This window comes from Cygnus atratus, chromosome 3 (genome assembly GCF_013377495.2).
Source record: "Cygnus atratus isolate AKBS03 ecotype Queensland, Australia chromosome 3, CAtr_DNAZoo_HiC_assembly, whole genome shotgun sequence".
Classification (NCBI taxonomy): Eukaryota; Metazoa; Chordata; class Aves; order Anseriformes; family Anatidae; genus Cygnus; species Cygnus atratus.
Window position 1 is genome coordinate 74,139,283 of NC_066364.1, and position 288,358 is coordinate 74,427,640.

At 38.4% G+C, this 288,358-nt stretch overlaps 2 protein-coding genes across 6 annotated transcripts; both read right to left on the bottom strand.

Moving 5' to 3' along the window:
* Positions 1-6,649: 6,649 nt before the first annotated feature.
* Positions 6,650-18,354, bottom strand: C3H6orf118 (chromosome 3 C6orf118 homolog). Its single transcript, XM_050709822.1, has 8 exons — positions 18,236-18,354; positions 17,668-18,097; positions 15,811-15,933; positions 14,822-14,881; positions 13,015-13,139; positions 10,064-10,122; positions 7,189-7,241; positions 6,650-6,841 (listed from the first exon to the last, which is right to left on the bottom strand). Exons 1-8 carry the CDS (start codon positions 18,352-18,354, stop codon positions 6,650-6,652), a joined length of 1,161 nt encoding a protein of 386 aa, XP_050565779.1.
* Positions 18,355-32,646: 14,292 nt separating this feature from the next.
* On the bottom strand, positions 32,647-219,749 carry PDE10A (phosphodiesterase 10A). 5 transcript variants are annotated; one of them, XM_035538403.2, is made up of 22 exons: positions 218,680-219,748; positions 143,769-143,897; positions 112,509-112,537; positions 101,232-101,352; positions 98,876-98,925; positions 85,485-85,625; positions 82,675-82,830; positions 79,948-79,998; positions 78,591-78,649; positions 75,967-76,018; positions 72,748-72,890; positions 70,571-70,663; positions 69,716-69,902; positions 68,149-68,291; positions 66,141-66,224; positions 62,751-62,901; positions 60,365-60,520; positions 56,876-57,048; positions 54,198-54,309; positions 49,796-49,876; positions 43,507-43,595; positions 32,648-37,237 (listed from the first exon to the last, which is right to left on the bottom strand). In XM_035538403.2, the coding sequence occupies exons 1-22, from the start codon at positions 219,509-219,511 to the stop codon at positions 37,120-37,122; spliced, it is 3,150 nt and encodes a 1,049-aa protein (XP_035394296.1). In that variant the 5' UTR covers positions 219,512-219,748; the 3' UTR covers positions 32,648-37,119. The 5 variants fall into 5 exon arrangements, with proteins under 5 accessions (XP_035394298.1, XP_035394299.1, XP_035394296.1 ...); XM_035538405.2 differs by lacking the exon at positions 66,141-66,224 and having other exon boundaries at positions 32,647-37,237; positions 218,680-219,749; XM_035538406.2 differs by lacking the exon at positions 60,365-60,520 and having other exon boundaries at positions 32,647-37,237; positions 56,876-57,041; positions 62,747-62,901; positions 218,680-219,749.
* Positions 219,750-288,358: the final 68,609 nt, after the last annotated feature.

Below are 288,358 nucleotides of genomic sequence, written 5' to 3' on the forward strand. Positions count from 1 at the left end.
TGTTTTTAATTGGCTGCTAAGCCTGAACAAATCACATCCTTGATGCAGAAAGAGTAGAAACTAGCCTGAGTAAATTGTTTGCTGCAAATTATTTATTTAGCTGCAGACGCAGGCAAAATATTTGCCCCCAAATCACTGGACAATCTCTTCGCACCTAAGGGAAGCTTCTACTGTAGATATTAAATAAGTATTAATCCATGCTTTGCCTCTAATTAAATGTCATCTAAGTTATCTTATGTGCATTAAGGGCAAAGGATGATACAGTTTTGACTTCAGATAATTAGACTCCCTCCTTTAATTATGCCTCAAGATAGACTTGATTCAGGAATCACATGCTACTGTCAATGTTTTAGTTTCCCTGATCTGTCCTGGAGAAAGAGAATAATGTCAACTCTAGAAATATGATTCATAACATTAGAGGGGAAGAATTTTGGACATCCATTTTATAAAAATTTTATCTTATTATGCAATTGTCCCAAGACAGTGTACATCTTTGAAGTGTTTATACCTAAGATCTACTGGAAGCAAAATGTAAGTCTTTCTGTTAAATTTTTTCAACGTTTAGTGAGTGTGCTTCTTTAAGTATCCTAGGGCTGATTACTTTTAATAATTAATATCATACAAATGTGACTAATTAACTTTGTATTCAACTACATCTACTACTAATAACCTTGATTTTTGACTATCAGTAGCTAACAGACTTCCGTGTTATTTTGCATAAAAATTTGTAGCTGTCCATTAGCATCTAGATTCTCTAGTACTCTGCTCTGGCAAAGCAAGGCTTGCAGCTTAAAGTAGGAAACCAGAAATATGCCACTGTCTGGTAACTGCTCTCCATGCTCTTTGTGGGGACATGGTTTATTCAGATCACATGCATTGCTTTACTGTTCTTTTCCAATTCCTCCCCTTCCCCTCATTAAGCTAAATGAATGCATCCATCCAGGAAATTTCAACAACATAATATACAGTAACTTTATATCATAAAGCAGGTTACTTTCCATGTTTGTGAAATTATCATATATTAGTGGTCTTAGATCATTAGGTAGCAGCTCTTGAACTGAGAGCTATTTGCACTGCCATCCTCCAACAACAAAATCTACTGTGCCTGTTCATTACCACCTTGTGAAATCTGATGTTGGCATTTCTCATGTTAATTAGAGAGCCACAAATGTAAAATAATTGAAGCTTAACCTTAATTTGAGAAGTCCATAGACTTCTAGAATTCATTATTTTCTCTTTTAAGTTAAAACTTAATTGAAAATATTTATACATCGTAAGATCTGAGTTCAGGGTTCTATTTTGCTAAAGTCTTAAGAATTCTGTGGAACTTTTTTTTTTTTTTTTTTTTTTACTTTTCTAATACAATTTTAAAAGTAAAAAATAAATCTGCCTTTGTCAGCTAATAAAACATATTCCCTTTAGCACCAAATGTTGGCAGTAAGTTCAAAATAAAATCATTCTTTTCTGTATCAATGGATCATTTTCTTCGGCATATATTGGTACTAATTTGGATTTTATTTTTTTTTTTTTACCCACAGTCTCATATGTCTACATTAAAGCATACAGCTCACAGATTTGTTCTCACACACACAAGAATCTGCAGTGATTGTTCTGGGTTATATGGCACAAAATACCACCTGCCATCTAAATTTCAGAAACCACTCCCTTACATAGCATCATGTTGTAACAACAGGAAACAATTCTACAGTATCTGCCTGAAGTCTGAAAAACTAAAAGGCTAATCCAAAATGCAGTAAGGTCAGTGAGCCATTCCATGTGTTGCTCAGGCCTTTCACTAACCTGTGACATCTGCCTCCAACTGATAGATGAAAATATTTGCATTGCACATGCAAATATAACCTAACAAATTAGTCATGCATCAAACTAAGAATATGAATAGGTTACAGCCTGCCACTACCCGATTTGCTTGGATGCAGTGATTTCTTACATGGATAAATAGTGACTGCAAGAATCCCTATGGACATTGTCAGGACACAACTCTCAAAAACTACCTTAGGTTCTGACAATAAGCTAGAATTTTCAACTATTTTATGGATCTATTTTTTCAATTCATATTAAGCTTTATTTATGTCTGATATTTTCTTAGTTTTTGTAAAACTGTATTGCAGGTCTTAAAAGCAAACCTGTGAGCAACACTTCCAACTCAAAATCAATCCAATGCTATCCCACACATGTTAAAGCCTGTACTAATCTGTGTTTGTGCATTTCATAGCATTAACAGTAGAAGAATAAGTAGAGACAGCCTCTCTTCCATGCTGTTTCATCTTGAATGGCTCCTCATCCAAGCTTTGGAACATTAAAAACATAGCAAGAAAAAAACAGTCTTTGGCTAGACCTAAATACTGCAAGCACCACAGCAGAAAATGTATTTAGTATTTACTTTTAATAGGTGGCATCAATAGACAAGTCTGTATTCTTTAACTTCTTAAAGCATGCTAACTCTGTTGGCTTGAGACTGACCCATAATCCTTATAGCCAAAAAAAAAAAAAAAAAGGAGAGAGATGAAAGAGAGAGATGTGAAGCAAGTCTGGGAATCTCAAGCCAGTTCACAATATGAAAAATTCCACTTCAAAAAAATTATCTAAACTGACAGTAGTGAACAGTATCAGAAGAGACAAGAAATGGAATTTCTCCATGTCAGGTGCGGAAAAATATAGTCAGGGCACTGTCAGAAAACTTAAAAGGCTTTAACAAGTACCATAATGTGTCTGTTCTATATGTAAATAAACAGCTGAATCAATCAGGATGTTAATCAAAAACTATACATAATTCCCATTGATAATTTTTCTTAGCTTAATTCTCTGCGCCTTATCTAAGTCAAAACTATAATCTGTTTCTGTCTCCCTGCTGCTATTGTGTGTGCTATACAACTAACACCTGAATGCACCACAGCTGCTGTTAATAACTAATTTGTCTTATTTTAGTCTAACAAGTTGTTAGGACAGGCATTTCCATCACCCTAACACTTTTTGTATAACCACGCTGACATAAATATTTGAACATTTCAGACTTCACCTTTGATTTTCCTGAGTGATTCTCAGTTTATCTAATATTTCTGTGATATGTTCTTCAACTTCCTGTAAAAAATAGATTAATTTTTGAGAAATATCAAAATATCCTATTACATAAGAAAAAATCTGCAGTGATACTAATTGGCAACACATCTGATCAGCATTTAAAATACTCCAATACTTTTTACTCCATTAACTTTGACATAAATTATAGTAAGTGGTTCCTGTGTGACAGGAGTTTTAATTTAACACTACATCTCAAGTTACACACGTCTTTGAGACTGACATCAAGCCTCATTTCTTGCCAGTTCTTACACCCTGAGGGAAACCCAACAGACAGTAAAACCAGGTCCTACTGTGTAAACAAGGAAGGGTGTTTATAGCATTACTTTTGTTAAACCAATTACTTTTATATAAATGAGTGGATTTTTGTCTTTCAGCATACACGTCCTTTTCTGGCTCTTAGATTGAACTGGTAAAACAAACTCTGTTTGGGTGTAGTGAGTTTTGTATTTCACATTTCACTGACATCTGAAACAATGCCTGCTCTTTTGGCTACTAACACAGAGCTTCAGGCTTCAGTGTGCAGTGGAATATCAACTGAACCAAAGACTGTTTTATTCAAGCTATTACTCACTTTTCTTTTCTCAAGACATCTGTTAGTCCGTATATTTTACAGAAATCTTTCCAAGTTCTTCTTGCTGAGCTATTCCGTGGATTTCATATATTGGAGTTATCTACCACAGGCTCTTTTACCTCATTCCAGTGCCTTCAGTACAATTGGAAGCAGAGAGTTTTTGCAGCTTTGATTTAGATATTCAGATCAAAGTACCTTAATAGCTTGCCACAGTACTTAAAATGATAACAACAACAATAATTAAATAAAAAGAAAAAAAATGGAAATATATCCAGTACATTTCAACATTCTAGCTGGTAGCATATAGCAGGCCTAACTTGGAACCTGCTGAAGCCAAAGAGAATCTTTCCAATGATGTGTTATTAGAATTACTGAAGGTAACTCATGTACAAACTAATTTGCACTGTGCCTGAAGCACAATGGGTTCTAAGGAAATAACTTACTTCTATTTGGCCTTGGAGAAACATGTTTGATGCATTGATTTTCTTAGTTTCAGCCTGAAAAGGCAGTAAGAGATCAGTTAAATTATCACACAACATACCAGCAAAACCAAATGCATCAGATCCACTTATCTTTAAAAAGGAAAAATGCAATCTGTATGGGAACAAACACGTTGTACTTATGTAGCATTACAAAATCATGTTTTTTTAAAATAACATGGAAATGCACTAGTTTAATTAGATTGCTCTTCTTAAATGATAATGGTCTTGTCCTTCCAAATAAAAGATTTTAAATTTTGAATTGTTATTACAAATAACAATCAAAACTCAATAAGTCTCCACAAACATTCAGCCAAAGTATACTTGGAGGGCAAACTCTCCAGTGGCCTAGAGCGACCACTCCATTTTCTATATAGGCTACTTACGGTGTCTCAGAGGTTTCCCTGCCTTGCTGCTGCGACTACCTCCTGCTCTAAAAACTATACAATATTGCCACCTGCTGACTCTTCTTCTTCATTACAAGCACGACGAAAGCTCCCCAAGCCCCTCCAACACCCTGAAAAAACACTAGCCATTTATATTTAATACCTTTTGAATGTTCGTATTAGATAGATTAAAAAAATAAAATAAAAAAAAAAACACGAAAATGAACAAAAAACACCAAAGAGAGGAACTTCTCAGCTTGGCTACTTCTTTAGAGGACCAGATTTCATATACACATTTATTATTATGTTTTGGGAGCATATCTTACAGGGTATACAATCTTAAATTTCTGAAGGCACAGAGAGCATATGAGCTCTTGTTTTCCAGGAAAAAAAAAAAAAAAGTTGTGAAGACTAATTTCTTCTATTCATTGTTCTAATAGCTTGATACCAAGTAAAATTGTCTAAATTAATCAAGAGTTCACCTCTTCCCCCCAGGTTTTGGTGCTAGAGGCCTGATAAATATTTTCGAAACAAGTGACAGACTTCTGTCTTGTACTCAGGTAGTAGTGCAAAAGGCTATTTGAAAAATTTTACAGGAAAAACAATGAGTTTCAGTATATCAATTCAATTTAAGGGCAGTCAGGTATGGTACAAGAACGCAACAGCTGTATCTATACCTGAACTTGTAAAGACAGAAATACAGACTTGGGGCAATTTTGGTTATGTGTTTTTCTCAGCTTTCCTGTGATTTTCTGGCAGCTTGGCTCTACTCTCTATACAATTAATTAATCAATTTGATGTTCTATCAACAGGTAATAACTCTGCTTCAGGGGACAGAAATTTAGAAGAGATGTTTGACCTTTTAAATGCTTATCTAAACCTAAGATCTATGTAAACATTTTGCTGTTTGCCCACCATTAAAAGTGACACATTATTCCCTGCTCATGTGGACTGTACTTTTAGCATCTATTTAGCTGCATGAAATTACCTCCTTACTTCACACAGCTGGAACACTTATTAGCATAACCAGTGACAAGGACAGGTTAAAAGTGGTTTTAGTGAGATCACGTGCTATTTCTAACTACACAACTGCCATTACAAAAGATATACTGCTTTTAACACTGAATCTGTTAATCCTGCAGAAATTTGTAAGCATTTAACTTTTATAGTTTAAGTGGTCCTCACACAAGCCACTCTCGGTATGCAAATTTTAGCACATAAATAAATTACTGCAAATTCTGTACATTGGATTGGGTCGCACAGTTTTCAATACAAGCCTGTCTCCCACTGTTTGCTTTGTACAACACCAATCACAATGACAGCTCAAGAAGTAACAATAGAGCCTAGTGAATTCCCCCTCCCCCCCCAAAAAAAAAAAAGTAATAACACTATTCTGTAACAAATATTCACACTAGTATTTGTACTTTTATTAAAAATCAGTTATTTGATATCAATGATACATCATAAACCTCTTTTTCAGTCTAGAATTAAACCTGGCCTCCTGCCTGTGTTTGGGATGTGTTCACAGATATGGTCATTAATATACCCCTGTGAATAATTTGCAGTCACGTTCATTTATTTGAGCATCTAGAAATCAGATTTCAAAGATAATCAGAACTGCCCTATCTTTGCCCCGTTGAAGTTACCAGGTATTTCAGAATTTGGTTCAAGCATAGATGAGTTAGCCAGCTTGGGATTCCTAAAAGATCCCACCTGGAAGCATCCCATTGATAGACATAGTTAGACCTAGTTATTACCACTCTCCAGGCCAAGAAATACAAGAGGTAACAACTAACGATAATCTAGTTATTTAATGTATATTTAGTTACAAGTGCCCGAAGTTGCAATGTAAACGTAGGAACAACCTCTATGTCTGTAGACCATCATCTGCCACAGTTGGGATAAAATTACAAGCCTCCTATTTCAGGGGCAGAGTCTGGACACTGTGGTGATCACAGAGCACCTTATCCAGGTACTCCTATGCTCTAAGAACATACTACGTTCCTAGAAAAGAAAATGAAGAGTGCTGAGTGCCAATCTCAGTTCTAAAGGTTCCATTGTTGTAGTACAACAATGTATAACAGTATTTCTCAAGAAACAATGCTAGGAAAGGTTTAGAAGTAGTGATTTCTTGCCTCTATTTCTTTAAGGGTGTTTTCCGTAATATCTGTTATCCCAGCATAAACCATTGTTTCTTTCTTCTTGATCTCCAGTATTTTCATTTCCTCCCATTTACTGAGAATTTTACACCCCATAGATTCATGCTGTTCAGAAACAGAAAGAGGTTTTTGTGCTCCCTTTGTCTCCTGTCATCTGCAGGTTTCTGGAAGTATAAAAACATACACACACAAAGATGTAGTTAAAAGGACAGAGCTGGGAGTGGAAGTTACCTGACATCTAAGGCTGCATCCATAGCACTTTCAGCAAGCATACCCAAGAACAAGATGGAGTTAACCAAGCCAAACAGTACAGGACAGGAACACCCACGACATTGCCCTAGCTCAGCTGATACTCACACCCACTGTACCCGCACTTAATTTCCACCTGCAAATGTCTGAACACTGGCACATGAGCTAGGCCACTCACCTTTCATCGTCATCCCAACCAAGGCCCTTTAGCACTTCATGCAAAAATATGGTCAATCTCTGCATACAATGAGAACATAACCAAGGAGAAAATTCCTGCATCCCACACCAGCATGGCAAACTGATAACAGCATATAAGGAGCAGAATAAACATGCTGTACTCCCTTCGGAGTTCAGAAAACACACTTCAGCATTTTACAGGCCAACTTCACTGCCACCACATCCATTCACCTCACTAAAACAAGTAAATAATGTGATCCTACAAGATCCTACACAGCCAGCTCGTGGTCCTGCCTAGCCAGGGTCTCACTCAACTCAAAGCACTTTTCAGCTTTTCATAGCTTATCAGTGAGCTCATCTGCAGCCTTCCAGTGTCTGTTCTGCTGCGGTGGGAGCTGCATTACAGCTGCATTACCAGCCACCTAGCTCCTCGCTATACATCTAGGGAATGAGGGAGTCTGCAGGCACAAACTAATAGCTTCCTTCACTCCAAGGGTCTGGTCTAATACAAATAAATGGGGCAGCCAGGAAAGGTGTCAGGGTGTGTGGTTATACCTCCAAGGCTCTGCAGTTGCAGAGTAGGTGGAGAGAAGAACAAAGGAGGAAGGAAATGCACTGGCAAAGGGAACAGGAAGGGGAAGAAGAACAACTCATCTCTCCACTGTATGAGACTTCCTAATGGTGTGGCCTGGCTTGTCTGACTGGTGCAGTGAGCAGATCAAGAAAATCCTGGTGACTCAGGGGCTACCCTGAGACGGGCAGGGGCTTTTGAAGTCCACCATAGTTCACATTAGGCATGCTTGAAATCTAACAGTTTTGTGCCATGCTGTCTATCTACTTCAGGACTACGCCACTGTGTTGGGTAATGAGGATGTTTTAACGATTAAAAACTGCCTGTTTTGATCCCAGAACACCTACATTTCCTACTCTCTGAGCAGCCTGTCAATAGGCAGCCAGCTCCCCCTGCCTCCCTCTGGTCTGCGGCGCAGTATCTGTATGCAATCAATAGGTTCAGCAAGAGCTGACAGCTTTGATGGAAAGCGAGACAGGGTGGAGGAAGAGAGTGTGAGCCTGACTTAAGCCATGCACTGACTTGCGTGGGAAAAGTACCATACCCTGCTGTACTTCCTACCTCCCCCCATCCTGGAGGCTAACAGCTGCTAGCTTCTCAAAAAGTCCTTCCCTTTCATGTGAGCCAGTGAAAGTGAGAGACAGAATATCCTTCCGGTGGATCAAGATGGCTACTGGACCTGGAAAGACTTTACAGAAATGCTACCTTGAGAGAATCAAATAATGCCTTTTTATTTAGAAAAGTTTAGGAAAATGTTTTATTCAATTAAAAAAAATCCCCATTTTTTAGTCTGGAAAAATCATAAAATTCTCATTTCAAGTTAACTTTGAGTGAATACTTTTTTTGATTGCTTAGCATCCCACCTCCCAAACCAAAAAAAGAAAATAGTATTTTCAGAGCCTTGTTCCCTGAAGTGCCTGTGCTTGTTGACACATTCAGGCCCCAGTTTCATGGCTGGGGCTTCTAAATACAGCTGTAACTTAAAAAGAAGAACAGCTACATTTACATCGTTCTGACTTGGCTGGTTTTGATTCCTCAATGTGTAATTAAGGAAGGTGGGGAGGGGAAGTATGATGTTGACTGATTAAGTACTTTTGAAATTAGTACCTGGTAGGGAGGAGAAGGGGAGAAACCTTTACCCACTGTTTAAATGGCTTTATATCATTTTATGCAAAACTATTCCTCAGAAAAGCATTGGCCTAGAGAGTTCTGATTGTTTTATTTATTAGTCCTGCAGGAGATTTAGAGCCAATGACTGCTTTATTTATTTTATTTTATTTTTTTTAGTGGTTGTCTGCAAAGCTCTGAAATTCAAAACCTGTAGCATGCTGTAGAAACAAACATATTCGGGGAAGCTGCATCAAGAAATGCATTCACTGATGTGAAGACAGTTATACTAGGGAGGAATTTGGACCATTTAAATGCTGAGGGAACAAAAAACAAGAGCAAGCAAGCAAAGCAACCAGAAGCTGATTTGATTGTTCAATCATTGTTCCTACTTAGAGCGTGTTTGTAAAAGTGAGTTAGATGCCAGTGGTAGGAGCTGCACATGGTGAGGTGAACAACTGCCCACAGCCTGGAGTAAGACAGTGGCACACAGACATTGAGCATAAAGAGTATTTATATCTTTCTTTTCCCTCAAAAGGAAATGCAGAAGACATTTCATATCACTACTTTAACAGCTATTTCCTTTTTTGCCACCTTATAATTTGCAAACTGGCATGTTCTCATACTCTAGAACAAAACTATACTTTGAGTACTTTTTTCAATAAAGACATACAATAAAGGTACACTGTAGTCTGAGTAGTTATACTGTACTCTATCCTAATGGAATTTTGCAGGATTTCCCAGTTCATCATCCATTAGCTTTCTCTTCACCCTTCCACAACTGTCCAGATTTACGTATTTTATCTTACTATGGCTAATTCAAAGATCCTGATCCAGATTCCACTGATCAAAAGCCTTATCAAAAGACACTGCTTTCTCAGGCAGCACATAAACAGACTGTAAACTTCATTCCTGTTACTGAAACATAGTACTCTGCAAGTATCCAAAAGGGACTGGACAATGTTGTGACTAATAGCGACAGAATCAGTCACAGACTCAGAGATGATTTGGCAGTTCCCTAGGTTCCTTCAGTGCTAGAAAGTCTCCCATTGACATCTTCCAGTTATAAATAAGGCCAGGAGTGAAAGAAATGTAAGAAAGATGTCACATGACTAACTTCATTAGATGTCAGCACATTTTGATCATACTAACAGGAAAAATCTCAACAACTGAGGATATTTTTTTCCAGCCATTTAGAACACCTTAGAGCCACAATTTGCACCATATTTCATCTATACTTTACTCAGAACTGTCATATCCCTTACCTGTTTTATCCTCTGAAGTCTGGCTTATCCATAGCACCATCTCTAATTCATTCTTCAATCTAGAATAGAACAAAAGGGAACAAGAGATTCACAAATACATTTTCAAGATCCTTTACAAACTATGTGAGCACATAGTTCTTACATGTAAGGAACGTTATTATACCTATGGCTAGTGGAATTGCATGCCAAGCCACTTTCAATAATTTACCAGCAGTTCTGGCTAACTGTGGAGGCCCCAGTTGACTGGAGTTTGGCAAATATGAGGGCAGTAAGGATGATCCAGGAAATTACAGGTCTGTCAGTCTGTCTTCAGTGCCAGGGAAGGTCATGGAGCAGACCATCCCAAGTGCCATCACATGGCACGTACAGGACAACCAGCTGATCCAACCCATTCAGCATGGGTTTATGAAAGGCAGGTCCTTCCTGATAAACCTGATCTCCTTCTGTGACAAGATAACCCACTTAATGGGTGAGGGAAAGGCTGTGGATGCTGTTTACTTGGACTTTGCAAGGCATTTGATACTGTTTTCCAGTCTTCTCCAGGAGAATCTGGCTGCTCATGGCTTTGACAGATGTTCTGTTCACTGGGTTAAAACCTGTCTGGATGGTCAGGACCAAAGGGTCATTGTGAATGGAGTTAAATCTGGTTGGCCACCAGTCACATGGTGTTCCCCAGGCCTCCGTACTGGGCCAGTTTTGTTTAACATCTTTATTGAGTGCACCCTCAGTTAGATTGCAGACAACATCAAATTGAGTGAGAATTTTGATCTTCCTGAGGGTAGGAAGATGGAACTGGATAGGCTTGATTAATGGGCCACATCTAATTGCATGACCTTCAACAAGGCCAAAGGCTGGGTGCTGCACTTGGGTCCTAACATCCCCAAGCAGTGGTATAGACTTGGGGAAGAGTGCCTGGAAAGCTATCTGACAGAAAAGGACCTGGAGTTGCTGGTCAACAGCCAGCTGAACATGAGCCAGCAGTGTGCCAAGGTGACCAAGAAGGCCAACGGCATTCTGGCCCGAAGCAGAAATAGTGTGGTCGGCAGAACTAAGGAAGTGATTGTCCCTCTGTACTTGGCACTGGTGTGACCTCACATTGAGCACTATGTTCGCTTTTGGGCCCCTCAGGATTTAAGCAATCTCCCTCTGCTTCATTAAAACTGCAGCTTCTTTTCATAGGAGAGGAAACTTCTTGTTCACTGTATGAAAATACTGAAGCAATTACACATTACCTACACACATAGACAGGCAGCACAATAACATAAGTGGACAGTTTAGTTCTGTATATACTTTAATATTCTTACTTCCCCTCTCCTTATCAGATCTCCAAAATCCTATCAGATATTCTAATATCTACTAACCAATGCTATTTACAAAACAAAAGACATAAGTCTTGTATGAAAGTCTTTTCTTCTGCCCACCCTTCAAGTTTCCCTTCCCACACGGTCCATTGAAAGAAAAGGAAAAATTTGGTCTTAGGCTCCCAGTAGCAATTAATGCATGCAAATATTTCAGATTTTGATTGTTAAAATTCAAGCTTTGCAGGAAAATTATCATTACAATATAGCAAGATTCTAAATTTCTGTGGTAACAGATTACTATCCAGAACTGAAAGGTCTTCTAGAGTATTTATTTATTTATTTACCCAGAGCTGTCAAATCTCCCAAGAACTCCACTAGATCATTCTAGGATGTTTATCATTATTCTCTTTCAGCCCTTTGGCAGAAGACAAATGTTGGATTTTCCCCCTTACCTTTAAATACTTATAAGAGCTTGCACAAAAATCAATCTCTGTAGCCTAGACAAAATTTATATATGCATGATCTATAAATATTCCATACTATGCCCTGATCCATCTTAACTTCATGCCAGTTTGACTTTATCCCACAGTACTAGGTAATAATGCATTCTCTCTGTATAGAGAAGTGTACATGCGTAGAGTGCTGGACCACTATTATCCTCCTGTTTAGACTAGTAGAAACTAGGGAACATGAGCCTCTTTCACACTTTATCTCAAATGCAGAATCATCTAAACTACATTTTGAAAGCACAACGTAACACTAATGTGTACACACTAAATATTATGGAGACAACAACTGCAATGACTTAAAGACCTCTTAAGTCATCTAGTCTAGTTAGAAAAACGTTTACAAGAAAAAGGAATGGATAAGTCAGGCAACCACTAGTTTAGTGAAAGAGTGATTTCTGAATTCTTCAAGCTGTTGAAAGATAGTAAAGGGGGAAACAAGGGGAAAGCTGGTAGGCAAGATCTCCTGCAGGACAGTTTTCAAGCTTAAAGACTAGATCTCTGGGATTAACCAGCCATAAATTCCAACACTGAGGGCAGCAAGCTAGATCAGAGTTTGGAGCAGGAGAAAGGAGATTTAGAAGCTGTGATGTATAACATCAGCATCATGTAACAGAGTCATGGAAACACGGGGCCAGTCCAATGATGGCAGAGTGCCTGAGAAGGTCTGAGAATTAGCTAGTCAAACCAAGTCTTGTTTTAGAGGACAGGACACAAGCAATCAACAAAGCGCATGCTTTGTTGCTTCCATTATAAGGAACAAAGTCGGGTTCCAGCAGAAGTCACAAGTCTGAAATCTCATGATGCAGGCTGCTGCCCATGTGGTCAGGAGACTTCTCTGTGATGACATTAGCTCCTTGAATGGCATCAGTCAGGAATGGCAAAAAGGGAAACACTTTGGGCTTCAGAGCCTTAGCTTTGAGGCTAAACTATGTCCCCCCAGTGTGATTGGTACAAAAGAAAAAAAAATAAATATCGAAAATATATATTAAGAAAGCAGAAAGATATTTACCTAGAGTAAGCCATCCACAGGGTCTAATCTTTTGAAGTTTCTGTAAACTTCTAGAACTCTGTTTACTTGTTGCTGTTTTAGCTCATTTAGGTAGTTGCTACTAGAGGGGTAGAAAGCATTTGCAACACTTACTCTTTGCTTCTTTCCAGGGCAGTACTGACTTTTTTCATTAGAACCTGCAGGTATTTCCTGACAGACTGCATTTCTGAAGCCCTTGAGGACACTGTTTCCATCCCTTTGACCTGAGCCTTTAGAGCCTGTAAGAACGCATAAACAAGAGTAAAATGTCAAGTCATGTAGCAGCATTACTTCCATTGCAAAACACGCAGATTCTGGTACCATTTTTAAAATTACATTTTTAGTAAAAATAAATTCTGTTGAAAACTTCTGAATGAGATACTCATAGACTAACAGCTAACATGGCCAGGCATGAACGAAAAAAAGCTATGGCAGGTTTTAGAGTTGGCCAAAGAGTTTCTTTCCATTTGTAACTAGATTAAAGGCTTGTAACAGATTATTAAAAAGAAAAAAAAAAAAAGGAATATGGACAATTATACAGACAATTTCTTTTTCCTTTGCATGTCTCAACCAGCCAATATGAAGACTCAGACCCATGCAAACCCCTAATTTTCCAACAATCCTTTCAGGTGCTTTGCCATTGAGTGGCACGTTACTTATGCTAGATGAAATGTTTATGCTGTAAGCTGTGCTGCATTCATCATTAACTTTCATTTTCATTTCAACAGACTGACAATATCACAGAGAAGCTCCCAGGCTCAACACCAAAGAGAGTGGATAACTAAGGTGAAATCCTCAGAGCAAATCCAAACGGTCTGCTCAGGGTCAATGGAGTACACCAGCCTAAAAAGCTAGCAGGTCAGAAAGGGGCTAGTTTTAGAGTACGGAAAGTTAAAGAGGAAGAATGCAAGAGAAGGGAGCAGGGACTCACAGGTCCAAGCTAGGCTGAAATGGGGTCCTGGCCACAGGCAGGGTGGGAGGAGACCCTGGGAAGGCTTTGCAGGGACAGTCAGAGCTGGTAGCACCCATTGTCAGGGTCTGACACCTCCTCTGTGCTCTTCTTCTGTGGTGGAGCACACCTTTCCTGGTGCCTTTTCCTTTTTCCAGAGATGAGACGATACTGACAAGGGAGTTAGGAGGAAAGGGGGGGGTGCACAACCCTACTCCTGGCAGCCTGAAGCCAATGTCACCCCCTGTACAGCATCACTTCTACAGTAAGCCTGACATGGAGCCACTGAAGAGGACATTGGATTGTAATAACCACACATCCCTCTGCCACGTTCATCGCATGTCTCCCAGCAGAAATTCAAATTTGGCCACCTCTACAAAGAGCAGAGAAGACATTTACCTGAGGCCTCCTCACTCTATGTGCCTTCAACAGCTGTCTATATGTCTGTAACCTGCCTATGTACCATAGCCCTAAGGGTTTGGACACAGAGGAAAAGCAACTTTTCACAAGGTTGAATGTGCCTGTTCTAGGGTTGAGAGTGAAGCCACTTATTCTTTTCAGACACCACCAAAATAGTGCTCAGGCCAGCCTCTCTACCTATTATTAGCAGTGAGGGACACATGCAAATAAGTAATAAGTTTGATACAAGGACAATAGGTCTGATACTTCAGAAATCCAGCAAAGGCTATTCAGCCAATTCTCTGCTTATTCTGCAGCAGCTACTCTCTCAGTTATTATCCCTAAGGGTTGCTCCTACAGAAACTGTAAGCACTGAAGCAAAGGCACTAGATCTCCCATGTCAAAGGTAAGTCCAGAAAGTGCCCATGTCTGATTTCAAATACTTCCTTTCTCTGTAGCATACCCAAAGAAAAATTCACAACTGTATGTGGATCTGAAGACGCCTATTTTCAAAAACACAGTCCTTAGGCCTTATGGTGTAATTAGGAGCAAAGATTGACAACCAAATACTACCTTGTGTTGTGCTATAGGCAGAGAGTCCAGAACCATCATTATGTACAGCTCATACTCACTCTGAACAAATTGAGAGGAAAGAACATCAGAAAATGTTTAACACAGTCCAGAGATTATAGTCTTGTTTCACTTTGGTTCCAGAAAAATCATAACTTTTGTGCTGGCATGAGGAGATTACTTGTGCTGCCACATATGGTTTTATTTAAAACACAGAGTTGGTATTTGCCAGTGTTATTCCCAGTACAATTCAATTACCCAGCTAGCTCCTCTTCCTCAAGGATTTCTTGCTCGTAATACCTATCTTTCCCTCACCTACAACTGCTGGATTTCAGCGCGTAATTCTTTGTCAATAAATATAGACAAATTACATTTTTCTCCTCGGTTCTTACTGAGAAAGTTAATGTAGAATTTATTGTCATTAGCAACACATTACAGTGTGCAGAATCAGAGTGTAACTTCATTTTTATCCTAAATATTTTATTTCTGTTTCACATGCAAATTACTGTCTTGAGTGCCCAAAAAGAGAAACAGATCTGAATACCACATAAAAGGCTTCAAGCCTCATCCTTCAGCACAGTGAAAAATCAAAAAATAGGAAAAAATAGGAAAGTCATTAATATACGTCAGGTGAGAATTATCACTCCTCACATGTAACTGTCATGAGTGAGAGGTAGAAAGCTAATTCACCTGTAGGTTACAGCTAGAATTTTTTTTCCAAAATATTTTATGGACTTTAGAATTAGGGCTAGAGTTTCAGGAAAAAAAAAAAAGTTAGTGAATGTTGGGGCTTTGTTTGTTTTGTTTTTAATAATGTCTTTTTCAAACTGTTCAAGTTGTAGCCAAATGTTTTGTGTCTGTGCAACTCACGCAGTAAATTAGGGGAAAACCTAGAAAAGAACTTATAAATCTTTCCCAAAAGCTGACTGCTCTTCCCACCTGATCAGGTACATTCACCTTATGTTGTGCTAAATCTTTGGAATAATTCTTACCTTAATTTCCTTGAGAATATCACCAAGTATCAGAGAACTGTTGCATATATCTTCAAAAACCTCCTCAGCAGCCTGTAGTCGCTTGAAATTGAGGGGATCACAGCCACAGATGTTCTGAAGCTCCTGGTAAAAGCATCAAAATAAACAACTACATATCCACATGTGCAGAAGGTGCTCTACAGCAGTTACTGTCAGAATAAGTTATTCAAGTTTATGTCATTTCTCCTGATAGTATGCAGTAAGAAACCTTACGAGAATCCAGATCAAGTTCATAGTCATAGCATGAATACTGCATTTTGATCACAGTAAGAAGAAAGATCACATTCAAAAAGACTGGATGTACTGATTATCAAAAAAACTAGTAGAAAGCAAAGAAGTCACTGATTTATGTTCCAGAAGACAATTATGACATTATACCTCAACCTATTGTTGAATGTCTTGCTTACACATTTACAGCCAACCTTTACATAAGCATAAATTAGTCTCTCTACTGATTTCAACAGATCATCTCCAGTTTGGAAGAAGCAGACCTTGGAACATATTGCATCCCTTAAAGCAACTGTTGTTAGCTTAGAAAGACATAATTAATATATAAATAACCTGATAAACCCTATCTAAGGAATGCAACGCTTAAAATCATATGCTTATAATCTCACGGTTTTACATATCAGCTCTGAGTAATAAACCTGAGACAGCAAAAGAGTCTCTCAGGAAACCTCCTCTGTCATAAAAACTCTTTCTCCAGAGTGCTGATGGCCTCACTTCAAAGTGCTCTGTTCTTAAGATTAACTTTTTCACAACAAGCCTCCTAGGTAGATAATCAACTGTGGCAGTTTTTCACTTTGTGAATATCCTTATTTCAAACCAAGGCTGATAGAAATTTTGACCATTTAATCAAAGGCCAAAGATAGCCATCACTGCAAGGCTTACCCTACCTCACAAAAATTTACTGATTCAAAGTGTTTCTGGGAAAATGTTTTCTGGGAAAAACTGTTTTAAAAAATACAAGATCGAGCTATTACGCTGCTATAATACATCATTTTGCCTTAAATGTTTTTCCCCCATCCCTTCTTCCCTTTTCTCTGGCTTCTTAAACCAGAGGCATAAGAGAATGGTTGCTTGAGATTATTTATTGGGGTGGGAAGCGACCATTTTGGCCAGTTGCTTAACTGCATGACAGATGATACTTCATAGAATCCACCGGAGACTGGAGCTCTCACTCACACTACATGTTTTGTTAGTTTACCTACCCCAGGCTGCTTTCATTAAGTTCCGTCTCTAATTTCTATGACTCCAGTACCTTATTCTCACTCCCGCAGCTGTTTTTAAGAGATTGCTAATGGTTACCCCAGGGCAGTAACTCAAGTAACTTCTACAAGGTGTATTTGCTTTACTCACCAAATTCAATCCCCCATTCCACTCATCACAGGAGGCCACCCAGAATGCAGCAAATATCTGTGCATAAAGACAGTCTACAGCACGCACAGAGAAGGTAGCTTTTACAGTTTATCTTAAACATGCTCCTAGACAACAGGTAGAGCTGCTGGCCAAATGATTTTCCCATGCAGATCACTAGCTTGCAGCATCCTGCTTTACTGTATACTTAGCATTTCCACAAGACAAGGGGAGGAAGAGAAAACAGCGGAGTACAGCTTTGGTTCAAGGTTTTGGAACACAGAGTAGATGCACCTTACAAGAGGGCAACTAAGCAAATACATGTGATTAGCTCTCTGAAAAGAAGCTAGAGGGTGATTTTGTCTAGACGCATTCATTCAATTTTCCTGGAATACACATAACCAATCCACCTAGAAAGGTACCCCAAAATTTACTTTTCCATCAGTTTTGGAAGTCTCTTACCTTAGCCAGCTTCCTTTCATGCTGTTCTGATACTTTTTTTCCTGTGAAATCATTCTGTAACAATTCATGCTTTGCTATGAACTCCTTCTGGAAATGCAGGAACTTGTTAAACTGATCAGTTTTAGTTACACCAGCCAAATATAAAGGTATGAACTGGTATTCTTTGGCAAGCTCAGCAGCACACTGTCGGCTGTTCTTAACTGGTTTGTTTTTCAGCACCATAATCTCTGACACATCTAACTCCTTTCTTTTCAGACGCATATGGAATCTGTCAGTTCCCTCCTCCGCTTTCTTTTTCAGTGCTTTCAACTTTAATATTTCCGGTGCAGTAGAACTTGCATCTACTGAGGCACCAACACTGGTCACAGGTGACTGTGGATGTCTGTTGTTGGGGAAGGAAGATTCAGCCTGTGCTGGAAGCAGAGGAATGCTGGAAGAAAAGTTACCAGAACAATTTTTCATCTTCCTTGTTCTCTCATTTTCAGCTAGGAATTGATTTCTTTCTGTCATGAAACTAGTTTGCTTCCTGGCAGAGTACCATCATCCCTGTTTTATTTTCTCTGAAGGCTTATAAAGCTCGTTATGATTTAAGTGTCCTGAGGTGTACAGTTTAACATCTGTTCTGTAGGCCAGTTCCACGCTATTTAAGAGATGAGCCAGGCTCCTCACTTCATGGTTTCTCTCCATGATGAAATGGACTCTTGTACCACGCACTTAGAAGAAAGAGGAAAGACAAAATACACTTGAAAAAGGGAAAGCTTTACATGACCAAAAACTTTCACAGATCAAAACTCTCCTAGTTCTATAACAGAGCATTTTAAACAGACACAGCCTACAAAACTATGCTACCTTCCTTCTTATCCATAGCAGTATACAAATAACCAAACAGACCTGGACATACCGGTAGGCTCCTGCTAAGCTCAGACTCTGGTCACACTGCTTGGTAACTGTCTCTGATTTTTTTTTTTAATTTATTTTTATTTTATTTATTTTTTTTGCCAAGGGCTCTCCATGGTTTTGCTACTCAAGGAGCCTCTTCTGCCTATTCCCTAACATTAGACCCATGGTTGGTCAGATTCTACTGTATATCAAATAATCCCTTTCACAAACTTTTAACATTCTCATTAGCATGTTGCTTTAGAAATTCAGTCTTCTAATTTTAAAACTTTGTTGATCGTCAGATTATATTTTGTTACATGCTAATCTTGTCCCAGTTTCTTTACTTTTAATAGTTCTCCCTGTCATCTATTCCTTAATGCCTTCTACAGAGAGAAATATGGCTCCTCTCACCCTTCCTTTTAGCTAATGAAAGAAACCAATCTGGATGTATAGCTTTTTTTTTTTTTTAATCTATGAAGTCATTTTTGTGAGGTAGGCTCACAATTCTAGTTATCTCAATAATGATGGCATGTTCACATGAGATCACTGTTAAAAACTGCAAACTTTTTTGAAACTCAATATTATTGTACTCTGGCACAAAATGATCTAATAAATGAGTCACTGTTGTGCTCTGATGTATTTAGTAGTATTTAGCCTTATGTACACAGATACATAAGTATCTGTGCTGCTCCTGCAGGACCTTGTATCCCTAGGGGATGAGGCAGTGATGCCCACAGAAGCAGAGTTAGGAAGACAAGAAGTTTGTGAGCTATCTCAAAGGGGGAAGCAATTTGGAGGAAAACAGTGCAACTCCTTTCAATGCTGCATAGAGACTGAGTGTCAGGAGGCAACCAAGGGGCCTATGGGTCCTTAGGACAGCTCTCCATATCTGTACACAATCTTAAAATGGCCACACAGCCTGACAGATACCTGCACGATATATGAAAGCAACTGGTACCTGTAGAAGGCCATGCTAGAAGGGCAGGGGCATGGCCTGACCTCAACATCCTGCTCCCGAGATCCACTGGCCACCCATGAGAAAGCCAATGAGAAACAAAACAGTGCATTGTATTAACTGTCAGCATGTGCCAGGGTGACCAGACACTTGCTGTCAGTGCTAGCAACAGCAAGGCCAGTTACAATGGACTAATGTTTCCAAGTAGCTCTTCTTTTTGTCTCCCTAGTACAGCCTGCTTCACCTTCTCAAGATGGTGACAACCTAGTATGGCTAAAAGAGGTTCCTCTTAGCCCCTCCTGCCTCCCCAGCCAAGCCAGTCTGCCTATGGCTGCTGGATTGGTGGCACAACATGTTTTTTTTCCTGGCAAGCTGTCGCTGTCCAGTGGTGAACATGGAGGGCTTAGCATCAGTGCTTGTAGAAAAAGGGCCTTCAAGCTGGTGAGCGAACATTGCCAATACAGTGACACCTCCAGCCAGCCATCCTGAAATTGAAGGACACATCTCCTCATGGAGGGACACAGGCCCTGCAGAGAAACATACAGAAGCACCACCTTTGCATTTCTACCAGGACAAGACACCATGAGTAAAATGCATTAACATTAATGGGTAAAGCAAAGAAACATGGCCACTCTATGCAACAGGGAAGGGAAAGAGGGGGCCAAAAATGCCAAAGTAAACTTTTATCCTTCACTCATCACTGAAAAGGGGAGCAGGTAGCTAGTACAGGAAACATCAGTGAGAGAAGGGTAAATAAATGTTAAAAAAAAAAAAGTTATAGCCTGAATGAACAGATTAGGCAGTACTTAGAGTAACGTGTTGCTGATTTGGCTGAACCTGATGAACATCTGTCTAGAACATGAGAAAAACTGCCTGAAACTGTCTCAGATGCATTAGCAGATACTTTTGAGAAGACACTGGAGACAGATGACCCACCAATGACAGGAAAAGCTTCAGCACAGGGTCTATCTTTAAAAGAAATGGGGAAGAGATAGCAGAGAGGAGTTAAAGCTCAGCAACTTTACCTTCAACTTCCAAAAAGAAAAAGTATCCTAGAAAAATAAACTTGCTCTAAGAACCTGAACAATGAATGATGAGCTGAATAACAACAGCATGGTGGTTTAAGGGTGTTAGTGCAGGGGAGAAACAGTAGCAGCTGTGTATTTTGACTTTACTTAGGCTTTTAGTATTGCCTTGTGCAGCATTCTCCTAAGTGAGAAAAAAAATCATCTAGAAGTAGGTAGGCTAGCCAGGGTGTTATAAATAAATAAATATAATAAACTAGCAAAAACCACCATAACATGTAAAATTATATTCAAAGAGGAATTAAAAAGTTTCCTTATTCAAATGGAAGAGGTACCAAGCAGTATTCTGTGAAGATTCGCCCTGAATCTGGATCTAATTTTCCCAGCATTTTTATTTATACTGTGGATGATGGAATACACAATATGCTTGTTAAATTTACAGATGACATGAAATGGAGAGGGATGCAAATAGTCTTAGAGACAGGGTTGGAACTGAAAATGTTCTTGATAAATTAGAGTCATTCAGAGAACAGCTGCATGAACTTCAATATGTGCAAAAACAATCAGCTGCCCAGCAGCCAGCAACAGCTGGTTCAGTAGAAAATTATTTAGAAAATATCTTGGGAATATGGTGAATGATAAGGTCAACACCAGTCAACAGTGTCAGTGTGGTGAGCAAGACAAATGCCATTCTGGGATGTACAGACCACTATTGAAGGTGAAATACTCCTGTCAATGTGAGCAGCACAGAGGAGGCTTCAGCCAAATGTTGTGACCAGTTTCAGCCACTGCTCTTTGGGAAAGATTTAGAACAACTGGAGGACTCCAGACAAGAGTGAGTTGAAACCATGACTGAGAAGAAAAAGTATGTGGGTGGAGGAATTTAATTTAGCCTGAAGAAGAGACTGAATAAAGTCAGAAAGAGCAAAAACCATCCTTATAGCATGGCTGCTCTTGCTACCCAGGAAAACAGACCTAGGAACTCATACACCCAATCAGAAAGTCAAATCCTGACCCATCAGCTGAGGTAGCACATTAACCACCAGGATTCCCTCGCTGTTAAACAGTATTAGAAGCCCATATTTAAGAGTGATGCAGCCAGAGCCTTGACTTACATAACAAGGAGCAGTAAACTGATATGCGATAGGCTCACTGGAAGAGGGTACACTGGGGAGAAGTAGGAGAAAGAGTATAGATACGCATAGGTTTTCATAGGTTTTAAGTAGTACAGAATAAACGTTATAAACTGACATCTACTAAGGCAGACCATATCATTCCTTCAACAACAGGGATGCAGGGAGTGAGGAGTGGGGGAAATAAAGCGGTTAATTTTCCCTTCTTGCCACTCCAGTCATTTCTTAATTTCTTCCCTTTAAAAAAAAAATCTTACTTCTAATTCGAGAACCATTTAATTGTTACTGTGACTGATTTATGCTGGAGGGATGGAAATGAACATGATAATAAGGTCGTGATTTTTTCATAAAAACATGAGAGAAAAAAGAGCGTATTGCAGCATGCTGAGTGGAAGAGAGGCAGTGGCAGCTGCTACTGAGAAGGATCTGCCTAATTGATTATATTTGCTCCCCTTTTCTTTCTTTAAGCACACACAAACCTCTTGTGAAAGTTACCTTTATTTATTCTAGAAACATAACAGTATGCTGGCTAGGTGTAGAGCAGATAAGGAGACTTTTTTTTTTCCCCATTCAAAATAGAGCCTGTGATTGCCCTGAAGAGACATCTAGAGTTGGAGTGGGATAAGCTCTTACTCAGATGCTGTCCCTTAATTTCCTCTCTGAGTAGACCACAGTAGTCTCAAAACCTCAGTAGAGGAGCAGCCTTGAGTTCAGCCTTCTTATAAGCTGAGGCTTTAAGCTCTAAATGGATGGGAGATGAGGCAGAGTACAAGGTAAGGCATGAAGCAAAAAAAAAAAGCCAGATGTTTGTAATAAGAGGGTTTTCTCGACCTGTCCAGGAGCAGGAATTCTCAAATTTGTCTCCCTAGTGACTATATCAATGAGCAGATAGCAAAGATGAACACCTCAGGGCCTGTATTTCCTGCTAGGGTACAGGTCTGCATCCTATTACCATCATTTCTGGTGGTAAGTGGGAGGGTAGTATGACTAGTGTACAAGTGTCCAAAGGCACTGAGCAACAGGCTGGGCAGCACAGGACCTTCTCTATCCAAGAGTATCTCTACTGCAGGTAAGTGTAGGCTGCTTCTAAAAACCCATCCCACCACACCTATTCAGTTTATAGTAAAAGAAAACGCTGCCTTGTGGGGGAACAAGGTCTTTGAACACATTTATATTGCATAAAAACAAGCACAAGAGGCTGGGGAACCACATGCTTAACAAAAATTGGGGTTGAAAAAAAAAGTTAGAGACCTTGACAGGCTGGAGGAACAAGCCAACAGAAACCTCTTGAAAGTCAACCAATAAAAATGTAATGCCTATAGTCGAGGATGGCCTAACCTCACAGAGCAGTACAGGCTTGGGGTGAACTGGATAGATAGCAGCTTTGCAGAAGAGTACCTGGGGGTCAAGGTGCACGAGCCAGCAGTGTGCCTTGAAACAAAGAAAGCTAGCCACACACCATGTTGCCTAAGCAAATACATAGCCAGCAGACATACAAAAGTGCTTGCTCTCCTCTACTCCACACCGGCACACTGTGTCCAATCTTAGGTACTATAGTGCAAGAAAGACATTGATAAACTAGAGAGACTAACAGAGGAGCACTGAGATTGCCAAGAGATTGGAGCACCCCAGAATGATCTCATTTTGTATAGACCAGAGATCAGACTTCTAAGAGGAGGCAGGAAAAAAAAATAATAATGTAGCCTCCCGCTACCTCAAGTGGTAGAGAAGCAAGAACAACTTCTCAGAGGTGAACAGTGAAAGGTCAAGGGGCCGCAGCTACATGATACAGCAAGGGAGAAATAGGTTGGACATAAGAAAAAAAATCTTCACATCAAGAATAGTTTAGCACTGGAGCATGTGCTAAGAGAGACTGTGAAATCTCCATCCCTGGAAGTACTCACAGCTTTACAGGGTAAGATCCTGAGCATGTCATCAAAATTTGTTAGCCCAGTTTGGCAAAAGGATTGGACTGGGTGACTGCCAGAGATCCCTTCCAACCCAACTTCTTCTGTTTTCAGGAATATTTTCAAGCTTGCAAAATGAAACAATGGAAAAAAAAAAAAATCAGGAAATACCCCAATAAGCCTTCCCTCATCCTCTGCCTTGTGCATTCAAGTTGTGCACTGCAGGTGGCAGAGAAGCAATAGGAAAGAAGTGTTATTGTAGACACAGTGCCTGAAGGATGTAAGCAAGGCAAGACCTGTAGGACGAGGTAATCTCTTTTATTAGACCAACTGATAAAGTTAGAAAAAGTTGGAGATTTCAGGCACGCAAACACTTCTTCAGCCCTAAAATAGAACCAGTCCACTTCAGTGCTAAACACAGGTTGAAAACAGCCTGAATTTAGCTGGCTATATTTATAGCTATATATATATAGACCATCTGAGTGGGGAAAAGAAAGGTAATTGACACTTGCGGAGTGGAAGAGATGTTAACTACATTTTCAACTCTCCTCTCAATACCTCCTGAGGGAGGCAGAGGGATATTTTTTGCCTGCAGAACATGAGGGTGGAAAAGAGTTTTGAAGCACAGTAAAACACTTCAGTACAGTTGAGCATGGCTTCCCAGACTTGGGGAAATTCAGGCTGCCTGTAGTGAAATACATACATGCACTGGAGCCTGGTGTGATGTTTCTGACAAGGTCACTGAGGGCAGCAGCCCCATGGTGGCATGGACCACACCAGTGATGCTTGGCTTTTCCCACTGCATAGGAAGCCCCTGAGTTGGCCATCAGGCTGGGTGAAATGGCTTCCCCACCTTACACCAAGTGTCCCAGCTGGCACTTCAACAACCACCAGCTGCCTCCAGTCCACCAGGGCCCAGCCATCACCACAGACACCAGCCAGACACCCCGCTGACCCCAGGCCCCCACCCAGCAACACAGACCTGTGCCTCACCCTGCCTCAGTAGCATTTCAGTCCAGGCCATGAGGAGGGAGCTGGGATTGTTCAGCCTGGAAAAGAGAAGGCTCGGGGGCAACCTTATCGCACTCTACAGGTACCTTAAAGGAGGCTGTAGCGAGGTGGGGATTGGTCTATTCTCCCACACGCCTGGTGACAGGACGAGGGGGAATGGGCTTAAGCTAAGCCAGGGGAGGTTTAGGTTGGATATTAGGAAGAACTTCTTTACTGAAAGGGTTGTTAGACATTGGAATGGGCTGCCCAGGGAAGTGGTGGAGTCACCATCCCTGGAGGTCTTTAAGAGACGTTTAGATGTAGAGCTTAGGGATATGGTTTAGTGGAGGACTTGTTAGTGTTAGGACAGAGGTTGGACTGGGTGATCTTGGAGGTCTCTTCCAACCTAGATGATTCTTTGATTCTATGATTAATCTGGGACCAGCCCTGCATGAGGCTTCCCCACCATGGCCCCAGCAAAGTCCCCTCCTGAGGGCCCCCTATCCCCTCCCAGATCTACTGTGGGTGCCCTCTGTCCCCATGCATGCACTATCCTTCTGTTACACACTGTCCCCTCCCCTCCCCAGCAGGTCCTCCCATGCTGCGCAGATGCAGGCCCACTCTGGCCCCCCAGGCACTTCTCATACTAATTACCACTGCCTCATGTGCTAATTACTGCTTTCTTCAGTTTTGTCCAGGAGCAGCCCAGCTGACATTAGTTCAAACCCCTGCAGACAATCATGCTTCCGTGGTCTAAAAGAAGTTACCAAAGAAAAGAGAGGAACGAGAGAGGAACAAGTCTGCTGTCCTTAAATACAGGTAGTACATTTGCTATTTTCCAGTTGGGTGACAACATCCTTCGTGTGATACCCTTTTTTAAAAAAAAAAAAAGCTCCTGTAATTGTAACCCTGCACCCCTGCCCTCCCCACACTCTCACACCATGAAGTTTCAGCCTCTCCCTTGCACATGAACAAACAGCAGTGCTTTCCATTCAGACAGGCTGACTCCTTTCCTCTTCACTTGTGCTCTGCCCCTTCTCCTCCCCTTTCCCTCATTTGTCTCCATTCACTTCCTCATTTAAAGAAATCAAAAAGGCTGTGACAAAGTAGGCCTGACTCAATGCTGCTGAGCAATGGGGCTGCAGTAAGTCTGAGGCACCCAGCACCCACTCATGTCTCCTAGACACCCCCCCGCTGCTTGCTGGCACCAATTTCTAGCACAATGGTGAGACTGGAATCTAACAAGCAAAGGGAGCTGAAGAACCAAGACCTTACATCTAATCATATGGTAACTCTTTCTTCTTCCCCTGCCACACTGTCTGACCTCCAAAAAAAATATCTGTTGTCTGAGGGGGTGCCTTTAGTTCACTGAGCACCAAAACTTTTCATTATATATCAAAAGTATTTTAACTTTCAAGGAAAGAGGACTTCCTACTTTGCTTTGCTGACAGCATTCAGGGACTGAAGTCTTTTAGCCTTGGACTGAGCTGAGGTTTATAACCTGTTAATAGCTGCATTCCCATATCCTTCCACAGACAGGCCAGTATCTAGTGGGAGGCCTGGATGCAGGATGAAATCAAGTCACAGGCTTCTCCAGGAACTTGAAATGACATGAGGTAGATGGCGTACCAGAAGGACCCATCACATGGGATGTGGGCTGCACGTGAGTCTGTACACCAGGAAATGGCCTGTGGGAGAGGGTGAAAAAAAAAGTGGTAGTCTTAAACAGCATGATATCTAGCAAAACCACAGCCAAAGCGGAGCCTCCCTAAGTGTCAGACCTGAATCCGAACCCGCACCAAGTCATCAAATCAAAATGCAGGCAAGCTGATGTCAAGGGAAATAAGGGGGAAGCTAGCCTTTCCCTGACAGAAAACAGCAGGCATGTCTGATGGCCTTTAAGACCATATGCAATGCCTCATCATCTTATGATGGCCATTCAGTTACATATCCTTTAGCTTGAAAATAATATACTCTGTTCCCAGTGCAAGTAGAAAGGAAGAAAATAAATAAATACCACCAATGCCTGTACGTTAATCCCACAAGCATACTTAGTGAAATCCACTTCTCCAGAACCTCAGGCAATATCAGACTGTGTGTCCAATTCCTGGCAAACTAGGTGACAAGCACTTTGGTGATTATCAAGCACAGCACCAGTCATCACATCTGCCTGACTCAGAAAGCTGTTCTTCAGTTGGTAGCCATTCTGCAGGCCTGCACACAGAAGCCTGAGTTCCTCCTTCCAAAGGCTTTCTGGTTTATGCTCAGGAGACACAAATGAGTTGGATCCAGCTATAGTTTATAATAAAGGTAAAACCTCCCATCTGCACAAGGCAGTGATCACTCCCAGCCAGCATTCCTATGTATGGTGACCACAAATCTGACTAAGCCAATATTGCTTTGTTAGTAGTGAAACATGTAGGCGCCAAGCTGCAAAAATCTCTCTTACCCCTGAGCTATTGCTCCTGCTCCTCAAGCCATGTTTGCATAAATGGAAACGCTGCAGCATTCCTTCCATTACTGTTGGTACTACAGTGGGACTTCTGTTTGCAATGAACAACAGAAAAAGCAGCCAAGAAATCAGATCTATTGCTACAAGTTTTATGGCTATTATCTTTCCCCTCAAATGCCCTGAAATGCAAATATCTTACAGTTGTTGCATACTTTGTCACACTAATGAGTTCCATTTACTTTAATTTATATTGTTATTATATAAAAAGGCAGAATCAACCAGAGTGTAGGGGTCTGTGTGAGGAGCTGGGAGCATTTGTTCTGCAAGCTTTCACAGGGACCTGTGTAGCAGCCTACTGCAGCAGGAGTGACCCTGTACTCAGGTCCATGGGACCTGGACTGGGTAATTCAAACCTGTCTGCTGTGCAGGACAGGCTTTATACAAAAGGCAACAGAGCCCTTAAATCAGAAAGTGTTTACAGGATCTACGAACACCATCACATCAGTACCACCAGGAAGGCTGGTATCGACATCAGCAGGCTCCAGGATTAGATTTAAGACAGTTTATTAACCTAATTACTTTAAAAAAAAAAAAAGAAAAAAGCCCTTAAGTCAAAATTTAGTCATTTAAAAAAATGTGTTACTTAGATGTTTGTCTCCATCCCAGTTTCACGATCACACTTCACACACTTCTGTCTCAGAAATATAACCTATAGGTAATCCAAAGCACTGCTGCACTCAGTCTTGAAACCCAGTTTCATCCACTAGGAAGTATTTTTTCCTGCTGTAGACAGCAGGAAAGTGTCTATAAATAAAGCATCTTAAACAGAAAAAACAAGGTAAGCTCAGGCTTGTTCTGAGGTACTGCAGGCAAATTGCTTTGTTTAGATTGTGTGTTAGGAAAGCCAGAAATAAAAGCTTGCTGGTATTCATACAGCATGTAGGGTTTCAATATATCTTTTCCTTTTACCATAGCTCTAAATTCAAAGTATAGATTTAAAACAGTCTAACATCGTAGGTGATTTTCTAGTAATATCAGGCAAGACCTCGCTCTCTCCCTGGAACCTTCATTCTCCTCCCATAAGGCTGTTGAATTTATTGGCTGAATTCATCAAAACTTCATAGGGGAACAGTCTCAAATATAATGAAGTTCTATGTTTTATAAAACTGGTGCCTGTTTAGAGAGACTGTTGGGGGTCCATCCTGTAACTTTTTATTCTGTAGGTCAGCTTCTACAGAATATGGGAGTCTGCATATCACAGCCAAAGCCCTGATCTCATTACCCTCATGGCAAAGAGGAACACTGTCCAGGTTCAAGCCCTTTAGGTAAGCTTTCACATCATCTCTGGTCTTGTAAATTTCACCATCTCATGTTGCTGGGAGCAGAGGTAAGACCATGGACTCCTGTTCCAAACTCTTTTCTGCATAGGTGTATATTTGTTTGGGTGCCTACTGTTTATTTTGGTGACTGGCAGGGATTGCCTTAACAGCAGTACTTACCTCTTCCTTGACAAGCAGGGAGGACTCCATCCAGTCACACTGAACACCCTCTGATCCAATCAATGCAGTGAAAGGCATACAGAGCAACTTAATGGTTAGATCACTCTGAAAAGCCCATGCTAAGAAGTGAGGTGCAGTATCTCACAGCTGGATGCAACTACAAGAGAGAAAAGCAACTGCAGCTTCCTTAAAATTTTCCCTTCCCTGTCAACACCCCATTTCCAACAAGCTGGAGACATGCTACATGCTAAGGGTGGCAGAGAAAGTTACGTCTCAATATTTCAATATTTTAAAACACCAATGTTTTTCTTGGTGTAGCCCATTTTATTTTTCCTGGTTATGATGTTTGTTTCTGTGTGTTCCCAGTAAGTTACTACCATGTTGAGTTTACATTATTTCCAGTTATCATAATGGCTGTTCAGAGTCTATACAACCTTGAAAACCAACATCAGTGAAGTTTATTATCAAGTTAAATGCAACATTCCTCATTGTAAAAATGTCACTCTCTATTTAAGAGTTTTTCCACAAGAACCTCCCTCTTACCTTTTCTTGGCATGGAGAAATTATAGCATGTTACATTTTTCTGCTGGGCTACTTGTGTTTGAAACAGATACTGAATGCACCATAGACACAGTGCTGGAAAACCATAATGGCTGTGGGAGAAACATATATCTTAAAGATTAATAATTAAGCAGTTCATTGAGGATGGTCAAACACTGGAACAGGTTTCCTAGCAAGATGGCTGATGAACCATACCTGGCCGTCTACAGGAGGCATATATAAGTTTATATATTATGCCCTAATATACATTTATATTTATGCCCTTAATTAAATGCTTTAATTTTTGGTTAGCGCTGAAACGGTCAGGCAGTTGAACTATATGATCTTTGTAGGTCCCTTTACAACTGAACTATTCTACTCTACAGTTTCTAACCTTATTGCAGAATATGACACTATGCAATACTGTATACAAATTATTACTTTCAGGGCTAAAAGCAACTAGGGTTTAAGGTCTCCTTTCCACAATTCCAGCCCATTAACTCAGTGTTTTGTACACATTTTGCAGTTTATATAAACCTTGGAAACATAGCCCTGCAGAAGGGCTTTACACTTTTAATTCCTGATCATGGGGAATTAATAAAGACCAAGAAGTAGAGAGGGTAGAAGAAGCTGTAGAGACAGTGGTCTGATTTACTCATGGAGTCCTCAAAGGTAAAAGAAAAATAGAAATTACTCCACCAGGAGAGCAAAATTGTACAACAAAACAACAGAAAGGAAAAAGGCAACAAATGAAGAAACTACCTTATCAGCAAATTCTACATAATGATTTCAAGGAGTTGATTTAGAAACTTTCAGATAGCAAATAGGACATTAGTTTTCTGTGTGAAGCTTTCTGTGCAGTCTGCAATTCAACATAGCACTGAGATTGATGGTCATGGGACTTACATATCTTGTGGTGTAGAACAGAAAAAGGCTTCAACTGATGCACCACCAGCTACAATGGTGACTACCTCTGAACACTGGAATGGTTTGATCAAACTCTTATCTGTTTGCATTGATGGCTAACTCTGATGGCAATACAATATGCAGGAAGAAATCATGAAAGATAGCTTTCAAAAAGAATATATTCTGATTTTTTTTGTGCTATTTTACATACATTCCAACAACAACCAACAAGAAAAAGGGTATTTATTCCTTAGAAACTTTAGTTCTATCACAGGAATGATTCTAGATTACCTAGAAGATTTACTGGTAACAAGACCTTTTTTTTTTTTTTTTTTTTCTTTTCTCTCATTTCCACATTTTTAAATAGTATTTATTATGAATTTATGTTGCTTCTCTAACTAGCATAAAGACAGCTCTAGGAACATAAGTAGCTCTACATCTTATTCTTATCTGTATTCACAGGGTTTGCATTGCTGTGAAAAGTGATTAAGGCCAGCTGAACATTAACAGACCATGTGATGAAATTTGTTCAGCCCTTTTAGTAACATTATATAATAAATAAATATATAAATAAATAATCTTTACCTGGTATAACTCACTCTTTTCTCTTCAAATATATCATTTGATCTGATTCATATTCTTGACTCTCAGGCTCTTTCCTTTAGAAGACTTTTCTTTGGAACAACAGATCTTATGCACATGCCAACTAGCTTCTGACAATTTTCTCTGTAGCTCTTTCTTGACCTAGAGTCAAAGCTCTTCATCTTTGTAAGCAATACCTGTAACACAGGTAGCACCTCCTAGAGCACTATAAACAGAACCATTTTCAAAACAAACAAAAGTTCTCCCTAACCTGAGGAACTGCTTGCAGACTGAGGAAGAAGAAATCATTCTCAGTAATTGTCTTCAGCAAAATATGTACAATGAAGTAATCTGCAACACCTGTTGATCAGGTGAAACTCATTGAAGCCATCAGCCATTACAATTGACTCAAATAAGCACAGAACTTTACCGAGAGCACTTAGCTACTTACAGTAGAGCCTAATTCATCCTAGTTCATTGAAACTAGGATGTTCATTGATTCAGCCTAGTTCATTGAAACTAACAGTTCCTCCCCAGGTTTTAATAAGCTTCAGTGGAGGTCCTTTTACATTTACATTTTCCAATATCTACAAGGGGATATATTCAGGTATTGTTTTAATAATTTTCTGGTGATGTTTTTCAATAACAAATGACAAAAAATATTAGGAAAAGCATATAGACTGTGCAGTGACCGTCAATGGCAAAGCACCATGGTCTACTACAAGAGCTGACTGCATGACAAGCAGAAAAGTATGAAAAGGCATGAAATTGACTGCCATCAATTTGCCATCAAATTACTTAACCAGAAAGGGATTGACTTCACCCCACAGTTCCTGGCAAATACCACAGAAACAGGTAAAAAGGACCAAATTAATAGTATTCACAGTAACATTCCTCTTGTATTACCAGTCCCCCCAAAACATTTGGAAAATTTAACTTAAATGAATTATCCCTAACAAATGCATTAAATCTCACTGTACTTTGTTTCATCACAAGAGTTAGCCCTACCAGCAGTTTCCTTGCAGCAAAATTTTGTGGAAGTGTGGGCCATAATAGCACAAATCCAGGAATACTTTGTAAAACATGTTTTTGACAACCATAGGCAGTAGCTAAACAGTTGCTCTGGAAACCTCTTTCTGGCCAAGTCATGCTAGCAATGCTCCAGGTTCCTTCAATGGGGAGAAAGACCAGGAATATTTGGAGGCTGTGCTGAGAACAGGAGCACAAAGTCCATCTGGAGCCTCTTTCCCAAGCACAATGTCTGTCGCTGAGAATGGAAGGGTTGTGCAGACTCATGATGACATAAGACAGTTTTGAGGGCTATAAATGGTGAATATCCTGTTTACTGAGCATGAACAATACAAGGAATCTTTGAAGCAAATCAATACGCTAAGTAGATAAACACACAAGATTTTTTGTTTTGGTTTGCTTTTTATAAATATCTGCCAATGTACAATTCGGAACTTTATTTTACTGTTCCCTGAACCTAGCCTGTATTTTCAGGGTATTGACCATTGTCAAAGCCCTATATCCTTTTGGGGTAGCAAGCATTAAAATTTGGGTGCAGAATTATTTTTGTAAATTCAGCATCTGAGTATCTGCATAATTCCCAAAGGGTAATAAATTATTCTGCATTAGCTACATGCCCATCTGACAGTGCCAAAGCAAGGATCTATGTGAAATTACATCAACAGCAAGGTAAGCTCTCTGGCAGCTGGAGAGCAAATGGGAAAGTGGATCCCTTTGCAGTTTGTGACAATGTAAACTCACAACAGGTGATTACATTAAAAAAAAGAAAAAAAAAAGAATGTGTTTATATTGTCAAACATAAATTATGGGACTCCATTATGTTTTGATTCCATTTCTTCGGTGGTTTACTCATGGTATATGACCACATACACGTGCGCACATGCGGGTGCACACACACACACACACTTCACATCCCTCACTTCCACTCCCAATAATAGCAAAAATAAACATGAAAAATAATATTAAAAAACTCTGTATTCAGTAATATTCACACCAAAGAATATGTATAGATATATCCATTAAAATTATGAACATTTCTAAATATATTTTATGTATCATACATATATTTATATGTATAATTACATATCCACAGAAGTAGTCTTGCTGTGCTAAAGCCAGCAGTAAAAGCAAAAACAGGTTTCACAATAGGACACCCATATATGCATATGTACTGGCTGTTTGGTTTGTGAATTTATTTACAACTTAACTATATCATAATAAATGCTTACTGTTCTATTGTACAAACGTAATAGTAAAGGTTTAGGTTTGTTTTTAAATACAAAGACTGCAAATGAATACATGAAAAAAATTACACACCATGTACAGTATTTATAATTTATAAATGCAAAGTTAAGACCTCTTTAAATTATTGCACTTGCATATTTTTTGTTTTATTTTTACAAAGATAGTTTATATGTATCATATATATATATATGTATGTGTAAATATATATATATATAAAACAAATCTTTCAGCTCACTAAATGTAGTAAAGTTGAATGTTACCTTGAAGTTCGTTCTTATTCACATAACAGCCCAACCTGAATTTTGAATATATATGAATCTACTCTACAAATCAGTTTGACCTACCCTAGAAAGCAGTCCATAGTTTTAGGTTGTGTTTTTTGTTGTTGTTTTGTTTTGCCTTTTTTTTTTTGGTTTGTTTGTTTTTGTTTTTGTTTTGACAGAGTATACACCCGTATTACAATCGAGCACAGTTTTTGGTCAGAAAGGAAAATAAGTGTTGTAATGTGCCTTTGCTAGATTGGGATATATAACCTAAAGTTTGAACATGAACTTCCTTGTAGTAGTGTGCAGAAAGTCTCTTCTGTGTTTAGAATGAACAAATGAATTGTACCACTTCACAGAATTGTTCCTGTATCACAGTGTTAGAGGCAAATGCATTATTTCAAGAGGGTCATAATTGTTTTGAGCATCTAACAAACTCTGTTTTTAACATGAATAGTGCTATTTGCAATCCCTACGATTTTAACACTAAACAGTCTAAATGCAGTCACAGCAAACTGATCACACTGTTTGAAGTTTAAACACATGAAAGAAGTCTGTGCCAGACAAAAAGATGAATTCCACACTGCATGTCTCCTCCAATGTAAATATATTTTAGCATATACTCCTACTAAAAACACTATTGTGTTTCTCTAATGGAATAACTTACTAAAAATAGATCACTTATTAAAAAAAGTACTGCCATGAGTTGAACCATTACAGCAAGATGTTGTACTACATTACAAAATTCATAGATTAATTATAACAATGGAATTTCTGACATTGCTGTAATAAAATATGCAACATCTCAGATGAATATCATGCTATGTGAACTATTTTTCTCTCTTAGTGCATGTCTTTCAGGCATCATTTCACAATATATTAGAAATGCTCAGATATGGCTTCAGATAGTCCTTTTACTTCTCCTGGGCTTAGAAGCAAAAATCCATTGAAATCACTAACAAAACTAATGCTGTTCTGGGAATACAAAGTCTAACACTTATAGGAAAAAAAATCTATGTTTTTTGTTGTTGTTGTTTTATTATTTTTTTATATATGTTCTTATTGACCTTGTACAACATCAGGTTTTAGCAGGATAAAAATGGCTTTTGGCAGTTTAACTTAATGAGCAGATTTATGAGTTCAAGTTCACGCTTTTGAACCATTAAATCTCAACATGTACTTGAGCTGTGAAATTCAAATGCAACTTCAAAGTTTTAATTTTTGGTGGGTTTGACTTTGGGAGTACTGATTTTAGTGTTTTTTCTACAAAAAGTTACATCTGAATCTGTACTCTTTAAATGCTGAGACTAAATTTGCTTAGAAAATGTAGCCCACTATTGCTAATTTTGTTATTATAGCTACAGACAAAAAGTAACTTTTTGTCATGATTTTTTCCTCCTTTCATACACCAATCCACAACCACTGTAACTGAAGTTTTTAGTTCTAGTGGACATTATACTATAATAAACATATATTTTAAATGTTTCAGATAGTTCTGCATTAGAAAAAACAAACAAACAAAACCATCTGATTGACTTGGGACATTAATAGAACAACTTATGGCCAGTTCGATGAATTTGTTAGGGAACTATGTTCCATATCAGTACTTATAAACTTCAAAACATAACATACCATGTGATATGGCAAACATTCTGAATAGTAAGTAACAGAACTAGCCAAGTTGTCTTTACCAGCAATGACTAGAAGATGAATTAAAACTTTGCTTAACACAGACACAGTGTGATAAGGAATATTTTTGCAAAGCTTGTAAGATCATCATTCTAAGAAGAAGAACAGCAAATATACTTAACCCGTGAAGGAAAAATATTCAGTTCAGCTGGTAGCATATCTGAATTTCAGAGAGTATTTTTGTGGTCGCTGTAGATTTAGATAAATTTCCATGTGAATTAGGAATGATTGATTGTGTGTCAAGTACTCAGCAGATGAAAGTCTGCATCTGTATGATTTCATTAAAGCAGAACTACTAAGTAATAAAGCAGAAGACAGCATGAGATACTATTCATTCTACTTTGGTGTTTCCTTTTTTTTTTTTTTTTTTAAAAAAAATCCAAAATGATTAAATAATTTACTGTGGTTAGAAATGAATTTCTGCACTTAGAATTAGCAAAGCACCTGAAAAGAATTATGGGGCTGCTGCTAGGTAACCTGTATCATACAAATAAGATAATTTCATATTGAATTCTCAAACTCTGGGATATCTATGTACAGCAAAGGCTTAGGTGCATTTATACATTATGTGATTACGCATCACATACTGTACACATGTACACATACTGGTATGTGCTCGACCATAACAGAAGGCAAAACTCAAGAGTAATTTAAATGTCATTTAAATAAAACACAGAAGATGACATGCTTATTAGAGCAATACAGCTCAACAGGTGTGAGAAGGAAAAAGAGAACCTGCATCCTGTCTTTAAGTTGCTACTGTTATTAGTTGCAGTTACACAAATGGCCATGTTATCACAGAACCACTACAACAATGTATTATCTGTGAAAACGCATATATAATGCTGTATAGGCTGTATGTGAAAGGTATACAAAGACTGTGATAGGTATACAAAGACTGTGTTTTCATTTACTGTGTGGATCAATATGAAGAGTTTTTTCTCATTATTTTTAAGAGAAAGATGAAGGCAAATTAACAGTTTTTGAAAGATACTTTGTACAATTGCACTAAATTCAAAAGAGTGGCGTTAAATGTAAGGTCTTAGTCTGTGCATAAGTTTGTAAGGCTGAAGCCTAACTGAAGCACAGAACTGTAAACACAATATTTTAGAGTACTCTTCTTCTGTCAGCTGTTCTTTCTTTGAGAAAGGCAGTTCTAAGTCTGGAAATTTTGCTGAACTAAGGAAAAAAAAAAGCAAACAAAAAGGCAGAAGTTTCCTATTTTCACTTATCTTGGGATGGGGATAAAGAGTAGAAGATGACATGCAGTGTTACTGTGCAACACAAAAGCTAGTCTATACAAAAACATTTTTGATTTATTGTGACGGTACCACAATTTCTCTTATGAGACCTGACTTTTCTGACAGGGCTTTTGTTCCCAGCAGATAGCATACTTCAGGTATGTCTCTAATACCTTTTAGAATACAACTCAGCAGGTAGAAGTAAACATGATGACTTTAGTTATTTGTGAGCTAGGCAAGGAAATCTTTGCTGTCACATTTAAATTTTAATCTGATGCTTCTGTCACTATGGATACAAAAACTCCAACCTGAAACTATGCCTACATCTCTCCTTATTGGAGATAAACATCCAGCACTTCCAGTGTTTAAAGGGAGGAGTTATCTAGGTTGATAAATCATTCTGAAGAACAAAGCATCATCACTAGTTCTTTCAACATTTGCCTTGTGAGTGACAGACAGTTAGCATCATGATGCTTAATGAAGTACTGTAAACCTTTAACCTGAATGTTGGTTTTCTTTTGTTTGCAGCAAGAGAATTCACCGTAACCTAAGCATGAATTATAGTCTCCAAGGATTCTGCTGGAGTTCAAACTGATTACAAGTAGATCACACATAAACATTCACAATAGCAATGGATATATTGTTCTATTTATAGCCAAGAACTCCCAAGTGACACTGGTGTTAAAGCCAGGCACAGTACAGTGTAATAAAAGTACCATTGAAACCCTTACTAGAAAGATACAATTTAGAAGTACCCCCTAAGATTTTTTTCCCCCATCAGTTTTAAATTAAGGCCTCAGCAATGTAGCCCATGAGATAAGGCCAGTCTTTTATATTCACAAGTCGTAAGTTTTCTTTTGATAGCTGATTCCAAAAAATCTGGGTTGTCATTTTCCCTCTGTTCACATTGTGTCACTGGTGTAGGTCAGGAGATCGGCTGCCAGAGTTGTTTAGCTGAGTCAACTCCATGGGTGTTACCTTCATTGGCAGATCTGCTTCTTAGTTAGCATTTTGTAGCTTTTCTTTTTCCTTTGTCAAATAAAAACAAAACAAACAAAAAACAACCCCCAAAGCAAGAAGGGATGCTTTTAGGGTTAAAGCAATCTGTTGCTGCTGTTCAGTCATCAATCTTCACAGGAAGCGAATCTGAAGTCCCAGGAGTGATGGACTGGGAGGGAATCCATATAGAGGCTTCCTCACCTCTTGTTACTTTTTCCCATTGGTTGAGATTGTCCCTGGAGATGCAAAAGAGTCAAAGAGGTAAAGCACTGTTCATAAGCTTACCGGGATTTCTTCCTAATAATATTGTCTGCTGTATTATACCTCGAGGTGTGGCTTTATGCTGTATGTAAGTGCCAGTATGTCATCAAGCTTTTATCTTCATTATATTCTTTCACCCTTTGCTTTCAGTTATCCCATTTTATAATTCTGTGTGGCTAGCTGACTATGGATAAACCTATGGCACCCTTTCCTCAGAGTGAGCACTGGAGCTAGAGGCTAGCATGGGCTTCCATTACAGATTTGGAGCCCTCACAGATACAGAGAAAACCCAGCTGGAACCATGTCTGCAGAGGCTCTGAAACAGCAGTCTGCAGAAAAACAACCTTCCTTACTTCAGACTTCAGGGATTTTACAACAGCGTGCTCTGGCCCTTTTTAAAAGCATCACAGAGATTAGTACCCTTGCCAGGAAACTTCCCTCATCGGAAACCACAGAATCAAATTAGGTCTTCTGAAACTTCTTCACAAGGGCTGCCTGACAGTATATAATATGGTGCATGACAACATCATAGTGTCAACTTTCAATTACTAATGTGGTGATCATACTATCAATCTTCCATAACAAGAGTACCTGTTTCTTAAGACAGATTTTTTTATTTTTATTTTTTAGTGTCTCACAGCCTGGCCAACCCCCAAGACCAAATTTTAGTTTGTGAGCCATAAAATATTAAGAAATTAAGCTGGTAATGTTCTAATGATCCAAAGGGAGTATGGACCCATAATCTTACTTGGTGTACACTAATATCATTCCAGTGACTTATAAGTCAGTGTTGATGATATCCAATAGTGGACCATACTTTGCAACCTCTGGTCCAAATCTAACATTCAGTTTTCAAATGCAGAGACAAAGAGCAAGCTCAGATGGCCCTTAAACATCTTTAGTAAACAAACAGAATGGTAAACTTATGAAGGTCCTACATGTTGTGTATCATGTTATTATATTATGTCTGGTTATATGTGGCAGAACTCTTCTGCTTTTATGTCACAGTTTTGCTGAAACAGTTGATAAAACACAGCAAATAATGAGCTAGAATCACAGTGAACAGGTAATGTTGCACTGTCTGGGGTTGGGAAAGGAAGGATCTGATGAAGTCTACCAAAGAAAGCTGGTGCCCTCTAGGGGAACAGCTACACCATTTCTGCAGTGAGATGGAAACCTTGTCTTCTAGTGCTCCAGGCCAAGTAGAAGACAGGTAGCCAGCATTAAAAAGGCACTGAATGTCAGCTAATACAATCAAGTACCAAGGATTAGAAAAACTGAACCATCAGTATTCCTAGCTCCCTTTCCCAAAACTGGGAAAGTAATGAAGAGAATTGCAGCCAAAAAAAATTGTAAATTGTATGTACTTCAGCAACAATTCAGACACCTGAAGAAGGCACATGGAAAAATGTTTTAAAATATTTGGTCAGAATTAAAGGAAAAAAAAAATCACTTTGCCTCATCCTCAAAATAAATATACTGTTACAGATTTGTCACTTTGGTAGGCCTAGTGAGTACATAGGCTACAAAACACTTATATGAATTATTCTGGAAACTATAACACAGGTGGCTGGTAGTTTTGATCCACAAAGAATACACAATATACTAAGAAATATTTTCAATAAGAAAATAAATATATTATAGACAACAGAGTATTTAAAAATGTGAAATAAATTGTCAGACAAGATAACCTTCTAGATTCTTAGATACTACCTTACCTCTGGGAAATTGGTGACTTATTCTTTTTATTATTATTATTTACATTTATTTATTTACTTATTTAAAGGTGTGGATAATACGATTCATTTGCCTTTGTACTCCCATTGAAGCCCTGGCTCCTAAATGTCTGGAATAAATGCTAGGAGGCTCTCAAAATAAAAACCTTGATGGTGAAATGCTGCATTGGCTGCTTCTGTTACTATTATTTGCAGCTGGTGTCTGCATTCCAAATGACTCAAGGACACAGCAGTTTAAACACTGCGTTCCAAGAACGAGCACTGCTAGTGAAGGGGTGATATCAAAAGTGGTCCAGTCAGCAGCTGAGGCAATACCAAACAGGAATGAGGCTGTGTTAATCTCATGACACTGAATAACATTTGCTACTCAAAAAAACCTGTAGTGCAAAATCAGCTATTTGAAACACTCTGGAGTAATCTAAACCTGGCAGGAACACACATTTTAGTAATTAGGGAGTTGAAGTCAGATCTGTGTTCTTGAATTTCTAGTCTGCATCTCCAAATCTGAACTCTCAATGTTTTCTCCTCAATCCCCACAAAAAGATCACTTCAGGAGGGTCTGCAGAGGGTAATTTCAAGTCAGAGCAATTACGTTCTAAAGCTACCAAACTGTTAATCAGAAGACATTAAGCCAGGGTATAAATTTTCAGAAAGCTCTTTAGTCATATGGAAATCTTAAACTCCATCCATGCACCAGTTTTGCATCACTGCAATCTAAATTAAGGAATGCACAAGATCAGGGTGGAAAGCTGGGTCTGTACAGAGCTCTGCCCAGTCCACAGATGATGTCACTGTAGCTTTCAGAAATATCTGTATCATATATGAGTTCAAAGCAATAACTGCAATTTCTAGAGCAGAAAATATTCACATAATTTATACCAGGAGACTGGTTGATATTGCTACAGACATCATACCTTTTGCAGAGAAACTTACTATTGAAAACATGTTTGTGCTTAACTTTCAGAAGTATGATAGACTTTCCATCTAGAAAATAAGCATATGTGGATGCTTGATACACTAAAATTCAACTTCACATCCCTTCAGTTGAGTACTGAAAGACGGACCATCAAGTATTACAATCTACTTTTGAAACTAAGTCTATGTGGCTAGAAATCAAAAGATATGGGTCTTCCAAGAACCTTGATCCTTGAGGTGATGCTGTGCCATCCTAACCACTCAGCCTAGCTTCTCAGCCCCAGTTCTCATTAAGATGAATAGCAATGCTTACTACTTAGCAAAGATACTGGCAGGCTTACAGAAATGTTTCTACAGTAGCTACAAACCCATTTTTAAGACCTCTCATTTGACTGTGCTAGTAACAGAACTTTCTTTACATTCATCACTGGCTTTTCTTCATTAATAATAAAGGCTCTGCAAGACATTTTTGTATAATTGTATAATATTTTGAGTTGGGAGGGACCTTAAATATCATTTATTTCCAACCCCCACTGCCATGGGCAGGGGCACCTTCCAGTAGAAGGTGGAATGTTAGAAACATATAGATACAGGCTTTAGGAGTAAAATTATACCCAAATGTTGACAAGTATGTAATTAAAATAAATAAATAAATAAATAAAAATCACATACATGTTAAGCAGTTTGATAATATTCATTAGCCTGAGTAGAAACAAGCAAGTGAAAACACTCATGGTAAGCATCACTGCATTTCTAATGCTTTGCATTATACTTGATGCTGTTTAGTCCATGTAAACAGTATGAAACTGTTTCTGATTGAAAACATGGTTACGCAACACAGAATCTGTGTTCCAGTTACATGGACCAAATAAGCGACCATTTAGTTCTCAACTATCCATACAGCCGAAGCAACATGCCTTCAAACAAAGATTACAAATCCAGCAGTTAGAAAACTTCCAAGATCTGAGACTACCTCTCAGTTAAGTAGTTGGATGAGTCACGACCTTGTAAAGATTGAAAGGATTACAAGTAGTTCTATAGTTTACTTCATGTTCTCTGATTTCACACTGAAAGCAACTCTTCTTCATTTGTCAGCGTACACATGATTCAATTATCTATAATCAAACTATCAACAAGTATATATAAGGTCAACATGGCTCAGGGAGTACGCATTCCTACCCTGTATTGTAACTCTGAATTCCAAAACAAAATTTGGACTTTGACAGAAACACACTTTGCAGCATTTTGAAACTAAAGAGTTTAATGCTGTATTACAATTGATGGAACTACTAAAATATGCACTTATGAATACTTCCACAATACTCAGTTTAGGACAACAAATTACTGCCTATTATTTTCTGCACACTGTTACTTTCATAACTTTTAAGGACAAAAGACACTACTATAAGTATCGTCTACCCTGACTGGAAAAGACAGGCCTCAGCATTTTCATCATAGTAACTGTACATCACTCTTGTATCCTTCTTACCTAGCATATTTAAAAAGTATACCATAATTTAGTTTATGATCTTCAATTGATGTTATTCCAAATGTTTAAAAAAAAAAAGGCATTCACCATACTACCAGTTTGAACATTTGGGCTTCAGCTTCCAAACACATAGTCCAAACACATTATTTGCTAAATTAATAAGCTTTGTCTAATCAGAAAACTTCCCATGGAGACAGCCTTTGTCATTCTCTCGAATTTTTTAGTCTCTTGCTACCAAGACCTCATTCTTCGGGTTCTTTCTTAATCTTCTTTTATTTGCTTGTATCTTTATCTACTCTTCTAAAAGCACATACACTAAACAAAATTCCAGCTGTAGAGACACTAATGCAATAACTACAGAGGCGTAGTCTCTAATCCGATGTAGTATTTCCTCCCTATCCATCTAGGGGTTGCAAAGCCATGACCAGTAGGGGGAACTTAGAGACAACTGACAATTAACTACTCGTAGATACTCACTGGTTTTCATAACATAGTCATTTGTCCCTCTGTACAGAGCTACATAATCTTCTCATAGCTAAATGAAATAGTATCTGGCTGGAAATGAAATTATTTTGCTAACCACTATGTTAAATTTTGTGATGGTTGACTTTAATGAGGCCCACTCTAAAAGCCTCTTGTCTACTTGAAATCTTAGTGAAACACTAACTCTGCAAACACACGACATGGGTTGAATTTCAACTGACATCCAGAGGACCAAATGAACAAAAATGGTGAAAGCTGTTTAAAGTTTCCCAAATGTTTTAACTGTGACTTTAATATCTCACATCTGGAAACAAGACTGAAGGTCTCCAAATTTGAAGGAAATACAACAAAACTTCACTGAAAAACAAAAATCAGTGTAATAATAAAAACATGGTAGGCCATAAGACCACCTGGTGTAAACAGCAGTAGCCTGGGAAGACCAAAAAAGGTTACTGACAGCCACAACTTGATATGCAGAAGATGAGGACAGGTTGGATTTCTTAGGATTTGAAAAAGATTTTGAGAGGGATGGAAAGTTTTCTTTGTTTAGAAGCAGGCAGGAGGGAAATGAGAACAGATTAGGTTGGAGAGAAGACAAACTGCAAGTTCACGTGTGCATGAGGTAGTGGTTTGCATTCCAGTATTGTCCAGAAACTAATAAATCCAAAATTTCACCATGTTTTGTATACAGTGGGCATTCTTCTGTTACTTCACATAGCACACAAGGTCAGGAAAGTGACAAAGAAAAAGCTCAATGCAAGCTGGGACCACAACAGAAAAAAAAGTTTATGAGAGAGATGCTTTTAAGAACATTGAGAAACTTAACTTCTTCTTGGATGTGACTAAAGAATGCTGACAATTTACCAACCAACTGCTTTCCTTAGAGAATACTGATTAACCTGAAACTGGAACATTTCTGTGAAGCATATTGATTTCAACATATGTTTTGTCAGTGACGATTGCTGAAGTCCACGATATAATTATTGGACTGAACTACCTACAGAGAGATCCACCATCATTCCAGGATAGAAGCAGGCAATTGGTGAAGGACACTTTCCTCTCCTCCAGAAGATTCCAAGCTACATCCCTACTGCTTAGAAATAAAGTTGCGTTTGCCTTTCCCATATCCCAGTGGTATCCCCCTTATGCTCAAAATTACTGACCAGTCTAAGTTGGTGTGCTTTTTTTCTCTTCTTTTTTTCAGAAATGTTCTGACGTGAATAAAGCCACATGAAAAAAACTTTTTTTTTTTTAATGAAACAGAATTCTTGTTTTCTGCCAATCTTAGTTGTGAGAACTATGTTGAAATAAAAAGGACACAGTGAAATTGCACTGAAGCAACATAGATAGAGACACACAATCACTGAAACTGTTTCTCTCTGAGTACTTTTGGCATCAAACACATTTTAATCAACCGTGTCTGTAGATCTGCATTGGATAGTCCCAGCCAGTAGTTATTGCCTCTGGGTTTCTGCATGGATTAATATGAGATATATATCCCCCATTATCTGCATGCAAATCCTCAAATTAAAGGTTTGTTTTTCCAGACAAACTAGTCAAGCATGTTTGTTTTTTCTTTAACCAAGCTACCTGCTATGCAAAAACTTGCACGTTTACTCACCTGCATGCTCGGAGTAGTGGCCCAGTTGGAGGAAAGATTTGTGCAAGTGTCGTGTAACATGGGATGGCTACAGCATTGTAGAACCCAATCTATGAAAAACAGCAATGAAAAAAAGAATAGTTAATTGTTGCCAAATTAAAATACTGAAAATTAACAGCCAACTAGAGTAAAGCTGTTGACTACCTATTTAATTACTGCTTATTTTAGGACTTCATACTTCTGCATCTCATCTTAATAACTAAAGACTTAGAATGAACATTAACAGTGAAGTGCTTGACAGCTGCAAGTCGCTTGCTTGCCTCTCTCTAATAATTATGGTGGCTGCTTCAGATAGCAGACCTGCTATCTACAAGACCTTTTAATATTCTATTGATTTAATTGATTTGCTCAGTATCTCTCTGGATTTTTGGTAGCAGTAGTGCCAGAAAATAGGTGTAGATGGCAGAGTCATTTCTACAAACATTATTCTTGTGATGGAAAAAAATTTTTTTTTGAAAGCAGGAAATTTGTGCAGCATTTCCAAAATATGGTTGAGTTCTGGATTTTTCTGATGTATGTATTCCATAGCTCAATTTACTTGAAATGCTACAAGGCTTCAAACCTTCATAAAGTTTCTGTTTTCTTTTCATGTATGTAGTGGAGAAATATATTTTTACCATTATCATATAAATCTGTTCAGAGAACAAGCACATTTTCAATGATATCAGATTCACATAGGCTGAGAGCCTTATGACAGCTACCATGTTACAGGTGATTTACCATGACACATGGGAATTTTTAGAAAATGCTACTTATACATAACCAAGGATGGAAGTTTAAATTCAGATTCACTATAACATCATTCATTTACCCCAGACTCTCATGATAGTCACTGTAGTCCACTATGATCCCTTTGGGAGAGTTTTTAAATGTGTCTTAGTGAAATACCACATGTACTGAAACCAAAGCATTTGATAAAAAATCTCTTGTTAACAGTCTAAACATTGGCCCTTATTCAGAAATCAAAGAGCAACTCTTGTCCTCACTTCCACCAATAGAGATTCCTCCCATATTGCTATGTAAATAAGTCCATTTTGTACTTAAAAAAGAAAAAAAAGAAAAAAAAAGACATTTCTCTGACCTAAGAAGACCTAGAAAGAAGACCTAAGACCTAAGAAGACCTAAGAAGACCTAAGAACCCAGCAGTCTGTGTTACAGTAATTATGGTATAACCAATAGCAACAAAATGCAGAAGACCATAAGGCAAAGCACACAGCAGTCGTGTCTGTCCATCATTTAAAATAAATAAATAAATAATTTTCTATTTTGCATACTGCATTGTTTTCATGTTTTTATCCTATGTATTGAGTGTTCTTTTTTGTTTGTTTGTTTTTGTTAAGGGGGTATTTATTTTACTGGAAAATATCAGATTTGCTGCATATCTATCCAAAATTATAAATGGGACATTAGATACAGTCACACTGTAGACCTTCCTGCTCGATGAGAAGTGAGTTTGCATCACAAAATGGGAAAGATTTCAACCAAACTAAATCAATTTATAACATAATCCAACAAACCTTGTTTTTGGAACTCTGGTATTTAAAACAAAACATGTCCTTTAAGACACTGACAACTCTTAAGTTAAAATGTACATCAATCAAGGAGAAAAAAACCTAACAGACTGAATGGATTTAGTTTCTGAATAAAGACAAGCTAATTAAAAATGTCTCTTTGCAAGAGTTTAGATTTTTGACCAGAGCAAACTCACACAAATCCTCTGGTAAAAGGATTAGATTGCCTGAATACATAATTCTAGACTGAGTTTTATGTTGCTATGGCCAGAGAGAAAGCCTGACGTTCACTCAGGAATAAGTAATCCATTGAAGTCACTGCAGGAGAGGCAGCATATGTATATCCTAAGATGCATAAGAAGGAAGAACTAGAAAATATCTTTTGTTTCTGAAACAAACAGCTACTGTCTATTCCATTGTGCATATTAAACATATTTATAGCTTTGAAAGCTGGATCTTTACTGTTCAGACTGAAGCATTTCAAATAGGAAATCACTCCTAACATTTTATTTTTTTGCATAAAACTTCTCATTTTCAACCTGAAAACTATATTTCTGAGTTAAGTTGTGAATGGTTGGATCTTGTGAGCCATTTTTCATTCCTTCATTACTCAGGTTGCCTTGACTTGCTTATCTAAAGAGTTTTCAGGTCACTGCATTCTTTTGTCATTTCTATTTTCCTCACAGGTTCCAAAATTCTTAGGCTGTGAAGATGAGAGACATTTACAGGTCTAATGGAAGCCAAAGCAGAAAACACCCTTCAAGCGTGCAATCTTGGTGTAATCCAAAACACTGATTAAATTCTCAAGGAACGGGCAGAAAAGAGGGTGAGGGAATCCTTACTGAGTAAGGAACAAATCCTCAGTGCAGGCTCCACAGTAGGAAGACACCAAACTCAGGGACCCTTCATGAGTTGTACTGCAAAGGGCAACTGATCCAACCACCTAGATGAGTATCTTTCAACCAGTGAAAGAGCCAACCACAAAACTATTCTCATCAAATATGAGCATTTGAGGCATTATTATTTTTTCTGAGATTGCATGTTTATACAAATCCTCATTTCCTAAACATCATTGTCATTTAAATAAGGTGTTAATGCTTTAACTAAAATCCACATAAAAATATGGGATCCTAAACTCATTAATACTTTCTGTTAGAGCCCAAGGAAATGGATGATAATGCTCCATTAAATTTTTCTGTCTCTGCAGAAATATAAGAATGGTTACTTGCACAGAACTATGTATGTCCTAAATCTCATGTTTTGCTGTAGCGCTGTTGTGAGATATAGCAGCTGCAACCACACTCTGAAGTTGACTTTTAACCTCTTTATTTTGCTTAATATTTTACTGTTATACTATTAAGAAGCACAGAACAGAGCACAATGTAAAAGAACCTATGAAGATTGTACTTCTCTTTAAAAGAGAAAAAAAATAGCTTACTTCTTAGACCTGTACTTTCACCCCATTAACAATTCTTTCGTAAATACCCAGAAGAGTAAGTACTATATGTACTGTAATACCATGTACTTTTCAAGATGTTCAAAGATAACTAATACAGTGTGTGGAAGAATAAACCAAGTACAGAAAAATGTTTCTTCTCCTACTAGGCTTACACTTGACATATGAATTTAATAAATTAATGCCAATTCCTCACTATAATAAGAGTAATAGATTTTAATGCTAAAATATGAGATAACATACAGGGTTATTTTTCAGAATATAAAAATTTCCTTAGTCTTGCTTAACAAGTAATTAATCTACAGCATTTTTGATAGTTTGTTGTTTCTAGTTTATTTTAAAATTATCGTTCCCTTCACAGTTCATGAAATGCTTTGTAAGTGATAGCCATTGACAATTAAAGTCTCAGAGGCCACTAAAAGTAAATAAAATCCTATATGTATATGTATGTATATATGTATATAAATAGACAACAGACCATTTGCTTTTCTTTGTTCACACAAACAAAGAAGAGCTAGCTTTCTTGTTTGCCCAAAACAGCTGACTCAAAGACCTTTTTTCTTCTTGAATTTATGTTTACAAAATACCTATTCTCCCTAGGAAAAGCAGAAAAAAGCAATAAATGCTGCACATTTTGCTACGTATTTGTGCTCAGGAAAATCAATACACAAACACTTTGAGAAACAGACAATTGAGGCTCTTAAAATACACTACTTATTGCTTATCCTCAAGAAACTCCTCACATATTCCTTTTGTTTATTTTTAAAGGAATGTCAAAAAGCAATGTATGTAGTTATCCAAAAGAATAATGAAGAAGTATTGGCCTAAAATCACAAATATTTGAAAATCTGAACATGAGTATTTTAGCCAGGAACAAGTGAAAGCAATAGTCAAATTTGTAAAACAGCAAAAACTTTTAGCTAAGTTTAAACTTCTAGCAATCACTGAATTGAAAAGGTGTCATTGACTTCTCAGAATTTGATGTTACTGTAGCTTTAGCAAGAGTTACCAGTACCAAAAAAAAAAAAAAAAAAAAAAAAAAGAACAGTGATTCTCATGGTACTTCTATAGCTCACTGCAAATCATTCATGCCCAATCTCTCCTTTACGAAATCTCAAAGAAAAACAGTCTGTGAAGATCTCTATCCTGCTACAGGGACAAACTGCTTTTTCCTTGAGTTGTCCTACATGACTTTACTAACATCACTTTAAGTATTCCTTAAAATTTTCCTAAGACATATACGTTATATGATACTGATCCTTTACACTGTGTCTCAGGAAGGTCCCAGAACTTGCAAAGGGTAGCACAGGCAATTGCTGGTGATCACCAGTGTCTGAGTTTGGTCATTGGCAACTAATCTCCTGTGTTATCTTACCACATATCACCAAGTAATTGATGCCCTTGTAGATTTTTTCAACAACCACTTTGACAGATATTAAAAATACTTGAGAAAGAAACTTCACATCCTTTCCAGAAATCCCATTTAGTCTTTTGTGGGACTGATAGACAGTGGCATCAAGTGCACCCTCAGCAAGTTTGCAGGTGACACCAAGCTGAGTGGTGTAGTAGATATAATAGAAGGAAGGTATGCCATCCAAAGAGACCTGGACAAGCCAGAGAAGTGGGATTGCATTAACCTAGTGAGGTTCAACAAGTCAAAGTGCAAAGTGATGCACCTGGGCCAGGGAAATCCAAGAGAGAAGTTCAGACTGGGAGAAGAACTCACTGAGAACAGCCCTGCAGAGAAGGACATGGGTGTTCTGGTGGACGAAAAGCTCAACATGAGCCAACTGCCTCCTGGGCTGCATCAAAAGAAGTGTGGCCAGCAGGTCAAGGGAGGTGATTGTCCCCCTCGTCTCTGCCCTTGTGAGACTCCACTTGGAGTACTCCGTCCAGGTCTGGAGCCCCCACCACAAGGAGCTGTTACAGCAGGTCCACAGGAGGGCTACTACAAAGATGATTAAAGGGCTGGAGCACCTCTCCTACAAAGAAAGGCTGAGAGAGCTGGAGCTGTTCAGCCTACAGAAGAGAAGGCTCCAGGGTGACCTCATTGTGACCTTTCAGAACTTAAAGGGGACTTACAAAAAAGATGGAGAACGACTCTTTGCTCAATCAGATATTGACAGGACAAGGGGGAATGGTTTTAAACTAAAAGAAGGAAGATTTAGATTAGATGTTGTGAGAAAATTCTTCACTTAGAGGGAGGTAAGGCACTGGAGCAGGTTGCCCAGAGAGGTTGTGGATTGCCCAACCCTGGAGGTGTTCAAGGCCAGGTTAGATGAGGCCCTGAGCAACCTAATCTAGTGGGTGGCATCCCGGCCTATGGCAGGGGGTTGGAACTAGATGATCTTTTTATGTCCCTTCCAACTAAAACAATTCCAGGTAGGATTCTATGATTTGTTGCTCATTTATCTTGCAGATAGTCTTTAACACATGTGCTATTGGCCAATACCAACGCTCACCTGCCCCAAATTGCACATTAAAATGTCATGATGTGTTAAATACTTGACCATATGCCAGAAAAGAGACACCTGCCTTTTCAAATCTTTGGTCAATATTCATGACCCTCTGCGTTTTCAGAATTTTTTTTGTTTTTTTTTGTCTGTTTTTTGATTGTTTTTGTTTTTGTTTTTTTGATACTTCTTCAAAATTGTACTTGATGTAAGGATAAGACCACAATTCCTAAGTATTTGTTACCTCCTTTTACAAACACTTACCATACAAGAAAGAATATATTGTATCCAAAAGCTTTTCAAGCTAGTATTTTAACTATTTACAGTTCTGCTACCACTCCACAGAGTTTTTATTAAGGGGAAAGAAGTAAGAGTGATAACAAGCTGGAAATCACTGCATTGGGAATTACAAGAATAAAAAGAGTATTAAGATATAATCAGAAGACAGACTTCATTTTTCTCATTGAAATTTCATGGCGATTTTCATGGCAGAAATATTGTATCATATCTAAATCACTCCTGAAGCCTTATCATGTTATAGGAAGTGGAGCTATCTTATACAGTAACATGTATAACATGTATAGGTATGTAATTCAGGACAGCAGCAAAAAGTTTACTATCATTTCAGTAATGTCTTTGAAAATGAGTTTTCCACTGTTAAATAAAACAATAAAAAATAATAAAAAAACATTTTGCATACAAAGCATAGAATTCAGCAGCTCACATACCCTGACATCAAATGCAATATATGGTAATATATGAAATGTTTTTTTCATACATGTTTTATTAATGCTATAAAACATGTATGATTTTACAGAGAGAGTTCATACTTGACCCTGAGGGACTTCATCTTTCTTGTCTCTGTCCATCATAGGAATAGGCTGAATACCCGTTTTCTTCATTTCATCACCCTGGAGAAAAGCAAAGAGAGAGATTAGGATTATTCCATGTTCTAATGCATATGGATCTAAAACTCCAGAATTAAAAGTAATGCAACGTACCAGTCTAAGGCAATCTCAGAAAACTGCCTAAGGAGAGTCTCATTTTATATATTCGCCTAAGCAATAATATAAATAACAGATCCTGAAAATCAATTTTTTGAGTCAATGTACACATATTGTCCTTGTTTGCAAGGGCCTATCCATAATAAAAGGCAATTGGCAGAAAGAAAGAAACAAATAACAATAGAAATGGCATAAAATACATCAGATTGGCCAGTTCTATTCATAGTTAGTCTCACCTTTGAAAACGTTATCCATGTAAAGTGCTATAATACAATGAAGAACATAATTCACCCAACCAAGGCAAAGCTGAGTAAAGCAGATGAATTTATAATGCACCCTCTTTGTCAACAATCCAGTCTTTTTGACCAGAGATGAGGAGCATATTTTTACAAAGCTGCCTGTCAAACAGCCTTCTTAAGTACACTAATTATTCTACATGCATAAGAGGAATACTGGGAAAAAGCAGTATATCCAAAAACCAGATCGATGTAACGTGTAAGAGAAAACTGTCTCCTTCACAGAGCAGCCAATACACATTTCTGAACAGTATACTGGGCCTGAACATGTTTACTTCTTACAAATCCATAAGTAACTGGCTAACTTCTGTAAAAAGTTGAAATTTTCAAATAGACTTATGCTTCAGCTGCATTGTGGAAACATCATAGATGCTTAATCTTGAGGTTATAAAGGCAACAACAGCTGCAGCAATGGTTGCTTTTAGCTGCTGCTATTTTCTGGGCTTCCAGAGTCAATGCAAGGAGGCAATGTAATCTTCAAATCACTAACCTGAGTAAGGGAGAAAGTTTAGGCAGGATATCTGCTAATATCATATTTGTCTATTTGTATACTTTACTATGAGATTTAGCTTACAGATGTTTAGCTGAAAGCTTGGTACATTCCTTGAATAAATGGTCTGTTTCTGCCACAGTTAGTGAAGGCATGTCTAGAAGACAAGTTGTTACTCCTTTCTCATATGATTTTATCATGACAAATTCCAAGCACCAATGCCCAAGTCCCTTCCAAGGGAGGATTTTGGCACCTATACTCAAAGAGAAGTTTGCAATACAAAAAAATGATTCTGGTCTAAGTAGAGCCGTTAATGACCACCTTTCTATTTTACTGCCTTGCAACTACCTGGAGCGTAGAAAAGATGAGAGCTTGTGTGAGCTTATGGATTTTTTTTCCCCTTGCATATGTGGCCTGATATCAGGTATTGATTATGGTCCTGCTGCAGTCAACCAATGAGTGATGTAATCAGGAACCCACTTCTGAAGTACTGTCTGTCTGTACTATCCTCTTGTGAACAATATTTGTCTCATCAAGTAGTTAGATGATAGACTTATTAAATCTAGTCTCTGTTAGACATTCTACTGTCAAAACTTGCAAAGAAAGTCAGCGAATTGCTGTTTAGCAACTGTAAGCATATTTGTTTTTTGTGTGCTTCCAGTAAATAACATTTAATTTATTTATTTATATATATATTTTTAAGTACTGTTATTGATTATTCGGGACTGTCTGCAGCTACCATACTCTCAGTGCTAAGACCCTCAACACTAAACCATTTAGCATCATATGATATGGGCTTTGTTTAACATAATATCAACTGTCCGGAAAACTCTAAAAGTGAGCTTTGAGGAAACTATTCAGCCTCTGGCTGATTATGCCCAAACTGAAAAAAAAAATCTCAGAATTATGTTCATCATTCTACCTTGAAAGAAAAAGGTATCACAGAATCAAAGAGTTGTTTGGATTGGAAGGAAGCTCTTGGGATCACCCAATCCACCTCACTCACCCACCCCAGAAAGGTAAGCTACAGTGAGTTGTCCAGGACTGTCCATTCAGGTTTTGAATATGATGAGACACCACAACCACTCCAGGCCACCAATGCCAGCGGTTGACTACCCTTCACAGTAAAAAAGTATTTTCTTGTGTTTAGCTGGAAAACAAGTACTAGAAATACAAGTTTTTTTTTTGTTTTGTTTTTTTAATGTGTGTGTGTTCACTGTGTGCAAACATATATGTGATACACTGCTAGACAAAGCTTGCCATAAAAATTACTGCTTTTAAACTCATTGTTATGAGCATGATCAGAAAGTTAAAGAAATTCTTAACAAACATGTTCATATCATACTTGCAGGGCAGCTATAGAAATGGAGGGCTTATAGCAAGTCACTTCAGAAAACACAACAGGATGTTTAATAACTACCTAGTGTCTCATATCTCACAAAAAAATCGCAGAAGACACAAACTTATATGATCCTATACAATTGATCACCAAATGTATTACTTTGCTCAAGTTGTACGACTGTGCTAAAGATTCATACTGAAGTGATAGCAAGGTAAATCTTAGCTGAAAACACTAGCTATATACTTGGCTTCATTCAATGAAGAAAGATCAGAGTGACTTACAACAAAATTGCTGCAAACTCTTCTGCAGTTATTATTTAACAATTACATAAAGAAGAAACATTATAAAAAGACTCTGATTAATTCATTCCACATATTAAGATTATGAACTCAAGTAGTAATTAGGAACAACATTGTGTCCTGTGTATAGAATTTACCTCCCCCATCCCCCCCCATTATGTAACAATTTCTGGAGTGAAATTCAATCTAATCTTTATATTCATATAGCCTTCCTAGAATTTTCCCTATGTTTGACTTGGTTTCCTGGTTTACAGAAGCATTTAGACCTATGGTTGATTTGTCAGCTATCCTGAATGGATCACAACATATCCAACTTCTGTTATATATCACTTAATCTCTTAAAGCGGATGAAGCAAAATAGCAAATAAAGAATTCCATTTCTGTCAAAAACGTCTAATCTACATTTGTTCCATGAAGCAGCAATATAATATAAGATGCACCTTTATTAACTTGAATAACAAAACAACTTAAAGTCTGTGCAGGCTCAGTTATGTCCATAATTCCATCTCTAATATTGCTGAGTAAGAAAAGTCAACTTGATCCTTCACTTTCCACTCAGTTCACAAGACTTGAGAAAAATTATTTTATTTTTTTAATTATTTTAAAGTCTTGTAAGCAAAACAAGTTGAGCATGTAATTAGTGAAGTACATCAACGTTATGCCTCCGTTATATTGCTCATAAAAACACTCACTTTCCAGTGCTGACATTTTAGAAAGTGAATACTGAACTACATCTTTGAGCTCAAAAAGTTTGTTTTAAACATCTTATCGTAGACTGATGTGTTCATAACTAAAAGATCTAGAAAATTTAAATAATAATAATAATAAAGAAAACAAAGACATGCCATGCACATCTTGAATTTCTTAATAAACATGCAACATGCAAAACAGAAATCTCCACATTATATGCATGCTACATCAAATCTGTGGGCCTGATTTCCATTTTACACCTATATAAAACAGAAATAAGCCCACTGAATTCTTTAGTCTTCCACACGGCACATAAGAGAAAAGGACACTATGATACACACGTACAATAACAGTCTTGAAAATACAACATATCTTCTAAAACCACACAATTCAACTGTATGCAACATGCTCAGAACTTATTCCTTATACCCCTAGTCACTTTTTCACTTTAAGAATTAAATGATTAAATCATTTCATCCTGAGCATAAGAAATGTTAGAGATTGTATCTTTATTTCTGCATATGATTACAACTCAATGTCATGTGTCAATTCTCAGTACATCTTATCTGTGGAGTAACATTCACTATATTAAAAATCAGCTCTCTCTCTTTGAGACACAGTTGTTGAGCTGGGTCACAAAGATGCAAATGCTGGGATCAGAAAAATTGAAAGGACTGTCATATTTGCTTTAGCATTTCCTGGATTCATACTGCAGCTTTATAAGTGTGTTTTAAGGCAGCTGGCCCGGAAGCTGTTTTCATATTTTGGATTTCTAGAATACAAATAGATCCTTCACAACATTGCTCTTAGTGACTCTAAGAAGAAACAGATTTTCTTGTATGTTCTGTTAGGACATAATTTCTAAATTCATCTTTAACAGAGAGAAAAATTGATGCCTGAAACTTAGGAAGCTAACTTAGCTCTTTAAATAGTTTCCAAGTAAACAACAAAACACATGCCAGCTGCAAAGAACAATCTTTAAAACGAATATGTTATGAAAACATTTAGCTGTTGAATTTTTTTTTATTTTTCTATTTTTTAAATTATTATTATTTTCCTACCCAGATATTTTCTTTTATAAAATAAAGTGAGAAAACAAAAATGCACATACCTCAGCCCAGAACTCTGCATATATATCATTGGCTGTCAGTCTGGTAACTGGCCACAGCTTTGTTACAGAACACAAATCACAAGCAGTCATCATCAGACCAATCACTCTATCTCTAGAATAAAATAACATGAAATTGTAAGTTTGGTAAAGACTTAATTACCATATCCCAAGGTTTTTATTTGCCCTTGCTCAGTTCAATCAGCAATAAAGTATAAATACTACAAATTTTCTCCCACTTTGCTTGTTTCCTCCCCACTTGTTTATGATTTACAGGTAAGGCATCACACAAATTATTTTATATACCCTGTATTACTTCATTGTTTGCAACCAGAGTTCATCTGCAGAATTATAGGAATGTACACAAGAATGCCTCTCAAAACACTCCTGTACCTCTACTTCATTTTTTGAGAATACAGTACAAGTCTATAAATAGAAAGATGGCATATCCTGTTGCTGCATTTCTTTCCATTATTTAAAGAGAAATGAACACAGATTACAAAAAGAAGAAAAAGTGGTTTTATCTCAAAGATCTTCATTTACAAGTAAGCTCTTATTTCTTCCTTTACTTCTTCTCAAAAGTATTTTTTACTTTTTCCTACTTCTGGCAACAGCCAGTGACTGGATCTTCTGTCTCAGTTTCTGTCTGAGAAATTATTCAAGAACTGCCTTAGCAAACTGTGTTGTTGATCTAAATGTAAGGTCTGCTTTAAAGAGTGAGGTCTCCACAACAGCCCTAATACTGCAATAATCAGAGTACACCTATGGTATATTAAAAGAGAAGTCATTGCTTTTTTTGGAATGAATTCTCCTCCTAACAGGACAAGACTCCCACACACAATTCCATCCTGTACACTGACGAGCCTATTCACAGAATAATTGAAGAGGATTGGTAGGATTGTAACGGTCATTACTAAAAGTAAGAGTTTTTGTGTTTTGTTTTCTAGCACTTCTCTACTACTCCTTGAATCTATTGTTTGTGTCTTATAAAGAAAACTGTCAAATTAATGAATGAATTAATGTGATTTCCATCTGATAGACACCTGCATCTTTGTTAATACCTATCCCATGAAAAAAAGCACACAACTTGCTAACTTTCATGACAATGTGATGGCAGTCATAGAAGCTGTATCAATAGACAAATTACCATTGAAATACACAAATACACAATGTAAAGAATAGATAAAAGGCAAAGTACAAATTCTGTGAGTTATAAAAGAGGATTTATCAGCCACATAAGGGCCAAATTTAACATCCTATTACATTATTTTTATTGTACAATACCAAGTAGAAGCCTTGGATTCTTTAGCCACGTTACCAACGAATGCTGTATCACAGGGCATGTGGTTTTGCACTGAAAATGGTTAAAGGGGGCAGGCAGGGTAAAAATTTTAAACATGATAAAATATTCAATCATATACTAAATAGTTGTGCAATATTCAAAATTGATAACCGCTAAGTTCAAGATTCCTCATAAGTTTCATTTTGAGGTTATCAGGACCTAATATACCTTTAAGATTTTGAGGCTTACTCAAGCCTGTTAAACTTCAATTCCATACTGTGACTTAAGCTTTTAATAAAAGCTTAAGCTTTTATTTAAGCTTAAGTATTAAACTGTGTTGAGATAATGTATTCAGAACTACCAGCAAAACCTTTTAAATTCCTCAAACAGTTAAAGAAGATCCAAATTCCAAAGTTCTTTCTGAAAAGAATCAGAATGACTCAATATACTCCTATCTCACCTCTCCATTTTTTCTCTGCCTTAGATCAAAGCCATTTTCCAGTAAAGAAGCTATCAAGGGTGTATGGTACAGAATCATAGAATCATTAAGGTTGGAAGACACCTTCAAGATCATCTGGTCCAACCATCACCCTACTACAAATGACACCCACTAAACTGTAGTGCTGAGTGAGCACTTTAATCAACCCTGTTATGAGACATATCTGCCATCCAGGGTACATTATGTTTTGCTTATGTGGACAAAAAGATTCATGTCTATATGAATATGAATATTTGTCTATTTTGAATAGTTTTAAAACTTAGAACAATCATAATTCACAAAGGTTGAGAATTGACCAGAATTCTTTCCTGTTTCTCTGTTTGACTTAGGGATTTTTTCTGGAGACAAATGTTTCATCAAAACAGAAAGTTATGTGAAATCGGTAGCTGATTTGGCTATTAAATTATGTTCTGGTGTTGTTAGCTGCTTTATAGAGAGGCAAAATGATTACAAAGGACTTGATTTTTTCCCATCCAACAGTGAAGTGGAAGTGACTTTGCTTCTAGTCAGGACTAATCTTTCAGAAAGCATGCTTACAGAAAAATAAATGTATTGACATAAGAATGAAATGAAATGATTATTGCACTTTTTTCTTTTTTTTTCCCCACTACTTAACTGCCTATGCACTAACTTCCTGGTGCAGATAAGCTATCAGTGAACTGTGTAGATGAAATCCAAAGCTAGTGACATGCAAATATAAATATATATATACATATGATTACATATTTTACACAAAGTTGGTGTTTGAAATCTCATCTGTAAGATCTCTGCCTACAGAGAATAGTTTTTTTTTTTTTTTTTTTTTTTCCTCTTACAATTTCTGGTTGTGTTCTGTGAAAAGAAAGGTTTTTCTTTCTAAGACTAGTGCCCTAGTGAACTAAATCTGGTTTGCTGCTTTACCTGTGTGCTTGGTTCTTAAGGTTTAATGCTCCCGCTTGATGCAGCTCTTCAAGCTGTTTTCTATTTCCAAAATACAGGGCAAGGTCTGTAGCAATGATGGCTTTCCGGATGATCTCAAGGACTTGCTCATATTCACTGGAGCTCAGATTGGAGAAGACATTGTGCCCTTCCAGCTATGAAAAAGTAAAAAACCAATAAAAAGCACAAGCTCTAATTCTGAGATGATTTCAGTCATTACTTCACCAGACAGGTTACAACAGTTCTACAGCCCAATGACAATTTTTGCTGCAAATTCAGATGTTGACAGCCTGAAATTCCCATTTTTTATCTTTGGTTTTTAAATGCTGTCATGAAACCTATGACTAAACCACTGATTTGCTTTGGGGACTGCTCCTTCTGAAGCCTGAAGGTATTAACAGAGAGAAATGATAGCTTTTTCTGCTGTGATTTATAAGCACTACATGTACTGCACTTCCAGACACTATTAGCTTGGGAACTTGTGATTTAATCCTGATCCAGAGTATTGCACTGCCAAGCTGGTAAACTGAATGTCTGATTCACTCTAAAGAACAATTTTTGATATTGCATAATAAGTAATACAGAAGAAGAAATATCCAATTTAAAATTCTAAAAGATTTTAGTATGACGGTGTTGCCAATGACATGTGCCTGCAATTGCTTCATTTATTGATACAATTTTCTCTTTAGAAATAAAGTTAATTTCAGTATGTTAACGTATAAAATCATTTAGGGGAAAAAAAACCTGCTTTGTTCAACCATAAATTGACTGACCGATAAACTAAAGACAATGTCTTCCACTATGGAGGCTCTGGCAACATGTCACTTTCATCCCTTTTCAGTTTCCACTATGTATGACTGCACTTTTAACTGACAATATCCATGCAGTGTGATCACTCATAAAGCTGTAACACATTTCAAGTCAACACTGTTTGCTGTCTCTAAGCTTTTGAAAGCAACTTGTCAAAAGTCTTCCTACTGTTGAAAGGAAACAGAGAAAAATAAGAAAGAATGAACCAGCCATGTCAAGGTGTGGACATTCAAAAACAGAAAATATTATTAAAATATAACAAATTCAGATGTGTTTTGACATTTAATTGGCATTTGGGCTGAAGCTCATCAAAAGTTTCCCTGACTTTCGTCAAGCATTTACATAATTTTTTCAAAATAATTCCTCTATGGTACAAATAGGCTTGGTTTCTCTCACCATCCGGAACATAAATGTCATTTCCCAACACTTTTACTTGGAGAAGTAGATTTATTGTGAATAATGAATAGAAAATACAATCCGTCTGTCTCAATGCTCCTTTGACAGCCTCCTAAGCTGCAGTACATGATGTTAAAAAAGAAGCTCAGAACATTTTAACCCATCATCAACACTTTGGAACCAGGAAATTACTGTTATTTATTTCCATGATTTGGGGTTTTGGGAACTCTGTACTCCCCAACCTTGCTGCATAACATGCTATTCACCCTACTACTTAAATTATGCTAGACTGGGAGGTATCACTTCTAGGCTTTAGAAGCTGCAATAAGACAAAGACTGCTGTGACAAGTCCTGTTCATTCTACTAGGACAAAAAAAAAAAAAAAGAAAAGATTATATTAAGTACCAATAGAAGCTGCTGGCTCTGAGCATGCCACATAGACTTTTGAGAACTACGTACAAAGTACAGCTCCTAAGATTTTATTCTTTCTCCACTGAGCTAGAGCTAGTGAACAGAATCTTCTGTAAGTATGGTATACAACAGAATTACAAGTGGACAATCAAAGCACCTATAAAGTTTCAAACAGTGAAAAGTCCTACAGGTTATTAACAAAAAATTAAAACTCATTGAGATAAATCATAAAGGGTTGGATTGGTTTTTGTTTTTCTTTTTCTTTTTTCCTTAACAGTCCTGGAAGTATACAGAAAGACTTTTTGATTCAGTTGAAAAAACAGCAAGTCCAAAAGGCTGTTCTCATCTGCCTTTGCTGCTAAATATCACCTATTGGCACCTGGATAGTCAGTGTCTGAATCCACTCTGTAGCCCTGACCACTTATCCGCCTTTCCTCACATACACTTGGCTGTGACAGTCAAGGCTAACAGGTAGCAGGGAAGCAAAAGGGTTCCCCACCTTCTTAGCAAATGGAACTTTCATCAATTGCACCATTTCTGCAGGAAAAATGCATAATGGTTATTAAAGAATGACCAAAGTCTGCTTCACATAGCCACAGAGTGACAGAGAAGCGTTACTGACTGAGGAACTTGCTCACTGTGCACGAACTCACATGAAGAATGAATACTAAAAATCTAATGCCATACCGCCACTGAAGGATTCAATTACACCCTCCCACATGGAGGAATATTCAGAGATAAAGCTTCCATTCTCTGACGAAATGTGTATGATACCTAAAACCATAATATCACAAGGTGTGCTTCTGAATACAATACAGAATATGTATGTTTTCTAAAAGGTGATTAGGTATTTAAGAAAAGAAATATCTTCCCCCTGAAAGACCAGAAAGAAAGAAAAGTTAACAAGGAATTAGTGGCACAGTAGTATGGCAAGGCTATGCATCAGGTGTGTGCACAGTAAATTAAAAACAGCTAGCACAAGTATGTCATGAACTGGCAGCTGTTTCACTGGTGAGAGTTCTCAGTCTTCTAACTGACAATGAACAAATTTTTCACTGATGAGAAAATATCTGTGTGTCAGCAACACACTTTGATTTCCCAAAATGTATTTGCATGCTTTCCTCTACTTTTCTGGTAATTAAACATACAGACAATTTACCTTGTAGTAGGAACTATCACAGAATATTACCTTACTCATTTTATTCCAATTGCTGAAGAACAAAAAAACATGTGATAACATAATGAAACAAGCTGAAACTTTTCATGCGTGCAAAATTAACATTTGCTCCCATGTAAAGAATTTATGCATACTTCATGCCACATATTTAATGTTCATGGAATTTATTACAGCAGGTTTTCAAGCTTCTCATACAGACTTTTGACAGTTCTTTAGTTTTTGTTAAAAAATTCAGGACAGTTGAAGACTTTGTTGAAGCACATTTTACTGAAAATATGTAACTAAGAAACTGAGAAACTGATGAGAAACTGATTTTTCATTTTCAAAGTTCCTGTTCCATAGGGTTGTAGAAGAAATCCTTATTGATCCAGAAACTGACAACTCAAGGGAAGACCATAAGTATAGACCTTCAAATGCACTGTATTTCTATAACATCGAGATTTTGGGAAAGCTATGTTTTGTGCTATTATTGAATGCTTGGGTTGCTAATATTGAATGCCTGGGAGCTAGGTTTGCTGTAATAAATCAAGGCAAATACTTCTTACACACTTATAGATGAGCACTACAGTCCAGAAATAAAAATAGGCATGCTTCCGAAAATCTACTCGCTAATGATGTGACTCCTATTTCCAACACCAGACTCTAGTGCACAGAAGATACAATTACAACAATCCTACCTGCAGGATGGACACAGTCTGCGAGAAGTGGTGCTGTTCCATTGTTGATGTGGAATAGAGAGCAGCTAGAGGGTGATCAAATTTCTGAAGATAGCTGTTGCTGTAACCTCTGTGATCCAGGTCATGACATAGGCATGCAACTAAAAGACCTTTTCGCTATTAAAAAGTGAGTGTGTGTGAGAGAGAGAGAGAGAGAGAGAGAGAGAAACAAGAAAAGTAAGATGTATTTCCTGCCCCTAGATGTCACTCTCTTCCCAAAATACTGTAAGTGTTGCACTAGAATTACACTGTCTTCAAAAAGTACACAGAGTCCTTTGTGCTATATATCAGATCTAGCAGACATAAGCTTTTCTGTCTTGCCCCATAAGTTTAATTCTCCTGTTGCATCCTTTACAACCTGCATTTTTTCCAGTCTTACAGCCTTCATCAGTCTGTCTCCTTGTCCCAGATAGTTCTCTTTGTCTAGCTCATCCCAGTCCACACTTCTCGGGACGTCATTCTTATCTGTTGTTCTGAAATACAGTGCCTAATTCCAGTGCTTTTCACCATGAACCCATCTTCCCTGCTTGGATCCCAACTCTTTGACCACTCTTACCTGTTGGATCTGTTTGTCTCTAGATCACAGTCCCTTTTACAATGCTCTCCCCATCTCTAAGTATATCTAGATTCTGCTAGATAGATTCAATAGTGCTCTGCTAGATAGATTCAATACTGCTCTCCCCATCTCGAAGTCTATCTAGATTCACGGCACCATCCCTCACCTGAGACAAGCCCATCCTAGTTTCCCAAATTTTCCTTTAGTAGCTTCCTGTATTCTTGCTGTATATTTCTCCAGTCTCAAGAGAGGAGACTGCCAAAAGGAGCTGAAACATAGACAGGGGTAAGGCATTTGAATAGGTGGAGGCTGGCTGGAGCTTGGCAGTCTCTTGGCTAAGAGACTGTTTCCATGTCTCTTAACAGCTGCCTCTTTTTCTCTCCCAGTCCCTCTCACTCAATTCTCAAGAATCATAGAATCATTTAGACTGGAAATGACCCCTCAAGATCATCAAGTACAACCATCAACCTAACACTACCAAGTCCACCACTATTCTATGTCCCTAAGCGCCACATCCATATGGCTCTTCTGTACTTCCAAGAATGGGAACTCTACCCAGGGCAGCCTGTTCCAATGCCTAACCACCCTTTCTGCAAAAGATGGGGTTTGCTACTTGGTTAGCACTGAAAGTTATAAGACCTTTAAATATTCCCTGAGGGTGCAAATCCACAGGTTTTTTTTTTTGTTTGTTTTGTTTTGTTTTGTTAAAGAAACATTGATTTTTTCAAACTTGGACAACTTTGCCACTTGCATGGTAAATGCCACTTTCCTATTTCAGTGCCAATTTTCAAGTCGCTGCTTGAAAGCAGAATAAACTAGACATTTTCAAATGAAAGACCACCAAATCTTATTTTACTCTTATACACTGCATAAGAACCTGGTTTCTCTTAACATGCTTGTCAAAAAGAATCAAACAATTATGGCTGAAATTTCCCCAAATGAATCAGCCAGACGAAGCCAGGAAACTTGGAAAATTACAGCTCAAATGGCTAGTATTTGGCAACGTTATTAGCAACTGAAAACAGGTTCTCCTAGTTGGAAGTTTCAGGTAGCATTGATAAGATAGCACTCCCAGTGTACCTACAGTAATTCAGAAGAAAAACATGTGGCAGCTCTTCACAGTGTATGTTATATAGAATTTAACCATTCTAAGCATTCCATTTTATTACCAAAACTTTCACAGTGATCTACTGAAAGTATATTTTTTCTAATTTTTCTAAGTCCTTGCAGTTATCTTAGAAATAGATACACACATGCTAAGGAAAACTGTTGTATAATAAAAGTTGACCGGTCAATAAACATATTTGGACAACCATTTTCTTTCTGTCCTTTCTACTGCTCTGCTTTACTAACATATGTCAACCAGCTCTGCAACAACAAGCCTTTCTCCATTGTCCTCCTACTCAGGATCTCCCAGATCTTGCAGGGTCCGAGATTCAGGGTGTCTCCTTCACCTCAGCACAGATTTGACGTTTAATTGAGTAATTAAAATACAGATTGTGGTTGTGAATGGGCAGGAAGAACCTTAAAATGTGGACACAGACTTATAGGAAATCTGCTAACACTTCTTCAATGTTATGAAAAAATATGAAGGAAACAATGGAGTTAAGAGTCTGAAGAATTCTCCTTTCTCAAACTCCCTACTCATACCCATTCCAGTACAGGGACCATGAGATCCTTTATATACACTCTGCCCAAGCTGACAGGAAAACTCCAGAATAAAGAAAGTACTTATAAGATGGTTGGTACCTCTAATGAAGGCTAGTAACTGATACAAATCATCTCACCTACCTCCAGGTCAGTGAAAAGCCCCTGGTTGTTCTGAAGTATGGCATACATGCAATGCGCAACTGTAACTGCATGCTTCCAGTTGTGGTAGGGCACACGGCGATAGTTCTTCTTTACAGACATAGTAAATCGGCATAGCTTTTCAAGTTCAAAGCTAGAAAATAATGAGTTTGGTGAGAAATAAAAATGGAAAAAAATAACCAACAGAGGAGTGAGTATGACTCATTGCTTGAGTCATTCAAGTTTTGGCAAGGACAAAAGTGTGTGAATACTTGACAATATTCATAGTTTAATTTGTAAATTTCTGGAATGTAAACCAAACTACCCAGCTCACACAACACAATTACATAACCTTATCTGCTTCCAAAAGCTTAAAGTACTGTTTCTTTAAATTGTTATCTATTCAACCTGTAAAATAGTGAAAACCTGTATCTAATTGACAATTTGAAAACATAATTTTATCAAAACATAAAACTGAGGGGGGGGGGTATGCAAACAACATTGAAGAAATAATCCTGTTTAAACTGAAATCTCAGTTAAACACCAAATACAAAAATTGTTTTGATTCAAAAATATTGAGATGCTCCATAATGACATCGTGAAAAACATACCTATATATATATAAATATATATATAATATATATCACTTTTTCAAGATGTATAGAATTTTTTATTTTTATTTTTGATTTTGGCCAAATGACCAGATATTCACATTTCAGTGTTTCTGCATTTTTCATCAAAATAATTCATTGTTAAGTAATTGCTTTTACAGGATTTTTAAAATTTTTATTTTATTTTTTTTTAATCTTCTTGATATTATTATTATATGCAAGCAAAGTGAATCTATTTTCAAAAGTATTTTCACTAAGGTAATATTAAAAATTAGTTAGAAAGTAATTGTTATGTTTGGCTTATGTGCTCATTAAGAATACTTCTGAGACACTTTGTATCCTCCAGTATTAGAGCTCTGCACAACCTTTGAAATGAAAGAAATCTTTTTGTTTGCAGATGGGAAATTCAGGCATGGATTAGGCATCAGGTAAAATTTTTCTAAAGTAATTAGAAGGTTGCCAGGGTGAAAAAGGACTACTATGCCCAGAAGTGAACAGAAGCTACCAGAGTCCCAATTTACTAACTTTCTCCCTCATGAAAAGATCAGTTTCCTTTATTCTCTCTTTCCCCCCCACCCCGTTAACGTGGTTTGACTTTTTCCATGTCTTTATCATTTCTTGCATGGCTCATGGAAGCTTTAATGGAAGCAGGAATGTCCTAGCTGCAAGTACTTGTTTTGGAGGGTTGAGAAGATCTGTACTTTCAGAAATTAAATATAAGTCTGTCAGTCCTCCTTTTCAAATATTTTTCTCACTTTTATTTCTTTAACTTTGTATGTGAGACTTGAGACACTTGAAAAATGTAAAGTGGGTATCAATTCTTTCCCATTAATTCTTACACCTGGGCAGAGAGAATGAGGAAAAAAAAAAATAGTAGAAAATTTGAACCCAAATCCTGAAGCCGCAGCCATTCTTTCAGGAATGGAAACAACCTAATTACGCTCAGAAGTAGAGAACTGCATTTAAAACAATCATCCAATTCACAATATGGAAGAGGAGAAGAGAAAGACCCTCATATTTGACTATATTCAGGCTTTGAGGGCATGGAGATTCATCTAGTTATTAAGATGAAGCAGACACCAACAAACGTTTCCCAAATGTTTGTTCCTCCATTTTGCCAGGAGACACTTCCCCTTTCAATTACTCATCTGTGGATTTTTCCACAATTCAGAGCAGTTCCTTTCACCAACGGAAGGATACTTAGCCAAGACACTGCTGATCGTGGTAATGGATGCTGAGAGAAAGGACAATAAATGAAATGACATTTCATTCCCAAATCACTCATTTCCATACTTAATGCACAATGATTATAGAATCAAAGAATGGTGTGGGTTGGCAGCAACCTTAGAGATCACTTAATTTCAACTCGCCTGCCACAGGCAGGGACACCTCCCACCAGACCAGGTTGCTCAAAGCCCCATCCAACCTGACCTTGAACACTTCCAGTGACGGGACATCCACAGCTTCTCTAAGCAACCTGTTCCAGTGCCTCAGCACCCTCTGGTGAAGAGTTTCTTCCTAATATCCGATCTAAATCTTCCCCTCTTTTAGTTTAAAACCATTCCATCTTGTCCTATCACTACACTCCCTGACAAAGAGTCCATCCCCAGCTTTTCTGTAGCCCCCTTTAGGTACTGGCAGGCCACTATAAGGTCTCCCAGAGCCTTCTCTTCTCCAGGCTGAACAACCCCAACTCTCTCAGCCTGTCTTCAGAGGAAAAGTGCTCTAGCCTTTTAAGCATCCTCCTGGCTCTCCTCTGGACTTGTTCTAATACATCCATGCCCTTCCTCTGCTGGGGGCCCCAGAACTGAACATAGTGCTCTAGGTGGGGTCTCAGGAGAGCAGAATAGAGAGGGAGAATCCCATCCCTTGACCTGTTGTCCCGGCTTCTTTTGATGCTGATAACAAATTTATTTTGCAAAATAAGGTCCAACCTGGAATTATTTTAACTGTTTATTATATTAATTTCAACAGCTATATATTTGAAAAATAGTAGTTATGGACCATCTCTCTTTTTTGTGTGTAAAAAAGAAGAAAAAAAAATAATGCCTCCAATATCTTCACGACCTTCTGACTGAGAAGCAATTTCAACTCAGAACCAAACTATACTTCTATATATTGTATTGGAAGAACAACTTGAAGAACAACTTGTTTGGACAATATCATGAGTTCTTTCATATCCTATGAGGAGACACCTATGAGGCTGAGGGCACCTGGGTTGTCCAGTCTGGAGAAAAGGAGGCTGAAAGTCAAACTTGTTGCTCTATGCAGCTTCCTGAGGAGGTGAAGTGCAGAGAGGTGCCAGTCTCTGCTCCCTGGTCACTGGTCACAGGATGTGCAGGAACAGCACAAAGCTTCACCAGGAGAGGTTTAGACTGGACCTGTGGAAAAATTTCTACACTGGACAAACACTGGAAGAGGCTTCCTACTGAGGTAGTTGATGCCCCATTAGTGTTCAAGAGATGTTTGGACAATGCCTTAATCATACTTTAACTTTTGATTAGCCCTGAAGTGGTCAGGCAGTTGGACTTGATCATCTTTGTAGGCCCCTTCCAACCAAACTATTCTAATCTAATCTGTCTGTTCCTAAATTTTATGAATTGGAGACCAAGAAGCTAGGACAAGAAACTCAGCCTGCTTTTGACAGCCCTGTACAGACCAGGCATAGTAAAGAAACTCCAGAGAAAATATGACTGTGCATTAGGAAATAATGACCTTAATATTTCCTAATAAACAAATGCATAAACAATGGAATTAAACCAATAAATAATGTAGTTCATACCAGGCTGTCCCACAGGACTGGTGAACCATGTAGACAAAAATGGCAGGCCAGACATCCTCATAGGGGCTGATGTCAAAGTGGTATCTAAGAAGAGAGTTTCATCTTGGTAAGAAAAAACACCCTTTCTTACTTAAGAAAGTGAAAATGACTAGATAATGTATATCTGACAGCATGCACTTGTTTCTGAAAATACACAGAAAACTGACTTTACAGGGTATACCTTCCTCCAATGTAGATTAATATTTTTCTAGTAAGGTCAAGGGAACTATGCTGGTTAGCCTTTGTCTTTGTTTAATTAATAGAAACATAAACCTTTATTTAAGAATCCATTGTTTAATAATGTACAAAAATCTGTGTTCACTCCTAAAATTTAGTTTTCTCCCGAGAATTGTAAGGATAGTGTGTCTAATAATACCTTTACCATCTTTTTTCCCAAAAATTTCTGTCAAGAATTTGGTGAGACTTGCTTTAATTTTGATACAGCAAAAGTCACCTTTTAGTGGCTAATAGAAATTAAGCACAAACTTCAAAAATCAAACATTTTTTTACGACTGCATTTTTTATGTTTCATTAGCTAAGGACTTCCCCTCTCTCAGTATCAACACGTAAGCCTAATGCTAGGTACTTGCTCAGCAGAACTGTTTGTCCTTCGATTATTAATTAACCCCTTTCCCTGCACCTGTTGTGCTGTAAGTCTTCTATTTACTTTCCATTGAACCCAGCTAAACACTTGCTCGTGTATGTGACATGCTGAACAGCACAGCAGGTGCAAGAGAGCTGAAGGTAGCTGAATTGCTTGAAAAATGGTTAAATGTATTCAGAGTTCTCGAACTAAAGGATGTTAATATAATTTAGAATGAAACCTGTCATCTTTACAAGTAAAAGTCATTTTGGTGAGGAGGTGGGTTATATAATATCATCTAACAAAGCATAAGGAATTGTGTTGCAAAGAATAAGCTTCTGTTAGGGTGTAATCCTGCAAGCTGCTAATACTCTGGCTTTCAAGCAAATCACTTCAGCATGTAATGAACTTTAACCGAAAGAAGTCTCTGTTAAGCATATGCTTGTATGCTTTGCTCAGTCATGGCTGCAGTGCATAACACTTGACAGGAGCGAGCTCTAGAGATCAGGTTAATGAAAACAGTTTAGATTTTGTGACTCAAAACTGTGGAGTTTTGATGTTAGGCACCTGGTCACTACTGCAGAATTTATTGTCCTGGGCCAGAAACAGTGACTTAAAAACTGAGATGAGTCCCAGTGTCAGTACTGAGTGGGGAATACCAATCAAACAGATAAAGGCACATCTTCAGCGCATGGAAGACCCATGAGATCTGACAGCAACTGAATTATTTCAGAGAAAGTCTTAGACTATTCAGATATTGCAAACTAAGGAATGGAAAGTCCTCCAAATTTTGGGCTGTAACTTTAACCCCTAGCACATGGGACTCATAACGCTGAATTATCTTCAGAGGTTGAGTTTTGTATCCATTTTTCCCTCCTTTGATAAACACAGTCAGAGGCAAAAAACACAAAGGCAAAAAAAAAAAAAAAAAAAAAAAACGAAACACAGGGAGGAGCTGAATCTTTTATCTAAAACATAAAAATGGGGATGATGTCTTGCATTTGGTCTTAACTACTCATGTTACAACTCAGCCTCCTTTCTGGCTCTGAGCTGGTGGTGACTTAGGAGTACTGGAAAGTGAATTCAGCTCTACAGTCCTTAGATATAAATTAATGCTTACTGCAACTACTGTAGATATGCATGCCTGTGGAAAATGCTACCAATCTACGTAGGTATTATTTTACACCTTTGATATATACAGTTTGTTCATAGGTCATAAAGTTTAACTAGGTATAAGGTTGCCAGAGATAAATACCTATGACATTGGGATAGTTCTATAACGAAACTGCTTCCTACAAAACCGTCAGCTATACCGAGGGAAAAACAATAATATTTTTCACAAACAGATACCAGTTGCAACTGTTGCTATATTGAAAATACACTTACAGTTCAATTTCTTTATAAATATGTGGAGGCAGTGTACAGTGCATTAGGTTTTGCCACTCTTCTGCTGTACAAACACTGTGGTAGGATAGTTTCTCCATTGTTACACGGTAAATACACTCTGAATGGCGAATTCTGTGGTACATCTAAAAAAGGGAAGTCATTCATTAATGTGACATTTTAATCAAGGTAAAACACCATTTATTTCCTGTATCCAAGCACTTATTCTTAAACTACACATTTGCAAAAAAAAAATGTTAATGATTTTGGCTGCCCAACACATCAGAAAAGATAATAGAAAATTTGGAACTTCTGAAAAAAACGGGCCTTCAATCACATCATTCAGCACCTACTCTCCCCCAGGTACACATCTAAGGCTTGTCTGACTTTTCACTGTGTCTAAACTCTCCCAAGAAAAAGAATTAAAGTTCAGAAATTAAAAATAGATCTTACATTATGGTGACAGAAATAAAACTGATGGTGGGGCACAATTCATATTTTGTGTCACTACATAAATTCAACTATTAATTGGTACAAATAACTGCTACTTATGTACAGTAAAAAGTACAAGAGATGTTTTTCATACCTACATTACCATGCAGTAACAGTGAAATATTAATACAGTTAATTACTGAGAGGTTCAAACAGCTATTTTGGACATGGTATGTTTTGTAAACAAGTGAGGACAGAACAAAAGTAAAGATAATCCTTTGGAGCAGCGTGCCCTGAATAATAAGGTTCACCATTTAAAATGAGTAAATTCACACACAACAGACTGACTGTATAGTCCCAAGTTTCATTTATATGCAGGCCTCTTTACTTGTCTTGAATCGTGTGGAACAAGTTTAAATAAGTGCAGATAAAATTTACTGCTTCAGAATACTGACAGTATGATGTAAAACAGCTTAATGTAAATCACCAGGTTTAACTGACATGGTATCTTACCTCCCATGAATATGACACATTTCTTCTGCATTGCATTTTTATTGCATTTTTTGTACTTACATAGTAATTTTTGTACTTACATAGAGCATTAAATTGTTTGCATTTTCTACATGAATAGTAATTTTTGAGAAAATAAAGAGTTTATACACAAAAATAGTTATCCACCCTTGGAAGCATGGGTAATTATGACTATAGCACAGTATATAAATGTATAAATATTTTTAATATTAAGCATATGGAATGGAGAGAATACATATAATCTCCATCCCCCGATAAATTTGTAAAACGTGATCTGAATTTATAAAATTAAATAAGAATAATATTTTCTAATGGAAAAGACTAGACAGTTATCATTCACATTTCAGTTTGTTCTCTCAATTTAGCTACATGAAATGGATGCATCCAGAGCACAATTATTTCAGAAAGCATCAAACAAATCCCTACTGTTCTATTAAAACACAACTATTCAGTAAAGAATTCAGTGATTCTTCAATGATTCTGTTTCCTTATTAATTCAATGGAACAGATTTATAGATTTTAGTAATCTGGATAATCAAACAGTAGATTAAGTAAGATTCTAAATCTTCATATTATAACAGCTTACAAAACTGTAGATAAAACTTACATTAGCACAGTGTAAGGCTAAAGCACAAAAGACTGCAAACATTTTAAAGTTGTTCTCATCAGTTTTAGAGAAGGCACTTCCACTTATTTTGTTCACCATCTGCACAACGCCTATTACACTTCCTCGGCTCACAATAGGCATGCACAGGATATTTCTGGTTGTGTAGCCTGTATAGAGGTCTACTTCTCTGGAGAGCCAGACAAGAGAAAGAAAAAGAAAGCGAGAGAGAGAGAGAGAGATAATATCATTAATTAGTATCTATTCCTTGTTCCCTAGAAATGTTGGCGTACAATACAGCAAATAGTTTTAAGGTAGATGTAATTAGTACCTGCAAGAAGTTCACCTCTAAAGTTCTCACATAGTTTCATCTACAGTGTCAGATTTAGAAAGAACTTTTAAATTCTTTAATCTCCATTTGCAAGACAGAGAATAAGCGTTTCCTCAAATGTGTAGACAGAGCATTCAAAAAATCGAATATGTTTAAATACTTATCCATGACTTTGTTAGGAAAAATATATAAATATACTTATTTATTTTTTCTCCCCTCAAACCATTCAGATTCCAGGAAGACTAATAGAGAAAATCAGCAACGGTTTACCTAACTGGCAGAATTCCAAAACAGGAAATCAACAAAATTTTTCTCCTGATATTTATGTTAGATAAAACTAATACATTTTTATTTTAATATCTTCAAAATACCTCCAATGGCAAAAACATTTAAAGGGATATCCATAGGCTTACTTCTAATCAGAGTATCACAGCTCCATGAATGCATCCTAATATGAAACTTAAGTAGGAAATTTAAGTACAAAGTTTACTGAGCTATCTGTTTTACCCTTATGAATAACATGCTACCTGTTAAAGCGTGGATCTGCATAGGCATCAGGGATGTTAAGGACTTCCCCCGTTCTTGCCACTTGACCAGCTATTCCTTTTTCTATAGAAAATCTGCAGAAAATAAAAATATGTGTTAGCCACAATATGAACTATTTGGAAAAACATTTTCCACTGGAGTCTGTCTTGAGCACGGTAATGGATATTTGTTCCCAATCAGCGTCATTTTGATGCTTTTAGGAGAAAAATCTTACAAGACAACAACTAGGAGTAAATGATAAAATAAAAGGCACGTATTTAAACAGATACTTTCTAAAAACATTTTATATAACTATATAGTTGAAAACAAATGATGCCATAGTATGACATTTTAGTGACAAAAAATTCAATGTCTTCAATAATGCGGGAGGTTATATCTAAAAACATGACTTTTGTACAAAACCTTTGACTTGTGTTTACCTTTACAAGCTGTCAATTTTATCATTGCTTTTACATATTCATTGTTTCCTTGGACACATCATATGCAATAGGGAACTTGGTTATTTAAAGGGCAGGTGGATTTCATAAAAATAAAGTTTGGAAGAAGACCAGTGGAAATGTCAAAGCTAACCATCATATGCATTTGCTATGTACACTTCAGAATAACTATCATGTTTCATCTCATGACGTTCAAACAATACCATGATACTAACTGTACCACCTCCTAATTACCAACAGAAAATTAAACACAGCAAATATATTCCAGAGTTGAATCAGAAAATCTACAAGTCTGTATTGCTAAGAAATATTTTTCAGTTCCTCGACATAGAACAGTTATGATATACAAGCACAAAAGATTTTGTGGGGAAAAAAAAAAAAAGTCACATGGAACTCTTTCAAATCTAAGCATACCTCCTGCCCCTGCTGAAGTTGGTGACAAAGCTGACAGGATTTCACCCTGTACACCTGGATTAGTTTCTCCTGCTATTCCTTATGATATGAACATTACAGCAACTCAGACGCTTTCCTGATGAGTGACTCAATGTCACTTTCTTACAGATAATTAAGTTATACTTTTCTCTCAGTATACATCACCCTTGAAATGGCTCATACTCTTGTGCTCAGTCAACGTTTCAATAATTTTCATGCAGAAAAGACAAAGATATAAGCAAGAAAAGCAATTATCGAGAAGGAGTATGAAAGTGTATGTTAAAACAGGCCACCTTCCTACTGTACACTGCCTCATTGCTTGTCAGTATGCAAATTGCACTAATTTTTGACTCCTTCCATTTGCACTAATACAATGTAATAAGTGGGAGTAAGTTTGTCTAGAGGAGTCCAAGTGAAGACATGAATCACATCTCACTTTGGCCCAGAACTTCAAAAGTAAAAGGAGGAATTGAAAAGAATTCTGAGAAATTCACTGCTGCTTGAGTATTTTAATAAAATTTAAATGCAGTATATTGTCGTACATTTTTAAGAAGCTGCAGGTTTCAAACCTGTATATCTATTATTTGTCATTTTTGAAAAGCGAAAAATGTTTTAATTACTTTTGTATTTTCACCTCTTTCATTGAAAATGTTCATATGTGTACAAACTATACACTTGTGGCATGAACCAGAAATACACATCAATTTCACCATTCCGAGCACACTTCAGAATCACAGCTCTTTGAAAGTTTTAAAATACTCTAAATTCACATGGGAAAAATTTAAACTAAAGTACTGGACCTAAAATCTTCAAAACCAATTATCAGTTCATACTAGATTCTACATATGCCTAATCCATCTGTACGAAGTACAAATTGTGTTTCCTTGCTTTGGATGTGCTTGAATAGCACTAATTTCAATTCCTCTTGGGAACCCTCTTGGGAAAAAATTGTCCCACACTGGCAGAACTATGGATTAGGTGCACCTTTACCTGCACCTTTACCTACCTCAGAACACCTCTGTTTTTTTCCCAACATGATTTCCAAAAGGACCGCCTCCGGAAGACGGCATTTCCAGGAGTGACGTTATAGCTTCAGAGACGTTGTTTCGATGGCACTGCAATGTCATTCCCAGAAGTACTACCTTCTGGAGGCGGGTCCTGGTGGGAATGATATCACAGTATGACAAGTATTGTCAGGGTACCTGCAGATAGGCACAGAGACTGGGTAATAAAATGCCTGCACATCTGTAGTTATAATGAAACGGCATTCTTCTGCTAGCTACTCTTACCTTATTTCTTTGGTCTTCTTAAAAACTGGTTTCCCATCATTTTCTTCTCCAATATCAAAAAGGTCTGAATACAGTTCCTTGTTTTTGTGGTCAACCTGGAAGAGTGCACATCTATCTGCATTCACCAGGTTTTTTGCATATATCTACAGACAAAAACAAAACTAGAGTTAACGGTCATGGGTTAGATTATCTTCAGTCATTTATCTGATAAAAACATAAATCCTTAGAAGTTTGAAAAACTTATCCAATGTGAAAACCTGTTTGAAGCAGCATCCACCTTCACAGCAATATTTTAGGATACAATTCATAAGGAAAGTGTGATATGTTTTTTCAAAACTTTCTGTAAATTAATGTGATCTTTCTGAGAAATGCAGACCTATCTTTAGAGGCTTGAATGTTTGCTAAAAGAGAAAAGGCTTTCCTATTTAACTTTATTTCAAGTACAAGGAATGCTTTTCATAATGGTACCTTTCCCCCTATTTTTAGAAATTATTCATCTTCATGTGATTTTAAATAGACAGTATATAGCAAGACTTAAGAACATTTTTTTTGGCCTTTTTTCTGTGTCTTCAGTGCAAATACACTGGTATTGAACATCCAGTGAAGAAAGACATAACAGAGAGTTTAGTGTTTGTTTCTAAAAAACAAAACAAAACAAAAAACTAAATGTGCCTGTGACACTCAAAAATAAACAGAGGAAAATTAGAAGTGTCATGATGGATTGCCACATGCAATGTGGCAATAGGAAATAGCTGCAATCTCCTGATACTAGGGACAGTTCTTGGACAAAAATTCAAAAATTGAGAGCTAGTAAGTTCTTCATGAACTAAATAAAGGCCCCAAGATACCACCCATAGTAAAGTACCACAGCGTAATAAAATACCTTCATGGCCTTTATCATACTTTGAGCTAGCTACTTTCATCTCAGCAAAACTAATCGCCAGTCAGCACAGAACTTTGTCCCAGGAACACAGCAGAATTTCACTGAAAGGTTTCTCAGACTTAGGATGGACTTTCTGAGAACACTAGGAAAGACTGTTGATTATGTCACATGAGTATCACTGTGTTAAGATGCCATAGACTCAGGTTCAAGAATGTGCTCTATCCTATTCAGGTACAGCTCCTGCTTTTCTTACCTGCTCAGAAAGTATAGTAACTGCATAGTATAGAAAGGTCTAAGGAGGCACTCTCTCGCTCTCTCTTAATTGTATATATTCAGTCAAAGAAAGAGACTGATTATGATTACACCTTGGTGCGTAGGACATGCAGATAGGACAGCTGAGACTTCTCAGGCCTTTTGTATGAATGAATAAACTCACTTTTTTTCCCTCTCCCACTCTCATCTTTCAAACAACAACAACAACAAAAAAACCCACCCAACCTAAAACATTTCATTTCGTGTTAATGGAAGTAGACAAATGTTAGACCTTGTGAGATGATAAATCACTGGCAGTGAAGCTTTACTCCACTGTTGTATGAGCTATGTAACATGCAGTGCACAGAAACCATCTAGACCAACTTTACAAAAGCTGGAGAGCTCTCCAATATTGAAAGAATCTGTGGCTAGAAAGATCCTGCTGCTTTCTATCCCTTCTGGTCCATCAGAGCAGGGTAAAACAGGGAGAGTGCAAACTAAGATGTAACTTTTGTGAAATATCAAAGTAGTGAGGTGAAACTGACTGTCACTCTTCTCTCCCTCTGAGACACAGAATATGCCACATAATGATACAATCACACTCCCATAAAATGGCAATAAGTGTGCAAATGTAATTCAATTAATTGGCCCAAGAAACAGCTAACCACTACAGATTAAAAAGGAAGCTGAGTATGAAGCATCTAATGCAGGCTAAAATGCAGAACCAGGATACAGCCAAGTGTTTGAAAAGATGAGGAAAGAGTAAGCATATTTTACTGCCAATTGTGTTTTCCATCAGAACTCTCTTCATAGCGAAGAACAAGGAAGAATATGAATATTTGTCCTCAATGCTGTATGTTATATTACACCAGTTCTTAAATGTTAAGCAATTCTTAAGCAGTTCTAATTGTTAAAATATAAATAAAGTAAAATAAATATAAGTTAAGCATATATAAGCCTTATAACTAAATATAAGTTAAGCAGTTCTTAAATGTTAAGCAATTATTAAGCAGTTCATTTAAACTGGAAAGTCAGTGTTCAGAAATGTATCCTATGTGCAAAAGTCTTGACGATGCACTAACTAGAATAAGCCAAAAACTGCAAAATATTTTCTATAACTAATTCAAGTTTCTAAGTAAAACCACTTTTATATTGTTCGCATTCTTTGTTTCTTGTCTTTGAATATTGTAGCTAAGAATATCACTTTGAAGATTAGGGCATATGTTGGAATACTCTTGGAGAGTACATTTGAATATGCAGATTGAACTAATAGTATCAGAGATCTGATTAAGATTTACGTTTAGGGAAAAGAACTGAAGTATTAAATTAATGTGCCTAAAGCTAAAAAGTGTAATTCATTTCTTAAACATTGAAAATGTGCTACAATCAACCAGTCCACCAGATATTTGTAGACACTGTTCAGGAAATAATTCCAAATTTGAAAATGATTCAAAAAATTATAATCTGTTTCTAGACCGTACTTCATGAAATTCATTGATTAAACATACTCTGTTATCTATTTCATTGGATTTGGCTTTCGTTTTTTTTTTTTTTTTTTTTTTTTAAATATTGACAGACTCTTTTGTTATGGGTGTAAATACTTCTGCAAAGCAAAGGGGATGTAATGTCTTGCACATCTCATTCAGCGGCTGGAACAAATATGCTAGAAGTAACGATTGACCTCTAGTCCTTCCTACAGACAACAACTTCCTGAGGAATATTTTGCAGCACGTTGAAAATTTGAATTTAGGAAAAAGGAACAACAGGCTGAAATAAAAAGAAAAACAGAAACCTTTTTGTTACAATTTTCAAACCTTCAACACACAGTAGTAATGATACAGTTCAGGGACAGTATTGTGTCATTACTTAGGAAAGCTGTGAAATGAAGTTATTGCAACAATCAAAATCGAGCTGACACCTTACTTTCCTCTTCCATATAGAGATGTTAATTCTGTTTGTATTATGTGTCCATCACAAACAGCTCAGACATTTCGATGATGTGTAATGTCTTACTTTAAGGAAAGGAGAATGGAGGACTTTAATAACCAAGATTAAACAAATTAGAAGTGAAAAAAACAACTTACCATTATATGTTCAAGTAGAGAATCTATTGCAACTATATTATCAAAATATGTTCTGTAGAGAAAGAAGACTCAGTAAATATTTGCATTTAGTTAAACACTTCTCAAATGACTGTTGTGGGTTTTTGTGTCACAATAACTTAACAGTTAACTGAAATAGGTGAGAAAAAACTTTTGCACCTTGAAAACCATTTACTTGCTTTCTATTGCACAAGGGAATTCAGCAATGGTCCTACTAGATCTGTTCCTTTAAGCCATTATTCAATAATGACAGAACTCCTTAGAAAAAGAAAAAGACTACCAAACATTGCCTGCCTTGAACTGAACAGGCCCTGACTGGGCAACACCAAAAATTCAAAAATCAAAATGCTTTGCCACCTTTCACACACTTAATATTTTAAAAGGAGAAGCAAAAAGAGAAAACAATCCAGAAGATACACATTAAAACAAAAACAAAAACAAACACACAACCATTGTTCACTTCCGTTGTTCACTACAGGTATATAACATTATCTACATGTTTTCAAAATAGCTCATTAGGTTTATGCATAGAGGATTATGTACTGAGAACTAGTAAATACTATGTGTTGTAACTAAATTCATATCATATTATTCTACTTAAATACTATTTAATAGTATTTAAAAGCAACAATTTATGAAACTCTTAATGAGTATTCTTTATTAGCCCAGGTGTTAGCGTATTAGTGTTGCAGAAGACTAATCTTGTGACTTTAAAAAAAAAAAAAGTTATCTCAGTTTCACAGTGAAGTGGTAACTGTCCAAGGACAGTCAAGAACATTGAATGATAAAGGTCAAACTTATTAGTAAAAGAAGTCTAAATCTTCTACATGCCAAGTCTTAATAACCCTTGGATTACAATGTTCCCAAGAGACAGAAAGACATTGTCCCATGGCCTTGAACATATATACAGCTCACTTCTGTTTGGGTCTAGTGAAAAAGAAGGTATATAATACATGTAATACAGGTATATAATACAATGTCTTACAATTTCAGAGACATGAAGAGGTGGAGCACTGTATACCCTGCCCTTTCTAAAATGCTATAGAAGATGTCCCAGTGACACTGCATGGTAGCAATTTTCTCATTGAATAGGAAATCCTCTTTCCATGTAAGAACATGTACAGACCGTGTCTAAAAGCAAACTAGTATTTCCTTGCCAGTGCAATTCTTTACCTACATGAAGTTGATAAAGGTGTTATTAAATGATGCTCCTAATGTTTTTTGGCTCAAAGCATAGGCTTTCTTTTTTGTTAAAACTAAAATATTCTAACAGCTGATAATGCTAGGGTATTTGTTTACAGAAATACCTATTAAATATTTGCAGTATTTATTGTAAATTTATCTTAAAATTTTAAAATACAAAATTCTTTAAAACAAAGTCAGTATTATGCACCAAAAGTAAATTGACACCCACTAAATTTGGCTAGATTAATCCAGAGTTCACTGGTAAATTAGCTCAGTACAGATGCAACAGACAATGACTGTGCAAAGGAATGTAATGGTGCAAAACACCGCAGCAAGAGGATAGCTCTGGCAAGGGAATGATGACAGTGGTCTTTAGGAGATATGCTCTAAAACTAAGCTGAAATAATAATAATAATTAAAAAAATCATTTCTGGGACCAAAATGTAGGCAAAACATCTGGGTACAGCCTACTTGCCCTCCATGCAAGAGGCAGGCCCCTTCCTCCAATCTATCATCTCCCATTGCAGCAGAAGTGATTCAACTCCCTGCATTTGCATTTCTGAGTTATGGCAGAGGCTTGCTGGACACCCTTTAATCCTATCAGCTTGAGAACTATTCATCGAGACCCAAAGAACAATACCACCAACCCATTATTATTTTAATTTACTATCTCTATTGTTTAAAGATGCTTGTAACAGTAACAAAGGAAAAGGGATGAAGGACAAGAAGATTGCCTAGAACACAACATTGACTTCACCAGTCTAAGAACAAACTTTCATACTTTTACAGGGTTTTCAGCTTAATCTTTCATTTATCATGATGAGAAATTAAAATAATATATACCATACCCAGTTACAGTTCTTTGAAAATGAAAACAGAGTCTCCAGAAAACACAGAGGAAGAACAACTGTGTGGCAGTCCTGATTCTTCAAGGATATAGCTTTGAAGTGTGTATACTTATGCATGTGTATACTTATGCATATATACTTATACATGCATGTAGAGGTCAAAAAATGAGGAGAGAAGTGCTGAAGCAAAATTGACTAAGTTTTCAATTTTCAAAAAGTCCATTCAAACCTTCTAAAATTGACCCTGAAAAGAAACGACGCCTGGTTGTTACTTTGGCATGAAGGGCCATGTTTAAATCCAACGGTGGGGACACACACACACACACACACGACAAAAACAAACAAGCAAAAAAACATGCTAAAGACCACAAGAGTAAATAAATTCTGTACATTATAACTGGATTTTACATTTTCTTCTGCCATAGGAACAAAGCAGTTTAACAGCAATACACCACTGCCACCCACATCATTCATTCTTAGCCCTGTGCTGAAGTTTTCCTGCCCTCCGCACCTGTTCAGATTAGAAAGCTCATCAAAATAGACTGATGAGGTTATAGTGCAAATCATACTTACTTTGATACATCAAGCAAGAAGTCATTCAGTTCAGTCTGTTTGGCAAGGCCTCTGCACACCTGTGGAAGAACAGATCATGTTATCGTTTGTTCCAAGGGAACACTGAAGTCAGAGGGAACTTGAAGTCATGTGGTCTACCCATTTGATTTGTATTTAAAAAATACCACTCCTAGTGTATATATATGTATATATATATTACACCACTGTATAAAATTAATAGTATTAATTAATTAATTAATACATTAATTAATGTGTTTGTGTGCTGGGCTTCAATCTTAGCTATCTGTTTAGTAGCCTAGTAGGTAAGGCCTAACCCCAGATCAGAAATCCCACATTCTTCCCAGGCAAGAACCTGGGCATGGTGAGTCTTCTGCTTTGGCCTGCAAGAGCTGAAGGGAGAGGAATGAAAATGAACAACGAACAGGCTTAAAACTAAGTTTTCTAAGTTTTGTTTTCTTAGATGTGAAAGACTTTTCTGTTAAAGAGTGAGTCAGTATTATAAAGTGATGAGAAATTGCAACTGCATGCAATTGCAATTCTACTAGTGCACAATAACCAAGGCCAGCAAATTCTTTCTGAATATGCCAGGATGAATGATCACCCTAAATGAAGTCAATGATTTCCAGCAATGAGGTGGTAAATATTAGTCTTGAAAAGAAAAGCAGGAAATTTTGTGCGAGTCTTCTGTGAGGTGCATAAAAGATATCTTGAAAAAAATAATGTAATAATCTTCCTTCTGTGAGTTGACAGATGAACCTGTTTCAGCATCTTCTGTAAGCTGATGGAATATGTTTAGATTCAGTGTTACCATCTTCTATTAGCTGAAGGAACAAAACCTCTCAGTAAAGCTGTTGGGATTTGCTACAGGAGCTAGCAGTGTGTGGAGCTTCATTAGGCGCATCTTTAGTTAGAGTAGTTAGAGGACCATGAAGCAGCTAGCAAGGATAGCTTAAAGCAGGCTTAGCTAGCAATACCTAATAATTGCAAACTGATTACTATGGGAGGAACCAGGTGACCTAGCAGTTGCCTTCTTCCAAGAAAAAAAACACTGTAAAGTTGTTACAATACCACTTTAATAATTATCTATCTACTTCACTAAAATTTCTTTTTCATTTAAAATAAAAGGAATAATAAAAATGATATTTATTAAGTCATTTGTTCCATGGTTGCAAGTGGAGAGAACTAGGATCAATAAACACCAGAAACTTTAGCATACTTTTCCCAAGATCTGGGAAGGGCCTTAAATCGATGTTTTAGTAGTGACCCCATTTAAGTTTGAAAATAATCTATATTTCTACTAACCAAGTTCTGGCAGAAGGGCTACATAATGAAAAAATGAAAACCAACCCACACTTACTTGTACTTGATGTATTGCTACTGAAGCCCATGCAAGATTTGCTGTTGCAACCTGAAACAAAAGAGAAAACAAACAAATCTGAACAAACCTTGAAAATGTCACACAATTTACATGATAGTTTTCTCTATACAGCTGAGTGAATTAGACAAAGACAGGCAGCAACAATTTGTGAGGAGATAATTATTTTGTGAAAGTCTCTGTATACTTGCAAGAGCTTCAGTACCAGTAAGATGCATTCAGACACAGGAGAACATTCCTCCACTTCTATGTCATAAAGATGGTTATCAGTGCTCATAAGCAGTGTTATTGGCAACCCATCAGGTCAGAAACATAGCATCAAAACAAATGTCCCATGAGTCAAGGACATTAAAAATTATGTTATGTATATTTTTTTGAAAGACATCTGTTATAGAAATAAAATATAACATCTTTCTGAGGCTGCATCTCTTCAGCCACAACTATTTCCAGCTGTAAACAGGCACTGTCTCTTTCACCACCATTTTGGTGGCAGAAGAAACAGACCTGATCCCTCATCGCAAGACTAGTGTTTTAAAGTATGACAATCTCCAGGCAACATTTCAAGCAAATGTCGGGTAAACTGCAGTTAACTAAGATGTGCTACCATGCATAATCTCCTGTCCTTGAAACACATAAGCCTTTATAAGAACACAGAGGACACAAGTACTAAAAGTCTGCTGCTGCATTCCCTCCCTCCTCATGTCCCTTTTTTTTTTTTTTTTTAAGCAGAACACATTGTACAGATTTTATAAAAACTGCTAATGGTATTCAAAGGCTTTCTGAAACCTGAAAACAAAAAGAATGCTTTAGAACACTCAGTAAGTGACCTTTAAATATTTTTAATTTACTAATAAAATACTTTTATTTAGTAGTCTGTCTTTTCCAAGTAGAACATTCATGAAATTCAGTTAAAGAAGGTATTTAATATAACATAAAAGATTCATACTGCTTTGCACAGAACAACGCATGTTTGAGACTATCTGAATTGTAGATTGATTAATGTAATAGGATAAAATTTTAAAAAATAAATACTGTGTGTATTATTGAATTAATGAAGCATGGTATGTGTATGGTCCGTTCTTTGTTCTGTGAACAGGGACACTGGCACCACCATACTAATCCAGTCCCCTACCATGACCTCTGTGTACTGGAAAAAAGACACCAGCTGAGACACTGTGGCTGAAGCTACACATGTGCTGACTGCCTAGCTAACATACAAATATCTGCATCCCACTAAGCTACTTAGGTTACTGATAAACAGAATATATGATTGACAAATATTACTAGTTTTTTCCCTTCCTTGAGAGGACTAGTTTAATATCTCTCGTTGGCATGTTTTCTGCTTTTTGCATAAGAATAATTACTCTTCAGTACAGATAAACTGCAGAGCATTTGTGCTCCGTGGTACATCTCGTAACACTATCAAGACAACAGACCTTGCTAAAACTCACCCCATTTTGTCCTAATCTCTGAGTTTAGGTTCATTTCCCAGAGGAAGGGTACAGATAGAAATGAACAGCATAGTTCTGAGCCACCTTAGCATGTAGATGGGACATAACAAGGCAATAATCTCTGAGACATCTAATCCATTTTCAGATTCATTTGTCCCTGGCTAACAACTCAGTGTTGAATGACAAATGGGCATGTGTGGACAATTTAACTGCACAGGCCTTATATAAATACAGTACACCATATAGCATACAGAACTGTCATGGAAATGGGAAAATGGATATGGATGGGAGTATCTGTGTGAATAAACACCAGAATGAAAAAAATAGTAGAAGAGGCTTTTATGAATGGCATGTAGTGATGGCATCTAGATTAGCGGGTCATCCAGGTACCAGCATATGCACATACAGTTTCAAAGGACATCTAGGTCAGGAGAAAAAGGACAGTGATGACACATCAAAAAGGACATCTTGATGACTCACAGAGGTGGGACACACTGGAGAGACAAAAGATGTCAGCTCCTAAAAGCTAAAGAAAGGCAGACTCAAAACCACCACATGGCTGTCAACCTAGAAAGAAACCAGGAGACAAGAGGACTCAGCAGGTGGCATCCTTTGTTCTCCATGTCCCTGAGAGAAGTCCTGGAGAGACTATCTGGATACCCACATCTCTTGTGCCTGACTCTTGGAAAGGACCACTTAGACACACACATCTTGGTGCCTGCAAGTGTGTGGATATAAGAATATAAATGCAAATAAGTGAAATCTCTTTTGCTTCATTTATATTTTAAAGTAAAATCACTTTCTCCTGTGAGACCTTACACTGAGAGTTTCTACATGATTGCAACAACATAGCAAAATTATATCCCACAATAGGGCTCATCCCCTTGAGAAACAACATCAAAAACAAATCAACCAAAAATATTTTTTCCATCCTGTAAAATAAAGCTTTTTCTGGAAAGTTAAAATTGAGACCCAGTGTAACTTGACTGTATAAAGTAACTTCATTTTTCTGACATTTGATGTACACTTGCATAGATACGTTTTATTTGGCAGTTTTGCATTAACTTCTTTAATGACTTTGTATTGAGTTCATAATCAATAAAGACAAATATTTGATGATAAAATTCACATATGAAAAAAGTATAAAGCACAGAAGAGAAGAGTGAGAGAAGAAAGTTTGGAGGGTGGAGGGCTGGAGTGCTGGCCATTGCTGCAAAGTGGGGAATTGCAGAACAAATTCTGGAAAGTGGTGCCTCACCTCTTGGTGACTTAGATGGAAGGCTTCTTTGCCCCAGTGACGATAAAGCTCCAGGATACCAATCAGATCACCAATTGCAGTGACGATGGGTAAACAAAGAACAGATTGGATACGAGTCCCTGATTCCAGTCCAGTACCTTTGGGAAATCGTTCATCCTAGAAAATGTAAACATAATCTGATAAAACATAAATATCATAACATTAATATAAAAGATAAATTGGTGCTTTTCTCCCCCTCCTGACTGATCAAATCTGCAGGAAAATATATTTAATGATAAAATTCACTAAATATCATAACTCCCAGCATAATTTACATGTAGCATTAAGACATTTACTAGCAAAGTTCAATAAAAAAATCTTCTCAGCATCAATTTATATGTATAGATAACCTTAGTGATGCAAAGTTAGAATTAGTTGTGATATTAGCTTCAGGTTTGCTTTTATAATGCATTTTTTCTAATCTCACAGGCAGCAAACCAACACTTCATTGCTAATGCCATTCCAGATTAAGAGAGAAAGAAAGAAACATACAAATTGTAATTATGAAGCGGGCTGCTCAGATTTCAGTGTTACCAAGCAGCCAGCAGTGCTTGCAAGAGGATAAAAATCAAAAACTGAGGCTAAGGCTTTAGGTTATACAGAGTTATAATCCTCAGCTAACTCCTGAGGAGAAAAACATTTTCCAGAAAAAAATTACACGAGAGAAAGTATTTCTCCTTCCCTTGCTTATGCATCCTGAATAAGCCCATGCACAATTTATAGAATAAATGTTAAAAATAACCTACCAGCTGCTATAAAAAGCCCAAATGCATAACATTTGCTTTAAGTAGGGAATATGCAACACTTTATAACTTCAACTCCTCATGAATGAAAACTCACAAAGACCAGAGAAACTACCTGGATGTTATAGTCACTGAGGCAGTAACTAGCTGACCTGAAGCATGCCAGAAGCACTTGGTTATACACAGTCCTTCTGTATGTGATTCCTACTAGATGTTCCCTGCAGACTCTGCTTAAGAAAACTCTCTCTTCTTCATGGCTGATCCCACTTGCACTGGGGAAGGGGATCCTTTCCTTTCTCAAAGAAAACAGCAAGTAATCTCTACCTTAATTACTAAGATGACAATCACCCTGAAAGTCTAAGAACAAATGACAGCTTCACACAAACTGGAAGGCAATGGAGAGTGGGAAGCACTTTTCAACACAAGCCTCCTGCATTCACTTTTTAATTCTTTCTTCCACAGAAGAGGGTTGATGAGTCAGTTTGCATCCTAAAATCACAGGAAGGCAAACTATGTCATCAAAATTAATCTTCCTTTTCTGGAGGGGTTAACAGAATAAAGAAGGACCAAACTGAAAGGCCAGCGTGGGGAAATTAGACTGGGAATCAAAGCAGCCAGTCCCCTGCTGCAGTGAACTGCCATTCTGCATAGCCTTCACAGAGGTTCACAACTTGAATTTCACAGTGAAAGGAAGTTAACGTTTTCTTCTTAGTACAACCCATTGAGGTACATTAGATGTTCTCTACGTCCATCTGGTCACTTCAAAAGAGGAATTTGTCTGGAGGTCTGTCAATAATCTGCTTATACTGTAAAACAACAAAGAGCTCTAAACTCTTCCCCACTAGTATTAAGGATGTAAAATCAACGCATACCACCTTAATATACAAGCCTATGATGACATTAATTGGAAATTACCAGTGACAATTTAAGCCTGTCTATTGTCTGTCTATGTTATAGACAGAAAAACACTAACACCATAGAAACACTTTATAGTCCAGATAAGTACCAACTGCTACTACAGAGAAAGTGGTGTCTGCTTTTTTTTTTTCCCCCCTCCCCCCCCCCCCCCCAGACATGTAGAACAGCATCCCTTCATCAGTACGGGACAACTTCAGGGCCCTTTGGGCTACCTTCTTCAGCACCTGGCCACCTGAGAGGTCCACCATGTAGCGTGTGTATTTGGCATTTAAAATAATAACAATAATAATTAAAAAAAAAATACCTTTTAAAAACAGAGATAGAAATGCCCGGTTTTGACCATTTTGACCACTGTATAAGATTCTTATTCTAGATCAAAAGAGCTCAAAAGAGTACTGAAAACACTGAAGAGTAACCAATTTAAACAGTCTTGATTTTCTCACAACCAGCCAACCATAAAGCGTTCTCATAAAGTACAATTAACTACTCATTTGATGCAACTGCATAGACGTGACTAGAGAATGAAAGTTTTCAAAAAAATTAAAAAAGGACAGACATACAGAGTGCCAGGAGTTATCAGAATATTACATACAGATTTTCTGAATATTAAAAAACCAAACAAACAAAAAAACCTGAATTCCTGAATTTTGCTATCAGTTACATTTGTAAATCTTGTCTAATAATCAGAACAGTGATTGACATACTTTTAAGCATGAGACTTTAATTAACTATATGGAAGTCTTCTTGTTTGGGATTAGCAAACCAATTGAGTATTTCAAGACCAAGAGGACAGAAGTTTTGACTGGTAGTTTTTTTTGTTTGTTTTTTGTTTTTTTTTTCTTCCTTTCCAAGTAACTACAATACCCTTACTTCCATTATCTGACAACAAAAAGCTGTTAGAAAAAAAAAAAAAAAACTTTAAATTTAAAAATGAATGAGATCTTCTGACTTTATTCCATGAAGCTAATCCAAAATCAAACGTATTTCCTTGGTAGCAAGACAGATGTAAATTATATTGTTATACATTCTGCTCAATAAACATTTCAGCATCAAAATATTCATCCCATTAATATGTTGTATTCATCTCGTTAAAAACAGAAAGCTTTTTACCCCCAGAATATCTTCTACTAACAACGTTTTTCTGGATCTGGCTACATAAGCAGATACTGTAGTGCCATGTGCAATGGGCCCTGCTGGAATGAGCCGTGGTTGTCCTTCTTTAGCTCCTGGTGGTGTAAATACACACAGACTCTAGTTAGACGGAAAAAAAAAGGGGGGGGGAAAGAAAAAAAAAATGTAATTAGAGAGCATAGCTACATTTACAGAGTTACCGTGCTACATATGTGATGCAAAGGATTGAATAAAGTAGGTAACAGAGAAACAGTTTTTGTGCTTTTGAAAATGAAAATTAGTTGGTAAAACTCCATGTAACTCTTTCAAAATCATATAAAATCCCATTCTACATTCAATATTCAGATAGTGAATAACTCTTCTGCTAGTCAGTCACCACTTATATCAGATGGATTGTGTTTACCTTGAACATCATACATAGAGTCACAGAAAAATATTACCTCTTATAAGAAAGATTTTTTTCTAGAATGCAGTCACTTACTTCAATAGAGAATGCTCAGAAAGTACAGATAACCTTTAAATTTCTTGTTTATCTCACCCAAATGAAAGGTAATTTCAAAATGCTCTGGTAACTATACTTCCTGAAATCGAAGTGACTGTATTCATCCCCTGTACTAAAAGCGGACACAACACTATACAGCATATTACTAGAGCTCCTAGTAAGAACGGCCACTCCTTTGTACTGATTTGTTTTAATGCTAGACTTTGCTTTCATTACAGCTGTTATAGGGGTTCATCTCCCAAGATTCTATGGCATCAATGGTTATGATAATTAATAGTAATTACATCTAATCCTTCTGCTACATTTATCATTTCCAAAATTTTCTGTTACAATAAAGAAAAGCAGGTGCACATGTACTGTAGATACCAGTTGCTCTGGATGCAACGTTGCCTTGGAAGACTGAAAAAATAACTTTTTTTTTTTTTTTCTAATAAGATTTCAGCTTCGGCTTAGTAGGGAGGCAGGGAGCTTTGCTCTGGAATTGTCATTATATGTATAGCTAATTCTCTGTAGGAGAAACAACAACAACAACAAAAACCTATGGGCCTGGTTCCTTAAAGAAATTAAGTGAATTCTATGTACTATGAAATCAATAGCATTTCTGTTATTTCACTCTCCTCTACCTAACTTTAGAGACTTGTGAGGTCATTATTACTATGGTATTTGAATATCTCACAATCTCTAACTATGCCTGTAGTCTCTAACTCCCTTGTATTGTGGGCAGTGAACACTATCCTTGTTTCATAGCTAGGAACTAAGATTTAAAAAACAAACAACAAAAAAAAAACACCTTTTATTTATATGGTTATTTTAGGTGAGGCTCCAATTACCACTTGAATACAAATTTCACAGATCACTACTCAGAGTGCAGAATGCCTTGCGTTATGATTTAGAGTCAGAGCAAGCCAAATGGATCACAAGACAAAGAAAACTCAGGTATGAAGAAAAGGAGACAGACCTCAGAAGTCAATAGCCACCATCATGAGCCCTGTGAAACAGGGTAAATTATTAAACAGGGGCTGTTTGCATAGAATCATAGAATCATTCAGGTTGGAAAAGACCTCTAAGATCATGTAGTCCAACCTTTAACCTAGTACTAAAGTCCACCACTGAACTATCTACTAAGTTCCAAATCCACACATATCTTGAAAACCTCCAGGGACAGTAACTCAACCAGTTTCCTGGGCAGCCTATTCCAATGCTGCACAACTCTTTCAGTAAAGAAATTTCTCCTAATATCCAACCTAAACCTCCTATGGTGCAAATTGAGACTGTTTCCCCATGTCTTATCACTTGGTATAGAATCACAGAACATAAAATACATCATTTACATGTGAAAATTCTGCATCTACTCTCAGTTGTAGAAAATGAAGTGATGATATGAGATGTATCCTTTCATAATTATTATTTACTTATTCTACAAACATGTATGGTGCATCATAAAACATACTAAAGAAATCCAAAAAAGAACACACTGAGATGTTCAGAAACTAAGGAGATACAATGTAATGCACCATCTCTGAAGTGATTAAGGTACCTTAGCTGGAATAGACAGCATTTTGGAAGAAGAAAGTTGGACTTTAGGATGAGGTGAAAACAAATGGTCAAAGAAAAGTATGGAATTCATGGTCAAAGCAATAGTGAAATTTATCCAAGAAGATTTAGTAGTCTAATGGTTACGGTGATTAGTGAGTGTAAAAGAAAAACACTCAAGATTAAGATAAAACTAGAATCTATTTGTTTTGTTAAGGAGAATATCAGGAAGTCTTAAAAAGTTCCACAAGACAAGGCAAAGTGTTTTCCATCCAGTTCCTCACGTGCTACCAATGTGATACAGATGGCAATTAAACTACCTTAAGAAAAGAAAATAAAGCTGCCACAAAGTATTTTAGCTCTGACAAGACATTTTAGCATACTTTATTTCATACTTCTCATGCAGTTGAAAGGAAAGAGATTTTTTTCCATGGAGTAGCTCTACTGAACTTGTACTGTATACACCCCCTTTTAGCATCATAAAATCATAGAATGGTTTGGGTTGGAAAGGACCTTAAAGACCATCTAGTCCCAACACCCTGCCATAGGTATGGACACCTCCCACCAGATCAGGTTACCCAAAGCCCCATCCAACCTTGCCTAACAATTCCAGGGATGGGGCATCCAAAGCTTCTCTGGGCAACCTGTTCCAGTGCCTCACCACCCTCTGAGTAAAGAATTTCTTCCCAATATCTAATCTAAGTCTACCTTTTTTTTTTTTTTTTTAATCACTATACTCCCTGATAAAGAGACCCTCTTCAGCTTTCCTGTAGGCCCCCTTTAGGTACTAGAAGGCTGCTATAAGGTTTCTCCAGAGCCATCTTCAGGCTGAACGACCTCAACTCCCTCAGCCTGTCTTCATAGGAGGGGAGCCCCAGGCCTCTGGTCATCTTTGTGGCCCTTCTCTGGACTCATTCTAATAATTCTAATAATACTGGTTCTAATTTTGATGTTTTGCATTATGGTACAAGTGCAGAAAATATTGGATTTCTCTGTTTATTCTGATCCCAAACTTCAATCTTATTCTTCAAACCCTTTTACACTCACAGCTTCTTTAAAGAGTGGCCTTTAAGAGTCAAGGACGTGGGAAAAGCGAGAATGTTTATTTTATGTACCCTGTACAAGAATGTGCTACAAAAAAGAAAAAGAAAAAGAAAAAGAAAAAGAAAAAGAAAAAGAAAAAGAAAAAGAAAAAGAAAAAGAAAAAGAAAAAGAAAAAGAAAAAGAAAAAGAAAAAGAAAAAGAAAAAGAAAAAGAAAAAAGAAAAAAGAAAAAAGAAAAAAGAAGAAGAAAAAAGAAGAAGAAAAAAAGGCAACACAAACATACAAAAACAAACAACAACAAAAGCATTGCATTGGCACACTGAATCTGCCAGAATAAGCATGCTCAATTTACCAGAATAAAAAGCTCCATTTATTCTTACTTTCTTGTAATCTAGTAAAATACAGATACATATAATTCTTAACTGAAAACTTAGTTTTATTATTACTTGCCTCATAAACTTAAGTTTCGTGATTTTACATGTACTTAAATAGAATGAAAAAGAGCATTTCACAACAGATCCAAGAAAAGCACTTCAGTATCTGAAAAAAGTACATTATGGGAAGGGGAAGCTACTAAGGGGCTTAGGGCATTAAGGGCACAGAAATACTGAAATATATATTGTTGCAAATATTTGACCTGCTATGCTATATGCTTTGATTAAAACAAACAAACAAACAAACAACAAAAAAAAACTACTACTAAAATAGTACTTTCATAGTAGGAATAATAACACAATATGTTCGATACCAAAAAGTTGATTCATATTGCAGAGTATTGCAAAATGCAGGAGATAAAACACAAACTCTGAATTACATAGTCAAAGTAGTGGAACAAATGAAATTAAATTAACAGGACACCAGGGACCAAAGCTGATCTTTCTAAAGATTAACACTTTTATTCACACCATTCTTCTTACTTTTTCTCAAGACATATTTGGTTCTTTATGCCAACACAGCAATATGCGATGCTAAGCAGAGTAATTGTTTAATTTAAATTATGTATATAAAGAGTGCTTCTCCACACTGGTCTCCTGAGCCCTACCCACAATTAAATATAAAGCAACACACAAAACTTTCTCTTCTCGGAAACACCTCAGAACAAAACAAAGGAAGAAAACAGACACATATTCTTGTCCAAAAGTGGCCTTCACTGGATCTTCAATGGCTAATAAACTGTTTACACAATGAAGTTTTGCTAGCAAAAGTTGCTTTTGCCAGCATGGTCTTTTCTGGGCCCTTGTGTAAATAACAGTTTGGCTGGCAAACCCCTCTGTTGCTACTACAAAGAAGTACAGCTGTGAATATGCATTTTGCTATTGGAAAAAGCACATGGATACTATATTACTTCTACCAATGGAAAAGTTTCTTAGAAGTGATTCAAATTTTGTTTCTTTTAGAGGAAAAAAAAAACAAAACACACAACACATTGTTAAGAGGTCAGTGAAGAAAACCTCTTCCAAGTACCTAGCAGGTACTACATTTGAAACTATTCCTTCTTACTCTCTACAGGTAGAAAAGCATGACTCTGTTCAAGGACAAACCACCAACTAAACATTATCAAACAGTCCTTGATTTCCAAGGTCACTGAACAATCTAAGATCTCATTCCAACTGTGCAATACTATTCAAAAGACATGCACATTTTGTCATAACTATATATAAGCTGCAATTAGTCCATAAACTTGTACTAATCCACATTACTTCTTTCATGGAATCATAAAATGGTTTGGGTTGGAAGGGATCTTAAAGATCCTCCTGTTCCACCCGCCTGACATGGGCAGGGACACCTCCCACTACACTGGGTTGCTCAAAGCCCCATCCAACCTGGCCTTGAACACTTCCAGAGATGGGGCATCCAAAATTTCTCTAAGCAACTTTTTCCAGTGCCTCACCACTCTCAGAGTAAAGAATTTCTTCTTTATAGCTAATCTAAATCTCCCCTCTTTTAGTTTAAAGCCATTACTCCTTGTGTAATCACTATGCTTCCTGACAAAGAATCCCTCTCCAGCTTTCTTGTAGGCCCCCTTTAGGTACTGGAAGGATCAACGTGAAGCCTTCTCTTCTCCAGACTGAACAACCCGAACTCCCTCAGTGTGTCGTCATAGATGATTTGATCATCATTCATGGCCCTCCTCTGGACTTGTTCCAACACTTCCAAATCCTTCTCGTGCTGGGAGACCCAGAGCTGAACATAGTGCTCCAGGTGGGGTCTCGTGAGAGCAGAGTAGAGAGGGAGAATCACTCCCTGGACTTGCTGGTCATTTCTCTTTTGATACAGCCCAGGGTATGGTTGGCTTTCTGGGCTGCAAGTGCACATTACTGGCTCATGTTGAGCTTCTCATCAACCAGCGCCCCCAGGTCTGGCCACTGGTGAACACAGACAAATGTAACAAAACTCATCCTTTCATATTTCATAGGACTTTTAAGTGAATGAACATATTGTAATCTCTCATGTCTATTCTATAATATATTAATAATAACTAATTAACAACTAATATATTAACAAGTCTTTCAGTCTACAAGAATCCATAATGACGTGCACTGTAATCTGTTCATGAAAAATATAATCATGACAGCATTCTCAATTGCAAGTAAAACACAGCAAATTTGGCTTTCAGATGCATAACGAAACTAGTATGTACCCAAAAAGCCACAATAGCATGGCTCTTGATGCTCATGTCTTGGTGCCTTGCACTTAGTCTGTTGAATTTACAAAGCAATTTATCTTAAACCACTTTACTGTGGCTGAAACAGAGACCTCAGCACTCCTCACTTTCAACAGATAAGAGAATCCACAAGAAGCACAACTGTTGCTCATCTTGTCATGCTATCATACCTTGGCCCCACAATTATTTTTATTATTTTTAATTTTTTTTTCCTGGTGAAATGTAATGCTTGACAGAGACAGAAGATTAAAATCCCAATAAAAGAAAAGATGAGGAGGAACAGCCCAAGTCTCATAACACATACCATCAGCTTCTCCTGACAGATGTTCCTTCAGTGATAAGAAACTACCCACAGTTTTCAGGTGCTTTTAGCCTTAGTCTTTGGCTCCTCTGATGAGGAGGTCAACTATAAATGTAAGCAATGTTATTCTTCTAGTGGCTGTTGGGATGTAGCCCATGGGAATACATCAGAACAGCAAATCCCAATCCAAAGAAGTGAGGCACCATTGAACCAACTATATAAGGTTTGTTGGGATTTGAACTGCAGAACTGCAAACATGTATTGTTTGCATTTCCCAAACTGCTCAGTTGTTTCTTCTCTTTCAACAATATTTCTTATAACAAATACCAATCATATTTTTTTTTATTTTTTTTTTCCTAAGATATCTTTGCAGCAAAGAGGTCTGGATAAGAACCAGGTTTAATGATAAGAATGAGGGTTAAAGTACACACATCATAAGCATTCCATTAACTAGCTGTTTTGGAGCTACGGGTGACTCTCACAGTGAGTTTTGCAGATAAAACCAGCCCTGAAAATGCTTAATGGAAAATGATTTAATGTTCAATTGACATCAAATGAAAGCCTTAATACTCCAGCATTGCTATACAAATTGATGCTTGGGAAAAAAAATAAAAAATAAAGAGAAATGAAAATTCAGCAAGTTGACATTAAGTGAGCTTAATGGTATTTGCAGCTCACATCCCTTACTGTTCAGTGATAGTAACAATTTTTTCCTCTTAGTAAAAGGAAGCGACAGCCTGCAAACATAAAACCACACAGCTTAGTGATGATACAATTAATTGTAGATAGGTATTAAGGCTGCTCCTTAAGACCAGTTTTTGCAGGAACAAAGCTTACCACAGTAACCAGTTATGACCAAGAAAACCAACAAAACAAAACAAATTTGGGAAGCATCCACAGGAAAAAAAGCTTGGATTTGTAAGTTGGCTAAACTGACATAGTAGCCAATGTTACCATGCTAAAATCTTAAAGAGCTATAGGCAATTGTGTCCTGGGTTTAAGCACAAGTGCAGCAATTCTGCTGCAAGAAACGCACAAAGGATAAAAGGAAAAAAAAATGCGCCCATTTTAATCATTTTAATAACAATCTCTTCTTTCCTTCTTTAAAGCTAACCGAGTACTTGAGAGATTTGCATTTTTAAACTATATACTATGCAAGTATGTTGGGAAAAGATACAAATGTTACATATTTGTGAAATGAAAACAATGCATTTATGTGCTGTAAAACAACTAGTAATTGTTTTGTTTTTAATATTTGTATCCTTTTAAATGATGTTAATTTCTAACTTCATTTAATTCCTGAAAACTCTCCAGTTGATTCATAAAACTGAAAAACACCTCAAGATTTATGCTAGCTTATTGACAGAGAAAACTACAGTGACTCACCTCTCTTCCACCCCCATCTGTTTTAAGGCATGGTCAGCTAAGCATTTTTCTGAAAGATGTTTGTCCAAACAGCTCTCAAAAGACTTCCAAGGATGAAGGTGCCTGAGCTTTCACAAGCAACACACTGTAGTGTTTCATTACAGATGCAATTGAGGAAGCTTTCCTAATGTCAATCCAACCCCCCTACTTCTTGGCCTATATACCATAAATATAAAGAAAATTCTCTTCCTCTCTGCCTTACCCAGGCATATCTTCACCCCTCAACTTTCATTGTTGTTGTTGTTGAACTGCAATGACAGTTCTTCTGTTTCCTGACTATTCTCTCTGCGCTCTTTTGGGCTCTTTTCAGCCCTTCCACTTTTTAATTAAAGTGAAGTGCTTAAACCAGACATATTTTTCCACCTGAAACCACAACAAGCGTAGAGTAACAGGAAAATTACTTGTTGTGAAGACTAGACTTCTGCTACACAGCACAATGTCTCTTTTACAATGCCAATGATATTGTTGGCTCATGTTTACTTTCAGATTCACTTCAACTCTCAGAATCTTTCTCGAAGTCATCAACTACCCTACACAGAGATATACAATCTATGCAGAGTCTGGCATTTGTCCTCACCAAATTATTGTCTGGTTTCTTCAGACCATTTTCTCATGATCATTTTGAACTCTAATCTTTCTGTATAAGCACATCTGCAGTCCTTCCCCATTTCATGCCAGATGCAAGTTTAATAAGCCTATATTCTCCTTTCACCCATGCATTAATGAATACACTGAGCGAAACCAGATCCAGGATAAATGCTTGAGGATTTGTACAAAATAACCTGCCATTTAGATAGTGAACCACAAATTACCTAGTCTCCGTCTAGATCTGTGTTCTACATATGGTATTTTCACCATGACCATTTCACCAGTCTGCCTACCCTAATAGTAAATGAAACAGGACCAAAACTTCATTAAGACTTATCTTGACAGTTACCCATCTCATTTTCTTCCAGTTTGATAATTTATTAACCCAAAATTAAACTGTTAAACAGTAATTGATCAAGAGTCTTTCCCCACTGCTGAGCATCACTATTCTCTGGCAAGTAGGAAAGCAACAGATTTCTTTCACTATGTCTATACAAAGTTTACATAGTGGTAAAATTAACTCAAGGATAGAGATTAAAGTTTTCTGAATTGGCTTGCAAGTAAGAAGAGTTTCACCTACAAACATGTTTAAAAGACTCGTATCTCAGAGAAGATGTCTGCATACTCAAAATCATGTATGTCAGGTTGGCACAAAACTTGAGACAGTTAGCAACGAGTAGATTCTTTTTCATTCTCTTAATAATTCACATCACCCCATAAATTCACTAGGTGGCACTGTATGTCAAGCAGCAACAACATTCTGTATGACTAGAAATTCTACAGTGGTTTAATAACATACACTCTGAAGCACAGAGTTTGTGCATGGATTTGTGGCTGCACATAATTATTTCTTAAAACATAGGAAACTCCTGCCTGAAGCAATGATAGCCTGCTTGTCAACACAATTTGCAGTTTCAGAAGCTAAGTAACATGCACAAAAACTAGTAAAAGCTACTTTAAGCGTATGCCGATTAAATTCAAACTCACACCGCTTTACATAAGAATCAATGCGATCATGTGTTGAATTACACAAATAAGTACTATAAACAAGAAACATCTGAAGAATGAGATAATATAGTAATACATTAGAAACTCTGTGTAAAGTATTTTAGAAATATTGCCTGGTAAAGATATCAGTTTATGAGTTTAAATCCATGCTCAGCTAGCATGGCACTTGGGCACATTAATTTACATACACACCCTGTCAAATACTAAGATTTCAATAAATCCTTTAAGTCATGTTTAAAGATGATATTTAATTAAGGTAATAAAATGAGAACTATGAACTATATTTTCATCCCCATCAGTAATAAAACAGAAAACTGTAACAAAGTAATTGCCTTTCCTTAAGAACTGTGGAACATTTCTGTTTGATTTGGAAGTGTTTCCAGTCTACAAGTATATAGTATTTGCAAAATGAATGTTATCTAACTTAAGATCATTTTATTTGCATAAGTGCACTAAGCCATGGACAAAGATAATTCATAAGAGTACATCTACATGGCACAATGTAATAGAATTCAAGAACCAGAAGTAGTGAGCACAGTTCTGTTCAGATCCTTTTACCATGATGAGAAAGCTATGCTGTTTCCAGCACCTGCGTATTTTGCTCTCTATTTTACCAGATGCATAACATATGCAAAAACAGATTCTGAAACACAGAAAGACTTTATGGGGGGAGCAAGGAGTTGGACATGTGAGTGGTACTTACCTGCTTGGGGGCAATTATTTAAGAAGCCGAATCATACTATCATCAGAATCGAACTATCACTTAGCATGGAGCACACTGAGTGCCAGTACTCCCAAGCAATCTGAACAACCACAAAGTCACTAAAATTACTCAACTACCCACACACATTCTAGCACCAATTCTGAGTAACACTTGCATAAGTAAATGCCCTATAACATGTAATTGGTGCAGCACCTTCTATTTCAAGCAAATTCACTCAGCTAAAGATCCCAAAGGCATTCAGTCTGACACATCAGCTAGAAATTTCCTCATCCTGCTGTTATCTGACTCAAGGTATGTTTCTACCTTCAACAGAGAGAAAGAAAACAAGGCTATAAAGAAACCTAATATGTGATCAGGTATTTTAACAAATTCACAGAAGTCCAAAGTAACGACACTTTCCTGTTGAATTCTGCAGTGTCCTTAAAACACCTTCAGCAAGACACCCTGTCCTGTTAAATGGCAAAGGAACTCTCTATAAAGCAAGGTCCTCCTTTAACGGCAAATGTCTCACCTATGCTTTGTAAAAAGAAAAAGGCCAAGCTTATCTTTACATTAAATAAACATGCTTTCAGCTCTAATATAATAGGGAAGTGCTGTCTATATTAAAAATTTCACCAAATAAAGATTTACAAAGAATTCTTAGTAACCCATGAAAAAAGATTTGCAATGATAGGGCAATCTCTCAATATTAAGAAATAATAGCACACAGTATGCAGTAATCATTTGCTTGTTTTCATTCTGTAAATGCCTACAATTTCTGTGAAAGGAAGCTAACTTTTATCCTAATTAGAAACTCCTTATTTAATTTAGGCTAAAAGCAGTTACGGAAATCTTATATTACGAAAATGTTCCCCAGCTGAACAGATAAAGGAACACTAAGGTGTTCCTTAGATTAGCACCTCAAAATTCTCAAGTTTGGATTTCTTTAAACAGGCACAAGTGTACCTATACATACGGACAGTGAGAGCTGAAATGAAGCAGAGTTAATGCTTTAGCTCCAGTTTTGATCCTATGGTCCCTTACAGAATTCAGTCAGAACAAATATCACTAGAGAACTATTCATGAGAAAGTAGGTATCTAACTTATTATCAGGCTTCCTCCATTTTGAAACATCCCCTCTCAATACTTAATTCTCAAAAATAAATAAATAAATAAATAAATAAAATCTACACACGCTCCAGAAAAGCAGTATTCAGGCCCAAATTATTTGTTTGAAAGCATGGTGAAAATAACTGTCACATCAGGTGTACATAAGGTTGCTGACTGCGTAAATACAAGCAGATCTATGCATATTTTTTAATATAAAAAACAAAAAGTCAAATGCTAAAATGGAAACATTTAGATTTTTCTGGATTTGAGAAATTAAAATCTCAAACCAAGCATCAAAAAATTGACACAAAAAAAAAATAGAAGCTATTCTTTAATATGTGGCCATACGTGTTCAGCACTTGCTTTACTTTGTTTGCACTAACTACAGGGTTTTGTAATTTTTGAAACAAAATAGTTAACTTCAGCTTAAAGAATTAGCCCCTTTCTGCCTTTACACTATGCTGAATCTTTTTGTTCCCATTTAACGGAGGCTTATTTAATAGAAATACATTACCAGTACTTGCTGACCAATGGTTAATATCTTGGACACATCCTTTAGATTAAATATTCAAGAGACAAAGATAACCAAATTAATTTTCAATGGCAATTTCCTACAAAAAGTAGGCTAATGCGTTACCATTTAGTTACCAGACTACAAACATGGGTCTGGCACAAAGCCCATGAATGTGAATGGAAAATCTCACACTAACTTCAAAGAACTTGGGATCAGTCCCTATAAAAACTACATCAGGAACATTCCATTTTGGGAGATGCAGTTACGTAGCAGTGGTTAATAAAGTCAATGTGTGTTTTTAGTGGTTGGAACTTTATGCAGGAAAGTTATACTGGGAAGCAGATTCATTCAACTGCTTGATAGGCTATTAAAAACAAACAAACAAACAAACAAAACACACACAAACACAAAGCAGAAGATCAGAAATTGCCCATGGTAGGGAGACTGGGAAGAGTCCCTTTTGCCCCTTATGTGGGGCATAAAGCCACACAACTCTAACTTCAAAAACCTCACCATAGTAAGAATTGTCTAGGTCTTATTCTGTAAATTTAATTTTACTGTAATGTAAGCATTTATAAAAAGCATTATAGAGATGTACCTATTGCTTAGCTGGCATGCAATTACTGCCCCTGAAGCTGTTCAGTAATGTGCATTCAGAACTGATGGTTTCAGTTCCTATAAGTTCCTGTCTTAAGTGACTGCTTGCATTAAAGTGAACATTGTCATCTACTAACGAGATGATGTCATCTACTAACACAGAGGATGAATACATTACTTAAATTATCTCCCTTAGTAAAGCAGTCATTAAAATACACACTATCTTTGTATTTACAGAACTCAGATCAAAACTAATTTCTAAAGAATACAGCTGGTTATTGTCATCATATTAAATAATCTTGAAATGAAAAAATACACAGAACCCATTTCCACTTCTTACTTTGAAGAAGTTTCTATATGGGCCTTCTAATTAGATAGTCTATTTGAACAAGTTAAAAATATTCTCAGGCAGGGCTTAAGTCACCTACAGGTTTGTACCTCTTCAATTCATTTTTTATTATTTCAAAAATGGCATTCTTTCCCTTTTTCTGAAAGCAATCATTTCACAAAGAGCAAAGATTAATGGATTTTGCTCTTGAATTGATTAATGGGCTAAACAGGTAAATTGGCTATGTAAAGTAAGGAAACAAAATCAGTGAGGAAAAAAAATATTTCCCCTCTAGTCAGTTAGAAGAGTTTAATTTGTTTCTTGAACAAATGAAAGATACAAAATTTCTGCCAACTTGTGATTTTTAAGTTGATGGAACTTAGTGAAGTATAAACTGCATTTCCTTCTCTGTAGCCATTTAAAGTAACTACAAAATCTTGTATAATGGTAACTGTACAAATTGACTTGGATACAAAAATAAAAAAAGGAATTCTAAATGTTAAGTGTCATTGCAGTCATTGCTATTCAAATTATTAAACCAGAAACTAATCTCATTTGTGAATTTTAAAAGTATAATTTATCTCATGCTAACCAAAATCTATACCTGAACTTTACATTATCTTATGGTCAAGTTGCAGCTGACAGTTAACAGAAGACCTGATACTATTTTAAAATTCAGAAATATAACCAGATGAAAAGAACAGGTTATGCTGAGAGCAAATTCACATTACTTTGCATGTTTGCTAAAGATAATTTATAATGGAGCCAAATCACAACTTAAGTTGATACAGTCAAAGAAAGAACAGCTGTCTACTGTCAACTTAAAAAAAAAAAAAAAGGCCAAGACACAACATGCAGAAAATATATTTTTTAATTACCACTATGTTCAAGAAACTTCCAGTTTACAGAAATAAAACTAACAGACAGCTAGCATTTAGCACTTAGGTAATATTTCCTGCTAAATAAGGTGCAAAATAAATTCAAAATATTGTAAAATTGGAAAATGCACTTCTAACTGTATAGAAAAGCAGTATCTTAATCCAGAATACTTACATTATTGCATTCTCCCAGGAAATATAGTGCAAATCCATCAGCTTTTGTAGCTGCCAAAGCAATAATAAAAGAAATAATTGTACTCAGAAGGGGAATTGAACTTATATGAGTTCTCTGAAGTGAAACCACAAATTCAATTCTACTTAGGACAAATATCTACAATTCTAAAGGTGAAAGTCTATTACTGTGTCCTTTGAAACTTCCAAGACTCTACAAAATTAGAGGTACAGTACAATACTTGCTTACAGCACTGTCATTTGTTACAGTCTAAAAGATAATTAGAAACAACCTCTTTACACATCATGCTCCTATTCCAAGGCCTAATGTCTTTAAATTTAAATTGGTTCATATGAGAGTATAGAAGTAAAATAAGAACATGAATTTACAGTATGATCAGGCAGATAAGATTATAATTTCCATGAGTAAAATAAACACTGTTTGTAGATGGTAAGCTATATTTATCCTTGCCTTAAGACAGAAAAGTATGGGAAAATAAAATGTTGCAAATATTGCCATAAAAATGTGTTTCAAAACAAACAGTTTCTATTTTCTGCACCTGTCCAATTCCAAAAACAGTGACACACACCAGAAGTTTTGTACTTGCCCAATTTTTGCCAGATTTACATTGCTGTATGAAACCGGATAAAGTTGAATTCCTCAACCTTTCAAAAATTCAACCAACAAGCAGAACTTACAGCTGAAATGAAAGTCTCAGAATCAGAAAGGTATTCTCTCAGATACTCAGTATCAGAAGAGTCTCAGTTTCAGATGAGCAGGAGGTCCATTTTTTTTTCTCTGCTTTACACAGCAGACTTGATATTTAATCTAAGTAAATCTTTCTTTTCAACACTTAATAACCATTTTAACTAGTACATGTACTTATCTGATACACTATTTTTATGAATGAACACAGGAATCCACCTAGTATACTTCATGGGAGTAATTATACTTCTGTGTGATCAAATCAGTTGGCTTTCTGCATATCTTTGACAGAAGGAAAAAAAAAACCTACTCTGTTATTTGCTCATTGTCAACTTTGTAATATACTGAGAGTTTAGGACATGGTAATTTACATTCAAATTTTAAATCCTTCAATCGCAGCACATAAACACATTGAGCTCCGTGGTAAAAAAAAAAAAAAGCACAATAAAAGAAATATAAAAAATCTCAAGCACTTTAGGAAAGAAAGAAAAAAAAAAAGTAAAAGATAAGCAGACCCAGTCTCTTCCACTTGCTGTGTATAAACAAAACCCAGTTCTGATTTGCTGTGAGCTCAACATCAGTATCCAAATAACCACTTAAGCAAATACAGTAAACAGAAGTGATCCTTTAAAAGCATCAAGTATTTAAATCAGAACAATTATTCATTGTTACAAAACAATGATGTATCAGTAATGGGGAAACCTTTCTAAAGAGCTGCTTGAAAGCTATGTTGAGCATAGCTACCTATTCTTCCTATAGAAGTCTGAGTATATCAGCTATGGCTAAATAATTAAATAAAACATATAAATTACACTTATATTGTTATTGGGGATATTTTCTTTCTTTTCTTTTTTTTACTTTAAGTTTTGGTCACTTGTTTTTGTTGTTCTTTTTACTACGAATGTTACTTAAATCTGACAGAAAAAAATGCTTATACAACTGAATGCAATCTGAAATCATGCAGAAGACCTAGAACAGCAGAATAGGTTGGGTAGGAAGGGACCTTAAAGATCATCCAGTTCCAACCCCCCCGCCATGGACAGGGACACCTCCCACTAGACCAGGTTGCCCAAAGCCCCATCCAACCTGACCTTGAACACTTTCAGGGATGGGGCACCCACAGCTTCTCTGGGCAACCTGTTCCAGTGCCTCACCACCCTTTGAGTAAAGAATTTCTTCCTAATATCTATTTTAGATCTACTCTTTTTTAGCTTAAAACATGCTGTCAATAACATCTCAGTTTTGTTTGAAAAGGGGTGCAAGTATGCAGTGATATTACTGATAAATTTCTTTTTACTTTCAATATTGATGTTGCAAAACCATCATAACCAGAATAACCTATTATTCATTTAACAAAATCACAGAATTGGTTGGAAGGGACCTCTAGCGATCATCTAGTCCGATGTCCGGGCTCAGGCAGGGTCCCCTAACAGGGTGTTCTAATTTTGCAGTTGGATACAGAGCTTTCTCCAAAGATGAAACTCATTTAGGTACTGTCAGGTATTCACTGAGGTACTGAAGTTCATACTGACACAACATCTGAAGAATATACTGTTAGCCCTCAATACCTGTCTTTATAAATTAAACCACATAACAAATGTGCTGTGCAATGATGCTAAACAACAGCTCAGAGACATCTGAATCTGTTTCTTACCTATTTTAATGATGCTGCTCAGTTCATATAAAAGTAGTTGGTTATCTCCTCCTGTATCCAGGCGTTGTTCTATGTAGCTGTTCAATTCATACACTACACCTTGCATATTCGTATCCTGATACTAGTGAAGCAAAAAAATAAAAACATTTTAGAATAACTCAGAGGTATTTGGCAGTTTTCAACATACAAATTCATTAAAAATAATACATTGAGATTCAATACTAAGTCAATATCAATCATCCTATTGCAGCTACCTAAAGAACTGGGTCACTGCTGAGTAAGAAACATTTCACTCTGCTCCATTAGCCATTTGTTAGAAAATGTACTGAGTAAACCAGTGAGCAAAATAAACTTGTCCAAGGTCACATGACAATGTGTCAAGAAAAAACTCAGAGCTGTGACAATTCTCCAATAGGAAAGGAGGCAACTAGCTCCCTTTATCAGTATCTTCCACCTCAAACTCATGAAACAAATGTCAGAAATGTGCAAAGCACCTGAGATTTGGCCGGTAGCTTGAGTAGATCCATGTTTGGAATACAGAAGCAATTAACAGCACCAGAATGAAGGACAGATACTGTATGAGTCAAAACCATGCTAGCCATTGTGCTAACAGGCATTTGTCTCAATTGAAGGTGGTAGACAGAGCAAGAAAGAGATTACAAAACAATTAAGATATTTAGACAGGAGAAATGAAACAGCAGCACATGCTAGTATTTCATGGAAAAGGAGAAACAGCCTTCCTTCAGGGGCCCAGCTGTATTTGGTTATCCAGTTCCTCGGTCCTGAAGGGCTGATAAAACTGGCAGTAAATGTGCATATGTAGCGTGACAGCATCACAAACAATAATTTCACAGAAAGCAACGCTTAGCAGTAAGTACAGATTCATTACCCTGCCCAAAACTGGTAATGAAGTGACTGAAGAAAGTAATATGGTCAATGACTTGTTGAACTCAGTGATGCAGTAAATTTTGTCACTTAAACTAAAAATGAAGCTGGTGATATTTAGACAAATTAATCTTGCTTGAAAGACTAAGACTTATTCTCTTGCTCATTCATACGTTAGAGCCAAATGTATTATAGAGCAGACTAACGTAAGCAGTATTACAGAAAATGCCACAAAAGTTCAGAGTATCACAGTCTACCCACCTCTCCCACTTCCATGTGCACACATGTAAGTCTGCTTCATATTTCTGTAGATCTTCTCTGTCTGTATCTTTGTGTACACACATACATGTGACTCTTACTGACAGATTAGGCACATAACCTACACAGAGTATTCTATGACATAATTTTTGTTATTACTTTCATGCATTTCTACATACAGCACACTGTGTTGTGAATACAGAGCCCATGGCTGTATATTTAGGCTACACTTGGATTCTTCACTTCAAACCAAAATTTAAAAAAAAAATAAAAAATCAACAAAGTATTTGCTGGGTAATGCCAATTCATAATTCCTTTAAATTAAGCAGATCTTAATCTGGACCTAAAAATGGCTCCTGAGAACATACAACCTCTGCCATGACCCCTTCTTAACACATGGTGCTGTATTAATCTATTGTCCAGATGGACATATTGGAACATCTGAGATCTAGTGAGTCCAAAATGTTTTCACTGTATAACAATCCTAACACTTAATAATTCTTTCTACAAATTGATGTGATTATCATAAATTTTGACAGCGATATAAGGTCACACTGCATACATGTATTTACTGCTTGGGTAAGTCTTGAGTTTATAACACAGATTGCCATTATCATCATTAGCACAGTATGGGAGCTGGCAAGCCTCCATTTGCAACTGACTGTCCTCTGCTGTGTCCCACATTTAATAGTGTATACTTCTTCAGAGGGAGAAAACAATAGCATAGTTTCATCAAAGTGGAATTTTTATGAACAGCTTTATACTTACGGTACAGCTGTAAGAAGCAATGTAATAGGAAAATGTTGAATGAGAATCTCTTTTATTCCTATCTGTTAATCCACATCTGCAAAAGTATGTGCAGTATGTGTACCCTAAATCCAAGACAGGTAACCAAGAACAAGTGCACAAAACCTTTATTATATGGGAAAATGCCTTCTCATAACTTGGGAGTGAATACTTTTCACCTGTGATACACAGTCAGGATTTAAATCAACTCTTCAGAGGTTAAAGCTAATACAGTAACAGGAAGGATCAGCAAAATGAGTCCACTGGCATAAGAGCAGTGGCATAATAATAACTTTCACCATAATCAAGCAGCAGTTCTGTGTGCATAGTAATTACATAATAAGCTCTGTGCCCTTTATCCTCACCTCTACAACATATGCTTGCAAACATTTTGTAAGCAGGGAAAATCATTGCATACACTGATGTTACTAAAAGATAGTAGCCTCATAATACATACGGTTGTAATAAGGCAGATTTCTATTACTGACAATTTGTGAATCCACAACTGGCCAGATGGACAAATTCTGTCCAGTTTCACAATTAAGTAATTCTACAACTTAGATCAGTCACCAGCAAGGAATTACTCCGTCATGCTGTGAAATGTTTTTGATTTTTATAACAGTGGAGTGAAAGAGGTTTATTTATTTGGTTTTAGGTGGATAACCACAATATGTTTGGTTGAAAAGCCACAATACTCATTATGAAACCATATATTTAAACATTGAGTAAGTCATAAGCAAACCATGGTACAAGCACTATTCAGTGTAGTTACTAACACAGATCTGCATGTATTTGCTGTCACACTTACTTTAGGAAAGTAATTCCTTAAAGGAAAATTCAACCCACTCAGTGGAAAAAAAATATTTATTTGTCATCAGATTCTTTTTTTTTTTTTTTAATTTCTTATGGTAGTTTATTTTGCACTTTAAACACTCAACTCCCTTTAATTAATCCATTCTTCCCATTGCTGATTTCCTTCTAAAATTCAGTGTCTACATGTATTTTGGTATATTTAGTGTAAACTTCTGCATTTTGATGGCATTACATTAAAACAATTCAAGTGAATTAGAAAATGGTTTGACACTATCATACCACTACGTTACTGGCATCATCATGTTTCTAATAGTTGCATACATCACAATGCTATGAAAAAACTAATAATTTAATAATTAAGAGAGGAATCATGTTATAAGTATTCATATTTAAAAATAATAAATAGAAAAGAAGAAAGTTTTTAGAGGATTTGTATAAAAATATTTCTATGGTTATTTGTCTTTAGAAGGTTGTGGTGCAACAGAACACAGCATGCAATGATGGATGATCTAAGAATAATGCCATGTCTTGTGTCTAAACAAAAAGGCTGAGCATCACAAATATTTTATTGCATGAAAAGAGATACTGAAATATCATAGAGTGAGATGAATTTAATGCATTCACTCTGAATAATTAAGTCATAAAAAAGGCAAGCACACAATTTAATATATAAAGAAAATTTTATCTATGACAAACTGCAATGAAGATTAATGCACATGCTTTTACGCTTATAGCGAAGCTGTGCCAAAGGCACTTCATGATACTGCAGAAAAGAAAAAGCCCTTCTGCTGCAACAAGAAGGCTTCAGTAACAGAGCATGGGGTCAGTAAGTACAATTACAATCCATAAGTTTATCTGTTTCCTCTGTAACTTCCTAGACTGTTTTTTAAATAGCAATTAGAAGTTGCTTTATAATACTTATTCCTACTAGAGAACACTTTCTCTAAATCAACCACCACTAGTTGCCACAATACAAACATTTCCTTTTACAGACTTCATAGCGCATGACGTTATCACAAGCTAGGAGGAGTTAGAACAAAAGAACAGCTGGATTTCCATGTAACATGTAAAGGGATGGCCAAATGTACTTTGGGGATGCAAAATTGCACTGGATGTGGATGAGGAAAAACCCTGCAAAAGCCACAAAACATGGGGAAAAATTAGCCATAGACAGAGAGTTGATGTTGCTTATTTTTCATCTGCAGTTTGGGTATCTTGGGCTGGTTTCAGAGAGAATCACAAGACAGAGCTCTTTGTCAACTGATGCAGAAGGCCTCTAGCTGACCACAGGGCTATGAGAGCCAGAGGAGTACTTCTTTCTGGGAGTTGGCTGTAAGGTCCTGTTTTGCTACAGACTCAATAGGGCAGGAGAGCACAGTTGTTTTCCCCAGGAGAATGGAGAAGGTATTGACCTGTCATATCGGTATGCCTTGGAACCTGACTTCTGGGAAAGCAGGAACCAATCCTTGGTCACGCAAACATTTTCTTGAACATTTTTAAGGCTCCAGGCCCACCCTTATGAGTATTACCAGACTGAATTGCAGAGAGCAATGGGAAATCAATACAGCTCCTCATAATCAGTGCTTCTCGTCCAATCTCTGGTCCCAATCTGCATAAGAAGTAAAGAGATGAGGGACACGGCCTAACCCTCACCACTATGCAGGCCAGCTGGACACTGAGCATACAATGAGGACACAGCAGGTACTGAAAAAGCTCATGATATGCATGCTGCATCCACTGCCACCCTATCTGTTTGCAAGGCACTCTAGAGGTGCCAAAGGGCCTGCAGCATCGATGGGTGTAGGCTACTCTGTCCCAAGATACTTTGAAACTGAGGTCATAAATGTAATGAGATATCTAAACAAACTGTTCAGGTAAGAAGATCCTAATCCTCTTCCAGGAGTTGCTGTTGGGAAAAGCAGAGACTCGATAGCCATTGAAGGGTGCTAAATCACTAAGAACAAAAGAGGTACCTGGACCAGGGAGTTTGCATGTAGGCATGGGAATATAAAACGCCTATTCTCTCTTTGGTTACACAGGTAACACCTCAGATAACCAGCTAATATTTCATCAAACCACTTTAATTAATCTCTCAATTAACAGGTTAAAGACTTGAAGATTCTGCACAATGCTTCATACAAGACAATGTCCTTAGGCATGGACTGGATTTCATTACAAACATTTAAGTTGTGAGATCTGAAACGTGACTGGAATCTGTACCCAAACTTCTTCAGTCTTCTCTTTACACTGACAACTATCCCCTTTCTCTGTGAAGCTTGCTATAGGAACTAATCATCTGCTAAACCCCAAACAACAGCTCCTCAAAAATTTGTTCCAGGAGCAAGTTTTCATTCCTTTAATACTAAAGTCTCAGCAACAGAAGTGTCATCAGGGAACCGATCCACAATTCAAATCCACTCTTCAAATGAAAAAGTGCGTTCATTTGCAGTCTTAATGATCTAAACATTTCCTTGACATTTGACTGAGATGTCAGTCTGAACTATTTTATGCTAGATATGTTCATTCTGTGTCAGAGGCATAAAAAGACTGGTCTTACATGTGTAAGTTGTCAATGTCATTGCTACCTGCTTTATATTAAAAATAAATAAACAGATAGATAGATAAATCTAACAACAACACTTTTTTACTCTTTGAGAACAAGTACCGCAGTCACAAAAAACAAAATACATAAACTGTTTGATGTCTTCTGTGGAAATGCATCACCTTTCCCTTCCTTTCAGGTAGCATTATGGAAAAATAATAATAATAAAAACCCAAGAAAATAAAGACAAAAGCAGATGCACAGTTGGCACCCTGATTTATTAGCCTCACTCTATCTAATATTCCAGTTGCTTTCGTAACATAGATCCCTAGTCTTCTTCAGGGAAGATCATTAATGCTCAATTACTATAGATTTTTAAAAGCGCTACAGTATATCAGTTAAATAACTTTGGGACCATTAGTTTATTTGTCCACACAATAAACATACTTTTAATCTGAACTGTATTCTTGCCCCCTCCCCTTACCAGAAGGTAGGAGGGAAGGAGTGAATGAACAGAGAGGAACATAACGGTGACCAAATGCAGTCCCTTGCAGGCACTGGCAGTCTTGTAAGAGACGTCTTGTTTAAGAGTACTTAAAATATTCCACGTTACTGTACTTTACTATAATGATTAACAAGTATCAGACATCTAATTTACAAACAACAAAAAAAAAAGGCCAGTCATGTAAGTATCACAACAGTTATTTACTTTTTTAAGTGTGAGAAATGAAATACTGATTTCATTTTAGTTATAGTACTGTTACTGCATTTCTGATAACCAATGGGTATAATGAAAGAAATATTTGTAGAAAAAGACAAAATATTTAATTAAGCCAACTAATAAGGTTGGGAAAATGACATATACTTTTATTTAGGTCATTGCTGTGTGTATGCAAGTTATGTGGTGTACATCTTTCATGTGAATGTTTATGTGTACATCTACCTTCTGTAGGCCCGGCACTTTCACAAACTGCAAGATTTTGCATTGTTTAGGTGCACCGACAGCTAGTTCACATCTTGTGTAGAAACTGATATTTCTCCTTTGGGGCATGGTTAGCAGAGATAACTGCGGCCCAATAATGATGAAACATGTCTACACTGCACATGTGAAGAACTAAAATATGGGTCTGGACCTCACTCGAAAAAAGAAGAGGAAAACCACAGAAAGGGAATAAAATTGCTTGCTTTCTTCAAGGTAGAAATGCTGAGCCAAGGATGTCAAATCCTCAGACTGAAAAATAAAAGTAGAGAGAATGTGGTAAGGAAGCTTATGGTACAGAACTGGCTTTCAAAAGAGCAGTGCACTTGGAGAGGATGCTCAGAAAAACCTCTCAGCTCCAAAAAACCAAGAGAGGTAACTAGGACTGGCTCAAGTAACCAGTTTGGTTTAAACTTGGACATTGGAAAGCAAGAACTTACAAAGAGCAGAGTTAGCTGAAGTGATTAATTTTAATGCTTATACATAGCCTCAGAGAAAGCTGCTTCTACACGCATTTGTCTGACGTCTATTCTTCTTGTTTTGACTGGAGAGAACATGGGTTATAACTTGCTCAGTAAATAAAGTTCGCCATTTCAGTACCATACACAGGTATTTATGAATTGTTTATTCACACATCAAATGCCGTTCATGACAAAGCCAAAGAGGGGAAAATATGAAATGACAGTTGGCAGGAAGGCCCTGTTATTATGTCAAAAGATGCAAAAGAGCTCTCACTATGCACAGAAAGGGTTCACAGATATTGAAGGCACATATTTCCCAGCCTTTTTACGTAGCTGATTTTCAAGCCCTTGAGAGACAGTGAACATCTTACTAGCAGAAACTTCTTGTCAAATAGCCCCTATTTGCAGGCATCCCATTCAAATCTTTCCATCAACTCCTTCCCCATTATCAAATTGTAACACCAAAATATTGCTTCACTAGTAACAGGAAAAATACATAACAAAAAGCAAAGGCTTGGCTTAAAAGAACAGAACATTATGATTATATAGAAGTAACCATATAAGCTGTGATTAACTGTAAAGCTCATAAAACTGCATATCTTAATTATATCACCCCTCTAGATTATATAATGCAATAGCATAATGTCAATTAACAGCTTAATTTTAACTTGACAGGGCTGAATACAGCTCCTGTTCTTAAAAAGCTTTTTATAAAATCACGTTCTCTCCTAATAGTTGACTTGTGAACACTCTAGAAACATCATGTGCAAAATTAAAAATAAACTTGCTCATTTTCCTTCCACTGTTGCTCATCACTACCATAATATCCACAAGACTTTCCCTATTAAAAATAAAATATCAGCTTATACAAGCATCTTCTTCTCATTACAATGGGTGCAATGCCATTTGTATCTAAAGGCTGAGTATATGTTTGTTCTAGTTTTCCCAACTTTTTGATTAATTCATTGCAGTATTCAGTTCTGGGACAGTAAAAAAAGGCTTAAATATACAATCTTTAGTAAGGAAATCCTACAAAGAACAAGCTTGCTTTGCCAATGTATCATAAAAAGCCTAAACTTTTGTTATCAGTTGCACAGTGGAGATGCATGCAATTATTGCAACTGTTCACTGAAAACATACTCGCTAATTCTGTAACTGTCAGTGACACACTGTGCTGGGTGCTAGCTGTGCCAAGGCAGCTGTCAAAAGCTCCAAGTCCAAAAACGGGAAAGGAGAGGATTAAAGTATTATTCCTGTTTCCAAGAATAAAGTACTGTAAATGAGCTAGTCACTTGCTAGGTAATAATTTTCTGGTGTTTATATGGCAAACCTGCAAAGTGAATTGCTGTTGGCATCACCAGAGTTTACAAAGCATAGGTACTTGCCAAAATGCAGTTTCACTAGAAGTATTGTTCAAGTAAACATGGAATGGAAAGTCATTAAGCGAAATGAACAACAGCTAATTTCACTGTGATCGTATCAGGAACATGAAGTATTTTTCTTTAAACTTCAGAATCTGAGGTACAAAAGAGCACATAGTGATCATGGGAAACTTAACAGCACGTAGAACAAAATCCTGGCTATAGTTCATGGAGGAAAGGGGTTATTTTTGCCAACTCAAAAGAATAACATGTCTCCAGCATGCACTGTTTTCACTAATACCATCAAAGAAACACATCTTTGGTCTAGATATACATGAATAGATATGCACTTAGTGCCTAAACTCATATTCCTCTATTTTCTTTTCTTTAGCAGATAAAACAGGGAAAGCAGATTACAACATTCAGCTGGAGCTTCCTTGATTAAAATAGCTCAATAGTTGGTTTCCTTTCTGCCCAGAAAACCACTTCTGTAGCTAGGACAGGATCAGCCAGCACACATCTGCACAATAAGTAAGCAGAAAATGCTCAGCATTTCCAAGGAGGTTCCCAAATACTATATCACATGAAAAGGAGATTCTGTCCTTAGTTACACATATTTCATAAATACTGGAATCTAGAATAGAGAAAAAAGTTCACAGGTTCACTGTTTGGTCACAGATGCTCATGAGCTATTTTGTAACCAGAATATTTTTCATGCCAAACACAGCCTACAGGAATCAGGAAATCACTTTTTTTTCTCCTTCACCCCACTGGCCAGTAGTTATGTCAAGCCAATTTAAGTTATCTTTACATACAACTCCTGATCATCAAAATATTGATGACATTGCTATTATTGCTATTGGTAGACTAGTTTTAAAGATAATAAATCTATTTTGAAAAGCTTTTTTTTTCTTTTCTATTCTATAAATCTCAAAATGAATAATTACTGGAGGTTTTCTCCTATCTTCTTGTTTCAAAAAATGCAATGCAATAATGATATCTGAGACTGCTACTCTATTTTGACTCTGAGCTTCTAAAAATGGCAAAAGACTAAAAATGCAATTCCTACAACTACAAGATTTTTCAAAACTCACTCAAATTTACAAGTGTGAAACTACACTAAATACCCTTGAAAATACTGAAAATTCCTTTCAATAATTCAAGAAGTAAGTTTTTGTTTTGTTTTCTCAGAAGTGCTAGACACCATTCATCCTATTGTAGTTTGCTAGATAAAAGAAATAAAGGCAAATAAATGGCAAGTTCAGTATTTAGAGCCTCTAGAATAATCCTATAATCTTGTATGTTTGTAAATAAAAAAAGTGAGGCTTTTCTGGAAGAGTAAGGGGTTAGATAAATTTAATTAAAAATATCTTCCCTCCAATTTAATTCTATCATCCTGTGTAAGCACAACAATAAAAGCAACTGAAGAAACTGATGTCAGCATATGACTATGAACATTTTAATGTTTTTACTCTTGCCCAGTGTTGAACGATGGTGTGCAGAAAGATTCAGCTATGCAAAACACATGTTTTCAGCATATTTCTATCCTGGTTCTTTACTAATACAACAATTTTAAACTATTTGGTAATTTAATTCTGGAATAAAATTCTTTTCACTAGGCTTGACTTTTGCTTCCCTGTGATACAGATAAAATTTTCATCTTGACATTTTCAGGAATTAAAAATTAACAGTTAATGACTTTAAAACTCATTAATTCTTCAGTCAACATTAACATGTCTTTTTCTCTGAAAAAAATTACTCATGTACAGCACTTTCCTAATTTAAATTCTAATTTATGTTCAGATTTCAATTAAACTGGCATCTGTTTGAGCCACTGTTGAAAAAAAAAAAAAAAAAGAGAGAGAGGAAGTATTACAATGGTCTATATTGTATTATTCAAAAATGCTGTAAACTAAAAAATGTGTCCATATGAGGTATGGTGCATTACTAAGTGCCAATAGGCCTTCACTCAACTGCCATAACTGCTGAATACTAAGAAACTAGTAGGGGTTACCAAAATGTGTTATAAATTAATAAACAACTAAAGCATTCACTTTTGCCTACATTCTCTACACCATGGAGAATCCATATATCCATAGCATATCAAGTATATGGAAAACTTCTGCTTGCGTAAACTTATTCTAGGCATCATTCAACCTCTTTTTTTGCAGTCTGGTAAGCAGTGAACTTCAGTTCCCTCTTAGGCTAGCCTTCAGCACCCAAGGTTACCAAAGCGAAGTTCCCACTACCAGTCTGTTTCTATTTCTTCCATACCCCAGGGTTTTCTAAACAACTTTACTGAGAGCAGGACACCCAGCCTGCTTTTGCAGACATTCAACCAGCCTTATTTCTAATACTTCTCTGATAGTCTTGTATTTCTCCTGGGAACATGAGATAGTTTATGCAGGAAGTTCAAGAGGAAGAATAAAACAAGACTATGATTCCACATCACAATGCTGCAAGTGGCGCTCTACATGAAAAAATATCTGGACACTTCAGGCTGACTGGACACATCTGAGGGCAGCAGATTGTCCTGTACTGATCTTTTGTCATCCCCTAGCAAAAGCATTGGTTTCTAACAGGTTCCCCTAATTAGTTCTCATCCATGGACTGAGATTCTGCAGGACACTGTGTCAATCACATGTAAGACTAGAGTCAGGAATTCACTACTGAATATGCATTTTAAGATTTTACATTACTTTTCATATAGTACACTGCAAAATATTTCAAATTAAAGAATTGAGCTGATCTGTACCATAACACATCTCAAAGGGAATAATTAGATAGGACATACTCCTTCATTTGTTTCCTCTTTTTATGCATACCATCTCTTGAGGCAGTAACACTGATTAAATAGTCTGCAGTTATGCCTAAATTCAAAGTCCTGTAATTTTCCTGCTTTCTGTAAAGCACCTTTTTAAAACTGGATCACAAAAATAGCACTGAGAAATAGAAATTTGTTAATGCAAAATACCCTTTAATTTATTTGCAGGCAATCAAGTGTTCTTAATATTTATTTTCCTTCTTAACTGTTCTGTAGTCAGTCAGTACACCAACTTTTTCTCCAGAGATCCAGTTTGTACAGGAAATAGAGTAAAACCTTGATCAGAGACTGCATGAAAATCATCTCAAGTGAACAGTGGGCCTCAGAGATTACACTACTTTCTAGAGGGGATGGGGAGCAGCACTTACCCTGCTGACTTCTTTAGGAGTTGATTCATCTAAGAGGAAACAAAACAAACAATTAGGCACTCCTGGAAGTTTCTAGAGTGAATGAACAACAAGATACTCTGCTTCAAATAACTGGTACACTGCTGTACAATATTTTTCTTGCATAGTTCCATAAAGTAAGTGTAATCTAGACTGGTGTGTATTTACAATGCTAAACTCCAAGATCTAAAAATTAATTATAATTAGGTTAAAGTATTCAAGAATTCTGTGCTGTCTTAATACAAATACAAAGTTTACTATATTTCATAAGTCAGTTCACTGGCCCACTAAACAAGAAAGTACTGTATTATTCTCCTACTTTTATATTCCAACTCAGTAAGACAATTGCTAGCATTCCACAGTATGAGAAGTTAAGGCTCTCTGCTAACAGATATACCACCAATGTCCTACATATAAGAGCAAATTAGTGAGTAGACTGAGACTTTCTGTTCCCAAGACAAAAGATGCTATTCCTGTCAACTTCTTTAAATGTGGAAAAAAAATATCCTTGTGACCATAAGACTATAAGAATATAACCGACTTCAATACATTACAATACGTATAATACGTTAAAAACACACAGATTACAGGCATATATATGCTACTATGTTTTTTTCTTCAAATGCCAACCATCATGCATTTTTTTGTAATTTAAAAATGCACTGATCAACACAGGTACAATAACAGAGCATGAGCTAAAACATTGCACAGTATTTCTGAAAATAAAGGGAAAGCAGTTACACAACAAGAATACATCTACCACAGGAAAAGTTTCTAACTTCCAGTTCAACCACACCAAAAGTAGCTTAAACACACTCTTACCCTCCAGTTTTTTGTTTGTTTGTTTGTTGTTTTAAACTAGTGCCACAGTCCTCTGACATTTACAGTATTCTCTGAGTTCCACAGCTGAAATACAACTGATGAGAAAAAATCTCTATTTTATTTTGAATCTGCACATTTTGAATTTCATTTGATGCCTTCTATTCACCTTATCTTCAGAGCCTATGATTCTACAAATCTGTCCAACAAGTCCTTCTTTGCTTCACACCCTACCAAAACTTTTCCTGGCTTAAGAGTTCTGCCTTGCTTTGCTGCCACTCGTCACTGCTGCTCTCAATGCTCCTGCACCTCCTCCAGTACCACTACTTCCTTCCAGGACAGGAAATCCACAACTGCAGATGATACTGCAGCTGAGGAAAACACAACAGAGACAAATAGAATGGCACAGAGATGATTTAGGGGCCTGTTTTCTAGTTGAAAGAAATAATTCCAAACATTTTCAGATATTTATACTTTATAATACCAGTATCTCTCTCCAGAGTGCTAATAACTAAGAGCCCATTAATGTATATATAAAATTGCAAACATTTTCCCTCAAGTTCAGCAGTCAGCATTTGTCAACATTAACCCCATCAGTTGTGTTATCTCTCCGTTACTCCATGCTTTTACTATCATGAATAACTTCATACTAAAAAATATATAATTTTTCAAATTTCATTTAAACTTCCTTCCTTACCCAAATCATATATGTATATACTCAAAATCACAGGTACAGCATGCTGGTAATCCACTAGTGACCTCCCTCCGGTGGAAAAAAAATAATAATTTATTGCAATATATCTGCTAAAATAACTACCATCACAATCTCATGGCTTTCACATCATTTTGAGACCAAACTGCTACTGCAATTTCCAGTGATAGATAGAGGATAGATTAAATGCACTAAATCTAAAGCTAACTACACAGTATAAAAGTCTCATAATCTCCATTTGAGGCATGATAAACAAATTTCCAGTGCTCTAACATCAAAAAGCAACTAATAATTTCATATTTTTAGAAATCCTTGACAATGTAATTTCATAGGCTTAGAAAATTTTACAAATACCCAACACGATGACTCCCATACATACACAATATTGTGCTTTGATTTGTATAACATGAGACACCCAGGTGTGACTCCTGCCCTGCAATTCACAGTTAATTACTTTACTAGAAATAAAAGAATCATTATATTAAGAAGTTATATAAAGGTAACACACGAAGCAGCCATGTGGGTACCCATTTTGCAGGGTACAAAACATGAAAATGGACAGATGGTCATTATGTCAAAAAACTTTCAATTTCTTTCTGTGAGGAAATTAAAAGAACTACACTAACAGATCAGAAAGGAAAATATAATACCTAAAGGTACTCAATAAGGACAAACTTCATGGAAGGATTAGCAAAGACAATACCTTTTCAGAATCAAAAAGATAAAACCTATATGCCATTCTTTCTCTTTCAGAAGAAACATAAAAAGTGTTCGGAAGGTTTGGTATTAGATCTCCACAGGTGAAGTTTGCTATTCAGGGATTATTAATGGAGGGGAAAAAAAATGAAGACTTTCTTATGGGAAGGAGGAAAGTAAAAAATAGAGGGAGAAAAGGAGAAAAAAAAGGCATCAAATACTACATTAATACATCTAGATGCAAGTTAAACTTCTAACACGATAAACTAGAAAATCATCTAATACATTCAAAGAATCCAAAGGCCTAATTAAAGGCCAAAAGGCCTCCTTTTTTTTTCTTTTTTCTTCCCATAGTAAGGGAAGAAACGTGACCTCATGAATCTTAAGTGTACTGGATCATTTTTCTGGAGCAAAGGTGCACACAGAGTGACTGGATGCTCACACACCTCCATGCTGATACCCATATGCTGTATTTTTGTCTGTACAGGGACTCCACACTGTAGGCTGTGGCAAAGCCCTTATGGCTATTTTATACCAGCTAAATACAGGGAAACTCATTGAAACAGCAGATTTCCCACAAATTACTTTATTAGTGAGCTCCCCTAGCCAAAATATGGATTAGTTAACACATTTTATGTAGTCATATGTATATGTATGATATATAGTATATGTGTTATATGTAAGTATGTATGTACAGTTATTTTTTTTTTCAAGAGTTGATCACTTTGTATGTGAAACGATCAAGAACAATATTAGTGCATTCAGAATGCCAGAACAAAATCATACACATTTTTGGTACTCTGTGTTAATAATTTTTCAGGTATCAAAAAACATTAACATGACACTCTTAATTTCTACGAACTGCAATTTTGCTGTGGGGTGATGGGAGTAGCTGGGAAGAGCACACAACGCTAGCCAGAGGCAATTTTGTGATCCGGAAACACCAGGCACATGTCAGTAACTGAGCAGAAGACCATGGTTTAGCTGGCGTTAGAAACTGTTACATTCATGTCTTGCTAATTTGAGCATAAATGCTCACTAATACCATAACTGGAAAAACAGGAAACTGTAGGGAACAGAACTAAATGTCAAGGGTTTCCCACCAAGCACGCAGACCAAAACCCTTGTGCCAGCAATGATATCCATCTTGCCCCACAGTGAGCCGGTCCAGTCCACTAACACTACAGGAAATGGTTCACTTTCTAAACTTTCAAAACCAAATAACTGTCTTACACCATAAAAATAAAGTTATGCTCTGTTTTATCTTGACAATTTTGCAAATATGACTATCTTAAACGGCCTCTTCAGATACTAGTGACATCAGGACAAGTGTATGGAAGACTGAGAAGAGTTCCATGATAAGATTTGGGTTTTAAAAACAAGATTACAGAATCACAGAATCATCTAGGTTGGAAGAGACCTCCAAGATCACCTAGTCCAACCTCTGACCTAACACTAACAAGTCCTCCACTAAACCATATCACTAGGTTCAACATCTAAACGTCTCTTAAAGACCTCCAGGGATGGTGACTCAACCACTTCCCTGGGCAGCCCAAATTGCAATTTAACAGCCTTTAATACCTCAGCTTTGCTATCTATACAATTATAATCCACATCTGGACACCACGCTAAATATATGCGTGATAATTGGTATGGTAATTAAAGGCAGCATCCATCCAAGAAAGCTTCCATACTAAACCAAGAAAAGCAAAATCGTAATATGCAGAAAGCTTGGTATTTGGCACAATATACACAGTGAAGGTTTGGTGTGGGTTCTGATTATCTTTTCTATCATGGGGAAAAGGGAGAAAAGTTAAATTGTGTAGTATTTCATGCAAGGGAAAATCAAGTTAGATTTGGCACATACAAAATCTCATTTCATGTACGTATTTCTGTGCACATTTTTTACTTTTTAAACAAAGGTGAATGAATGTCCAAGAACTGTAAGATGCTAAGACAGAGTAGTCACAAAGTTGACTTAATTCAACATCTCAGATATGATATTCTCATGCATTTATCAAGAAAAAAATATATATTTCTAATGCCCAGGAACATCCAGTTAGATTTATCACAGGAATCTCTTTCAGAAAAACAATACTGTACTTTCTCTTTGGTCTTATGCAGCTCTTTGTTCTATGTAGTTAAATATTACTGCAGATACACCATCGTTGATGATTACAAACAACTTCTTAGGATTAATTCTGTTTATGAGATCCCAGATAGCTGTACAGTCACATTTTCCCAAGGAATGTTTTCCCACACAGCAGATGTCAGATTGACCTAATAATTTTTCTCTTAAAAAATTGCTTTAGGCTTCTTTTCCTTCAGCTAATAAGACACAAGTTGTTTTGAATGCAATTAGACCAGCGTAAATATCTTTGCTGCTTTTTTTCCATGAGAAGTGACATACACCCGTATGTCAATAAAAATTCCACATCAGTAAATGTAGACCAACTAAAGACTACTCTGAGAACCATGAAAAGCAGTTTACTAGGTTTAATTTAATTCTTTCTTTAGAAGAATAGCATCAGATTTTTTGGTCAGTCAATTTTAATTCCAATTTGCATTCTTATTTTAGATGCTTTGCATTTGGTATCTCATGCCTCCACTGGATTTGCAAGATCTTTTGAAGACACCTAAACTGAGGATGTTTCCTAAAGTGACAGCTATCATATGCCCATAATTGACATGTTAAAACCATCATTGAAAAATATTCTTGCTTCTTAATGCACAATCTCACCTACAGCATCTAAACAACTCTCCTGACATTCAGCTGTCTGGATTTATGTCACAATTCAGAAGCACTTGTGAATATTTAATAGACAAACTGAATTAGACAGTTTGTTTAGACATAGACTTAGACATTAAAAGGGAATAATCATTAATATTGATCTGTTGTGCCACACAAGGTTTCTTTCCTTGAAGCAGGACAAAACATGAATTCAAGCTTCTTGACATCAACAACAAGATCAACATAAGTTCCTGAAAAACAGGTCAAAGGGATGGGCAGTTCATCCTCTTTCTAAAAACAACAAGCTAACATGGATGAGAAAGTAAAAAATCCTGAACGAAGACTTCATTGCAGATGGTAGGGAGAGAAACATGTTTGTCAGGTGTCCTACACTCTTTTGCATATAAGCAAACAGGGCATTACACAAAGTAGGAGCTAGGAGACAGCACGTTTGACTTCATTAAAGACAAAAAAACGTTTGGAAGCTCAATGTTTTCTATGACCTTAGCCCTCATGGAACTGATGAAACATTTGGAACAATTTGGCTGGACAGCCTGATCTGGCCAGTACATTTCTAAAGGACTGTCTTCTGAAAGTATATGTTGCGAGAACAGAAAGATTCAAATTTTGTTCATTTCTGAAATTGCTTAGCCATGCAACGCATACTGATAGTAGCTCTGCACTTTCGATATCGACAGACAAGAAAATCTCCACTATATACTTGATGTGAGAATTTAAGCTAATCTAAGCAGTGTATTTCTGCAAAATGATGAGAAGAAAAATTGCTTTATTGTTAACATGCTTCCTTTCTCCCTTGCTTAAATGACTGGATGATGGATGTACTTCTGAACTTGTGGAATGATTTCTTTCCCACCTTAGCTGAAGTAGTTTTGTAAAATTCTGTAAAAGTTTCTCAGGTTGAATACACCTCAGCAAAAATCATGTTGGAACCTGGTCTCTGACCACTAGAAAGAAACTCAATAAGAAACTAGCAGTGAAGTTCTTCACCAAGAGAGTCCACAATTGTGTTTTAAGGTCATTAGCCTATGACTTCAGATCCTATTCAACATGACTGTTGAATGAAGACATTGTTAAATCATTTAGCTCATCTGTCTTATCAGTCAATGAGCTGCAATCATTGTTTATTACTGGAATTCAGCCACTAGACAATGGGCTGAAGAGCATGCATAGCAATTTAGAGTTTTTTTGTTTGTTTGTTTGTTTGTTTTTTCCCCATGCTTATCAGTTTACAAGTACATTTTCTTGGCTATATCTACCACTTTTCTTGCCTGATACTGCTTTGTATTTGCTACACTAGCTGTTGTAGGCAGCCTTCTTTAAAATTGATTGCAAGTCTTGCAAACATGTTGGGTATAGGAAGTCTCTCACCCAACAGTAATACAATTTCTGTATTACTCTTATTACATCAAACTTGAATTTCTCCTATTTTTTGGCCCCAGAGGATGCTGCTCATTTCTGAGTATCCTCGAAGTTTGCTGCTATTGCTGTATCTCAGGAACAGCATTAACACAACTAAGCTGTTCTCCCACTTCTGAGCAGAGCTGTTCCTTCACTTTTTACTGTTTCAAACATACTGCACAAAAGTTGAAGCTTTTTTTTTTTTTTCATTCAGCAGGTGTTTTCAATGAGATGGAAAAAATTACATTGCTGTTGGCTGTAATGCTACTCAGACATATACCTTAGGCAATTCCATTGAAATCAATAGAACTGCTACAGCATGCATTGCAAACCAGCAATGCTTTTATGTGTTAAATGTCTCAGCATTCCTGTTATGTATAGTAATCCAGGGCTGAAGGGGATCATTACAAGAGAACGTTATTTGAAGCACTTCCCGCACTTCCCACAAAGCTCCAACAACCTGAGAAAGCCACACTGCATCTTGCCCATTGCAAGACACTTGGAAATTCTAAAAACATGTACTATCATATATACACTTTGGAACCTCCTGCAATTCTCAGGTTTGGCTGGTTCACATGTAGGCACATAAATGCCTCCTCATGACTGATAAGCTGACTGCAGGATTTCAAAGAAAGGCATTTCCTCCTACTTCCCCAACACCTGAATACAGCGCATCCTCCTCCATTCACAGCTGCACGTGGCAGGGCGCACAGCTTACTGCCATGAAGTTCCCATCCCTGGCATGGAGTGATGCCTCAGTGTTTTAGAGCCCAAATGGGCCAGGAAATTTGAGCACGTTTGAAGTTTATAGAGCAGGAAATACAGCACAAGGTTCAGTGACAGCAAGAGAATGTAATAATATTATACTTGTTATCAGCAAGCACATGTAAGCCTTGGGGGGGGGGGGGGGGGGGGGGGGGGAGTTAGCCAGACCCCGATATTTTTTTACTGTGGCTATACATTTTTACCCTTAATTCTTTCTATTTTGTTCTAATCCCTTCCTTTTTGCTTTCCATGGTTTCACCTCTTTCTGTTTAGAAATGTAGAGGGATATTTTTGTTGATGTTGGGGTTTTTGTTTGTTTTAGGGAAAAATATGTCCAGGTAATAAATGTGTAAAACATCACTCTCATGAAATTGTTTCATATTTTCAGATTCCAGAGTTCTTCTATACAGAAACTGAAGTTAAAAAAGAAACTCCTGCCTGCCTCCTTTTCTTGTTTCTGTCTCTCTGAACACACTGAAAACAAACATAGTGTCACTGAACTTTGCAGTAAAATCCTCAACATCTGCAGAAAAATCAAGACCGAGCAGTCTTCCTCTCTTTCAAACAGCTGACAAAAGAAACAAAAGAAAATGCCCCAGAGGAAAAGTTTGCTAACGTCAACAAGGGTAAAAGGATCATTAGCGCTTGAGATGATAGGTTACCACATGGGAGGGTGTAGTGATCCGGTGTGAAACATATTTACGTCAGGGAATCATTTCAATCCCTCAGAAGACACCCGACTGTAACTACAACATACTTACATTTGTATTAGAGATGCATTTTATTTATTTTACCCTGGAGACTGAAAACTGAGAAACTGAGAAAATGTTCAAATTAATCTTGATAATACTAAAGAAGAAGAAGTGACAGCATAAAATTTACAAATTAAGCCTCATTGCTTTTAGGAATTTCAGCTGATTTATTTGTAATCATAATCAAGCTCTCAGTGACTGTGTGTTGAGTGTTACAGAATAATGATGTGCAGATAATTCAGGATTTTGTAGTCTTTGAAAAATGACATGTTAAACTAACACGATAAACAGATTGGAACTAAGAGAAGATTGAACTATTTACTACTTATCAGTACCACCACTATGAGTGAAACATTTTGCTTACAAGGAGGAGACTGTTAGAACAAAAAATAATTATAACTTCAGTGAGTGTAAAGGAACAGAATATGTAACTACAAAATTATACATAGTTCTCTGTGAAAGGTAATGACAGTAGCATCTGAATTTCTAAACTACATGGTTTTACTATGAAAAGATTTATAATGACAGATAATGATAAGGCACAGGAATTATGCAAGAAAAATCAAAAAAAAATGAAATTTATCTTCGTGGCTGCTGCATAAAAATAAATAAATAAATCCAAGATACTTGTTGTGTTCAGTATTCTTGTGCTGGCACTTAAACAAATGCAAAATTTTAGCTCTCTGTAGTAGTAGATACAGTATTAAATATATTAGACCAGATTTAGAAAAGTTTTCAGGCAGCAACACATGCACTAAGTTTTCCAAAAAAATCTCTAAACAAGCCAGGCACACAATTCCTTGAAATAAAAAGTTAAATATCGCAAGAGTAGACAATGATTTACCACAGCTCAAGTGACAATGACAACCCATTAAACTGTGGGGACTCAGCCACTTGTGACCCTATAGCATGATAATGTAAAGCCTTCAGATCATGCTGTATGTAATGAATCTCTGGCTTAATGCCTGAAATCACTGATGAAGATTATAATATTGGACAGTGAGATTACTAAAAAGTAACATAAAAAAGCAACACATACCACTTGTTTCTGGCTGAAAACAAGAACTTTACATGTAAAATGCTGCTTACACACTGCCATTCAGTCTTGAATACACTTCAAGGATACCCCATGACAGCCAACATCAGATACTTGAGCACCAGAACACATTGCAAAGCTGTGGCACCTAACCTAAGTCCACACTCACCAGGAGTTATGTTCATTAAATACCTTGGCACACCAGCACTCAAATTACTCAGTCCTTTTATCCACAGTGGTTCTGTAAGAGATTCTATAAAAACTGATGGTCAGAAACCAGTCCTGAGTGGGCTGATGATTTTCTCATTTCTGAATATACCAGCCAGCATGTCCTCGTGCTCTGTTAGGTCAGCAAAACTACTGCACACCAACTTTAAGCACAGAAACTTTGGCACAGGCTCCAAAGAGAGAAGTGGCTGCACTATCAGGAACCTGGTTGAATGGTCAGCTCGTTTGTAAGGAGCTGACCATTCAACCATAGGCAAAGGAGGTATCTCCACAGCTGGGAACATGAGAAAGACTTGGTGACAGAAACCTCCCAATTTGCAGAGGTTGCAAGGCAAACATACCTCAGATACACACCCTTACAGGGAACCAATCCAATGGCAGTTTTGGGAGGAATTCACTGCTTGCAACCCACCTGACAGACAGAAATCAAGGAAAAGGGGGAAAAAATGTAGAAACATTCAAAAGAAAACTGCAAATACAAATGCACAATATTAGCATGAATGAAGAATTGGGTGTGTTAATGCAACACAAAATTACTTTCATGTGCTCTTTTATTAAACTAACAAAATGCAATGCAGATGGTAAATTAATTGAAATACTAATAAGAAATCAGGAAATATATAAAGAAATCAGCTGGGAAGCTAATAAACTATATCTAACACAGCAGTAACAGAGAGTGGAAGTACCACTTCTGTCAGTGGAATAAAGGGAACCAGAGCCAACTGTACCTCTTCAGCATGGCTGAAGTTCCCACCTGCTGGGATAAGGAGCTGTATCTATCTCCCAAATTGTCAATCTAAGATAACTACTAATGATCACACACTGAGAGCAGGCAACCAAGTGAGAAATCTATTCCCGCATGTATGAAAAGGGTAATTCATAATCTAAGTCCCTTCTCCCCATGCATTCAAAATAGTTTTGAAACAGTCATGATTGAGGAATCTCATATTTTGTCACTTACAACATTATTTTTCCCAACCTCCTTCATCAGGCCTGCTGTATAGTTCTGTCAACATCAACATGAGATTCTTACGTAAGCAACTACTACACAACTACCTGAAATAGGAATTTGGAAAAACAACCCAGTGATGCAAGTGCTCCAAAGACACTTTCTTTATATTCTGCACCTGCCTAGTTAAGGAACACCAGAACTACGTCAGACAATCTGCTTGAGTCTCACACCCATTTAGGCTTACATACAGGCCGTCTGATTTCCACAGACAATAAATGGTCAGAAGCACTGCTTTATTCATGAACTACCAGGGACCTGACCATTGTTTTGGCACCTGATTATACAATAGAGATATCAGCTTACAAAACTACACCAAAGAGAACAGTCTAAGAACCACACAAGCTAGTGGTTCAAAAGACAAATGGTAAAATAAGTAAACAAAACAAGATTGAAATGAAAAGAAGAGCCAAAGGAGAGATCTTCAAGGCAGCGTTGTAAAAGGAGGAGAATATAGGAGAGAGGGAAAGAGATGCTGGGATGAGTAAGAAGCTTGGACAAAGATGTCAGACACTACTAGCTATAATCTACTTTACTGAGCTCTCTAGGATAAATTTACTCTCTGCTATAGTAGCAAAAAAAAAAATTGTTTTTAAAAAGTAATACTATATATCAAAAATTAATTGCATCAAAAGAAAATAGTACACATAATACAGAAAGCAAGACATATAAAACTTATCCTTTTGCTTGCAATATTGTTCACGGTCCCTGTTAAAGAAAAACTGTAAACTTACATCTTAAGCTTTAAAAATACAGCTGACAGGAAAAAAAAAAGTCAGTTACTTTAATGTTCTTTGCCACTTTTTATAAAGTGAACAGATGGCATTATTAAAATTCTAGTAGAACAAAGTATTTATAAGTTCATTTGACAACACCAACTATACTAAGAAGACAATAATATTGCAGATAAAGCTGCAGGATTCAAAATAGCATAAAAGTACAAATACCGGTTATAAACCCACATTCATGAGTTAGTATATATTAAAAAAATAATTAATGCCAAACAAAACAAAAGTGCACATGAAATATACGAAAAGGGATAAAAAACTGCAATTTATTTTCCAGGGTCACTTCCAAGTTACTCCATGCACTCTAAACCTGAATTCTATACAAAGAATTTCAATTTAGATAGCCTATAAGACAGCTGAGAGGCAAAAGCCTGTTGGTTTTGCTACATTTACTTTTCTTCAAATATGTATGGAAAATTAATAGTACGATATACAATAAGTAACAATGAAATTACACTACAAATAATCCCCACAGAAAACTCACGCTTATTCTCAGAGGCAGTGTTCTGAGAAAACAAACAAAAGGTCAGCCAAATGCGTCTAGCGTGCATGTGTCAATGGTTTTAAATGTTGTGCCAGACTGGCTTATTTGATACCTGAGAGATGTTTTATTTGCTGTTCTCTTCCTCATCTTGAATTATTAGCCTACAAAGGACTCGCTTCAGAATTGCATGATTTTTAATTGTTTGTCTTTCTTCCAGCCACAGCAATGTCTCAACTCAGTAAAGTGGTATTTTCTAGCATTCTAATTTACTTGAAAAGATGCAAATTCCTGTCACCTTCAAAATGTGACAAAATGGGCTCACTATAAAAAGAGATAACTAGCACACTGAAAATTTAGCTTTCACTCTAAACTATTATATGTCCTTTCCCATATGTGCTGATTTATTCAGATATGCACCATTTCTCTGTCCACAATTTTTATTAGTAAAATCTGTATTTTAGCAATATTTATCTCCTTTAAGCACACTGTCCACTCTGAGTGTATTTCATCCATTCAATGTAACACATCATTCTTGGAAAGTCCTTACTTTGATATCTACAAGGCAAATGATTTAAAGAGGTCTCTATATTCAAAATGTGTGTTTTTCCACATTTTAAAGAATTGCGTGGACTTTTTTTTTCTTTTCTTTTGATGGGTATGTTATCCAAACCTTACCCACTGTTTTACCACCATATGCCTATTATGGAATAACCTACAACTGATGCAATCTATCAGTGAGAGTATTTGAAACTATTTCTTCCTGAAAAGCCGAAATGATCTAGAGAACAATTCCAGTGTGCAGCTCCCTGCCACCAGGAACACATTTAAGCCTGAGCTGCCACTGCTGTGCTCTCCCCACTGCCTCCTGATGGCACATGTTCCAGCCTCCTGTCTTTGCCCAGCACCAGCACGGGGCTGACCACAGAGGGCAAGGAAATGGTTCAGGCCACACAGTCACAGCCTGAACACCTTTTATTTTATTTTATTTTGTTTTTTGTATGGACTATTTTCAGCTTTGGTAACTCAGCGAACTGTAGAAATAATCTACAATTACATAAGCATGACAACTAAGGCAAGGGAAAGGATGGATATACACACCCAGGGATGGAAGCTGAGGGCAAGCAGCGCAGGCTTAGATCACGGAACTGTGGAACTATTTAGGTTGGAAAAGACCTTCAAGATCAAGTACAAGCATGACATCATTTCCTGAGAACCAAGAGGTGGCTACAGATACTACTTGAACAGACAGGACTTACTGGCATTTCAGTTTCTTAATGTTTGGGTTACTCAAGATTAGCTGGTGCCTACTGAAGGTGCCTGAAGTTCTGAAAGCAGCTAAGAAGGCATTAGAAGCTATCTTTGTTAAGGTGATGATGATGATGATGATTATTATTGAGCTTATATCACCTTCATATACGATAGTTGCATATTTCATTAAAAAAAAAAAAGAAAGAAAAGGATGCAATTATGGCTACCTTTAGGCAGGAGAGACTGACAAATCTCTTTAGAGAATAGTAGTGGTTGGAGATACGTCTATATTCAATGGATTCTTCCATTTAGAGGGTATGATGATCTATATTCATTTCTATTAAAATAGCTTCCTTTAGCACATTACTGAAAAGAGTAAGAATTTTTAATATCTTGTAGATATAGGTACAGCATGTAGAGAAACGCTTATGTAAGAATAATCTTTGAATCGTAGAATGTTGCTTTAAGATTCAAGATGAACACAGCTAAGTCACACCACCAAGAAGCTTCTGTTGATCCATTCTACAATTTAATGGTTTAGGACTGACTCCTCTGCTGAGAAGATTTTAAGAACAGTCAAAGAAGGGAGGGAATTAAGATTTAGAATTATTGTTAGCTTCCTGGTTTAGATTTAGTCAAATCTCAAGAAGAAAACAAGCACAGAGAAGAACTTGCTTTGACAGCAAAATGATTCTACAATTCTAATTACTTATTTCCACTGTATTGTTTCCTTTACTGCTTTCTTTTTCCATAACAATTCCAGGTATAGTGGAAAAAATGCAAACCAACTCCCTAATTTACTTTTGTTTGCTTGCCAGTTGTATTATGGCAATGAAATTGGAGAAAGCATGCCTACCATAGCAATGACAGGGCAAAAATGTGTCCATTATAAGGAAAATCACAGCCAGAGACTACAGTTTTTATAAACACAGTTTAGAAATGAAATGAGTCTATTATATTTCAGTTTTGGCTTGGGAGAAATATGACCTATGTGACTAGAGGAAATGTATTCCTGTGAATATCTAATGCAAAAGATTACCATAAAATAAAAAGCTATGACTGAATGTTTGTAAAGAAGTGGATGCAACCTACTGTGCAGTAGAAAGCAGAAAATAATAGCTGGCTTTCCAGTGGAAGGACTTGGCAGTCAGCCATGTGGTACAGACTGGATTCTGTCCCCCAAAGACACATTCATGTTGGTAACATATTGAGAGGTTGTTTAGAGTCTAGAGATTAAGAAGAATAATCTTTCAATTTAATCTATCACCTAGTTAATGCTAGTCATAACCATATTGGACATAATTTGATCCAAAGAAAACACATCACAACAAATACTCAAGCAGAATCATTTTAATGACAGAATTCTGTGTTCTACTAAACATTATTTTGTAACTCTGAAAACAAGCAAAAAAAATTCTTATTAAATGCTTCAGTTTCATTTTAAATATTGACAGTCACTAGACTTATTTCTTGTTCCATGCATTGTTTAGTAATAGAGTATCCTTTAATTTGACACATGAAAGGATTTCCCATAATGTTGAAACAAGTGAAGTATCTAACTGCAGGCATTCTTTTACAAATTCTATGTTGTCTGTTTAAGTTAACAGCTGATATTAATATAAAAACCAAAACCTATTACTTGAATTGCATATAGAACTGCTTATATTCTGGAAATTACGTTGTTGTTAAACCCAAAGAAACCCGGCCTCTGTAGCACATGACCTGATCAATCTACCAAGAGTTGGAAATGAAAAACAGCAAGAAGATGAAAAACAACCATAAATATTCTGCATTCGTTGGAATGTGTGAGGCATTAATTGAAAGGGACGAGTCTCTCAGACAACAACCAGCAATATATTATACAAGCCGCCCACCCTTTTTCTAGCCTAAGTCTATCTACTCCCCAATTTTGTCCATTTCTACCTATCCTATTCTACCCCAAAAGACTCAAGTTTCAGTACCTCAAGAAATCCTTAAAGAAAACTTTTGATAAACCACTTAATACTCTCATCTTTACTGGGAATGTAGCCAAGAATGTTTACAAAAAGCCTAAGTGGCATAAGTAGGTAAGTTGTTTTTTAAGCTTCTCTACTGACAGAGTAGCTCAGTTTATACATTATGCCACAATGCCTTTGAAACTCTTATCTTCAGAGCAGTAATTTTTCTAGTAAATATTAAACTCAGTGGTGGAAAATTTAGAAGATACTGAACTTGTACAAGGATGCTACGAAGTGAGGATTTACAAACTAGCTAGGAGGGTTCTTCAGGTACAAGTTCAGTACAAAAGACAGGAGTAAACACTTAGGTACTGTCAATTTCTTGAACACAACTATTCTTTGGATACAGTATCTTTTTTGGCCAGAGTCACCGAGACTTCATCTTCAGAAGAGTTTTAGAACCAAAGAATAAGACCTCTGTACCATCAGCTTGAAGAAAAGCATCACTGATCAGCACGCATTCTCCTGTGGTACTTCAATTTACCAAAAAGAATTCCAGATATATTTTCTCTGGAAAAAAAACATTATGCTCTTGCATAGGCCTAGACTTTTCTAGTAGAATTTATGAAACAGACTGTAGCTATGTGATTTCTTTCAGACTATGTGGATGTCAGTACTTAGAACAGAACATATATTTTGTGCAACTACTAGAAGGAAAAACAGATTAAATATGTCAAATGAAAGAAAATAATTAAATATTATCTCTCTTGCAAGTAATCAGAGGTATTTTCAAAGCAGAGGTCAGGGTGAGATATGACAATACAATTACTGGAAGGTCAGAACTGAAATTCAATACTGTTCTCCAGATTCCACATCTGTTTCCTCAGCAGAATGAGAGAAATGCAAGAGTTACCAAGTCAGTTTTCACTGATTCCTCCTCCAGCTTTGGATCTTGGATATGATCTAAAAACATTTCCAAAAAAACAAGTGGTATCTGATGCAAAAATCCAAAAAGCAAAAGATGTAGTCCTGTAGGGCCCTGGTAAGAATGAAGAAACTTCTGCCCTCTTTTTCTGGATTCTCCTTATGGAAGTGTGTGTCCTTGTCACTTACCACAGCAGGGGTTTTTCTTAACCCTTTAAGAAGTACAGATGGATCTTTTAGGAAAACAGGAATAACAGAACTTTTTTTCCAAGAGGTAAAAGTAGAGTCAGAACTCATCAGAGTTTTGCTAAATAAAGCTTGCCATCAGTCAGAAAGCCCCTGATTGCCTGGCTCTGAGACACAACTCATCTAGATGCTGTACATAAAAAGGCTTGAGAGAATTATCTCTTAAAGAAAATCTAGCTCCAGATTGAGCACTGGTAATCATACAAACATGTCTAAAGGATTTGGACATATCAAGAGAGAAAACCTTGAAACTAAGGAAATTGTTCCATCGTTGTGATATATAAAGAGAAATGGAAGACCCTCAAATGAAAAACTACTGAACCTACTAAAAATTGCATATCACCCAATAATCCTAGAAATACATGGGCATATATATAATATTTGCCGAGTCTAGTGTGGTGAGATGAAATTAAGGAACATTGGGCTTTATTCTACCCATTATGTCAAAAACAAACAAGGTGATGCTGACATAAGCAGGTGTTCATTTGAATGCCTGAAGGGAAGGTGTATACACAGGCAAAAAAAAGTAAAAATAAAATAAAAAATCGTTCAATCATTTTTTGCCAATTCATAGAAAAGAGCTCTACAAAAACTGAACTAAAATTCTGGAGTTAAGAAAACTCCCAGAGGATGTGCTGTTTTATTTGAAATAAGCTGTTCCTTTATATTTTAAGATGGACTACAATATTACAGTAAAACAAGTGTAATAACAACTAAGACAGTTATATTTTCTGTCCCTTCAACTACAGATTTATAATGGGAAGAAAAAAAAATAAAAATTGTTGAATCTTTAACCTGAATTCCACTCCTGAGAATTCACTGTATATGGCTTTGTTTCCTTCATTGTTCCTAACCCCCCAAAAATTGCTCTGCTAAAATCAGAAACATTCCCAATGAATTTGTTTCAGCTGAGTCCAAAAACACTTCTAGATTCTCTCAGCATTTCTATAGTCCTAGAAGTGCACCAGAAGCACTTGCATGTGAGTAGCTTCCAGACAGCTATATAAACTAACAAATGACAAGTTTAGAATGGTGACAAATTGTCCACATCTGTGAGCAGAAAAGTCATCTCCACTGTCACATTGCAAAAAAAGAAGTTCAGATAATATACTCCATTCAGGAAATACATACATTTGTTGAATTTCTTTGAGGCACATTTAAAAGCATCTTATTTATATCCCTATATGAGAGGGTCAGTCTTGGCAACACTTGAATATTTGGGAGGGAAGTCGTAGTATGTATTCCATAATTCGAGTTCATCCATTCTCTAATCTTAATGACTTATTTGTGAAATACAAAACTGTTATTATAGGCCAGTAGTCACCACCTTTCAGCTCTGAAAGTGGTCAGTAAAAGACAGAGGACCATAACAAACAACAGTATTTCTGAGATATCCTATGTTTCCATGACTCTTCAATCCTGCTATATGCTACTTACCATGAATTGAATTAAATAAATGTTTCAAAGAGTCTAAATTGTTTTGCCAGACCTGAACAAACTGTGTTGGTTTTTAACTTGATAATTGCTATTAATTAGTGCAACCAAAATTTTTTGATGAAAAAAAAAAAAAAAAGGAAAGGCTTGTAATATCCTTTTCCTAGATTATATGCTGCCATTTTCATTATACTTGGTGTATACAGTTGGCTGCTATAGCGGGTACCACAAATATTCATATATATCAGACATTTACTGTCATTTCTGACTAGTCATAAGCAAAGCTTTTTGAGGAAAAAAAAATGTTGGCAGAGGGAAGGATAATTATTGTTCTATAAAAGTACATTTTTGGCCACAGCACATTTGGAAAAGCAATCTGGTAATAGTGCATTCCTGTAAAAATTTACTGGCATTTGTATAACTAATTTTTTTCCTAAGAAAAGTAACAGGCAATAGATAAAATGTAGATTATTATTAAGGCACCTTTTTATTCATATGATATATCACAAAACATATACATGATGATAAGTCATCAAGTGTCACGTTGACACAGTTTCCTAGGTTGTACGAGGCAAAAAGAGCACATTCCAGTAATTTAAGAACTTCAGATCAAGTAAAACTGCATATCTCCTGTCATTCTCTGTGCGGGTCATGACAGTTCTGATTCAAAAATATGGGTCACAGTGTAGTTACTAGCTTTAAAAGTTGTTTTGATAAATCTCCAAAATGTTCTACAGTAACACTAAAATCACAGCCCAGCAAGTCCCCATGAATAAATACCTCTATTACTTTATAAGTTCCTGGTGCACAGCATGAAGACACTTCTAGATGTTCACAATAAGCCACCTTGAACTGAATTTCTACAGTTGTCTTTGCCACATTCCCAACCCAATAAACAAAATCTAATGCCACTGTTACATCAATTACTATAAACACTTCAAGAACTCAACACATATTCACCCTCCCACAGCTATTACTGAATTGTGTTCTTAATTTCCTAACCCTTACTTCTCATCAGCAGAATCATCTCTTTCCCTTTTATTTGCCATACTTATTTAATGACAAATCAAATGAAACTGTAGCATTTCGGAGGGAGGACCAAACAACTAGTAAAGTAGCTTCCTTCTGTTAGCTGGACAATGAAATAAGCCCATAAAACATTCTATGGTTGCATTAAAAAAAATAAGAATGTAATTCTATTGCTCAGTGTTACTCAGTGATTTCAGTAGGATACAGATAAAATTGCTCTTTCCTTCTGCAAGACAGAACTTCACTTATGGGTAAATTTGTATAAAGCAGTTTGGAATAGAGCATAAAATAATTGTGCTCAATATTGCAGAAAGCAACGTGAGTCTGGGTAAGGTGCTTTCTCCAAAGGATTTGAAAGATGCCTTGGTATTACAATCGAAAAGTCCTTTTGCAGCCTATCTAAAATGATCCATAAGCAACGTGTCATAATATTAAACACAATTTCTTTTTCAGTATATTCCAATGTGTTAATAAGTCAACTTGACTCAGAATATTAACAATTGATAGCATATATATATATATATATATATATCTCCCGGAGAAGAAGCAGAAACAATGATAGAGAAGACTGGCCCTACTCTGTTGAACTAGAAGTCCTTCCATCCGTGTTTGCTGTCTTTGACAATGGCTACCAACAGCTCATTACAGAAAGAGTATGAAGAAATTATTCTACAAGAAAAGAGAGAGTACACAGACTAAAGACGCACAGAGTAAGCTTACTCTGGTATGTCCTCAGAGCAATCAGAGGCTTATGAATTTTCTCAGCTGGAGGCTGCATCAGGATCATAGTATGTAACAGCTCTTGATGAAATATTTCTTCCTTGGAATGTGTCTAATCACTTTTTGAACCCATTTACATTTTTAACATCTGCAATATCTTATGCTAATGAGTTCACAATTTAGGCATGTGTTGTGTGGAAATGGATGTCCTGTTGTTTCAAATCTGTGGCCAAATCATTTTGCTGGGTGCCCTTCAGTTCTTCTGTCATGAAGAAGGTAAATAGTCAATTCTTAATTGTCTTCTTTGTGACACCAATAATTGTAAAGCTTCTGCTACTGTTTAGGTCTTTTGTAGATTGAAAAATCTCCCTGTTTGGTAGCAGCATCATAAAAATCATGAGAGTATAAAGATAACAAGTAAGGCGGGCTCTACAAAGAGCTAATAGTGTTATCAGAAACAAGGGTGATTTTTTGTGGCTGAATTGACCTAGATGCACTAGCTATTGCAAAGAATTCAGACCTTGCTAACTTCCATACACCACAACAAAAAAGCCCTCTACAAGTGAGCATTAAAATCTTCAGGTATTAAATGTGCATCCTCAAATATCATATATTTAGCTCAACAGACCTAAATGTTGATAAAATGTTACTCTTAAAACACCTAATTCATTTTCAGCCGGATACCCAAAAGATAAGTCTTTCAAATAAAATTCATACCTGTTATCAAGTCAACACCAGTTGGCACCAGTTTCATAACCCATTATATGTTTCTCTAAAATGTGCTTTCTACTGAGTTTTAAATGTTCAACAGGAAAGAAAGATCTCTCTCTCGCACACACAGAGGAGATTACGATCTCTAGTCTCCTTCTGCTCCATAATCGATAATCACTTGCTTCACTCAAATTGTCTAACTGATTAAAATAATTAAACATAATTAAACTCAGTGTGCTGTTATCCAAGCACAATCTCCATTGGCAAATCAAGTTAAGTGGTTATTACCATCCTCACATGCTGTTAGTCAAACAGTTCATTGCCCCCCTTGAGTGCGATGATAGAACCATCAGCTCATTGCATATTAGATCAGTAAAAAGATGTAAATTAAAAGAATAATCCCTTTCTTGTTTGCTTTTCTGACTTTCAAGAATAAAGTTTGTAGAATTCTATCCATCTGGTCATCTTTGTCTTTCTGTATATGTTGAGACGGTGGCATTACCTGTACAGAGCATCTGAAATTCAAGCTAATCACAAATTTCCACAATGACTTAATGATGTTTCCTGTCTGGCTATATTTGGCTGAACTGTCTATCTGTTGCAAAAGCACTAATAGGGTTGATTTTTTCCAATATATTCCCAGCACCTCTTCTTGAGCTGCATTAGCTAGTTCAGGCTAGGCATAAGGTAACAGAGAAAATAAGGCTAGGTTAACTGTTTGCACCCTTGGCATGACTTGGACCATGTCAATTTGCCCTTTCCCACAACAACTTATGGGCTCAGTTCAGAGGACTAGTACATGCCCAGGACCATTCTAGAAGGTAGATGCAGCATCCTGTTTGGAAGAGAAAAGCAGTTTAGCCTTGTAGCTGTATCTTGTGTCATGCAACTTGGCCTCCAAGGCAAAGATCAGTCAAAACTGATATTTATCCACTACTTTGTTTTTCAGTTACTCAGCTTTATGAGATTCTTTTGAGACTCTATACATCTGGTTTTAATTTTCACTGTCTGAAACTTTACCATCCTAATATGCATCCCCCTTTTTTTTTTTCCTGAGGAGCTTAAGACAATGGAAATCCCTCTCAGATGACTGATTACTTCATGCACTATGAAAACTGTCTAGGCATTCATATATTTTATTCCCTAGTTTTTAGCAATTTAGTAATCCATAGGAGGACTTTTTCTCTAATACCTATATCTTTGACTGTCTTCAAGAAAAGTCATCTCAAAGCTTAGGTGTTTGTTGTTCGTTTTTTTTTTTCTAAAACATGAATACTCACTTTGAACCAAGCAATTTTCATCCATGTGCTTAGTAATATCTTCAAAGGATTTGACTAATATTTGTGACATAAGTTTTCCTTCAACAAAATCTTATGGCAGCTAAACAGAGGTAGCCACGTTCATTTATATGCAACATGTCTCCTCCCTGTAACATATATAACCAAGTATTGTCACCTGAAGAAACAAGTTAGGGAATGCATAGCAGTAAAACAATGGGAATGAAGTCATACTTCGGTCTTCCTCTTCCAGACTTAAGCAGGAATGCAATTCAACATTCATTCATAAAATATAAAGGAAATATTTGCAGGTGGTGGAATTAGGTGATCTTTAAGGTCCTTTTCAACCCAAGCCATTTTATGAAATAATAATTAAAAAAAAAACAGAACTATTTTATCATAGTCTAATTTAAAGTTAGTTACTGGGATTTATGAAGAAGTACTACTATGAAGAAGTTTGTTTTAGACAATGTTGGCTCTTGAAAGTACTTACCTGCCAATGATCACTTGGACAAATAAAGTGAATGTCTATAGCTCATCATGAAAAATAATCTCTTTGGAGCAACTGCACTAAACCACAACAAGATGACAAATGGAGATCCCATACTGGGGATATACTGATGTTTGTGCTTTACCCTTCTATCTTTGCAATGAGTCCAAAGTCTTAAGACTAGAGACCAGAAGCCTACTGCTAAAAATCTTCACTAACAGATAGTGTGCATTTAAGACAAATATCTTTATTCAATTCCACCCACGGAAATATAAAATCATCTATTCTCAGAGTACAGCATAACCATCTAAATCTGCTAGCCATATCCACAGAAAAAAAGATGAGTTTTCCTTCATCCTGTGGCCTATCTGTGCTTCCTGGAAGATTAAGGAGATAGCAGGTTTTTTTAGACATAAAATATAAATGGATGGGGTATCAAGAACTTTGCTGAAATGAATTTTCACTATTGGTATACAGAATATCCATGAAGAAATATGTTACTCATCCTTTCTTTGTGCACATGTAGCACAACAGACTATTAAACTGCATGATCACATGCTGTCTTTTCACCAGAGATGCAAATCTCATTTAATGGACAGAACAAGCAATGCTAACATATATAGCTATTTCACAGTTTGTTCTTTATATCCTCGTTGGTCAATGTGTGATTACAGGCCTTGTCTACCCAACATTTTCCAGGTTAATACTTGTGTACTTGGATTTAAAAGTTATGGTCCCATAAAGTTAATGACTATTCTTCTCTTGCTCTTATTGCTTTCTCAGCTTACAGACCATGGGAATGTTCCTACTCCTATTTAATGCAGGTAAAACAGGTTAGCTTACATCATCATAAATCACCATTATTAAAAAGTGTTGGCTATGTGTGTATACATTCTCCACCCATGTGATCAGAATGGAGCTTCTCCATTAAACAGTGAGAGACTGAATATTTTTGCTTGCTTGCTTTTTTTTTTTACTCTAAAACCAAAGATCCTGTGTAAAGGAGAGAAATGATCTGAAAATAAAGAGCAGCAAAGCCAGACAACAATAAGGAATACTGTCTTGAAAAGGAGGGACATGGTTTTATATTGCTAATGAATGCATTATTGCAACATTCTCTCTCTTACACTGTTCACACTTTAAAGAAGACGTTGATCACCTGGAAAGGTTCAAAAGGTGAACTGATGAGAAATGATAAGAAATCTGGGAAACTTCTTTCTCACTAAGATACTAAAAGAAGTTCCATGCCCTAATGTACCTAAAAGGTTGTGACATGTCAAAATCACAGACTTAGTTTCTATTATAGTTCATTCATATGGGCAAGAAAATGATTCAGTGATGCAAGGCTTATAAGGAGAAACACTAATTTTCAATAGACAAAAAAAAAAAAAGAAACATTATCAGCCATAAAACCTCTTAATTCAAGTCAAACATAGACACAACAAAAATCAGTGTAAGTACATGGTGAGAATAATTGGTCTAGATATAATGTGATTAGCATAATTAGCTCAAGAGAGGACTCAGACCAAACAGTGACGTCTGCTCCCTAAGGCCAAACATTTCATCATTAGAGGATTACCTTCTGCAAATCTCTGACCATCCAAACAATTCTACATATGCACAAGATTTCCAGAAAAAAATCACCTCCTTCACGTAACCCACTCATAAATGAAAACAAAACAAAGCAAAAATTTAAACAAGAATTGTTACAAATTATAAGAAAATAATCCAGAAACATATTCAACTAATGTGCCAGGTTTACTTCTGCATTTGTTTGGAATTTGTTAATGACAGCCATTCAGAAAAAAAAGAATGAAATCAGTAACTGCTTCAACGTCAAGATACATTCTGAACAAAAATGATCATCACTCAAGACCTCACACCATATTTTCTACCAAAAGGCCACTGTTCGGTATTCCTGTATTATAAGTATATACAAGCAATTCCTGACCTATATATCCTTTCCACTCATCTTTTCTCTGCCCAAAGGAACAACCTGGCAACATAAGCTTTTTCACAACTCCACCTCAACAATTTCACAGCTAAAATGAAGCAATTTCTAAGGTGGCTCTGTTTTGTTTAATTCAGGGAAAACAATAAAATATAAATAAATAATATGCTGAACTGTACGCATGGGAAAGAAGCAATTTCACCTCAGACAATTATACCGACTGGGGAACTGACTCTGATAAAATGATTTTTAAAAGCAGTGGCACAATACAACCATCTCCTCAAGAATCAGCTCCAAAATTATTCCTTATCTGTGACAAATGTATGTCACTTTCGTCATCTGAACTAAAATGACATTCCCATGTAGGTTTCTTCCACAACTCTAAGATATGCCATCACTTTGTCTGTCTACCTCTGAAGCACTAATATACTAACATAGACTTCCTAGGCACTATGACTGACATGAAAAATGGCAACCCGTAAACTACTTCATACAAAAATCTACAGATCAATTTTATCTCTACAGAAGTAAGAACAAAATACACAAACAAACAGGATCTACGCAGTCAAGTCTCCAGATATTATTGCAATTTTCCCAAGAAAAACATTCACAGTATCAATCTTGCAAAGCTCAAGACAACTGCTACGAGTCTGGTTATTCTCCCAGAAAAGTAGCACCCGTTAGCATAACAGTCATACTGGTTCAGACCACCAGGATCACCTAGCTCAATGCCTCCTCTCCAACCAGCCGTTAGCAGACTCTAACAGAAGAGTAAGAACAGGGAAAGCGATTATGCCGCTTGCATTGAAGGGGACTGGAGGATGGATCCTTTCCGTCTTCTACAGAAATGCTTCTAACAGATGCACCAAAATGTGTAAATAGTGGTGCTTGGTAATAAGAAGCACTAAGAGCTACTAGGTTTGTGTCCATGCTGCAAGTGACACACTACCCAAATCATTCCCACATTCACTTGTGCGTTTTGGCAAGTATTCATGTCTGCTTGGATATCACATAAACATAAACGCAGCAGGGCTGCATCAGAATGAAACAGCATGTTTGCAGCATCAATGAAATATTAAGACAGACTAATTATAAATCAAGGAGATCATTAAGATGCTGCCATGATATTTCCTTTTACCTAGGTTGGGAAGATGTCAGAATCACAGCAAGCTGTGGAGTATCACAACAGTGACACCCTCCAGCTTCCAAGTATCCTTCATTCAGTATGCTACAACTACTGTGTTATACTACAGAAAAGTTATTTCTGATTAGTTAGCATGGAACTGCAAAGTTGTAAAAAATTAGCAAATTCAGCACAGGCTCTTTTTTTAATGTAACAGAGAGATGACTGCCATAAAATTTAAAGCACATCATGCTGATACCTTAAAATCTGAAAGTGCATCATCAGAAAAGAAATTATTTTCTTTCTATTTCAGATGACAGTTTTGGGGGGATTTTGCTTTTAATGTTTTTATGTTGCAGCTTTCTCTTTTAGTATTAGTGTTAAAGACTAGTAAAGAAATTCTCTCTCTGCACATTGTCTCAAAGTCTGGGTATGATGAGGCCACAGATCCTACTCCTCCAAATCCTTCTCTAGTACAGAAAAAAAAAAAAAAAAAAAGACCTGAGGGCTTTAGACAAAGAGAAGGCATCAAGCTTAAACAAACTAGCTCAGGCACAGAATCATTTCAGTCCCTGAAACCTTCAGCTTAGCACAGACCATACAATAAGAAAAAGAAACAGGTTTACCTAACCTACGCTCTATTAGAATGGAGTACATAGAGAGCTCTATTCTCTCTATGCTCAGTTAGCTCATAGGCAATATCTTTGATAGCTTTCAAAGATCTCTGGGTCTCCTGGGAAGACCCAGAGGAACAACATTCAGGTGAGGGTTTTATGCAGACATCTTTCCTCTGGAAGCCTAGTCAATTTTCTACCAAAATGAGGCTACAGTGGTTTTCAAAATTATTAGGGTGAATGTACGCAGAGATAACTATTTCCAGTCTTTTACCAAACTAAAAGCTATACAGTGCACCAAATCTCACTGCAACCTTTGCGCACTTCTGGAACACATGGTAGATAGGAAGAGGAAAAGGGTGAAAATCAAAATGGCTGAGCTTAGGGAAGAATGGCATCAGGGCTTAATCTGCATTCTGTACCCACACATTTGTCATATTTGCTTCACAAGAACCCACACAGCAATAAGACTCCACCAAAAAATTATGCATTTAAATGACTAATGAAGAATTCTATTTATACTGCAGTCAGACAGTCTGCTTATAGTAATTACATAAAAGTAGCAATGAATACACTCTGATTTATTGTATAATGACAGATAGATAAATAATAAAAAAAGAAAACTTTGAATGTTGATAAATGCCTTTAACTGAAACAACCGATTACACTGATTTAATCGTTTGCATCATATTAGCAAAAGAATATCTGTTGAACAGCACATTTAACACTGACAGTAAATTAACAGATACAGGAAAGCATAAAAGTAAAAATCAAGAGTTTATAAAAAGAAAATATCTAAAATTACTTAAAAAGTCATTTAATGTTTCTGTTTATAAAACTTATGTAAGAAAATGCTAAAGCTAGGGTTTCTAAAGAAGCATTATTTTGGTCACATTACACAATATTCTCTATTATTGCTTGAACATACAGCAGGTTATGGCATAGTCACACATTACAAGGTCTGTAATTGGAAATACTAGTATTAGGATGTCAATACTTTAGACTTACTCTAAGACAATCAATCGTGTTTTTTTTTTCAAAGTCCAGGAAAAAATTATGTGATGTCTTCTTAAGGACTACACATCCTGAATGAGCATTACAATAACATCACAGTAACATCATATTAAGCAATGACTTTTCTAGTTTCTTTACATTTTTCCTTTTCTTTTTTAAACAAGTTAATTCTGAAACATTGTATTTCTTTAAATGCAGTAAGTCAACTGCACTTAATACACAGCAACTTATGACTGTGTATAATCAGTCACACAGTGTACTGAATGTACCATTTTGTATAAAATGTTTCCATTTAAAAAAATGTATTCAAGAATTACGTAAGAACAGCATTTGTATGGTATGAAAGCACCTTAAGTTCCCCTTATACATAGCTTTACATGTTTTTGGCAAGTGTTCTTGGATGAAAACAGTGTACAAAGTTGTTGACATGTCCAGATCCAGCAATAATTAAGCACACACCCATGTGCTTTGATGAACCAGTCCCTGGAGTAGGGAGAGGAAGAAGTGGCCAAGAAAACAAAAGTACAGACCAGAAAGAAAAGTCTAGAACTGGCAGGACAAAACTTTGTGGATGTTGCTGTATGGAAACATGGCGGAAAAGAAGATGAATAGCAGACATGAGTGTAAGAAAAGCAACAAAGCAAAGGATATTTCTAAATGACAGCTTCCCATAATCTTTATTTTTCTCTTCCACAAATGCACTCCTCCCAACAGATATCTGGACACTCAGGCAGAAGATACAGTGCCCCGGGATGTTTTCACTTAGCCTCATGGAGAAGCCCAGTGACACTTCAGGAGTGTCTGTGAATGAGACTAATCTGAAGCCACAGATTCCTATGCAATGCGGTAATTTTAGAAACCCAAATAAATTACTGTGGAAACTTCAGTCTGCATCAGAGTTTAATGTCCTACCAACAGAAACAATTGTGGAGTTCATTATGTTTTTTCTTAGAATACGCTCATCAAAAAGATTAGAAATGTAAAATTAAGTGACATAGCACAAAGACAAGCAAACAAATGCGATCCTTTCTCCTTCTATATTGGAAATACTTTACTATAGTCAAATTGCAGACATTACCAACCATTTCTGAAACTTAACTAATGAACATATTAATAAATAAGATCATTAATGAAATTCCAGGTTTTATATTCAACTGATATTTACAATGTCTTCCGCATAAAGTCTGTTGGCAACAATCCCTGATCAAGTTTGTCCAGAATAACACAGACTGGGCTAAGTCAAAAGGTTCCTAGGTTTATTATATTCTTCCACCACTGTGAGCAAGTATTTATAATTATCTTCATGCATGAGTTATAAAAATCCTTTGTTCACATTCTTTGACACATATTTGACAATGATAATGTTGATAGTCACTTTTGAACTAATTTGGAATCAGTACAATAATTTTCTTTTAAAATAGTTGTTTTGTTCTCTCTCTTCTCTACACTTGTAAGAATTACATAATTTTTCAGAACAGCTATACCTTTGGCTTAGACAAGAAGAACAAGAACATTCAAAAACAAAGATTATTTTTTTGATAAAATTAAGAACATCTGAATCCAAACTACTACTCACTGCAATTGTTTTGAAACCTTAACAAAAGCGTTATCTGACAAGGGAATACCAAATTTAATCACAAACCCAACATATCTGGAATATCTTCTCTATATAGATCAACATCCAAGGAAACCATTCTAAATATTGTGGTTTGTTCAGAGATGTTCAATACTCTTTTTATTTGCTGAGAAAAAGGAAAATGGGACAGAAGCGGTGTCCCTTCAGCTGCCAGTAACAGTATCATTCTTTTCTTCTGTGTCTGATACCCACCACCTTAAAAACATTAGGACCACCTGCTTAGAGAAGTGATACCTCGGCTCCCACAGAGCAAGATATGATATAGTTCTCCATGTAGAAATTATTTGTGTCAGTACAGTTTGCCCTTTTTTTCTATACAGAAAGGCCATTAACAGTATGAAAGACACCTGTTAAATTTACTATTATCATTGTAAAAGAAGCTCATCGGGATTACAATCAGTGTGTTTAGGATCTTTTTATTGTTGTTGCAGTGAAGCTTTGAATAATATATTTAAGGTTGGAGTCAGTAAATATTTTGTGAGAAATTTGTGGGAAACCTGTGGGCCTAAAACTTGCATAATCTTACAGCTCTTATTACAGTCACCTTGTTACTTGTGCTTGAATGACATGGAAGAGGACAAATGGAAGACATCTTGTGAGTTTTGCAAGTACTATATCTAAGCATCTGGAAAAGAAAGAAACTCCTTGCAGATACTCTTAAAGTCCATTGGGGAAAAAAAAAATCTCTTCTTACCCAAACATACCTTTAATCTTTAAATTAACGTCATGTAACTTAATGTTATAACTTATGCCAGCACACCAGGAAAGATGTATACATCTTGTATACAAGCCAAGGCACTTTCTACTGTTACTACTGTGTCTATATGAAAATGTTTTTTCTGATCTATAAACTTCATAAAATATCACCTGAGACTATAGTGCATGAAGCACAGACTACAAGTAGTGGGATTAATTTGTAAACAATCTTATTTCATAGCTAATATGTAAACTATATTGAAGCAGAATTAAAACAAAGTCCAAATCTGTTTCTTTAATCAAGACAACCTCTTACTTGTCTGTGTTGCTTTAAAATAAAATAAAAATAATATATATTTTGCATCAATCGCAGTCCACTTTGTGCTCCAATTTCAGCAAGTCTTCTGTGTAAGTCATGATCTGGACACACACAATTTAAAACTTGAGTGTTAGTTTATTACTAGTAGGATTGTTTGGAAATGCCGTATGCAACAATACAAGACCTGGATGTGTTTTAAGTATGCATTTCATTGGTAGAAAACAGACAGGGTCCAAAGATTTTCAGTGAATAGCCAAGCATTAGTATCAACAGTGTTCTGTCCCTGTGCTGTCTGTGCAGGTTTACTACAGTAAACTATAAATAAATAAATAAAATCCATAATCCCGGGTAGATCACTGTTGTCATGGGCCACTTTCAAGCTAGCATTTACTGTGATAGATGTAAGATTTACCTGGTGCACTGAGATGACACAATTTATGGTGTTTTGGAATGTAAATTTTTGTCATACATTAAGTATTGCAATATTCACTGATCTCATCCCTTTTCAGTACTTTGAGTTCAACAAAAAGGAAATACATCTGAAGTAACTAATTCAGTGAATTTCAGTCACAGAAAAATTTTAGTTCATTTAAGTCCAAATCAGACATTTCAGTTTACATTCACGCTAATGAAATTCAGATAAATTACCCTGACTGCAGGCCCACTGACTTCTGGCTGAGAAGCATACACAGCTGGTTGCCTGTAAAGCAGGCAGGACACAATTTCTGCATATAAGTTAACGACCGTTCTGTGTCACCAACATATAAGAGCACAGACACTATGCCAAAGATCTCAAAAGAGCATTTTGCCTGCCTGGCAACTTTTTTATAAAAACAGGGTTTATTTTTCTGTCTGTATCGGATTACCTGGTGTAAAAATCTGAAAGCATTCTGAAAAATCTCTAAAGCAAGAGGGATGGGGGAAAAATTATAACCCTATTGTAAAGTGACTTAAGGTACATATTCACTTGAATTCATCACAGATCTTTGCTGACACCAAAAGAATCAGTGCTCTTCTTATTTGTCACTGCCACCATTAGTCTGGTAGTAGAATTGGTACAGACATAATGCAAACTGGGTAAAAGATCCAGCAAGCTTTTTTTTTTTTTCTTTTTCTTTTTCTTTTTCTAGAAATGTTGCATTCTGACAAATTAAGATATTTTGCTATCAGTAACGTTTTATGTGGCTACAGACTATCTTCCTAAAAGAAATCCACAGATAAGACTAATCAGTATCTATTGCATTCTAAAAAGGAAATGCATTCAAATTATTCTTTTGACTTGGCAAGTGTAATTCTGCTTATTTTCATCTAAAATCCAACACTAAGAAAGCCACATCTGTACAACTGCCTTTACTGTAATAAATACAGACACCTTAATGATTACTGTCAGCACCAGGGAAGGTGCTTTCTATCAGGGAAGACAGAAAGACCCACCTGACACCAGATACCAAGTTGAATTTAGGTGACAGCATAACTATTTCTCAATGATTTTAAGTTAACAGTTTTTGGAGAATTAGTCACAAAGCAGTAGTTTCAAACTTTAAGAAAACAGTGGGCAAAATAACCGTTGCAGTTATTCATGTTCAAACTGTGCTAAATTAATGGTCAACGGTTACTTTGCTTTTGTAGTTGGCTCAAAAATTTTCATGAGCATGTTCACGAGCACTTTCACAGAAATGTATTTTCAGGTCATTTCCCTTCCCCACCTTGCACAAGCATCACAAAGAAAAAATAAAGTGAAACAAAACTAAAAAACAACAACAACAAAGGAAACTTAAGCAACTGGAATCCACTTAACAATATAGGATTCCTGAAGCTGAAATGCAATCCAAATCATTCATTCAATTTTAGCATCAAGATCCCTTACCCCAACTATAAATTGCATTTTAAACAAGGGTTTAAGTGACGGATTATACCTCAATCCAAGGAACCCCCCCCCCCAGAATTCAACAGACTGTTTTGTAGTCTGTGTGTCAATGTTCCTGTCTAAAACTGACTTAAAATGTGTTGCAAACAGGAACTTCTGTGATGGTGCTGTGCGTTACTGAGGTTTACATTCTTCAAGTACAACATAATTTTATTCAAAACTTGCCAAATTCAGATGCAGGAAGCCCATATTATGTTCTTAAAACACACAGTAATGTTACAGATACTGCACTTTAGTTTGATACCGATTTTGAGTTACAAATACTAAACTGAACCTCACAAATGAATACCAGTACATTCCAACAAGAAATGCTTAAAGGCTGAAAAGATTGAAAAAAAAAAAAAAATTAACTTCTTTTGCCTTTCAAAAAACGGTGGAGCCTATATGTAAAAATTACAACAGCCAAGTTTCTACCAAAACAGATTTCTTTTTTAAATCTAAAAATAAGAGCTAAGCTGTTCAAAGCTAAATATTAACTGCAAATAACACAAATAATTGCAAACTTACCTTCCTGTCTGTTATTTTTCCTTTTTAGCCATTTTTCAACAGTTTCTGCACTTACACTTTCTGACACAAACTCATCCAGTACCTGGGGATGAAGAGAAAGATAGGCCTTCACTTTTTCATCTGTTAAACCTGCAAGAGAAAATATTAATCAATTATATCATTGGTATAAAATTCCCCACATGAAACAATACACAGATGCCAGTAACAATCCACTTCCTTTTGTTTAACATGCTGATTGAATACATGCCTATTTAAATAGTTTTCCCAGAGAGAATGATATCCAATCAAATAAAGCAAGTTGCCATATAAAAAACAGTAGAAGCAAAACACATGCATGTGAGATGCTGTGTATAAAAAGCACCCTGTAGGAGTACACATAAGCATTCCCTGAGAGAAATGGACAGGAAGAAATCTGTGATATAGAACATGGATGCTGGGGCAAGTAGTGAAAGGAGCTGGGCAAGCAGCTTTTAAAGGAAACAGAAAACACAAACAGTTCCAAAAAACAGAAACATGCCTCTAGGCAGCAGCAAACAACAAAGTCTCCACACCCAATTTTGTTGAGCAAGTGACATGAGACTACAGCAAATGGGAAGTAAAAAGCTATTTGGGATTTCTTCTGTGAAAGCAAAAGACAATTTAAACATGGTAAGGAAGGAAAAACTAGCTATGGGCTCAGGCTGGGTGTATCATAGCACAGAAAGAATAACACAAGGGTGTGCAAATGCTAGAGGCTTGCAGTCAATAAATAATCTGGACTTCTGCTTTGGCCACTCTGAAATTATTTAGTTGCAAGATATGTAAGAGAATGTATCAGAGAGCTGTTAAAGAAACTCTCTTTAAGAAGAAAGTGAACTGCAGCAAATTCAGTATTCTCACGGCAAGTGGCAGCAAAAGCAATCAAAACTCTATTATGCAACACCAAAACCAAGTGCAGCTTTTAAATACTGGAGTTAATTAGGTAACTTTCAAAATATAAACCGTTTCCACATGTGTGCTTCCAATGCCTACAAATTCGGTTATCAAAATAAACATAACTGTAGATAAAAGGGCTTTACAATATCTGCCACAAAAAGAATCACACCAGTACACGCTTCAGAAAACAAAGCAAAAGTTAAACTCTCAAATCCCTGATACGATCATAAATAAATTACCGAATTCATAAGGTGACAATCTGATTGAACTCTTCACAAACACACCAAACAAAACCACCAGCTTCAAGGATAGGAATATGAGTACTGAGGGTTTTCAAAGGAGAATGGGAAATGAGTGCAAATGCCCTGAGGGACTAAGGTTTGAGCTGTCCCAAAGGGAGCATACACTATCTACAAAGCATTAATTAGATCCGAGGGGAAGAGGACTAACAAGTGCTCTAATGACTCTAAATACTTGTCTCGTGGTGTGTGTATATAAACAGAATCGTTTCAGTACAGCTGAAAAGTCACCACAGAACGCAGCCTAGGTTCAGCAAAAGAGAAAGTTCCCACCAAACAGTCCTGACCTCTTTTGGAGAGCATTAATGCTCTACAATGAGATCAATTTTCGTACTTTATGTTTAGTACAGTCTCAGAATGTGCTGAAAAGAGCTACAGGGTATTTAAATGCTAGTCAATGACTGTAACCTTTGAGGTCTCTGACAAATACTTACTAGGAAAACACTCAGGAAGCAACACCACAGCACAAACTGGGAGCCACTGCCAGCAGAGCACTGCCCACCTGCTCCACTTACCCTGCTCCCCGCGCTGACTTCTCTTATCCACCAGAAGCTGCAGCCTACCCAGATTACCAGAGCCTCAAATATTAGTGTTCCCACTTACACACAAAATCTCCAATCTGGATCACTCAAATTAGAGAGCTAAATGAGCATCCTGATCTTCATTGGTAAAGAAGGAGGATATTCATCAGTTAGCCATCAGAAAGATAATGAAATTTATCCGCTTCTTAAGTTTGGGATGAAAAATGATCAATACAGGTTTGTCACAGAATGCCAGCTAGTTCCAGGTTGTCTTTAGACTGCAAACAGATGAACACTTCTCCCTTCTATTAAGAAAAAAGGAACTGGAAAGTCTGTAAAATTAGCAATGGAAATTCAGCAAGGTTTGATTTGTGTCTGAAGTGAAAATAGCCTCTGCTTTCTAATGTGTGCAGTCTTTATTCCTTAACTTCAATGGAAACACTTGATTGAAACCTTTATGGGATGTGTTTTTGTAATATGCCCATCAAAATTCAATAAAATGTCAATTTTGGAATAAGAGTTCAGTCCACACGTCATGGGTTTAATTGCTATTCCAGGTATCCTGCAACTCCAGCAAACTACGTTAACCTTACATGAAGAAGCGATTCATGAAGCTGCTGTAAGAAATCCTACAACAATCTTTAAATTATGCTCTGTTTCACAAAATACACCCGTGCAGATGTATTTTTTCAATGTCAGATTTTTAGATAGGAGCAAGCAGAATAGGATTTAAAACCAGATGTAGAGTTTTTAAAAAAATGTAATTTAAATCTACTTTCTACATACAACAGATTTATTGATCCTCCTGATCTTTAGTCTAATTTGTTGAAAAATACTTGCTACAGCCATACAAAAACAAAACAAAACAAATGAAAACATGGCAAAAAAAACCAGTAATAAGACACTGTAACTTCACAAATTATTACATTAAGAAAACGCAACATTAATAGAAAGTAATCCTTTAAAAGCAACTCAAACATTTTGTACACTTGTATATACATTAAGGAAAAAGCGTGTCATAAAGAAGCTTGAGTACAAGAGTACAACTGAGCATAAAAAATCGTTTTATGGCATATATAAAGTCCTCTACATTGTAAGATATACATAAGAATAAGATTTAGATTTTTACATAACACAATGCATATGGTAAATGATTGACACACTTGCTCTCCATTTACAAGTTCCTGAAAACTTCTAGTACACAGATTTTTGTTAAATATTGTCAACCTCTCTATTGAACTGTTATAGTCTTTTAATCCTGAAATATGCAAAAAAGTGCTTTTAAGAATAGAGTTAATTATTAATAATATTTGAATGAATGGGACAATGCTACTTACACCCAAGTTTATGAACTAGCAGGTTATCATGGGTATTATTTACAGAAATAAAACAAACAAGCAAAACTACAAGATAATGCTAGTTATTCATTTTTCTATTAGTAAGGTAAAGTATTGGTCTTAAAGACTTTGGGCAGTAAACTTTTCTCCATCCATTCACATTAGAAACATTTCTTTACTACTCCATTCTTCTTCCCTTACCCAAAACTACTTTTGGACTAGTAGACATGGATTACTGTGTCTGCTACTTCCACAGTGCTCCATAGACTCCAGGGATGCCTTCTCTTGTTCATCAACTCTGGAAAGGACCACGAAGCATACACAATAGTATCTAATCAATAAAATAGATAAATAAATAGAATAAAATAAAAATTAAGTAAAAAGGTGGTAACGAATTCATATTTATGTGATCCATACGCTTTCTAACAAGCAGCCCAAATAAAAGCTCACTTCTTTTCATGCAGCCCCTGAATGTCTCTCATCTTGTATCTGGTGAAAAAGCCAAGACCCATAACCCTTGTTTCCTTCCAAATCCTAGTTTATCATTCATTATTTTTGCCAGAAGCACCATTCTGCTTTCCTGGAAATGAATTTTTCCTCTGAGAGTGCTCTGGTAGTATAACAAGGACCATCACTCCGGAGGGCAGAGTTCTGGCCAACAGCTTAGGATGTATCTGTTCAGAAAACACAGAATGACTGGAGTGACCTTATTTCTTCTGGGAATAAAGGGAAGAATCTGACATTATGGTTGAGTATCTTTTTTTTTTTTTTTTTATCTACACAGCTGAGCATCCATTTGTTCCATCTATACTTCAGAGTCTGCCTTCCTGATTCATCTTGTTTAATTAAACACACACACACACCAAACAACCTCTTGTATGCTTATTTTTAAGTGAAAAACCCATCTTTCAATGCTGTTATCTTTTTGGCACAACTTGCTAATGCCTGGTTTTATGCACACATTAGCTATTTGTTCTGGATTTATGATAGCACAATGAAAATTATAATAAAAGTATAACACAAAAGGATACATGCATATCAGATAAGCACATCCTTTTTTCATTTCCCTCAGAACAAATCATAGGCAAAGGAACTGCTCCACTAAGCCTATGTGTGCACCAGGTCAGCAGCTCCCAGCTTCCTGACCAGCGTGTTTGTTTAGGTTCTCTTTGCAGATCTCAATTTGAAATGTTCTCTTTGGCCAAGCCATCTAAGCTTAAAATGCTAATGCATATGCATGGCAAACATTAAATCAAGGCTGGCTTGATTTTGTTCTATCCATTTCTTGGTTACCTTTGTCTGAACAGTAAGTGGAAAGACAGACTTTCTATAAATGACAGGTTTTATGCAAGTGTTTCACTTTATTGTGCTTTTCATATCATTCAGTATAACTTGTCTATTTCAGGGCATGTTGATCTAAAAGTGGCAAAGCTCTATAATGAGCAGAGGGTAGAAACAGCCTGCAGAGGCAATTCCTTGATAAGTGAAAAGCATTTTCACTGCCAAGGGACAATATTATCTGGCAGTACACTCATTCTATGATGTTAGAAGTGGGAAGGGAGAATCAAATGACAGAAAGGAAAGAAAACAATTATGTTTACCTCAAGATTTCTATAAACTGATGCATCTTGGTCTGATGTTTTGGTGTACTCTACAAAATAGTCATGTACCTATTTTTCCATTTTGCATATGCTGTCCATCTAATTTGACACAACTCATGCCAGTCTATCAAAGTTTTGGTTTTAAAATTTGTTTTCTTTTAAAGAGCTCCTTGATGTTCAATGGAGAATGTAAAAGAGTGTTTTGTTTTACTTTCCTTCAGAGGCTAGGTTAAATCATTTCTTTTTCTCTGAACTTAATGTCAGAAATGCATGTAGTTGAAGACAGAATTATGGATGAATTTCTCCCCTTTCTTGTCTTAGTAAACTAACTACAATATTGCTCATGAACACCACAGTCCAGTAATTTCAACAGAAAATAGAACATCAAATGATTGTGATATTATTGAAACAGACTATCTCTTCATTGGCCCTGTGACCGTTACTTAAAAACATGTTCCATTTCACTAAGTAAAAAGAATAAAGAAAACCTTTATCTGAAGATCATTTAGCAAGTTTAGTAGAGTTATTTAAAGAGAAATAGTTTTTTCATGTAGATTCTTAACTGCTACAAGAAAATCTCTTTTCATTTATTTCAACAGTGTACCCAAATTAGGTAATTTGGGCTTCAAAAGCATAACTAGAACTTGGATTATTTTGCAATTACTTCTACTAAAAGTCAAATGATAACAAATACCTCAGCACCACCAAAAACTACCAGTATATCTGCATTTACATGTTCTAAGTGTCATACAAAACCAGATTGAGTATTGCAGATTGCTTGATTTTCTGGTTACCTGGATCTCAAGCCTGGGTTATTCTTGTCATCTACCAATAATGCTTACATTTTATTAACTCCAACATTTCACTAGTGATAATGTCAGGCACAACCTAAAAGAGCTCAGCTGAATGCACACTACAATTTCCCACTATTCGGTGGGAGATCAGTTTCACAACTCACAAACAAAATCTGTAGTGCTGAAAAGAAAGAAGAAGAAAAAGCTAAATGCTAATCATAATAAGAGAAAATTAGGAAATGTTTATTGCAGCTGGGCATGCTATGCAAGGGCATCATTTTACTGTAAGATTAGTGGGTCTTCAGTTCAGTGAAACTGCTTTCAAAACTGCTGTCCAAAGTAAGATTTCTGACTTACTATTTTATACTAATTTGGAAATATCAGCAAAAATATGTATGCATATCCTTTTCAAATTAAAAAAAAAAGAAAAGATATGGATAAGACTCAAAGATTCACAAATCTACCAACCTCATTACATCTATGAACATTTCTAATGTAAAGCTGGCCTTCCAGAGTAGCAAACTAAATTCGACACCATGCCCACCGTGACAGTGGGCAAATATATTAGTCATGATGCTCTCTGCAGCAATTTGCACACCACTTTGAAAATGAGTGTTTTTTACTGAAAGTAGAGTGTTGACCAGAATACTGACATTGACTTCCTTCTTTTCAAGATCTGAACCATGCGTATCCATACCTACCTGATGAAATCAGGCACTGGATATTCTCAAAAAGAACTTAGGGTCAATATTCCAGAACGAGTCCAGAACTTTTAAAAAGAGAACAAAACCCTCTACAATTGCAGAATTAAAAGAATTGGTAGTGGCACAGTGACTTTTGAAGAAGACTGAAGCGAATGAAGACAGTTTCCAAATCAAATGTACATTTGTATGACCAATAAAACAATGAAGCATAACAGAGGACAGAGCTTATGGAATAGGAAGATTCATGTAATAAATCTATTCATGTTTTTCCTGTTAATTACCACAGTACTCATAATTTTTATGTTAGGGTTTAAGAGAGACAGGAACTGTAAAAACAGTTTTACATCCTGCACTCCTCTTAAGATGCAACTCTTCGGAAAATAACTGGATATCAACACTTTCTTTATGAAAGAGGAGAGGAGAGGAGAGGAGAGGAGAGGAGAGGAGAGGAGAGGAGAGGAGAGGAGAGGAGAGGAGAGGAGAGGAGAGGAGAGGAGAGGAGAGGAGAGGAGAGGAGAGATAGTAAGACACTATTACTTGAAAGAGTAACTGCTTTTTGAGTAGGTGCAACAACGTACACCTAACTACACCTAACACCATAGAAACTCACTTTACAGGCTTAAACACTGATGGTTCTCAAAGGCAATGTTATAGGCTTATCTACACCAATAAACAGAATATGTCTAGGGTTGTTCACTCACCTCAAACCAACTGGCTTAGAACTTCCTACATCCATATTAGTAAGCTATCCTGACCTCCAATAATGAATATGAGGGAACACTAAAATGTGAACACATGCAAACTGCCTGCAGGAAACCATCCCTGGCCAGGCCCTCCTCCAGAGCAATACCTGGGAGCAGTCCGGGATATCACTGTTCAGCTTTGGCCAACTCACTGCCAAGAAACTCTTCTATCAATTCAACAGCACAGACCATAAATTCTAGTACATAGAAATGTTCCTTTACATTGTTTGTTTACTATCCCAGATATAGCATAGCTGGATTCCAAAAGAAACAAGATGTCTCAAAACCTCAAGTAACAGTAATTACTCCTTGCCTTTGAGCCAGTCTCCAACAGCCTTCCTTTAAATAATAATAATAAAAACAACAATAATAATAATACAGCCAGAAAATAACCTGAAAATCATATTTCTGTTTTCCGCTTTTTTCTTTTTTTTTTACTTTTTCTGTGCAAAATATCTAAAATATTCCTTAGGTATTAGATAACCTGTGTGGTACTGAGTTGATTAAAGCCTCTAGTCTCCAACAGTGAATCCATGTCGTATTGCACCCTCCTCTGAGAACAGCTTCACTGAGCTCAGTGTAAAACAGAATCAACTGAGAATGAGCTGAAAGAATTGAAGCCTAGAGCTATGTTTCAAAATCTGCTCCATTTAGCAGCATGAGTCAGTCACATCATTAGCAATTTCTGAATTTTTTTCATTAGTGCTGTGATATTTGGCCTTTTTCTAAAGCCACGAGCTTAATCAAATCCCATGATTAGGCAAGAATTTTAGTTTTCACCTAAAGTTTCTGGTCCCGCTTGTAGATGAAAACTTGAGAACAGCAAGCCTTAAGAAACAAAACAAAAAGGCAAATAAAAAGATTGCAGGTTGGGGGGACATGGAGAGACGGAAAAAAACGGATAAGAATTGTTGAGCTGGTCTAATAATTATTAGGGCTCAACATTTGACCTTAGAATCGCTATGCTTATAAAGATGGCAATCACTGATTTCCTCAAACCCTTTGCAACACTGTCTGATGCATATGGCAGACTTTTCACACAGTTAGACGGGACACAGTGTTTTGAAAACCCATTGTGAGGGTATAGATTATTTAATAGGAGAAATCAAATTGATTTTAAGCATACGATGCTTTTATTAATAAGATGGACGGAAAAACTTTAAATTTTACATCTGTAACTAACTTTTTTTTTTCAATGAAACACATGGGGTTATTTGTTTTTACAATGTCTCTGCAATCAGAGGGGCCCCAGAGTCACAGCAAATATGAGCAAAGCCATAATGTCTTCATATAAGTAACAAGATACTGTGACACACAAAATCTGCAAGCCAAAACCAACCAACCAAACAACAAACATGATAAACACTTCCCAGATAAGGTAATACCATACCTGAGACAGAAAACAACCTTACCTCAAATACACTTTAAAAAGCCCTAAAAATATCTGAAAATAATCCAGGAAAAGTTAAGTTGAACACAACTTTGCCTCTGCAACCTCCTTTAGTTTAAAGCACTCATGTGCCATCACTTTCTAACATAAAGATCACCTCTCCATATCTTTCTAACCAAACCTAATAAATGATATTTGTAGTCATTCTCCAAAGCATTCAAGGCATGTGTGTACATTGCCTCATTTGGATTAAGCATTAATCCCATTAAATCAATCCCTCCTTTGTTCAAAGCATCAGGATTCAAAACCACAGGCACAGGCAGTTTTAGAATATCCTTTTCAAGTCAGATTTTTTATCTTAATCCATTTAAGTATACAGGAATGTAATGCAACCAAGTGCCCAAACTCTGTGAAACCTGACATTACTGGTCTGGCAAAAAAGGTACAGTCACAAACTGTAAGCAGTCAGCATGCCCAAACCCCTTTTTCATTTTTCTTGTCTTGAAAATTGAATTCACATTTAAACTTAGCTGTGAACAGCTCCATTCAAGTTTTTTTCCCCCTCGTTCTCCAGCTCAGCTTGCATTGCTATGAGAAAAACAGTACAGAGCTCCTGCATTCAATACTTGAAAAAACTGCATTAGCAGTAAAAAACAACAATAATGCAGTACAAAATACCACTAAATTGCAGATCTGGGTATTTATAATAGGTATACATTTGTTTCACATCATAAAATCTATCATTAAACATTTCAAATCTTCATATAGATATGAAGAGTTAATTTTGCCAGCCTCAAATCACTGTATCAAATTGCAAGCTCTGTATCCATTTAGATCACAATTCCATCCTCAATCAGATGCAGTCACTTGTGCAGAGGCATACAGCAGGCAGCAGCATGCTGTATAATGTTTCAGTCAGAAGACCAGCAGTCCTGATTAAGCTTTAGAGAGAGAAAACAAAGATCAGCTCAGCCAACCAAAGCTAGAATTCTTCTATAACGAAAGAATATCAATAATCACTTTATCTGGTACACTGTAATTCAAATCCCTTAGTCCTGATGAAAAAGCCATGGATGTGTCTATGCAACTGAACACACCAGATGCCGAGCTACACATACACGCCTTTAGCTTCCACCAGCTTCCACAGTGGTTTTTCAAGAGGCCATTTCCATATAAGACCTGCATCTTGCAAGCTTGAGCCCTAGAATCAGATTGGGACTCAGCTGGTTATGTCTTCCAAAATCCAGAGCTCAAGAACCGCAAACTATTAGCAGCTCTAAGCACTGATTCGCAGAACTAAGGTGAAAAGCAAAAAGCCACCTGAGTGCTTATATAATCAGTTTTCATTAGCTAGAGTTAAAAAGCCTATAATCTTTCCATGGGAATTATACATAGGCTTAATGAGATGAATAAGTGTTCCTAATTTGAATAACCATTTTTCACAGGGTATCAATACACACTCCAAATTCTACAAACGGCATAATGCTGCAGAGCATGGACAATGTTACACTGTGATACCATCCATTACCTGGATGTATGGGGCTTGTTAAAAATCTGAATATTACTTTCGTGGTTTGAGAGCAGTTTCTCCACAACTCTAATTAGCACTTTGGAATAACTGAGAGATCTGCAACAAGCTTTATTCTCCTTCCAGGTGCATGACGGGACCAAATTTTGGGATTTAATCAACACTCTTCAAAAGCTAACAAAATGAATATAGACATATTTTAGGAGTTGCAAATTGTAATTGAATTAATTTCAAATCTTTGCTTGAGGAAAAAGCTATGTATCATCCTAAGGTTACTGATAAAAATAATTATGAACATACTTAAAAATAATGCATCACCATGAAGTAAGCAAAAAAGATATTTATAGACTTACAATGAACATCTCTGTATGATTTATAATTAATTGCTCATTTTTATTCTCTTGTCCAACACACAAAGCCAAGGTATCTTGTCTCCTACCCAAAATACATCTGACCAGTAAGACTCAAATTAACAGTGATAAGTGCCAAAATACAGCTCATTCCTAAATCAATATGAAAAATGTCAGGTCATTCACGACTACCTACTACTCACCTACCTAATCTCAGGAAAGATTATATACAGCTGTGAATTAGACTGCTTATAATTATACAAGGTAAGAATACCTTAACTTTTTCCTTGAGTACAGGTGTTGGGACAAAGTTCTTAATTTATGACTTTTCCAGTAATATTTTCTGGCTGATGCAATACCTTCCTCCCACCTGACACCTGATCCTGAAGTAGCCCCATATTTGAGTAAACTCTTCTGTCTCAAAAATAGCCCCATTATTTTTACTACCAAAATTTTACTGCTGATTTTTTTCTTCAAATGAACTCCCACAAATAAATTTCTGTAAATCATTTATAACATCAACTCATAATACTCTTAACTAAAATGCTACTTAACTTAGTGCACTGACAAGATCCAGTATGATGAAACCTCCTCTGAAGGATACTACATATATGCCAAGTCTCACTCATTTATTTCACTAAATAAGATACAGAGAATGTACTTCCTCCTCTTGAAAGGATCATCCTACTTAGTCTTAACACTTACATTAGTAGACCTGCTAGGACAGTTTCGCAAGGCACAGGACTCTTCTTAAGTAAAAACTACACATAGTCAGGTAACATGGTACATGCCAATGAGATCATATACATGAGTGTTCTCTACTTTGGCACTACTAGGACCATATCTGCAGCAGCACAGATCAGGATTTGTCTTTCCTTTTAATTCTCCCCAACATTACCATCTGAGGAGGTTCAAATAAAAATACAGTCAACATTCTTTACAATCTGGGAAGGTACAAAATCCAGAGAAATCAATCACTTTTAGTGTGATAGTTTTTAGTTTCTTTTTAGATACTATCTTTTGAGAAAGAAACCTAACACAACTGCATCTGGAAAGGTTTGGTCTGGTTCGTGAGAAGTGAGGTCCCCCAAAATAAACCATACCAGCCCAACTAAGGCATTTTTTAAAACATCATATCTAAAATACAATGTAAAGAAAATATATCTCTGTTACTTAAAATTATGTATTTCACAGATCCTCTAACAGCAGTACAAACAGGCCCACTGTGTATTTGAATATTCGGAAGACCTCATAGAGGATGCAAGGAGCAGGCTGTAAAGTAGCATTCTTACCAGATCTAAAACTTAGCCATGGTGTTCAAAGGTTCATTTATTTTAAGGCAGACTGAAAGCACTGTCAAGATCCTGCCCTCCTGATTAACACAAAACGTGTCATCTGTTAGCTTACATTAAGCACAATAATTTGAAGGCTTAAGTGATGAATACCTTTTAAAAAGACATCTGATTTTAAATCAAAAAAATAAAATAAAAATCAAGCTGTAGAAGAGTTTAGCATGTTTCCCAGTTAATCTCTTCAGGTTTGTAATAAGAATGGCTGTACCCATTAAAAAAAAAAAAAAAAAATCACATTCTAATTCCAGCATCAACTTTTCTTATTTCAACTTCCATCTATTTGTTTGTTTGTTTTGGTTGGTTGTTTATATTTTGGCTATTAGCTTAAAAGTGTTTTCATAATTAGACATCATGTCTTCGCAAAGGTACTGCTAGTCTGAACAAGTAACACCTATCATCTTTACAAAGTGAAACAGGCTCCCTTTTCTAAATTATAATATTTACAGCATTTCACAATTCTGAAGTGGTTTAACTCCAACTATTCATATGCACTATCTCACAGTACTTTCTGGAAAGTCTCTAAACTAATTCAAGCACCTTGACCAAATTTTAATATTTGCAAAAAGAAAACAAGTTTTAAAAATAAAAACTTCTACAAGTCTCAAAAAACAACTTTTGTGACAGAGGTTCTAATTTTACCACTTGAATGTTAAAGACTACAAGACAGTCTCCCCTGATCCCCACCAGAAGTGATGCAACTTCAATTGACATTAAAAATTAAAGCAAACCTATTTAATTCTTTTCTAGGGAAAAGAAAGCACACCTTCACGCTTAAGTATTGAAAGTTAAGCACTGACACTATCCAACTGTCAGAAAAAAAAAAAAGCTAGAACCTCCAATTTATTTAAAACACAATAAAGGAAAAGCAATATTTTCCTTTTCTACCACCCCTTATTTTTTCAGCTGAATAAATAAACAGAAGGAAAGATTATTTTTCAGAGGTGATAGCTCTGTTGATTTTTATGGTGAAGGATGTAACGATATCTCCACATTAGTAAAATATGGCCTAGGAAAAGCAGTGTAATTTCAGATATTTAAATGAATATGCTACTGAAGTAAAAAAGGCTTGAAGTGATAATTAAATACTGTGTTACATATGCTTTTACATTAGAGACAAGGACATGTTGTGCAACCCTTGCTTGCATTGGTGAATACTTACTTATAGGAGTATTCTTACTGACGTCAGTGAGACTACTTATGTGCGCAAGAGCTCACTAACACGTAGAGTTGTGCAACAGAGCTCCAAACATGTTTCATTCCACACATAGTTGCAAGCTTTATTTCTCGACCACAAGTTTTTGCCTAATAACGTTAATAATGTTATTTCATTAATGTTGTTCAGAAAAGCATGTGAGAACATACAACTTGTTCAGTGGTATCTGACATCACCGAGTACTTCAGCTAAACACCAAATCAGAGCCACACAAGAATCACAGAAGCACCAAGGCTGGCAGGCACCTCTAGAGATTGCCTAAGCCACCCCCCTACTCAAGCACGGTCAGCTACAGCATTTTGCCCAGGGCCACGAACAGATGGGTTTTGAATGGATGAGATGAATGGAGAGTCTCCAAGGACAGAGGCTCCACAACTTCTCTGGGCAACCTGTGCTGGGACTTGGTCACCCTCACAGTGAAAAGAGTGTTTTCCTGTGTTCAGGTGGAATTTCCCGTGTTTCAATTTGTACCGGCTGCCTCTCATCCTATCACTGGGCACCACTGAAAAGAGCCTGCCTCCATCTGTTTCAGTTTCCCCCACAGCTATTTATGCACGTGGATAAAATCCCCCTGATTCTTCCCAAGGCTGACCAGTCCCAGTCCCATCCACCCTCATGGGCCTTCATTGTGTCTCCTAGTGTGTTCATGTCTCTCTCGTACAGAGGAGCCCAGACGTGTCTCACCAGTGCTGAGTAGAGGGGAAGGATCACCTCCCCTGACCAGCTTGCAATGCTCTTCCTAAGGCAGCCCCAGGATGCTGTTGGCCTTTTTTGCTGGAAGGACACATTGCTTGTTCAGCTTCAAAAGAAATTACTTCAGAACAGCCAGCTAGGAATTACAGGATCCAGTCCTTCAGAGATTCCTGCTTCCTAGCAGGTGAAATAAATGGAATTACCTTCTACTGACTTGGATGTTAACATGGCAGAACAAAAATCAACATGTGGGGGTTGGCTGCTTTTCCAGAAGCTTCCACTTGTGTGGCAACCTTCTACTCGGAACTCATCTAGTAAAACATCTTCCATTAATAATGTTTCAGATAATAATTCAAGTAATCTATTTGTTACTGCTTTAACATTCTCCTGTGGCAACCACAGTAAAATAAAGTTGCACTTTTTCAATTAGGTGCCTAGTTTTTATTATAAAGCTTAAGAAAATACCACAGAATTCAAAGCTAGTTTCAGAAATTAAAAATGAGCAGCTGCATCTTTTCCCTGTCCTCCTCCCCGTCATCATCTCCCCACCCTCTTTTGTTTGTTTTGGAGACAGTGTAGCTCACTACAATATGTTCACCTCCAAAAATCATCCTTAGAAGAAAAAGAAAAAAAAATCGACAGAGCAGAAGTGAAAGGAAAACAGAAGAGCTGGGAACTATGAACTTGTGAGAACTTGAGGACTCAAAAAACACCAAAAAAAAAAAAAAAAAGGCTCTTCAGGCATCCTGTGAATGCAGGAAAATAAACTGCTCTGCATTGCACCTTTGCTATAATGACTTACATAAATGCTTTTCACAGGCAAGGATAACAAAGTACTCATTGAGGAAAAAAATCATTTCACGTTTCAGTATAACTCAGCTTTGTAATGACCTGATTTTGCCTAAAGACTAGTTAGATGTGACCATCTCCTACATTCAGAAAATACTTTAAAACTATAAAGATGTCCATATAAGACAGACAGTCTAATGCAGGAAATTAAGGTACATTTCAACAGTACTGATCATAAATTTTCACTTTAGTGTGTTAAGGTACTGGGAGCTGTGATTCAGATTTCTGCCTGGCATGCTAACCAACTCTAAGTCTTCTTCTTAGACTGTAATGGCCCATTACAGTATCATATAACGACAACAATTCTAAAAACAAAGCTGAAAACCACATTGATAACATAAACAGATTGATCTGCTGTCAAAACCAGCCAGTTAAAAGCTGTGTCATAAGATATCCAATAATGAAGTAAACAAAAAATAAAATAATTTCAAAATCTGTTATTAGACAAATTAAAGAGATTTAACAAATTGGTAGCTTTTCAACTTTTTCAACTCTTTCATATAACTCTGGGGAGGTATCCAACTTCTGTAGGCTTGAGAATATAAATTTCTGTACAATTCAGTTTACCTGACAATGGCATGAAGGATCTGGAGAAAATGTCAGTACACCCAGATAACTAAAAAGTGACTCTGCGTTGTGCTGCAGGAAAAAGGGCATCATGAGTTCTTTCAAGGATATTACATCAAAGATAAAAAGTAGTCATAGACAACAATACATTCCTGTTTCTCCTTTAGCACCACTGATGCGTTACTTTACAGAATAACAGCTTAGTTATTTTGGTGAGCAGCAGTTTAGGGTACTTAATAGCAGTGGCACTTTGCTGCGCATGTTCCTTTGTGAGCTAACAAACACACCAGACATTTATACTCATACAAAGCCTCCAGCCTGGCTTTCCAGTAAACAAGCAATCCCGTAATGCTTATGTTCAAATGACAGTGATATATGTACTGTAACTTGCAAGATATTCAAAATATACAAATATTAAAGTCAGTAAATACACAAAGTATTTTCATAAACTGAGCGTACTCAGCATGGCAACAGCCGATGAAATCTTAATCTGCATGAGGTTTTAATTCTGAGGGGCCAGAGAGTAGCAAAAGGAATGAAGGCAAGCAAATTGTGATAGACGGGCTCTAGAGGATACTGAAACAGGTTACAGTGTGCCATCTGCGACCACTCTTTCATACTGGCAAAACAGGCAGAGTAAAGTTGGGAGAAAGCACAAGCAAAAGACAGAAGTAAATTTCAGGGGCATGAGGATGAACACAGATCGGACTGTATGCAGAAGGTATGGGCATGAAGCTCTCTGTGGGTAGGCAGCATACAGGACTGGAAAAAAAAAAAAGAATTGAGACAGGTCAAAAAGAGGGGAAAAAAAGTAACACTTTTTGCCACGGTCAAGTTATTCTGTCCACCTGCATGATTTATGTTGGCACAAAGAGTAGCTAGTGGGCATAAGCAACCAGGGTTGGGGAAGGCAAAGGCATGTTCTCTCCCTAAAGAACCAGTGTCTAGCTACACTGTTTTGCAGGCATTGTGAAATTACAGCCTAAAACACAGAAGAATGAGAGCATGCCAGCTGAAAGGCCAGGCAGCTACACTTTAACTTGCAAATATGCCACATAGAGAAAATACCTTCAGTACAATAAACAAATAATTTACACCACAAATCGTTTTACAGGGTGAGTCCATTGTGTAGAGATTTTTTTTTTTAAATAAGACAAAGATTACTAGATATCTCCTGTGCAGCAACTCAAGCAGCTCAGCCTTTCTGGAACATAAAAATAAGCAGATGCAGACAAAACCAGAATTTTCTGATAATTTGATCACTGTACAACATTGTCTCACATACTGCACATTTTTTCCACATCAACGATTATAACAGCAAGCTAGTTTATTCTATATATTCTACCTTATGAAACTCCTTTGATTTTATTTATTTTATTTTTTTTTGACAAAAAGAGAGTTGTCCTAACCTTGAAAGTCTCATTTGAAGGTTCATCACACGATCCCTCTTCTATAAACATAAGGAATAAGAGTTTTAAAAATCTGAGGCAAAGTGTGCAAGGAATTGCCTTAAAAACCTTGGAAACCTCTCCAGACACCTGCAATGCAAGAACAAGATGACCATGCAAGTGTCTTCACAATCACCTGATTTAAAAGGACTGTTTACAAGTGAGACAGCAAAGTTAGCAACTATTGGTCAGTGACGACTATCTTTAAACTCTTTAGAGAACATGTGGTTTTCCAACGACAACCTAGCTAAGTTTGAGATTTTAATTTATGAATGCTATTATGCTTCCACCTCCCTTTCTGATTCTCTGGAAAGACAACTCCATTACTCTGTACATTGTGAAATCCTGGGACATGGGGAGGTTGGATTTCATTTTTGAGATGGTCTGCAGGCAAAGGGATATATCTCTCCAATATAAACTTATATAGCTTTTGCTCATAGCTTGTACTATTCCTCTCCTATGATCACTTAAAACTCATCTAACATCTGATTACCACCAAACGGGGCAGTGCTGCTTCATCTTCCAGGACCAACTGCATATTCCAGGTGCTTTCTTGTATTTTCACAAACTTTTGAGTAATTATGTGGTGAACTGCATGGAAAATCCATCCGTCTGAAAACTGATGCAACAAAAAAGTTTGATTTCAGCAGATCTCTTCACTGGGAATAAAAAGAGTAGTGAGGACATCCCATGTGCTGTCAACCTACCTATGTGTTACCTATTTTATTTTATTCTGTTTCCAAAGTCCAGTACACATAATATTAGAATATGTAACTAAAATAACCAAACGTTTTACCACTGTTCGTGAAAAGAATACATTAGAATTAAAGACAGACCAAAGTCCTTCATTATAGCAATCTTCAAATCTGGAATAATGCTGAGCTGTATCTGAATTTCTAGTGCCAGACTCAGTGCCTCCTAATACATAATGTTCACTTCTCTCTTCTCAAGAAAGACATTTTTAACCAGTGTTTTCAGAATATAAAAAATGCTTACTAAGAAAGTACTTACTTACTTTCAGACAAAGAAAAAAATTAGCCAAAGCAGTGTTTTTCAACATCAGTAGGTTACCTAGTAAAGCTGAAGATGTCATCCAGGAGATGCAGACACACTGAAATCAAAACTGCCATTCAAGAACTGCTTTATGCATAACCATTCCTCATGGCTTAGTTTATTTAATAATAAATTAAATAATTAATTTAATTATGATTTTTAAAAGCTTTAGTTAATGTAAAAGGAAAAAGTATTATTTTAAAATAAAAAGATTAAAACCCAATCCTTGTTTCCCTCTTCACTTAAAGGTTTACTAGCAGAGTTTTATCTGGACCAGCATTTACAGCTTTTCTCCAGGAAAAGCACAACGTAATAACAAAATTCCCTGCCCATAGAAAGCACTGAAAAATAAGTCCCAAATATTAACTCAAATAATACATGAAAAATGAGTGATTTTACTGATGTAAATAATAGTTATATACAATAACCAATTACCAATTTAAGCAAAAAACATCATTTTCTACATATTCCAACTGCTGCTAGTGAAAACTAGTCCTTTGTCACTTCAATTTTGCAATTAAGCGTAGAAATGGAAAAAAAAAGGTGCAATTTTTTGTAACACTTTTACATTAAGAAAGTTAACAGATTTTATCTTGTTGGAGCTCTCCAGCTAACATCAAGTTTATCTTGAATTTAAAGCAGAGTATAAACCTTCTTGTCAGCAACAAACATAGCTCATACTTTCCAAGCTTACAATTACCATGAATGGAGAATGAAATGCCTGGGTTTTGGTATTTATTTTTTTAAATGCTAGATGATAATTTTATATCAGTACAAACTCAAAATGTCTTCTTTGGAAGACATAGGCATTTTCTGCATCTCAAATAATTTAAGCCCTAAATGTAAATAAAATGTATATTTTGTGCAAATTTTCCACAGAGTAAAACAAATCAGTTGATGTTAAAAGTACTCCCAATAAGAATATATCAAGTTTTAACTGAGCAAAACTGTAACCCTAAGCCATTAGCATGATATCCTGCATTCCTCTGATGTGGCATGGCATGCCTTTGAATTTAAAATATAATTTAGTAGATTCATGGCCAACATGGCATTAATTCAAGTTATCAAAAATACTACAAAGTAATCTACCAGATTTCTACTTTGTGGTCATCTTCAGTTTAAAAATAAAAACAAACAAAAAACACACCAAATGCCAACCAACCAACCCAAAAACAAGAAAATCCATTGCAAGAGATCACCTGTTAAGAGATTCCTTGACAGACATCTAGGAACTTATTTAAAGAGGACAAATATTTCTCTCAATACCCAAACCAGGAAAACAATTTTGTTCTACAAAATTAAGAAAAAACATGTTTGAGCTTTGCTCTTCCTCATGCTCAGCGCACAGAAACACTAAAGCTTCTAATAGCAGCTCATCTCAGTTTCCTCTAAATCAAAGAAACAACACTTGAGAAATTTCCAAGGGACACTACTGCCTGCTTTTATGGTTCTAAGACAAGAGGGTTGCAAAGGGATACCTAAACATCTAAGACAGCATGAAACAATTATGCTCTCTAAATAGCTAAAATAGAATCATATAATAGAATGGCTTGGGTTGGAAGGGAACTTAAATATCATCTAGTGCCAATGCCCCTGCCATGGCTGGCTGTCCCAGATCAACTCCTTGTCTTGCATGTGCCTTGACATTGCTTCCAGTAGGATCTGTTCCATGATCTTCCCAGGCACAGAGGTGAGGCTCACTGGCCTGTAGTTCCCCAGGTCTCCTTTCTTACCCTTACTTGCAGTAAGCATCAGTGTCCCAGCACAGCAACCACAGCACTCAGCTGGCAGCTTTGTTCTCCTGAAACTACTTCTGGTTTTCAAATAGAGACTTTCTACTGTAAAATTTATATATAAAATATAACAACTTGGAGTATTGGGGTTTTTTTTTTGCTCTTTTAAGTATGCCTCCTAGAGCATCTGGGATCCATGCTTTACACACATACACCTTTTTATTGGGCCTTTATTTCATCATGTATCAAGAAGAGGTACTGAACTGCTGTATCAGTTAAGGACTACACTTTCCACTTTCCTACTAGAAATGTAATGCTCATCCTGGAAAGATATTCTGCAGTTAAAATAAACATTTCAAAACCAGTGATAAAATATTACTACTTTGCTCTCAGGATCTAGTGCTCAATCTCGCCCTCCCCTCCCGCTCATGAAAAAAAATAAATAAAACCCAACTTTTCACTATATGAGGACATTATTACTAGAAAGTTACTGTATAGATATCTAGTGTGCAGACATGCCACAAACACACACACTACAACTGCTCCCTTGATGGAGCTTTAATGAAACTGATAGAATCCTACCAAGGATTTTGCCCCTACTGGAAGGGTATATAGTTATTCTTGCCAAACTAACATACCATTTAATAATTTTATACATTTATCTGCTTATTTTATTATAAAAATGCATAAAGCTTATTTCATTTTATCAAGTAAAAATATTAACAGAAAAATTACAATTAATATAATTCAGTACATATGCATGGCATATGTACCTGTCCTGCCATTTAAAGGAAAAAAAAAAAAAGAATATAAAAATTGAAATATTGCTGGACAGTGTGATGGTTAAATCAGGGCAAGTGAAAGAACAATCAGAGCTATGTCTATTCACATTAAGATAACAGATTTTTTTCTGTGAATCACAGCAACAAGTTGGAAGCTGTATACAGTCCCTATTTCAGAGAGCTTTTGATTTTAGATGAGGCACTAAACAGCTTATTTTGTGGAGTATCAGAAAGCAGCTAAACAACTGAATCCAGTATATTAAAGTCTGGTTCTGACTGCTTGGAATATAGAGAAACCTCAGCAGAATAGTGGCGCTTTTGTTGGAACATGAGAAGTGAAATTCTTCCTTCTGTCAAATCAGATAGAACAGCAAAGGAAAAGCATCCAAAACATGCACTCTACTTCTGTGTCGGCACTTACAGCACTGATTTCACCTGGCTTTCATGTGTCTCAGTTTCCTTTGAATAGCATCATGAATGAATGTGCCATTTAATTAAAATAAAAGTTACAACAGCACTACCCATGGTCACAGGAGAAAAAAAAAAAAAAAAAGCTAATGCTATGGTATCTTGATGCTGAAAGTTGCTTTATACTTCAGAACAATGACACTGAAATTAATAGAAGTGTCTTCTCTGTTTAATGTCTTGCTTATCAGAGGCAGCATCTTCAAAACATCAGGTTTTCTTTGAAATAAGTATGTCCTATGCTGCTCTGAAGTAAAATTGTGGGAAATGCAGAAGGACAAAACTTTAAGAATTATTGACGATGATTAGATTCGTGTTGTTTAAAAAGGAGTTTTATCAGAGTATACTAACCTCTGTAACACCCTTTTTTTCTGTCTTCAGAGCAGCATAGGACACTGTCACTAACTTGTTATTTCAAAATAAAGCACTGACCTCTCTTATAATATTGAAATATGGCATTTCTATCTTTGCCTACAAAATAGATTCTTTTCATTTAAGTATCACCTCAATGTATAATAAACATTAAATAATGAAATCACAGATGATCAAGCATATACATTTTATGATCATATAAAAGAAAGAATGAAGTTAAATGATTTCTGCACTTTGCCTTCTTGTAAGTTTGGATGAGTCCAAATTACTACTATTTCATTCTATGAAAGAATAAATTCAAACATATTGAAAAGCTATGATAAAAACTGATAATATTCCTGACACTGAAAGATGAGCTCAAGATAGTATTTTAGTCTTAACGTCATTGCTGTACACTCATATCAAATAAGATTGATTTCAACATTGATATGTCTTTTACTTGAAACCACATCCATTATTTACAACTCCTAGACACCGCCTAACAGTATATATACTTGTGCACACAATGACTTTGCTCTACGTACCCTGCAAAAACATTTTCAGATGTAATTTGTGTCAGGTCCCTTTAATCAACTAAAGGGCTCTCTCTCTTTCTCTTCCATATTCCCCAAAAAATAGTATAGATAAAATATTGGCTGCTCATAAACACTAATCTCCATTAGTTTAATCATATGCTGTTACTGACGACAACATATAGTCAGAAGAAATATTTTTGCATTCAGTGATCATCTGTATGACAAAGTGACAACAACCTAGTCTGTCCAAAGCCAGAAATGGTAGCTGCTGACCTTAGTCTTGAGTGTAGTAAAAAGCTCCAAGTTCACTAGAATTCACTTCCAGGTGAAAAGAACCTGTAATAGCACTCAGAATGGCAGGGTTGAATTTTCATTCTTTGGTCTTACTGTGCCTTGCTGGCAAGCATATCGATAAGCCTGAGTCAAGACTTCAAATTCCCCCAGCACAGGGTATTCACTTTCTATTTAAAAAGAAAAAATAAAAATAAATAATAAAAAAAAACACCACTCATAGAATGCAAACATTTCTATTGGACATTTTCTTCTACTTTCCATATTCCTATGCACACAGTAATCTATTCTGAGGGCTCAACACCAATCAGATTATAAGTATGAACATCAATTCCCAGTAACACACAGAATTACAGGAAAATACATCTCAAACATCAGAAGAACAATTTTAAAAACAGTATGTGAGGGGGCTTGTACTTAAGGTCCTAGCATCCTAAGACTCTCATCTAATTTATCCTATCTTCAGAACTGGAAAGCATTCCTATCAACTCTCTCTTAACTCAATGGGAGTTCTCCGTGTAATGTTGCCAAGTCCTAAATGTGCAGTCCACTGCTGTTTGCTTTTTTTATTTTTTTTTCTTCCCTCCTAACCCCCAACCCCACCCCCCCAGTTCAACTTAACCCAAAACAGTATAATTTAAAAACAAAACAAAACAAACAAACAAAAAACATATTCAGCGTCTAATGATTTTTCAGATCACCCATAAATTCTGAGAGCAGCAACAAGTTTTCACACTTCAGCCAAAAAAAAAGAGACGTATATCCAACAAAATTAGGGCAGTCTGAAATGCAGCAATGATTATATGAACCTTTCTAAAACAGTATTATATTGAGTAGAGATACAGAAGAATTCTTGTTTGCATCTAAATTTGTGAATTCACCTATAAAAAGCATCACTGATCTTTACACCTGCAGAAAGTTATAAATTCTCACTGAAACATCTTCTGTGATGAGATAAAGGAAGATGAATCAAAAGCCTTACCACTGCTTTTGGAGAATTCCCTCAGATGTCACATTCACAAGAAAGCATCCCTATACTTATTACAGGAAGCATAGGGTAGTATGACAATAACAGAAATTTAATTTGAGACTTTAAAACAGTACTGTAAAAGACAACAAGACAAATTTGTGGAGATTATATCCTCACCTAAAGATGGCAGATGCTTTACCAAGCTTTTTAAAGACGATATAATCCTTTAGAAGCCTGAGAAAAAAATACTTCTATGACAGTCATCCAACCTGCTTTGATTCTTTCGTAAATCCTACTGCTTAGTGGAGGAGAAGAATTGTACATATTTGGATAATTCATACCCAGTTATAATAAAGTGCTGTAATAACATTCTGGCCTTCAAGTGATAAAAGGAAAAGTGTCAGTTTAAATTATTTTAAATCATGAGCCTCCAAAACTTTTCTTTTTGATGTGCAGGCAGTGCAAAAAAACAGCTAGAGACTCTAGACAACAACTGTCCCGTCACTGCTTCCCTCTAATCCACTCATTGCATTCCCTCAGTCCATGAAATTTGAGCTTGCACACCTTTAATTTTAACCCCACACCTTCTTTTGAAATGAAACCTTCTATTAACCAGTTTTGTTGTTTCAAAATATTTTCCTCAGTATTTAGTAAAGGAAGAAAGAATGTGTTTTGTCAACCACTGATAAAACAAACAAACAAAGACACACACAAGCAGACTGCACATGTAACCCAAGATCATACGCAAAAACATACCTGTTACCTCCAAAGCTCACATTTTGCATTTACATTCATTATTTTGTATCAGTGTAGAAACAACAATACAATGTAAGTGTGCACTACATTATCCATCACATCAGACCTCCTTGTTAACTTTATTCACGCCTAAATTGTTTCCTGCCCAGACTTTGGTGATTCCCCATATACAGTATTAAATGAACACATTTTTCACAAAGCTTGAATGCTGTGGCTATATTCTGTTGTCATACTAGTTTTTAAGTTTGTGATTTGTTTGTTTGTTTGTTTTGTTTTGTTTTAATCATCTCTCTTCTCCCTCTCCACCACAGACTTCCTACAGCCATTGTCAGGGTGAAATTTTTTAAATGACATATTGTTTTTTGGACTTTCCATGGTCAAATTCTCACTTTCTGAAATTCAAACATTCACCTAATCTCTGTCTCCTCATTTTTCATCTTCCACCTGGGCTCCTCCTTCATCTTCACCTTGCAGTTTTCCACTACTGGGGACTGAGATACTGAACTTTCAGTTGTGTTTAGTCTACATACACATCAAGAATAGTTTGTGCCCTCTGTAAACAGTAAGTTCCTATTTGAAGTATCATTTATCTAAATACTGCCCAAATTCTTTCCTTTTAGATTTTAAATTACTACTAATGCACTTTGGAAGACACAAACGATAGAAAGTAAAAGCAAACCAAACTGCTTAATTACATTAATTTAACAACAGCATAACGTTCATATACCAAATTCTGTTTTTGAAGAAGCAAAAGACCTGTAAAAGAAGTTTAACCTATTGTTTTATGTAAAAGTAAAAAAAGAAGGTGATTTCTAATTTCGTATATCTTGCATTTTCTTCCAATCTCCATAGCAGGGTCTAAAAGGCTTAAATGCAAATCATTCCTTAACTGTCTTTTTAAAAATTATTTAATTTTTTAATTTAGTGAAAATAAAGCTGAAATGTCCATTTTTGCTATTACAATATGTGGATTTAATTCCTTATTTTTTATAGATTTGAAGTTATACAATAGAGGTGATCAAAAAACCCAACTCAATTGCACAGTAACCAACACAGAACATGAAAGAATTTCTCTCTTATCTGAAGCAAGATCACACAAGCACTTTTAAGTGTATCCCTCTTCAGATACTATTTGAAAGCTATTTTGAAAAATCTATAGTAGTAGGCCTTCCAGTTTGTATTGCTCTTATGTCCACGTATTCCGTACTATTTAATCTGCATCTCCCTGTTCAAAATCCTGCATTTTCTCCTGTAATACTGTGACTTCCTATGGAAAACTGTTTTTTTCCATGTAACAATTTCTGTCAGATTGACTCATATTCTACATCACCCTCTTCACTTCATCTTCTCTTTTCTAGACCAATTAAAGCTTACTATGTCTTGTAAACCTCTTACAATTTCTGCTGCTTTCCTTTGGATTCTGACTCACTTATATCCTCACAGTTTGGCGTTCCAGTGTAAGCATATGTGTTAGTTTAGCTAGAGCCTCACCAATGGTAAATAGAGTGGAAATGTTATTTCTCATTGCACCTGTAATATTTCTGCAAGTAAGACTTTCACCATACTTTGTTGACTTACTCATTCTGCTGCCCAGTAGGAATCTATCCCCATATCTGATTCTGTAGTACTTCTACCTAGCTATTTCTAGTTTTACATTTGCATATACTGTATTTAGTACTATTTATCATACTTTGCTTTGTTCATTGCAAATCACTACTCCAGTTTTGAGATTTTCAAATGATAAAGATTCTCACTTGCTTGGTAGCATCCACTGATTTCTGTGCATGTATTCCTGCTTCCATGAAAGACATAAAACAAACCTAGGCCAAAAGAAGATTTGTATTGGCTGTCAGGCTCAAGAACAAGTGACTAATAATTTCTCTTTGAGTAACTTTGTTCAGTTGGTAAAATAATCTCATTATAACAACTTAAGCGAGAGTTCCCTGTTTTACTTATGATAATGCTAACGCACCCAACGGCATTAAAGTTGAGATAAAGTTCTGTAGGTCACCACAGCAGCTCTTAAAGCCAAGAGCAGAAAAGCCTGAAATGGTATAGGAGGAAGAGAGTAAAACAGGGCACAAGCAGCATTCAATTTATCATCATAAAGTCCACTGCCACATAAAAGTCAGGGAAATGACGGACAGCTACTGTTGTTATCCTCCTGAATGCCTGAGGGATGAAAATTTAGGAGTGCCTCTCTGAAGGCACACCAAGAAAGCACACAATGGCACTGTCCCCATGCTGCAAAACAATTGCCTCACAGGGAAACTGCTTCTCTTGCTGCCCAGGACAGAAATACAACACACCCAGGCAGAGCTGCAGGTGAGCAGCCCTTGCTGTGGTACAAAGAGGAGGAGGTAGGCTACCGAAACCCAGTATTGACTGGAAGGGAGGGTACTACATGTAACCCATACAGAATTAGGGCCTGGACAAAAAAAGATCAAGAGGAATGTCATCAAGTCCTACGGCCTGGACCACACCTAGCTCCATAAATATTCTTTGCCTGTTGTGTTCCTACTATGCACCATTGATACAACTATCTAATGTTTGGTCAAAGAAAACCTTTCTAGAGTCATTCCTTCAGTCCTAAGTGCTCACTTTATCTGTGAATTTTCTCTGACTCCACTGTCTGCCTTTTTCTACATAACATCTTGGGTTTTGTTTCACACAAGCTGTAACTCATCTCTCTCTATTTTCAATTCTTCTCACAGTGGTACATTTTTCCAGTTACTCTTCATAACTTAACTTCCATATTCCTCCATTCATGTCAAATGAATGTCCAATATTAATGTTATAAAACATTTAGAATATGTTAAATATTAAGAATATGTCAAATATTAAACCACCCACTCACACAAAATCATGTCTTTTTAAATAATGGAGTTATTCTAAAAGGGCTTTGATCAGCGAAATTAAGTATTTGTCTTATAGTAGTTTTTATTCAGGAAAAAAAAATGATTTCATGATTTCTATGAAGTAATATAAGCAATAGGAAAAAAAAATTAAAAAACACCATGATAACAAAAGAAAAAGAAGAATACAGCACCTGGTGCTTACCTTAAAGACAATGAGATCATGCTGTTGACTTTAATGGAATCCTTTTCAGCCTCCAAACAGCAAAAGGACACAAACCTGGTCCTGAGGGAACTGGCTGATGTAGCTGCCAAGCCTCTCTCCATCATATTTGAAAAGTCCTGGCAGTCAGGTGAAATCTCTGGTGACTGGAAAAAGGGAAACATCACTCCCGTTTTTAAAAAGGGTAAGAACAGAGACCTGGGGAACTACAGGCTGGTAAGTCTCACTTCTGTGCCTGGGAAGATCATGGAACAAATACTCCTGGAAGCAATGTCAAGGCACATGCAAGACAAGGAGGTGATATAGGACAGCCAGCATGGCTTCACCAAGAGCAAATCGTGCCTGGCCAATCTGATGGCCTTCTATGATGGAGTGACTGCATCAGCTAATGAGGGAAGACCAACCAATGTCATCTACCTGGACTTCTGCAAGGCCTTGGAGACAGTCCCACATGACATCTCTATCACAAATTGGAGAGAGAGGGATCTGAATGGTGAACTGTTTGGTGGATAAGGAAGTGGCTGGATTGCTGCAGCCAGAGAGTTGTGTTCAATGGCTCTATGTCCAGGTGGAGGCCAGTGGCAAGCAGTGTCTTTTAGGGGTCCACCTTAGGACCAGCACTCTTTCATATCTTTATCGATGACATAGATAGTGGGATCAAATGCAACCTCAGCAAGTTTGCAGATGACACCAAGCTGAATGGTGCAGTTGATACAACAGATGGAAGGGATGCCATCCAAAGGGACCTGGACAAGCTTGAGAAGTGGGCCCATGTGAACCTAAAGAGGTTTAACAAGTCCAAGCGCAAGGTGCTGCACCTGGGTCGAGGCAATCCCAGACAGGAATACAGACTGGGAGAAGAACTCATTGAGAACAGCCCTGCAGAGAAGGACTTGGGGGTTCTGGTGGACAAAAGTTCAACGTGAGTCATCAGTGTATGCTTACAGCCCCAAAAACCAACTGCTTCCTGGGCTGCATCAACAGAGGTGTGGTGGAGGTGATTGTCCTCCCTCTGCCCTTGTGAGGCCCCACCCAGAGTGCTGCATCCAGCTTTGGGGTCCCCAGCACAAAAAAAGATGAGGACCTGTGACAGTGGGTTGAGAGGAGGACCAGGAGGATGATCAGAGAGCTGGCGCACCTCTCCTATGACTACGTGCTGAGAGAGCTGGGGTTGTTCAGCTGGAGAAGAGAAGGCTTTGGGGCAACCTCATAGTACTTAAAGGAGACTTATTAGAAAGATGGAGTGACTTTTTACTTGGGCAGATAGTGAAAAGACAGGGAGGAATGATTTCAAACTAAAAGAGGGGAGGTTTAGATTAGATGTCAGGAGGTAATTCTTCACTCAGAGGGTGGTGAGCCACTGGAAGAGGTTGCCCGTAGGCCAAATTAAATGGGGCTTTGAGCAACCTGATCTAATGGGTGGCATCCCTGCCCATGGCAGGAAGGTTGGAACCGGATGATCCTCAAGGTCCCTTCCAACCCAAGACATTCAGTGATTCTAGAAAATCGTAGAATTACTTGCACTAAAACACAATTTTGTTTTCACACTGTTATAAAATTATGCTTTTTAAATGAGATTTTAAAAGTTATTTTGTACTTTATAAACATTAACATTTTGTGGGTAAAAATAATCAGAATCTCATTACATTGGAAAGTAATACTATATATGATAGCTTCAGAGTGCAGATTCAAAATGTTTTTGACTTCAAATTCTGTCAAAAATTATCTAGAGGATAATCGTTCTTGAATATATAGGGTGAAACTTCATACAATGGAAGTTGCATGGCGGAATTAGGCCTCTATTCATTACAGTATCAACGTATACTTCCTCTTGCAAAGTTTAAGCAGAAGAGAAGATTTTTCAGACAAAGGCTCTCTCTAGATGTGGCAATTATGAAAAACATACAAGTATGTACACAGTGTTTTGATCCGTCTTTTTATACTATTTTTGTTGTCAATATTTACCTCAATACCAGCCATTGCAGCCATGCTTCAAAACACATTTTCTTGAATAGTGTTCTACAGGGAACACAGTCTCTACAAATCAGAAGCAGCAGAGAGCTAAAATAAAACCTCTCCCTTCTTTTCCCTAAAAAGGGCCCATTAGACACTCTTTTTCTTAGGCATTGCCTTGAGAAGAATGTTCTATAATCAAATTTGAAAGAGGAAGAAAGTGAAGAGAGATCCTCCCAGAGAACCAGGAAATAATGCGCACTGTCAAACGGGAGAGAGCGGAGGAGGTAGGAGAAAAACACTGTGTATTAATGAAGTTTGCTGTGTAATTTATTTCTAAATAATAATTCCCAGACGTGTCAGAGTTGTACATAATTAAAACCACATTCTATTCATTCTGGCTTCTTACACAGCCAACGAAATACATAATGGATCACTTGGTGCCAAATTTCATTTCAGAATAATTTAGGTATCTCTTAAGACAACTACTTGCTTGAGAGGTAACATGGTCTTTCACAACAAATATTATACCTAATGTTGCCATTGTAATAAAAGACTGCATAATCTTCCAATAACAAGAGTCCTACTGTTTCTAAAACATTTGTGTACCTAATCCTAACAGAAATAAAACATGTTTGTGTCTTAGTCCTAAATGCTGTGCATCCAATCCAACAGAGTGTCTGGGGCACAAATCCTGCAAGCTCCTCACAATTAGAAATTCAGCTGAATTTTGCAACCATTGCCAACATAGTAGGAGAGGGCGAGCCCCAAGAGAAGTAATATTTTGGGATACACAAGCCAGTACTTTGGTGATTTCTGTATCAACAATGCGATGAGCAATACTGAGATCTAGCACTACCCTGATATTCTGAAAAGCTCTTTCCCATCAGAATTCCATGTCTGGCATTTTAAATATGTACAGACAAACAGAAACCTCTCCACATGCACACACAACTTCTTAGTGTGTGTTTTTTTTTGTTAGTTTGTTTTTGTATTTTTAATCTATGAAACTTGGATTAAATTCTACAAATACATGACAAACAGGATACAGAGACTTATACAGAAAGAAGCCCCAAACGAGTTCAAATATTTTAATAACTTCTGACTAATACCTGTAACTTTGCACATATACCGTGTTCACCGATGTTCTTTTTGGCACCACTTAAAATGACTCTGTTGGATCTTAGCATCAGTCCTGCACTTCCCAATGCAGGTACCACAAAAAGTGGAGCCTTAACAGTTGTTTGGGTATTGCTTTAGACTGTAAAGCTTCCCAAAAATCTTTGGATAACAATTTCAATTTTTAGCCCATGCTGCTACTGCTTCACTACCCACAGTAGCAGCAATTTAAGGTTATTTCTAACAGCCTTATAGGAGTTCAACAATAGCAGCCACTGCAGTGGTTGCCCATGCCTTGATACCTGCGATTAACACAGTCATCTTGGCACGTCTGGTATGGATTGGGCTTTACAGTGATGTAAAATCAAATAAAATTTTCCCTGCATGTACCTATAAAGACATCTGCAAGTACACTGAAGTGTTAATAAACAAACATAAAAAAGAAAATTCAAATTACTTAATGCAAATTTGGAAACATTTATACACAGATGAATGTAAAGTTTGAAAACAAAAGGTTTATACAAAGATACAAAAAAAGCATGTGATTATGAAATATGTTCAATTTCAGACCTTAAAAATACTAGGAAACTTAAAAGTTTTGAGATTGCGTAAGTTAATGACACCATTATACCACTTAGTTTTAACGTTCTGCAAAATTAACACAAGAAAATATGATGCTTTCAAAGTATGTGCACATCTTTCAAAATCCAAAGTACTAAACTCACAATTTCATACCGAAGGCCATACAATAATACTTATAAAGCTGAAAAGAAAAAATTAAAAAGGTGAAGGGCTTCAGAGAGAGTACTAGTCTTCTACTAGTCTTCTGTATTTACTGTGGACTCATTCTGACAACTAATTCATTATTTGTCATAGATTCTGTCTTAATTTCTATTATTTATTTATTTATTTATTTATTTTTCATTCAGCTCCATGGTATGGTATCATGTTCCTGAAAAGCACATCTCTTATAAGCTTTAAACAGCATTGTAAATTGGGCCTGCCTGCCATGTTTTACAAACACTATACGCGGTATTTTACATCTGATGCTGCATCATGCCTGATGAATTAAACACACTTTTTTGAGCAGACATTTATTCTCTCCAAACAATTTAGAAATAATACTAAATAGTTTAAACAGACAGAACTCTGGCCTCAATTCAAGAAAAGCAGCAAGATTAAAAAAAAAAAAAAAAAGGAAAGAAAAAAGAAACACTCAACAGAGCTGCCTTTTCCAGACAAAGAGCCTTTTTTTTCCTTCCTTTTGGCAGAGAGCTTTGGGCACTAAGCCAAGGAGCTACTTATCAGCTGTTTGACATCAGGGGAGGCCCACGTGCGTCAGCGGGCCCAGCAGGGACCCCAGCTCATGGCAAGGCACCAAGTGGTCCTTATCTTATCAGTCTGCAGGGTCTGGCACTTCATCCACTGCAGTGTGAAAAGAAAAGAGAGAATAAAAAGGGGGGGAAGGAAGGAAGGTGTGTGTCACTGCGAGGGAGGAGGCCAAAGGGGACCCATGAGCCAGGCTGCACTGTAGAATAGGGCTGGATTACACTTCGGCCTACCGTGCTGCCTGCTGCTGCAGAAAAACACGGCAGTGATTTCTCCCACTTTCCCCATACACTTCGAGAGGAGAAGAATGACTTCTTGTTTAGCTTCAGAGAAGGCAGAACAATGCAAGACTGGGGGACAATGCTACCTTTCACACACAACTGGCTGAGGGGATTGCCAGAGAAATGGGGAATACGATACACTCATTAAAAAGCTTATCAAGGTAAGCACGTCCTCCAGGAAAGTTCTGAACCGGTGCAGTTGCTTATTACTAACAAGATTTAAATGGCCTAGTTTATTCCTTCAAACACACAGCTTCAACAAGATTTATTACTTAGGCAAATTATTCTTGGGGAGGTACTGTATCATAAGTCTTGTTTAAGTAGAATCCCAAGCTTAAAAATTGATTGCACAAAGGAACCTTTGTTTTTAGTACTTAGAAAAACATTCACCCAGGAAGGCAATCAAGTAAAACATCTGCTTTCCAAGGTTTATTCCACTGAAAAATTAATATAATTACTCAGAAAAATATGATTTGTCTTACCCTGCCCTTCCTACACAATATGTATGAATCAGACTGCAAAAGCACAAGTCACCTCCTTCAGATTAATTTGCTTAAATGAAGCACTATTCTACCTCTGAAGCTGCATCACAAGGTATAAATTACAAGACAAAATGAGAAGCTGTTAAAGTATTTGTGAAAATTAGTGGTTTTGTACCCCAGACCACTTTTTCTAATTATTTCCAGGTATTTCCCTTCAAAAACTTTTCATCTTACACTGCAGTAAGCCAGACTGACATCAACACACAACAAAGCCAAACTACTCAACACTTGTACAGAAACTTTATTCATTAAGGATTCAGCAGAGCTTTGTGAACACTCACACCTCCTTGTCAAAGGACCAGGACTGGGCACTCTCTCATGGATTTGGTTCACTTCAATGAAGGTTCTAGGTTTTCACAGAGAGCGTCATCAAAAATTGTTGTTTTGCTGCATACTGCCTTCCCATGCTTCAGAAGTTTCATTCTTCATGTTAAGTCAGCTTTCTAAACCATAATAATACTGTGTAGTTTGTGGGACAATCATTCCTCTGAAGAAGCAATACACTTTTATGGTCAAATGAACTAGCAGAAATGAAGAACTAAATGAAAACACTTCCTAAGCCTTTGTCAACATTGCCAGTAGGAGAATAAAATCTGCACTATGAGTTTAGTGTATTTTGGGAAATTTTCTAGTACAAGCAGTACACTTTCCACTCCAAATATGACCTGAGTGTTTATTAGGTAAATACCAATAACGTAGTCTTACATAAAATACAAAATAAAAATTTATGATCAAAGATCCTGACATTTAAAACACTGCTACAGGATGAAATACTACATATCCACTGTTTTGCCATGAAAATCTACAAAATTATTACAATGTGACTTTTTTTTTCCTGATTTTTATGATTCTGAATTATTTTTCTGTTTTCTTACTCGTTATCTAAAATAACAACCTGTTTGACAAAAAAAAAAAGCTATCAGGTTCTATCAGGTTTAGTAGATGGGAAGAGAAAAATACAATCAGAAACCTGAAAAGAAACATCATCTTCCTACAACTAATCTGCAATCTGACCTTCACAGATGGATTTCTGCACTTGGATGAAGTGCATATGGACTGGGATACAAAATACAAAAGCTGATTTCTTTTATAACAACAAAAATTCAAAGCGACATCCAGCCTATCAATTTTTTGATAACACCTTTATCTCAACCTCTCTCAAGTCCTGTAGAATCAAGTTAGGCCTTAAGGAATATGCCAGATGATACCCCTTGCATACTTGTTTAGTTTTTCATTTGGACTGTATTTAAATTCTAATTAATGAAAATGTCATGTCTACCAAAGGTTTCATATCACAACAGGCACATTCTTGCCCATCGAACTTCTGCTGTTTATATTGTGATGACTTAAAAAGAAGAAACTCAATTTAATTTTCGGCTTCAGATTTTACTTCCTGCCAGAAAGAAAGAAGTTGGTTGAAGAATTCTGCTGTTGTTGTTTTAAAGTATATTTTTGGTTTGTATTCAGATTTTAGGGGATTTTCTTTTTCTTTTTACTTTTTCTTTCTGCAGGGAAAAAAGGAGAAAATTAGAAAAAAAAGGAAGAAAACAAAGGATTTTTTCTAGGAAAAACAGAAAACAACTAGAATTCAGGTTATTTACAGGGAAGGTGTTACAGTTCACACCAGTCTAACTATAATCAAGTAGTTCTCCTGTGAACAAAACTCCATAAACTGGTATAAAGCCTATTGTAAAAGCTTATTTGGTAGTAAAACGAAATAGAAAAATAAATCAAAAAATAGAAATAGAGAAGTATTGTAATTGAGTTTATAAAACAACCAGATGCCTCACTTCTATCTCAGAATATGAAACAAAAACAGGTATAATGTTTGTTTTTGGAGAGCTCAGTTTGGGTCTTGAACTCTGGATCCGGTCTCACAATCCACTGCAAAGACACCACAGTCCTCTGGAGGAGGCTGCGCCAAACCTTTCTTGCTGTGGCCAGATTCCTTGTCAGCGGAAGAAATACACTTCTGCCAATCACAATGTTATCCCAGAGGAAAAAATCCGGATGACACATCGGCCTAAATGCCGGAAAAAAAGATATTAAAAAAAATCAAAAAAATCTGGACCTCTGTATAAGAGCGTGACCCGCCAAAATGACACAGAATGGGAGTACTGGAGATGCAGCCACAGTACAGCTAGTAATCTTATTCAGACATGGCCAGCATTTCAACACAAGTACTTGTAGCTGCAATCATTGAAGAATTACTACCAAATTTCACAAGGTGATGGCAGTTCTGGATTAAAATCAGTGATTTTAAAATTTAAAAATTTCACAATATTTGTTGAAAAGTATCACTCAAGCTGGTGGGGGAAGGACACATTTTAGTTATTTTTTAAAGGATCAAAAATTCAGTTTAATTGCTGATGTTAATGTACCTGTATGATATGTTACATATTAATTTATCTGAAATTTGAAACAGATCGCAAATTAGCACAGATGATATTCTCTGTAACTGAAATCAAATGAAAATTATAACTGAGTAGCCAGGGTATTTATTCTTCCATTTATGTGACAAGTTCCATATGGGGGCAGGGAGAGCATGTTATTTACTCAACTACAGAATGTTTCATGCAACAAAGTCAAACTAAGCTGAAAGAGGAACAGTCCTTTGGCAACCTGAGAATCAAAAAACTTAAGTTTCATTTCCTAATTCTTGTGTGTGACTACAGAACATTGCTTCACTCCATATGTATTATTATATACCTGTATATATATACATATATATATATATACACACCTGTATACATACCCATATGTATTATATACCTGTAAAATGGAAATTTTACATATATATATATAATATATAATATATATATATATATATAAAATATATACCTGTAAAATGGAAATTTTTTCTCATTCAAAATTCATCACTTTCTCTTTGAGTAATATCCCAACTCATACATCCTAGTTTGATTCATTTATTTAGTATGATAATATCAAAAGAATCTCTTCACATGCTTAAAGATAATTACTTCTGTGGTCCACAAAAAGGACTTCTGTTTGTACTCTGCACAGGTTGAACATCCCATTTAGCACAGTGAGGCCTTGATCTTGACCACATCTTCTATAATAGTCTAACAAAAATAAATATTTTCATTGATCATTCTTTTATAAACACTTTTATTGACCTCTTTACTTTCCATGACTGTTTTCTCCAGAGATCTTCAAATTGTGAGATAGATAAAGCCATCCCCAAACTTCCCTATCTTGTCAAGAAACTGCATCAGACCTTGAGGTAACACTGCTTTTTTGACATCCTGATGTAATTCTGTTCAATAGCCTTACGTATGTAAAAAGGAAAGCATTAGGAAACCAAAACTGCACAAAGAATGTAAGTCAAAAGGAAAAAAAATTATGTGAGCTAAAATGGCCATACCTTAACGTAGCTAATTAAGAGCCATGAGAAAGTTAACAACCCCATGTGGTATGAATTGTTATCTTATCCAAAGATAAGACATGTCCACAGTTAGAAGAATGATTCAGCAGGGACTGAAGAAAAACTCCGTTTCCTTAACCATATCAAATTCTTAAAATAGTCCTTAGCTTGAGATTCCTTAAAAGATCATACTACAAAAGGTATGCACTTAAGCTAATAATTTCTAAACAAAAAAATCTATGATATGCTCAAAATATATTAGGAGAGCAACATAAGAAATCAAAGTATAAACTCGGGCTCCTTTTAGGAACTGTAAGGTGGATCTGGGACTTTTCTTTTAAGTTTTCATATTTTACATACAAAGATCTCGGTCAGCTTTGGCAAGATAAAGAGCTGTAAGGATGAACAAAAATGACAAAATTATTGTGCACAGAAGGAATTATGAGTCTATTATGATCAAGTTGAATTTGTTATAAGTATCACTTATGAAAGCTACCTAAGATATGGATTTACCAAATGTTTTGCTCTTCTTGCATTCCATCATGGAAAATACTACAAAATTAGCAGAAAAAGTCTACTGTGCTATTATTTTAACAATTTTGAAAGCATTGAAATCTACAGGGGGGGAAATAAAAAAAAAATAAGTAATGCCACAAACAAAAGTATTTTATGCACTAAGTATTATCTGTATTATTATTTTTTTAATCTTCATTGAATCAGTAAGACTGCCCCACATGACATTTGTAAAACTAAGCATCTTATAAAGCATATACAGTAGCAGAGAACCCTTTACCTAAATTGCTGTTTAGGCAAAATGCTTATTCCTCCACAAAAAAATCATTAATGTTATCTGAATTGGTTACTTTCAAGGAAACACCACGGACATGCTGAAAATTATAACTGTTCTTTTTCATTCTAACATACAAAATTACAGATTGCCTGGACACCCATTCCTGTTTTCTTAGGGAGAAACACAGTTTATAACATTAAAAGCACAAACTAAAAAGTTCTTGCTTCAAGAAAATTTAAAAGGACTGAATGAGCATTCATACCCAAAACATTAGCTATTAAGTGTTCCGGTAAATCACTTTTTCCACCTTAACAAAGTCTCTTTCAAATCAAACAATGCTGTCTTTACTTCAACACTGTCAAGCAATAGATTTGGTTCCAGACCTACACATTGCATTACCTGTCTTCATATTGCATGTCCAAATCATATTTTTCTGCAAATTTAGACCCTGTGAACCCTAGAACGTTTGACAAAAATTCAACTAGACTCTTCCTAGCGACCTAAGTGCTTCAGGAGAACATTTCCATCTGGTTGTCTTTGCTTGGGCTGTCTTCACAATATCAGATCAGCACAGCTGAAGAGGTCTGGCCTTGTTTGTGGGAACTCTTCCGTCCCATTTGCTGCCAGGTAACTTTCCCCTTTGGGGAAAACTTTCCCAGGACAGCTAAAGCTGATGCAGCATACTGCACAGCACTATTACATCCTTGCAGGGAACTGTAGCAGGTTGCAGTAAAACTCCACAAAACTCTGTTTCAACCTGTTGAACCTTTTCATCTCATTTTTCCTTGATACGTAAAACACAGTGAAATATAGAAAGCCATAAACACTCACTCTGCAGAAATAGAATAGCAAGCAAGCTAGCTGTTTGGCATTGGTAAAGCAACACTGTAAACTAGATAAACTACCATCCCATTCTGTGGCGACTATAACTACCTGTTCTCAAGAGTTCTCAGTGGCTGACTGATCTGGTACAATTTTCATGCCAGTTTAACTTGCAGGCTATTGCCCAGAAGCTCCACACTACCTTACTGCAGTGCATCCAGTATCCTTTCGGACACCTGCAGTGATAATATCATCACAATTCAAAATGACACCAAGCTGCTCACTTCAGGGGCAAAGTATAATTTTAAAGTGTACTCTAATTTTTCGAAATACTGATAGGGACTGTACTGTTCACAGCAATCTCAAGATTTCAGAGTTTAAGATTTAGCTAGAACATTCATTTCTCCAAGGTGACTACATTGTATGTTCGTCACTGGAGTAAGGGTTTTACTGACACAGGTACATGAACATTCACGGAACTAGTACATTAGAAAACTGCTTCTGTTTGGTCATAAAATTCCCAGCAAATTTGCCAGCAAAATCTAACAGCTTTTTTTTTTTTTCAGACTCAAACTTTTGAGTGGAGAGGCACATAAAATGCTTACAGAATAAAATCTTTGCTAAGAAAATTTTTTCTGTTCTGAAACCTAGAACATAAAACCTGCAAACATGTCAGCATATGTCCAATTTTAAGTATTACTGACTTCAGTAGGCATATTCATATATCTAAGAAATTTTAAGCAACTCCCACACACAAATGTCTACAGCACTACGGAAATTGTGAAAGGGATCAAAATTGTTGTACAAAGATGACTTTCTGTCTTGAAGATTTGAAAAAGCTTGCAACATTTCTTAAGTATTTTTAAAGTGGAAAAGATAAAAACTTCACATAGCGAAATTTAGCCACATAACTGGTATCCTGTAGACCTGCAATAGCACTGGGTGTTGCTTCTTTTTAAAGGAACAGCTCCCTAAGAGGGGAGCAACACTCCTGGATTTGGTTTTATAAGGTTGGCTTTTCCTCCCAAATCAGGCAGAGAAAATCCAAAGCTGGGCCAAGGGATGGCCATAAAGAGTTATTCCTCCTCTTGCACTGCGATACTAGCTTTCTGCATCTCCATGTAGACAGTAAGGCCTTGTCTACAACAGGCTCTGAAACCTGTCAGCCTTCCAGTTTCAAAAAATAAACTAACCCATGGTGTTCCAGACTTAAAAATTGTAGTGGTTTCTCTTTGATTTGTGGGTTGTTGGTTTTTGTCATGTGTTTTTAAAATGAGTGTCAATTAGGTAGAAGTAATCAACACATTTGTCACACATGCCTCAAGTAGTTATCCTAGGCTCAAGAACTTGTGGTTTTCCAAAAGGATTTTAAGGCAAGCCACAAATGTTTGTAGCTGGGAACAAACATTTGAAGAGTGTCCAGATGAGCCTTTCAAATGTGTTGACAACCTTGAGAAAGGAGCATGTAACAGCTAAACTTACAGGTCTGTGAAGACAAATGCTCACAGAACAGTCCTGGGAAGCAGATGCCAGTAATTGCAAAGGCCTCTCTGTAAGAATATTCATACAAGTGGCAAGACCCAAGGAGCCCCCAAAGGTTCATATAAACTTTTAATGAATTCGTCAAACTGGTCCCACCCTTGATTTCAGATACCAACTCATTCATCCATTTTAAAACCACAGCCCTCTACATAGCAGAAAATATACTGTGCTAAGAAATCTAAGACTGATATAGGTGTACCACATGAAAAAGGAAAAAAAAATGTTAGTCTTGCATCTTAACAGTGGATTTTGTAATACTAGAGTTATCAATAATTTCATTTGAACAATGGAGATGCAGTTGTGTTGAATTCAGGCCAAGTTTCTCAACAGAAGCGCTCAGCAATTCCGTATAAATTGGTGGAAAGTATATTAAAAAATGACAAGATTCAACTCCAAACACCCAGGATTTTACAGAAGCGACAAGCTTTAATTTTTAGGTTATTCCTTTTTGAATGTAACACAAAGAATAAGAAGAATACTCAGTGTGAAAATTACAGGACCTATATTTGATTCAAGTTAACACATACTTAAAACACAAAGCAGTTCCATGAACTGATAAATGCTACAATGGACTGTTATACAAGAGATGAATTTTTAACTCTTCAGACACTGAAGCCCTAGCTATCTGCATGCTTGGCACATTTGATCCTTTAGTTTATTTCCTTTGCTTGTTCCTAAACTGGACTGCCTGCTTTTTTCTTCACTGTATATGTTCATTTTGTTCCCCCATCCTCCAAACCCTATTTCCCCTCCTTCCTTAACAGATACACATCTATTATTAACTGCTATATGGGGCAAGTGGAGCTTGGATACTTGGGAATGGCGAAAAGCTCGAACAGAGGAACCTGGTGAGGAGGGTGAAACAAACTACAAATACAGCTGAATAGCTGCAGCTGAAGCTAGCCAAAGTCTGGCATGGATTGCAAGACCAGAAACACTGAGGAACCAGAAGAAGAAACACTGAGGAACCAGAAGAGATATCCAATATTCCTGCAGTACCCAGCTGTGTACATCTCATCCATTTCTCCATTATGCTGGAGCGGCTCACTTACTCGTGACTTCAAGCTAGCCCTACAGGTACAGCCCTGCTAGGTCGTGTCTGAGCAAATAGCCCAGATAGATTCCTGTAGGTTTTGTACAGAACAACCATCTTGCATGAGTATCTTCCATGTAATTTCACATGAAACACACCAACAGTAACTGCTCACAAATACCACTCAAATGGTTTACTATAAATTGTATTTCCTGGGTGATTCTAAAAATGTTAAAGACGACAAAATGACCCACTTGATTGAGGTTTATCTTAGCTGATCTTAGTCATGTAAGAAGCCACATGAAAGCATTCTCTAAATCTTTTCTTGACATCACATCAATACAACAAACCTCATGGCAAATACAAGAATTTAAAGAGGCAAACAGAATTAACTGATGTAGTACAAGCAAGGGCCAGGCTCTTAAAAGCAGGAGGAAAAAAAAAAATAAAAAAAAGAAGTACAACTAACATTTAACCTTGGCCAAACTGTATGCTCCTTGCTTTTCCAAGCACAAAATGTCAGTGCATAACTCGTACTGCAATCAGTGTCTTCTATTTGAAAGCTCAGCTTGAGCTTATGTAATATAAGTCATAAGTTTCAGTTCCAAGTCTAGGCTGACCCCAGCTTCAGGCAAGGAGTGAAAAGCTGCTTGTTAAACATATGTAAAGTCACTAAGTATTAAGCATATGTGCTTAACTACACTCAGACACTTTTAGGTTCCTTTTAATCAACCTTCTCCTACACAAATGTTCCCACTTGCATACAAAAAATTATCACCTACAATGTGTTAACAGACAAAGATTATTCCTAAATAAAACCATTTGGTTTTATGCATTTCAATAATTAAGAGGAGACTCTTTCAACATTAAAAAGCACATAAAGTTATACTTTGACCTAGCCTATACTCGACACACTTCACCTCAGCTTACATTCTTAAGGTCTTGTATCAATCAGTGTTGTGAAATTCTACTGATAATGCTTGCACAACAAGATTTTTTCTTTTTTCAGAAAAAAATACTATTAGAAACTTTTTTAAAACTTTTTTTTTTTTTTTTTGCCAATTAGTGCTATTTTGTGGATATACATTTTGGAAGTCATGTATTCAATGGGATAATTAAGAAGATATAACAAATACAAAGTTGCAGCCCACCTTGACAGCAGTGTTATCTAAATGTCTGAAAGAAATTACATTGTGGAAAGAATGACACACCAAAAACCAAACAAACATACAAACAAAACCCCACCACACATTTTCCATATGCCCATGAATTCTTCCACTCATTTTTGTATATAATAATTACGACCTCAACTCACATTTAACTTTGTTGTGTCACATTCTACCTTCACCACAATGTTCAATCCCCAAATCTAATAACAACTGTCCTGCAACTGGAAAGCATGAATATAGTATGGTCTTATAGAAATAATCAACACTAAACACCTGTGAAATTTCTCACACAAAAATGACTTACACAGTAGTGTTATTTTTAATAGAGTATTAAAGTTCCTACCAGAAAATAAATTAAGATTAATAAAATTTAAAATTGCAAAGTGTATCCATTTTTACAAGGTACATAGAGTACACACCAACAGTACTGTATGCATGTGCTGTATGACACTATGGATTAGGAGGGAGTATTAAAAAGTTCTTTAAAAGAACACTGGCAGTTTCTCAACAAATGCATTAGTACCTTTCAGCTGATGTTCCTAAGCCTTTACATACATCAGTAGTCCATGACTGCAAGAAGTCTGGAAAACTATACATTTTAAATCCAAAGCGTATTTTCTGCTCTGATCCATAGATTTCTAATTGTTATGGTTAAATCTACAGTTCCATACAGAAACACAGCCAGTCCACCCTGCGTGGAAAGAACTGCTGATTGAAAAAAACTCCCTCCTCTGCAGCTGTTGAGCACCTCTAGGTAGGAAAACCTCTTCAAGACAGAGATATGAAATCTGTGAGGTGGCATTCTTTGAGCAGTTCTCCACACCTGAGCTACAAGGTTTTCATTGACAAACACCTTCACACTCAAGGAAGAAAGGGAAAAAAAAAAAAAAAAGAGAAAAAGAAAGAAAGCCAGAATATACTCCACAAATGAGATCTAGTTCCATATTCATAGCGCGCAAGGGCAACACGTTAGCTTTTTCTACAGGGTTATAGACACCAGCATTGTGTTATTTTGTCACATGAACAGGAGTCAAACCAAAGCCTCCTACTCCACGGGAAAACAATAAACTTCTCATGAGAAGAGTATCGCAATTATTATATTCAAATGCAAAGGTTTAAACTGTTTCAGAGGCAGAGCACTGGTACATCATGACAGTGATCTGTTCCTGTCAGTGTGAATAACATCAACAGTTTAGATCAAACACAAATTTCATTATCAAACCTGATGTCTTCAGAAGGAAGATGATGTCTTTTTCTTTCAGAAGGTTTTTTTTTTTTTTTTTCTCTAAGGAGATGCTTTTCTTTCTCCTAACTCACACTAAATTCTGTAGAAAATGACACTGTCTGCTTTCCCTGTTGAAATCTGTTTCTCTAATGTTGACAACATCTCTCTCTTGCCTTCAGCAACCAACTGGGACCAGTATTCTCGCAAGAGAACAAGAAATGGAGCAGGAATGTTCTTTCAATAATGATTTCATACATAAAACAAGATCCCAGCTTAAGCTTCTGTTTATAAGGGGAAACTATATTGCAAAGAAACTCATTTAAAACATTAAAATAACTTATATCATCACATGTTGCCAGTATTTGCATTCAGGTTTCCAGGCTTCAGCATTTCCTCTACTATAATTGAAGAACCTAAATCAGCAGAAGGAATGCAATTCCCCGATAATTTAGGTGTGAGTGATGTCAGCGGCTGTAAGAGAAGAAAAATGGTAAACCTTTGGGCTTTGCTCATCTGAGGAAAAAGCCTTTCAATTAAAATTTAAAATTGAAAGCTGCAGCATTATTTAATTAAAATAATGTGGCTATTTGGCTCCACTCTGGCCATAGTTTGTTAGTCTTCTCCTTGAAGTAGACAGCAGTACTGGTTCATATACATCCTTCACAAGGATGAGCAGTAGCACAAGGAGAAGGAAGTAGCATTTAAAACAAAAGAGAGACAAAGTTCCCAACTGGCAGGGAGATCCAACATTCTCAAGTTATTTTGGAAGGGCTGAAATTATTTTCAACTCATTAACTTCAAATCAGATTCTGAACTGACAATTCATAAGATTACTCATGTATCAGAAAAAAGCCATTTTCAGTTAATTGTAATTTTCACTGTTCAAGACATTTATCAAAACATTTACAACCCATGGAGACCAGACTTACAGATAAATAGTTCAAGTTAATACTTTCAGAAATGGTAAAATAAAGTATACTTACCATTCTGTGAAGAGAAAGAAAAAGCTGTCAACAGCACCTCAAGTACTGAACTGAGGGATTAACAAACTGAATTTTAGTTTGAAGACAGACCTCCATTGGTGAGAATCTGTTTTGCATCTGGTCATGTTGGAAGACTTTCAAAAATAAGAATATGTACATCTACTTTATTTTTTTCCATTTTTACGTCTTTAACTAACTTGTCAAAAAAAATGTAATAGAATTTTAGATGATGTTAGCATAACATTATAATTTTCAATACCTGATCTTGAGATGTGAGACATGAAAATGCTTATCTGTTAAAAAGTTACTGAAACATATAAGCAGCAGACTCTCTCTAGATACTCACTTTATACACTTCATAAATGAGTGCCTCAGAGAATCCTGCACATACATTAGTTTTCAAAGTTTGTACTGCAGTCAAATCAAAACATGAAACTCTTCCAAAGGTATCTCTTTAGTAAGTACAAGTTTTAACATTTGACTTAGAGTTTTGCTTTAGAGTTAATTAAAAAAAAAATAAATCACTGTCATTATTCCCTGTCTCTCCTCCCTCCCAGGAAACCCTATTAATGCAAATTCCCAAAATAATCATTCCTAGCCAGAAGAAAAGCCTGGGAACTGCTACCTAAAGAGCTCAAAATTCTAGAGAGTAATGAGCATCTAAACCAAGAACTTTGAGTGGAAACCATGATGAAGCCTTAATTATAACATTTTTGTTAATAAAAATAGACTTGCTCTAGAGAACAAAATTCCATTTCCACTTCTGACATCATCATCCCATGAGACGTTGAGGAAGTTAGAAAGGCCAAACCACTCAGTAGGAACCAGCAATTCCAGATGTCACGTTCTGGTACCCACTGAAGACTTCTTCAGCCCATTTGTTGGAACAGCTAACTTGTTTTCTATTTAGTTTCACTCTGTTTTATGAAAGTGGTTAAATATATATATATGTATATACACACACATATATATACACCAAAATAGTCAGGAGGGGCGTTCCAGCACAGAGGAATGTAAAATGTATGGCTACGTATCAGAATACAGGCCTAAATCTCTCAATTCCCTCCTGTAAAGTGGCCATTGTATAAAAGACTACAGTAAGGAGCTCGACCAGAAAAATGTGTATGGCAAACCAAAAGACAGTTATGATCTTCACTGCCATTCACTTATTTTTAGAATTTTTCTTGGAACTCTTTCACATGGAGGAGTGGCTGCTGAATACAGTGATTAATCTATGGTGAATAATTCCATTAGTCAATCAACCAAGCAAGAATATGAAAACAAAAGTCTTGTTTTTTCAGTCAGAATCATCAAATAAGTTGTACTGAGTCAGGATGCAAGGAAAAAAAGAATCATAGAGTTAAGTAAGTTGAATTAATTTCATTGCAAAGACTTCAATGCTTTGTTTTGATCTTATTTTTAAAAATCTTTAGCCTTTTAAAGCTAAAATGTTTTGATAAGTAGCCAATGATCAACTGCTGCTGTGGTACAGCACTGATGAATTGGTGTCATAAAAGCTGCAAGCTTGGTTCAGATTCTATAGATACTAAATAAGAACTTTTTAAATACATATTTTACTTTAATTAAGGTTATCTTCCCCTATACTTTTTTAAAAGCTAACTAGACCCAAACATTTGATTGTTATGAATAATAGTAATAATGAAAGACCAGAATCAGAACTGCCCAAATTCCTGAAATGTTAGGTTACTTAAGAATATTTAATACAAAAGCATTAATAAAAATATGTAAAGTGTCTGCTCTGTTCACTCATTGCACAGCTTACAAAATGCATAACATTGGTATGATTTTTATTCTGAGCTGTATTCTGGGGGCTGTTAGCTTTTACAAAAACAAGCAAACCAACAACAACAAAAAAACTATGATTACCAAAGCCTGTTTCTAACCTGCTAGACTGTACACTTGGTAACTGAAAAGAAGCAACATTTATGTAATGACACATCTGTTAAAAACTCTTGAGATTAACATATAACTAAGAACAGAGAATCAACTGGATTTATGCTTCACTTTAATTTCTTTGGCCTAATGAATAGTTCTGTTGTCACCTGTAATTAATTTCATTTAGCAATGCTGTAGGAGTATATTGTGGCATTAATGCTTCAAAAAACTGCATGGAAGTATCACTGTACAGAGTTTGAAAACATGAAGGAAAATTAAATAACACAATACACAGTCACGAGGGTGTTACTGTGCAGTTATCAGGACCCAGAGAAAGCATCATAGGCTCACAAAAGCACATTCCAAGACACTTGAACAAAGACGTAGACTAACAAACTGTATTAGGAGTCCTGAGAAGTGCTAGCTAGACAAGATCATGCTGGACAAAAGCTGGGACTCTAACTGGTAGACTAGTCCTCTTCTCTAACAAGCACTGAATTAAGCATGAGGATTTAGTTTTTACAGATATATGTATCAATTAAACCTTAAAGTAGTCCTTTGAAATGGAAAGTAGGTAAGATTCTCTCCAAGATTTCACAAAAAAAGATAGAATAACACAACCCAACAGGGAAAAGAAAACAAGAAGGTAGTTTCATAAGCACACCTAGTGCAGTAAATCCAGATAACCAGAGGAGCCCAATTACAAATACTTGCCACTTACAGTTGTTCCTCTCCAGTCATAGATTCAACAGCACAAAATGCACTCCAAGTAAAACTTATGCTTATGCAGACCGTGTATTACTACTCTTGTTAGTAAGGCTTAGAAAAACATTACTTGACATTGATTGGTCAAATCATACCCATTATTTAACACTATGCAGTAGCACTACTTTATTATTATTGCTATAAACTCCAGTACACATAATATTGAAATCTAAAGAACTTCTACAGATGCATCTGCTGGTAAAGAAAGACCTACCAGTACCCTTGCATCAGATTAGGTTTGCAGTAGGGCTCCTTACTGAGCCCATAGTTTGATGTGCAGTCTTAGTGGCAATGTCTAGAAGTATTTAGACAGTTAGCACAGTGTAACCAGGAAAAACTAAAAGCATGTATATAGCCTCTATAGCCTCATGTGTCCTCCACGTGTTACTTCAGCACAGTACAAACTATTTTCTTCTCACTGCTAGTCTGTCAATACATGCCATGTTGTTTGTTCCTCTTGCAGCCCCATGAAGTCCACTATCCTTTTAGGAGCCATTAGGATAACTGTTGTTGCAGCAGTAGTAGTAGAGCCATTATATTGCTCATAGCACTCAAATTCTGATAGCCCAACAGAAAAGAAAAATGTGACCACAGCTGAAAAATGACATGAGACATAGAACAAAGTATTCCTCTGTTATTACTCTGTTACTTAAAGCGGAAGACATTAAGATTAGACACAGGTAGTCCTGCTTGTCCTTCCAGCCCAGCCCATACTGCTCTGACCACAATTTATATCAGTAAGCGAAGCACAGGAATGGGAAATCTTGTCTCAACATTGTGTGCAGTCCTTCCAGTATCTGAGAAATACATGAAGTTACATCTACAGTGCTGGCAGGAATTATATATTTTCAAGTGCATTTCCGAAAGCAAACTATTTTATGTTCTGGAAAAGTTTTTGTTTGTTTTTAAATAAACTTTCCCTTCTGTTCTTGCACATGTGCATACAGAAGGTGAGTATATGAAAATACTATGAAACCTCAGGAATAACACCCAAAAGCTTCAAGATTTGTTTTTGATCTGGCCTTTGAAATACCACCCTGTCTACACGCTTTCCCATATCCGTTATATGCCTCTTCTTATATTTGATACTGTTGCTAGAAGTTTATGAAATATAGTATTATATAGTAAAACACAAGCAGTATTCATTTTTAAACAGCAGTATGGGTTTTTTGGTTGTTTTCATTGTTGCTTGTTTACTAATTTATTGATTTCAAAATAATGTTACATGATTCTCTTAATTACCAGATGTTTTGGATTAGAACAGTTTAAAATAACGAGCAGGAGGGTTTCTTTTCAAAGCTGGGTTTGCGTTATATTCTACCACCTACCCCGGAAGTTTAGTAGAGCAACTCCTTAGGCATTTCTATAAAGCATATAACATTAGTCTGAGGGCAAGGCTTTCAGAAGAAAGCATGCACAAAACTCTGTGGATTGGACAGACCTAAGAAAAACGCATACAAACACACACAAATTGTTTCTTTGCTTTAATACAAAAAATACCAGTTAATTCTACTGTGTTACTCCTGAACACCACACAATGAATGGTGAATTGTATCCAAAGGATTTCTTTTTCTGCCATTTTTTTTTCTGCCTTTAGCAGAGAAGCAGAACTGGAATAAGGAATTAAGAATTTCTTAGTCAACATACAAAGTTGTTGCCATTGTCAAGCTGATAATGCTAGTTTGTTTTATTATTCCTAACCTGCCAGACCCCAGCTGTTGTCTTAGTCAAAACCTGAGTTTTCCAATAACTAGAAATTGCAGCTGCTCAGAATGGTTCGCTGGGGATTTGAACCACCACAAACATTACTCATCTGGTCCTGCCCTGATCAGACTTCTTTGGCCAAAATGCAGGGTTAGGCCTGCTTGAGATTTAAGACATACAAGTTAAAAGTGTTTTAAAAAAAAACCACTTTTTTGTTTTGTTTTTTATCCTCATCAAAATAATATTTCTCATTTAGCCTTTGAAAAGTTATCCATAATTCTTACCTAGCATGTGAATACAATCTGGCAAGGTCTACTTTTTATAGATACTCTATACTAAAATGCTTTTGAAAAAAAAAAAAGATCATGAATTATATCTGAAGATAACCACTGCGTGTTACTGCTCTCATCTATCATTTTTGTTAATGCCAAAAACTTGGAAACAAGAAAGTCTTTCTTATTTCAAACATCTTTACTTAAATGAAATCCATGAGCTACTGCGCTACATATTTGCAGCTGCATGTAACAGGTGCAACCATAAACATTAGGAAATGCTGCATTTTGATGGGCAAACAGCCAAAACATTGCCCAATTTAAGCAGTCCAAATTGGAATTAGTTTTGTTTAACAAAGATTTATTTAGTCAGATGAAGTTCCCTTGGCAGAGCCCCAGAGCTTATGGAAAGTGACTATTCAATGTTTAACATTTCACTGATAGCTATTGTCGTTTTCTCTCTCATATATTAGTTTCAGATGGGAATCCTTACAAAAATAATAATAAAAAAAATAGAATGAAATAAAATAAAACACCACTAACTTTCCATTCCTCCAACTCTTATTGACTTTTTCTGTTTGGATTACAAACATCACACATCCTAATTTCTTCCTTTCCTTTCGTCAAGATTCACTCCAAAAATATAAACAAGCTATCCTGCTTTCTGAGCTCTGTAGCCCTCTACAACTTTTCCTTCCTCCTCCATATCGTCATTCCTGCTATTTCTTAGAGACTTTATTCTGACTTTAACTTCAGAATACCACCCTCCTTGCATTTCTTTACTGTTCCTGCATTGTGCATCATACTAAACTGCCGTGCAAAGTAGAATTACTTGCTAACAAGCAACCATCTCTAATTGGAAAAAGAAAGTAGCTTGTTCAAGCTCAGTGACACAGAGGTGTTTTCACCACAGAGACAGCACAGATACACAGTTTCCCTGGGGTTCTCAACATAGGAATACATGTGCTGTACATAGAACAGACTAGAAACCACCCAAAAGACAACTGTTTTCTGCAGGCTAGTAACATGCGAACACTTACTTGCAAACTCATATGAATATTTATTAAAAAATTGACCGAGCCCTTGGTTTCATCTTAACGACTTCAATATTCAACAGCACACTAGCCTTTAATATTGTGCTAAGATAATACTTCTTTACAGACCCACAGAAAGAAAGCCAGGCACTGGCCAAACCAGTTCCAGCAACATACTGGATTTCAGCTGGAGACCTTTTTTCTTTGGTGTTGCAAGACTTTCCCTGCTCAAAAGCTGTATATGACTACAAGCTGATACTGTCCTTTGCAGCTCAAAAATTTTCACATTTGATGGAAGAAATAAATTATTTATTAATCTCCATGCAATAGCAGGCAATTGGCAGTGGTAGAAGTGACAAGTCAGTCAAGCACATATGCAAACTATATCTTGTCCAGAGGCAGGAGGAAGAAGAGGGTTCAGGGACAGAAACCCCTTTCAGAGTAAAAAAGTTTGAAGGCTTTCCCTTTTGCTTAATTAAAAAGTCTGAAAGGCAAATAAAGTTTAAATAGGAACAGGAAAAAAAAAAAAAAAAAAAGAACAAACAAACCTGGAACACCAAATTACAAAACACACCTTTCCTTTTGGAAATTGAAATAGTAACACTTATGAAGTTTAAAGCCATTGAACTGACTTCTGCAGAGAACATGAACTGAACCTTCTTCAGGCAAAAAAAAAAAAAAAAAAAGTCAGTCACAACTGAACCAGCCAGGCATGCTTATTAGCAAAGGCTTATTACTTTAAGTCCCACGCTCTCTAAACAAAATGCCAAAGTTTTTAATCCTAGATAAGCGAATAATTCATCCCATTCAGCTGACCAATGCTACCTTTCTCCCCCAAAGGAGCTAACACCTTCCCTCTCACCATAAAGCTTGCTAACTTCCCTATAGGAAGCCAAGGCTCTGAATGGAGTTACTCAGCAACAGCTCTTTTCTCCTCACAAAAAATATTCATTTTTCCATCTACCAAGATCTGGCTGGCTCTATGTTTTCTTCTTTCAATTCTCATGAGCTTTCTCTCAGTCACACCTCACTTTGCCCTGCTTTTGTCTTTGTATCATCTGGTGGTCTGCAAATACCTGCCAAAACCTGTCATTGGTTGAAGTACTTCTTGTTTGAGATGCGTCCACCAACTTTGCTACTGAGGGCTAACTGCCAATGCCACTGCACTGATCTTTGGCATCCTCACAGTTACCAAACCTTGGAACTTTTTTTTTTTTTTTTAAACGATTTAAAAGCAGACAAGTGAAAAGTAGTTTCTTTTAAATCCACAGAGGTAACTTAGGACCTAGAGAGCCTCCTGAAAATAGAAAGCAGAGAGAAAGTATGTATTTATTTCAGCTAATAGGCTTTTGAACTGTCTTCTCATCAGTGGCAAACATTAATTTTACAATTAACCAACCACAATGGCTGAAAGAACTTGAAATGCAGTTATGCCTGTCCACTCAGGCAACAGATGCATATAAAACAAAAAACAGCCCTGAACTTCAATATGTAAGAGCTTTCTTCCCTGTTTTCTCCTTCAAAAGGACTGAATTTCCATCATTTTTTTCTTCAAGACACCCATGCCCACTTAGTGCTGCCCACACACCCTGGCTTCAACTCATTGTTTCTTACCCAAGCTTCCCCACCTACCCACCAATGGGTCTGGATATCACCTTCTGATCCCTTCTGCATGCTGCTTTATGCCACGCTGGTGGTGGATCAGGGGTTGAGGGCATCATCACAGCACACAGGGCTGGAGCTGCACTCAGGCCACTCAGCCGGCAGAAAGTGTGTGAGGGATTCGGTTGAGCAGCAACGCGGAGCTGCAAGGCCCAGGCCTTGCCTGCTGCCAGCCAGCGCTGGTGCGGGGCACTGCCCATGCCACAGGCGTCCAACCCACTGTGACTCTGGAAGCCCTCACTGCAGGCCTTTGCAAACTCTTTTCAGCCTAGCGCTCATGCAGTTGGGCCCAGCGCCACCATCCCTGCAACCCATCAATGCAGACACTTTGCACTTACTACCCTTTGGTTCATAACATGGAGCCATCTCAGAGGATATGAATGGAGGCTCCCTTCAGGCTGAGCTACATGGGAAGACACACTCCAGGAGTCCCCAGACTGTTATCATGCAGCCATACCAAAGTAAACCCACCAAGACATGTAGGATCAGTGGTGAATCGTTAGCACAAACTGTTTTGCCCTACAATTCCACTTCTCATCACAGTACTTGCTCTATTTTCCACATCTCCTTCCCTGTAACACATACCCCAGGCACTTGACCACATGACTGCTGAGCACCAATTCCCATCCTCCACCAATATATTGGGAAGCCTTGCACATCCAGCTCTTGCCTGAAACAGCATTTTATGTAATAGAATCATAGAATCATTCAGGTTGGAAAAGACCTGAGATCATCTAGTCCAACCTTTAACCTAGTACTGACAAGTCCACCAATGAGCCATGCTACTATGTTCTACATCTACAAATTTCTTGAAAACCTCCAGGGATGGTGACTCAACCACTTCCCTGGGCAGCCTATTCCAATATCACACAACCCTTTCAGTGAAGAAATTTCTCCTAATATCCAACCACATCTTTAATGGAAAAAGCACTGAAACAAATATTGTGGATAGGGACTGAAAACAAGATTACAGATGGAGTACCTCTGAAGCTAACAGATTTCCAGTCCATTTAATCATGTGAAACACAAGTCCTTGGAGTCACGTATTAGGCATGCCTCTCTGTACACCGGGTCATGCAATAGGAGAGGATAAGCAGATTTTAACTAGTTACACTGCAACACTCTCACATCCACTCTGCATCACAGGTGCAGTCTGTCTGCTGAACTGCAGCATTTGGTGCCAGTCATCCTCAGGCAGGAAAGCAGCAACTCCATGCTGCCCTGTGGCCTGAGATCAGGGACACAAATGCCAAAACATAGGAGTGTGGAGTGGAGGCAAGAAAGAATGAATCTCCATTTGCCACATGAGACTTAGGCAAGTCCGGAAGGATCCTGTGCAAGCCAGAGCCCCTGGAGGAGTCAAGAGGAGGAGACACCCAGGCTCCACATTATTCACACCTTCAGCTCAGTTCCTATCTGACTGACCAGATTAGCAGCCTCACCACTTTTGTTCCTTAATAACTTCTGGCTCATTAGCCAATTTCAACTATAGCCAATGCCAGACCAGAGATATCAAGGACAACTACATTCCTGATAGTTTTAAGGCCAATGGATAAACTGGAGTGCTGTGGTTAAAAAGCTGCAGATTTTCTCTTGCCTGCCCAGGATTCAGTCAATCAGCACAGATGCAGCCAAGCAGCCCACACATTCAGTCCTGCCACGTGCTACATCTTCTCACAGCTGTTAGGGACATGGCAGGAGAGTATTTGGAGACACAGGAGAAGACCAAAAGCATTATGCTGGGGAAGAGGTACAGAGATATTGTTCAGAATGTGTAAAAGGACAGAAATTGCCATTTACCTCATCACAAAACAACATTGTTTCTCATGATTTTCAAAAGAAATTAATAAATAAATAATGAATAGAAATGGTAGAAAACAAACAAACTTGCCCGTGTTCAGTAAATTCTGTTCATTCATATGTATGTCTAATTAGTTCCGATGTCTCAAGGGCTTAAAAATAGGAACGGGAATCACAAGAGAAGTCAGAAGGATACATAGCTATGCATTAAGACTTGACCAAATACGGTTAAACACCCCACAGAAATTCTTAGTTGACTATGCTCCTATCTTCAACACTTGTCCCCAAAACTCCTTGATGTTCCATGTGCATAATGTACGTTCCCAAGTTCTCATGAAATACACCCAGTTTCAGCAAAATCATAGTAAACTTGGTAGCCCTGCATTTTATGCGCTTGTTAGTCTCACAGCACAGTAGAACAAGTTCTCTTTAAAATCCATGTTACAATGTCCAGCTCAACTTCCCCTCATGCTCTCTTGGGTTGAAGTTTCACCCCACAACCTCTGTTAACAAACAATGCCATGTGCTGCTAGCTTAAGAGGCCCCTTTTTATGAATGGAATATGAGTATTTGTTATAGCAGCCATATAATTAAATTGTGCTCATTCTTCAGTTTTCTTTTTTTCTTTTTTTTAATTTATTTTTACAAAGGGAAGCTTAATACAAAACAACAACAACAACAAAAACTCATCTATGTCATCACTGCTCAGTTGTGCAATGCCAAAATTTAAAATTTAGGACACACCAACTTCAGACTCATCATTCCAACCTTACCCCACTTTTCTGTGCCTATGTCATCGTTATCATTTTTAATTACATAAGCATGTACCACACTATCCTAAGGACCTCTATCTTAGTGGGCACACAAAGCGTAAGTTTCTTGTGGAAAGAGAAAACTCTGCACTCTTTTTAACCTCCGTGAAACTGTGATCTCAGTACATATGACACAGCAGTTAATACAAAGAATATGGAATCATTATTTTCTCTTTAATTTACGTATAATGTTGATTTTATATATGGTGCCATTAATGAACACTGCAGTCTTCCTTTTGTTTGAAAAGTTTATAGCTGTATGCTTCCTAACTTCTGTCAGAAGAAATGGTATTGAAAAGAAAGTCCTTTATCACAGCTGGAACTTTCAGATCTTGTGAAGATGGCAAGCACCTAAGCACTACACACTTTCAGAATTAGAAAGTACACTGAATTTTGAAGTATATAAATCAGCAAGACTATATGCAAACTAAAATCTTCACATTACAGTGAATTATGTGTATTTTTAGTACTGCATCATTCATGCAAGTTCAAGGAAACCTGTTTCAAAAGCAGGTCATGAGTAACAGACAAGACCCCAAGTCACAGTGAATTGAGTAAAATATCATCTTCAGGCTCTTTAGGCAACATTGCCTCCCTCCCCACACCCCCCAAAATGGTGGGAAAAGGCTTAGATAGTAAAGGAGGTTGCAGCAAGAAGGGTATCAGTCTCTTTTCTCAGGTGACAAATGAAAAGATGTGAAGAAAAGGTCTCAAGTTACACCAAGGAGATTTAGACAGGATATCAGAAAGAATTTTTTAATGGAGAGGGTGGTCAAGCATTGGAATGGGCTGCCCAGGGAAGTGGTGGAATCCCATCCATGGAGAGGTATTTAAGAGACATGTAGATGTGGTAGTAAGGTTTAGTGATGGGATTCTATCAGTCAGGTTGATGCTTGACAATCTTGAAGGTCTTTTCCAACCTAAATAATTCTGTGATTCCATGATTTCAGTGATTACTGCCTTTGTAACAGTTAGCCTATACTGTGGGAGTCAAAGGCAGCCTTGGATAACTGTAGTAAATGCTTAGCTGTAGAAGCTCACAATAGGTTGTAGAGTTCACAACACTTTAAAGTAACTTCACAGCAGAGTATCTGGATATCAAAAACTATTAATAAACTGCCTGTTTTTTTTAAAAAAAAGAAGGAAACAGAATTCATTAATGTTAATAGCACCAAACACCTAATTGAAATATCTGCCAGTGTACGTGATACTTCATGAATTCTCTACTTAACTACTCCAGGAAAAAGTGAGATAACACCAAGTTTCAATACATTTTTATCAGTGCAGTGCTTGCACTAGACTTTATAGTGTTAATAATGGAATACATAAAATTACAAGATGGAATAGTGATTTGTTATCAGTCAACAGCAGAACACTTGTAAATAACTGTTACATGTAAATAACTATGGTTACACAAACCATCAGCATCAGAACACACTGCACCTGCTGAAGGTAGAAACAGTGATTTACTGAGAGAAAAAAAAGAAAAGAGAAAAACTATTTAGGAGTAAAATCAATTGCAATACAGACATGATTTTTATTATTTTGTCTTACACGGCATTCCAGCAAATGTAAAAAAAAACAAAAAAATGCTTCTCTCTGAAACACAAATTATTAAACCCCAGCAAGATAGCAGCTAACACCACCCCACAAACTTCTTACCATGCCATAGAGAGGCAGTCTGTATCAGACCTGGATGTAGCCATCAAGGGATTCATCCTAGCTCCCAGCAGCCAGTGAAAGCTTCACCATGAAGTTACAGTGAGAGTAAAGTATAGCTCTTGCTTATTATAATATTGGTTCTGTGGTGGTTTTTGTTGTTGTTGTGTTGTGGGTTTTTTTGTTTGTTTGCCCTTTTTTTTTTTGCTATACATGCCCATTCTTGACAGTAAATATAAATTCCAGTTATAATTATAATGTTACACTAATCAATGGCATGAGATTTCAAATCAGACTGGTCTTAACACAAACTCAAATCTAATTAAAATTGTACCGGCATAGCCCCCAGCAGAGGATGCGATGTTCAGTTTTATTTATTTTTGCAAATATGGATGGTTCCTATGGCCTGCTGGTGACACTGCACTGCCAAGTGGGAAGCCAGGTTTAAAGCTCTGAATTGGCCTTTTGCTTTTCTGCTTAGAAACATGGAAACAGTAAGTTCTGATAACGATCAAGCTACACAACACATTGAACACCATGCTCTTTCTTCCAATGGCTGCTTTAAGAACCAGGCAAGCTTTGGATGATTCTCATTTAGCTTATCTAGCAAGAAACAACAATAAAGTAACAAGCAGTGAACACAAAGCAAAGCATATTTATACTAACAAAGGACAGTTTGAAGATGAACAGAAAGGATCAATTATAAATTGTGTCACATCACTGGAAATGGAGAACATGTTCACTGGAAGTACTCTATATGTGAGAAGTAGCAGCTCATGATCTAGATCACATAGATCACAAACATATGTATTCTTCAGTCTTTTCTGACTAAGGTTATGTTATTTCTAACTAGGTTAGATAGTGAAGAAGGCAAAGGTGTGTCTGTTAACCATTATAAGGCTAGGGAAAAAATGCAGTTGACTAAATATAGGGAAGAAGATTTTCAAAAAATCATAATTTTCTGTCGTTAAAACTCTCGTTATACGGTTTAAATTAAGACTCTTCTAACAGATTCAATACTGGTATAAATAAAAATTAAAAAAAAAAACTGCACAAAACAGGATTAGTAGTTCAGTCTACAAAATCAGTTATAAGCCAACAAGAACACTGAATGACCCACTATTATTTAAGCATGGGAAAGAATGTAATATTCCTCTCTTGTCATTTGTGTTTTGAAAGTATATTGGATTTATTTTTTAGATCCTATTTCAGAATCATAGCATTTCATAACCACACTTATCCTATCTTTCCATAACTATATCCGACAGCCCATAATCCTTTTCTCATGAAATAAAAATTCTGGTTGTCTTTGCAAGTAGGCTCAGTTCAGCAGGATCAAATTTATAACATTAATAAATAACCAAGACCCAAGATAGCATCTCAAAACAGCGTAATATATAAATCTTAGCTATATTTTACAGACACATTTATCATGAACAGATTGAATAGGCCCATGGTAAAGTGATTCTTCATCTGCATCCATCTGATTTCTTTCAATAGTTGATGAAATATTCTTAAAGCAAAACTCTCCATTATTTCCACCACACTTTGCCAAAGGTGTTTAGCAGGCCCTGATCTTCATGTCATTTTTCAGACACTTACATGCAAGCAAAGTATCAGTCAATGCAGATACACACATCAGGTCCCCCCTTCCGTCACCACCACCATCAAGGATTCCTATAGGACTGCTGAGTGAATGAATGTCATTACATTTGAGTAAGAAGATCGCTAGAAGGAGGACATTCAAAAAGAGATGTAAGGAGAGAGAGAAATCGACACAATAGAGTTAAGTTGCTGGGGACAGAACAAAAACAGATCCTAGAAAGTACTACACACAATGTGGAAACAAGTGAGACAATATATAGAGAACAGATGCAGATAATTCTTACGTCTACTTTTTTTTTTTTCCATTGAAAAACCCTAACATACTCTAGCTATTTTTTAACAAATGCTTCCCACAAACATGTCACATAATTTTCAGTTTAGAAAAGAGATTGGGCTGGAGGTGGAATACAGTCAACCTTTTGCTCAGCAATAGTTAATACATCGTTTAATTGAGCTACTTTATATAACCCGTTGGTGCAATGTATGGGAAAAAAAGCATAAAGATGTAATGTATAAATTTTAAGAGTGGCAAAGATAAATACACACCTTATTTTTATTTATGTATGTCATCATATTCATTCTCTTTTAAAAAAATAAGCTATTACAGTAAGTTTCCCCTCCGATAAACACTTGTGTAAAAGGGGGAAAAAAATATTTGATTTTATTGGGCCCAGTTGCTTTTTGATAGCTGAACAAAGCCTAACATCAGCTTTCCCCCTAAAGAAAAAGTGATCCAATGTTTGCTACAAAACTATGAGCAGACAGGGATTTTCTTTTCAAAAGGTGATTAGGTATTTCTGAAAGCAGGTGGTAGTAATAAGATACCACTTTTCTGTATTGTCTTCTGCTTTCCACAAAAGGTGTAACAGTGAAAATACGAAAAGGCTTAAACATGCTCAATTTAAAATGCAACACAAGAGAAGGCAATAATAGTTCTTACAGTCGAAGATCTGTTAAAAGATCCTAAATCAGCTCTGCAAGATGAACGCACTATAAGACGAAAAAGAAACTTAGACACTCACTGCTAAATTTAATAGGCAAACCAGAAAAGAGAGAGTTCTTTTACAATAAAAAAAAAATCACAAAACAAAACACAAATCAAAAATTACTCAGAATCTGTGTGTAAAAACCTTGCAGAAGCAAACCACTTCCCCCACTGCATGGAAAAAAAAATAATTAAAATTTAGACCAGAGATGATGAGTTCAACCCACATCAATTTTCTCTTTGTCAAGGACAGTTAAGCTTGCAGAATCCCAAACATTTATAGACAGAGCAAAAAAACTGCATTATTTGAAGTTTAGTCTGATAACACAGTCAGTCTGGGCACCATACCATAACACCCTGGTCTCAAAAACAGGACAAGTGCTCTCTTCCTCAATATCCACTTCCCCCTCCCTCTCTTGAAACTTCAATACTTTCGGCAGCCAAAGGTATTTTGATAACCTTTTTTGACCCAACCTCTAAAACAACAAAAATATATTTGAGCTTATTTCACCTCTTTTGGGAAGACTGCTGTCATCAAAGAGAGTCACCATTCAGTTTCAAACATCTGTCAAATCTAAGCAATCTGCTTTATTTCTGTGTAAGAAATTCAGCTGGAATTTTCAGTGATGCCTAAAGCAATCAACTGCTTGTTCCAACCACCCTTTATATAAATATATATGCAATTATAAATGCATATATCTTACCTACTTTCTCTTATCTACCTTCTCTGCCCGAAGACAACAGGTAGGAAGAGAAAAAACAAAACTGCTCCAGGCTTTAATTTGCCCCAAAACGTCATTACCTTCAGGACCATCAGTACAACAACTCTAAGTAAGCTTTCAAAGCAATCTAACAGTTTTCTGCAGTCAACTCAAAATTTGTCTAGTTGTTCTTGGATCTCCTATGTGATAATGCTTAGCTTAATCCCCCAAATCATCAAGGAATACTATTAAAGGTCTTCATAAAATGATAAACAAGTGTACGACTGAGCCACAGATGGTCAAAGACTGAAATAATCTTTCTTGTATTTAACTTCACCTTAAATGTCTTCCTGGTCGTTAATCCAAAACTAAATAAAAAGGCAGTGAAAGGCTCCAGGTCTAGTCTAGAATCAGCATTGGTCCTTCACAAGGACTGCCAAATAACTAGTGTAAGAATAAACACACTTACATGCTTAACATCTATAGTTGCAATTCTTATCCAACACACTTCCAGGATACAACCCTGAACCTGTGCTGTTTTGAAACGTGTTGAAGCAAAAAACCATCCATTATTTAAATCTAGACCTCTGCTTATAAAACCTTCACTTTCCAAAATCCTGTAACATTCTATTCTTTTCTGAAAGATGACTGGTTTTACTCAGCCCGGCAAAAGATTTGTCCATATATGGACAACCCTGAAAACAACAAATGGCTCTTTTCCCAGTCTATTATCAAGCCAGGAAATTAGACTGCCTGAGGTACTCTGCTTTACTTACTCTAGTCAGAGCCGAGAGGAAACATTCACAAGTTTGTCAGACATCCAGTTTCACACAAAGGTGAATGGATGCTTTTCCTTTACAGTTTTAGCAGCAAACACCACAACCAGTTTTATATAAGATTAAAGCCCTCATGACGCCACCTGAGGCAACAGTGCTAATGATGACAGTTGAAGGTACATAGCAGACAACTGCATCTACTACTGTTTGGCAGAGGGAAAAAGTTAAAACAAGAATCACAAAACAATAAATTCAGCAATACAAAGAGGGGAAACAGGAAGAAATCAAATACCTTCTCTGTTATTCAGTAAAGCCTCAGACATACCTATACCATTGCTAATATTTAAGTGCAATACTGTATAAAATAAAGTGTGAAGAATGCTATCGGTATGAAACATTGTGCCCTCTGATACTTGGCTGTCTATAAAGTTCTTTTGCCCTTTCACACTCAACCAGCAGTTGAGCTCACTTTCTTCAGTAAGAACACATCTATATGTGGAATCTATATCTTAAAAGCTCTCAAAAACAGATTTAAGGTCCAAATAGGTAAAAACTTCCTAAGTAGACCAAGAAATACCATCTTCCTTTTGCACTGAAAATCCTGCAAAGAAACCCCTTCCACTGCGTCAGCTCAGCTGCCTAGAAACTTAGTGGCAGGCAAACCTATGCCTTTTTAAGCTGCAACAAAGGAAATGATTAAGGAAGCATTAAAACCTAAGTGCACCATAAAAAGCATGTACCAGAAAACTAGCTGCTATTTGCAATAAAGAATGTGCCTTATTTACACACACACACACACACAAAGGAAAAAAAAATCCACACCACCACAGTCCCACTGTCCTCTTAACGTACATAAAAAAAAAAAAAAAAAAAAAACAGCATCACAAGAAATGTGAACAAAAGTTGATATTTCAGCTACTGGCAGAATTTCTTTCAGAAACTCGAGTAGGTGGGACTGTATCTCTTCAATGGAAAAATATGAACTGATGTGTCATGCTCTATTTTTGTTTTGTTGTTTTTTCTGTTTTGTTTTTAATCTCCTTTTGCCAGAAAATTCCTTATTGCCCCTTCCATTTTTTGATGTCCCAATTGTCTTTTCAGCTTTGTTTATTTTCTGATTGGCAAGGAAGCTATGAAATTCTATCTTGTTTCTTTTACATGCTTTCTTGCTCTCTTCCGTTTTCCTCCTATTAAGGCATCCGGCACATGTTAATATTTCAAAGTACACTTCGCAGTAGAGTCAAGCAGCTATTTATGTTGCCAGAATTAGTCAAGACAATAAATAAGATGGCTACTTAAAACATATGCATATATGAACCAGTCCGGAACACTGCAAGTTCGTTCAAAGGCAAGCAGGGAGTTGGCTATCTGTAGCACCTGATTGAAAAGCCATCTCTATGCTATAATGTTCCAAATGCTATAGTATCAGCACTGTTCTTAATTCATTTTTAATACTTGCCACAAACACTGAGGGAATAAAAAGCCTGTTGTAAGCCCACAATACAAGTTATGATTCAGAAGAGCACCTCTAATGTATTTTATGTTTGCTGCCCTTGTTTATAACAGCTACTTAATGTGTTGGGTTTTTTTTAGCAATTGCCATAAAAACATCATAATCTTTGTTATAAATAATTACATATATATATATATCCTAGAATCATTAAGGTTGGAAAAGACCTCCAAGATCATCTGGTTCAACCATCACCCTACCACCATTATCACCCACTAGACCATGCTCCTAAGCACTATGTCCAACCTTTCCTTGAACACCCCCAGGGACGGTCACTCCACCATCTCCCTGGGCAACCTGTTCCAATGCCTGACTGCTCTTTCTGAGAAGAAATGTCTCCTCATTTCCAACCTAAACCTCCTCAGGTGCAACTTGAGGCCATTCCCTCTAGTCCTATCACTAGTTACCTGCGAGAAGAGGCTGACCCGCAGCTCCCCATGTCTTCCTTTCAGGTAGCTGTAGAGAGCAATATGGTCTCCCCTGAGCCTCCTCTTCTCCAGACTAAACAACCCCAGTTCCCTCAGCCACTCCTCACAGGACTTGTGTTCCAGGCCTTTCACCAACTTTGTAGCCCTTCTCTGTACACGCTCCAGGGCTTCGATGTCTTTCTTGCAGAGAGGGGCCGGAAACTTACGTTGCTACCCCCTGCACCCCAGTCTGCTGGCCAGCAAGGAAAATATGGCTATTTTTTATCATGGGGGGAGGTGGTGAAGAAGAGTTGTTCTCCATTTTCTATCAGACACGCACATAAGGAAAGATGAGCAGCAGAGCTGTACAAAAGTTTCATTAGAAGAACCCAAGAGCACTTGTAACATCCTCCTTTCCCTTGATGTCCATTTACTTTATAAACACAAAAAGTTGTTCATGCCCTTACACTTGTAACAACTTATAATTCTACAGAAAGGCCATGTGAAAAACTTAATGGTTTAATGTGTTTTTAAATGACACAAAAGTAACTAACAGGATGACAGTTGTTTTAGATGAGATTTATATGAAGTAGAAACAGAGTGCACCAACATCCGAAAACAGGCTGTGATTAAGAACAAAGCTTTCACCAGTTGAACATGCTATTGGTATGAAACATTCATTAGTTCAAACCACCTGATAGCATCCTTTGAAGTTTATTTTCCTGAAATCCAAAACTAAGCCCGTCTCCATTTAATTCATTAATGTAGCTAGAGGGATATCACCGCAGTTTAAAAAAAAAAAACTATTTGAAATTTATGTGTGTATATATTTGTGTGTGCATGTGCACGCTCCATTCTTATCTGTGAATGTCACTCTTTTAGGGAGTTTTGAAGGAATTTGAGTTGCAAATACATTTTTGGCATAGAAAAATTAATAAGCATGAAATGACCATAAACAGAATAAATATCTTCAAGCTGTTACCAAAACATACTTTGTTTTATTTTAAATAATAATAATACTAATTTTATCCTACTGTTTTTAGAAGTTTTCTCCAGCAAGATTTATGCTGTTAAACACAAAAACTTGACCATTTAGTGTTTTGCCCTATGGCATACAGTAAAAACAACTGTCTGTCTAGTTACCATTCCCTTCCTGTCAAGTCTGACAAAAGGTTCATTCAGTAGCTTGCAAACTTCCTTCACAGGCTATACAGGCAACATGAGGAATTACCAATAACACGAATAATTACCATTTTTTTTAATAATCAAGATCCATCAGAAAGCCATTATGATGGAAAAAGTTGGGAACATAACCCTTGCAACTAGTCATTTCTGCTCCCCTATCTGCATCTGTAAGTATCTGATAAAATGAAGTGCTTAAAAAAGGTAAGTTCTAAAGAACATCATCCCACAGGTCTGTCTGAATTCTAAAAACATCTCTGTAATGGAAGTGTCTCTACAAAGTACAGGCTTTTTTGTTTTATATATATATATATTTCTTATTGGCTGTACGCATTCCTACTCCCCCATCCTACCATTGTCTTTAATACAACAAAAATCAGAAAAAGTAACTGAGTGCCAGCCTGTCCTGTACTCCACGGCAATGATACCCATCCAAATTAAAGATAAACCTGAATCACTAAAAGAAAAAAATAAAAAGAAAAAAGAAAAAAAAAGTTCCTTTGTAGTGTTCCCAAAGATTTTCGGGTCACAAATCCTTTACCTATTATTGCTCGCTCCATGAGTTATTTCTAAGGTAAGTTTCTGTCCATTGTGTTCTGAGGACTGCAACCAGAGAAAACATTTGGACACCCCAATCAGTCAGACCAGCTATTTCAATAACAAGGAGCTTATGTTATACCATCTATTAACATGACTTTCTGAGGTCAGAGAGAAAGCTACTTCAAATAATTAGCAAATTATTTTAAAAGTCATCTTTTTTTGCAGTCTTAAAATAAAATTCAAAAGTCACTGGACATTACTGTTTTGATTCTTTCAGGAATGTGCAACAGTTCTGCAAGTGATGAAATGCAATGTGTTCCTGCTTCAGATTAAATGAGTTTTAGACAAAATAGCTGATATATAACAGGCTTGTGTAAAGCACTGTAGCAGCATACAGGATCAAGGTGATGCTGTTTCAAGTTAAAGCATGTCAGTTTCCAAGATGGACTGAGAGAAAACAACATATCTTCATCAGAAAATTTACCACTGCTAGTAGTAATACATATCAGATAAATATTTAATTCATCTGAAGACCCATCTATCAAATTCATGCAGTTTTATGCATTTAGTCCCCTTTGCTGTATCAATTAAGTTGACTCCCCTTCTTAGCATTGTCTACAGAGGAAGAGAGTAGAAGTTTTGTTAAAAATCAGATTTGTCTTTGACATATTTCAAAATAAAATCTCTCTGTTTTTGTAAAATACTCTTCATGAATTAAAACTTTCAACACTGCTGTGAGGGACTGATGTCAGGAAATCAGATTCACAAAGCATGAACCACCAGTTACAATGAAAAGATCAAATGACAGAAGTAAATATCATGGCAACTGAAATCAATGACAAATCTTGCATTAAACCAAGCGGAGCTGCAATTTTATTCTGTTTCCAGGAAACACAAATGCATTACATCAGTTGAGATGCACTTCCCATCACAATGACTTGATTGCAGAGTCCTTTGGTAATTTATACTAGAGAAGGAAGAAGCTACTGAAAACAGCGTTGACCTCTCCCCCAGAAGCAATGTATCTTTGCCACAGTGGAACAAAGTTTTGGGAATCCAAAGAAATTAGAGCCATCATTAATATAACCTCAGTGCTACCAAGAGAACTAATAAAGATGCAACACCCCCACCCCCCACGAAGTCTTTGGAAAGTCAAAAGAAAGATATGTTATTATCTTACTGGCTTTTCCACTACAAAATATGTCCCTACTAATACATTTTGACCTTATGATCACTTCCAGTCAAATTTGACTCGATAATACTTGTATCAGATGAGTTCATGAAAATCAGCAGCTACAAAGACCAGTGACTCATGAATGAGTGGCCACTGAAAGACAACAGGAGCTCTGTCCACCTTATTTGACAGCAGGGATTCCACAGAGCACAACGACTAGGCAGAAAAAAAATGAGTGGAAGAAATGAAGAGAGAAGAAAAAGCTCCAGGAACATCTAGATGTCAGAAGAACTAGTAACCACTGACCTGTTTGGCTTTCAGAGGTTATTGGCCTCTGCCTTATTTAATTTAAACTGTTCTGTCACAGGTGCATAGATGAGTAGATTCCCAATGTTTCAGCAGAAAAACCCTGCAAAGTAGCTGAAGATATGAAGGCATAAAATAGGACGGCAGTGCTTGGGTGGTACCCAAATTATGTATTGCTCCAAAAAAGAAAGTATTACAGCACTAAGATTACAGTATCTGTATTACAGTGTTTTACAAAAATAATTCATTATGACATAGCTAATTGTTTTGTTTTGTTTTTAGTACAGCGTTATTACCAAACAAGAGTGGGATAGTAATAGCCTGCTAAAAAATAAATGTAAAAAATTCCAAAACTGATTTCAAAAGGCTCATTGAACTGTGCATCAGCTGTTATTTGAGGTGATAATTCTGAAGGACTAAACCTTGATACACAGAATTTCACAGCCAAACAACATAAAAAGACAAATACCAGTAAAGGAACATATATAATGTAGCATTAAAAGATAGGAAGCCTCTGATACTCATGCTTTCACATGTAAATGGGAGTGCACATTCTGAATAACACCATAGAAAGGGATCGGTAACCATCATACAGACTGAAGATATATTACCTCATAATTACTATACAATTTTAAACATGCTCATCTATTTCTCCTTATTTTCACCTTTTACTGACACTCCTCCCAAAGGGCTAACAATCATTTTAAAGGTTAATAGCTCTGAAGTAACGTCACAAAGATTTCTCAACTGAAGTAAAGATGCAGGTTTGAGTTTGATGAAAACATCTATGAAAAGCATCTTGACAGAACAGAAATTTTCCTTCAGTATGGCGTAACACCTCACTTCTTAAGCAAGAGTACTGGCTGCAGCACAATTACCTGTGACTAGTCCAGTAACTAAAAAGAAGGAAGAAGTTATGTTGCTTCTGTAGCTAAATCAATATTAAAAGGTGAAGTAAAATAGCTGCAAATTCTAATGCTTAATACAGACAAGAGACAGAAAATGGTAAATGCCCAGAAAACTATGAATTACAAATACAGTTTAAAAGTATTTGAAGGGTATCGTCTCTTCTCTGTTTACTCCTACATTTTTTTCTCCTCCCCATTGGCCCCTGGTAAGGTAGACCTGTTGACTTCATTTTTCTTGATGTTTCTCCCAAATACAATGCAAAACAGCGATTCTTTTCTCAATGGGAATTTATCTTAGAGAAGTGGCAGCAGTAGTTCTAATCAAAACTGGTCATTACATCACTTTGTGGTTTTAATACAAGCACATTTAAATTCATTTCACTGATGGCCCTGAGCTGAACAATGCACCATTATAATTTTCATTCAAAGGTCCTGGCTTCCCAGTGCCTGGAACCTGGTTGTGGAGAAGGATAAACACTCACAACAGCAAATGAAGTCCTTGGAAGCCACGGCAACTTTCTGCTTGGATCACTAAAGCAATGTTGCCATTATTTCAGATTATCTCCAATTACTGACGTACCTTAAACTAGTGAATATTCTTGTACGCATGTCAAATCCCTTCTGCATTCTTCAGTAACATGCAGTTCAGCACAGGACATCTCTATATTTAAACAAAGCTTAAGCCACTACCACTTAGTGTTTTAACAAAAGAATTTCTTAATATTTTCCCAATATAATTGGGTAGCTGTTCTTAAGTTCTCTTTTCAATTATGGTATATATAGCAGATTTCAACTTCCTTACCATTCCTCCTTTCAGCTTCATAAGCACCAGAAGAACTGTTATCAAACAAGAAAAACAAAAACCTCCTTTTACAAGTGCAAGGGAAGACCTGTTTCTTGGCACCACAGAATGGCTAAATGCTTTCATTCAGACACAAGGTTATTAAACAAGATGCTGAATAGTGCTACAAAAGTGATTCAATACATTTTTAAAAGCACACATAGCTGAATGAAAACAAACAAAAAGTTACTCTTGCAGCCAAATCAGAAAGTAATAACCGCAACATCATCTTGTCAACAAGAATCAAGGCTTGTCACAGACAAGATCACCATCATCAAAAGCAGCCAGCCACATTGATGCTGGCTGTACTCACAACAGTCATGGCTCGAGCCATCCGAGACTATTCATGTTAAGAGACCCAGAGAAAGGACATGCACTGAATGTAGACAGATTTCTGCTTTAATAAAATGTTGAGAGAGGGGGGACCAAACATGAACAAGGTAGATAAGATACAAATCACGCTTACAATAAAACACAGGGTAGAACACTAAAAGTTTCAGAGTGACATAGGAAAACAACGGTAAAAGACATGGCCTGAGATTGTTGATCGGCACTTAGTTGATCAGTGAAGATAACAGTAGACCACAAAAAGTGAAGGAATACATTAAAAGGTTATCTGTAAATACATTCATTAAATACATAAGATTCAACTTTATGTTGTTACTGAATGGAGGGGGAAAAGCAATTTAAAAAATAGTTAAGCAGAAAGAAAACATTTTTGACATTAAAAAGATAACTCATACGTTAAAAAAAAAAAACCTAAATCTTACATTTTAATGAAATCTTGTACACCGCTGAAAAGATTTCTTCAAAATCAGACAATTTGCTGAGAGATATTTACATAGCAAGTTTTCATCTATCCCAAAAGAAACCTCTCAGAGTTTAGAAATAGCTTTCCCTATAAGGATGAACATTTCCTTCTGTTGTAATCACATTCCTTCAAGCAATGAAAATCTTAAACTTACCATTCCAATTTTCTTTTTTTGATTTCTACCCCTTAGATGATGCTGCCATAGATGGATAAGCCTCCACTATTTTTCTTCAACATGAGATATGTGCTAACACCACACACACTTCAGCCATCCTTGTTAACTGACTTTGTCAGAAGACTTTGTCTCCTCCTTACCCTGTGAGCACTCATTTAGAAATTTCCACCACAACTTTTAAGATGTCCTCCAAAGCAGCAAGTTGAAGAAAAACACTGACAAGCTAAATACTTGCAGTTAGGCAGCAAGCCATGTCCTCCAGCAATGACCCCCAATTCACTGGATGCATCTTTCATTCAGGACTCTGTAGAACCTGTGGCTGAGTCCCAAGAAAAAGGTCCATAGAAACAAGGTCTGCCCTGCTGCCACAAGCTGTATAAAGCTGTACTCTGCTGTCCATATGGCTATGTCCCTATACAAGTAAATAAAACGTACCAGAGCCCATTGTTCAGCCACAAAGTAAAGGGGAATGATACAGCTTGCGTCCATGTAGATAAACACTTCTCCATACAGGATGTCAGGAGCGACAAGCACTATCCCCACTGCCCCTTGGGAACTGTCACCCTTTGCTTTCTCCCAGCTCTCAGGAAGACAGTTAGGCACAGGTCAGGACTGGACCAGGGAGCACACTGAAAATTAAGTAGATGGACAGGGATAGAGCTTTAGCCCTCTCTCTGCTTGAAAGTATAAGCACTGCATATAGCTCCAACAAAAGTCCAAAAAAGGTTTGAAAGAAAAGAGCAATCTACGAGCACATTCCTACTCACAACCAGCCTATGAACGTCCCTACAACATGCCAGACTATCCTGTTCTCTACCACAACAAGAGCTATGCCAAGAGTTGTAAGGGGAATGAGTTGTTCTCTAAACAGTCGAAACTGCAGGTCACCTATACTCACTCTCCTCTTGAAAGCACTTCTTAAAAGGACACCTCTGGTCCTAAGACCCTCTTGTATTCATAATTATGAACTGAAGGCCACAAAGCTACAGCTAAGATGAGACTCATGAAAAGGCGGTGTCCAAAGGGCAGTTCTCTCAGGTGTCTTTACCAGAGAAAACTGATGCCTGAAGAAACAGAACAGTGAGGCACATCCAGAAAAAAAGCAATTTGCTCACAAGCATGAGACACAAGAGGCTGGCAGGATGAAACCTGAGTGTACTGGCTAAGGCAGTGCCTGTTTTGAGAACAAATTAGTTCAGTTTCCTGTTACCTCAAACAGTAACTTTCATCAGTCCTACGTTCACTTAAAAAAATAGAAAAAAACTCTACTGACATCACACTTAGGGCTGGGCAGAAAGTGGCAGATTAGGAAATACCATGAGTCACTGCAAATACAGAACACATGCAGTTTTAAAACTGCTGTGCAAAATCTAGCGTTACAAAAAGAAAAAAAAAAGGCAACACAGCCAAAGTGAACTACACCACAACTAGAGTAAGAGCGGCGGTCTGCCTTCAAATAAACGAGACAGCTGGGGAAAATAAGAACATTGTAAAAACGACAGGGTAAGACATAGGCAGGCTGCAGGAAGGAACAAGAGCAACACAATTCAGCAATCAAGAAGGAAACATCAGCTAAAATAAGCTGATGGGTAGACAAGGAGGAAATAATATTAAGCCGAAAAAACAGATACAAATGAAAGAAAAAGAAAATGATGCAAAGAAAGCACAGCCAACAGAGCTATGCTCCCAGAAAGAATTCACTCTGGACAAGTTTCCAATATATCTTTATATGCATGAAAGAAAACCAAAATATAAACACACACACACATAAGCATAAGAATGATTTCTTATAAACTTAGCTGCAATGTATTAGAAAAAAAAATAAAAAGCACTAGTGGAATACTGCGGCACATAAATATTTTTAGGAATAGTTGAAAACAATTAGAACAAAGGGTAGCAGCTTTACCTGGTCTGGAAGTAAGTAAGACACTAGAGAAGAAATATAATGGGGAAATAGAAAACAGGCAGTGAAGAAAACTACAAAAGAATGAACAGACACATACTTATCCACCATAGTTCCAGCTCAGCATCTTATTGTCTGAACCAGCAGAACACCCTGGCGTTGCAGAAGGGCTACTAAGACACCTAGGGCAAAGAAAGAGGCATCTCTTCTAGCAATTATAAAGTTTCCCCACAGGGTGAAGCAAAGTAAACTGTATTATTAAGGTGGACATAGCAATGTTTGTCAGCAGCTAAAAATTAATGTTATTTTGAGAGTGTAGTTCAAGATGAATCAAGATAATTACAGATGCAAGCTTTCTGTATAAAGCTATTAGAACTTAGGATGAAAAAAAAAAATCTTTCCTTTAGGAACCATTTCTGGCTTGACTTCAGGGGACTTTTTTCAATGCAAGTGGAAGTGTAAGAGGAAGGAAGAATGCTGGAATTATTAACAGCTGAATAAACGTTGTTAAGAGATGTACAGCTCAACTGCAGAGGAGTTTGTTGATAATACAGAAACAAGGAATCAGATCAATAAGTGCTAATGAAAGCATTAAATCTTCATTTTCCATATGGAAGGTGGATTAACTGGTCTCATAGATCCTGACAGTCTCTTCCTCAGGTCCCAACATCCAACCAATAAGGTCAGATTACTACCATTGCCTTTATGTTGATGGTTTTTATTATTATTTTAATTAGAAACCACCAAAGCGAGTATAAATTCTCTCAAGGCAGCAAGTACTATCAAAAAGCCTTCTCTTTTTTTAATTCTTGAGACAGAACTACTTTGAAAAGCCTCCAAATGATACAGGAACCCCAATTCCAGTCCTATCAAGCCGTAAGATTTAGAAATTTTATTGTCAACAGTCTCACTCGCACAGATTAAAACTTGCTATCAATGTCTTTTCTGAGAGAATATGAAATTTGGAAACAAAATAAAAAAAAATTTCTCCTTTCTGCCACCTATTACACTCAGGATTTGGGAATTTAGAAAGCTTTCTATGGTGATAAATCACTGGAAAAATGATATATAAAAATTACTTAACTCCAAAATAAAGGAATTCCTTGTAAATATGTCGATAATACACTTTTCTGAAGTAATTCATACTCTTGCCAAGCTTTCTTCCCCTAAGAACATAATTAGCATACTTTTAAGTTGGAAGAAAGAATTCTCAGTGTGCAGTAACAGTAAAGATCGATTCAACAATTTACCATGAAAATTTGGAACTTGTTAATCAGAATATCCGTCTCCTCTGCAAAAACAAACACATCGTGAGCACTTTGGAATGTCAATTTGTTAACAAAATCATGACTTTGAACCTGTTACCTGCTTTTTGAACTAATTCATGTGTGCAACACATCAGTACATTGTCTGGCACAACAAAAGCCAAACTCTTTTATTAACATCAGCCAAGCTAATGGTTCCTCCCACACTAATTATAACAGTTTGACAAGAAATGGTGATGAAACAACACAAACATGCTTCTTTTTAACAGCTTTTAAAAAGGGACCAGAAGAAGAAGAAGGGGAAGAAAAAAAAAAAAGTCCACCTCCCAGCTGAAAATCCTGTTTCCTCACCTTGAAACAAATTAGGAGGAAAAAAAAAAAAAAAAAAAAAAGCACTTCATTTAATGGAGGAGGTCAAGGCCGAGGCTTGATTTAACTCAATTGACACATTTAACCACATCAACTTGCCACATCCCACAAGAAAAGCAAGGCTGAGCTGTGAGAGGCTGCAGATGGGAAAAGACAAAGTACTGGAAGGAGCTGTCAATCAGTAGGTGGCACTCTTCGAGCTCTGCCAGTAGGAAGCCAGGTACCAGCACAAGTGAAGACACATTGCACAGAAAAGTCTGGATCTTTAGGAGAAATATGAACAAGAAATAATGAGCAATCCTAACCATACCTGACATCCATGGGGAATGCAATGGCTTCGTTTCAATACTATAGACAGCAATCCTTGTATCTAGTCTCCAAAGTTCCTAGGAATTATAGCTTTTGAATGCTGTAAACATTTTGGATGAATGTTGCTGTATACCGGAGTACTAAAACCAGTACTTCACAAAATTCTCCATTACATTTGCACAGAACACCCTGGGCGCAGTCTTATAGCCAATTATGTGGATAGAAATCAAACTGGTGAATGATAAAAAGATATTTTAACATAATAAAAATGCAGCATAATTATTTAGATTTTGCCACAAATGTTTTTCAATGCTGTCCAGCAAGTTCATTACAATAAGTAGAACATATGACTAAATCTTTTGGAACAATACATGTATTGCTACTCCTGCAATATATACTAGTGAAAATGTAGCCCGCGCACCTAAAGATTCAATTGTTTTTAGAGTTCAAATCAATACAAGATATGATAAAAATGAAAACATCGTTCCATAAAACAGGTGTCAAATTTTCTTTTCCTCCAAATAGTCTTTCTTCATTTAACAATTATAGACTTTTTTTTTGTATTCTAAAAACAGATTCAAGTCAATGCACATTACTGCTCATTTGATGAAGCAGTAAAGGAAGAGCAGATTTAGTAACAAAGTTTGAGTACAGGTACTTGTAATTGAAACAGCCAGCAGAGGGAGTATAAAAACGAAACAAAAAAATGCAAATGCTTTTTTTCTTTTTATATTTTGTTTTACTTACAATGTTAGGTTTCTTTTAGAATAATGCAAAAAGCACAAAAAAAATATTTAAAAATGTATCATTTTAAAGCATTAATCATAATGACTAGAAACGATAACGTTTCAAAGTAGCACTAAAAATTTTTGCTCATATAAGCTCTGCCAAACTGAATGACAATTTTAAATCACAGACAGGGTTAAATATCGATCAAAAAGCTGCATAAGCCAGTTCCAAGTTGTAAACCCAGAGACAAAGAGACTCTCATTCTTAGTTTATGAATCCAAAACCAAATTCATGTTTCAAGAATTGAGAGAATAGAAGGTATGATGTATTTGTATTAGAATGCAGCACAAAATCTTAGAAGTGAACAAAAAGGTACTGTTGTACCGATCCGTACAACAGAAGGATTTTACAGAGATTAAGCCAAGTACATGCCCCAGATCATACATGGAAATGAGCATTTGCATGACTGTTTCAAAAGCCACAGAGTCACATATATGCTGAAATAAACACCCTTTACACTTTCAGATTCTCACCATATCCGGCTTAAACACCAACCAGAGGAAGGACATGAACAGGGGTGACTGAAGCCATCAGCTCCAGTTTAAAAACTTCAGTTTAAGAACTTTGGATCATCTGCCACCCTACTCTCAAAAGTGACAGAGACACCATCTCCCAAAGCATTTGCACTGTGCATAATTATTCCTTCCATGGTCCTTCTGAAACAAGGGACAAGCTTACTGAACTAACTAGAAAGGCTTTACCTACTTTCTCAAGGCCTACGAGCACTATGTGCCCATAAGCCATGAGGCAAATGTGGACAGCAGAGCTGAGGAGGCAAAGGGACTGTGGATTAGTTATTTCAAAAGTAAACTGTGTGCTTTATAGGTATTTTTACAAACGGCTGCTTAACTCAGACAAACACTCCTTCACTGTTAACTGGGTGCATTCCCTTTCTATGCTGTAAGCTTGTTCCCTCTTTCTCTCCGAACAGAACAGAGTGCTTCTGAGCAGGATGCATGGTGGGACTATACAATAATGCAAACCGGGGTATTATGATGCCCCGTCCTGATGGGAACTGTTGAATGACACCACTTATCATCATAACTGCACACAGCTTTGGCCACAATTCTGTTTCTCTAACCAATGTGGAGCCAGAATCCCTGGGGTGAAAACCAGGGATAATTCTGTTTTCTACATTAGCACCTACATGTTAAGGATGGTTTAAGTGCAAAAGCAAACTCTGTCCACCTGTATGCATGAGATTCATTGCTGAAGATCAGCATTTGGTTTACAAAACCCTGACTACAAGTAATGAAGAGACAGACCAGAGAAAAAAAAAAAAAAAAGAGAGAGAGGGAGAGTCAAGACAAGATTAACTTTCCCACCAGCACAGGTAATGGGAATACGGAATATTTCTAACTTTATTTAAACCTTAATTATTATTTTCTCCCACAATTACAGACCTTATTGCATCTACTCTTTGTTATCTGAAAGTCTTGACATCTGTCACATGTAGGTGCAGGATAAACTTGCCGCATCACAGAACGAGCAGATAAAACAACTCCACATAAAATATCCATACACTGGTAATACTCGCACCAAGCAGAAAGCTCCCACACTGTAAAATATTCATACCTGATTTATGGGACATGGATGAAATATACTACACGTGCACAGCTTGAGAGACCTCTCGTGTAGAAGGAACATGGGACATTCCCCTGCAGGTAAGACATTTCACAAGAACCTGGAATGCCTGGCAATGGGCAGTATCTTAAAAACAGCAGAACACCAACAGAGAATTGATCCAGGATGGTAGATATTATACATCTCCCAAAACACTATGTTATGCACCAAGTTACAGATTTAAAAAAATTCAGAACACATGCCATATGCAGTCCATATAAGCCTCTTCAGTCCAGTGCTTTAATCAGAGTCTTAAAAATAGTCAAATATGGAACAAACTGAATATTACAGGATCTAATCTTTCAATAAAATCAGTAACTTCTAACGAAATCCTGATAGGAGTGCATACACATCAAAAGAGGTCAGACAAGAAGAACACATCTTCAGCAATTTCATTGATTTTTGGTCTTGAAGATTCTGTTTGGTCACTTTTAAGTCTCCCACCCAAAGAGCGCATCTCAATTCTCTTCCCTACAGAACTCACCAGTTTCCCTCTGTAAAAAAATATTTAGACTTTTTTGTCTTGAGCGTCAAAGAGTGTATGTATGTATATGTGTATGATTTAGAACTTAAAATACAATTCAAGAAACACAGCCCATGAGATGCAGCACATAACCTTCATTATCCTATATCATCTCACCCTCTTAAGTACAAAAATTATTTTTCCTGCCGTACTGTAAGCAGGACTGCGTGCAGTACTCCAAACAGTTGGACGAGTGGTCTTTGCAATAGCCGCATCATAACCGAATAAAAGAGTATCTTGTTTGACTTCCCTCTGCTCCTCTTTCTTCAGCCTGGTTTCCAAGGGAAATCAGATTTATGCAAACACTTGGGGGGATGGTGAGGGCTGGGGAGCACTGTACAGATATGTATGCATGCACACACGTGAATGTCTGTCTGCCTGACCTCACTAATATCTTTTGAGCCCATTGGCCAGTTTCAACCACTTTCAAGAGAGGAGTCGAGATATCACGCATTTAGGTTCCTGAAAGTTTCATGAGAGCAGGCTGCAGAGCACAGAAAAGTGTCTCCCCAGAGAGACAGGCTGCATGTCTTATTAGATGTCAGAAAACTCTCAGGGAAAAGAACCATTCTGCCCCTTTCCTGCCTGCAGGAAAATCTTCAAAGGTCACAACCAGTCAAAGATGACCAAGTTTCTTCCGTTCAAGTGTTCACAAAATAGCTTAAATTGAATTCATCGTTCCTTTTAAAATGTTGTTTTGAATAGAGCTGATGTTTTCCATGCCTTCTTTCTCTTGGTCTAGCTTAAGAGAGAACTGCCCTACATGACACACGTCCCCCAGCTCGCTCCCTTGCTCCCAAGTCTACTTATTTTAAAGCATCAGAGTTGTGCTACTTGCACGACTAGCACTCCACCCCTCTCAAACATGGAGAAAATAAAAACTAGAAGAGCTTAAGAATCTCTTCAGGCCTTAAAACTGAGCAAGTATATGGTTCTGTAGCATAATGAAATATTGCATAAAGTTTCAAAAGGACAATGGGACACGTATATAGTGGCCTTTATACACCTCTACCATATAATGGAACAAGTACTACCACGCTTGATAAAGAGAACTGTTAGGCAATAAGGAGGTTTCAGCTGACATCTCTATAGCTCTTCTCACATCCTCCAGAAATATGTACACGCGTGAACTAAATACTATGTACCTGTATCTGAAAAGCTACCCAACAAAAGTGAAAGTGTGCCAAGATACCAAATTACGAGTTTGGGGACACCTTAAGGCATAAATCTGTGACTTAATAGACAGTCGGGAGAAAAAAAAAAAAAAAGAAAAAAAAAAGTCACACCAGCCACAGCTGGTGGAAGCCACCCTAAAACCGTACCGCTAGGCGACCGGCGGTGTCCGATGAAGCAGCGTTTCAGCCCGAAAGCACCGTGCGCCCCGAAGCCCTTCGCTCCCGCGGCTCCGCCGTAGACCGGGGACCCCGAGACTAGGGCCGAGGGGAGGCGCCCCCCCGAGATACCCCCCGAACGGGGATCGCCGGCCCCGGGGAGGCTCGGGGCGCTCCGGCGGCACACGGCGAGAGCTGCCGTGCCCCGGCGGCGCCGCCTCCCCCGGCGGCCCCGCAGCGCAGCCCCGGCCGAGGAAAGGGGCAGCCGGTGGCGAGGCCGGCTGGGGAGCCCCGAGCCCCCCGCGTGTGGCAGACCCGCCGGGAGGTGCGGGAGGATGCGCGGCGCTGCGCCCCGCTCGGTCCTCCTCCTCCTCCTCCTCCTCGTCCTCCTCAGCCGCTTTTCTGCCGGCTGCCGAGACCGCGAGGCTTCCTCACCGCCCCTCGGAGCGAGCAGGGGGGCAGCCTCCGCTCCCCCGGTGCCGTTGGCGAGGGAATTGAGCAGCACCGGGTAGCAGGCTGCTGACACGCACACCCGCGGCGTTACGGAGCGATGCGGAGACGGCCGCCACAAAGCGCTCTGGCACGCCGAGCATCCCCTTTGTCCGTGCATCCTCGCCGCTCCTCCATGCGTCCACGCACGCCCCGCGCACGCAGCCCCTTTGTGTGCTCGCCTCCCCCCCGCTCACAAAGAAAGCGATGCCCTTGCCTTTCCTCGCCGCATGCACCCAGCCTCGGACACGGCCCTTCGCATCCCCCCATCCTCTCCGCCGGGCGGTACCTACTTGTGTTCAAGAAACAGTCCGTAAACCTCCTAAAGCAGCTGGCAGAATTAGATCCATCTTCCATGTCTGGCCCTAGGAGCAGGGGAGCCGAGGAGGAGGAGAAGAAGAAGGCGCCTCTCTGCCGCTGCTGCCGCCTCGGAGTCCCGCTCCTGCCGGGGCCGTCGCCTCCTCGGATCCCGTCGCCGCGGGCTGCTGCCGCTGCAGCCCCGAGGGAATCGCAGGACCACGGGCGAGAGGCGGCCGGGGGGAGGAGGAGCCGGGAGTGGTGCTGCCGGGGGCCGCCGGCCGTGGAGCGGAGCAGCAAGCCCTGGATGGAGGAAGAAGAGAAGAGTCTCCTCCTGCCGCTGCCGCCTGGATGGGCGATCAAGTGAGCTGCTGCTGCCGCTGCTCCGCCAACATCTCTTCCTCCTCCTCCTCCTCCTTCCCTCCCTTGGAGACTCGTGAGGTTAAAGGAAGACGAGGAGGGGAAACGAGGAGGCGGCGGCAAGAAGTAAAAAGAAGATGGAGAAGCGGAGGAGAAGGAGGGGATTGGAGCGAGGAAAGGAGCCGCCGCCGCTCTGGGGACGATGCTGGCGGAGGCGGCGGAGGAGGCTGTCCCTGCAGCGCGGCTCCCGCTGCTGCTGCTGGTTGTTAGGAGGAGAGAGAGGGAGCTGCAGGCAGCCGAGCCGCCTCCGGGAGCGGGGGGAGGAGGAGGAGACCCGCCGCTGCCTCCACCTCCGCCGCTCTGGCCATGGGAGTGGAGCGGGCGGCTGCCGGAGCCGGGCTTTTCCCCGGGTGCCGCAGCCAGGGGGGCCGAGGGGCGGGCTAAGAGCCGCTTCTCCGGGTTGGACATGCTTCCGCTCTTCCCTCCCTTTCGCCGTAGTTTAAGGCAGGACGTCTAGCAGAGACACCGGAGTAGGCAGAGAGGGGAAGCCGCGCAAGGACGGAGCAAAACGAGAGGCGACCGCGGTCCGGTCCTTCGCTCCCTCCGGCAGCCCCCGGCCAGCACCGCCCGTGCACCCCGGTCCCCTCCGTCCCGAAATCCTCACATTCCCGGTCCCCCTTTAGGCCGGAGGGGGACGCGGCGCTACCGACCGCCGAGCGGCTCCGATCCCCTTTTAAAGTCCGCTTCTCCTCGTGCTCCCGCCTCGCCTTCACAGCGAGAAAACGCTAACAAGCCGTATTTTCTTCCAGCAACGCAAATATTGCCCCGTATGTGCGTGCGCGTCTGCAAAGAGGCAGATAAAATCACTGCAGTGCCGCTTCCAATACCGAGCCCGGCCGCCAGAAAACGCCCACTGGCGGAGCGATCGCTTCCCAAGCTGCCTCCCTTCCTCCCGCTCCCAGCCGCACACCCAGGAGCCACGGCACAGCGCTTACCTAAAGGGAACGCAGGCAGAGACGCGAGGAAAAGACCCTCCCTATGCGGCCTCGGTACCCGAAGCGGCGATTTCCAGCCGCCCCGGGCGAAAGGCGGGCGCCCTGCGGCGCCTGGCACGAAGCCGCCGGGGAGCGAACCCTGGGTGCCCGCGGAGCATCGCCCCCCGCTCCCCGGGGACAGGCTCGGGCCGCTCCCCCCGACGCCCCACGCCTGTGCCCTGGCCCCCTCCCGCTCTCCACCGGGAGCCGGCAGCCCCCAGCCCCGTGTCTCTCAGCCCCCCGAGCCGCCCCCCCGGCTCCCCGCGGTCTACCTGGGAGCCGGCCCCGGGGGCTGCAGCACCCCCGTGCCCTGACCCCGCTCCCCGGCGCCCGGTGCCTGCCGCTCCGGAGCAGGCCCTGGCGAGCCGCCCGCCCGGAGGGGTCCCGGGACGCCGCAGGAGCCGCCCGCCCGCCCGCCGCGCCGTCCCGACAGGACCGGGACGGGGATGGGGACGGGGACAGGGACCGGGAAGGGGCCGCCCAGCACTGCCCGGGGCCGCCCCGGTTCAGCCCTCCCGGGCCGGTAGCGCGGAGCCCCGGCCGCGCTCAGGCGTCCCGCAGGCGGCACCCCCGGGAGAGGCCGGCCCCAGGGCAAGCCGGGGGGGACCCCGAAACGGAGCGGGGCCGAGGGCAGCGCTCGGAGCCCCCGCGGCGCAGATTTCGTTGTCGCCCTGAACCCGCTGAGCGCCGGGCGCAGCTGAGGGGAGACGGAGCTCGGAGCCCGACGGAGGTGCGCTCAGACCGGCCGCCCCCCGGGCTGGGCCGAGGGGGCGACGCGGGGAGCAGAAGAGGTGACACGGGGAGCAGAGGATGCGACACGGGAAGCCGGCGGCCCGCTAACGGGGCTCCCCGTGCCCGCCCCGCTACCCGGCGGCGGCGCTCACCTGTGCGCCCCGCCCGGCCGGGGCTCTCCCTCCATCCCTCCCTCTTCTCCTTCCCTCCCTCCCCGCCCGCCGCAGGTGTGTTCCCCTCGCAGGCGTTCCTCTCCCCGGCTGTCGCCGGCAGAGCTCCGTTTCCCCGCGCCCCCGCCATCCCGGCGGCGGCCGCTCCGCTCCGCTCCCGAGAGCCCCCGCCACCGTCCCGACCCGGGGCAGGAGGGTCCCGTCTCCCCTCCTCGCCCCTGCTTCAGACACGCCACCAACCTGTGCTCCTCGTCTCGATTTCAAAGTCTTGCCGCGGTTTAGCCGCGCGGTTTCAGGACTTCTGTTAACGTTCGAAAACGGACGAGTTTCCACGTCGGGGGGCAGATACGCGATATGGTCATCCGGCAGCACGCGGCGTAAGGCGTTTCTCTACAAATAATAACGCTTTCAAATTAAATCGTGCGTGCAGCTCGCTGAACGTTAGCTGCCAGCGGGAAACAATCCCCGGAGTTCGCAAAGGGGTTCAAACGCCAAACCAGATTAAAGATTCATTTAAAAAGAAAAAAACAGAGCGAAACAACTCACAGAGGGGCAGGTTTTACTGAACTGCTTTCATCTGTATGGTTCTTGAAACCTGCTGCTGCTTAAAAATCCTGAACCGAAATACAGAAAGATGCATCTGCTTCTGCGATACATTTTCCTGCAGTATACTTGACTTTAACAGTACAGTTTAATAACTTCAATTTCAGGTATCTATTCGTGCGAGGTGCTTTTATTTCTTTAAAACCAGCCATTATTTACCTGCTTTGCATAGACAGCTTTCCTCTCGGAACTGCTGGAGGATGGCTGGGGAGCCAGCAACTATCTAAATTCTCTGAGAAAAAAGGCTTAGCGAATGGAAACAAAACTTCAGTGAATTGTGCTTGGTTGTTGCAGTCCGTTTGCTTAGCAATTAACAAATTGTATTTTGTTAGTATTAGAAAATCTGTAATGACAAATTATTGAAATTGGAAGGGAGAATGAAATTGAAATGACTGAGCATTCACCTGAAAAAGTGAAAGGTGCTCCTTTACACAGATTAGCCCCAAATTGTTCTTCTGTCAATACCAAATTACTGAAACTACATTGTCAATTTATAATCGTAGAAATCTTGTTTGACTATGCTAATTTATGCTGAATTCCTCTATTGTTGGTCATCCAAACTACAGTTGTTCAAATATCACTGCCTGAAACTGGATATCTGAGTATTTATATTAGGAATGTGAATTTTGCATACATAAATATGCATGTGCATATTCAACAAAGTAGGCAAAATACATTTTGATTTGTAAGAAATCAAATCTTCTAGACAAACAGCTTTCAGGTTAAGGGTTATTTGCAAACTGTTCATTTGATTATTATTCATTAGCCATTGGCAATACATACCTGATTGGTCACCTGCTTCTTGGCAAGGCAGGCAAAAGCAATTATAGAAGAAACATTGGATGACAATGAAAATTAATTTTCAAGATAAATACATATGGATTTGTAAAATATACTGATTTGCAGACAGACAAATATGCTTGGTTTTCATCTAAATATTTGGCAATAAATAAGCAATGAATCGTATTTGCTTGTTCCCCCGTTCCCCCATATATCTGTAAATCTGAGTTTTCATTGTTCAGAGCATAATAATTTGCATTGCCAGAGCAACGATGCCACTGATGCAGCTGTGGTACTAACCATGTGTCCACTTCGTTTGCCAGAGAAGTCTCAGCGACTCCAATAGGAAGTTTTGATCTGGAACAGTAAGGTTTGCTATATCATCCCATAAAAGGATTTTTTAAACTCTGAAACACAAATAAATGCAAATTAGAACTCTCATGCATCCACTTGCATTAGATGCAAGGGCTCTGTTATCAATGTGTTGGGTCAGGAGAACTGTGGGCAAAAATCTTTGGTTGTATTTGCATGTTTAAATGCATTTTCACAAAAGTTTGGAAGCTGGAGCTCCCACTGAGGCTGTCAGTCTTTTTAGCGCACATTGTACTTACAGGAAAAGGCCTGTTTAGAAAGCAGCAAATAAGTCTGTTTGGCAATAATTTGGCAATACTAATCAAAATACTTACAGGAAAACATTGTTATAATTCAATTTGATTTTTTTCCCATAATGTTTTTTTTTTTTTTTTTTGGGGGGGGGGGGGGGGGGTATTAAATCCAGCTTAAAAACAAACACCTTTTCCTTCCAGATCTGTCTGCTACATTTCACCAATGACAGTGACTCATCTTTTATCTGGTCCCACTCTTTTGCCTCGTAAATTACCTTATCTCACTCATCATCCTTATATTCTTAGAGCCCCCTCTATGATGCATGATCAATTCCTTGGAAGAAAAAAAGAAATGGGATAAGACACATGATGGGGAAAGAGAGTTTAGAAAGATCCAGTGTGGCAGCAGTACAGCAGCTGACTGAACCAGCCACCTGAAGGTGAGTGAGGCAGGAGCAGCAGCAATGAAATACACAGAAGGCAACCTGCTGGAAAGGTGGGGGGGGGGGGGGGCTGCAAACTGGGGAGGGAGCAAAGGATAAATGCAGCTAAAACCCAAGCTCCAGGGCTGAGTAAAGTGAGCCCCAAATTAAATCCCTTATGGAAAAGTCCTGTGCAAGTTAATAAAATAACTGCATTTTTTCCTAGGTATTTTCAGCTAAATGATCTTACAGAATACAGTAATTATTACCCAGCTACTGAATTGCTGTCACAAATGAGAAACCTACAGGAAAGACATTGTTCTCTAGTCTTATTCTGTAAACCTTTAGAGCAATTTATACAGAACCTTATTTCACAGGGGATTGTTTTTACAAAGGATTCTTCTCAAACATTGTACGAATGCAAGGAGTAAACTTGTTTAAAGGCTATGTGTCAGTCGTTTTCTCTGATTCCTACCAGCACTTATATAAGTCACTGCTTTTCCACAAGAATATTAACTGAGTGCTGACATCATGCAAACGTGGGGTCACACTGCTGTGCGTGCCAGCAGCCATCTTGGGAGCGCTTTGTGGAGTTGGGAATTACCTAGTCCAGAAGCAAAAGAAATACTCTGAGATCCAACATGAACTGCAATTCGTTCAGCAAATCAAAACAACACAGTTTTTAAGACGTCCAGGTCTGTTCGGAGATAACTGACATATGGAAAAAGAAAAAACGAAAAGTAAATATATTGTTTACTTTCAGTAGTTTGTTCAGCTCTGCTTACATTGCTTCATTTTCTGCTCTGCAAGGTGACAACTGAAAGGTTATACAGCTAGAACCATAAGTAATACAAGTTTCTCTACAAGTGACACAGTATGTGATGTACGAGGGTTAGTACCTCAGTTATTAAAGCTGTGAAGACGATGTCTTTTCCTGGCATATTTTTTTCCTTTTAGAAACAATCAAAACTATGCAAAATTTCCAGTATTTTTTTTTTTTAGGGAAAAAAAATCCAAGTCTTTATGGGGAAAAAAAAAAAAAAGGTACTTCATGTGCAAGGATATTTTAATCTGAAAATTTTCAGGTAGATATAATGCTACATATTATATTGTTAGGAAATGCAGAAGATTAATTTTAAAAGAAATAAAAAGCTAGTGTTAGCTTTGTGCATCCTGCACAAACGATGCATTGTACTGTGGATTTGTTTCCTTTACAAGACTACTTGAGTAGCTAAAGAAAGCCATCTTGCCATCTACCATCTTTTGCTGTCCAACGCAGTACAAAGATCAGATATTTATGGGTTTTATTATAGGCTGTTCAGTAAAGCAAACAGTTGTTTAAACTACTTTGTTAAAGCACAAGGAAAAAAGAAAAAAGAAAAAGAAAAACAAAAGCATTTTCTAAATAAATTAAAACTTCAACAGTAGCTATCTTTACAGATGCTTTACAGATAAACCAAAAGCACCATAAACAGTGTAAGCTTTTTGCTATAAAGACCATCTTTTGAACCACGTCTAGCACAACAGGATACTACTGGCTTGAGACCAGGGCCTCTTAGGTAGTAATGAAACACAAGCAGCAAACAACATAACAGTTGGCTTGGTAGGCAACATCGCTTTGTTACCTAACACTAGCAGAATAACAAATTTTATTGCAACGAAAATAAATAAGGTTATCAGGATTTTTGTAATTTTCTATTTCCATATATAAATCTTCTAGAGTTGACGTATGACTGAAGAACATTGTTATAATTTCCAATCTGCTAGAGAAAGAAGTTATTTCAATTATCTGCTTAATTAGTACATACAAATTCTAGCCTTTACATGAATTAAAGTTGCTTTAGAGTTTCTTGATAAGTAACAAACTTAAGAAAAATCCAAAAGAAATAAAATGTTAATAATGCCCTATCTTTTGCTCCCCCCACTTTGAGATGCGCTAGCACGTAACACAGAGCAGATGCTGCTATTGTTGCAACAGAGATGCCAACGTTCCCACATAGCCCTGTCTTGAAACTCCCCTCTTCATCTTCCCCAAAATTTCCAACTGCTAAAAATAAGCAGACTTTTCCCTGACACAGTTTGCACAGTTCACAAGAAATCCTACTGCCCCGTCATTGGCAAACTGATAGAACTTGTAGTGTCAGCAATAAGCTTAAGAGTAAGGCTTTGTTCTAGCCTAAACCTACAGCTGACTCCTCTTTGATATTAACAGCAGGTGCAAAAATAAATGAATAGACTTAACCCAGACTTTAGAATTACCTACGGAGAGAAGCAAAATTTATGTTGAATTCAAGTACCCTGTTGTGAGCATCACTCCGAGGGAAGCAAGTTTCTCTTTTTAGAACAATAGTCCCTCCTTTTCATTTTAATTTCTCCTTTGTTTTCCACTTTCTGACAAATCCCATTTCTCTCAGTAACTAACGTGTTCCCTTCTGGGAAGAACAGGACTATTGCTCCCTCCCCATCTGTTAAAAAGGTCAATCCTGGAACTGTGTCTGCTGATAGTTAAATGTAGTCATTATCCTTCAGAGTTAACACTCTGATGAGACAAAAAGTACGAAGAAATGCATACTTCTAGAAACCATGGGCTATTTAACTTGTTTTCTAAAGCATTTTTGTTTCAATCCTTGCCCTGTTTCTTGGTAGAAACATACCCTTGCCATCCTGAAAACTAGAGCCCTTGACTTTGAAATGAAAGCTTGGATTCCTCAAGTTTGTGGTGCAGCCCACAGCTCTCCAGTGTGCACTCAGGCTGGTGGCACTGTAACATGCATTCATCCAACACTACAGTCAGACTAGTAACATTGAGAAAAGTTTAGTCTTTAAGTAACTTTTATCTATCTCATCCTCCTTTTAACAATCAACAAATTCAACCCAACTTACCTCCCTACAGCAGCACCCATGATAACACTGTGACTATATCCCTGCTGTCTTTATATCCCAACCTAGGACATACTTCCTATATTTTTCTTTCCTGTTGTTACACCTGTAGGTTCTCTCTGTCCCTCTTCTTTTTCTCTTTCTCTCAGAAACACAGAGCCAGTATTTCTCTAGCCGCAGAATCACTATAATGGTAGAGATTTCCTGTGGAAAATGTTTTAAGATCAACATGAAAAATAAAACAAAACAAAACCATGAAACCATGTAGAAAGCTGGGGTATTACTGCCATTATCCCTGAACAAATACTGTCTCACACGTGCAACCCCTGACCACTGCAGACAAGCTTTATTTGATTCAATACAATTCTCCTCCAGAAAAAGACACCACTGCCGTGCACTTTTATTCATTCTCTTTTATCTGCTTGTCTACTTATTCCCCATTATCTCTTTTGCCATGATCCAGCAGATCCTTTTACTGAGAGATTTCTATTCCCTGTGCAAGGACCCTCGCTCCAGTTCACCATTTCTCCCCACAGTGCCCCATCTCAGCAAGCAAATTTCACGCTGGCAGCTCTTCATCTGCCTTCTTTTTGTGGCTTCCCAAGTCTTTCCCCAGCAGAGGCTCTTCCTCCTGCCCCTCTGCTGGCAGGGCTCTGTGGGGAGCCCTGGCCCTGACTAAGGCATGGAGACTCTTCTCAAGCCTTGGGGCAGCTGCTAAGGCAGAGGTAGAGAAAGGACAGAGGCTGCTTGTGCTCCTCCAGAAGCCCAGGGCTGCCTATGGAGGTGTTAGGATGGTAGAACAAAAGTGCTGTTATCTCAGTTGGTCTGGTCACAGAGACACACAGAGACATCTCTCCTGCTGGACATGGGTTACCTGAACAAAAGACTGGGAGACCGAGTAGAAGTCATGGAGCTCAAGCAGAATAATAAACAGGACACGTCCTACCCCACAGGATAATACAGGATCAGCAGCAACTCCAAAACTGCCATGGAATGAAAGCAGCACAAATTATTTCTTTATGAATTTTCTTTAAAAAATATAAATTAAATTCAGTAGGTATACCTGACTGCAGTACTGTTCAGGCTAGGAAGCTTGTTAGTCCTGTTAGCCACCCAGGTTTGGGATTTTAAAATATATTGCTTTATTATGTAGAAATTAAACAGAGTAGTAGAGTGCAAAATATTGCAACTACTTTTGGACAGAACAGACCTGGATATCTAGCAGATTTTTACAAATAGTTTGTTTGAACTGATCATTTAAGGTTTTGTTTGTTTGTTTTCCTTATTTTCCTGCAAATCCCCTGCACCTGAAAATAAAAGCAGAAGAGAAAGCACAGTGTTACCCACTCTACACCATCCCTAGCTCAGGTTTCTCTTGCTGGATACAGCCTGCAGAGATGGAAATGCTGCACCTGTCTGACTGTTTCCAAGACAAAGCAGTGATGAGGTTCCCACCTGATCACAGAAATCAGAATCCCAAAACTGAGAAAACTTTTGGCAACCCTCTAGTTCACAGTTTCTAAAAGCAGAAGTAAATCATACAGTAGTCCCAACACCCGAGTTACATCAGACTGTTTCTGCATCTGATCTTGGCTCATGCACACGAAGATATAATTATCTATCATTACATATTTTTTTTAAGTACAGATTGACATCCAGACTAAACAAGCCATTAATGCAGGAGCAACTCTGCCTTTATTTCTGGAGAAAGGGTTCCTTTGTGAGACCGCAAACCTCCCATTTAACCTAAAGCTCTATGTGGGGTTTTTCACCCATGGTTACTCTAACCTAAGTTGTGGTTTAGCTGGATATGGCTTCACTAAACAAAATCTAAAGGATTTTGTTAGAAAAGCAGAAATTCTGGTGTCAGTAGCTTTCATTGCCTGTCAGCCCTTGTCCTACCCATGGTTTTGCACAACACAGACACAAACGTGGATGTCATTTCCCTTGCCTACAAAACTATCGGAGTTGAATTCCTACCTATTTCAGCCCCTTCGAGCTCCAAAATAGCAGACTACCTTCAGCCCAGCTTTAACTGATCCATAGAACAAGGCTTTAACTGAGAGCGTAGGGGAACCACAGGAGCCTTTAAGCAGGAAGGAAACAAAAAGGAGACAACCAGGCAGAATTTCACTGGGAGGAAGCAGGGCAAGCTATGGAAGCAAACCCAGCACCTCCCTGCCTTGTGGCTGGGCTGAGGGTGCTGCTGCATGGAGCTCATCCTCTGTTCCAGATCAGTAAAGCTCTGAACCAGTGGCCTGACAGCAATCCCCAAATCACTGAGGTCAGTCCTTGCTGTCATGGATTGGTCACACATTGGCCACACTGCTTCCAATACACCAGCAAAGCGATCATTCAGAGTCTTGCTCTTCCTCCTCATTTCCAGCCAGAACAAACGTATGGTCATTTGTCTTGGATCAGCTTTTTCTTCTGGCTTTCAATATCTCCTCTGTCTCCTTGACATTTGGTATTTAAAAGGAGCAGTAATATCTTCCTCAGACTTCATTTTCTTTGATTAATCAAGGCAAACTCTTTTAGTTCCCTCAAGAAATAATAGCTCCCAGTCTCCTGATCATCTTATGAGCCCTTCACCACACCTTTTCCACCTGGAATTCATCATTCCTCTCCACAGGTGACTACAACAAGACTCACTGCAGTGAGCTCTCATTAAGGTTTTACAGACGGCTTAAGCACTTCCCCAGTTCTTCTGGAAAAACTTTTGCCTGGTACATTGTGGTTGCAATAGTGTGGGGGGTAGTCATTGTTACCCAAGTCATTTTGTGACGAGCAGTCATGAGGGCTTTCTTCTTGTTTGTTTCTAACTGATGAGCTCAGAGGCAAAATTCTTAGAGGTCCCCAGGTGAATGATTTTGCACTTTGTACTGCTACGTTTCAGCTTGTTTCTATTAGTACAGACTTCAGAGTTCCCTGAATCATTCCAAAATCTGCTTCAGTTCCCCTCTGTGCAGACAATGGGCTCTCAAATTTTATAATCAATAAACTCTGCTAGCACACCCTTACGTGCATGCAGGAAATAAAATATGAAAACAGCTCAGTCCCCCCCCAGAATCTTGCTAAATTCAACTCATAACCTTCCTTATGCCAGTGTTGCAATTGTCCTCCCTTTAGCTGTAAGCACTTAACTTTATTCACAGGTAGTCTAAAGCACCCAAAGCTTCTGCAGACTTGACAAACACTCAAAGCATAGCCTGAGACCCCTGCAGAACAGGGAAGTATTATTCAAGAATGCTGTCTTGCAAAGGGAAAAACAGCAGTTTTTCCCTGAAGTTGCGCAGGAAGATTTAAAAAAGAGCTCTGAAAGAGAGCCGAAAGAATGAGACAGAAGTGTCCTGGTTCCCCCTCTTCTCCTCTGTCTGCAACATCACTCTCTTATTTTCTCATCCATCACACGTATGAGGAAGGAGCCCACGCTGGGGCTGGCTTTAGGCAGAGGCAAAGTAAGCAGATCCGCAGACTGCCAGAGGGCACCTGGCTGCCTGCTCTGCCCTTCCAGGAAGGCGAGCAGACGAGCTCTGCAAGCAGGGTAGCCACCCAAGGAGCGCAGCTCCAGCCCTGCCTTAAAAGCCTCCTGCTGTTTCAGCCGCTGAGGGTATGATCACAATGCGTGGCTTGTCCTTACTGCCTGCTGTCATTCTTTTTCAAGGAAAACAAATTTGTGCTCTCCTTTGTTTTCCCTCTTCCCATGGCCGTTTTTCTGTGTTATACGTGACACTAAACAGTTTTTAAAGCAAACCCTCAGATCTAACAAAAGTCTAATTTTTCAAATCCACATTCAGTGCTGAGATCAAACCATCCCTCCTCAGCTGTGAACCACCAGCCTTGTGTGCAAGATGCCTCTACAGAACATTAAATTACAAAGAACATAAATTTAACTCAATTTAATCTGAGAAGAAATTTAGAAACTCCAAGCAACAGTAACCAAACTGTTGTAAAAACCTCTTGGTTCGTTTGCTTGTTCGTAGGGAGCTATAAAGCCTCCACCTCCCCATCTCCTTTGGTGATACATACCTTCTTGTAAGTGAGAGCTTGTTTTCTGCCATTAGATACCTGTCCTGTCCTGAGCACAGAAGGAAGATTCACACTAGAGATTAGTGTCAATATTAACAGCTTTCATGAGATTGCTGCCTTACGCTGCCAAGTGAAAATATTTGATCCACATGAGCTGCGTGGAAGCATGGCGCACAGTCTGATGTGCTTCCAAAGTTTCTCTTAGACTTTTCTAATATTTGGGTTTCAGGCAGCAATGTGAATGTAACTGACAGGGCAGCAGCTGATACAGTTGTACTGACCTGCACTCCATTTTGGGACACAACTGACCCAACCATGGCAGGATTTAACACAGCTGCTACTTCTGTGTACACTGTGTCAGATGGGGTTTTTCAAGACATTTTGAAATAGCTGTTGTTTTGCCTAACAACAACAAGGTAATTCACACTATCACTCTTCCATGAAAATCAGAATAGCTATGTTTCAACAAAAATATTTCTCTATAGAAAAGGGACCTCATTTTATAGCCCATACTACTTCCCCCACTCTCTACAGTACCTTAAGGAAATGCAAGAATAAATGTAGGAAGGAGTGTAAGAGATCTAGAAATTTGATGTATGAAAGTATACAAAGGAGAAAGGAAAAAACAGCAGTGTTATCAGATGGCAGGTTAAAATTCAGGAGGAAGGGGAATGTAGAGAAAGGTAATGGAAAAGCAAGTGGGGTCACTATCCCCTTTGGAGGAGCCCTGGAAAAGGACGCACCATCTTTATTTAAAAATACAGAACAATTTTTATACCTGTTTAGCTTGCAGTTATTGTAAATCCTACCACACCCTTGCAGTAGATTCAGGCAATCAGAAATAGGATTGTTTTAATGGACCCTTCATGTTCTTACTAGCTAACCCATAAAACAGTCTTCTTGATGAGAAGTTCAAGCTGAACAGTGATAATTCACTCACTTATCCATGAAAAAGACTGTGTCTTCACTGTGTCTGAAACCCCCGTGCCTGCTTCCTTTCTGCTTTGAGCCAGCATAAAGCCACGGACTTCAATTGATTCAGTTATTGCTACCGCAATAAAAGAGTCAGACCACCTGGTTTTGGCCTTTCCTTCCATCCCATCCCTTGCCTGCCTACCTTTTTCACTCTTTGTACTACTCTCTTCTTTTCAGTTTCAAAGCCTCTCCAACCGTGGCTCACAGGGATCTGGCTGAGATGAAGTTCTCTCTCTTTCTAGGGCAAAAACCACTGCAAGTTATCTAAGCACTATGCTGCAGGTAAGTACTTGCTGCAGTTACATGGGAAAAGAACTAGATACGTTGCCTGTTGAATGCTGGGGAGTGGGGGAAGACTTCAGGAGCCCCCATACAGGTACCAGGGTTAGAATTGTGTGAAATGAGCAGCAGTGAACAATTTCAAGCCCACCACTCCAATTAGATGAATCTACCAGATGGAAAACTACTTACAAAGCTAGCACGACTGTCATATTTTGCTGATTCTTCAACATGTGCCTTCCAAGCATGTTTGAAAACAAAACAAAACAAAATCTTTAGAAAGCCAGGGAAAGCAGAATTACAACTGGGCTTTTCACACATGAGAGCAAAACAAACTACCCACATTGTTAGACTCAGTCTTCACTGCCTAAGGTAAATTTTTCAAGCCCCGTGTTAACTGTTGAATGAAAGGGATTTCTTTAGAGTTCTTTTCTTTCTGAAAGCAAAACAGGTGGAACAAAATGAAGAGATGCTATATGAAAGCCAGTTTGTACTTAATACATTGAAAAAATTGTTTAAGGTTAGTTATTCCCTGGTGTCCCTGTCTGATTAGGTAACACCACTAGTTACAATGGGGATAATTATGACCTTGCAAACATCTTCAAAACTATTATATCCTGCTGTTTGGGAAATATTTTGTTTGGTTGCAAAAAGCTTTTTTGAATTTTACTTTTGGCGTCTTTTTTTTACTGTATTTCCCCTAACATCCCAATGGAATGGGCTTTTAACTCTACTGGTACACATTTATGATCACACTTTTGTCAGAGGTTTGCATATTCCAAGCGCAAACACTGATCATCCTCGTCTGACAGGTCATTTCAGCCCACGTTTAATCCTTGGAACATTTTGTTCTTGTGTGTTTAAGGACTCTGTGAACACTCGGTACATACAATCGGCTAAGCACACTGAATTATCTAAATAATTAACACTAAATACTGAGGTGTAACCAAGCGCTTGTGCACAGTGACTGTACCTGGTTGTTTTCAGAAAGTCGAGCAGTCAGGATACGTGGAGTAGTTAATAATAAAAAGGGTTCACTTCTTTTCCAGAAATGCTAAAACGGTATAACTGGTTAAAAGAGTTTAGAATATGTAATGTGCAACTATGCTGCTGGAATCATTGGTATTTTAAAAATGAAATGTTTATACACAGCTAACAAGGTTAAGCTAGAAACTGAAAAAGAAGTTCACTTAAGTTTCAGAATGGGGGCTGGCAGTTCAGTGAATAACGCTAGGAAAAATCCTCTCCCATGAACAGTTCATTCCTCAGGTGCCTTCACTAAGATTTCTTCCAGATTCTCCCAAAATTTCTATGAGCAGACCCTCTCAGAGCAGGACATGACAATGAGGCAGAGTTATCTGTATTGGCCTCTCTTATGTCTCTAGTAAACCTAGATTCTGGGCAAAAAAATACACACAAACAACAACAACAAATACTGGGAGAAAGGAGGATGCATGGTTTAGCCAAAGCAATAGAACATTTGACATGAAAAAAATAAACTTGGCTGAATAAAAGTTGAATGAGGATTTCAGATTATAGCCTGACGAACAGACTGCACTCCAAAATGGTACCTGGCTGAACAGTTGGTTTAACTTGCTCTGTGTGATATAACAGTACCTAGGAGTAGGAAGTGATCTAAAAATATTAGTGTTCATATGTTAGCAATAGTGTTTTTGCAAAACATTAAAATATTGTCAGAAAGTAGAGAGCAAAGCAAGCAGCATAGCTGTAGCGGTTGCCAAATGTCTCTGTCCCATATTGTTAGAAACTTTGAAATGTGCCTGTTCCCAAATGCCTTCTGGACACCAATTTCCTGCTTCACTGTCTCACTTCTTCCCCCACCCCCAATAAATCAGTTTTCCTTCTCAGCTCCATGAATCACAAAACTGAATGCACTCTGAATCACCCCAACACTCATCCAAAAGGTAATTCCCCGAGCAACAATGCGCTTGATGCGGTGATTGCAAACAACATCTACGTGGCTGAGGCACAAGGAGCTGCGTGTTACCACCAGGCAGCCCTGGCCACCAAGGCCAGCTGAGCTCACTTGGGAGAAGCACTCCACCTTTGAGAAATTTCAGCTGTTTTTCCCCCTCAATTTCTGCCTCAAAATGAATCTTTTTTCCAAAAATGAAAAAGTTTTTTTTTGTTTGTTTGTTTGTTTGTTTTTTAAGTTGTCTGGAATAATAACACGTAAAGAAGAGACTGAGAGGGATACATGGATACAGACACACAAAGTTCCCCAAAATCTCCCGAGATTTTAACCATTAATGACTGTCTTGATGTTCAAGATCCTGTACTTCATAGTCGTGTGGGCAGATATTTTTATGACATCTAGGTACATCTCAACATAGGCATCAGTTTTTCTGATTTTGATTTCACAAAATGGGTTCAAAATGAAACAAACAAACAAACAAAAAAACAATACCAACAAACAAAAACCACACAACTTTCTCTCCAAGTAGAGGAGCAGGCCTCTCTGGCGGGGTGGATGGGGTAGGAAAGCATACCCAGGGGACAGAGGGGATGACACTCTGCTCCAGAAATTGCTGATCCACCAACAGCCTATCTTCCACTCTATAGGGCAGGAATTTCTCTCTGTTGCCCGTCCACCTCATTCAGCCCCTAGAGGACATTCCATGTGTAACTCACTCTCTGCTGCCAGAAGGACTGTTGAATTTTACCTACCCATCAACCTGCTGGCAGTTTTGCCTCCTTCCCTACACCGTATTCAGTAATCGATTGCAGTGATGAGGCAAAACTGACAGCCCCAGTTACGATGCTGCTTTCAATTTGAATTGTTTATCCGCAATTAAGTCAGGCAGGGAGACATCGCCTGCACCATAACTCAGTTGTTGTTCCTCAGCAGGAGGTGATGGAAATCCCTTACACCTTGTTTTTATGTTGAGAACCTTTCAGGTATGCCTGCTCTCCATTTCTGCAAGTATGAACATCACTGAGCTCATTTTTATCTCCTTCACTTTCATGTCTTTGTACACGGAGTGCTTTCTTCTCTTCCTTCTAAGTCAGCCCCTTGACAGTTTTTGCATGTTTGAATCTCTAGGAGCTGGTGCCTTGTTTCATGTTAACAGTGCTGCGACTGTGCTTGAATTACAGCTGCGATGCTGAGCAGCACAATGAAAGGCTCCTCAGAAAGGGCTTAGATGAATCCCACTCGCTGTACCTCTGAACACTTTGACCTTCCTCTCCGTGCACCTACCACAACTCTGGAGTGAGGCCTTGGTCTCCTGGGTGGCCGAGCAGGCTCTGGCCCCTGACACAAGCTGTACTCCCCTCCTGACCCCCCAAACTCAGCCTGTGGTGCTGAGCTCCGCACCAGCACCCAGGGGCTCCCTCTTCCCTGACCTCAGCCAACACCAAACTCCTTATTTTCACTTTCCAGGGGCTCTTTTCAAGTCAGTCTCCTTCCCCAACCCCCATCCTCCTTCTCGCTGCCTCCATCTGCTCAGCCTGGGCCTCCCCTGTCACCACTCGCCCCCTGCCTCCAGCCCTTTTGTGTTCCCCTCACATGCCTGCTTGCAGGCTCTTTTCACGCTGCCACTGTGCCCGGATTTCTCGTCTTAAACCCCTTCTGGCAGGCATTTGCTCTCTCTTCCTCCCACCTTATATCCTTTCACAAAATTATCTTCAATGAGACTTAAACAGTGGACTCTGCCACATTCATAGTTCTTTTAAATGTAGTCACATTGTTCTGGAAAACTCACAGGCTCCAGTCATCTGAATGAGTTTTTCCAATAATCAGGCTGGTCTTGCCTTCATTCACTTTCTCCCCTCTTCCCTCTCACCCCCCTCCCCATTGCCCTTCCCTCCTGTTTGTTTTCCATTGAACTTGGGCTGGAAGCTTTTCAGGGCATCTTTATCTCGATGGGAAAGTGCCATGCATATTGATGAACGAGAGGATGGAGCTGAATGGAACCAAAATGTCCCCCTAACTCTTGGTACTGCAGGAGATGCTACGTCTGAGCTTTCTTAACAAACGCCAGCCAGAAAGGGTGAGTGGAGAAATTAGGGATTTTGCAAGTGTCAAGGAGTGATTTCCTGAGGTAAAGTGTAACAGCCCTGTCTATGACAACACCTGGCATTTTGCCTTTCCGACTGAAGGCAAGAGTCTGCCCAGGAACTTCTCGCCGTCTTTCAGCACATGGGAGCAGCAGACCAGACCTGCAGCAAATGTCTCTTTTCAAAACTCAGAGTGACTGCATTTTGCGTTCTCCCCACATTCATGCCAGATCTGGCCTTCCTCTCCTACAAATGCCAAGCACTGAATTTCAGGTCTAACTCGAGCAACAAGTGCTGTGCTGCCCAAGTTTTAAAGGAGGTAACCACATCTGCCTGGCCCACTTTCTCCAGTCCATGCTGGAGATAATGCATATATACCCAAAAATGGGCTGTGAAGATTATTTTTTTCCCTCCTAACTTACAAAAGTGATTTAGATGCATATATTGCTCAATTATTTGTATTACTATAATTTTCAGGAGGTCTTGTGGGGACCTAGACACTGCAAAACCCTTACTCTGGTGACTGTCACCCAAATCCTCTTAGTATCTTCCTAGTGGAGGCAATTATACTACTGGGAAAAGCACCCTGGGCAGGAGGACAAGGAAGGTGCAGAGCCTGAGACAACAACAAGGGGCAAGGATGGCTCCTGACCTGCTGTGAAGGGGTAAAGGACCAATACTGTGACAGAGGCATCATTCACTCTCCTGCCTATTTCTTGAGCAGTCCCCAATGGCAATTTAAAATCAAGCAATTATTTCATAATGGGTTGCATCAACATAGTAGTCTAGCATCAAACATAAAAAGCAGCATGTTTTTGCATGTTGGCAATGTATTACTCAATTAATTTCTTCATTAACAACAAAGGAGAAGTGAAAAGATACCAAAACAACTTCTTTTGCAGGGTAGAACACCAGAATCAATGCAGTGGTACAAAACCAGAGGGGAATGGGTATCTCAGGAGGCTGATGTTAGTAACAGCATTTCACCTTGAGGCTGACCAGATTATTATTGCAGTTAGTGATGTCCTAAGACTCAATACAGCACTCCTCACCCCTTCAGAAAAGGGGGTCTTGTTTCATTCACAGGAAATGAAACAGGAAGCTTCTGTCATCCACAGCTAAAACCTTTCTCTGTGCTCTGATGGCTTTCTCATTGCCTGGAGGGCATTAATGGTTGCAATACATTTCTATAAAAGGCAGGACAACCACACTTCAAAACGCATTTCTAAAATGAAAAATTATTAGCAAGCCTTCTCAGTAGTTTCACTGGAAGAAACTCGGGGCTGAATTGGCTTGCAGACTTAACTCCATTCATTTATAAGAGTCCTTCCAGCCAGAGTGGAAGAAAACAGGGTGACAATATTGCTTCTGTGCCTAAATCTCAGTCCAGGTCTGCCAGTCTCAAAAGTAACAGTGAGGAGCAGCTGGAGTTTCCACACCTGGAATGGCTTGTAAATGGTTGTAAATGGTTGTAAATCCTCATACGCCTTTTCAACAATACTAGAGAAATCTATAGTAATAGCCCAACAATTCATTCCTGAGCTTTTATCTCTGTTGTGCCAGTAGAACCCCAGGGACTGTCCTGGAGTTTGACGGAGTGATGAGAGCAGACTATGGTCAGCAGTCGCTGTACATTTCTTTAAAATGTCACCAGCATTTTACTGCAATATTTTTTCTCCTTCATTAAGACTAATCTTGAGTTGTAGGGCTATGAAATAGAAGTTATATGTATCTAGCTTTACATGTTTTGTTTTGTTTTGTTTTAGATTGCATTTAGACTATGTATTTACCAGTTTGCTTGTCAAGGCTTTGAAGCAGGGACAATCTACTTTGAAGCAGTATGACAAACTAGCATGACAGGCCTCTGTTCTGGATTAGTCCAAGGTAATTCTGGAAGAAAAAAATAGCAAGTGATCAGTACAGGGGATACAGAGCACCTTAGAATCACCATTTTCAGTTGACCTTTCTTTTCTGCACTTAGGACCAACCTCTGTCACTGGGATGCAAACAGTAGCACAGCAATCTCCTTACAGCATCTACAATGCCACAGACACAAGATATTGGCACAAGCAATTTTTGCCAGTGGAATACCACGGTAGAGAAAGACTGTCCTGATCCCCCAACCATGTACACAGTGTGGGTGAATGCCAGGGAGCTGGAGAGATTAATGAAAACCTGCTTTAAAACACCTTGTTACTTCACAGTAATAGTCCAAAATCCTGTAGCCATAACACAATTTTAAGATGTGGTGGGTTTAGCCACTGCTGTGAAAGACTAAGTTTTATTCTGGTGCTTTTAATAAGAGGGAAGGAAATGCCTTGCATTGCTCAGCAATGATTCCTTTGGGCAATTAGGAACGACATCAACAGGCTAGAGGGAGGTTTGCCCAGAAAAATGAAGGGTGCGGGCCAGAAAGCAACAACAGCAGACCCTTGGAGGTTTGAAAGTAACATGAAGGATACCCAGAGGCAAGACCGGGAATATCTTAAATCAGAGAAAACAGCAGTAGCTGTACAAAGCCCATGCTGTTTTCTGTTTTCAGGTTTACAAAAGCTTCTGCAAATAAGTAAGCCATATGAAAACGTTAAAAGGTTACAGATAAGACACGGAGTAAACTCAGCTGTATCTGTGTCACAACCAGCAATATGCTGCATTCCTAACTAGAAGATCCTGGATACATTTTGGAAGGGACTCAAGCTGCCAGGCTCTGAGCCAACACAATCTGTGGGTGGGTGCTGGATGCTTGCCTTGAAATCCTCGCCTTGCCAGCTAACCTATGGAGTAATAATGGCATCAGTTTTGGAGGGAGATTTCATAGTGTTTAAAGCTAGAAGAGCCCACAAGTTGATCTGCTGTGACCTCCTGTTTATCACTGGCCATTAAATTTCACTACTGGCCTTTCTGTTAAGAATAACGATTTTGGTTATAATAAAGCAATTCATTCTTCAGTCAGCAGCGCTATCTGCATGCTTCAAGACCACAGGCAGGAAGGGAAGAAGGAGCTCAAATCCTTGCAACCACAGGTATGGTAAGACCACACATCACTTGTAGGTGATCCACATACCCTCCTGGAGAGGAAATCAGAATGCTTCCCAAGACTCAGGTGAATGACCAGGAGAATCGTTTTTAACCCTGTATGATCCAAATCTGATCAGCATTTTCACATGAGGTATGAGACTGTGAGACACTAGGCAGGTATCTTAAAATGAGAACTCCCTCTACTATCTACCCTATCTGCTCTCTCATCCACAGCTGTGGCCTGTCTTTGAGGAGCCAACAGAAGGTGAAAAACACCCCCAGTACGTATCTTGCTAACTGTGCATCAGAGGTAAATATCCTGCCTAAACCCTGTGGGCAGCCAGCTGAAGCCCTGGAGCATGAGACTTTATTTTAACACCAGGATGTCTTCCAGAAAGGAAATGGAGGAGGACAACAGGATGGAAAGATGAAGTATGAAAACACAGCACTGTTTCAATTCCAAGTAAATCTGCCACCTTCCGACTCCTGCACGCTACACGGGAGATTTACAGGATAGATGTTTTCAAATATCACACTCAGAGGTACAATCATGTTATAAATTCCCTGCCTCTCTTTCCATCCCTATCCAACATTTCCTGTCCAGCAGCAGCAGAAGGAACTTCTAACAAAGAACTTAAAACAAGGTAGACTAAGCCCACTGAGATTACGGTAGCATGAGAAATAAACATAGCAGAAAACTGGAAAATAAGAGAGCAAACTCGGCTCAAGAGACAACAAAGCAAGCATTAATTTGAAAGGGAGGAAGAATAAGCCAGTTTATTCCATATGTGAGGAAATAAATATTAACAATGCTGACAACATTTTTATGTGGACTAACAAGGGCAAAGGAGCAGAAAACTAGTAGTGAACGAGGGGTAAGTAAGCATATTTTATGGATATAGGGAGATGAAGCATTGTGTCAGCATGAGTTACCTAGAGATGAAAGATGAAAAACATGACTCATTCACTATTTGTAGAAGTATTTTCCAAGTATTTGGAAACAGACACCATAGTTCCAGCATTTAGCAAATAAAGATTCTAGAAGATAGGTTGACATTATCTTCCTAAAAGGCTAACACCTACATTTTTTAAAGCCCTTTGAGATATTTATGAGTAGCCAGGGGGTGCACTCGGAAATGTGAAATTTAATTAGTGAGTCACTACAGAATTATGAGGCGTAAATCAGGTCAGATTCATTTTTATGCAGTAGCTGTTGGTCTTGATTCAGGTGAGGAACCAAGAGATCCAACCTAGCAAATATTCAGGGATATTTGTCTTTTAATCAGGTTCCATGTGGACTGGACTGCTGAATAATCCACTTCATTCATTAACAGTAATTTTAAGAAATGAGCCTGATTCTGTAGTCGGCACGCTAGAAAGCCCATAGATTATCACCACTGGGAAAGTTTTCTATTTTAAGAATGGGAGCAAGGAGGTGGAAACCTAGATGTGGAGGGTTTGTATCCTGCTCTGGAGCTGGACAGCAGGAGAGCACTGAGAGGGCTCTACCATCATCCATCACTGAGCACCTACATCAGCTAGAACTTCACCGTCCCTTGTGCTGCACTCTCCAGACAAGGCTCTACCAGCACTTTTCCAAAGGTGGATGCACACACAGGCACCAGGAGCAGGGAAAGGCTTGGTGCTTTACCTCAAGTTACACAGCAAGTGTTTGGATTTGTGCTGGGGCAGTAGTCACAGTTTGGCCAATGAAAATGATGTGCACAAACCATCAGCAGATTTCAAAGAGGTGCTCATGACTATAAAGATCATGCTTAGTGCTGTTGCTAGCATCATTCCTACTCTGCAGCAGCAGAATTTCTTCCCTGAATCCCTCCTGTGCTTCTAGCTCCTTTTAATGGGAAAAATCATGTGATTTTATTCTTATCTTCAGAAATACTCATCTCTGCTCCTGTATTCCCTGTGCTCACCCATCTTTTCATCTCCTTCCATCAGTCAGTCCCTGATCATCCTTGCAGGTGCTGCCTCCTGTTCTCTGTTCAGAGCAGAACAACATTAAAGAAGGCTAGCAGGTACTTGTTTGCAACACAGAGAGCATGCTTTATAAATCCAAGCCCTTGAAAGAGGGAAATGGAACTAGTATCCAATCACATTGTGCTGCGGCTGTCTGCTTTCAAAAATGAAGGTATATGAAATATCTAAACAAGACAAGGGCTATTTCAGCTCTTTACATGTTTCCATTCAAAACTTTTGCACTCAATACAGCAAGTCAGAACAAAACGACTGCCCAAAGAATTCAGTTATTGTTCGGTTTCTTCATTTAATGCAGTTGATAGTGGTTGCTATACACTTATGCATTCTTCTTTTTTCCTTTTGACCATAAACACATACAGAAATGTTCCACCCAGAACATTTTATTATTTTAAAGTAAGGGTGCTTGAGCTGAAGCCTGAAAACAAATTAGTCAAGTTTTAAAATCATGTTAAACTTGGTGATCTGAAGGAAGCCATCCAGAGCACAAGGCAGGAACTTTGGATATAAACTGAATGAAACTCTACACACACACACACACACAACACTATTATTTTACATCAGTCTGTGAATAATTGAAGCTGACTTTCCTAGCAAAATGGCAGCAAGCTTTTTATACAAAAACTGGAGGACAATACAATGTGCATCAAGAGGATGCACTCACAGGAAACACACAGACAAAAAGCCTTCCTTGTGGATTTACCAATTTTTGCTCTGCTCTGCCACCCAGCCCGGCCTCTAGGGTATTTTACATGGCAGAGTTTCTGCGGTTTTTCTTCCAGAGATGCTCTAGACACTTTGACTTGCTGTGGATGGCTCATTTTACTCTCTGGCTATGAGGCATCAGCACAGTACTCCTGTGTTTGGCTTAGCAAGATGAAATGGAACATTTTGTAAGTTTTAAAATCTACTTTCTGGCCCTCCCCTCGTTCCCTGAAAAATGAAGGCTGGAAAATAGCTTGCTTCAGACCAATTTTGTAAAGCAAGGTTCTAAATTAAACTCAACAACTAAACGCTAGGCCCCAAATAAGCTGGTGCTGTATTTTCTTATGCCTTCACAATCACTGCTCTCAACAGAATGAGAAAGTTGTAAGCAATAGTCGCAGACTAGAAGGTAGTTAAGCCCCCACACATTACTAAACCAACACCATTCAAAAGCAACTTCCGCAAAGGATCCCTAAGGTATTTGCATGTGCAGTCATCAGAAGACACCAGAATTATCTCAAAACTATTAAACAAATTAAGGCAAACCACTTGAGACCTCTGTGTTTATTAATAAAGAGCTGTGGGGAGACTATTCTGTGTTTTCAATTCCTCTGCATATTTTTGTTGCAGTGAACTGGGTTAAAAGATGAATGTTCTGGCTCAGCCTGCAAAAGACAAGCACATTCAAAGATGATATTCCTGGTGAAACGCACAAAAGATCATCTACATTCCCTGAACTCCCATTAGGGCTCATACACACTGTCCTGTTACAGGAGTGGGAAAAAACACGGCCCACCATTTGAACACACACACACACAGGTGAGACAACAACAGAAGGTTAGATAAAGGTAATATAATTTGATTTTGTAAAGGCACAACGAGTTATCTTCTCTTCATCGGTACATAATAACTCAACAGTCAGCCAAAGCCCATAGCGATAGCTACCCATACTCTGGCCACACAGGCACGAGCAGTAATGTGGACAGCCACATACAGCAGACTTCAATGTTTTTTAGGTGCTCTGCAGCCCAGACGTGGTGCAGATGGAGCAGCACTATACATGTCCTTGTTCTAATTGTCAGCTGTGAGCTTGGGAGAAGATCTTCCAGCTTTATTCCCACATGTATTTATCACGTCAGCACTTCCATTTCCCCTGCATCATCATTAGGTGATTTCACCACCTTCATCAAGTAGATAAATCATATTGTTAGAAGTGGCAAGTTTTAAAGTTTTTCAGAAGCAATTCACATGATACTTAGATTTTGTAATGATGGGGAGACTCAGCAACTTCCTTAACGAGTGCCAACTGCCAGTAAATACATGCAACTATCTCCTTTACAGGTACGGTGTTAAAAAAGCAAAGCAAGCCCTACAATCCCTTTGCATCGGCTCTGAATCTCAGGTGATTGCTTTTGGATTCCCATACTTTCAATATACAGAGTCTAAACAGGTTTCATTCAGTTTAGTGGTCATAAGAGTATCATTATTAAACATTGGCAGCAAACATTTTATCAAGGAATGAAACAAATAAAATACTGCAGAAATCAGAGCTTTCCCATAACAATGACAAAATAAATAAATAAATGAAAATCCCAAAACATCTAGTCTGGACACTTCTGGATTTGGGGGTCTATATTCTCCATTCCCACAATGGATGAAATTGCAGGTGGCCTATATTCTACACAGGAGCAACTCCTAACCTCTTGACTTTTAACGTTCACCTGGGCTCGCAGTATTTGGATCATGGTCTTAAAGGCATACCCTCCATTAAACCACACCAACCACTATTCCACATCTCCTTTGTCAAGAGGAGGCTGTGGGGCTGCCAGGGCTGCACATCCCCATGTTCATCCCTTCCCTGCTTCTGTGCATGAGAGGGATGCGGCTGGCTGCCCTGAGACCCCAATCCCCTCCATCCCTCACCCCGAGACACCCCTTTTGAGGAGCCAGTGCACACGCTTCTCATCCCAGCCAGTTCTTCTGCTCTGCCAGCTCCCTTTCACAGGCAACTCTTTTCATTTCCTTATTGTCTGGTTCAGCAGAATAGCTAGTTTGGGGAGTCTGGTTGTTTTTGCTTCTTGAGACAAGTAAGTTTTTCTAGTAATGCACTGCCACATTTCCCAAACAGCACAATAAAATGGAGAGTTTCTCTATAGCGTGACTCACTACCTCACAGGGCCATTCTACAGAGAAACAAAAAATGACAACACTGAACTTTGAAAGAGTTTTCAGTCATAGGCTTCCAGTTAAAAAAAAGAGAGAGAGAGAGAGAAGAAAGTTAAATAGTGGTTAGCCCAACTTATTTATTTAACTCCTAGGGACTGAATGTGCAGAAACATTTTTAAGTGTGTTCTAAACTTCTGTTGAGGGTTTGGAAAAGTGGGAGCATTAAAAACCTTAGTCATCTTCCGCAGCCTAATAAAAACTCCAAAGCAAAACCCCAAACGCAACAAACAAAACTGAGCAGAAAAGGGTTTGTGATGGCGTTCGCTACACCACATCTGGCAGTCACAGACCAGTTTGACTCGCCCATTTCACTCCCGATCAGGGCAGTTCAAGGCGAATGCCTTCTGAAACAAAGAATTTTACTGCGAGTCAAAATTGCAACTATAAACAAGGATGAAGAAAAAAAGTACCAAGAATGAAGAAAGTGAGTAACAAGAACAAAGACTATAAGTCTCACCTATTGCTAGGAGCAGAGCTTTTCTGCCTCCTCCTTTGTCTGAAAGCTTTGTCCCCACGTTGCTGCCTGGCCCTGGCTGTTGAGAGGGCTCTCAGGAGGCACGGTGCTGTGCAGCCTGCTCAGGAGGAAGCAAGCACTGCAGCTCTGCTGGCACAGTGTGTGCCACCAGGACTTGGGGCCAGCATGGAGAAATGCAGCATCGTTGGTGCCCCCGCATCCTAAATACAGATATTCGTGGACATCTGAGGAGGCAGGGAGGGGAACACTGTCCTCATTTGAAGATGGGGAAGCAAACAAATCCCCTAAACAAAATTTTATATGCCTTCCCTACCTGCTGCTCCCCATCAGCTATTAGGATGCCCAGCTGACTCTAGATGACGATGGGCATCACTGGTGGCTTACGTTTAAAAACAAGCATCCTTGTGTTGCTCCTTGGGTGGGAGCTTCCTATACACATCCACAGACAACAATAGACACCAGTCTTTCAGCAAAGCCACTAGAAATCTTATCCAACGCTGAATCCAAGTTGGACTGGTCAGAGACTGCATCAGTCGGTATACAGCATCAGTACCATCGCTATGGGAACGGGGCTGCATGGAAGAGTCTGAAAACTCTCTTGCTTTCAGTTCACTGAAGATCATATTAAACTCTCTTGCTGCTGTTTCTTTTAATCTGCCAGAAGACTTTTCACTGCTGCTGCTCCAAACCACATCGAGTCTGCACCTCCAGAAGGAAAGTTCATTTCTTTAAAACAGGACACAAAACTTCAGTACCAAGGAGCTACGTCACCAGTGAAGTTTGAAGTGTTGAACTTTCTTTAGTGCTTGCCCATTACCATTAACTACTTCATACTTATTTACTACCTAGGATGAGAACTAGCAGGAGCTGCAGTTTATAATCCTGTTGATGAGTTAGGCTGCCACAGGGGCAGCATGCTAATCAATTTTGCCCCCTCATAAGACAGAATGCTTTCCCAGAAAAGTTGTTAAGAACAAAACCAATATCAAGCCTGGCTCACAAAATAATCTGCTTGCATATTGAGCGACTTTCCCAATAGCATTTAAAATTCAGTCTAAAACCTCCAAACAGTTCTGTGAGAAAGGAATCTACCATTCCTGAAGGCAGCTAAACATGCAATTACTTTTTTCCACTGACGGAAGAAAATAAAAATCAGCCTTGGAATCACCAGTCTGTCACATGGGCGAGCAGCGCCCGCTGACACAGGCTGCAGTAGTGTCACACCAGAGGCAAAGAGGCAGACTCAAGTCTCCAATTCAACAGCAAGCAATCAGATTGTAACCTGTGAGAGATTCCTGAACCATTAAACTACTGCTCAAACAGGAAAAACACCCATGGCAAAAGTAAACAGGAGTTTACAATTAAAAAGGCCAATTGCTCACTGTGCAGAACTGTTTTTGATTTTGTTTTTTCATAAGAAAATACACAGAAATGCAAAGCCCATGACCTGTGGCTGTGTACAGTTCTGCAAGCACCACACACACAGGCACAGTCCTCAGTCCTTCCTCCACAGACAGAACCAAAATATTTCACTTACGCTGCAGACTCTTGCTATGGTTTTAGAGTTCATAGGTTGCATCTTGATCTGAAAGCATGCTTCAGTCTCCTCGGTAGGAAGCTGGATTAGACAAGCACAGAACTCTTTTGGCCTTCATCATCTACAACTCACCTGTACATGGTAGGATGGTGCTGTGGTTTAGCCATGGGGAAGCAAGATATGCACATTTCACAAGGAACTAGACTGATACCCCACAAAGCAGCCAGGGTCACGTTCACCCTGTATGCACACAGGGACCCATGAAGCCCACGGGGACTATGCTCATGCTGAAAGGTGGGCTTTTGCCTCAGACCCATGCTGAATTAGGACCTGCAGCCATAACACTGTAATGAGTTTTACATATTCATCTTTCATGCATCATACCACTGCCAAAACACAAGTGCCTTTCACATGTGGATTCAGCACCCATGTTTTATATCAAGATACAGCCAGGCTGCTGGATAGAGCAATTCCTTTTGTTCTCTTCTATTCATATTTTTTCATATGGCACCTTCCCGTCTGGTCTCTAGGTGCTGAGCTTCCTTTGGTAACCTGCATTTTGCAGCTCCTCAGCCTCACAATTTGCTGCCTTCTCTCCCTACAGTAAAAAATAAAAGAAAAACTATACTGTGTCTTCCACCCTGCTCCAGGAGGAACCTCATAGAAAGACAGAAAACTCATAGATCCTGACAGAGCAGACTTTCTACAATGGCTTCAAAGGAAGGTTGTACTTACAATTTTTTTTGTCCTAATTCAAATACAGTATATATATTTTTGATCCAATTATCTTCCAATAAGGGAAGATACAGGGTAATCTGCATTTTTATTACTAACTCTGCTTTATCCCCACTCCCTAACTTGACCTGGAGCAGATCCTGCACCATCCTCAGCAGGAGACAGGGTGGGAAGGGAGGGAACTGACTGTGCTGTTCAGGATTGCATCACATTAAGGTCTCACTCCAAGGGCCCGTGCTAACTAGGGAGACGAAGCTCCCCTCCCACCTCTGCTCCTGCTAGTGGGAAATCTCTGCCTGACTGAACCCTTTTCGCTGGTCTGCCTTTCAATAAAACCAGGCAATTAACGTGCACCGTGAAACTACAGTCACAGGGTCTTCAGTATTGCTATCGTGCCCACCTAACCAAAGCACGCTTCCTGGTCTGCCACCTACACGAGGGTACTTTGCTATGAACACAAGCATCACAAATCACACACCACGAATCCTAGCCTCAGTTCTGCCCGACAGCAGCATCACTCTGATTACCCATTGCTCCTGCTCTGACTAAACGCTGTAGCCAATACCTGCCACTGCCCGTGTCTTGTGTGGGGAAGGAGCAGGAGCTGGGGAAGAGAGTGCAGAAGGGCAAGCTTGCTCTCTGCTAATTAAGTGCACAGGCTTTGCAATAACGGTGAGGGCTGGACATGTGGGTGGAAGGTATGCACTGCCTTCGTTTTCCAGATTCTTCCTTTTCTTTGGTCCTGTGTCAGCAATGCTGCATGTACACCAGCTTTTGATTTTTATGCTTTCGTGGCTTAGGGCCATTAGGGTTGCTATATACACACAAACATACAACATAGCTGTTTCAAAACAAAGATTTTTGTGCATTAATATGCAGAGGGTTTGCCATCAGAAAGTGTTACCGCAGACAAGAACACCAGATTTAGCAACAAACTGATACAAAGAAGTGTTATTTTAAAAAGCAACAGAGAGGGGAAAGAATGGGAACATGAGGAGAAGGGCAATACCGAATTCTTTTGCAGATATTTATCAAAAAAAAGGATATAATGGATGCACTTGTCCAAATTATTTTCTGATGTAACCTCACAGGCTTCAGAGGAGGAGTGAGAATCAAACTACCTGCTCTGGAAATGCATTATCTGGTCACCACACTCATGTAGGTGGGCAAATTACCTTTACAACTGAAAATAAGAAATAAATTGAAATTATTGGATTCAGCTAGCTCCAGATCGATCAGCTTGCCTATATTAATCTCATTTTCTTATAAATGAGTCATTAGAAATGGGAAGGTTCATTTTGTGGAAGTCCAAAAAATTCAGACATGATTCTAAAAATCATGAAGCTTAATTTAAATAATTCAGACTTCAGCCTGCAAAGTTGGGCTGATCTTGTAAATGGGTTAATTTCCTGGGGTCTCACTTCTTGGAGTAGACAGAAATGACCAGAACCACATGGGGAAAAACAAAACAAAACAAAACAAACAAACAACCAAAAAACAACAGAGTGAACACAGTCTCCTCTGCTCCGTAGCCGGTTCCCTCTCCTCATCTGCCTTCATGAGAGAAGGGACACTGGGGCACATTGGGTTCTGCGCTTTCTTCTTTCCCCCCAGGTTTGGTCATGTTTCCCTAGTCCTGAGAAACCTGACTGGGGCTTACTGAGGAGTACTCAGAAGAACAAAAAGGCATTTTAAGGACTGTCACTACAAATTTGTATTTGTTCCAAAAGGGCTCTCTTATGAAGGAAGAACATAGCAAACTTAACAACTCGGGCTACATAGTCTGCAATTTGGATCTCTCTTTATTTCGTTTCCACATTGCATGTGACAATGAAAGGTTGTGACATTCTAAGTGGTTCCAGACTCCATCAGGCTGTCCACAATGAATTAAAAAACAATAAAACCCAGATGTTTTCTCAAGTAAACACTTCCTTTCTCAGCAAAGTGAACCAAATGCAAAGGATACTGCTGAAAGTTTTTTTTCTAGTATTTTATTTTATATAAAGGTATCTTCTACTTCACTGGCACTTCAGTGTTCTCCTTCCAACACAGCAAAGCCTCTGGCGCTCTTTTCCTGTATTTCTGGTGCTGAAAGCCAAATTCTTGAGAAAATATCTCACTTACATGAATGACTTTAATTTGCTTGTAGATATTTAACAAAGTCTACATCTAAAATAACACTGACAAGTTAAATTGGCCCATAGAACACAGTTTGCAATGAGATAAAGGAAAATTAAAAGATTTCTTCTTCAAAAAGTCAACTTTTAAAGCACAGAATTTGTGTCCCGAACAAGGAACATGGAATTGCTTACCAGAAAAGAAAAGCACACCTACTTTTTATTAGCCAGTCTGAGAGGTACGAAAACAAAAATGAATAAAGCCACAAAAGCTACAAGTAAATTGACTAGGTGAAACCATTTGCTTTAATCTTTTAAAACACTTTTTTTAATAACAGAGGTAAGGACTTTTAAATGAAGTATAAATATTAACCCTACATGGAATTGTGTTTTTGAAAAACACTTCAAACATGAGATCCCAATTGCAACGCATTGCAATTTCCTTAGTAAGAATAAATCAAAACCAAAACCAAAACCAAGACCTCCAAGCCCAGGCCTGCAGATGACAATGGTTTATCAAATGTGGGCATACCTGAACATGAATACAAATAACTCAGAGTGGAAGCCTGCAATACCAGGAACTATTCAAAGAAAGGGATCCCCATAGAGGCTACTTCTAAACCCCTTTTTCTCTGTCGGAAGGGCAGTTTCATTTCCACTGTCCTTCCAGAGCTCCTGGGCTATAGTGGGGGAAAAAAAAAGGAGAGGAGAGGAGAGGAGAGGAGAGGAGAGGAGAGGAGAGGAGAGGAGAGGAGAGGAGAGGAGAGGAGAGGAGAGGAGAGGAGAGGAGAGGAGAGGAGAGGAGAGGAGAGGAGAGGAGAGGAGAGGAGAGGAGAGGAGAGGAGAGGAGAGGAGAGGAGAGGAGAGGAGCTGACTATTTGCACAGCCAGTCTCTTTCCATCAAAGCCCAGTAGCATAGCAGACAGACACGTCTAACATTTAGCAGCACCAGCAGGTATCTGTCTCAGAAGACAGTGGTTTCATTCCTCTTTGCCATAGGTATGGCCTTTTATAGATCCTCCCTCCAGCCCCCAGCGAGCTTCAGCAATGGCTTGGTGGAAGGCAAAAGCATTAGAGTAAACTTATTCTAAAATGCAGTTCTTGTTGTAAGCTCTGTAGATGGAATCGTTTGATCCGGAAGCAGCTCTGAGAGATTAAACAATTCTATACCTACTCACCCTCCAATATCAGAATGTATTTTCAAGCTTAAAGGATTGCCAGGAAGTTTTTTGCTTTTTGATTTAGGATCTTCAGCTGATATGTATCAATCCACCTAAGGGGGAAACAAAACCCAGCAACAACAAATCTTATCCCTGATCTTGTCATCTGGAAAGCCAGTGAGAGTTTTCAGTAACAAGGGATCAAAAGGATCCAACTGTACTCGATATACAGCATGTATATTAACATGACAACAGTCAGGGTGATCCTGAAAGCCAAGCAGAGCTTTCCTTTTTACTGGATGCTTGAAGAAAAAATAAATAAAGAGATAGATAGTGGAAAACACGAAAAACAGCAGTAACAAACAAGTGGAATGAGGTAATCCTTGGTGAAAACTGAAACTGTGACTGTAGTCATTGTTCTATGACATTAGAAGAGCTGAAAATATTTTTGCCTGCTAAAACCTGACATCATAATCCCAAGACTTTTTCTGAAAGAGTTGCCCTTGCTGCCATTAATAGCTGATGGCCTTCTTGCACCCAGCTGGCTTCCTGCAGCTTCAGGTAGTACTAAGGCAGATCCTCCCCTCCCTCCAAATCCACATGAACAGCACTTAAACCAGCGGTAGTGTTCTGGAGGGATAGCACTCGCCGAAGAAACAGGCACCGGTCCCACCACAATTTTAGAATGAGAAGAATTTCAAATTACTTCATTTTAGCTGTTAGACACTCTCAGTTTTGAGAAAAGGGGCTTTAAGTCTTGCAAACTGTTGAAAACATAGCCTTTTCGCTTATCACACATTCTGATAAAGTGATTTAGAAAGCCTTAAAAAAAAATCCTTGAGAGGAAAAAGGCAGTGAAACATTCTTTACCGACGGCTTAGATAGAGAGAATATAAAATTCTTCTGACCAGGCCACATCACAAAGGTTTACTTGATAAAAGCAACATGTTGATTTATTCCATTCTTTTCCCCTGCTGCCCAAACTGTGAAATACAGGCAGATGATGCAATCCCTCTGAGAGAGAAGGAAAAAAAAAAAAAAAAAAAGAAAAAAAAAAGGCGAGCAAGCAGGCAAGAGACTATTTCTCAGCGTAGCATACTGCTGGCATGTCCAAAGTTACGTAAGCCGTTCCTGAAGGGACTGCAGGAGCGCCCGAGTTCACTGCACTGCAGGCAAAGCTGAGAGCAGGGGCTGCAGCCCCCGCCGGCTCTGGAGGGCTTGGAGCCCACCACAGGAACGCTCCCGAGCCTTGAGCCCAAGCAGGAAAAGCACCAGAAACAGACAGACAATCTTGAAAACCAAACAAAGCTGTCATCAACATTTGTGTTTATTAAAAACAGAATCAAAACCAACACTGGTGATTTTTCCTAACTAAAGATTAGCAGAAAGTCTTTTGTTCTGGTGTCTGAACTCATCAACCATGCTTACCCTTTAAAAACAAAACAAAACCAAACAAAAGCAGAGGCAGGAATTATAGTTTATTTTAAAACCATGTGTGATCCTTACCAATTTCTGCATAATATGTTTTCAAAACAAAATCACTAAAAATTACTTGAATTCAAGGTATTTTTTTCTAAGTGAGATATTAATTATACAGTGTTAATTTACCCATGAAATAACATCAAATTAGACTAGAATCATGGAATCATAGAATATCTAAAATAAAGTTAAAGCTTTAGATGATTTCACAACATGACAGGATCTTTCTTTTTTTTCAGTGTAAGAAATTATTTTAATGTAATTTATGTATCTGTTACCTACATATGGGCCAGATCACATTCCTCATGAAGTCTGGAAAGGCTTGCTTTATTTCAATGGGGCTTTGAACTAAACAATATCTTGGGTATTGCTAAATTCCCCCCACTTCTCCCATTCTCATTTTATTGCAACTTTGGATCTCATGATATTTAGCCTTTTAGGCAAAACCGCTTGCTTCTGGCTTGGAAGAAGCAGCTTAAGACAATCGGTTTTCATTTATGTAAGTTAAAATAAAAGGTACATTAGCTTTGCTTAAAATGTACAACTGTTGAATCCTTCATTTTCAAAGACCAGAAGGCATACTGAAAAAGAGCAAGCAACCTCCATTTAAAAAAAAAGAAAAAAGAAAAAAGAAAAAAGAAAAATCTCATGAATTTCTCTGTAGCATGGGAATAACTAAGGTCCAGATCATTCAGTTATTTCCAATTTCCAGATAGGTACATTCATTTTAAAACTATAGTGTCTTCCTAGACTTCATCTTGCCTGTCACAGCCAATTAGTCAAGGACAATTATCCACAAGGGCAGTGCATAAAAAGGAAGACGAAAAGGAACGGAGCTCTAACAACACACACACAGGAGAACAATAATATCTGGGATGTGAATTATGCCTTCTCTCAAAGAAATCCCGAGGTCTGTAGACTCGGGAATCATCCCACTCAGTGGAGATCTGATAGACATCGAACAATGGCTAGACACACAACAGAACAGCCTGCAGCAGGAAGTGAAGAAGACCTTGGTCAGCTGAAATAGCAAAGGAAAACAAGGTAGAGGGAGCACAATGCTCAGTGGCGTTCTCGTCTGTGGAGCTTCATGCCAAAAGACCATGACAAAGCACATAGGTATGTCCTCGGCTGTCTGAAAATACAGTACGGTGCCAGCTGTGGACAAACACTTCTTTTAGCATGTATCTTCCAACAAAGAAGTCAGTCCAGATCTCAAAGGTCAAACCAGCGGAGGAGGTGACTCAGGAGGGCACTGGTGCGGATGTTCAATTGTTCAGTAACCATGGCCTGCTCCATCCCATCCCAAGCTGTCCCATTGCAATCGCTTCTCTAAAATATTTATAAAACATGGCAAGAAGCTCGCAGGGCTGAAACACCGTCTGAAGCCATCAGATCTAACTTTGCTGAACCTACAAACGTGTTGGGCTTCAGACTGCTCGCTGCACAGAGCTAATGGCCAGCATCCCCGCACTCCAACTGGCAGGTGTGCCAGCCCGAGCAAACCTCGCCTGAGGAACATTGTGCTGTACCATTACAAGTGGAATCAAATCAACAAACAACATAACTAACAGTTCCTTGAGAGAAAGCATGATTGTGGCTGGAGGGTGGGATCGCAGATGCTCTATCTGTACTTGATTCGGGCACTATTCTACATCAACAGTGCTGTTCAGCCATTTCTAAACCTTTTTGGAAACAGTACAACCAGAACAGTCAGCCAGAACCGAACAGTGGGACCTGAAAGCCTACATCTGCACTTCTGAAATGCTCCTCAGATCTGGAAAGACCAGCCCTGCCAAATCCATCTCCAGACACCAGATAAACACTGTAAATCCCTTGCCACCACCCTGTCAGAGAAGCATCAATCATATCATCACTGAAGCAATTCCAAAAATCTTCAGCACTCAAATTGCAGACAGAACCTTAACTGACCCTGACCCAACCTTTGTTGCACAGTACGGGGAATGAAATGGCTTTTGGGTTGTGCACTGTCTGACTTACGAGTGAGAAGGAGGATTTCTGCTCCTCTGCAGAATCGCAGAGCAGAGGGTACCTCATGCTCAGCCCCAGCCCTCCGGCAGTCAGGAGGCTGGTGACAGCAGCCAGGGACAGGACCTCTGAAGCTGAGATGTACCCTTGCTTATCATCTTATGGGAAAGTAACCAAACCCCTCTCCATTTAAGTTAAGTGGATCACAAAAAAAATTCTGAAAGTGAGCAAATGTCTCTTGGATGGGCCATATTTCGTCACACAAAATGAACACGGTTACAAGCCCAAAAATTTCATGTCAAAAGTTATTTAAATTAATTGCACAAAGCAAAAAAAACCAGTCATGTCACTTCCCACCTTAGGTACAGACCTTTTCTACTTCTCCATCAAATGAAGACCAATTCTGGTTTAAGCACTGGCTGCAGCACAGAGGCCAGAGGGTAACCTCAGGTCAGCATACGCCACAGTCTCAGGGCCGAATCCAGGATCTTTACTTTCTCCATCTTGTTAGCTGATGTCCACCGGTGTCCTCGGCGAGCTACAAATGTTCAGTATGACTAGATTTCTGGCTCTTTCTTGTTTAAAGACCTTTAAGTAAATTTATCAACAACTGTGTATGACATGATTTATGCAGAGACCAAAGCAGCCCAGACAGCAGAACAGAAATTGAAGCTTTTTCCCAGGATCTCTCCTCTCTTCTTTCATGCCCAGCAGATCCGCAAGGAAAGCTACCACTACTTACACTGCTGCTACAAAGCTGCCATTGATGAGCAAACAGAAACTTGACCCCAAATATTCTGTCTCTCCCATCCCATTACATCTCTCTAAAGCAGAAGATGTAGGAGAGTTCTTATCTGTTACACAGCACACAGGTTGAGGCCCATAATGAATGTTAAAAAAAAAAAAAAAAAAAAAAAAAGATAAAAAAGGAGTAAGAAAAAGTAGGAAATGAAAATCCAAGTAGTCAAAGCAAAAGAATTGCTTGATACTGCATACAAGGCACTGGAGAGAGACCTAAGAGCTTCAACCCAGGAACATTTCTGCTGCCCCTCTTTGGAGCCACTGCTCTCAAATGGATGAGCACTGCACAGTATCAAGACTAAAAAGAAAGCCTCGGGGGCCTGCAGAACATGGGGCCAAGCATTTCTCCCTGATCTGCAGACTCACAATGCTCAGAATTAAGCTGGAGTTTTATTTACATAAAGAAATGAACAAATATCTAATACCTTTCTTATGCAACAACAGCCCCAGAAATATACAGCAATCAGTGGCAGCGACCACCGTGGCTGTGAGCCCCGGTCTCTTCATCCCTTGGGAGACCCTTGGCTAGATGGCATTAAGAGCAGAGTCCTGTTACTGCATTACACTCCTTGCTCGTGAATTCCACACCAACATGTCTCCACAGCTGAGAAAAACAGCTCAATGCCAAGGATTTATGTAACAGGTGTAAACAGCAAAGGAAATTCTCTGGCAAACCTACCTACTCAGCCCGAAACCCATCACCAAGACAATAAAAACAAAGAAACTAAATAGGAAAAAAAAATGCCACTAATTCTACAAACACACTGACTGCAATGTTAAACAAATACGCCAAATTGCTTCGTGAATTGCCAAGTGCTGTACTACTAGGTTTCCTCCTGCGCAGCGTCAGTGTTGTGACCGCAGGTCTGGTTAGGATCACTGCCGTGAAAAATAAAACTTGCGAGATAGGCCACACGGTTTCTTTGAGCAATAAATTATCTTCAGCCTGGTTTGAACAGCAGTGAAATGCATACAGGATTCAACAGTGACATTTCAGCCTCTCGAAAGTCAGTGATAAAAATCTCATTTGTGTCGGCACGATCAGGTTTTTACTCCAACCTCACGTTATGCTCGTTTCAACCTTAAAAATACGATCTCAGACAAAGCAAGCAAAATGGCAACAAATGCACCAACAATACAGCAAACACCCTCTACTTGGGAAAACCATCCTTTAGAAACTAATATTTGTAAGGTCAAGCCATGTTGTAATCTGTTCCCAACAATGATTTTGGACAAGCCACTTCAGTTCTCTATGTTTCAGTGATCACAGTTGTAACAGGGGGACAAAACAACACCCTACATTTTATTTTTATTTTTTTTTAACGCCCATCCAAACCAAGTAGAGAGGAAAAGTTACATCCAGAGCTGCAGTCCCATATCGTTAAGTGTTGACAGTGAGTTTAATACGACCAGCAAAACTTTTCCACTTCCACTGAATTCTTTTCCTTTCCTTTTGTTTTACAGCCTGCTGAAACAGTGATAGTCCACATCTGGATAGTGTCTGGTTCAAGGCAGACACCAAATAGAAAAGGCCATGTTTGGGATTAGAGGCAAGCATTCAGCTCACAGGGCAGAAGAGCCATTTAATGCTTTTCTGCACAACAGTGCGGGGAGGGGGGGAAGTGGGCTGTAATGTCGGTGACATTTTATGCTGCTTTCTGAGCCCCAAACGCTTAGTTCAAATTTAGTTTCTTGATCCTTCTTTTCTCTGAACAGAGACTGTACCTAATAAAAATGATGAAACAGACCATAAAGATTAAGTTATTTCAAATGTTTCCAGCAACTACCATATAACATGTATAAAGGGAGAGCATGAATGAATTCTGCCGCGATAGCCTTATCATAAATAACAGCTCCCAAGACCCGTTGGCGTTACTACCTAGACACAGTAGGAAAACCACGTAGTAATATCGACAGAGGACACCAGCAAACAATGGAAATAACCACCTTGTAGGCATACTAGCATAGAAAGACACGCAGCAAGGAAGCGATGAATACTGTAACAGAAAAATAAGCAGAGATCTGTAAAGGGTCCAAATGAGGATGGAAATTACACTACTACCCATTAAAAACAGCGAGAAAAGCAGCTTAATGTGACATTTCTGAAATTTCCATATCTCCTACATTATCAACATATTCTCTCTACATATCAGTTTACTTATTGCCACAATTGATGAGTAATTACTTAATGCTATAATGAACTGCATTAAATCTCTTTGAAATGTGATGAGTCTAACAGCATTCCAGCATGCAGGAAAAAAAAAAAAAAAAGCATTTAAAGCCAACAACAAACACCCAAAAAACTCAAAAACATAATCAGCTTCATTTCTGGAAGAAGGTATCAGAAACAAAGGCAATCTCCTCCATAAACAGAGGCAAACATCACCCCATGAACATAGGGATTTGCTATGCATGTGAAGGCAAAAAAGACCTTTCAGTGGCTATTCATGTGAGAGGAGGATGTATGAGGAAAAAAAATAAAAAAATAAAAAGAGAGAAGAGAAAGAAAAACAAGCCAAAGCAAACCACCACAGAGGCAGACAAGCAGAGGGAACACAGCATGACTAAGCACTGGGCTCACGGACCCCACCCCCTCAGAGAACATTTTGATTTACAAGTAAATAGCATTGCTTTGGGGTTTTGCCCCATTCCCTCAATTTCCCTACCACACCCCCCAAACATACACACCCAGCAGTGCAGCAATATAGGGTTTTGCATATTCTTTGCTGACATGTGGGGCAGTGTCAGAGATACACAACTCTCACCATCATTTACTTGTCCTCATTAGTACAGCCTGCTTTGCCTGGAAATTTTGTTTAGCTGTTTGAGTCCAGGAAGGCAAATGATACTATTTGGTAACTGCAAAAAAGATGCTCAGCGATGTGAGAAATGAAAATGACCATAAATTTAAAGTGTTACATAGCCATTATTTCTGTGATTTTTTTAATGCCATGGAGACACCCTTGGACACCTGAAATGTAGGGCTCACACTAAAAAAACAAAAGCAGCTATACAACTCCTAATGTACTTAGAAAAGGAACTCATTTTTCTAACGTGTCTTCTAAAAACATTTTCCTGTAGGATGTGATTACAAGTACGTGAGGAACAAACGTGGCCATAAGACAGCACACCTCTGAAACCTGCCTACTGCTTTACAACGAACTGCATCATGCTGTATTCACAATTCTCCACATACCTGCTAACTGTGATGCTGTTAACGTCACCTTGCTCACAAAGAACTTAACAGACAATAAAATGAATTGTAAGAACAGAAAATCCCATGATAAATGAAGTGCATTAGTAAGAATATTCAAAATTCTGCCCATGTGGATGAGAACTGGGTCAGAGTTTCTCCCAGATACACCTGCCAAAGCTATGTAACAAATACACAGTTATAAAATGAATTAAGCAATCAAAAGAGACAAGATCTAAACTCTGTTATTCATTTCATTTTATAATAGAGAAAAGAATTGAGACACTACTGAATAAGAGCCACGTCATTTTCTCCCACATTATTCTTCAACATGACATACCGTGAACAGAGATTAAATAGAAGCCCAGATAAGTTCAAATGATATAGCTATCAAACCTAGGTGTTTCTAATAGGTCCTTCACAATGGTATCTGGACTATTAAAAAGAAGTGACACAAAGACTGCAAAATAAGTAAGAGACAGAGTCAAAGAAAAGGAGCTACTCAGAATAGCTTAACAGGATAACCACAGGGAAATGGGGATAGGAAGGAAGAGGCAACACTAACATTGTGTTTAATTTTGTCTCCTCCCAGTCAGCAAAGCACATAGGGTCTGATTCATCTCTCCTTTCTATTAGTGTAAATGATAAGGGACCCCATGGAAGACCAAGAAACTACACCAATATAAGTGGAAGAGAATTTACAGTCTTTTAAATCTCTCCAGACTGTCCAAATTATACTCATGCTGAAATGAAAAGGACTTCTCCCCTCAGGGGCATACAGGGTGAAAAGTTGGCTTTATTGACTCCCTGTTTGAGCCACGATGCAGGAAGTCTCTGCACAGTGAATCAGGGGGAGAACGGGGCTGCCTCTCCACTCATGCCTCCTCTGAGAGCAAACGTGCCAGCCAAGTACAAGCCTTATCAGACGTCCGAGAATCCACCAAGCTGCAGACCACACCTGACCTTCCCCAAGGACACAAAACCATGGGGAACCACTCTCCATTATTTCTAGATCTGCTGCCTGTGGGCCTGCTTGTCCTTTAAACGGGATGGTGGAGGAGCCCATTCAGAGCCACTGTTCTTGTTGCACTCTTCATTACTGCTCCCAGTCACAGTCAGTAAAATAAGGGGAACCCTCTGAGACACTGGATGCCAGCAGAAAATTATCAACAGCCTGGTGTTTAATAGCAGCTCTGCTCGTAACTACTACGTATGTTTTTTTTCCTCTGTGAAATGTGATTTCTTTAGGATAGTGATTATAAAGCATTGTGTTTGCTACAGAACTGCCACAGTAACAAAAATAATAATACAATCAAATGGCAATGCTAATAGTGCCTTCCTTTCACATATCTGAAGTTTAATGACTCAAACCTGGCAGCACCCTGGGAGACTTGAAAAAAAAAGAGGTTTTCCTTGCTGTTAAAAAGGGCAAATTAACACACAGATGGATTAAATGGTGATTCCTTCAAAGGCAGGAGCAGAACCTGCAGCCAAGGTAGGGAAACAACCCCAGTTTTCAGACCAGTGGTTACATGCTGCCCTTCTCAGTGGTATCATCTTATCAAGGAGTCTCAGAATCACAAAATCGTCTAGGTTGGAAGAGACCTCCAAGTTCACCCAGTCCAACCTCTTACCTAATACTAACAAGTCCTCCACTAAACCATATCACTAAGGACTACATCTAAACGTCTCTTAAAGACTGCCAGGGATGGTGACTCCACCACTTCCCTGGGCAGCCCATTCCAATGTCTAACAACCCTTTCAGTAAAGAAGTTCTTCCTAATATCCAACCTAAACCTCCCCTGGCGCAACTTTAGCCCATTCCCCCTCGTCCTGTCACCAGGCATGTGGGAGAATAGACCAACCCCCACCTCGCTACAGCCTCCTTTAAGGTACCTGTAGAGTGAGATAAGGTCGCCCCTGAGCCTCCTCTTCTCCAGGCTGAACAAGCCCAGCTCCCTCAGCCGCTCCTCATAAGACTTGTTCTCCAGACCCCTCACCAGCTTCGTCACCCTTCTCTGGACTCTCTCAAGCACCTCCACGTCCTTCTTGTAGCAAGGGGCCCAAAACTGAACACAGTACTCAAGGTGCGGCCTCACCAGAGCCGAGTACAGGGGCACAATCACTTCCCTAGACCTGCTGGCCACACTGCTTCTTATACAAGCCAGGATGCTGTTGGCCTTCTTGGCCACCTGAGCACACTGCTGGCTCATCTTCAGCTGCCTATCAACCAGTACTCCCAGGTCCTTCTTGGCCAGGCAGCTTTCCAACCACTCATCTCCCAGCCTGTAGCGCTGCTTGGGGTTGTTGTACCCCAGGTGCAGGACCCGGCACTTGGCCTTGTTGAACTTCATACAGTTGACCTCAGCCCATCGCTCCAGCCTATCCAGATCCTCCTGCAGAGCCTTCCCACCCTCGAGCAGATCGACACACGCACCTAACTTGGTGTCATCTGCAAACTTACTGAGGGTGCACTCGATCCCCTCATCCAGGTCATCGATAAAGATATTGAAGAGGACCGGCCCCAGTACTGAGGCCTGGGGGACTCCACTAGTGACCAGCCTCCAACTGGATTTGACTCCATTCACCACAACTCTTTGGGCCCGGCCATCCAGCCAGTTTTTAACCCAACGAAGCGTACGCCAGTCCAAGCCACGAGCAGCCAGTTTTTTGAGGAGAATGTTGTGGGGAACGGTGTCAAAAGCCTTACTGAAGTCAAGGTAGACCACATCCAAAGCCTTTCCCTCATCACAACACACTTCTCTGTGCTAACCAGAAAAGTTGTACCAGCATAAAACAGAGAGAGAAGGTAGGTAGAGATATACCAGTGTGACTCCTGGAGTAAAAAGGCACTTCTTAATTTACTTTTGTCATTTGAGATATGTAAGTAAGCTGAGCCGCTATTACACTGGAACAAAAGTGTGGAAGGAATGATCTTTCTAACCATCCTACTATAATTCTGTGAGTACAACTGGCAAAATTTCCCTATATGAACAACCTTCTACCACCTCTGGTGATAAACGCAGGGAATTGACTAAATGGGAATTAAACTTGGTTCCAGGCAAATTAACTTTTTAGCAGAGGCGCCTTTACCCTGAGTGTTAAATATTTGCCGTTGCTGTATTGCAATGTGTATGTCTGCGTACATACGCAGTGCCAAGAGCCACTGGTACAACAAACTTTCGCCTGCACTTTCTGTGAGCTGGAGCAGGTGAAACTTGTGAGGCACCTTGCTTGTCCTTGAGCTCCAATAACAGTGCTGCCATGGAGCCAAGCAACTCCAGAGCAAAATGGCAGGCACCCCTTTCCACTCCTGTTACTCACAACCTGCCCACAATGCCATGTCTCTATCACCCTGTAACTCGAGGTGCTGTGAGGCTGCTGCATGTGAGGCCATCCAATGCAGAGCTTTTGTGCTTTCCGCATGCGGGGGGAAGATGTGGTATGCTTTGGGAAGACATGCTACTATGGTCTCAATATATGTCACCATGATGAGCCATATTTGGTAAAGAGAAGGGACTTTTCTGGAAATATTTCCAGCTGTTGTATTTACAGTTCCCCATGGCAGTTCAAAAGCATGAGAAAAGAAATGACAAGGGGATTTCTGGGCTACCCTGTGCCAGCAGTGCAGCACGGAATGACCATTTTGATCCTACTCATTCATGCCCTGCAGCTTCCTCACCAAATCTCTCTGGACAGTGGCCTACAGACAGGCTGGGCCATACATTCTGGGGAAGAGAAGGAGCGAAAGTTGTTGGTGGTACTTACAGCTCTTTTTATTTTTATTTTTAATTTATTTTTGTAATGGTAATATCTGCTGTAGAGAACTGCACATGGACCCAACCATCACATTTACCTGAACCACGGATTTGTGTGTCTGAGATTCTGCTTTCTGCTGCTGGGTTTAAGACCCCTTAAATCCCCTGGTACCGAGGGACCTGCTGAAGGTTTACAGTAAAAAGTAAAATCAGACCTCTACGTTTAGAAAGAGGAATCAATGCAAAGCTCTGCAAGTACAGGAAATACATCTAGGTGGAGGTGTGAAGCAGCCTGCTGTGCTTCATTACCAAGCGAGAAAAGGTTGGGTGGGCTCCCACAGGTGGGGCTGTCTCACACACAGCTCAGCACGGCACAACACCTCTCTACCAGGTCTTGGGCCACTAGAGTGTTTTATTCACTGACTTGGTGTTTCCCAGGCAGATACCTTATGAGGCTGAATCCCACCACTCAGCATAGCTCCCTGAACTGAGGAGTTCAAGAGCTGGCTTCAGCATGACCATGCACACGCCCCAGCACAGATCACTGTGCTAAGGGGAAGACATGAAGGATCAGCAATTTGGACTGCACATTTTACCTGGCAGCTTGGTCCTTAGCAACTAGACCTGCCTTCTACTTCAGAAAATAGATGATGCTCCAGCAAGGACAGGGATTTCAGGAGTCCCAGCACAGATGGCATGCTGCAGCCACGCATGCTGTTCCCAGTGATGATGCCTTCACCACCATAAGCTAAAAGAGCAAACACAGGAGGAGGAACAACCACAGAGAAGACAGAGCAAATCTTCCATCCAACTAGCTGCAGCCATGGACTTTGAAATAAAAGGACCCCGATACAATGACATGACACAGAAAACACACCTGTGACCTCTAGCATTTCTGAAAGTAGAGGTGAGCAATAGCACAGACTGTACCACTGACTACTCGTTAACTATGACAGAAACTCAGTAATGCAGTTAGAAAGTTTCTATTCTTAGTCTGAATTTGGATGTTCCTCTCTTGTGCACATAGACCGTGGTTGAGAAAGTTAAATAAAATCCATTGCCTTATATAGCAGAAAGCTTTTAGGCTACAAGCATCCCATACCAGAAGGGTTTTCAGCCTAAAAATTACATTACAATGACAATTCACACACTAATTCTTTGTTAAAGCCCTGTGGATTGAGCAGTTCTTAAAACACAACACTTTTAATAAAAATAATAATGAACAATAAATCCATGTATATATGGAAAATGATTATGGAAAAGTCTCTCTTTAGGAGGTAGAAAAGGAGTTGAACAGAATTTACTGAGAACTTATAGTATTTTATAGTCCGTGATGCTAGTCCGATATTTTTCTTTAACATTATCCTTTAGCATAGCAGTAGGGGACAAAGTGCTTCATAAAAAATCTGTACAGATATACTTTTGTGTAAAGATTAGCCTTCTTCTATGAAAGTCTATTTTTTAAAACACAGCTACAGTTAAAGAAAGAAAACCAGCCAATTCTCTCAAAATGCAGCCATGTGTGGAAGGTTTTACTTGCTAAAACCCCAGGAAACACCATCTCAGTAATGTTTTTTTACAGGATGTACCTACTTCAGCTCAAGCGTTAGTAAACGGGGAACAAATGTCCTAAATAATCTGTGGGCCATGATCCCCACCCATTACCCACAGAATAGTTAGCTAGGGCTCAGATTCTCCCTTGCATTGATAAAATCTGAAACTCGACTTCTTGGTCTCTCTTTTAGCCACCAGACTTGTGGCTTAGGTGGGCTCTCACAGATATATATCTACTCAAGGGTGTGCATCAGTAATAGCTGAAGAGCTCACAAAAATTAAAAACAATAATAAAAAAATCCAACTAAACATGAGCACAGGACCAGCATCACCACTCAGAAAAAAACATGTCACATTTAATTCTGAGCACAGAAGAGTAATTTTTAAGCAGCTCTGCTAAAGGTGCCCAATCAGCACATACAGCCCCTGCGACAATCCCGATCCACCGCATCCACCAACCTCTGCACGCGGGTCCACGCGGCGACCACCAGCGCTTGTGGTGCTAAACCACAGAGGGCCAGTCCTGTCAATGTCCCTGAAGGCCAGAAATAAAAAGCTGTTAAAATGGGACCTTTGCATTTATTAGGGTAACAGTGCAGGGAAGACCACTGGGATAACGTGGTCACACACTGGTACAAGAGGTACAAACCAGCTGACTTGACAAAGCTGTGCCAGTGTGCGTGGCATTCACCCCTCGATACACAGGTTTATACTGGGAGGCTGCACTCCACAATTGCCACTCCTGAACATAGTAAAGCAGGGCAAAGCCTCGTGTCCTGTTACAGACAAACGCATGCTCTCCTAGCACTATCACAGTGGCAGCAAAGGATGCAGAAGAGCCCGTTGTTTCTGTGCCAGCTGAACAGCCGTTTGCTGGGAGGGAGCAAAAAAGCAGAGTGATGCTCTGTGATGAAGTTCCCAGTTGCCCCAGTTTAGGTCGGGTCTCCCTACATCAGGTACTCTTCGTGTCCAAGGGCAAGTGTGGAGAAGGCAATCAAGAGAAGGTGTTGTCCACGCTTTACATCAGAGGAGACATAAAGCTGGTGTCGTGAACTTGAGCACTTCATCCTAAAAACTCCCCCCAAAGGTTGTAAAAAACCGTGAATTTGTAGTAGGAGAAACGGAGCCCTGGAGAACTGAGCAGGTGAGAGCACCGGAGGTGAAAGCACTGTTACATGCTAGCACCTGCATGCGTGAGGGTGGAGAGAAATGCCCAGGAGGCACTGCAATGAAACCTCCACATCTCCTTGGCAATAACATAGGCATTGGTTTTGATCGCTGAGTAGAAAAGCAGTGCAAAAGACCCAGAAAGTCATCTGCAGAGCATAAAGCTAACCCAACAGCACTGACTGGCAACACAAGATGCTAGACGATTCTGGATTAGCTTAATGGCCTCATGTCTCATCAGATGAAACAAAGGAGCCCTTGTTATTAGTAAATATTTTAAATGAAATTAAGATAATCAAAAGAAAAAAAAATCAGCATGAACATTTAGAACAAATGCAGAGAGTAAAGGATGTGTCATTTTAAGATAGCCTGTATTTCTTAGGAAATGTATTACTGATTGAAGAAAATAAAATGGGAAAACCTGTATCTACCAACCTTCTTGATTGATACGCAGAGAATCTGAGAAAACAACATTAAGAACTGATTCCTACAAATTCCCTTAATAAATGCAAGTCCCTCAGTCTGAGATGAAGAAAGACACAGAGTAAGGAACCAGGCCCATTTTTTTGGCAAAGACAAGTAGTTGGTGTTCTTGGCTAAATTCAAGATCTTAAAATGATGACATGCGCGTATTTATTTTGGTGTGGCAATTACCTAGGAACTCAGACCAGAACAACTGCAAACAGATTTCAGCCCCATGGGCTTATATAATGCTTGAAGAAGACACGTAGGAATTATAAAGGTAATTCGGAAGTATTTTTAAGTTATTTTCATAAATTTCAGTAGAAGAAACAGGAGTTTAACATCTGGTGAGAGAGTTTGAAGCCAGCAGCTCAGTCTTATCAAGGCATATGTTAAATATATGATAAAAAATCCAGCTAGCCCATTATCTCTAACAGCATCTGTGAATTTTTGAAACTGCCATTTCTGTAGACATCTGAATTGGTCACTGGAGGTGGTAAATAAGATGATTTGCCACAGATGCAAGGAATCAAATCCTGGAGCTGTGCACAAAACAAATGAGAGCTCTGTTCGAGCCAAGATGGAGCCTTCCCTCCTCGCTACTTGAGGCCAAGTGCACCCACAAACAGCTGCACTAAAGCCCTCACATCAGTTACGGCCTGACCACTGCTGGGGAATTTCACAAAGTTGTATTTACTTGTTAAAAATGATTGATTTGAGCTCCCCTCCATCTCTGTGCAATTCGCCTGCACGCTGTACCATCTGTTGTAATTCTCCCAGGTTGGCTTTGTCATACCATAACACACAAAAATCAATCACAGCCTCTTGATACGTCAGTGCCCGAGGAAGAGTGGCCGCATGCGTGATCTCACCATTCATTTCATGCTGTACTTTTGCTCCCTGCCCAGCGAGTTTGGAGATGGTACGTTGCTCCCCTTTCCAACAATAAGATCTTATCGCAGGCAGCTGGCCCACATTCTGCACTTTCATTTTTATTGTGTGGGTTCTGAAACTCTGATGCAAATAGTCTGCTGAACATCCTCCCTCCACTGCATGTGTTGTTTTTTTTTTTTTTTTTTTTTTTTCCTCTTCAACCTCCTTGCATGCAGTGTGCTCCAGCGTCATGCTGGCTCCAGCCAGCTCCCATTGTTCACATTGTTGTTTTTGTGTCAAGGGCGTGAGAGGAATTTTTTTTTTTTTTTTTTGCCAGAACAGCAATTTAAAGCTTAGACCTTGAAAATACACTTGCCATTTGCAGGAAAACAGCTACTGGACTCACCACAAGGCCAAAGATGAGGGAAAGACCCACGTGGCTAAAATACGATAATATAAATTAAAGAAGGACTGAAGAAAGAAGCCATTTGCAGAATAAGATGAAGACACCAAAAATTGAATTTGCTCTGCAATGGCCTACATAGAAGAGGAACTGCCACAGCAGATTAGATGAGTGGTCCACTGGGGCTGCTGTGCCAGCAGTGCGGTGGTTATCTCTAAAAGCGTGAGAGAAATGATGCGTGTGACTGGGAGTGACAAACGGGACAAGGTAAGCAGCCAGCTAATTGTGCAGCGCTGTGCATGGGTTACGCACGAGATCCTTCCTGATACCTGCTTGTGAGCAGCACTACTTATTTCTTCATCTGCTACCGCACAGATGTTGCATTCTGCCACAAAGCTGCCGGTCTTCCAAAAATAAATCCACAGCACATTTCTCTCCCATGCCTCCACCTCTTGTAACTGCAGGCTGTAACAGTTGATAAGGTATTGGGACAGGAAGTGCATCCTTCGATTAGCTCTACATTTACTAACACCAACTTTACAGTATGGAGTGTGTCATCTTTTTTTTTTTTTTTTTTTTTCCTTTGGCTTCATTCAACAGGAAAAACAAGAGGAAATGAACATGTTTCACCATTCCCTTCACAGTTTTGTTTTTAATTTTTAGATACTGTTCTCCTTCACAGTTCATAAAGCCTGAGGCCTGTCTCCTGTAACCTTTCTTCTTTAAAATCTCATCTATGTTGATCCTGCCTCCTCCTGTGACCACTTTTATCACATCTTTTGCAATTGTTGCAACTGAAGACAGCAACCTTTCATGTGACATTCCAGCCTGTCCTCAATGCTATGCCCTGTAGGTTTATACCTTCTAGTTGACTTTTATTGCCCTCTTAAATACAACCAAGTATCCTAGGAACTGCAGTGGTTATTGTGGTTTCCCCAAAGCTCCCCACCACATTAGCACCAAGAAGTCCCGAGCGTCTAGGGTGAAGCCCATAAGAGTTCTTTGGAAGCACTGGACCTCTGTGGGGCTTTCTGCTGACACAAAATCTCTCCTACTTCTCTCTGTATCTTCAGTGCCCTTCCCCCTCCTCCTCTCCCCATCTGCTGGCTGCACAGATATTTGCAACCCTTCAGGTGCTTTTCATCCCCTACACTCATGTTTTGATCTGAAGCCCAAGGGAAGCCTTCCCATTGATTTCATAGGGCCTCAGGCCAGTTCCCAATGTACTTTCCACTCCCTTCTCTAAATCCTTCAAATCCCTACAATGCTGTTGTTCAAGTACCAACTTCTCCTAACTACAAGTCCCCTCTTAATTTTGCTCTGCTCCGAGCTGCTGCCAGTCATCATTTGTTTATTCTGTGGCTTCAGAGCATGCCCTTTGTTTGGCATAGAAAACACCTACGCTTCCAAATCTTACCTCATCAGTTCAGGATAAATGAATGCTCCTTGCCTAGTAGTCTGTATTTTCTTTCAAAGTTTCTTACAAAGGGCTACACCAAAAAGGTCATGAAAAATGGAGGCACTTGGCCAGGAAATGGTTCTTCAAGACCCTACGCTGGCCTTTCCTCTTCCTAATTATGCTCTGCAGTGCCTCAGCAAGCAGTCAATAACAGGCCCTACGCTAACAACTTCCACTCACTACAAACAGCTAGCCATAACTTGCTGAAATACAAAAGTTATTCATAAAGCTGTCTGCTCCTTTAAAGAAACCAACAACTCTGTTTGTTACACACTTGGGTTGTTGTCCTCCACCTGTAGAAGTGCACTGAGACTCCCCCGGACTCCACCAGGATTGGGCTGAAGCCCACAATTCATTATTTTTGTGATTCCATACTACTTATTCCAAAAGCCTTAGATGTATACTGGTACCTTTTAGTCCTGGTAATTTATTCAACTTCAGGTTCTCAAGAGGCTTTACATCTTCATCCTTAGACACTTCTGTCTCTGTTAAAGAGGCATAGATAGGTTAAAATTGTGTTTACAGAAGTCAGCTTTCCTCTCCCTAAATCATTCAGGACTCACACCAGCTACTGACAGTACTTCAAGTTTTGTCTTACGTTGAACATCCTGTACAAAGCATGTGGAAATTATGTTGTTTTCCCTCAGAAGTGCACTGGAGACAATGTGCATGCACCCGTGCATGCAGGAGTACAACATGGAGCTAACAGTCCTTTTTCCTAAAACCTTACCTCATGCTGGGGAGCAGGTGACTCTGGGACTGACTGCAGGAGAGGAGCTGCAAGTCTTTGCTACTGGTCTGTTATTGTAAATAAGAGCAGAAACATGATGAGGGAAATAGAACCCTCAGAACTTGCAGAATTTATCTGATGTGAGAAGAGATCAGGTCATCCACCTCAAACGTGCACATGCTACATGGTCTTTGAGTGAGATGTACTGACACCCCATTTTAAACAAAGTCTGTAGCCCCATACAGTTTTCTCTGCATACACTCATCAGTCCTCTAAATGCTAGAACCTTTGTCTGAGGCTTTGACTAAGAAACTATTGCTTTATTTTATGGGCTTTGGTTAATAAACCACCGTTTTATTTTACTGCTAGGCCTGTCTGACACCGTGCAACAAGATGAATTAGGATAGAAAAATAGTAACGGAAGAGGACAGCTATGACGCAGGAGTGATGTGCACACCAGAAATATGCTGGAGGAGCTCGGGACAGGAAGATGGGAGGGCAGGATGTCTGCCCATTGCTGTAATAACACAAATCACATCTTGTTTGTCCCTCCTCTCCACATTCCTCCAAAGCAGCTATTGGGTTAAGGGCACAGAGATCACCAGAGACATCTCCCACTCCTTTCTTCATGTTACTTGTCACACCATTGCCAGAGATAGGCCAGGACACCAATTCACTTCCAAACCTTAAAGAAGGGTACATGTATTTTGGTAGGCATAAAACCATCTGTCCTTCATGCACCTGGTCTAGGTGACACATTTCTCTGATGGAAGGATGTCAGGGACTCCAGCTCTGCCCCACACCCCAAGTCTGGGCCACAAGTCCAGAGAAGGTGAAGGACTCCACTGCTGTACTCTGTTCCAGTAAGCTTTGTTTCTTCTTTCAGCCTTATGCTCTGCTGTCCTCATAAAATTCAGTTATAAACTTACAGCCAGTATCAAAGTGTTGACGTTAACATTAATTACTCAGGCTAGCAATGGTTGCAGGTCCCTAAAGAGTCTTTTCATTTTTCCTGGTTTTGGACATTGACATCACTGAGGAAGAGGGATTTCTCAATAAAGCTGGAGCTAATCCTTCTCAAAGTTTAACTCATCCCCCTGAATTTTGATCATGCAATTGATCAGATTGGTGCAAAGAACAGAAAAAGCTTCTTCAAAAAAAAAAAAAAAAGTAAAGAACACTGGATTCCATTTTCAAAAGAGTTATTGAATACTCTTTGGATTTGTCAGCTCTCTAAAATAGCTTGGTCTAAAAATTTCACATTCTTTTTATTCCTGTTAAGGAATGGTGCCCTTGACTAGTCTCTTGTGTATTTCTTTCTTTTCTTTTTTTTTTTTTTTTGGGTGGAGATTACATGAAGAATTAAACAAATTAATAAAGTGCCCAAAGAACACATTAGCTCACAAGCAATATAAACGACACATCCAATCAATCTGACACATTCACTGCAGACCTATTCCTGTCTAGCTGGTTCTTGGGAGACCTAATTGGCAGGGGATCCCAAGGGACATAAAAAGGGAGAAGAGTGAGGATGGAGTGTGGAGCACCATCTGATGTCTTGGAGGCAATCACTCCATTTCCTATCAAGGCTGAGTTTCAGATCCCCTGAAACAAGTAAGGGATGAGAATGTGAAGAAAAGTGAAGAATGAGCGTGGACCTGCTAGATGAGGAAGATCCCATGGGAAGCCAGCAAGCTCCCTGTTACGAAATCACGATTTCTCCGTGTGCCCCAGGTAACAAAGTGCTATCAGAGGCACTGTTATGCCTCTCCTTATTTTCTCCTGCTTTAATGCAGGAGATGACATTTCTTAGACTTGCTTTCTTGACCTCTGCTACTTACTAGGTGCAGGAATAGCTTGAATCTAAAGCAGTTTTTGTATCAAAGACAGACTTGATTAGGAAGGGTTAAGTTCCTCTGTAACAGATGCTGATATAATTTTTTAAAATCATATCCAATCCTTAATTGCTGATGACAAAGACTATTTGCAGCACACAGGGATGCCAGGAATACCCTTCCATCTCAGTGTTACAGGCAAGAAAAACATTGGTCAGCACTGATCATTTTCCTGTGGCACACTTTGCACGTGCTGCTTTGGCTCACACCACCAGGGATGACAATGCTGACGAGAGGGGTACACGGAGTGCCTGTCAGAAAGCTGCCTCACCCTAACGTAACCATAAAAACAACAAAACTATGGCCAGAATAACTGCCTCCAGATACACTCCAGCTCCTCACAGCTGAGGGCTCAGGAGGGCATCTCCTCCTTGACCTCCTTCCCCCTTATTCCTACAACTCCTCTGTGCCCATGAGCATTTACTAAAGGGGGAGAAGGCCACTGGGCCTCCTCAGTGGCATGAGCTCTCTGAGGGAACCGTCCTGCTACCTGCAAACAGGGAAGAAGGCCCTGAGCTCAAGGACTGCTGCTGTGTGACACCAGGCCGCAAGGAAAGGACCTTCTCGTGCCACGCGGCCCTGGTCCACATGAGGGGCGGCAGTGCTGGCAGGCGTACAGGGAGAGGGGAAGGGTGCAGGAGGCCCAAACCCACAAACTTTCCTTTTCATTTTGGTTCAAAGCAACAACATGCGTTCTCCCCTTAGCTTCCATCTGGGCAGAGGGTTTGAATGCCACGTTTTAGTTATGCCCAGAGCAAAGTGCTTAGTCCCACCTCTCATGAACCAGCCACTAACTAGGAGAGAGGTACAGGGGTGGAGAAAAGAGGTTGAAGAAGTCAGCAGGAGGATAACTAGGTAGGCAGACCAGGTGGTTGGGGCTGTGCAAGGATACCCATTGGGCAACCTTGGTCTTGATTCCCTCAGCTGGGAGCCAGACAACACACGGGGCCTGCTGCTTGCACCACACCCAACTCAACAAACCTGCTTCTGCTGCCAGGAGGAGCAAGGGGGTCCCAGCTGCCCACCCCTGCTAGCAGGGGAGCACCCAAGGCCTAGGAGGAACAGAGCGAGTGAACCACAGCATCTGTGCCCATCCAAGGCATCTTCCTGACAACTTCCTGACACGCACACCTGTCTTCAGCATCCCTACCATGCACAAGAACAGCTGACCACTGAAGACTTGATCATTTCTCATTTTTCTCCATCCTGTTGGCTGAAATGAACATCTTGCCCAACTAGCATCAGGGGACGTGGCAGATGTGTGTTTTTGCAATGACTGTATGTATAGCCTTAACACAGCACCAAACAGTAGGTTAAAAATAACAAATAATTTAAAAACATATAAAATCAAATTTTTGGCAGCACTCATCAATTGCAAAATTTTATCTGCCATAGGAAGTTTCCAGAGGGAGCTGGTCGTACACAGAAGCCACCCCTTTTCAGCCCATTGCCCTTCAGTCCCCCCCACTTCACCTCCTTCCAGAGCAGGCTAATGCCTTGCCCCAGGGGGGCACTCTGTGTACTTGGAGCCACCACCTTTAGAAATGCTCATTAATCATCTTTCCCCATGATCATTCTTTGTCCTCTGATGCTCTTTTTTTTGTCTCCTTCCTTGTTTTTAATCCTCATGGCCTTCAGTTTCCCCTTTCACAGCTTACCAAAGATCCCCCTGCCCCGTGTGAAGGCCTCCCGCAGCCCATTGCCAACTGTGTGAGCCTTCTCATCCCTAGCACTCAGGTTTGCAGTCACACAGGTGAAATGCAGATTGAGGCCTCCCGAGGCATCAGACTAAACATATCCCCTGACTTTCAGCTAACCTTCCACTGAGCAGCACTGTAATACTCAGTTGCACATACTGTAAGTGCAGAGGCACATTTTAATAGTAATAAAAATAATGATGTTCTTTTCCCTCTGCTGAAAACATGGAAGATTTCCAGAAGCAAGTCAGGCAGTCAGCCTCCCCTGTACGCCTACTCCCGCAGGCGTGCGTAGGGAAGAAGTTCACTTTGTGACATGGAAGCCTGTCATTCCTCCAACCCCTCTTTCTTCTCTGATGCCCACATAGACGCTCTTATATTTTTTCCTGGATGCCTTTCCTCCTTCAGAGCTAAACTGAACCTCCCATCCTGATCACAGGCCTCTGCATTCAAGGCACAGCACAAAAAGCAAAAGAGCATTTTTAAAAATTATTATTTTATTTTTTATAACGTTCTAGGCTCTGGCTCAGTGAAAGAACTGACTGGTCAGTCTCTCCATCCCATCATAAATTTCCTTTAAGTGATAAAATTACTCATTCAGTCTTTACTGCCTCCTCTGACGAAGACTGTGGTGGCCAATTATTTCAAGAAATGCCACATTACAAATGGGAACTCATTCACTGACTTGTTTTATAGACCAGTGTACATCAATTTTGCATAGGCTATTTTGTTTTTAGAGCTAATTCCTAATCCTAACTCACATCACAGATACATATCTCTGCTTGGATTAATTAAGATCTTAGAGAGAACCTTCTGCTCCATTACCCTCTGTTACTGATTTATAAAAGACGCCACGAAGCAATGCTCTTAATGATAACGAGGGGAATATATTATCCCTTAATGTCATTCCTGGTTCCTATGCTTAAAATGGGAAGAGAGAAGAAACTTGGACGTTTCAGGGAACAAAAAGAAAATCTTTGTCAGCTGCATTGCATTCTTAAGTGGCAGATGCAACTCTTCAGTAGATGACCTACTTAACTCTCCATAACGAGCACTTTGGTCAGTGATTCCTCAAACCTTAAAACAGTAACTGGGAAGAGGAAAGAAGACTACCAGGAACAGGAAGTTACAAACAAAAAGAGGCTCTTGTTTACACCGCTAATGACATGAAGCAGCTCAACAGGACCAAAAGCACTAAGGGTCAAAGGAAAGATGAAGCTTTTTTGGAGTACACTGAAGGCCAGTACTAACAGATGGAGATAGGAAGACTGCGCAGACCCTCCAGGTAAGGGAAGGAGGTGCGTGGGAAAGTGCAGAGGAAAGATCCCAGGACAAGTTCTCTTGCAGGGACCAACTGAGCTGCTGAGCATCCTCAGGTGGGAGAAACCACCCCGGCTGATTTTATAGAACCTAAGTAAAAATGACCACATCAGCTAAATAACCACATCAGCTGTGACAAAACAAATAATAATAATAATAATAATAATAAATCAGTAAGATGAGTAGCACAACATTCAGGATTTGCCCCTACCAAGCTTTCTGCTCTTTGGTAAGACAGAAATCCATCTTCTGCAGGAAAAGGCACCAGAGCAAAGGTGGAAAGGCTCAGTTACAGCAACAGGGCTGGACTGCTGAAGTAGTCAAAAAAAAGGCAAAGTCTTGGCTCACAGGACTTTTCTTTCATCTCTGTTTGAACTGTAACCCAACACAATCCCATTCCCACCATACATTTACCTTAAACAAAAGCAGCAGCAAAACTGATAAAAAATGATAACTTCTCAGTGCTGGGGAGGGGAATCCCAGGATGCTTTTCTCATAAGCACTCACTGGCAAATGCCAGAGAGATGCAGACCTTGGGAGGGCAGCCTGTTATTTCCAGACATTGAAGCCCTGGTAAATAGGGTCACCTTTTCCCCTGGCATGGCCTTCACTGCCTGCTTGTCTACACATCCCAGCATCTGCCCACAGTTATTTTGACTTAGAAAATAAGACTAACAAAAAAAGGCTAGTTATCTTCATTTTAAATGGCTTACTTAATCTCATCTAATCCAAATATTGACTATATTATTTTTGCAAAGTTGTGCAACTTTGGCAAACTGAAAGCATTTGCCTTTTACCTATCTATAAAACCATCACACACAAAATACACTGTCAAAAGCACATCTGCTTCTTTCCAAAAATAAAGAGGAGGTATCTGAGTAGCCCACAGAGCTCACTGAAGGATTTACCCAGGGCTGGTCTGTAGCATCTAGGCACATCTGTCTCTGTTTTATACTAATTTGGCAGAAATATAAACCAGAAGTGACTTCCCTTAAGACAAAAAAAAGATTAACAGGGAACGGAACGGAGAAGCCTTGGCTTCTTCAGAACATATACATAACAGCTAGTATGCAAGGCCAGGCCTATAGGAACTGTATCTCGCTTGCTAATGTGTACAAATTTGCTGGAAAAGGATGTGTATCTCAGCATGCAAACTGTTATTTGCCATTCCTGAAAAATTTTTTATGGGAAATTGTTTACCATGACCCAGTTATTGCCCTTGTTTTCAGACTCAGGAATAAGAGTTTTTACAATTTTTGGATTAAATACTTTTGGAAAAGTATTCTTCTGTACTACATTTTTTTCCATATTTTCAATTTCTTTGTACTGGTTTAATTTTGGTAAAACATGCAAACAAAGGCACAAACTGAAGCACTTATGTTTGTAACTACAGAACAAGAGAGCTATAATCCATGCTGCCTCACACTTCACCAAAAACTTCTCAAGCCTCTGAAGTCAAGGATAATTTTACTCTTGCTGAAGCCTCAATCTAACTGGATTCTTAAAAGACCAGTCAGAGTTGCTCTGTCTCATAGCATGAGGAAGACATGTATATATTCACCAGTAATTTAATAAACTAAACTTATTTTGCAATTAAGATGGGTTTGGCAGGTACAAATAGAGTCAGATTAATTGGTTCTGATTTATTAATAATAGTTTCTAATCTGAGCCACCAAAAGGGAATAAAAGGAGAAGCTGCTTTCATTTACACAGCGCTACCTGGAGTCCAGATTTCCTTTCCAGCAGTGCCTGGCTACTGTACTCTGCTGATTCTGTAGATGTTTAAAGCCAGACCAAACTTTCCACTTCTCCCCACGGCATGGCTAATGGGACCGCCACTGTGCTACAGAGCTGCTAAAAGATGATGGCCTTTACTACAGGAGTGTTTCATTGATGTTGATTCCTGTAACTTCTGCAGATGAGTGAAGATAACAAAGCTGGACTCTATAATTGCAAAATACAGCTGATGTTCATTGCCTGCATGCACCTTTGTTTCTTATCCACCCATGTACTAGCCAGAAGTACTAGCTATGTGTATCCACCCATGTATTAGCCAGAAGCTGTCAGCTCCCAATGGCCAGGTCTTTCCATCTGGGCCTAGGAACGGTCACTTGTAAGCAATCTATCGACTAACCAAGGACCTCACAGCAAGGAGTACTTCCAGAAATTACTTGCAAAACAAAAATGCGTGCACATGCAAACAAACAGATGGTGACATACTTCAGACTACCTGGACCTTATACAGCCCCATGATGAAGCACCATGAAGCAAACATAGCAGCAGTTGATCTGTGCTCAGAAATACTCTCCCAGCTTATGGGGAGATGCCTGGTCAACATGAGGTGAGTGCAGAGGTTGTGCTCCATCAGTGCCTCAAGTCTTCCCAGCACAGGAATGGCAATGCTACAATAACAAACTGGAGAAACCACTGCAAGAGATCAGTTGGAGCAGCTCAGTGACTGATCTACTATGAACTGAAAGACAAATCAGCCCCCACTCTGGCTACAAATTTACAGATACCTAGGGCTTCCCCAGCTCTCTGGGCATGTGAAGCCCAGCCAGCCCAAGGAACTTTGTCCACCTTTTCCAGTTTCATTATAATGATGGTAATTTCTCACATCAGTCTGACAAGATGGCTCAAAAGCTAAGCAGTAGAGCAACCAGAGCTAAAAACACTCCTCCTGCGATTATTCCCATATTGTAAGCAATCAGCTTTGCTTCCATTTTATTCCTACACAGTCTGAGATTTTTTTTTGATTATTTTAATGGGAGAGGTGTAAGTGCTCTATTTTCCATTAACTTCTTCGGAGAGATTTTCCAGCTGCTTCTGATCGTCACCTCTTCATTCAGATCTTTCTTTCCAAAGACAAGATTATAACAAAAATGCCATTTACTGTCCCCATGTTTACAGCATTTTTAAAGTTGTCAGTGTGTTCTTCAGGACTGAAGGGAGTGGAGGGATAGGGAAGTTATTTGTTTAAAAATGAAAACACGCAAGCTGTTGGAACAGAGAGAATAAAACCTCATAGGGCTCAAGCACTCTTTAAGAAATTCTACAGAAGCAGTTTAATAGCACTGAAGGTTGATTCACGTAAGGAGTGATGCATCAAATGCATGTAGTTTTTGCTGTAACATCAAGAGCTTGGTCTACATGTATGTCCTCATGCATAGTCAAAGCCTACAATGTAAATAAGGCTGAGTCAGACTGTAAAAAAGGCTGTTTCATTCTCTAACATAAAGCATATGTTAAAAGCATGCTTTCTAAAAATTTCAGCAAAAATTTTAAGTATGTTGGTTTAGATACCAACATGAATTCTGAAAAAAAAAAATCCTTGAAGATATCTTTATTTGTATCTTTCCAGGTTGTGTTCTAAGTGGCTGCATCCCAATAGACAGCAAATGGGTAGCAGATTCTAAGGCCTTAAGTTTCAAAGCACTTAGTAATTTTAGATGCCCCCTCTGATATGCTTTGGGTATGCAAAAGTTGCAGAAGATGAGAGCTCAGCATTTTCTAAAAGTCAAGCTCTCTCCAAACTCAGATGTAAAAGCTTAGGCACCTAGTTCTATATCTGGGGACATTCGAGTTTAAATACTGACAGTTCCAACACATAGTATTAATTCTTACTTTTTCCCAGGATACAGCTTCCTATAGTCTATATAGTTAATCACTTATATGTAAGCAACTTATCTTCTTAGGTATTTACTGGCTTCTCTTTCAGCATCTCTGAAAATCATACTATTTTTATTTAGGAGTCCAAATATAGAATTAAGCTTAGCATGATATTTAACAGTCACACAAGTGCTACTGACCAGAGCTCTCAATACTTTGCAACAGAAATGAAGTATCACAATTCTTTCACGTATGTATTCTTAGACAGGAAAGCTTAAGGGAGAAAGACATCTTATTCCAAGTGGAGATGGTCTAAAAAAAAAAAAAAAAAAAGAAGTGGTAACATGCAAAGACTGCAGTATTACAAACTTCTATACAGATAACACATTGAAGACCCTTCAAAAGCCAAATACGTCACTCAAGTTAGGCAAGAAATTAGCAATACTTAACACATGAAAGACTTTCGTAGAAGACTAAAGAAAACTACAATTTCTCAGCAAATCTGATCATTATCATCAGAAAGCAAAATAGCAAAAATTAAGCAATTCACTAACCTTCTGACAAACAGTCCTAACAGGGAATTTCCCTAACAACAAACTTGTGAACCAAGAGGTGGTGCACTACTTAAGTGGCTCATCTGGGAAATACATTTCTCTGCTTGTTCTGGTGTATAATAGCGATCTCCTAAAGTGGCTGAATGTTAGCAAGTCCTATGCACCACTGAGGACTCTGATTTAAGAGTATAAGGATAAAATACAGTACTGGGAATTCCCTAGAAGTGGATCACCTCCACTTTCCAAGAAGTCCTTAGGAAGTAACGATTCAGAGAAGAATTTTGCATTGCTGAGTTAAAAATAACAATCAATGTGATATCTGTTTGAGATCTCAGTTAAAGCTCTACCAAAACAGCTAAATACCAGTTCATTTAGGTAGCATGCTGATTTGTTTTCTGGTTTTCACACTTTCAGTTGAACACAAAGATGTACTTTTCCCAATTCCTCTCCTGCTTCATCTTCTGCATAAAGACAGTGCTAGGCATCACATCACAGCAGCTGTATCTTCTTTTCAAAGTTTGACAAGAAGTATAAATTGTCATACTAAATGAACAGGAGTATGCCATCCTGATGAAAATTTGCAGACTGTGAAAGTAACTAACAGAATGTGGCCAGAAAGTCAAGACTTACAAACATTGCTTCAACAATAGCTTTAACAAACAAAAAGTTGCTTGTTTTGGTTGGGGTCTTTTGAAAAGAAAATGGTATATTTGAAAGCGACATGTTTTATGTAGTTGTCAACAGTATTCTTCTCCGTCTCGTTCAGTTGCTGTTTTGTATTAGAAAGAATGATTAGTCGGGGAAAAGATGAACTTTCAGAGCAAAAGAGGATACCAAGTGCATGTGGACGACATAGGATGGGGAAATACTGTTTTATATGGGGTAGCTCTTCACTCTGTGCAGTGAGAGATGAACAGGTTCTTCTTATTTCTGTTGGCCTTATTTCCTGCACTGTCACTGTGCCAATATGGGGAGCCCTACATCTTCATGGGCTCCAAACAGCTCAGACAAGAATAAGTTTCTGCAGAAGAGGAGCCATATTGCTCGCCTTCTCCCTACACAAAATAACAATTTCAGTCCAAATCTAAACTAACTATAGGGTACTCAGGGGACTTAGTGAAGATTTATATTAACAAATGTGAATAATGTGAATACAGGATCTGTTCTACCCCACAGGTAAACAATTTATTAGAGGGAACGTAACAAACCAGACATAATGCCTTAATCACATTTTTTTTCTGCACAGGTCTCCACCCTTCAAAATAACTCTAGCCATGACATCTAATTGAATATTTCTGCCCAGGAACTCAGGTAGGTAGGTTGCTTGGTTGGCTTGCTGGCTGGCAACCTCACAGCCATGCTTAAAGGTCTTCATAAATTAATGTCAATGCTTCATGCAATTGTTTTTTCAACCTGGTCAGGTTTCTGTGCACTCTAATTGTTCTATAGCAATGTGGTAAACACTTCCTGCAGACGATTTGTTAGGAAGTTTGGATTTTATATAACCCAGGAAATGAAGTCATCAGACCTGTGGGCTGCCTGTAATGATTCAGTCCCCTGGTTCCTGCAACAAGCAAGCACTTCAGACGCAAAAATCCAGAGGCAATGAAAAACTAATGGAAAGAAAAAGTGTGCATAACAGTTTCTCCATTCATATTCAGAAATTCAAAAAGTTGTAAAGAACTTCCAGAGACTTCCAGTTGTTTATTTTTATCATTGGTGCCAAAAATATAAATAAATTTTGATCTCTCTCCTTCTCTTGTCTTGATTACTTTCGGGAACAGAATGGGATAGGACATGTAGGCGGGGACTGAAGTTTCTGTTGATACTCTTTCACTGAAGCAGCACTGCTTTTTTTCTTTGCCTCATATTTCCATTGATTACAAAATACACATTTCCATTTTTATTAACTTCCCTGCTTTTGCATCATCAATCACTTCATCAACACTCTGGAAAAATGATATAATGCTACAGCTTGCGCAGCATTCCCTGAAATGCCTAAGGGCTCTGAAATGCTCATAGCTTCCTAGTTCAAAACTAACTTGGATTTGACTGTCTTTGGCACTTGCTGCAGGTCTCATTTATTTCAGAAAGCCTTTGAGGAAATTCAGAGAAGTTTAAGATACTTTCTGACTTATTATTTGCATTTCGCCTGAATAAATCTTCCCTGGGAAAAGGGATAATAAGATCAAATCAAAGTACACTAATGTTTCTGGAACTTGAGGCAAGTGGCAGACTGCTGGAATCCTCCAAATTACTGCTTTCTTTAATGCACACCAAAATAATTTCAATATGGCTACATTTTGAACCTCAGTCATGGCAGTGGCCCTGTACAAGTGATCAGAATTAGATTTATACTTCTGTGCCTATTCCATGCCTTCTACCTCATTTGTAACCTTAATACTATCTAATACTATCTCTTTTTTTTTTTTTTTTTAAGTTTGCTTTACATAGTAGAAATATTAGTACCTTATGTAATCCTTTTTCTGTCCCATTGCTAACCTGTCTTTATGAAATGTAAAAAGTTCTCTCTCTCCCTGTGACTTATCTCCTGGGCCTTACCATTTTGCTCATGGAAGCTCTCGTCTAGACTTCAACACCACGCAGTTGTGGTATGTGACCTCAACACAGTCTTCCCCACAGTCCTCTAGCTATGTAAGAGGAACCAAAATATTAGTAAGCAGAACAACATTTCCTCCCAATAGTCACAACAAATGCCACTGCAAAGGAGGAGGAAAAGGAGACACAAAAGAGAAAATGTAAAAAGACTAAAGGAATTTCACATTGCAGACAAAGAAATAATCCTTGACTGCCTAATATCCTGGAAAATATTTCCCATTTAATCAAAATACAAGTTTAGACCAGGAAATCTGTTCAATCCATATACGTTCAAGTGCTAAGAAGAAATCGCATCATCTGCTTCTGAATCAACTGGCTTTGGGGATAGTTACTGGAACCTGGGGACTTCTTCAGGTCTTAGCTTTCTACCAGAGGAAGAGCAACTGCTCTGCGAGCCATTGTCAGCTTATTTTTAGCCATACACAAAGCAATTTCAACACTCTATGACCTCCATTTTTGATGGAGGTGGGTGCACTTAGGTCTTCCTGCATTTATCTATCCAACATGTAGGCAGAGGGTTGTATTGGTACAGCTCATAGTGCCAGCCATCCTATTATTGTAGTAATGCACCTCTCCCAGAATTATACAGCTGCAAATCTGGGTCTGCCACTGGCATGCACAGTTTAACAAAGTGCTACATTATCCTTACACTGCTGCAAACGTTATTAGGGCTTAGCACAAGCTAGTATTTGCCTGTGAACTCCATCTGACTCCGAATTCAGTGGAAAGTAGCCTGTCCCATATCTGGCAGGTTTTCCTTTTGGCTGGGACACAGAAAAATCTGAGCTGGAAAGGAGGAGGAGGAGAAATCTGAATGATTTGACTGGGGCCTAAACAACCTAAGTGGCAGCACACAGATGAAAAGACAGAAGGGGAGGTCTGAGGGGCATCTGGTGCACGTGAATCCTGATCTGTTGGATGGAGCTTGACATTACCAGCGTTCACCAGGCTTACACATATCTATAAACACTACACATGAAGGGAATGAGTGGATCACAAGTATTTCTTTGAGTTTCTTGGGAAATACCTGTAAAAGCAAAGAGCAGAAAAAAACAGATGGGCCTGGCATGTGTGGAGATAGAAAACAGGTAATGAGAGATATAGCGCTGATGGTCTCAGGAGAAATAAGGAAAACAAGGGAATTTCAGCTCCCCCCATTACAGAATGTAATCGTCTATCATTAGATGCCATTTAGATGTGCTTACCCTACTCTGATTAAATGTACATAGCCTCTTTTATTATCTTTGATATTTCAAAGCTATTAGCTATACTGCACAACTTACTTTATCTTGTTCAATTTTGCTCTCACTGAGGTTCTTCTCTTCAGAGGTCACTTGATCCTGAAGCCAATGATAAAATTCATCTTCAAAAGAGGAGTGGAAATAAAATTAGAAGAAAAAAAGTCCTTCTGGAGAGCATCCTCCTGACAGCCTGTCCCACTGAATTTGATAGGAATACTCCTGGAAATTAAGCAAGCCTGGTTTATCCTTCAATTACCTTCAATGCTGACATTTATTAATTCCCAAGCATAACAACAATTCTGTTGCGTGTTTTTACATATTATACATGCACTCACACTGCTAAGTTCTTCACAGTTGGAAAATAGATTCAGAGCTCAAACGGGTAAGAGAGGCAACAGTCACAAGTAAATCCCAAGGGAGAAATAAAAGGACTTAATAGCAGGCTATTATTAAACTCTATTTGATATATTAAAAAATCACAAGGAAGCCTGTCAAAAAAATTACCATGATCAAATAAATTACAAGGCAAAGCTGCCAGTCATGTCTTGTGAACTGGTACAGCAGAGACACAATGGGAAATAAAATACCTGGAGCTCAGAACAAAACCAGGCTTGCGCTGTCAAAAGGCCTGTCCTGTCCACAGCCTCCCTGCCTCCAGGCAGCCACCACCAGCTGCCACCTCTGCACCTTGGCCATCACTCCGGGCCGGCTGAGGAGAAACTGAGAGCGCTGTGCAGTCTGCACCAGGGCTAAAAGCCCCACTCCCACTTTGTTCCACCTCCTCCCCAGCAAAACCATTCTGCTCCTCGAAGCTCCTCGTTATCTCCTGCCTACACACTCGCTGCATTCGCATGTACTTTGCCACTTTGCAAAGTGCTCTTGGGATTACTTAGGTACTGCAGAAACCCAAAGTTGCTCTGCTTTACAGCACCACAATCCTGGCTTCATAAACCTCAACCTCGCACAACGGAGAACTGCTGGAAAATTAACTTCAAAATGTTCCCTTCTGAGTGTGTGACGCCAAAACTCTGCATAGTGCATCGCAACAAGGGTTTCTGCGGTGAAGAAGCCACTCCTCCTTCAAGAGGTTTGCCCAGAGAAGCACCTAAGGGGCAGGGAGCAGAAAAGCTGAGGCTGGACACGCAGCCTCATCTCTTTCCTTCGTGCCTGCTCACAACATCAACTCCTGGGCAGGGCAGTATAGCCTGAGCTATAAGAGGCACTGCTCTTTATGAAATTCTCCATACATGAATTTTGCAGAGACACATGACTATGAGTTTAAAGCAGTAAGTGTTGTAGCCTAATGATCTTACAGTATAACGGGGGAAAGGTTGGAGCAAGAAGTAATATTTGTTCGGGTCAGCTGACAATGCTAGAAGAAATGGAAAGGCATTTGGGCACAGGAGGTCTCTTTCAGATTTTAGGAAGACAAAGGCTATGCTATGGGAATTTGAGAGCTAAGATTGATTTTATTTATTTTTTTTTAGCTTGAGCCTGTAATATCAATGTAGTCTCAGGTAATTTCCCCCCCTCATTGCATTTACTAGACATTTGTTTGTCTGATTTTTTTTCCCAAGTTGCAAGCAGCAAACTGAGAATCTGAAATCCTAGCAATTCTAGTCAAAAAAAAAAAAAAAAAAGGCAGCCAGAAGCCTGTGCAGCTCCAGGGCATGCATGTGTTTCTGCACCTGGGTGTCCCTGTGCATTTAAGTTATTCCACTTAATAAATAAACGTTTAGGGGGCAAAGACATTGCCCTGCTTCCATTTTTAGATGCTTCTCACTGTCCCCCCACTCTCGAGTCCTGCTGCAGTTAAAGGGACATCAACAGTTTCTGTTTAGCTGCTTTTTTTTTTTTTTTCCCATTTTCCAAATGGTATAAGATCTTGATAACCTCTAACCTAGCTGTCAAATCTAGTATGCTTAAGAGAGAGAACCCACTGACATCAACAGAGCTACTCACATGAATGGTTACAGCTTCATTTAGCCTTAAGGCTTTAGATGTGTTTAAACCATTCAGATCAATTCTAGCTCTCGGATTGCTTTTGCAGTTTCAACTATTTCAAACAAGGAGGAGCCGGAGGAGGCAAGAGAAGAAACACTGGGAAGACAACAGAGCTGCCACCACTTCATTCGTCCTGGAATGCAGTTAATGGCATTCCAGGTGCACTTGGAGGAGCTGAAGCTTTCCCTCTCCACTGTACAAACCCTGAAAGGCCCTTCTCCCGAGGCAAAACGTCAGACAAACCAAACCCTGCCCCACACGTTTGGTCCACAGTCATTCTGCAAACACTCCTAAAGGTTTATTTCAAAGCAAACAAAGTGCTCTGCAACTGAGCACGACTCCAAACCCTCGCAGAGGTGCCAGCTCTTTGCAGGCTCCTGGGCGAAACCCTGGGGCAGCAAGAAGCTGTACTAACAGCATTGCAAGGCCGGAAGGCCCTCGCTGCTGGAGATGCAGTAACTTCCTGCGGTAAGAACAGCTTCTAGAAACCAGCCATCTTCCCCCAAGGAAGCCCGTGAGATTTAAAAACAAACAAACAAGCAAACAGACACTGCAATGACTGTCTATCTAATCTCTGGGGAAAAGATGGTGTAATACATCCAGCATGTGAATCACAGTCCTGCAAATTGGGTGTTCAATTTCAGCAGTCCCACTGGCATCAATACACCTAACCAATCGATCAAGCCAGGCCAAACTGTTACATGACGTTCAGCTCCTAGCTTGCTCTATATAAAAGGGAACATTTGCTCCTTGGGCTTTAGCAATGGAGGGTTTGAACACAGACCTGTTTTGAAGAGCAGGTTTTGTTACCCTCCTCACTTTCCTTCAGTTGCCTTGAGCTGTCACTGACATTTATTCTTGCTTGTTGCTCAGAGTCCTTGGGACAGCTACTGTAATCCTTTAACCAGCTGGCTCGCTGCCAATGGGTTTTATGCCGTATTATAAACAGAATCTGTCAGACTACTCATCCTTGCATGTCCCTCGCAAAGAAGAGCCCAGGACCCTACAAGAAGAGAGTATGCTTGTTGGCGGAAAGGTTGTTTTACCCCGAGGTCCTCCCTCTGTCCGTCTCACTTTGCCTCCACCTTCAGCCACACTGCCTGTAGCACTCAGAGATTCACTAGGCACTGCACAACATGGCTGTCCCTTGGTGCTCCTTAACAGAAAGGTGAAACGGGATGGAAGAGCTACTGATTTGTATATGGCATACGCTATCCACAAGGAACACGGATATTTCCTAAAAGCAAACTAAACACCTCACACCAAACCCAAGGTCACTGCAATCAGCAAAAATATCCTATCTGGGAACATGCAGACCACATCCCTACCAATCACCTCAACAAGCCTCAGTCCTGCAGGGCTCCTCTATACCCCCCCAAGCACTCCAGCTCTCTGTCTCAGCCCTGACCTCATATGCCGGCACCCTGTGTCCTTTTCCCATCCCCTACACATCCTCCTGAACACAGTCTCCCTCCAGTCTCCAGCCTGGCTCAGTTTGGTCCAAAGGCCAGCCAAGAGGCAGCACACACTATGACAGGTTCAGAGCCAAATGTGCGACAACTTCCTGGTTCCTAAACACTCTTTTGGCCAGTTCTGCCCAGCTGCCAGGGAAGCCCCAGCAGAAGTATGGGCTAAGCCCCCCTGCATGTTTGTGGGGTGTTTGTTACAGGTTCATTACTTGCTGCTGAGTCCTGCAGACCTTCCAGGAAGATCTTGCTTCCAGGCTGCTTGAATGCGGCCTAAAAGCCCATGTGCTGGACTGAAAAGCAATCAGGGAACTTACACAAAGTGAGACAATCTGACCCTGGATGTCTTTTTTCCTCAGGCAACCCCCTTTAAATTACAGAAAATTTTAAATTATCCCCAAACCAACCACTGCAAGGCCAAGAAAATATTGAGGTACAAGCATGTTAATGGATTTGTCAAACACCTAGTAATAAAAGCACAGCTGTAGCATCCAGATGGCCCAAAGCAGGCCCTGAAATGATGCTAGACAATAGATTTAGGACAATGATGTGGGCATCCTTCTGCCAGTATACCACCTTAATGACCTTGAAAACCTCAAGCCTGTTAGTACTTTTATCTGTAGTTGCTGGTAATTTCACCATTTATGAGCCAAGTTCAGGCAAGAGAGTGGAGTATCGTGACTACCTCAAAGAAAGTACAACACCAGCATTGCTTCAGCATAATCTCTGCCTGGACCTATCTATCATCACAGAAGTGAGGCTATGAAGCACTATTTTAATACAGTCTCACTGAAAGGCATTCTTCCATCCACTTCCTCTTGTTTATTATTCTTTCAAATATCTGATAAGATACCTTTCAACTGTGGCTATTCACTTTCTGTTTGCGTAGGTCTTGGGTTCATCACAAGCTACAAGGTCAGCATTAATCTAAACAATGGTTGGTTGTGGGTGATTTTGCCAAGTGGAAAACAGTCTAAAGGCTAGATTGTTATCATCAATAGGGCAACAAGCAGGCGGGAGAAACGAGCCCTACGTACACGCGTATGGATGAAGCAGAGCTACTCAGATGCCAGGTCATGGGTGTAGCACATGCACTGAAAAGCCACAGCTCCTGCCTGGGAACCGTTAAGAAGGAAAAGTAGGGAATGAAGCAGGAGGGGCCTCCGGTCTGCCCTAGCACATCAGCCAGGTTGGCCAGCTGGGCACCTATGAGGAGGACAAAGGAGCCTTTCAAAAGGTGCAGTAAGCTATCTGCTTCCTACCTGAAGACCACATTTAGCCAGTGAAATAGCCTGCAAAGCATGGCTCTTCCAGCTCTGACCCACACTGTCAGCCAGCCCACAGCAAGCTCTTTTGTGGGCAGTGTACTGACGGAGTGCCCTGAAGGAAAAACAACAAACAAACAAACAAAAACCTCAGTAAAACAAGCAAAATGATGTCTGCATAAAAGCTTTAAAAGTAATTTCTTTGAGGACTGTTGATTGACAGCACAATCAAGAGAGCAAAGCTACATCAGTTTGCAATATAAAAATATAATAATTGTATTCACAGCTTGTCAACTGTAGAGCCCAAATCTTCCAAAATATACTCCCCAAACCTGGAAATCATGCAGTTTCTCTCTTATCCTTTACATTCCCTTCTTTGAAACACACCCCTTCCTGCAATTTCACCAGCAGTGACTCACAGCAACCTAATGAAAAAAAAATTAAAATGCCAACAGTAAAGCCTTGCTTATGCAAGCAGTTTCATAGCCCTGTATTATATGAATCTGTTTTCTCCAGGTCATCTGTCCATGGGATGTACTGAGTTTCTCCTTGCCTACATGCATGTTTCTCAGGATGGAGAAAAGCGTGATGAACACTGTAGCACTATTACCATTAATGGAACAAACTGCAATTGACATTTGATCTCCAGATTGGTGAACCAACCTTTCTGGAATCTAAAACTCTTTAATAAAGGGGAAGTAGATACAAGCACTGGTAGTACAGGCAAAGAGTGCTAACTCCAACTCAGGAGAACAGCAGTTTAAGAGGTAAAATCTCTATGGCAATTTAATTGTTGGTTTCTCTAAGAAGGATGGTAGCTAACACTCTTTTGTTATCAGTATTTTGCAATGAGTGAAAAAAAAATTAACTGAATGATTTATTTCTTTTGCTCAATATTCAGTTCGCAGGAGCTGCTACCTGAAGAGATATCTGATCCGGAGGACTTCAAGGAAACCACTCCTGATTCTCTTATTAAACACCTCTGAGATATCCTGTTCTCTATATTGCTTTTATAAACACCCAAGGTAAAAATATTTACATGATGAATTAACTATTCTCTCTGACTGTGCAGTAACCTTGGGCTGACAATCCATATTGTGCTTCGAGAATTCCATTTTGTTCAGCAATTGTTCAACACACAATGGTCTGATGGCCCAGCTGCAGCCAAGAAGCCTGCTACAAAGCAGAGGAAAAATGCAGACATCCAAAATTGATTCTCTGGCCAACATCAGACCACCACCCACCTAGCAAGGCCAGTTATCTAGTCCCTTTCAGTCAGACCAGCTGCCAGCAGCTCCAAAGGCCAAAGGACTTGCTGGTGATAGCTGGGCTGAGAGCAAGTCATCGTGACTTCAGCCATTGGTAGCAGTATAGCAACTACTGATCAAAAGCTTTAAAACCATGAAAAATTGTTCTATGTTGAGGTAAAGCCTCCAAAGCAGCCAAGGATGAGGACTAACCTCTTGTAACATCAAAGCTGTTGTATTTGGGGTGATTATTTTGAAATAGTGAATGTGAAAGAGAAAAAGGTGAAAGGCTAATTCAGTTTGTATTATAAGTAGCTTGCTACACTTCACTTCTACAGCTATACACATCTCTACATACTTCTAGCACGCTCGCTGAAGCAAATTTCCTACAAGGATATTTAATCCTGTTCATCAAGAACAAGGTCAATGAAGGAAGTAAGATTAGATATTTCAAAAGACGTGATAGTTCCCTTCTGTTGCCATAACAAAGAAAGGTACTTTAAATCAACATTGCTACGCTGAATACAGATTTAAGCAGCCTTCCCTGCAGAAGAATCATCCCCTCAATGTTCTCTCTCCGGTTATGAGACGGGCTGCTGCAGTCGGGGTTACATCATGACTATACATGGCCTTCCCTTAGCAACCGGCTTCACTTTATTGATTCGATCACTGATTATTATGGCAACAAGCTCAATTCTTACTGTTCATACACTTTTTTAAAAGGTCATCAAGAAAACAGAAATAAAAGCAGTTTTTCTTGACTATTTTTGTGGTATGCAGAACCCATGAAGTTATTGAGAGAAAACAAAAATGTTACAAGAAAGGGAGGCAAAAGCCCCAAATCCCAAACTACATAAGGGAGGCCATGCCCTTGGCTGTGGCAGGGGTACCTGTATTCTCTTCTCAGCTCTGCCATAAGCTTCCTCAGTAACCTTGGAATGGAGCTGAGTCTCACCACCATTTATGCTTTGGAAATTCTCCCTCTTTTCAGAGTTGTGGTCCTCACCTTAATTTTTATTTTAGAGGGTGGTTGGTTTGTTCCCCCCACCCCAGTCCCAGAAGGAGGTTCTGGATAACTTCTCTTAATAATAAATAAATAAATAAATAAATAAAAAGTTAAGAAATAAAACTGAGTTTAATGTTTTTAAAAAAGTATGGAATTGCAGGCTGATGGCTACAGGGTTTCATCATCACCTGGCAGAGAAACACTCTCCCACAGCTGTGTAGTTACCTGAGTCAAAAGTGCACATCCAGCCTGCAGTACCCCAAAATGCAGTGATCTGGCTTTCTTCAAGTCTATTATTCTATAGCTCTGTCGTGAAGCCCAACACAAACTGTATCAGAGAACTATGAAATCACACACAATATTCCCACTGCAAACACTCAAAGCTGATATTCCTCTGATGGCACTGCTGAAGTACTGCAATTCCACCTGCACATACAGAGTACTTTTAAACCCCACAAGAAACACAGCAGCAAAGTTCAAGCATTTGTAAAGTAAGCAAAGAGCAGACTATATGGTGGCCAATTTCTTGTTCAGAGGTTTGTCTGGGAAGAATTCCAACCCATGTGATGCGTGAGACCCCATCTTATCGTTAAAAGGAAATATCACTTAGCAATGTTTTAAAGTTCAAGACAAGGAGTAGCTAACTAAATATCAATATTTTTAAATAAAAGAACAGCATTTCCTCTGCTTCACCTGAGTTACTCATAGGTGGCTCATATCATTTGTGCTTTCACATGGAGTTCTCAAAATATGATTTGATTCTATTTCAGAAATTAAAATAATGGCTAGTTTTACACCATCATTTGAATTAGATCTGTGTGAGCAAACTACCGCATTTCCTGAACAGCACGAATATTCTCCTTATGAATGAATCAACTATGTCCAAATATGGATTGGAAAATATTCAGCTACCAGATATTTGGAAGAGCAAGCACCAAAACAGGCTCAGAAGTCTGATACAGATGTCTAGGGACTCAAGAAAGCATTCCATCCAATCAGTTGCTGGATTTAGAGTCAGTCATTTCTCTGA

What these genes read in the sequence shown, in the direction of transcription:
- C3H6orf118 (XM_050709822.1), bottom strand. Translation starts at nt 18,354, where the DNA reads ATGGAGAGAAACCATGAAGTGAGGAGCCTGGCTCATCTCTTAAATAGC. An exon ending in GACTTCAGAGGATAAAACAG is followed by an intron (nt 7,242 to 10,063) that starts GTAAGGGATATG and finishes TGCTGTTATCAG; the next exon opens with TTTGCCATGCTGGTGTGGGA. An exon ending in TCCTTGGTTATGTTCTCATT is followed by an intron (nt 6,842 to 7,188) that starts GTATGCAGAGAT and finishes TGCAGATGACAG; the next exon opens with GAGACAAAGGGAGCACAAAA.
- PDE10A (XM_035538403.2), bottom strand. Translation starts at nt 219,511, where the DNA reads ATGTCCAACCCGGAGAAGCGGCTCTTAGCCCGCCCCTCGGCCCCCCTG. An exon ending in TAGCAATACATCAAGTACAA is followed by an intron (nt 78,650 to 79,947) that starts GTAAGTGTGGGT and finishes GTTCTTCCACAG; the next exon opens with GTGTGCAGAGGCCTTGCCAA. An exon ending in GCAGATCCACGCTTTAACAG is followed by an intron (nt 69,903 to 70,570) that starts GTAGCATGTTAT and finishes CTGGCTCTCCAG; the next exon opens with AGAAGTAGACCTCTATACAG.